Consider the following 212,475-nt stretch of genomic DNA (forward strand, 5'->3'; position numbering starts at 1 on the left):
CGCATCTGGTGTAAGGCTCTCGCAACAGGCTGAACCAAATAACATCCAGACCAGGAAAATGACCGTTCAGCACGATTTGCAAGATTCGGGAAATCATGCAAACTTTACTTTGCACAATGCTCGTGATGCAGCGAATAACCAAGACGATGAGCAGCATACTAAAAAAACGTTAATGTACAAGGCAGATCTCTATCAATTTATACGTACGCCCTTTGCACTTTCTCGTTTAAAAAGAATCACCTCCCTTTTGTCTGCAAATCCTGTGCGATAAAAAATCCAAAACACATCAGATTTAGAAAACTATAAGTATAAACTGCTTAATCTCTCTTTGGAAGACAAGTCCTTCATCCCTGGAATCAATCTATTGAATCTTCTTTGAACCACCTAGAGTGCATTTACATCCTCCTCAAGTAAGGGGACCAAAATTGTGCATGGTATACCAGATATGGTCTCAACAATGCCCTACAGTTGCAATAGCCCTACTTTTCTTCTCTCTTCCATTAGCAATGAATGCCAAATGCCACTTGGCTTCCTTATTACCCGGTGTACCTGCATACTAACTAACCTTCTGCGATTCATGCACAAGGACATCTGCAAAGCATTTTAAAGTTTCTTCCCATTTAGATACATTAAGGGCGGCACAGCAGCACAATGGTTAGCCCTGCTGCCTCAGTGCCAGGGACCCGGGTTCAAGTCCAGCCTTGGGACACTGTCTATGGACTTTGTACGTTCTCCCTGTGTATGCTTGGATTTCCTCCCACAATCCAAAGATGTGCAGGTTAGGTGGATAGGCCATGCTAAATTTCTCCGAGTGTCCAAAGGTTAGGTGGGGTTACTGGGTTATGGGGATACGGTGGGGGCTCATCTTTCAGAGTTGTGGTGCAGACCCAATTGGCCGAATGGCCTTCTGCATTGTACTGGTTTTATGATTCTATTCTATGAAGTTGCTTTTTTATTCCTCTGACCAAAATGGATAACCTCACATTTTTCCATGAAAAATTCCATCTGCCAAAAGGTCGATGAAAAGAAATTCCTGACATGCGTATGAGACAACGTTCGTGGTCAGTGTGTTTCCAGCCCAACAAGGAAGGAAGAAGAAGGAAGGAAGCAATGCTGGATCTAGTTCAGGGAAATGAAGTAGAGCATGGGAACAGTGATCAGAATATCACCAAGTTTAGAAGGTTATGGAAAAGGACAATGTACAATCAAGTGTAAAAATACTCAAATAAAAACAAAAAGCTGGATAATCTCAGCAAATCTGGCAACATATGTGGAGATCAAAAAATAGGTTTAAAAAAAAGTATTTTTATTCTTTTTCACATTTTCATCCAAATTTAAACCCACCAACAGTCAACAATAACATATACAATGTTAAACCCCTGGTGAACATCCCCTCCTCCCACCAACCCCCAACATTTTAAATACAAACATCAAAGAAAAGGAATCAGTAATCCCACCATCCACTCATACATAGTCATCAACAACATACACAGTCCAAACCCTTCCCCGTGCCAATGCTCCCCCCCCACTAATTTACTTAAGCAAAGAGTCAGGAGGGCTAAAAGGGGTCACAAAGTCATTGGCAAATAGGGTTATGGAAAATCCCACGGTGTTTTACACGTACATAAAAAGCAAGAGAGTAGCCAGGGAAAGGGTTGGTCCACTGAAGGACAGGGGAGGGAATCTATGTGTGGAGCCAGAGGAAATGGGCGAGGTACTAAAGGAATACTTTGCATCAGTATTCACCAAAGAGAAGGAATTGGTGGATGTTGAGTCTGGAGAAGGGTGTGTAAATAGCCTGGGTCACATTGAGATCCAAAAAGACGAGGTGTTGGGTGTCTTGAAAAATATTAAGGTCGATAAGTCCCCAGGGCCTGATGGGATCTACCCCAGAATACTGAAGGAGGCAACTGAGGAAATTGCTGAGGCCTTGACAGAAATCTTTGGATCCTCACTGTCTTCAGGCGATGTCCCGGAGGACTGGAGAATAGCCAATGTTGTTCCTTTGTTTAAGAAGGGTAGCAAGGAAGACTTCCGGGTGCGGCGATGACCAGCTAAGTCGCACGTTTCGGCAGCTCCCGGTGGAACGGACTTTTGGGCCCTTGATAGGAGCCCCAACGGCAATTTTAACGGCAACAAACACTGTGCAGTAATCCAGAAGGGAATCCCCCCTGGACACGGATGGAAAAAAGAGAGGGAAGTGGCCGGATTGCGGTGGATCCTCTAGAGCAGCGGCCAGGAAGGCAGGCACAAAGCAAGATGGCATCGGAAGGAGGCGGTTTAATATGGGGCCAGAACCAACAAGAGTTCCTGCGGCGTTGCGTGGAAGAACTCAAAAAGGAGATGAAGAAGGAGCTGTTGGCCCCGATATTACAAGCGATTGAGGGGCTAAAGGAGGAGCAAAAGACCCAGGAACAGGAGCTTCGGGTCGTGAAGGCAAAGGCTGCTGAGAATGAGGACGACATACAGGGCCTGGTGGTGAAAGCGGAGATGCACGAGGCACAACACAAAAGGTGTGTGGAAAGGCTGGAGGCGCTGGAGAATAATGCGAGGAGGAAGAATTTAAGGATTCTTGGTCTTCCCGAAGGTGTAGAAGGGGCGGACGTCGGGGCATATGTGAGCACGATGCTGCACTCGTTAATGGGATCGGAGGCCCCGACGGGTCCGCTGGAGGTGGAGGGAGCCTATCGAGTTATGGCGCGAAGACCGAGGGCTGGAGAAATTCCTCGAGCCATAGTGGTGAGATTTCTCCGATATAAGTGTTGATTCCCAAATTTCTTTCTCCGTCAGTCTGGCCTCAATAAAAGTCGAGATGGATTTGCAAGTAAAAAGAAGTTATTTTATTCAGCTTGCAAGCTACCTAGTCCACAGTGATACAGATAACATGTTGCTTTCTGCAGCCCCGGGAACTAAGTGAAGGTCCCAGACAAAGAGATCAGTACTCATACATTCAAATGGCATCAAGTTTCACATACTCGACACCCATAGGTCATCCTATGTCCTTCCTGACTTGTTTGATCTATTCTGATTGGCTCACTTCCAATCCCTTTCTCCGGCCCCTATCAATGCAGCATCACTCTCATAGACACACCTCTTCCTGCTTTTTCCATGCGGTCTAAAATCCTTTGTCTCTACTTGCCAGAATCAAAGTGGCTTATTTCTACATTACATTAACTAATATCTCTAAAGTAACTATTTTATATCACATTCGTCATTCCCTCCTTTTATCATTCCATGATAACCGAACTATCCAATCCATAGCTACGGTTCCTCATCTAAAAAGATCCGTCGCTGCATTTCCAATTCCTGTCTTAGCCCCCCTTCATCTGCTTCACCCTCATGGATTTTAACAGTTAAATTTTTTTTTTGGTTAAATTTTACCCATCACACATTTAAGGATGGCCAGGCCCACAAAGATGCAGCCGATAGCTACCACTAGATACATGGCCATATTTATCAACCAGTCCTTCCAACCTCCAAATCCCCAGTTACCCCAAGAGCCAGGATCCTGCATGCTGTCCAGTTGATCCCGTATGTGATCCATAAATTTAGTGATGTTATCCTGAACTCCCATGATACACTTGCCCTGCACTATGGCGCATACCCCACCCTCACGGGCCAGAAGATAGTCAAGAGCATACCGGTTCTGCATTGCAAACAACCGTAGCTGAGACAATTCCTTGGTTATTGCCCCGAGGGCTCCCAAGGTTTACTACCCGGGTTTTCCTCAGTTTGCCCTTTAACTAACTTAAGTGTATCTCCCGGTAACCTACGTTCTAGCTGTACTTCCCTTCTCATACGCCCCATTCTCTCTCTAGTCCCTTTCACTTCCTCATAGCCTCTTCCTACGCTCTTCTGACAGCCTGATATTACCTTTATTGCACCACTCTTAACACATCCAAAATCAAATTTACATGTATTCCAAAAACAAGGCAATGTCCATATAATGTTCCCTTCCCATCGCCGGGACCGGTGCAACTCCTTCATGACTCCTGCATTCTCCTTAACTTTGATGACCTTCCATGAGTCGATACCATGTCCTCGTATATGGGGGCAGCGAAAAACATCACCTTTGCAGAGGTGATGTAACCTTGTAGATTGGTTGGGGCTACACAGATACATAATACTCCCCTTTTCCATGTCCATCGCCAATAACACGCCAAGCGAAGTGAGGCCAAATATCATACAGACGATGCGTAGCCACTCCATCATGCTCCACACCTGTAAAATAGCACTGGAGAAGGGAGGCAGGTTAGTATCCGACCTTTTACAGTAGTGGAGATGGACTCAATTTACAGTGATGTAGGTGGACCCAAGCACTTCGCCCCTCCACTTTAACTGCTGTGGGGATGGTAAGGAGAACTTGGAAGGGCCTGTCCCATCGCGGCTCCGACCCCTTCCTAGTCCAAGTTTTGACCATGACATAACTACCGGGCTGGACTGAAAGTGAGCTAGGTACTGGGGGCAATGGCTGGTGAGCCGCGCGGACCTGGCCATGGAGTTCCTTGAGCACTTGCGTGAGGGCTAGAACATAGGTGGTCATCTCTTCAGTCATCTGATGAAACTGAACCAGTCTGGGAACCTGCAGGCTCCAGGGAGTTCTAAGAGGCCTGCCATAAAGAATCTCGGCGGGAGAGAGCCGGGCCGGTCCCGCAGGTGTAACCCGCAGCTGGAAGAGGGCAACGGGGAGCAACTTAAGCCATGTCAGTCCCGTGTCTGCTCTTAATTTAGCCAATTTAGTTTTGAGGGTCTGATTGTGTATCTCAACCAACCCGGCCGCCTGCGGTCTATAAGCACAGTGTAACTGCTGGCATATGCCCAACTGGGAGCAAAACTCCTTGTTAATTTGTCCAATAAAATGAGGCCCATTATCAGAACTTAACTGAGCTGGTATACCGTACCGGGGAATGATTTCCCTCAAGACTTTAACCACAGTAGCAGCTTTATTATCGATAGTCAGATACGCCTCAACCCATCTGCTGAACACATCCACAATGACCAAAACATATTTATAACATTGACACCTTTCCAACTCAATGTAATCCATTTGGAGCGTCTCAAAGGGACCACTGGGCAACGGGGTTTGCCCCATCCCACAAGGGATACCTTTTCCGGTGTTATATTGCTGACAAATCAAACACCGATTACTGATACTTTGGGCCAACCCCTGCATTTTAGGGTTCCACCAAGTGTCCAGCAACAAATCACTAGTCCCTCGAGCCCCACAATGAGTTGCAAAGTGTACACATTCAATGACCCATAAAGCCAGCACATCAGACATACAAGTCTGATGTGCAGGCGTGGTCCATAAAGAGGAAACAGAATCATATGTACAACCTAACCGTTTCCACATTTGTTTATCACTCTCAGGAGCGTCCTCCTGTAACCTTATGACGTCTTGGATGGTTGGCATTGACTTGTCAGAAGCAGACATATTTATAGTAGATCGTTTAGTCTGACTTAACATCTTAGGCACCATCACTTGCTGAATTTGCGCGGCTGTTCGCGCTGCACAATCTGCTCGTTCATTACCAACGTCAACTGGGGTTGTACCATTCATTTGGGCAGCGCATTTAATAACGGAAATCTGCGCGGGCATAAGGAGGGCCTGCAGTAGGTCATTAACTAAACCCCGGTGGGATATTTGACCACACATAATCATGTCAGGTTGTTCTGACGAAATGTCACTCAAATCGCCCCTTATTGTGGTAGTTTCCTGAATCAAGGCTAAACAGTCGTGGCCAGGTGCGTCTTCATGGACAGGGGGACCACTAAGAAAACAGGCTGGATTGATAGTGGTACAGTATTTAAATGTGAGACGTGGATTGTTCAAAAGGTATATCTCATACCTATTCTGACGAGCTGCGGTAAGATGCTGAGTCTGCAGTTGCCTCAGTAGTGCGATGACCGAGTGGGAGCTATACACCGTAATATCCTGTTGGAGGGTGAGAGCATGTAACGGCTATGCGATGGCATTGATTGAACGTAAATCCTGTACTAATTGGTACTGGTCTGGTTTGACTGGTTTAGACACAGCAAGTATGGGGGTGTTACATTCTGATTGGCAAGGGACCAAAATACCCTGTTTCAACAGCTCTTGAATTAATTTATCTATTGATGGAGCAGCTTGAGATTTCAGGGGGTATTTTCGAATGGAAGGTAGCTTTACATGATCCTTAATCATCACCTTAATAGGTGTAACCTTTGTCTTTCCCACTTGTGATGGGTATTCCGCCCAGACCTGTGGATTGACATATTCCAACACATCATGTCCCCTGTGATGCTGCAGTCGAGTGTTAATCGTTTCAGGGACCTCAAAATATTTTATGGTAGTGGCGTCCGGCATGACTTGAAGTGCGTAGTCTGTTGGATCCGAATGATCCACTGCCCTCCTGACCATTCGCCCCATATCCCTGGCATGGTACTGGTCATGGACCTGACGTGTAATATGAGGGCTTACCGAAGCTGACTGTGGCCATAAATGTGGTGATATTGTAACAAAATCGGCTGTACCTTCTTTTCCCGTGACTGTAACCTTGACTGGCCATTCGGTCTCAAGTAATGGCCGGTATTTGTCCTCCAACTCCCTATTTCGTCCAGTTCTGTCATAGGCCAGGGTAACGTGATGCAGTGACTGTTCAACGTCTAACGTCCACCACTGGGGGGTGATAGAAATATAGCACTGTTGTCTCATCCTCCATGATGTAACCGTTACCCCCTCATCTCCGCATTCTAGCTGTAGCTGGAAGATACACAGTAAATCTCGGGCCAACAAGTTACAGTCCAATCCAGTAGTCACTACAACCTGATGCTCTGCAGACTTATTCTCGTAAGTGACTGTCACAGGTTCAGAAATAGGGTACTCACACACCTGTCCTTGGAACCCTGACAATTGCTGCGTGTGGTCGGATAATGGTAATTTAAGTGCTGATTGCACAGAAGACATGGCCGCCCCGTCCACTTCTTCCAGTAGACCAATGGCCCCTCAGAGGGGGCTGCGGTTGTAGAGCTATTGATTCGTTCGGTGGGCCATAAAAAGGGGGTGAGGGTCCCTGTGGGTGGGTTTGGTATCCTCCTCTTCGCTGATCCACCCACCCAAAGTCACTATATTGGGGCTCCTGCTGGTAAACTACCATTTCTGCCGCTTGTTGGGGTCGCAGATCATCCTTTTTCATTACATACTCAGTCTTAACCTTTGTAACTGAGCCTCCTTCTTGGCATACACCCTCCTTCCAATAAAATCTGACTGCCCTTGCCACCTGGGAAGGGTCGTTCTCTGTCCAATTCATGTTATTACATTTCACAGCAGTAACCACAGAAGGTGGTAGGCAATGCATTAACATAGCACAATATTGAGGGGAATTCTGACCATTTTGATACAGCAAATCGCCTGACTGCCCCCGGTAGATTTCATTAAAACGCTCCAGAAATTCCTCTGGCTCTTCAGTCTTCTTAGGTTTTAGGTCTAAGATAACAGAAAGATTTATGGGCCTTTGAAATGTGCTATTCAACGCATTCAAGATCTGTGTCTTTCTATCGTCGTCTAACGCATAGGCCTGCTGAAGTGCGGCATGACTAGCATAATTCAGGTGGTTAAGATAATTGCGGTACTCTGCTGGGGTTAAAAGCTGCTGGACTAGGGCCCAGAGGTCCCTTAAATCAGCTTGATAAATTGAGATGGTAGTTCTCAAGGAATCCATGAAGGCAGCAGGAGATTTTTTCTATCTGGGATTGTAGACATAATAGCCATCATCTCACTGGGTGTCCATGGGAAGTAAACGTCTATCGTGGGGTTCGCTCCCACAGTCACTGCGTCGGGGTTTCGCATCTTCCTAATCGGTAACTGTCTCCGAATGTCACCAGGGGGCACTCTAGCTATTTCCCCTGGTTGTTCCAAGACTTCAACGTCTCTCCCTGTCACTAGGGGGAGTTCTTTCTCTTCAAAAGAAGTTGTTTCAGCTTCCTTTGTTCCCGAATCTTGTGGTTTCTGCTTAGTTTGGAGAGACTTAGGTGATATGCTTACTTTTCCAAATTATTGAATTTTTCTTTTTCTGTCAATTCAAGGCCAGCCTTTGAACTACATAGCTCACCTCTTGTTTGACCCGCCTCTTTCCTCTACTTGCGCTTTTTTTTTAAACTTAAAAATGTTTGAAAATTCAAATTGAATTACTGCAACTTGCAAGCTTAGCTCTGATCTCAACTCAGAACTAAATTTACAATTTGCTTAACACAAACTTGTACAACATTTACAACTTAATTATTTCTTTATCTTAACAATTTTTCTTTTGACAAGTTTTTTTTTCTTTTACATACACATAAGTATTAGCAAAATCAACTATCATCTCCAGATTTACACTTTTTAAAATGGTGTCCATGATCTTCTTTAAGTTTCTATTAATCGCCAGATAAAATGAGATAAACCTTATTTCAAGTAAGTAAAACTTAAGATTCTGGCAATTTCAATCAATTGCTTTCGAAAATAATAACTTTTATCAAAGAGGTGGAGAAACCCACTGGTTTCCTTTAATTAATTCAAAACGTAACTTTGCTGGTGTTCACTGACTCAAAGGAAAGGTATCCGATTACACTACAGACTGGTGCTGTTATCTCAAGGCCTGAGTGAGAAGCACTGTCTGTCTTTAACTTTGCCTGCTGCTGTTAACCCTTCGAGAGACTTCTGCTTCAACCAATATGCAGCATTCTCCACAATCTCAACTAGTCCTTGGAACTGCGTTTTTCGCCAATACAGTCCAAGGAGACAATTTTAGCTTAATCAACTATATATTTAAAACACTCACACATAGAGTTGAACCATCTTCAGATTTAAAAACAGTTATACTGGACTGAACCTTCAGTACTGAAGTCCCATCAGCCCCTGAACCCATATAATAGACTGAACCTTCATTACTGAAGTCCCATCAGCCCCTGAACCCATATAATAGACTGAACCTTCATTACTGAAGTCCCATCAGCCTCTGAACCCTTATACTTGGAATTGAATCATCATTTGAGATGTCACATCAACCCAAAACCCTAACCCAAGCCGAAACAACAATATGAAATCCCATCAATTAAATTGCTAATCCCCAGACTGACCTGTGATTTCGTCGAGGCGGTCTTTCTGTGCCAACCGCGAGCGACCAGACTAATCAGACGATAAGAAGAGGGGAACAATCAATGCGCGGTCATTTTCCAGTTCTACATTGAGGGCCCTCGTTCCCCATCCTCCTGTTCATAATCAGTCTAATTCTGATTTCGCAGTTGGACCAGGATCGCCCTGAGAAATCCCGGTTTTCGGCACCAAATGTTGATTCCCAAATTTTTTTCTCCGTCAGTCTGGCCTCAATAAAAGTCGAGATGGATTTGCAAGTAAAAAGAAGTTATTTTATTCAGCTTGCAAGCTACCTAGTCCACAGTGATACAGATAACATGTTGCTTTCTGCAGCCCCGGGAACTAAGTGAAGGTCCCAGACAAAGAGATCAGTACTCATACATTCAAATGGCATCAAGTTTCACATACTCGACACCCATAGGTCATCCTATGTCCCTCCTGACTTGTTTGATCTATTCTGATTGGCTCACTTCCAATCCCTTTCTCCGGCCCCTATCAATGCAGCATCACTCTCATAGACACACCTCTTCCTGCTTCTTCCATGCGGTCTAAAATCCTTTGTCTCTACTTGCCAGAATCAAAGTGGCTTATTTCTACATTACATTAACTAATATCTCTAAAGTAACTATTTTATATCACATTCGTCATAAGGACAGAGAGTTGGTCCTCAGATGGGCAAAGAAAACTCGGAGCAGTAGGTGGGAGAACGCGGTGATCCGCCTGTATCAAGATTGGAGTGCGGAGGTGGCGAGAAGGAGGGCAAGCTTTAATCGGGCCAAGGCGGTGTGCACAAACGGAAGATTAAATTTGGAATGCTGCAACCGGCAAGACTGTGGGTCACACATCAAGGGAAACACCACTACTTCGAAACGGCAGATGAGGCGTGGACATTTATTGTCGAGGAGAAACTGGAGTGAGCGGGCCAGAAAAAGAACGTTTGGGATAAAGTGGGGGGGGGGGGTGAATATGTGGGATGAAGGGGGGGAAAAGAGGGAAGAGATGACTTCCCAAGTTGTTAATCCTGCGACCCTGTAACTTTTCTCTCTTCCCCATGTCGTGGGGGAGGGGGGGGAGGGAGGATGAGGAGCTGAGGGCGCCGGCCATTGGGGGCGGGGCCAAAAGGGAAGCACGGGCTTTGTTCCCGTGCTATGGTAATCACGGCGGGAACAGGGAAGCAGGAAGGAGGGGGCCTCGCACAGTGTGAGCCGAGGGCACGGGGGGAAGCCGAGGTCGGCCAGAGTTTGCTGACTTCTGGGAGCAACATGGGGGGTGCAATTACGCTAGTTTGGGATCTAGCGGGGGGGGTTAACTGGGTTGCTGCTGGGGAGAAGGGGGAGCTGGTATGGGGGGGGGGGTGGTCGGGGCGGGGGGGCGCCGCTTGGGGGAGATACGGCTACGTGGGAACCGGGTGAGGAGCTGGATTGAAAAAGGAGATGGCTAGTCGGCAAGGGGGGGGGTAAAGAGCCCCCCAACCCGGTTGATCACGTGGAATGTGAGAGGGCTGAACGGGCCTATTAAGAGGGCACGGGTACTCGCACACCTAAAGAAACATTAAGGCAGATGTGGTTATGCTTCAGGAGACGCATCTGAAGCTGATAGACCAGGTCAGACTACGCAAAGGATGGGTGGGGCAGGTGTTTCATTCGGGGCTAGACGCAAAAAACAGGGGGGTGGCCATACTAGTGGGGAAGCGGGTAATGTTTGAGGCAAAGACTATAGTGGCGGATAGTGGGGGCAGATACGTGATGGTGAGTGGCAAATTGCAAGGGGAGGCGGTGGTATTAGTGAACGTGTATGCCCCGAACTGGGATGATGCCAACTTTATGAGGCGTATGTTAGGACGAATCCCGGACCTAGAAGTGGGGAAGTTGGTAATGGGTGGAGATTTTAATACGGTGCTGGACCCAGGGCTGGACAGGTCGAGGTCCAGGACCGGAAGAAGGCCGGCTGCAGCTAGGGTGCTTAAGGACTTTATGGAGCAGATGGGAGGAGTAGACCCCTGGAGATTTAGTAGACCTAGGAGTAAGGAGTTTTCGTTTTTCTCCTGTGTCCACAAAGTTTATTCACAAATAGATTTTTTTGTTTTGGGAAGGGCACTGATCCCAAAGGTGACGGGGACGGAGTACACGGCTATAGCCATTTCGGGTCATGCTCCACATTGGGTGGACCTGGAGATAGGGGAAGAAAAACAACAGCGTCCACCCTGGAGAATGGACTTGGGATTATTGGCAGATGAGGGGGGGTGTTTAAGGGTGAGGGGGTGCATTGAAAGGTACTTGGAACTCAATGATAATGGGGAGGTACAGGTGGGAGTGGTCTGGGAGGCGCTGAAGGCAGTGGTTAGAACAAAGAACAAAGAACAAAGAAATGTACAGCACAGGAACAGGCCCTTCGGCCCTCCAAGCCCGTGCTGACCATGCTGCCCGACTAAACTACAATCTTCTACACTTCCTGGGTCCGTATCCCTCTATTCCCATCCTATTCATGTATTTGTCAAGATGCCCCTTAAATGTCACTATCGTCCCTGCTTCCACCACCTCCTCCGGTAGCGAGTTCCAGGCACCCACTACCCTCTGCGTAAAAAACTTGCCTCGTACATCTACTCTAAACCTTGCCCCTCTCACCTTAAACCTATGCCCCCTAGTAATTGACCCCTCTACCCTGGGGAAAAGCCTCTGACTATCCACTCTGTCTATGCCCCTCATAATTTTGTATACCTCTATCAGGTCTCCCCTCAACCTCCTTCGTTCCAGTGAGAACAATCCGAGTTTATTCAACCGCTCCTCATAGCTAATGCCCTCCATACCAGGCAACATTCTGGTAAATCTCTTCTGCACCCTCTCTAAAGCCTCCACATCCTTCTGGTAGTGTGGCGACCAGAATTGAACACTATACTCCAAGTGTGGCCTAACTAAGGTTCTATACAGCTGCAACATGACTTGCCAATTCTTATACTCACTGCCCCGGCCAATGAAGGCAAGCATGCCGTATGCCTTCTTGACTACCTTCTTCACCTGTGTTGCCCCTTTCAATGACCTGTGGACCTGTACTCCTAGATCTCTTTGACTTTCAATACACTTGAGGGTTCTACCATTCACCGTATATTCCCTACCTGCATTAGACCTTCCAAAATGCATTACCTCACATTTGTCCGGATTAAACTCCATCTGCCATCTCTCCGCCCAAGTCTCCAAACAATCTAAATCCTGCTGTATCCTCCGACAGTCCTCATCGCTATCCGCAATTCCACCAACCTTTGTGTCATCTGCAAACTTACTAATCAGACCAGTTACATTTTCCTCCAAATTATTTATATATACTACAAAGAGAAAAGGTCTCAGCACTGATCCCTGTGGAACACCACTGGTCACAGCCCTCCAATGAGAAAAGCATCCTTCCATTGCTACTCTCTGCCTTCTATGGCCTAGCCAGTTCTGTATCCACCTTGCCAGCTCACCCCTGATCCCGTGTGACTTCACCTTTTGTACTAGTCTACCATGAGGGACCTTGTCAAAGGCCTTACTGAAGTCCATATAGACAACATCCACTGCCCTACCTGCATCAATCATCTTAGTGACCTCCTCGAAAAACTCTATCAAGTTAGTGAGACACGACCTCCCCTTCACAAAACCGTGCTGCCTCTCACTAATACGTCCATTTGCTTCCAAATTGGAGTAGATCCTGTCTCGAAGAATTCTCTCCAGTAATTTCCCTACAACTGAAGTAAGGCTCACCGGCCTGTAGTTCCCGGGATTATCCTTGCTACCCTTCTTAAACAGAGGAACAACATTGGCTATTCTCCAGTCCTCCGGGACATCCCCTGAAGACAGCGAGGATCCAAAGATTTCTGTCAAGGCCTCAGCAATTTCCTCTCCAGCCTCCTTCAGTATTCAGGGGTAGATCCCATCAGGCCCTGGGGACTTATCTACCTTAATATTTTTTAAGACACCCAACACCTCTTCTTGTTGGATCTCAATGTGACCCAGGCTATCTACACACCCTTCTCCAGACACAACATCTACCAATTTCTTCTCTTTGGTGAATACTGATGCAAAGTATTCATTTAGTACCTCGCCCATTTCCTCTGGCTCCACACATAGATTCCCTTGCCTATCCTTCAGTGGGCCAACCCTTTCCCTGGCTACCCTTTTGCTTTTTATGTACGTGTAAAAAGCCTTGGGATTTTCCTTAACCCTATTTGCCAATGACTTTTCGTGACCCCTTCTAGCCCTCCTGACTCCTTGCTTAAGTTCCTTCCTACTTTCCTTATATTCCACGCAGGCTTCGTCTGTTCCCAGCCTTTTAGCCCTGACAAATGCCTCCTTTTTCTTTTTGACGAGGCCTACAATATCTCTCGTCATCCAAGGTTCCCGAAAATTGCCGTATTTATCCTTCTTCCTCCCAGGAACATGCCGGTGCTGAATTCCTTTCAACTGCCACTTGAAAGCCTCCCACATGTCAGATGTTGATTTGCCCTCAAACATCCGCCCCCAATCTATGTTCTTCAGTTCCCGCCTAATATTGTTATAATTAGCTTTCCCCCAATTTAGCACATTCATCCTAGGACCACTCTTATCCTTGTCCACCAGTACTTTAAAACTTACTGAATTGTGGTCACTGTTACCGAAATGCTCCCCTACTGAAACATCTACCACCTGGCCGGGCTCATTCCCCAATACCAGGTCCAGTACCGCCCCCTTCCCTAGTTGGACTGTCTACATATTGTTTTAAGAAGCCCTCCTGGATGCTCCTTACAAACTCTGCCCCGTCTAACCCCCTGGCACTAAGTGAGTCCCAGTCAATATTGGGGAAGTTGAAGTCTCCCATCACCACAACCCTGTTGTTTTTACTCTTTTCCAAAATCTGTCTACCTATCTGCTCCTCTATCTCCCGCTGGCTGTTGGGAGGCCTGTAGTAAACCCCCAACATTGTGACTGCACCCTTCTTATTCCTGATCTCTACCCATATAGCCTCACTGCCCTCTGAGGTGTCCTCTCGCAGTACAGCTGTGATATTCTCCCGAACCAGTAGCGCAACTCCGCCTCCCCTTTTACATCCCCCTCTATCCCGCCTGAAACATCTAAATCCTGGAATGTTTAGCTGCCAATCCTGCCCTTCCCTCAACCAGGTCTCTGTAATGGCAACAACATCATAGTTCGAAGTACTAATCCAAGCTCTAAATTCATCTGCCTTACCCATAATACTTCTTGCATTAAAACATACGCACTTCAGGCCACCAGACCCGCTGTGTACAGCAACTTCTCCCTGTCTGCTCTGCCTCAGAGCCACACTGTCCCTATTCCCTAGTTCTCCCTCAATGCTCTCACCTTCTGACCTATTGCTCCCGTGCCCACCCCCCTGCCATACTAGTTTAAACCCTCCCGTGTGACACTAGCAAACTTTGCGGCCAGGATATTTATGCCTCTCCGGTTTAGATGCAACCCGTCCTTCTTATACAGGTCACACCTGCCCCGGAAGAGCTCCCAGTGGTTCAGATAATGGAAGCCCTCCCTCCTACACCAGCTGTTTAGCCACGTGTTTAGCTGCTCTATCTTCCTATTTCTAGCCTCACTGGCACGTGGCACAGGGAGTAATCCCGAGATTACAACCCTCGAGGTCCTGTCTTTTAACTTTCTGCCTAGCTCCCTGAACTCCTGCTGCAGGACCTCATGCCCCTTCTTGCCTATGTCGTTAGTACCAATATGTACAACGACCTCTGCCTGTTTGCCCTCCCCCTTCAGGAGGCCCTCTACCCGTTCGGAGACACCCTGGACCCTGGCACCAGGGAGGCAACATACCATCCTGGAGTCTCTTTCACGTCCACAGAAGCGCCTATCTGTGCCCCTGACTATAGAGTCCCCTATTACTATTACTCTTCTGCGCTTTGACCCTCCCTTCTGAACATCAGAGCCAGCCGTGGTGCCACTGCTCTGGCTGCTGCTGTTTTCCCCTGATAGGCTATCCCCCCCGACAGTATCCAAAGGGGTATATCTGTTCGAGAGGGGGACAACCACAGGGGATTCCTGCACTGACTGCCTGCCCTTTCTGGTGGTCACCCATTTCTCTGCCTGCACCTTGGGTGTGACCACATTTACATAACTGCGATCTATGACGCTTTCCGCCACCTGCATGCTCCTAAGTGCATCCAATTGCCGCTCCAACCGAACCATGCGGTCTGTGAGGAGCTCCAGTTGGGTGCACTTTCTGCAGATGAAGCCATCTGGGACGCTGGAAGCCTCCCGGACCTGCCACATCTCACAGTCAGAGCACAGCACCCCTCTAACTGACATTGCGTCAATTAATTAAAATTAAAATTAAACTTTTAAAATTTTTTTTTTGAATATTTTTTTTTTAAATTTCAAAGTTACTGTTAACTATCTGTTTCCTAGCACTAGATTTCTAATAGAAATGCGAAAGCTAAATATAGTACTCTCCGATCTCTGGCTTAGATATCCCTCTAAATTATAATTAAGTAATTATGTTTAATTAGTTACCAATGCTCAGTTTTTTTAATTTAGTGTAGAATCCCAACCAGCCACTCAGGCCACAGCTTTTCTGTGATGTCACTTCAGTTTCCCCCCCCGACACACACACAATTTGAAAAAGGTACAAAAGTAAAGATGCGTAAAAATCACTTACTTACCTTCTTAGTGTTAATAATAAAATATGGTACTTACCTCACACCAATGGGTTTTATTATTAGGTTAGAGGAGGAGGGTGGGTGGGAGACACTACACGTGTAGTGTCTCAGGTTTCCTCCCACCAGAATTTATTGGTGAGGGTCTTGCAGAAGTCCGTGGGTCGAACTTCCTGTTCCCGCCTTAAATACTAAAAAAAAATTTAAAAACAGAAAAGAGGGACCGAAAACGGGACCAGGTAAGTGTTTTTAAAGGACAGACTTACCTCCCAGCAATCACTTCCGCACTGCCCCCGCTGAAATTGACAAACCAGCTCCTCCTCTCCCGCCGAAATAGAGGGGAGCTGATATCTATTAGGGCACATAAAGGAAAGCAGGAGGGTAGGGAAAGGGAGCAGTTGTTGAAATAACTTCTGAGGGTGGACAGACAATATGCGGAGGCACCGGAGGAGGGACTGTACAGGGAAAGGCAAAGGCTACATGTAGAATTTGACTTGTTGACTACGGGTAATGCAGAGGCACAATGGAGGAAGTCACAGGGTGTACAGTACGAATACGGGGAGAAGGCGAGCAGGTTGCTGGCCCACCAACTGAGGAAAAGGGGAGCAGCGAGGGAGATAGGGGGGGTGAGAGATGAGGAGGGAGAGATGGAGCGGGGAGCGGAGAGAGTGAATGGAGTGTTCAAGGCATTTTACGAAAGATTATATGAAGCTCAGCCCCCGGATGGGAAGGAGAGAATGATGTGCTTTCTGGATCAGCTGGAATTTCCTAAGGTGGAGGAGCAGGAGAGGGTGGGACTGGGAGCACAGATTGAGACGGAGGAAGTAGTGAAAGGGATTGGGAGCATGCAGGCGGGGAAGGCCCCGGGACCAGACGGATTCCCAGTTGAATTCTATAGGAAATATATGGACTTGCTGGCCCCGCTACTGATGAGAACCTTTAATGAGGCTAGGGAAAGGGGGCAGCTGCCCCCGACTATGTCAGAGGCAACGATATCGCTCCTCCTAAAGAAGGAAAAAGACCCGCTGCAATGCAGGTCCTACAGGCCCATTTCCCTCCTGAATGTGGACGCTAAGATTCTGGCCAAGGTAATGGCAATGAGGATAGAGGATTGTGTCCCGGGGGTGGTTCATGAGGACCAAACTGGGTTTGTGAAGGGGAGACAGCTGAATACAAATATACGGAGGCTGCTAGGGGTAATGATGATGCCCCCACCAGAGGGGGAAGCGGAGATAGTGGTGGCGATGGATGCCGAGAAAGCATTTGATAGAGTGGAGTGGGATTATTTGTGGGAGTTGCTGAGGAGATTTGGTTTTGGGGATGGGTATATAAGGTGGGTACAGTTGCTGTATAGGGCCCCGATGGCGAGCGTGGTCACGAATGGACGGGGGTCTGACTATTTTCGGCTCCATAGAGGGACGAGGCAGGGATGTCCTCTGTCCCCGTTATTGTTTGCACTGGCGATTGAACCCCTGGCCATAGCATTGAGGGGTTCCAGGAAGTGGAGGGGAGTACTCAGGGGGGGAGAAGAACACCGGGTATCTCTGTATGCGGATGATTTGTTGCTATATGTGGCGGACCCGGCGGAGGGGATGCCAGAGATAATGCGGATACTTGGGGAGTTTGGGGATTTTTCAGGGTATAAACTGAACACGGGGAAAAGTGAGATGTTTGTGGTGCATCCAGGGGAGCAGAGCAGAGAGATAGAGGATTTACCGTTGAGGAAGGTAACAAAGGACTTCCGGGACTTGGGGATCCAGATAGCCAAGAATTGGGGTACATTACACAGGCTTAATTCAACGCGGTTGGTGGAACAGATGGAGGAGGACTTTAAGAGATGGGACATGGTGTCCGTGTCATTGGCAGGTAGGGTGCAGGCGGTTAAAATGGTGGTCCTCCCGAGATTCCTTTTTGTGTTTCAGTGCCTCCCGGTGGTGATCACGAAGGCTTTTTTCAAAAGAATCAAGAAGAGTATTATGGGTTTTGTGTGGGCTGGGAAGACCCCGAGAGTGAGGAGGGGATTCTTGCAGCGTAGTAGGGACAGGGGGGTGCTGGCACTACCGAGCCTAAGTGAGTACTACTGGGCCGCCAATGTTTCAATGGTGTGTAAGTGGATGGGAGAAGGGGAGGGAGCGGCGTGGAAGAGGTTGGAGAGGGCGTCCTGCAGGGGGACTAGCCTACAAGCAATGGTGACGGCACCGTTGCCGTTCTCACCAAAGAAATACACCACAAGCCCGGTGGTGGTGGCTACATTGAAAATTTGGGGGCAGTGGAGACGGCATAGGGGAAGGACGGGAGCTTCGGTGCGGTCCCCGATAAGAAACAATCATAGGTACGTTCCGGGGAGAATGGATGGGGGATTTGGAGCATGGCATAGAGCTGGGGTAGTACAACTGAGAGATCTGTTTGTAGATGGGACGTTTGCGAGTCTGGGAGCGCTGACGGAAAAATATGGGTTGCCCCAAGGGAATGCATTTCGGTACATGCAATTGAGGGCTTTTGCGAGGCAACAGGTGAGGGAATTCCCGCAGCTCCCGACGCAGGAGGTGCAGGATAGAGTGATCTCAGAGACATGGGTGGGGGAGGGTAAGGTGTCGGACATATACAGGGAAATGAGGGACGAGGGGGAGATCATGGTCGATGAGCTGAAAGGGAAATGGGAAGAACTGGGGGAGGAGATTGAGGAGGGGCTGTGGGCTGATGCCCTACGTAGGGTAAACTCATCGTCCTCGTGTGCCAGGCTAAGCCTGATACAATTTAAGGTGTTACACAGGGCGCATATGACTGGAGCACGGCTCAGTAAATTTTTGGGGGTAGAGGATAGGTGTGCGAGATGCTCGAGAGGCCCAGCGAATCACACCCACATGTTCTGGTCATGCCCGGCACTACAAAAGGTGCTTTCGAAGGTGGTGGGGGTCCGGGTCGAACCAAGCTGGGGGTTGGCTATATTTAGGGTTGCAGAAGAGCCGGGAGTGCAGGAGGCGAGAGAGGCTGACGTGTTGGCCTTTGCGTCCCTAGTAGCCCGGCGCAGGATATTGTTAATGTGGAAGGAAGCCAAACCCCCTGGTGTGGAGACCTGGATAAACGACATGGCAGGGTTTATAAAGTTAGAACGGATTAAGTTCGTGTTGAGGGGTTCGGCTCAGGGGTTCACCAGGCGGTGGCAACCGTTCATCAATTACCTCACAGAAAGATAGAGGGAATGGAAAAGAAGTAGACAACAGCAGCAACCCAGGGGGGAGGGGGGGGGGGGCGGGGAGAGGAATCAGACGGACTCTCAGAGATGTTATTGTATATGTATAATATGTATAGGTATTTGTTATAGGTAATTGTATATTGGATTGTTGGATTGTATTTTTGGAGACTATTTATTTTGGACAAGGCAGTTGCCATTCAGTTTTGTTTTTGTTTTTGTTTATATATTATTTATTTATTTGTTTAAAACTGGCCACTGTTATTTATATTGCTTTATTGTTGTGTAAAAGAAACACTACGTACTGTTATGTTTGGCCAAAAATCTTGAATAAAACATATTTTTTTAAAAAAAGAAGGGTAGCAAGGTTAATCCAGGGAACTACAGACTGGTGAGCCTTACATCAGTGGTAGGGAAATTACGAGAATTCTTTGAGACAGGATCTACTCCCATTTGGAAGCAAGTGGACGTATTAGCGAGAGGCAGCACGGTTTTATGAAGGGGAGGTCGTGTCTCACTAACTTGATAAGAGTTTTTCGAGGAGGTCACAAAGGTGATTGATGCAGGTAGGGCAGTGGATGTTGTCTATGTGGACTTCAGTAAGGCCTTTGACAAGGTCCCTCATGGCAGACTGGTACAAAAGGTGAAGTCACGTAGGATCAGAGGTGAGCTGGCAAGATGGATGCAGAACTGGCTAGATCATAGAAGGCAGAGAGTAGCAATGGAAGGGTGCTTTTCTGATTGAAGGGCTGTGACTAGCGGTGTTCCACAGGGATCAGTGCTGGGACCTTTGCTATTCGTAGTATATCTAAATGATTTGGAGGAAAATGAAACTGGTCTGATTAGTACATTTGCGGACGACACAAAGATTGGTGAATTGCGGATAGCAATGAGGACTGTCAGAGGATACAGCAGGATTTAGATCGTTTGGAGACTTGGCAGAGATGGCAGATGGAGTTTAATCCGTACAAATCCTGGGGCAGCACGGTAGCATTGTGGATAGCACAATTGCTTCACAGCTCCAGGATCCCAGGTTCGATTCCCGGCTTGGGTCACTGTCTGTGCGGAGTCTGCACATTCTCCCCGTGTGTGCGTGGGTTTCCTCCGGGTGCTCCAGTTTCCTCCCACAGTCCAAAGATGTGCGGGTTAGGTGGATTGGCCATGCTAAATTGCCCATAGTGTCCAAAATTATCCTTAGTGTTGGGAGGGGTTACTGGGTTATGGGGATAAGGTGGAGGTGTGGACCTTGGGTAGGGTGCTCTTTCAAAGAGCTGGTGCAGACGCGATGGGCCGAATGGCTTCCTTCTGCACTGTAAATTCTATGATTCTATGAAATGTCAGGTAATGCATTTTGGAAGGTCTAATGCAGGTAGGGAATATACAGTGAATGGTAGAACCCTCAAGAGTATTGACAGTCAGAGAAATCTAGGTGTACAGGTCCACAGATCACTGAAAGGGGCAACACAGGTGGAGAAGGTAGTCAAGAAGGCATTCGGCATGCTTGCCTTCATTGGCCGGGGCATTGAGTATAAAAATTGGCAAGTCATGTTGCAGCTGTATAGAACCTTAGTTACGCCACACTTGGAGTATCGTGGTGAATTCTGGTCGCCACACTACCAGAAGGATGTAGAGGGTGCTGAAGAGATTTACCAGGATGTTGCCTGGTATGGAGGACATTAGTTATGAGGAGAGGTTGAATCGACCCGGTTTCTTCTCACTGGAACGACGGAGGTTGAGGGGCTACCTGATAGAGGTCTACAAAATTATGAGGGGCACAGATAGGGTGGATAGTCAGAGGCTTTTTCCCAGGGTAGAGGGGTCAATTACTAGAGGGGCATAGGTTTAAGGGGCAAGGTTTAGATGAGATGGACGAGGCAAGTTTTTTTACACAGAGAGTAGTGGGTGCCTGGAACCCGCTGCTGGAGGAGATGGTGGAAGCAGGGACGATAGTGATGTTTAAGGGACATGTTGGCAAATACATGAATAGGATCCCGTAGAGCAAAGATTTACAGCCTGCGAATGGCACTTGCTTGCAGTTTTTTGGGCAATATAGTATTTTGCATACATCACAGGCCTTAACCCAGTGACGATTTTCACCGAGCACACCCCAACGCAGCTATTGGTAGATGGTAGGTTAAAGGACGGTTCAATCAGCCAGGTCAGAGCAGCTCGCTGGACACTGTTGTTACAAGGAAGGGACATTACAGTCAAACGTACAAAGACATTTCTAGCAGTTAACCTTCAGTATGCAGGGACCCCACATGAGTGCCAGATCATAGCAGCCCAACACCACACAGGACCCTTTATTCCGAAGTCACTGCACACACGAGCAGGCAGTAAAACGCAGAATCCACAAACCACAGGCAACGCCTTAAAGATTTATGTAGATGGTTCCTCCACCATTGAAAATTGAAAGAGAATAACTGGTTGTAGAATTTATGTGGAAGATACACAGGGACGCGCATTAGAAGAAATATCTTTAAAATTGCCCGGCCACCTAGGATCACAAGCAGCCGAACTAGCAGCCATAGCATATGTAGTGCAGCACCCCGATTCCTTTCCAATCCCCGCAGACATACATTCGGACAGTTTCTATGTGTGCAATAGCTTGACAGAACTCCTGCCCCTGTGGGAATATCGAGGATTCGTATCCGCTGATGGTAAAACCCTACCCTCAGCCCCATTGTTGAAACACATTCTTAGGACAGCTAAAGACCGCACGTACGGTATTATTAAAGTGAGAAGCCTTTATCGTTCCTCCCCACCCGGTAATATAAAGGCAGGCGCCTTAGCTAAGTCAGGACACTCCACGGTCACTTTTGGCGAACCCCCGAAAGTGAACCGATACACGCAGTCCAGGTTTCTCAGACCAATATCGAGGATCTATCCCAGGCCCAAAAGGCAGACGACACTCTCAAACAAGTTTCAGGCGGTAACGTCCCAGCCCCCTGCGACAAATGCAAGGACTCACTGAGGGTACAGGACGGTATAGTTTTGAAAAATTGAATTTTTGTGGTCCCCACCCAGGACAGAAACCAGATAATTGATGGACACGGACATCAGCAGATAGACAATACCATTGCCCATTTAAGGCCTTTGTGTTGGTGGGCCGATTTAAAAGCAGACATCACGCATTATGTTGAGAATTGTTTAATCTGTGCACAGAACAATCCTGAAAGGTACTCTAAGAAGGGATACTTGAAACACACCTGACCTGTTAATGGCCGTTGGACAAATTTGCAACTTGACTACATTGGCCCCCTCCCCCCTTGCGGAAATGGTTTCAAATACGTATTTGTGGTAATCAACACCTTTACAAAATGGATAGAAGCATTTCCCTCACGGACAAACACTGCAAAGGCCACAGCTAAGATTTTGACCCAACAGATATTTACACACTGGGGACTCTCCCACAGCATTGAGTCAGAACAAGGTTCCCATTTCACCGGCAGAGTCATGCAAAATGTCCTAACGATTTTCGGAATCAAACAAAAGTTCCACATAGCATATCACCCCCAATCCAGCGGCATTTTGAACGCATGAACCGCACTTTAAAAGCGACCATTAGAAAGATGGTGCAACAGAATAATACCACATGGGACACAGTTCTCCTAATGTTTATTCGGAACACCGTTTCCAGTTCCACAGGTTTTGCCCCCCACTCTCATGGCCGGACGGCCCATGAAAGGAATTGAATATTTATTAGGTCTCGATTTGGCAAGCCCCACAGTCACCGCCCTCACCCATGAAAAAGCGGTTCAACAAGTCGCAGACAATATTAAAGCAGCACAGCTCACTGCTGCTGTCCGACTAGGCGCTAGAAGGAAAAAGCAGAGTAAGGCCTGCTTTGATAAAACAGTCCACCCCGTAGAGTATACAGGCGGTCAGCAAGTAATGGTTTCCCTTTACAATCCCAGTTCTTTCCTCTTCCCCAAATTTGCAGGACCCTACCCTATATCGGACAAAGTCAGCCCCTCTGTGTACAAGATAACGTACCCCAATGGTAAAACTGGTTGGTTCCACATCAACCAGCTCAAAGTCAATGGAACCCAATGTAGGCACTCCCAGCACATCTCCCTAGCAACAGCAGACGATTCCGCCCCACCCATCGACAACCTAGTCCAACCCTCCCCCAGCCGTGACAGCACGTCCACGCCCACAGATCCGACCTTGTCTCCGCCCACAGGTATGACCTTCTACCTTGAGTTCGACTCCGACGACAGCGCCAGCCTCCCTGAATTGACCACGATCACTGACGACTGATGCAACCTCCCCGGCCCCAGTCACTCCAGCCCCCGGTACCACAACCAAGACATGTTTGGCCCCCCTTCCACAGCCAGAGCCACTGCCACTGCCCGACAACAGTAACTTGCCCTTCACTGCCACCGCCCCTACGCCTCATGACGAACGAACCCCTTTTTGGCACCGCGACAACTCTTGTAGACTGGTAAGACATGACGATTCAGATTCCACGACGGCCCACGCGCCACGGCACAAAAGCAGCAGACACGAGTCTGGCAACCAGGGTGATGATTCAGATTCTGACTCCCATTACGGTAATCCTTTTCCGACGCTCTTTGACACAGAACCCTGAGGTGTCCAGATGATGAGAAAAAGACGCCGCATAAGAATTACAGTGTCCTACTTCCTGATGGAGCCTGCCCGCCTTTTTATTTTCCTTCTTTCTTTCTTCTGATTACATGGTTTTAATTAATGTCGGCCTGACACCCAATTTCTTGATACAGTCATAGTTACTCTTCCGACGCCATTTACTGACCAATGGCCATTAAAGGAATAATTGTTGGATCTCACGTGTTACAAATTCTTTCCGCTTGTTACGGTCAACTAGGTAGAGAATAACGGCACTAATCCCCGCCCTGCCTGAGGACCGCAAATGCATCCGGTCAGTTGAGCTCGGGTAGTGGAGCAACGGCACTGATCACCGTCCAACCGGGGATTCCACCCATTCTTGCCCTGCCGTGGCCCACATGCACCTCATGCTCCCATCACTTTGAGTACTCTGGAATAGTTCCCTACTCTCTACGCTGTCCTTGACAGGTCTTTATTTCCCTTCTCTGCCCTTTCATTGTGGTTTAAAGAATGCCCTTTGCCACAGTCCGTACACTCATCCCTTTACCTTCCGCGACCCTCTGGCCGTTCCCCACCTGCTATTTACACGTTTGACACACTTGGTTGCCACATATGCTGCTACACGTGAACTACCTCTTGACCCTGGGACGACGAAACTCTATAAAACTGGCCGCCCTAAAATTCGGCTAGTTAAGATGAGCCTCAGCCATCACCGGTTGCAGTAAAGGAAAGACTGGACGGAGAAATTGTCCGCCCACTCCCCGCATCGACCACCAGGTGCGAGAATCTCTGCACTTACAAATAATTTTTTTTTGGCAATGTCTTGTCTCTCAAAATGTTACTTTTTTTAAAAATGAGGGAGTCACATATGGTGACGATTCTAATGGGTAATTGAAGTTAAGGAAAGACAAATAAATGAGATATTAACCGAAAATAATAACAGATATTATGCTTGCACCCCCAGGAATATACGGAAAATGGAAGACAGAAGACAAGATGAAGAGAGGACTGATGACCCACACTGTGATCATCGCTAGACGTCTGCAACTGTGCGCGCAATGGACTATTTCAATGTACAGCACACCAGGCCCGAACACTACCACACAACATGACACCCCTAGCCCGGACACCACGCCACACACAAAGACAGACACCGACACCCCCACTTGGTGCAAAAACAGTGCCAATTGGAACCCCCTTTCATACACAGTAGAGGTCCTTCTAGTAATTGCAATAATCTGCAGTGTTATTCAGACACTTCGTCTCCGTAAATGGCGAGCAAAAGCCTCCCGGTCCCCGATATATACAGTTCGAGCCCCCTTTTTCAGCATTCAACAAAACTGAATTACCGGCTGTAAGAATTATAACCATGTACCTCTGTAAACTAAGCTAGATTAAGTAGAAATGTAATACTGCTGTTTTAAAATTTTTGTGCTGTACATACATTCTTTTTGATATTTACCAGCAGCAAAAGAGTAGTTTAGATAGTGTTAGTGTTATCGGTCCGGGTTTACAGAACCCCAAAGTGTTTCATGGAGTTCAACCGACCTACAACTTTTAATAGATTGTGGTGAGGGAAGCACACGGCGTACTCTCCAGGTGTGATACGGCAGAAATGGACAAGTGGTTTTTAAATCAAAACAATGTTTATTCTATGAACTCAAGTTATCCTTTTAAAAACAAACATTGAATATCTTAACACCCATTAGAACATAGAACATAGAACATTACAGCGCAGTATAGGCCTTCGGCCCTCAATGTTGCGCCGACCTGTGAAACCACTCTAAAGCCCATCTATACTATTCCCTTATCGTCCATATGTCTATCCAATGACCATTTGAATGCCCTTCGTGTTGCAGGCAGGGCATTCCACGCCCTTACTATTCTCTGAGTAAAGAACCTACCTCTGACATCTGTCCAATATCTATCTCCCCTCAATTTAAAGCTACGTCCCCTCGTGCTAGACAGCACCATCCGAGGAAAAAGTCTCTCACTGTTCACCCTATCTAATTCACTGATCATCTTGTATGCCTCAATTAAGTCACCTCTTAACCTTCTCTCTAACGAAAACAGCCTTACGTCCCTCAGCCTTTCCTCATAAGATTGTCCCTCCATACCAGGCAACATTCTTGTAAATCTCCTCTGCACCCTTTCCAATGCTTCCACATCCTTCCTATAATGCGGCAACCAGAATTGCACGCAATAGTTCAAATGCGGCTGCACCAGAGTTTTATACAGCTGCAACATGACCTCATGGCTCCGAAACTCAATCCCTCTACCAATAAAAGCTAACACACCGTACGCCTTCTTAACAACCCTCTCAACCTGGGTGGCAACTTTCAGGAATCTATGTACATGGACAGCGAGATCTCTCTGCTCATCCACACTGCCAAGAATCTTACCATTAGCCCAGTACTCTGTCTTCCTGTTATTCCTTCCAAAATGAATCACCTCACACTTTTCTGCATTAAACTCCATTTGCCACCTCTCAGCCCAGCGCTGCAGCTTATCTATGTCCCTCTGTAACTTGTAACATCCTTCCGCACTGGCCACAACTCCACCGACTTTAGTGCCATCTGCAAATTTAGCCACCTAAAATGGCTGGTTCCCGATTAATTTGGCCAAAACCCGATATAAAATGGCTAACCGAAAAGGCTGATGGGAAAAGCAGCCAACAGGACACAAACGGACAGCTGCAGACAGAATAGCGTATTCGGCTCTGGGGAAGTCGGCCCAGACCGATACCTGCGACCATTAGCAGCACATCAACACAGACATCTGCAGTTTAATCGGCAATCCCCGGGAACAATTGCAACATATTAGCAATTGAATGCTGGGCCAGACCTCTCGGCGCCAGCAGTGGCCGAAACAAAGACAGGTGAACGACCACCCCCCGATCGAGGAATCGCCCCATTATTGGAGCATATTGAACCCAGTGATTGGGAACAAATCCAATCACTTGGGACTCAGGGTAAAGGGCCGCCCCGAGAGGCGGGAAGCCCCTGGGCCCTATAAATTGAGGGGCCAAGTTCAGATCGCTCTCTCTCTCCCTTCTTCTCCTGCTCGCAACCTTCGCAAGAACATCGACCAGAAACTGTACGTTTGACTCCAGCGATCGCTACCCGATAGAGACTCCTAGCCATCGACCCGTATCAGCCTTTTGAATCCCGCAGGCAAACCCAATTCGATAAACCATTTGTTTCCCTGACCTGGTGGGCCATCCCCAAAAGTTAAGTATTGGCCAGTAGTGGTAGGTAGTGATATAGAAAGTAGGATTATTGTGTAAGTATTTATTGCTGTACATAATAAATGACCGTTGATTTCAATCTTACTAAGCGGTGTGCTGTCGTATTAATCATAACTCGAGCTTGAACCACGTGGCGGTATCAGAAAGATACCTGGCGACTCGTGAGCAAAGGTGACACAATCAGAGCTAATAAAACTAAGGCTAATAAGAGCAACACCTGCACAAAACCATGTTGTCTATCTCTAATCAAATTATTCCTTTCCACATGATTATACATCTAATCTCATATAAACCTTTCCAAGATTTTGCCCACAACAGAAATAAGGCTCACATGGTCCATAGTTACCAGGCTTGTCTCTACTCCCCTTCTTGTACAAGGGGACAACATTTTCTATCCTCCAGTCTTCTGGCACTAATCCTGTAGACAAAGATGACTTAAAGATCAAAGCCAAAGGCTCAGCAATCTCCTCTCTAGCTTCCCAGAGAATCCTAGGATAAATCCCATCTGGCCCAGGGGACTTATCTATTTTCACACTTTCCAGAATTGCTAACACCTCCTCCTTATTAACCTCAAGCCCTTCTAGTCTAGTAGCCTGAATCTCAGTATTCTCCTCGACAACATTGTCTTTTTCCTGTGTGAATACTGACAAAAAATATTCATTTAGCACCTACCTCTCCTATCTCCTCGGACTCCAAACACAACTTCCCACTACTGTCCTTGACTGGCCCTACTCTTACCCGAGTCATTCTTTTATTCCTGACATATCTATAGAAAGCTTTACGGTTATCCTTGATCCTACGTGCCAAAGACTTCTCATGTCTCCTCCTGGCTCTTCTGAGCTCTCTCTTTAGGTCCTTCCTAGCTAACTTGTAACTCTCGAGTGCCCTAAGTGAACCTTCATGTCTCATCTTTACATAAGCCTCCTTCTTCCTCTTGACAAGTGTTTCGACTGCTTTAGTAAACCACGGTTCCCTTGCTCGACCACTTCCTTCCTGCCTGACAGGTACATACTTTTCAAGGACACGCAGTAGCTGTGCCTTGAAAAAGCTCCACATTTCAATTGTGCCCATCCCATGCAGTTTCCTCTCCACCCGATGCATCCTAAGTCTTGCCTCATCGCATCATAATTGCCTTTCCCCCAGATATGTATCTTGCCCTGCGGTATATACCTATCCCTTTCCATCACTAACGTAAACGTAATCGAATTGTGGTCACTATCACCAAAGTGCTCACCTGCCTCCAAATCTAACACCTGTCCTGGTTCATTACCCAGTACCAAATCCAATATGGCATTGCCTCTCGTTGGCCTATCTACATACTGTGTCAGGAAACCCTCCTGCACACATTGGACAAAAACGGACCCATCTAAAGTACTCAAACTATTGCGTTTCCAGTCAATATTTGGAAAGGTAAAGTTCCCCATAACAACTACCCTGTTGCTTTCACTCCTATCCATAATCATCTTTACAATCCTTTCCTCTACTTCTCTGGAACTTTTCGGAGGCCTATAGAAAATCCCTAACAGGGTGACCTCTCCTTTCCTGTTTCTAACCTCAGCCCATACTACCTCGGTAGACGAGTCCTCATCAAGCGTCCTTTCTGCCACCGTAATACTGCCCTTGACTAACAAAGCCACCCTTCCCCCTCTTTTACCACCTTCCCTGAGCTTACTGCAATATCTAAATCCCGGCACCTGCAACAACCATTCCTGTCCCTGCTCGATCCATGTCACCGAAATGACCACAACATCGAAGTCCCAGGTACCATGCCGTAAGTTCACCCACCTTATTCTGGATGCTCCTGGCATTGAAGAAGACACACTTTAAACCACCTTCCTGCCTGCCGGTACACTCCTGCAACTTTGAAACCTTACTCATGACCTCACTACTCTCAACCTCCTGTATACTGGAGCTACAATTCAGGTTCCCAATCCCCTGCTGAACTAGTTTAAACCCTCTCGAAGAGCATTAGCAAATTTGCCCCCCAGGATATTGGTACCCCTCTGGTCCAGGTGTAGACCATCCCGTTTATAGAGGTGCAACTGACCCCAGAATGAGCCCCAATTATCCAGAAATCTGAAACCCTCCCTCCTGCACCATCCCTGTAGCCACGTGTTCAACTCCTCTCTCTCCCTATTCCTCGTCTCGCTAGCACGTGGCACGGGTAACAACTCAGAGATAATAACTCTGTTTGTCCTAGATCTACGTTTCCACCCTAGCTCCCTGAATTCCTGCCTTACATCCCTATCTCTTTTCCTACCTATGTCGTTGGTACCTATGTGGACCACGACTTGGGGCTGCTCCCCCTCCCCCTTAAGGATCCCGAAAACACGATCGGAGACATCACGGACCCTGGCACCTGGGAGGCAACACACCAACCGCGAGTGTCTCTCGTTCCCACAGAATCTCCAATCTACCCCTAACTATGGAGTCTCCTATGACTAATGCTCCTCTCCCCCCTTCCCTTTTGAGCAACAGGGACAGACTCTGTGCCAGAGACCTGTACCCCATGGCTTACCCCTGGTAAGTCCCCCCCCCCGCCCCCCACAGTATCCAAAGCGGTATACATGTTACTAAGGGGAACGACCACAGGGGATCCCTGTACTGACTGCTTCCTCACAGCCCCTCTCACCGTCACCCATCTATCTTTATTCTTTGGAGTAACTACATCCCTGAAGCTTCTGTCTATAACCATCTCTGCCTCCCGAATGATTCGAAGTTCATCTAGCTCCAGTTCCCTAACGCGGTTTCTGAGGAGCTGGAGATGGGTGCACTTCCCACAGACGAAATCATCAGGGACACTGACGGCGTCCCTCACCTCAAGCATTCCTCAGGAGGAACATTGCACTACCTTCCCTGCCATCCCCTCTAGATAAAAAAAGAAAAAGAAAGAAAGAGCTTACCTGTTATCCACTCTACCCCTTAGGTTACAGGAGGTGGAAGGGTGGGGGACACTACAAGTGTAGTGTCTAGGGTTTATAAACTGCCCAACTTAAATACAGGTAAAAATAAAACACTTAAACAGCAATCAGCTGTTATGGGCCTGCGCAATTTAAATCTTTACTACTTACCCAGCAGTCACTCTGTGCTCACTCCGACTGGATTCAGCTGCAAACTGCCGACAGAAAGTTTTTTAAAAATTTACTCCCCTTCTTAGCAAGCACTTAGTCAGCAACCACTGCGCCCCGCACGATAACAACTCAGGGAAAAGAAAAACTACTTACCAGTCATCAGTCAATCACTTACCTGCAGGCTGTGATGTCATGGTTCAACTTCTTTCTACTTCTACCTGCCCTCGAGCCTTCCTCTCAGCTGGGATCACTTGACAACAGCTCCTCGACAAACCACCTTCAAGTTACGGTGACCACAATGCACCTATGCAAATTTCCCCCACAACAGCCAATCAGCAGTTCCGCTCTACTGCCCTCTGCTGGACTACTTCAAAGATAACCCCAAAAGACTACAACACTAAATAATCCTTCAAACTGTTCCTTTAAACATCCAAAAGACTTCAAACCTTCAAAAAATAGGAGCACATTAGGTTACATTCAAAATATTTATAGTCTTTGGATTGCAGAAATCAACAGACTAGCTCTGTGTTTCTTCATGTAGCTCACATCAAAACACCCAGACTCTCCTGCTGCATTCTGAAAACGGACACTCAAAAAGCAGAAGTGAGCTCAGCTCCCTCCACCCTCTGACATCACTTCAGTAATATGATCAGCTCCATTTCTTAAAGGTACATTGCTTAAACATCCATTTCTTAAAGGTACTCTCACATGACACCTCCCCCCACCCAAGAAAAAAAAAACCATCAACATCAAGATGGTTTCATTTTTCACCTTTGCACCATCAATTAAGAAATGCACACAGTAGAAACACTTTACCAGTTCAAATAAAACAACACACGCAAACAGGTACAATAATATAGTCCATTTTTCCCGCTCTTCTTCCTCCAACCGAAACCCTTCTCGATTGAGTCTCTTTGAACAAGAAAGTCTCTGCACGATCCATCCATTCCTCTACGCCTCGGCATTTCTCTTTAAAGTTAGATACTTCAGTTCAATCTGATCACAGAGTCCCTTGCAAATCTCCAATACAGGGGCATCGGTTACCACAGCTTTCAGGCAGTCAAATGCATGTTGAAACTCTGCTGTCCATTGAAATTTTTTAACGTTTCTTCAGCAAGTCCGTCAGTGGAGCAATCACGCTACAAAACTCTTGCACAAATGTTCGATCAAATCCACTCATACCAAGAAATCGCATTATTTCCCGTCGTGTTGAGGGTATCGGAAACTCCCCAATAACTTTCGTTTTCACATCCCGTGAGACCAATCGACCCTGTCCAACTGTATGGCCAAGGAAAATGACTTGGGCTTTTCCAAATTCACTTTTGGCTAGGATTATCACCAAACCCGCCTCCTGAAGTCGATCGAATAACTCCATCAGATGTTTTAAATGTTTCCATGTCTGGCTGAAAACTACCAGATCGTCGATATATACCGCACAATTGGGTAATCCTGAAACAACTTTAGTTAACCTTTGAAATGTGGCTGGGGCGTTTTTCATGCCAAATGGCATAACCTTTAATTGGTAGATACCATTTGGAGTCACAAAAGCTGAAATCTCCTTCATCCTTTCGGATAAAGGTACCTGCCAGTAACATAGAAAAATACAGCATAGAACAGGCCCTTCGGCCCACGATGTTGTGCCGAACCTTTGTCCTAGATTAATCATAGATTAATCGGCCCATTGAGTTTGCACCGGCTCTTGGAAAGAGCACCCCACCCAAGGTCAACACCTCCACCCAACACTAAGGGCAATTTTGGACACTAAGGGCAAATTATCATGGCCAATCCACCTAACCTGCCCATCTTTGGACTGTGGGAGGAAACCGGAGCACCCGGAGGAAACCCACGCACACACGGGGTTTAGGTCTGGGTGTTTTAACCTTTAAGTAAATCCAATTTGGAAATAAAAGCGGATTGTCCCACTTTCTCAATGCAATCCTCCAAACGTGGGATAGGATAAGAGTCCGTTCTTGTAACTGCATTTACCTTTCTATAGTCCACACACAATCGTTGGGTACCGTCTGGTTTAGGTACCATCACTATGGGTGAGCTCCATTGGCTGCAACCCACTTCAATTATGCCATTTTTAAGCAAACTCTCAATCTCTTTGTTAACCTGTGCCAATTTTAAAGGATTAAGTCTATAGGGATGTTGTTTGATAGGAACAGCATTTCCCACATCTACATCATGTATAGCCATTTTAGTACTTCCCAATTTATCTCTACAAACTTGCCCATGTGATATCAATAACACTTTCAGGTCAGTTTGTTTTTCCTCTGGAAGGTAACTTAACAATTCATCCCAATTTTTAAGAAATCCTCATTTTCCAATTTAATTTGAGGTATGTCAAATTCAATCATCTGGATTTGGTTCGTCACTTTGAGTTAGAATCATTAAAACCTCCTTTTTCTCTCCTTCCCTTTCAAAGTACCTTTTAAGCATATTCACATGACACACTCGGTGAGTCTTTCTTCTATCTGGTGTTTTTACCACATAATTCACCTCACTTAATTTCCTTTCAATCTGATACGGTCCACAAAACCTAGCTTTTAAAGGCTCCCCTACCACTGGTAACAACACGAAAACTTTATCTCCACTGGCAAAACTACGAACTTTGGATTTCTTGTCCGCTACCCGTTTCATCACATTTTGTGCAACTTTCAAATGTTGTCTAGCCAATTCATCTGCTCTATTTAATCGTTAGCTAAAATTTGACATGTAATTTCCAATTTCTCACCCACTAACTTTTCTTTAATCAATTTAAGTGGTCCTCTTACCTCATGACCAAAAATTAGTTCAAAAGGACTAAATTTGGTTGACTCATTAGGTGCATCCCTAATTGCAAACAGTACGAATGGAATCCCTTTATCCCAATCCTCTGGATAATTTTGACAATACGCCCTCAACATTGTCTTTAATGTCTGATGTCACCTTTCTAATGCTCCCTGCGATTCTGGATGGTACACAGTTGATTTAAATTGTTTTATTCCTAAGCTATCTATAACTTCTTTGAATAACTTTGAGGTAGAATTTGATCCTTGATCCGATTGAATTTCTGTGAGTGGTCCATATCTAGTAAAGAATTTAAGTAACTCCTCCACAATCTTTTTAGCTGTAATATTACGTACTGGAATGGCCTCTGGAAACCTAGTAGACACATCCATTCTAGTAAAAAGATATTGATTCCCACTTTTTGTTTCAGGAAGCGGTCCTACACAATCAATTAGGACCTTTGTAAAAGGTTCCTCAAATGCCGGAATGGGTATTAAGGGCGCTGGTTTTATCACTGCTTGAGGTTTCCCTATCACTTGACATGTGTGACATGATTGACAAAATTTAGCTTCATTTTTATGTAGTCCAGGCCAATAAAAATGTTTCTGGATTTTAGCTTGAGTTTTCCTTATCCCCAAATGATCTCTCACTGGTACCTCATGTGCCACTCGCAACAACTCCTTTCGATACCCTATCGGCAATATTACTTGATGAACTTCTGCCCACTTTTCATCCGCCTGCATATGTACAGGTCTCCATTTTCTCATCAACACATCACTTTTACGGTAATAACACTCTGGTATACTCTCAGATTCCTCTTCCGTATATGTTTTCTGATATATCCGTTTTATTTCTACATCTTTCTGTTGTAACGCCACCAATTTTCCTGAACTAAAAATATCCGCCTCATCCTCCACCTGTTCTTGTTCTTTTTCAACCATCTGATCAAAAATCGTTTCTGATAATTGCACTTCGACTTATCTTCACTCTTTGATTTCTCCTCTTGTCTTAACCTATGACTTTGCGACCTTGTTACTACACAATCCGGAAAAATCCCAGGATATTCGTCCTTCAACACTTCAGTTGTTTGTTTTTCCACTGGCTTATGAACCACAGTAGGCATCACTCCCACTTGCGATCCAGCTATATCATTACCCAAGATAAACTGTATTCCTGGACAAGATAGTTTCTCTATTACTCCTACTACCACTTCAGCACTCTTCACTGGACTTTCCAACCTTACCTTATATAATGGAACGCTACTCCTCTCACCCTGAATTCCACATATAACCACCATTTCTGGCAACATTCTTCCCAAACTACATAATTCCTCATCTCTTACCATTAAAGATTGACTAGCTCCCATATGTCTTAAAATTGTGACTTCTTTACCTGCTCCTCCTGATACACATGAGTAAACCTTACCCACACAAGTAAATTCTTGAACGAGATCTGGTACCTTCTTATCAATCACCTCTTGATCAGGTTGCGCAATCTTTTGCACCTCCTTCGCTTCCCTTGGGCTTTCCTTTACCATTCTTACAAATCCCACTGTGTCTTTTCCTGTTTTACCACATCAGCCTTCCCAGTGCTTTTCTTCAACCACCAACACTGTGACTTTACATGGCCTAGTTTATTACAGTGGAAACATTTGAAACTTTTCATTTCAATTCCACCCTCCTGGATTTCTTTTTTAATCTGAGGTACACTCTCTTTATTATCTCCCATCAGATCACCTTTACCTTTACCACTTGAGTATTTCTCATGTCCCCAGTTTCTATCCCTCACAGGCTGAACCTGATGTCAAAAACCAAACTTTGATTTATGAACTAATTCATAATCATTTGCCATTTCCGCTGCTCATCTCGCAGTTTTAATCCTCTGCTCTTCCACATGAGTTCTCACTACATCAGAAATTGAATTTTTAAACTCCTCCAAAAGTATAATTTCTCTGCGAGCTTCATACGTTTGGTCTATTTTCAAAGCCCTTATCCACCTATCAAAATTATTCTGTTTGAGTCTTTCAAACTCATGTATGTTTGACCAAATTCTTTCCTTAAATTTCTAAACCTGTAAGCTTCAGGCACTAGTTCATATGCACCGAAGATGGATTTTTTCACCTCTTCATACGTTTCAGATACCCCCTCCGGTAGTGATGCAAACACTTCACTAGCTCTACCTACCAGCTTTGTTTGAATCAGTAATACCCACATGTCCTGTGGCCATTTCATTTGTTTAGCTACCTTCTCAAATAAAATGAAAAAGGCTTCTACCTCCTCGTCAAACCTTGGCAATGCTTGGACATATTTACATAGATCCCCACCTTGTCTTTGACGATGACGCTCTGTCTCACTATCCTCATCAATCTCATCCAACTGTACGTTTCCCTTTACGTCTGCCAATTTTAACTGACTGTCATGTTTCATGGCCATTTTCTGAAGTTCAAACTCTCTCTCTTTATCTTTTTCCCTGATCTGTATCTCCCTTTCTATTTCTTTTTGTTCTGCTAGGGCTATTCTTTTTCTCTCATTGCATATTCAAGCTGCTTTAATTCTTTTTCATGTTCAAGCTGCTTTAATTCTTTTTCATGTTCAAGTTGCTTAATCTGCAACTGGAGCTTTGCAATTTCTAATGAGTCAGAATGTATCTCGGGCAAATGTAAATGCTCAGCTACCGCGGTAAATACCTCATCTTTTCGCATTTTGCCGCGCAATGTTTTTGCCAAATCTAACAGTCTGCTTTTAGTCTCTGTCCGTAAGGTACTGCGTGTTACCGTGTCCATCCCCAAAAACCTCTGAGCCTCTGAAAGAGCCATTGTCCACAACACACTCCCCACGTAAACCAAAATACCACACCTGAAAAGCAACCACACTATATGCTCACCCCTCACTGTCTTTAAGTTCACTAAGCCAATCCAATCGATAGGCTTTTACCCTGGACGAGCCCCCAATTGGTCTGGGTCAGTGTTTAGAGAATCCCAAAGTGTAGCATGGGGTTCAACTGACCCACAACTTTTAATAGATTGTGGTGTGGGGAGCACACGGCGCACTCTACAGGTGTGATACAGCATAAATGGGCAAGTGTTTTTTAAAACAAAAGAATGTTTATTCCATCAACTCAAGTTAACCTTTTAAAAACAAACATTGAATATCTTAACACCCATTACTTCAAAGATAACCCCAAAAGACTACAACACTAAATAATACTTCAAACTGTTCCTTTAAACATCCAAAAGACTTCACCGTCAAAAAATAGGAGCACATTAGGTTCCATTCAATATATTTATAGTCTTTGGATTGCAGAAATCAACAAACCAGCTCTGTGTTTCTTCATGCAGCTCACAGCAAAACACCCAGCTGCGTTCTCAAACTGAAACTATAAAAAAAAGCAGAAATGAGCTCAGCTCCCCCCACCCTCTGACATCACTTCAGTAATATGATCAGCTCCATTTCTTAAAGGTACATCGCTTAAATATCCATTTCTTAAAGGTACTATCACATGCCATTAGTTAGAGATTCAACTGTGCGGATAAGTTAAATGTTTAATAGTGAAATGTTTTGTAGTGACCCATTAGAAATTAGTAATTTGTGATGTGTTAACATTATGTGTATAATTAGGTAAATGCCCCAAAATATAGGACAGAGTAGTGTAGAACCTGTCCTTGACGAAGGGTGACAAGCACACCAAGGATGATAAGGGATCAACAGTGTGATCCACCACGCTTCGCGTTCAGGATCAAGAGGATGGAATGTAGCCATCTGAGATGGCCACCTGCAAAGAATGATAGGAATTATGGCCAGGTTTGGGACACAGACAAGTGCAGCTTGTATCTTTGCAAACGGCAGCCCAGAAGTATGCAGCAGTTCACACCTGCAAATGGGCCATTCAAGGCAATTAAAATAACAATGGGACCATCAGGTCCATCGCATCATCTTCCAGACTAGGTGGCACCGAGGTCCTGCTCGGAGCCCTCCCAGGATTGGCCACTAATGCCCACCCCAAAAGTGATGTGGCAGCCCCTGATTGGATGTGACCAATCAGAGGGTGGAGCCCTGAGGAATTGATTAACAGTGACCCAGAAACTGCCCACAAAAGGGGCGGGGAAAACGCAAGCCAGTTAAAAGACAATGCAGCCATCATTTCTGTCTCTCTTGGATCCGGCCTATGTCAACCCAAGTGCAGCATAACGACCAGACAGACAAGTCCAAGACCAACGATCGCTACCAGACGGTTGAGCCCAGCAGAAACAGAGCCACTTCTTCCACCCAGCCACGCAAGACCCAGACAAAGGCCTTGTCCATCTGCATAGAGCCGGCTGCCCTGAAGTTAAGTATAGGTTATTGTAGTTGTTAGGTGTAGTTTAACTTGTAATGTTTTGTGTTGCATGTCAAAGTAATCCTTGTGTGTAAATAAACCATCTTTGAACTTAAACTGACTAACTGGTTGTGTGGTCCTTTGATCGATATCCAAGCCTTGTGGTGGCATCACTTGATACCTGGCGACTCTAAAGAGCATCATTATTAATTGGCAACATTACTCCGGTGCCGATTGGCAACACATTCATTACTCTGCTCACTAATCTACATTGGCACCCTCCCAGTCCACCAGTACCTCAGATTTAAAAGTCTAATCCTGGTGGCCAAGTCCTCCCATGGCCTCACCTCACCTACCTCTTCCAATCCTCATCGCTATCCGCAATTCCACCAACCTTTGTGTCGTCTGCAAACTTACTAATCAGACCAGTTACATTTTCCTCCAAATCATTTATATATACTACAAAAAGACAGGCCAGTTGTTTGAGTCAATGATCTATCAATCGTTTAAAATGTTATTCTTTAGTTTGCTTCCACTCAAATACGTGGTCACTATGTGCCTGCACCAAGTTGCAACGTAAACACAAAAGCGCTCTACAAATACAGCTAATGTATCTTAGTAAACTGCAATGCTAGCAGACAGCATATAAAAACTAAGTAGTCCAAAAGCAAGATCAAGAAACTAGATAATGGAGAAGAAACAAGTAAAAGCATGGGATGGATACTACCTTATCAAGTTGATAACAAATTACCTCCAAATCTGAAGCAGTCCATTCAAGTGATCTAAGTTCCATTGCTGCCTGGAAGGAATTCAGCCGGAAGAAGTTTATTCATTTGTAAAAGTTGTCCTCAATCCCCTGCATTAAATTGTTCTGGGCAACAATCTCAGAGAACATATTGTGGTACTGGTGTTGCTCGGTTTAGCCTTAGTTTAATTGCTCTTGTTCTATCACCTTTGCTCTTGAGTCGCCAGGTATCTTTCTGATACCGCCACGTGGTTCAAGTCCGAGTAATGATCAATAATCCAACACACCGCTTAGTAAGATTTAAATCAACGCACATTTATTATATACAGTAATCAATACTTATACATTAATTCTACTTCTAAGCTACTTCCTACAACTAACAGGCCAATACTTAACTTTGGAAATGGCCAACCAGGACAGGGAAACGAATGGCCTTTCGTATGGGTTCTGAGCCTGCGGGATTCAAAGCTGGTACAGGTCGATAGTCAGGAGTGCCTACCTCGTAGCGAGCGTTGGAGTAAGACTTACTATTTCTCGCGGCTGTTGCAGAGGGTCAGCAGAAGGGTCTCGAAGGGTGCGGAGAGGAGAAGAAGGGAAGAAGGGTCGAATGGAACTTGGCCCCTGTTCTTATAGTCACCAGGGGCTTCCCGCCTCTCGGGGCGGACCTTGTACCTGGTTCCAAGTGATTGGACTTGGTCCCAATCACTTGGTTCGATATTCTCCAATGCTGGAGCGATTCCTTGATCGAGGGGTGGTCATTCACCTCTCTTTGTGTCAGCTCCTGCTGGTGCCGAAAAGTCTGGGTCGGCTTTGTGTTACTAATTTGTAGCATATTGTTCCCGGGATTGCTACTTACTATGCAGATGGCTGGTGTGTTGTTATGTTGATGGCTGCAGGTATCGATTCTGTCTGGCTTCCCCAGAGGCGAATACACTGTTTTACCTGCAGCTGTCTGTTTGAGTCCTGTTGGCTGATTTTCCCATCAGCCTCTTCCGTTCGCCATTTTAAATCGGGGTTTGGTCATTCTAATCAGGAGTTAGCCATTTTACATGGCTACACTGGAAACAGGCTGACGAGACACATCGGCCAGCAACAGAAACTGCCACATGAACAAAGAACAAAGAACAAAGAAATGTACAGCACAGGAACAGGCCCTTCGGCCCTCCAAGCCCGTTCCGACCATGCTGCCCGACTAAACTACAATCTTCTACACTTCCTGGGTCCGTATCCCTCTATTCCCATCCTATTCATGTATTTGTCAAGATGCCCCTTAAATGTCACTACCGTCCCTGCTTCCACCACCTCCTCCGGTAGCGAGTTCCAGGCACCCACTACCCTCTGCGTAAAAAACTTGCCTCGTACATCTACTCTAAACCTTGCCCCTCTCACCTTAAACCTATGCCCCCTAGTAATTGACCCCTCTACCCTGGGGAAAAGCCTCTGACTATCCACTCTGTCTATGCCCCTCATAATTTTGTATACCTCTATCAGGTCTCCCCTCAACCTCCTTCGTTCCAGTGAGGACAAACCGAGTTTATTCAACCGCTCCTCATAGCTAATGCCCTCCATACCAGGCAACATTCTGGTAAATCTCTTCTGCACCCTCTCTAAAGCCTCCACATCCTTCTGGTAGTGTGGCGACCAGAATTGAACACTATACTCCAAGTGTGGCCTAACTAAGGTTCTATACAGCTGCAACATGACTTGCCAATTCTTATACTCAATGCCCCCGCCAATGAAGGCAAGCATGCCATATGCCTTCTTGACTACCTTCTCCACATGTGTTGCCCCTTTCAATGACCTGTGGACCTGTACTCCTAGATCTCTCTGACTTTCAATACTCTTGAGGGTTCTACCATTCACTGTATATTCCCTACCTGCATTAGACCTTCCAAAATGCATTACCTCACATTTGTCCGGATTAAACTCCATCTGCCATCTCTCCGCCCAAGTCTCCAAACAATCTAAATCCTGCTGTATCCTCCGACAGTCCTCATCGCTATCCGCAATTCCACCAACCTTTGTGTCGTCTGCAAACTTACTAATCAGACCAGTTACATTTTCCTCCAAATCATTTATATATACTACAAAGAGCAAAGGTCCCAGCACTGATCCCTGTGGAACACCACTGGTCACAGCCCTCCAATGAGAAAAGCATCCTTCCATTGCTACTCTCTGCCTTCAATGGCCTAGCCAGTTCTGTATCCACCTTGCCAGCTCACCCCTGATCCCGTGTGACTTCACCTTTTGTACTAGTCTACCATGAGGGACCTTGTCAAAGGCCTTACTGAAGTCCATATAGACAACATCCACTGCCCTACCTGCATCAATCATCTTAGTGACCTCCTCGAAAAACTCTATCAAGTTAGTGAGACATGACCTCCCCTTCACAAAACCGTGCTGCCTCTCACTATTACGTCCATTTGCTTCCAAATGGGAGTAGATCCTGTCTCGAAGAATTCTCTCCAGTAATTTCCCTACCACTGAAGTAAGGCTCACCGGCCTGTAGTTCCCGGGATTATCCTTGCTACCCTTCTTAAACAGAGGAACAACATTGGCTATTCTCCAGTTCTCCGGGACATCCCCTGAAGACAGCGAGGATCCAAAGATTTCTGTCAAGGCCTCAGCAATTTCCTCTCCAGCCTCCTTCAGTATTCTGGGGTAGATCCCATCAGGCCCTGGGGACTTATCTACCTTAATATTTTTTAAGACACCCAACACCTCGTCCTTTTGGATCTCAATGTGACCCAGGCTATCTACACACCCTTCTCCAGACTCAACATCTACTAATTTCTTCTCTTTGGTGAATACTGATGCAAAGTATTCATTTAGTACCTCGTCCATTTCCTCTGGCTCCACACATAGATTCCCTTGCCTATCCTTCAGTGGGCCAACCCTTTCCCTGGCTACCCTCTTGCTTTTTATGTACGTGTAAAAAGCCTTGGGATTTTCCTTAACCCTATTTGCCAATGACTTTTCGTGACCCCTTCTAGCCCTCCTGACTCCTTGCTTAAGTTCCTTCCTACTTTCCTTATATTCCACGCAGGCTTTGTCTGTTCCCAGCCTTTTAGCCCTGACAAATGCCTCCTTTTTCTTTTTGACGAGGCTTACAATATCTCTCGTCATCCAAGGTTCCCGAAAATTGCCGTATTTATCCTTCTTCCTCACAGGAACATGCCGGTCCTGAATTCCTTTCAACTGCCACTTGAAAGCCTCCCACATGTCAGATGTTGATTTGCCCTCAAACATCCGCCCCCAATCTATGTTCTTCAGTTCCCGCCTAATATTGTTATAATTAGCTTTCCCCCAATTTAGCACATTCATCCTAGGACCACTCTTATCCTTGTCCACCAGTACTTTAAAACTTACTGAATTGTGGTCACTGTTACCGAAATGCTCCCCTACTGAAACATCTACCACCTGGCCGGGCTCATTCCCCAATACCAGGTCCAGTACCGCCCCCTTCCCTAGTTGGACTGTCTACATATTGTTTTAAGAAGCCCTCCTGGATGCTCCTTACAAACTCCGCCCCGTCTAAGCCCCTGGCACTAAGTGAGTCCCAGTCAATATTGGGGAAGTTGAAGTCTCCCATCACCACAACCCTGTTGTTTTTACTCTTTTCCAAAATCTGTCTACCTATCTGCTCCTCTATCTCCCGCTGGCTGTTGGGAGGCCTGTAGTAAACCCCCAACATTGTGACTGCACCCTTCTTATTCCTGATCTCTACCCATATAGCCTCACTGGCCTCTGAGGTGTCCTCTCGCAGTACAGCTGTGATATTCTCCCGAACCAGTAGCGCAACTCCGCCTCCCCTTTTACCTCCCCCTCTATCCCGCCTGAAACATCTAAATCCTGGAACGTTTAGCTGCCAATCCTGCCCTTCCCTCAACCAGGTCTCTGTAATGGCAACAACATCATAGTTCCAAGTACTAATCCAAGCTCTAAGTTCATCTGCCTTACCCGTAATACTTCCTGCATTAAAACATATGCACTTCAGGCCACCAGACCCGCTGTGTTCAGCAACATCTCCCTGTCTGCTCTGCCTCAGAGCCACACTGTCCCTATTCCCTAGTTCTCCCTCAATGCTCTCACCGGCTGACCTATTGCTCCCGTGCCCACCCCCCTGCCATACTAGTTTAAACCCTCCCGTGTGACACTAGCAAACCTCGCGGCCAGGATATTTATGCCTCTCCGGTTTAGATGCAACCCGTCCTTCTTATACAGGTCACACCTGCCCCGGAAGAGCTCCCAGTGGTCCAGATAATGGAAACCCTCCCTCCTACACCAGCTGTTTAGCCACGTGTTTAGCTGCTCTATCTTCCTATTTCTAGCCTCACTGGCACGTGGCACAGGGAGTAATCCCGAGATTACAACCCTCGAGGTCCTGTCTTTTAACTTTCTGCCTAGCTCCCTGAACTCCTGCTGCAGGACCTCATGCCCCTTCCTGCCTATGTCGTTAGTACCAATATGTACAACGACCTCTGCCTGTTTGCCCTCCCCCTTCAGGATGCCCTCTACCCGTTCGGAGACATCCTGGACCCTGGCACCAGGGAGGCAACATACCATCCTGGAGTCTCTTTCACGTCCACAGAAGCGCCTATCTGTGCCCCTGACTATAGAGTCCCCTATTACTATTACTCTTCTGCGCTTTGACCCTCCCTTCTGAACATCAGAGCCAGCCGTGGTGCCACTGCTCTGGCTGCTGCTGTTTTCCCCTGATAGGCTATCTCCCCCGACAGTATCCAAAGGGGTATATCTGTTCGAGAGGGGGACAACCACAGGGGATTCCTGCACTGACTGCCTGCCCTTTCTGGTGGTCACCCATTTCTCTGCCTGCACCTTGGGTGTGACCACATTTACATAACTGCAATCTATGACGCTTTCCGCCACCTGCGGAACTGGCTGAATTGCAACTGGCTGTCTGCAAGAGCACTCAAGTCAGTACATAAACTCATTATTGCTATTTTGACTTTGTAATTACCCACTCGTGTTAACACACAAAAAATACCATGCTATGAATATTTAACAAATTTACACACAGGTGATCAACTTTGCAGCAGGATGAAGGACAGACCAAAGAAACCATCAGACTCCATAGTGGGCAGCTGGTCAGACAAGGGTGTTTCAGAGGAGAATGAATCCTGACTGAATCACGCTGGATGAATCACCCTGGATGCTCCTGTTTATTCCCATTGATAAGTTGGGGTCTGGATGGGACAGTAGAACTCAGGCTAGTTGTGGGCATACACCTGTGACTCAATGTCACCAGTGATTAGCAGATTGGTATAAAGGATGGAACATCGGGGCAGATCTTCAGAGATAGCCTGGGAGCCCCAGGCACAACCATCGCAAGAGGAAGTGATGCTGGATTTCAAAGCTCAGAGAAGATATTCACATCAAGTGATCATAGCCTGGCCAGCCTTCTTCACTCAGTGCGGGTAATACTTATAGCTCAGCTGCGAGTCTGAGTCATAATTTGTGTGTGAGAGAATTGTGAATAAAATTGCATTAAACTGTTAACCTGTTTTGTCCTTTGTTTATTTTGCAAATAAAGGCACCTGGATAAATCGTTTGAATAATAACTGGTCAAAGTGTCTGAAATTTTACAGACACTACAATAAGTTTGGCTTCACTGGCCCCCAAATCTACCCCTATGCCTTTATACCAAGGCCCCTTCTTAAAAAGCACTCCAAGCAGCAAGTAAATACATCTACCATTGCAACACGTAGCCACCTACACTCAAAATATGCATCTATATCCCAATGAAGACAGTTGGTGTACAATTTGTTTCGAATTGAGACAATGCCATAAAAGCTGGATTCTCTTCTGGGAGACCAAGTGATTTCCATAAAGATCCAACATAATTAAACGTAATGAAATAGAGTAATACCTCGATTAAAAACCCAGGAAAGATGCTGAGCCAACAGACGTACACTTTCCTCACCCAACAGCTGACAATCTACCTCGGTCCCTTTTCTTCAACTTGAGCCTCTAGGCACTTGAAATGCTATTGCATACATGGCTACGGATCACGTGCCGGACAATGGGATTAGAATAGATCGGTGTTGGATGGCTGGCACAGACACGATGCATTGAAGAGCCTCTTTTTGTGCTGTAAAACTCTATGACTTCCTTCTCCAACTTCTGTGGCATTATTCTGTGGACTGTACTGATGAGTGCAAGATGAAGAGCTCCAACTGTGTGTCTCCTTTTTCATAAATACTCAAATTTACCAACCTGCTGGGTCAAGGACTGAACTGCTTTTCAAGCCATTGTTAATGCTGCATACTCCAGGAGGGAGTCAATTGTGCTCTAATTTTCCCAACAGTTGGATCAGATTGGTCCAAAACATTGCAGAAGGTGAGATGAGAGACTGCCCCTGACATTAAGGCAGAATTTAACAGAGTGTGGTATCAAGGAGCCCCATCTAAACTGAAGTCTATGAGAACGGGGGTAACGCACCGCTGGTTGACGCAGACCTAGCAAAAGCAAGATGATCGTGGTTGTTGAAGGTCAATCATTTCCTTCCAGGACATTGTTGCAGGGGTTTCTCAGGGTAGTGTCCTAGGCTCAATCATCTTCAGCTGCTTCATCAATGACCTTCCCTTCATCACAAGGTCAGAACTGAGGATGTTTGCTGATGATTGCAAAGTGTCCAGCACCATTTGTGACTACTCAAGTAGTCATGCAGTCCCTATACCTAAAGAGCTGGATAACATTCATGCTTCGTTGATAAGTGGCAAGTAGCATATGCACCACAATTGCCAGCCGATGGCCATCTCAAACAAGAGAGAATTTAACCATCTCCCCATGGCATTAACATCCTGGGAGTTATCATTGACCTGAAATGAACTGGACCAGTTAAATAAATACTGTGGCTACAAGAGCAAGTCAGAGGCTGGGAATTATTTTTTTTAAATATAAATTTAGCGTACCCAATTCATTTTTTCCAATTAAGGGGCAATTTAGCGTGGCCAATCACCTACCCTGCACGTCTTTGAGTTGTGGGGGCGAAACCCACGCAAACACGAGGAGAATGTGCAAACTCCATATGGACAGTGACCCAGAGCCGGGATCAAACCTGGAACCTCGGCGCCAAGAGGTGGCAGTGCCAACCACTGTGCCACCGGGCTGCTCAGAGGTTAGAATTCCGAAGTGAATAACTCACCTCCCAACTCCCCAAAGCTTGTCCACTATCCAAAAATGTTCGAGTCCTTCCTTTTGATTTCCCTTTGTACCCATTTTGTTTTATTTTATTATTTTTGATCTGTGGACCCATAATAGAAATGTGTCTTTCAGCAGAAGATTCAATCTGAAGCAGCCTGCTAGTCAGGACAGTGTGTTCCAGGTTTTGTATTTTGGAGAAGAGAAAACAGACTCATTGCCGCCAACTGAATCTTAAGAACCAGTTTTGGAGGAAATTGGTTTGATTGGCTGGCTGGCAACCTGTCAGTTGGCTAGGGATAGTGTTCTGTCTGACAACAGTCAGTGATTGGTTCCTGTTTGATGCTTTTTGAGAGCTGGAGCACAAGTGATTAGACTTGAAAGGAGAAGGAACAGTATCTCTCTCTCTGTTGAAGTAAAGCACTGCTTTATTGTTGTAAAGCCAGAGTGTGCCTGGCACATTTTTGCTATAAATTTGAAAAGATCTTGAATCCACAGTGAACGTAGACAACCTTGCCAGAGAAAATCATCTCAAGCCTAAAAGGAAGAGGAACCTAAACAAAAGCTGGAGTGCCAGAAAGGCATTAACTGGAAGCCATCCTTTTGCATCAAAAATCCTTTATACTTTTATTTTATTGATATTTTCTTTACCTTTCAACCACCCTTTTCCTCATATTGTTTGTGTGTCTGGAGAGAGTGCGGGGGGGGGGGGGGTAATTAGAAAAGGTGTGTGTTAGGAAAGGGGTATTAGGCAGTCAGTTACATTTTTTTCAGTTTAATTATATTGTTGCTAAATAATAAAAGGTTATTTGTGTTTAAATTTTACAAACATAGTGACTGCAGTTCATTGGGTTCAGCCAAAGTATTTTCAGATAACATAAAATTTCACTTGTATTGCGACTCCAGGTCAAGTGAGGTTCGAATTGACCGTGCACTAGCCCGGGCATCGTTGACACAAAGCACAAGTTAGGCGTGTCATGGAATATTCTCCACTTGCCTGGGTAAGTGCAGCTCCAACAACACTCAAGAAGCTCAATACCATCAAGGACAAGACAGCCCGCTTGATTGACACCCTGTCCACACATTCACTTCCTCCACCACTGAAGCACAGTGGCAGCGATGTGTACCATCTGCAAGGTGCACTGCAGCAATTGACCAAGGCTCCTTCGACATCACCTTCAAAACCCGTGACTTCCACCACGTAAAAGGAAAAAGGCAGCAGATTATTAGGAACACCACCACCGACAAGTATTTTTTTAACAAAAATATATTTTATTCATAAAATATCTGAAAGAGACATCGCAAAACATTTCAAAATGTCATAACAAGAAAGTGCAATGATCGTTACATTTTCTCCAGTGATCAAGATGAATTCTGAGGTAATTCAATTCAGTTAAGAGAACACGACAAACATTTTAATATTTTCGTTGTAGCACAATTCTGTTCAAAGTATATAGAACAAAGAAATGTACAGCACAGGAACAGGCCCTTCGGCCCTCCAAGCCCGTGCGGACAATGCTGCCCGACTAAACTACAATCTTCTACACTTGCTGGGTCCGTATTCCTCTATTCCCATCCTATTCATGTATTTGTCAAGATGCCCCTTAAATGTCACTATTGCCCCTGCTTCCACCACCTCCTCCAGCAGCGAGTTCCAGGCACCCACTACCCTCTGTGTAAAAAACTTGCCTCGTACATCTACTCTAAACCTTGCCCCTCTCACCTTAAATCTATGCCCCCTAGTAACTGACCCCTCTACCCTGGGGAAAAGCCTCTGACTATCCACTCTGTCTATGCCCCTCATAATTTTATAGACCTCTATCAGGTCGCCCCTCAACCTCCGTCGTTCCAGTGAGAACAAACCGAGTTTATTCAACCGCTCCTCATAGCTAATGCCCTCCATACCAGGCAACATTCTGGTAAATCTCTTCTGCACCCTCTCTAAAGCCTCCACATCCTTCTGGTAGTGTGGCGACCAGAATTGAACACTATACTCCAAGTGTGGCCTAAGGTTCTATACAGCTGCAACATGACTTGTCAATTCTTATACTCAATGCCCCGGCCAATGAAGGCAAGCATGCCGTATGCCTTCTTGACTACCTTCTCCACCTGTGTTGCCCCTTTCAGTGACCTGTGAACCTGTACTCCTAGATCTCTCTGACTTTCAATACTCTTGAGGGTTACACCATTCACTGTATATTCCCTACCTGCATTAGACCTTCCAAAATGCATTTGTCCGGATTAAACTCCATCTGCCATCTCACATTTGTCCGGATTAAACTCCATCTGCCATCTCTCCACCCAAGTCTCCAAACAATCTAGATCCTGCTGTATCCTCCGACAGTCCTCATCGCTATCCGCAATTCCACCAACCTTTGTGTTGTCTGCAAACTTACTAATCAGACCAGTTACATTTTCCTCCAAATCATTTATATATACTACAAACAGCAACGGTCCCAGCACTGACCCCTGCGGAACACCACTGGTCACAGCCCTCCAATTAGAAAAGTATCCTTCCATTGCTACTCTCTGCCTTCTATGATCTAGCCAGTTCTGTATCCACCTTGCCAGCTCACCCCTGATCCCGTGTGACTTCACCTTTTGTACTAGTCTACCATGAGGGACCTTGTCAAAGGCCTTACTGAAGTCCATATAGACAACATCCACTGCCCTACCTGCATCAATCATCTTTGTGACCTCCTCGAAAAACTCTATCAAGTTAGTGAGACACGACCTCCCCTTCACAAAACCATGCTGCCTCTCACTAATATGTCCATTTGCTTCCAAATGGGAGTAGATCCTGTCTCGAAGAATTCTCTCCAGTAATTTCCCTACCACTGAAGTAAGGCTCACCGGCCTGTAGTTCCCTGGATTATCCTTGCTACCCTTCTTAAACAGAGGAACAATATTGGCTATTCTCCAGTCCTCCGGGACATCACTTGAAGACAGTGAGGATCCAAAGATTTCTGTCAAGGCCTCAGCAATTTCCTCTCCAGCCTCCTTCAGTATTCTGGGGTAGATCCCATCAGGCCCTGGGGACTTATCTACCTTAATATTTTTTAAGACGCCCAACACCTCGTGTTTTTGGATCTCAATGTGACCCAGGCTATCTACACACCCTTCTCCAGACTCATTATCTACCAATTCCTTCTCTTTGGTGAATATTGGTATATATCGGTCATGTTGTACTCTGTGGTGTGTCATGACATTCTGGGCTAGTGTCCGGTCAATTCCAGCCCCACTTGATCCGGAGTTGCAACACAAGTGAAATTAAATGTTATTTTAAAAATACCCGAGGTCCTTGGCTGAGCCCAATAAACTGCAGTTACCAGGTTTGTAGCTTTACAATACGAGTAACCTTTTATTATGTACAGTATTCTAATCAAACTGATAGAAAATATAACTATCTACTACCCCATTCCCAAACCCCCCTTCCTAATTCTCCACACACATTCATAAACAATGCAGAGGGGAAAGGGAAAGAAAATAGCAATAAAACTACAAGGATAAGGATCTTTGATGCACTGGGGTGACTTCCAGTCAATGTTTTTCTGGAGTTCAGACTTTCGCTTTGGTAATTCTTCCTTCCAGACTCGAGTTAGTTTTCCCTGACAAGGTTGTCTACTTTCTCTGCAGATTTAGCATTATTTCAGGTTTACAGCAAAACATGTGCAAGGCTCTCATTGCTTTCAGAACAGAGCGGTTCTTTCATTTCAGGAAGCAAGAGAGAGAGCACAAATCATTTCATTTTCAAGGTCGAAACACTTCTGCTCCTTTCTCTCAGAAAGCATCACACAAAAATGAATCACTAACCACTGTCAGGCAGAACACTGTCCCTGGCCAACCCATCAAGTGTCAATTAACCAATTGTTATAACCTGCCTACTGACGATTGGCTGGGGACTAATGATTATCCCACAATCCTATGGGAGTATGAACTTCCCCAATGAGGGGGGCGGAGAAACTCCTACTATAAATAAGCTGGCCAGTCCAGGAACCAAGAGGAAGGAGAAGGTAGCAAGGGAAGTTACTGCTGCTACTACTATGTATATATTGTTATAGTAAATAAAATTTATTATTTTGTATCCTTAAAACTCGTGCTGGATTCTTTGGGGCCTTTACAAAACTGGTGACGAAGGTAAAAGTGAATAGCTGTCTACACTGCTGAAGCCACCTCCCTGGATTTTTGTTGGATACAGGTTGGAAGTTGTTCTCTATTATACCATGCCTCTGTACGGACGTTTGGATGTTTTTGATGCTGCGCTGGAACCAGTACACGCAACGGATGCGTTACTATTTCCGGGCAAACAATATCACTGAAAACGAGTGCCAGGTGGTCATATTGCTCACCGCCTGCGGGCTGCATACGTTTGGGGTGATTAGGAGCCTTACGTACCCAGCTGCTCCGGACACCAAAACGTTTGACGAACTTGTGAATATAGTGGGGCAACACTTTAACCCAACCCCGTCCACGATAGTCCAGTGTTACCGGTTTAATACCGCTGAGAGGACCCCTGGAGAATCCCTTGCCGATTTTTTTAATCCAGGCTACGCGGGATTGCGGAATACTGTGACTATGGTGAGACCTTGTCAGAAATGTTATGCGACCGTTTGGTTTGCGGTATTAACAATGCGGCCACCCAGAGAAAGTTGTTAGCGGAGCCAACATTGACTTTTCAACAGGCAATACAAATAGTCTTGTCCCGAGAGAGCGCAGAGCGAGGAGTACAGGAGCTACAGGGAATGGAAGTGCATGCCTTGGGGCGAAACCCTTTCCGCCCAAAAACGTCCCTCCGCACTCCTGCGGTACCTTGGGCGAGGCAACGACCAGACCGACGCCAGTGGCCATCGGACATTCCTCCCCGAAGGGAGCCTTCTCCAGAGCCAATGGATGAGGAGCCATGTCCGTGTCAGACTTGTAGGCGCCGACCCCGTCGCGGACGGCGGTCCTGGGGACGCCAGAGGCGCCGTCGTTCCGACCGTAACTGGGACCAGCCCAGGGGCCGTAACTGGGACCAGCCCAGAGGCCGTACCTTCCATGTGGATGAACCTGCGGCGACCACTCCTGAGGACGTGGAGACGGAGGACGACTGCCTGCAGCTGCATTGTGTGGCAGCTCCCCGTGTGGCCCCCATTAAGGTGACAGTACGGGTCAATGGCCACCCGCTGGAGATGGAGTTGGATACTGGCGCAGCGGTCTCCGTGATCGCCCAGAGGACATTCGACCGCATCAAGCAGGGTATACAGACCCTTACACTAACTGACTCACAGGCCAGGTTGGCCACCTACACGGGGGAACCACTGGACATTGCAGGAACTACAATGACCCCTGTTGTCTATGGACGCCAGGAGGGGCGTTTCCCACTTATCGTAGTGCGTGGCCATGGGCCCAGCCTGTTGGGTCGGGATTAGTTGCGCCATTTGCGGTTGCAATGGCAGCACATCCTCCAAACAGTTTCTGGAGGGTTGACTGAGGTGCTAGGACGATACCCAGAGGTATTCCAGCCTGGTCTGGGGAAAATAAAAGGGGCCGTAGCCCGTATCCAAGTTGAACCAGGAGCCACACCGCGCTATTTCCGGGCGCGCCCAGTGCCTTACGCTTTGCTCGAAGGTAGAAGGGGAGCTCACTCGTTTGGAGAGTTTGGGTATTATCAGGCCTGTCCGTTTTGCTGACTGGGCAGCACCAATTGTGCCAGTAATGAAGCCAGATGCCACAGTTCGCTTGTGTGGCGACTATAAACTTACAGTGAATACAGTTTCCCGACTCGACCGATACCCAATGCCTCGCATAGAGGATCTCTACGCGAAACTTGCAGGCGGACTCTCATTCACAAAATTAGATATGAGTCACGCCTACCTGCAGTTGGAGCTGGACCCTGCCTCCCGACCATATGTAAGAATTAACACACACCGGGGCCTGTATGAATATACACGGTTGCCCTTTGGAGTATCCTCTGCCTGTGCAATTTTTCAACGTGTTATGGAGGGCATTTTGAGAGGTTTACCACGTGTGGCTGTCTACCTAGATGACGTGTTGATTACAGGGACGTCGGAGCAAGAGCATTTGGAAAATCTGGAGGCTGTCCTTAAACGTCTTTCGGAGGCTGGAGTCCGTTTACGTCACACAAAGTGCGTATTTCAGGCAAAAGAAGTAGTCTACCTAGGTTATCGGGTGGACCGCGAGGGTCTGCACCCCGTCGCAGAGAAGGTGCGTGCAATTCAACATGCCCCCACCCCGACTGACACTTCGCATCTTTTCTCGGTCTCGTAAACTATTACGGGAAGTTCCTCCCCAATTCGGCAACTACGCTGGCCCCCTTACACCTGCTGCTAAAGAAAAATCACACCTGGGTTTGGGGTCAGCCGCAAGAAACCGCTTTCCGGCGGGTAAAGCAACAATTGTCGTCGTCTGGGTTACTAACCCACTATGATCCGGGAAAGCCTTTGCTCGTCACATGTGATGCATCCCCGTATGGTATTGGGGCTGTCCTGTCCCACAAGATGGAGAACGGGGCCGAGCGACCGATAGCTTTCGCCTCCCGCACATTGACTGCAGCGGAGAAGAAGTACGCGCAGATCGAGAAGGAGGGCCTGGCAGTGGTTTTCGCGGTGAAACGCTTCCACCAGTATGTGTACGGCCGCCATTTCACTATCGTGACTGATCATAAGCCCCTGCTGGGACTCTTCAGAGAGGATAAGCCGATACCGCCCATTGCTTCTGCACGGATCCAGCGCTGGGCTTTGTTGCTTGCTGCATATGAGTATTCCCTGGAGCACAAACCAGGTACGCAGATAGCAAATGCCGACGCACTGAGCCGATTGCCTTTATCGACCAGCCCCATGTCGACCCCCACGACCGGTGAGGTGGTCGCAACCCTAAATTTTATGGACACCTTGCCTGTCACGGCATCACAGATCCGTGAGTGGACCCAGACGGAGCCAGTCCTGTCAAAGGTTCGGCACATAGTCCTGTATGGTGGGCAGCATAGACAGCTCCCAGGCGAGTTACGGGCATTTTCCTCCAAGCTGTCAGAGTTCAGCGTGGAAGACGGCATCCTCTTGTGGGGGACGCGTGTGGTTGTCCCGGAAAAAGGCCAGGAGCTGATATTATCAGACTTGCACAATGGGCATCCGGGCGTGACCAAGATGAAAATGTTGGCCCGGAGTTATGTCTGGTGGCCAGGCCTCGACACCGACATTGAGAAGGTGGCCCAAAACTGCTCCATTTGCCAGGAGCAACAGAAGCTTCCGCCAGCCGCGCCCCTACATCACTGGGAATGGCCAGGGCGGCCTTGGGCACGCTTACATGCAGATTTCGCAGGCCCTTTTCAGGGATCCATGTTCCTCCTACTAATTGACGCCCAGTCCAAATGGCTGGAGGTGCATAAGATGCAGGGGACAACGTCCTGCGCAACAATTGAAAAGATGCATTTATCGTTTAGTACGCATGGCCTCCCCGAGGTGCTGGTCACGGATAATGGCACTCCATTCACGAGTGAGGAGTTTGCTAGGTTTACAAAGATGAACGGCATCCGCCATATCCGCACTGCCCCTTACCACCCGGCTTCAAATGGGTTGGCAGAGCGTGCAGTGCAAACATTCAAAAGAGGCCTAAAGAAGCAGTCTTCCGGATCAATGGACACGAGACTGGCTCGGTTTTTGTTTACGTACAGGACCACCCCCCATACAGTGACTGGGGTAGCTCCCGCAGAACTCCTAATGGGCCGGAGACTTCGCACCCGCCTTAGTATGGTCTTCCCGGACATTGGCGCAAAAGTACGCCGCACACAAGAACGGCAGGGACTGGGATTGTCTCAGCATCGTCCGATTCGGCAGTTTGCGCCCGGTGACCCAGTATTCGTGTGGAATTTTGCTGGTGCCCAATGGGTTCCTGGGGTAATCTTTCGCCAAACGGGCCCTATATCGTACCAAGTGCAAGCCCAGGGTCGTCTCCAGCGAAAACATGTAGACCACGTCCGGTCCAGAAGATCATCCCCGCAAAAGATTCCCCGCCCCCGGAGCTCAGTTCAACAGCGGCAAAGACCAGAAACAAGGGAAGGTAGTCCTCCAAATCTTCCACTGGTGCCTCACTCAAAGCCTGCGCAGGTCATGACGGGACCGAATGGGGACAGAGACGCTGACATGACGGAGGCAGCAGACTCTGACTCCGAGATGGAGACACAGGATGAATCAGAGGGGGAATCCTCGGGTCCACAGGCCGTGGATGTACAACCACGCCGTTCATCACGGAAGCGCCGGTCTCCGTCTTGTTATACGCCGCCTGATCCAGCGCCGCGTGCAAATGGCGTCCGGCCTGCGGCCAAACGAGTTCGACGCCTTCCTTCGCCAGGGCCTACGGTGGATTCCTTGGACTTTGGGGGGGAGGGATGTTATAACCTGCCTACTGACGATTGGCTGGGGACTAATGATTATCCCACAATCCTATGGGAGTATGAACTTCCCCAATGAGGGGGGCGGAGAAACTCCTACTATAAATAAGCTGGCCAGTCCAGGAACCAAGAGGAAGGAGAAGGTAGCAAGGGAAGTTACTGCTACTACTATGTATATATTGTTATAGTAAATAAACTTTATTATTTTGTATCCTTAAAACTCGTGCTGGATTCTTCGGGGCCTTTACAAAACCAATCAAACCGACTCCCTCCACAACCAGGTTCCTAAGATCCACTGAGTGCTCAGGAGTCTGGTTTCTCCTTTCCAAAATACAAAACCTGGGAACAGTGTCCTGGCAAGCATGCTGTTTCACTTTGAGTCTTCTGCTTAAAGGCACATCCCGATTATGTGTCCATCAAAATAATAAAGAGAAAAGAAAAGAAATGGGGCAGCATGGTGGCACGCACTGCTGCCGCACAGCTCCAGGGACCCGGGTTCAATTCCGGCCTGAGTGGAGTTTGCACTTTCCCGTGTCTGCATGGGTTTCCTCCGGGTGCTCCGGTTTCCTCCCACAGTCCAAAGATGTATGGGTTAGGTAGATTGGCCATGTTAAATTGCCCCTTAGTGTCAGAAATAAGGTTAGGTGGGGTTACTGGGTTAGGGTTATGGGTGTAAGTAAGTAGGGTGCTTTTCCAGGTGCCGGTGCAGAGTCGATGGGCCGAATGGCCTCCTTCTGCACTGTAAATTATATGATTCTATAACAAAGAAAATAAACAGAAAGGACTCTTACAATACAGTTACATACAGTTAGGATTAAGCACAGTCTGAGGGGCTTCACATAGTTATAATAATAATTTTTATTAGTGTCACAAAGTAGGCTTACATTAACACTGCAATGAAGTTACTGTGAAAATCCCCTAGTTATCAGCCCCTCAGTGTACAATGGGTGAAAGGCCTTAGACAGTGGCCTTTCCCCATTGTGCCTTGGTGGCGGATGCCCCAGGCTTGAGTGTGTCCCTCAGCATGTAATCCTGGACCTTGGAATATGCCAGTCGATGACAATTCTTTGCACTGGAAGATCAATATCCACAGCTGCTTCGAAGGGCAGCTTGCAGTAGCGTAGAGACTTTGTGCGTGCATGAAGGATCTGACGGGGAGTGCCCTTCTCACCACCAGCCAAGCTATGTCTTGGTGCTTGTTTGAAAGTTCTGGCGATGAGGTGTTCTTCCAAATTACTTTGACAATAATCATCTCCTTTTTCCTCAGGGCCTCGAGGACTTACTGGGTAAATTTATTTTATGTGGAGGGGGGAGTTAAATGTGTAGATGGGATTGAAATTCTAAGAACACAAGAATTTACCAGAATGTTGCCTGGTATGGAGGGCATTAGCTATGAGGAGCGATTGAATAAACTCGGTTTGTTCTCACTGGAATGAAGGAGGTTGAGGGGAGACCTGATAGAGGTATACAAAATTATGAGGGGCATAGACAGAGTGGATAGTCAGAGGCTTTTCCCCAGGGTAGAGGGGTCAATTACTAGGGGGCATAGGTTTAAGGTGAGAGGGGCAAGGTTTAGAGTAGATGTACGAGGCACGTTTTTTACGCAGAGGGTAGTGGGTGTCTGGAACTCGCTACCGGAGGAGGTAGTGGAAGCAGGGACGATAGGGACATTTAAGGGGCATCTTGACAAATATATGAATAGGATGGGAATAGAAGGATACGGACCCAGGAAGTGTAGAAGATTGTAGTTTAGTCGGGCAGCATGGTCGGCACGGGCTTGGAGGGCCGAAGGGCCTGTTCCTGTGCTGTACATTTCTTTGTTCTTTGTTCTAGGAGCAGGAGTAAAGTAGGCAATTCAGCCACCCTAGCCAGCTCCGTCATTCAGTGCGATCATGACTAATCTCATTTCGGCCTCAACTGCTTTCCTATCCATTCTCCACAACCCTTCAACCCATTACTAATGAAAAATCTATCTATCTCCTCCCTCGTGTCCCAGCTTCCATCGCATTCTGGGGTAGTGTATTTCACAGATACACGACCCTTTGAGAGAAGTAATTTCTCCTAATATCTGTTTTAAATATGCTCCCCCTTATCCTAATTCTATGACCTCTCATTCTAGATTGCCCAAGAAGCGGAAGCATCCTCTCTACGTCTACCTTGTCAATCCTCTTGATCATTTTATATACTTTATTAGATCACAGAATCCCTACAGTGTAGAAGGAGGCCATTCAGCCCATCGAGTCTGCACCGACTCTGCAAAAGAGCACCCTACCTAGGCCCACTTCCCGCACTGTCCCTGGAACCCCACCTAACCTTTGGACACTAAGGGGCAATTTAGCAAGGCCAATCCACCTAACCTGCACATCTTTGAACTGTGGGAGGAAACCGGAGCACCTGAAGGAAACCCACGCAGACACAGGGAAAACATACAAACACCACACAGTCACCCAAGGTCGGAATTGATGCCGGGTCTCTGGCGCTGTGAGGCAGTAGTGCTAATCACTGCGTCACCTTGCTGCCCAACAATCTCCTCTCATTCTTCTAAACTCTGGAGAGTATAGGCCCAAACTGCTCAATTTCTCTTCATAATACAAAACCCTCACCTCTGGAATCAATCTAGTGAACCTCCTCTGAACTACCTCCAATGCAACATCCCTCAAGGGGCCCAAAACTGTGCACAATACTTCAGGTGCAATCTCACTATTGCCTTGTACAGCTGCAGTAACACTTCCCTACTTTTATACTCTATTCCTTTCATAATAAATTCCAAAATTCCATTTGCCTTCCTGATCACCTGCGCATACTAGTTTTCTGCAATTCGTGCATGAGGAGATTTATCTGCACCGAGGCACTCAAAACTTGTCTCAATTTAGATAATAAGTTGCCTTTCTGTTTTTCCAACCAAAATGGATAACCTCGCACTTTTCCATGTTAAACTCCATCTGCCAAATTTTGGCCCACTCACCATCCACATCCATTTGTAGACTTATTTCTTCTTTTTTTTCTAAATGTTTTTATTGGGTTTTTGAACAAAGTATATTTACTGTTATGTACACAGCATAAGAAATATATATATATCTTTATGTGCATATATATATATATATATATATACATATGTACACACATATATATATATATATATATTATAGATAGATAGAAGAGAAGGGCACACCCAAACATACCAAAAAAAAAAGTAATAATAAAAAATAAAATAGAATAACTGGTAAGGTATTGTGTACCAACTCAACAGCAGCAACTCTGTACAACTGGCAAAATTATTTACAACACATAAGTAGGCAACTGTTTGTGGGGGGAGGGAGTGGGGGATGGAGGCTGGGGGGGGTAAATATACATTTGGGTGCCGGAGAAACAATTACAGTGGGCAATACTCGAATGGGTTTGGTGTTGGTGTTGTCACTTGCTTCTCCCGGACGGATCTCGCTGCCTTTGTCGTCTCGCGCTCACCTCTGCTTCAGCCATTCCTCCCGTCTTTCGCCTGTATTCTCCTTGTTCTCTGTTCCTGGAGATGCCAAGTTTGTTATCGTATCCCGTGCCCTCCTTCTGGCTGTCATTTCCCTGCCTCCCCCCCACCTCCCTGGTTCTCCTCTCTTGTTTCCTGTCCCTTCGCCTTCCCTCTCCCCCGCACCCTCCTGGGGCTCACCTTTCTTTCCTCTTAGGTTTAGCTGTCCCCCCCCACCTACTCCCCTCTCCTGGTCTATCTCTCCCTCTCATACTTTGGCTACTTTCCCCTGATTCTTGGCTACCTGGCTATTCTTCTGCTTGTTCATTGGCCACAAACAGGTCCCGGAACAATTGGGTGAATGGCTCCCACGTTCTGTGGAAGCCGTTGTCTGACCCTCAGATGGCGAATTAGATTTTCTCCATTTGGAGAGATTCCGAGAGGTCGGACAGCCAGTCTGCAGCTTTGGGTAGCGCTGCTGACCGCCAGCCGAACAGGATTTTCCGGCGGGTGATCAGGGAGGCAAAGGCAAGGGCGTCCGCCCTCCTCCCCAGGAGTAGATCTGGCTGGTCTGAAACCCCGAAAACCGCCACTTTCGGGCATGGCTCCACCCTCATCCCCACCACTTTGGGGCAAGACCAGAACATGTGGGCGTGGTTGGCCGGGCCTCCTTGGCACCGTTCACATCTATCCTCCACCTCCGGGAAGAACCTACTCATATGGGTTCTTGTTAAGTGGACTCTATGTACCAGTTTTAGCTGCGTCAGGCTGAGCCTTGCGCACGTGGAGGTGGTGTTGACCCTGTGCAGTGTTTCGTTCCAGAGTCCCCGCCCTATTTCAATCCCCAGGTCCTCCTCCCATTTCTTTCTTCTTGCGTCCAGTACGGTGTCGGCCCTCTACCAGTCAGTCATACATGTCGCTACAGTTTCCTTTATCTAGTATGCTTGCACCCAGTAACTCTTCCAGTAATGTCTGTCGTGGCAGTTGTGGGTACGTCCTTGTCTCATTTCGTAGGAAGTTTTTGAGTTGTAGATACCTTAGCTCGTTCCCCCTGGCTAGCTGGAATTTCTCTGTCGGTAGACTTATTTCTTTATTCCAACTTACTATCCCACCTATTTTCGTGTCATTTGGAAATTTGGCTTAGTATCTTCTTTCCCTGCATCCAAGTCATTAATATAGAATGTAAATGGTTGCAGCCCAAGGACTGAACCCTGTGGCAATCTACCAGTTAGGTTCAAGGTTGCATTAGCTGACCAGTCAGTTCATGATGGAGATAATGCAATTCAGCCTGTGCTCCTGGCGTAATGAGGGAAAATTATTTCTTCTGATCACTATTCTGTTATCCTTTCTCAATACATGACAAGAACAGGATAAAACTTGATTGTGATTGCTTCATTGGTGTAAATAGAACATTAAACACTCACTGTGTAGATTCATACATGAAGAATGGTCAGCGGAGTTAGGTATCTGAGCGTAGCTGCCATCCATAGAATCATGCATCCTGAACATGGAGGAAAGAGAACAAATTTCTGAAAATCATATTTTAACATTGCTATTAATACAATGGATTTTAGTTAGAAGTAGAAGAGGCAAGGGCAGCACGGTGGAGCAGTGGGTTAGCCCTGCTGCCTCACGGTGTCGAGGTCCCAGGTTCGATCCCAGCTCTGGGTCACTGTCCGTGTGGAGTTTGCACATTCTCCCTGTGTTTGCGTGGGTTTCGCCCCCACAACCCAAAAGATGTGCAGGGTAGGTGGATTGGCCACGCTAAATTACCCCTTAATTGGAAAACAAAATGAATTGGGTACTCTAAATTTATTTTTAAATATATATATACAAATATATACAAACAAGGACATGCATTTTGAAAAGTTGGTTCAGCAAAACAAATATATTCCTTCCATAGATCATCATGTAAAATTTACTTTAGCTCGAACTCTATATGCCATCAAATCTCTTTATTCAGACATTTCAGAATTTGACCTTGCAGCAGATCAAGACCTACGGAAACTATTAAGGGGCAACCTTCCCTTAAAATGTTTTTCACATTGACCAACGTCCCATCACCTTCCCTGGGGGGGTCTGGAGCATTGCTGAACATTTTACCCAGACCAAGAGGACCCGGAGTACTGCTACCAATCAGCAGCATTTGCGACAGCTGGCCACATGGACCATCATGGCCGACGGCCCTGTGAGGACTCACCTACCTGCCAGACGTGTGCTCCCCGGTGTCTGAGCTTACTACATGGATGAGGATGACAGCTCCTACCAACAGTTGTACTGCGTGGCTTCATTGCGGGTGGCCCTGATCCAAGTTTCTCCGCAGGTGAAGGGACACTCCATCTGAAAGGAACTTGACACTGGAGCAGCAGTGTCCGTGATCAGCCGCTGCACGTACAACAGGATTCGGTCAGGCCTCCAGATACTGACCCTTCGGGCCACCAATGCCTGGCTTGCCACATATGGAGGAATCACTGGTGATAGTGGGCACCTCAATGGTCCTCGTTCAATATGGGCAGCAGTCCGCGTATCTACGCCTGGTCGTGGTCCTTAGAGGCGGATCGAGTTTGCTGGGACGGGATTGGTTGTGCCACCTACAGCTAGATTGGCAGAGAGTGTGTAGTATGCACCCGCATAGCCTTGAAGGTGTTTTGTCGAAGTTTCCAACCGTCTTCCAGGGAGGCTTGGACACCATAAAGGGTCTGGTTGCCCGCATTAGCGTTGACCCCTTGGCTCAACCATGTTATTTCTGCGCTCGGCCAGTGCCATTCTCCTTGTAGCCCAAAGCAGATGCTGAGTTAGACCGACTGGCAAGTCTGAACATTATTCGCCCTCTCCAATTCTCCGACTGGGTATCGCCAATCATACCCGTGATGAAACTGGATTGCTCCGTACACCTATGTGGTGATTACAAGATGACGATGAACCGGGTCTCTGTAAGTTATAGCAACTCATCAGCTGAACAAAAAAACTGAACAAAACTGGACAAGAACTAGAAAGGATATATCCCATTTTAAAAGGACAAATGCTGTACAGAAAACAGAATCCATGTCTGCAGGCATATACATCCGTAAGACTCATATCAGATAGGAATAAAGTAGGCCAGAGTCATGACAGGACCAACGGAAAAATTATCCGGGAAGATCTAAACGGCCCGAATTCACTCCAAGATAAACAATGGGATGTAAATCAGTTGTGCCCTGGCCAGACAAAATCACACTATACCGATGGGAAAGTGATTAAAGTTGTTCCCAACATCCACTTGAGCCATTTGCAAGAGATCAGCGGTCTCCAGAGACATTATGGAACCTTTTGTGGAGAAACTGATCAAATCAATTTCATCCCGTCAGCAATTAGCAGCTTTGTCCTGGAACTCATCTGTGGGAGGGGCCAGGCAGCTCCATTCAGGCTTTTGCCCTTAAAAATACAGGACTCAAGAGGCTCTCGCTCTGTTGCTTCGCTCTCTCTTCACTTGCTACTGGGCGTCTACCAGACTATAAGACAGAAGGTCACGAACACCAGACTACACAGGATCAAAGCCCAGCAGCCAAAAGGACCAGTCAGTTTTGAGGAAGAGCCAGAGACATCCGTGCCGGTTTAACTATTCTTCCTGGGAATGGTGAGTATACTCCCTCAGCCCACAGAAACTCCCAATTAGGTTAGATTGTTGAGGTTGGGGTGGGTGAGTGGATATATATATATATGTTTGTGTTTACTTAAGTAAACCTGTGTAAAAGTAAGAATTTTTGATGTGTCGTTTACCTTGCTTCCCATAGTATTTTTATTACCGGTGTTTGTGTGGTATAGTCTGAATTATGGAGGGCGTAATTTTCTTGAATAAATTATTTGTTTGTAAATTTACCATTGTTGTGGTCTCACCTTTCTTTCACTGTCGCAATAATTGCCAGAACATAATTCCGTAGTCGAGGACCCAAAAGGAATCCGAGTGCATGGTAGTGTATTTGGACAAAGTCTTAATTACGGGCTCATCTGACCAAGAGCATTTACACAACCTGGCCGTTTAACTCTGGCACTCCAAGGAGCTCAGCGTTCACCTCTGACAGGAAAAGTGTGTATTCAACGTATCCAGTCACATTTCTGGGGTACCGCCATGTGTTGCATCCCGCAGAATAGAAAGTACAGGCGTTCCGACAGGCTCCCGTACCAGATGGGCAGAAGGAATTTTGCTCACTTTTAGGCCTTGTGGACAATTATGGCAAGTACATCCCTAGTTGGCCACGCTCTTAGGGCCTCTCCACCGTCTTTTGAAGAAAGGTCAACTGTGGGAATGGGCCCAAGCACAGAAAACATCTTTCATCACAGTGAAACAGCAGCTATCATCCTCAAAACGGCTGACCCATTTTGACCCTTCAAAACCGCACTTTTTTTAAAATTTAGAGCACCCAATTATTATTTTCCCAATTAAGAGGCAATCTAATTTAGCGTGGCCTGATAATCCTTTTGGGTTGTGGGAGTGAGACCCAAGAAGACATGGTGAGAGACCCATGCAGACATGGAAAGAATGTACAACTCTACACGGACAGTGATTGGATCCAGGTCCTCAACCCGTGAGGCAGCAGCGCTAACCACTGTGCTGCCTCTCAAAACCGCTCTTGATGATGTGCAATGCCTCTCCTTATGTGGTTGGAGCCATACTTGTCCACCAGATGGTCAACAGGTCAGAGCACCCCATCGCTTTCGCCTCAAAGGCGTTGGCCGATGCAGAAAGAGAAGGAAGGGTTGGCTGTTGTTTTTCTGGAAAAGTTTAATCTATGTGTCTACGGACATACATTCACTGTATTCACGAACCACACGCCCATGCTTGATTATTCAAGCAGGATCGGTTGATTTCCCCCCCCCCCCCCCCCATCCTCCATTCGCGTCAGCTCTGATCCAGCATTGGCAATGCTGTTAGCCGTGCTCGAGTATGTACTGGAGCACCGTCCCGGGGTCAAGCTTCCCCATGCAATTGTGTTGAGCCCCTCTCCCTCCCCACCAGGCCACCTACGCCTGCATCGGCAGACGAGATTATTGATGCCCTCCATTTTATGGACACCCTGCTGGTTATGGCGTCCCACATCCATGGTTGAACCCAGATGAACCCACAATTGTGTATAATCAGTCACATCATCCAGTATGGGGCCCAACACCGCGCCTTGCTGGGATATCTAAAGGCCTATACTTCTAAGATTCAGGAGCTGAGCATCGAGGATGGTGTTATCCTTTAGGGTGCTCGAGTGGTGGTTCCTGAACGCAGTCCACTCCTACAAGACCTCCAAAACAGACACCCAGGAGTGTCCAAGGTTAAGATGTTGGCCCACAGCTCCTTTTGGTGACCAGAATCGACGCTGGCATAGATAGATTGGCACAGCGCTGCATGCAATGCCAAGAGCATGAGAAGATGCCTCCGGCAGCACCACTCCACATGGGCGAATTGCCGAGTCGGCGGTGGACTCGCCTCCACATGGACTTTGTGGGACTTTTTCAGGGGGCAATGTTCCTCATCATCGTGGACGCCCATTCAAAATGGATGGAGGTCCACAGAATGCATGTAACTACGGCTCGAGCCACCATGGAGTGGCTTCGTCAAACTTTCAGTACGTGCAGTATACCCGAGGCGTTGGTGTCCGGCATCGGGATGGCATTCGCAAGTGCGGAATTTGGAGCATTCCCATCCATAAATGGAATGCACCATGTGCGTACCACCCCATACCACCCGGCTTCTAATAGGTTGACTGAACGGGCGGTACAAGCGTTTAGCTCGGGATAAACAGACATCTAGCTCTTGGGAGACCTATTTGGCTCAGTTCCTGTTTTGTTACCGCACGACTCAAAAATATCAAAATTCCTAGATTGGCAATTTTTGCATGTGTCCTGTTGTCAATACAGGCAGTTTGAAAGAATGTGCTGCTGAGATACGTGAACTAATTCACTGGTCATGGATGGTGCTTGGGCTTGAGATAGGGTTTCTTGAAGTAGGCTGATATATTACTTCCATTTTCTACGTGCTGATTGTAAGGCCAAAACTGTTGCATGCAAGGGAGTATTGAGTCCATGCCACAATCCATGACCAGTGAATTAGTTCACTTATCTCAGCAGCACATTTTCAAACTGCCTATAATGATAACAGGACACATGCAAAAATTCTTAACCTACAGCACAGTCATTGGCAAAGAGGAAATTGCAATTCATGTCCTCGGAGACCTTGGTGTTTGCCTTGAGTTATCTCAGACTGAGCAGCTTCTCATTGTGATATTTGATTTTGATGCCAGGATCACCATCATGGAAGGTATCAGAGCATGTTGGAGAAACAACATGCTGAAGAGGGTTGGTGCCAACACGCAGCCTGTTTAAACTCTATTAAATGACTTGGGAATGAGTCATAAGACTCCCCACTGTCCAGGACATGCGTAAGCATGTCATCATGGAACTATCAAAACTATTGTGATGAATTTCTTTGGGCAGCCATATTTCTTCATTACCTTCTAAAGGCACCTGAGGTGCAGGAGCTCTAAGAAAATATGTTGGCCATATAATTTCTAAATCTGCTGTTACATGGTTTTACTGACCTTTGGGGACTCAAATGATTAATACAAAAAGGAAATAAATGTTTTGTAAGTTAAAAAAATTGTCAGTAGGCAATTTATTTCCAACTATAAGGTATTTTGAATCAGTAGTTTTTAAGTGTAGCTAGAATTTCATTATACATCAATTTAATGAATTAATTCAAGCCTATTAAAAACATGAATTACTGAAAACTTTACATACTTCTGGTTGGGGTACGGTACATAGAGCGAACACTGCTTTTCCTGATTTATATTTATATAAATGGGTGTACAGAGCACAATTTCAGAATTTGAAGATGACGCAAGACATGGAAGTATTGTGAACTGTGAGGAGGGTAGTGATGGATTTCAGGAAGATATAGGCAGGCTGATGGATTGGGCAGACGCGTGACAGATGAGCTTTAACGTAGAAAAGTGTGAAGTGATACATTTTAGTCAGGAGAACAAGTAGGGCTGACATAAAATGAATTTTAAAAGAAACGCAGGAACAGGGGGACCTGGATGTAAGTTTTTGAAGGTGACAGGGCAGATTGAGAAAGCAGTTAATAAATTATACTGAATCCTGGGTTTTATAAATAGGGACACAACACGTTAGTTAATAACCTTCATAAAACACAGGTTCAGCCTTCACAGGAAGGATGTAAAGGTTTTTGCAAAGATTTATGAGAATGGGAAACTTCAATTAGTTGGACAGATTAGTGAAGTTGGGGCTATTCTCCTTGGAGAAGAGAAGGTTAAGAGGAGTTTGTTAGACATTTTGTAACCCCACAACCACCCGATCGTTCTGCCCATGGGGCTCGTAGAATACGAGCTCCCATGCCGAGGGGCAGAGGCTCATTAATTCCCAGAGATAAAAGCTGGCCCAGTAGGGAGCTGGCATCTTCAGATGGTTCAGGCTGGGACTAGGGAGTGCTCTTCACCACTGTGTGGACTTACTGTGAGGAAGAAATAAAACTTCTTGGACTTGATTATCATAGATGTGTTCAAAGTCTTGAAGGGACTGGAGAGAGTAAATGGGGAGAAACTGTTCCCATTCGGGGAAGGTAGAGAACCCGAAGGTGATTAACAAAAGAACCAGAGGTGACAGGAGAGCAAATATCTCTTTTATGCAATAAGTGTTTGGATCTGGAATACACTGCCGAGTCATATGGTGGAGACAGATTCAATTGTGGTTTTCAAAAGTGGACTGGATAATTATCTGAAGAGGAAACATTTTGGAGGGCTACAGGGAAAAAGGTGGGACTGTGCCGAATGGTCTTGTGTTCTGTAACCATTCTATGATTCTAGTCCAGTTATAAAAAACAGAACAAAGAAAATTACAACACAGGAACAGGCCCCCAGCCTGCACCGATCTAGATCCTTTATCTAAACCTGTCGCCTATTTTCCAAGGATCTACTTCCCTCTGTTCCCCGCCCGTTCATATATCTGTCTAGATGCATCTTAAATGATGCTATCGTGCCCGCCTCTACCACCTCCGCTGGCAAAGCGTTCCAGGCCCACCAACCTCTGCGTAAAAAAACTTTCCACGCACATCACCCTCTCACCTTGAAATCGTGACCTCTTGTAATTGACACACTCATTCTTGGAAAAAGCTTGTTGCTATCCACCCTGTCCATACCTCTCATAATTTTGTAGACCTCAATCAGGTCCCCCCTCAACCTCCGTCTTTGCAACGAAAACAATCCTATTCCACTCAACCTTTCTTCATAGCTAGCACCCTCCATACCAGGCAACATCCTGTGAACCTTCTCTGCACCCTCTCTAAAGCATCCACATCCTTCTGGTAATGTGGCGACCAGAACTGCACGCAGTATTCCAAATGAGTCCTAACCAAAGTCCTATACAACTGTAACATGACCTGCCGACTCTTGTCCTCAATACCCCGTCCGATTAATGCAAGCATGCTGTATGCCTTCTTGACCACTCTATCGACCGGCGTTGCCACCTTCAGGGGACAATGGACCGGAACTCCCAGATCTCTCTGTACATCAATTTTCCCCAGGACTCTTCCATTGACCGTGTAGTCCGCTCTTGAATTAGATCTTCCAAAATGCATCCCCTCGCATTTGCCTGGTTGAACTCCATCTGCCATTTCTCTGCCCATCTCTCCAATCTATCTATATTATGCTGTATTCTCTGACAGTCCTCCTCGCTATCTGCAACTCCACCAATCTTAGTATTGTTGCTAGCTTTTGGTTGGCTCTTAAATCGTAATTTGCTCTGTTTGTTTAATCTTTGCTCTAGAGTCACCAGGTATCTTTATAATACCGCCACGAGGTTCAAGTTCAAGTAATGATCAATAATTCAACACACCAATTAGTAAGATTCAAATCAAAACACATTTATTATACACAGTAAATCACTACTCATGCATAAACTCTACTTTCTAGGCTATTCCTATCACTAAAAGGTCTATACTTGTCTTCGGACTGGCCCACCAGGTCAGGGGAACAAATGGCCTTTTGCTCAGGTCCTGAGTCTGCAGGATTCAAAAGCTGGTATGGACTGGTAGCTAGGAGCGCCTATCTTGTAGCGAACGTTGACTTGAGACTTACTTGCTTGGCGGCAACAAGACAGGTCACTGTCAAGGGTTGGTTCAAGTTGCTGAGTGACCCTGCCAAAGAAGAACGATTTGAACTTGGGGGCTTTACTTTATAGTCCCCAGGGGCCTCCCGCCCTTCAGGACGGACCCTGTACCTGGTTCCAAGTGATTGGACTACTTTCTGATCACTTGGATCGATTTCTCCAATGCTGGAGCGGTTCCCTGATCGCTAGGCGGTCCCTAAATGTTTGTTGGCCTTCCTTTGTCTTGGCTCCTGCTGGCGCCGAGGCGTCTGGCTTGGCTTTATTTACATTAACTGTTGTCATTGTGCCTGGGAATCGCACATTACTATGTAGATGGCTGCTGCATTACTATGCAGATGGCTGCTGGTTTCAGTGCTGTCTGGTTGTTTTGCAGGTTCCAATATACATGATTTCTGTATTTGCTAGTCTTTGCCTGTGTTGGCGGAATTTCCCTTCAGCCTTTGCGGTTCTCCATTTTAAGTCGGGAAGTGGCCAACTCAGGTGGCTACACTCCCTCCTTGTGATCCTAACGTGAAGCGTGAAGGATCACATAACTGCGTTGTCTTCATTCCCTGACCCGGCGAGCACTCTTCTATGGCCTCTACACTGACCATAACTATGCAAGAATTTTTTTTAACTAACATTCTAACTGGCGCTATGTCAAAACAGGGACATGCATTACAAAATTTAAAAAATGGTACCTTTAACTATCCTCAATAAACTACACTCACTCAAACATTCAATCATACGAACTTCCTAAACAATACAAAATAATAGCAGCATTTACATTTTTCCTGGCTTGGCAGTCAAGCATAGGGTTGTACAATCTTTCCATTTCTTTATTTACAGAAGAACGCAAACGAATGTCCTTTATTATAGATCGAGGGGTTCGGGGTCCTGGGGATAACTGAAAATAGGGGATCTCATTCTGTATACCGGGGTGCGAGCGCGGTAGGCTCTCCTTCGCCATTTTCTCATGCCGATAGTCTGCACGATGCTGCAGAGTATCGCCAACACTAATAGGGATTAGACTACGTAGGAAATGGAGTACCACGTTATGAGCTTATCACACCATGATGGTGTACCGGAGACTATCTCGGGGTTGTGTGTGCTATGGGGAAGTGAATCACTGACGGCCGGGGGGGGGGTTGGGGCCAGGGGGTTCGCGTTCACGCGCAACCGGGTACAAATTGCAATAACGAAAAACACGTATGCCGTCTTCATTGTTGTCTTCTTCTTTCTCTTCTCTTCCTTTCCGTTTTGTCTCTTTTCCTGGAGCTTCTGGGGTTCTGTGGGATCAAGCATGGTGTCTGTTACTATATTGGTTTAATATCTCGTCTGTTAGTATGTCTGTCTTTTGTGCCAATTCTCCCTTTATAATTTGTCACCATGTGTGACTCCTTCATTTTTTTTTTTTTTTAAACCAAATATTCAGGACAAGACACACTTAAAAATACTGAAACAGTGTGAGCCGTCTCGCAAACTGCGATTTACCATCCAAATGTTTGAGGATGTAAATAGCATAGGGATGGCAACCTAAGGGTCGCCCGCAAACAAAACAAAACTTTTTGAACCAAGAGTGCCGAAATGAGGTGCGTATGGGCCGCGACGGGTAAGAATTGGATGGAATCCCCGGGTAGGACGGCGACCAATGCAGTGTGTGCTCTACCCGAGCGTAGCTAACCAGAGGGGGGGTCCTCAGGCAGGGCAGAGACCAATGCCGTTTCTTCACTGCCTGAGCAACCAACAAGAACGGGCAAAAATGTAGTCATCGTGGGGGGTTGCCGTATTGGTTCTACCTTCGAACCAGAAGAGCAGTTCTGAATGGGGGTCTGGCAAGCTCTCAGCGGTTTCTGCCGATGAGCGTGCGGGCAAGTTCTCATAGGTTTCGGCCGAAACATATGGCGTGGGGCCGTGGAATAAATGTCCGATCTTACGTACAACACATAATAACAGGAACAAACAACATTAAACAACCTGCTGCAAGTTCCATCAGAATACAGGACATCGTGAATCACATTTTGACTGGGGTGTAACTAGCATATGGAGGGAGTGCAGCGTGACCGAAGAGAGGAAGGAGGAGCGAAACAAAAATGAAGTGGCCTTGCTGAGGTAACGCTGCCATGAGAAGTGGTGGGTAAGCGCTCACAGTTTGCATGGGGCAGCTGGGACCTTGTAGCTGCTGTGGGTGGTCTTCTCTTTCATATCTGGGGGCTAGTCTAGCTGGTGGGGGTCTCCTGCAATCTCGGGCGAAGAGTCCTGACTGCCCACAGTTGTAACATTCCTGGGATTTAGGCTGCTGTGGGCTATTTCCCTCATTTACCCATGAGGGGTGCTGTGCTTCCTAACTGGATGCATGTCTGCCTGCTCTTCCTCGGGTTTCCTAACTGCGGGTTTGTTTTGTACATATTGCTCCCAGGCGCGGGACAATCTTTTTAAAACCCATTTCTCATTGTGGGCTTCCTCTGAGGGGTCATAATTCGTACAGGCCTTTTGTCCTGCCTCTGGGGCATGGGAGATAAGGGTGCGGGTCCATTTGGCCATACCGTCTTGGGACAAATGGGCGCGTTCTAAATTTCCAAAAACTGCTGTGAAATGAATCCACAGGCGTCCAGCAAACGCTGTGGGGTGTTCTGTCTTTTTCTGCCTGCACTTATTCAGGCCTTCTACAGGGTCACCTCTGTTGTAGCCGATCGCGTCTAGGATCGCTGCAGGCATTTCTGCAAGGGTGCCGCCTCCTACATTCTGTGGGTAGGGAAGGGCTGCTACGACCGAAGGGTCTAAGCTCAAATTTGTGAGCTTCACGTGCTCACCCTCGTCCAGGCCGTACATGGTCGTCTGCTACTTTACTCTGGCAAAGAAGTGGTGGGGGTCTGAGGTGGAGAGGAACGGTGTGATTTTCTCGCACTCGTCCCATAATTGGGTCACGGTTAAGGGGGTGGTATAAAGGAACTCTGTATCTCCGTCCAATGTGACTGTGCGGTGGGTGGTTACTGGATTCATTGGTGCCTGAACTATCTGCTCTGTGGGGGTTTGGGGCGCTTTTCTCTTCTGGGGCTTTCCTTGCGCACATGTTCCTGAACATATCAATGCGCGGTCTCATTTAATTCTTCCCAATCCGGGCCGTCTTCCTCACCTAATTTGGATCCAAAGGCGCTCTGGAACCCATTTTGAACTGAAAGTAAAGACTGCAGTTCTGCAATCTGCTTCCGGCACTTTGCGTGATCTAATGAGCCCTGTCTGTGCTCCGTGGTGGCAGTATGGAGTGCTCTTAATGCTGCTTTCAGGTCGCTACACTGCCTTTGTAATGCCTCTACCCGTTTCTCAGTTTCCTCTCTTACCAGGACTGCACGTTGCCTGTCCTGATAGGCTTTTTCGTACTGTGTCTGGAGGCTGCTTAGGTGTGCCAGACAAGACTGTTGTGCGCACTTGGCATCATCCACCTCTCCGTCCTTTGCTGCCAACGTCCTTCTTAATTCTAGGTTCATTCGATGTGTCTCCTCTATCTCTTTACGGAGCGTCCAAACGACGTCCTCTGTGCCTCACAATTGTGCCAAACAGGACACGATTGCCATCGGCTTGCGAGCTTTTCCCAAGCTTTTCTTATGAATCTCTGACAGGTTCCCCTACCAAGTATGTCCTATACTCCCAGGTCCTGTTTCCTCATTGTCACAGAATTCGCTCCAAAGGAGTCATCCCTTCCCTTTGAGGTACTTTCTGATTTCCTCTTCCCAAACGGGACACTGTCCTACTCTACTGCTGGTCGCTGCGACCACAAATTCTTCGGGGTTCATGAGGCATTGCATTGCCTTCATTGCCATCTTTCCTCTCTGAATACTCTTTTAAATTTGGAACGAGGAGTACTAAGGCGGTGCTGTAATTACGGGTACGGCTTTCGCTATTTTCCGGAATACAAACTCCCAATAGTTTTATCGCAACAAAAATCGATCAGTTTATCTTATAGCCCTGTTAGTTACGCATGCATTAACACACTTCCGAATTATGAGGATTGATCAGAATTGCTTGAACACTTGTGGTTTTTTCTGTTCCCGATTGGATTTCTAATTCAAATTTCTGGGTTCTCCCGGAGTGGTTAAGCCACTTCTAGATCTGGTCCCGTCAGGATGTCGCCAGTAATATGTTGCTAACTTTTGGTTGGCTCTTAAATCGTAATTTGCTCTGTTTTGCTCTAGAGTCGCCAGGTATCTTTATGATACCGCCACGAGGTTCAAGTTCAAGTAATGATCAATAATTCAACACACCAAATAGTAAGATTCAAATCAAAAAACATTTATTATACACAGTAAATCACTACTCATGCATAAACTCTACTTTCTAGGCTATTCCTATCACTAAAAGGCCTATACTTAGCTTCGGACTGGTCCAACAGGTCAAGGGAGCAAATGGCCTTTCGTTCAGGTCCTGAGTCTGCAGGATTCAAAAGCTGGTATGGACTGGTAGCTAGGAGCGCCTATCTTGTAGCGAGCGTTGACTTGAGACTTACTTGCTTGGCGGCAACCAGACAGGTCACTGTCAAGGGTTGGTTCAAGTTGCTGAGTGACCCTGCCAAAGAAGAACGATTTGAACTTGGGGGCTTTACTTTATAGCCCCCAGGGGCTTCCCGCCCTTTGGGGCGGACCCCGTACCTGGTTCCAAGTGATTGGACTACTTTCTGATCACTTGGATCGATTTCTCCAATGCTGGAGCAGTTCCCTGATCGCTAGGCGGTCCCTAAATGTTCGTTGGCCTTCCTTTGTCTTGGCTCCTGCTGGCGCCAAGGAGTCTGGCTTGACTTTATTTACCTTAACTGTTGCCATTGTGCCTGGGAATCGCACATTACTATGTAGATGGCTGCTGCATTACTATGCAGATGGCTGCTGGTTTCAGTGCTGTCTGGCTGTTTTGCAGGTTCCAATGTACAGGATTTCTGTATTTGCTAGTCTTTGCCTGTGTTGGCTGAATTTCCCTTCAGCCTTTGCGGTTCTCCATTTTAAGTCTGGAAGTGGCCAACTCAGGTGGCTACAGAATCATCTGCAAACTTGCTAATCAGACCACCTATACCTTCGTCCAGATCATTTATGTCTATCACAAACAACAGTGGTCCTAGCACGGATCCCTGTGGAACACCACTAGTCACCTTTCTCCATTTTGAGACACTCCCTTCCACCACTACGTTCTGTCTCCTGTTGCCCAGCCAGTTCTTTATCCATCTAGCTAGTACACCCTGAACCCAAATACGACTTCACTTTTTCCATCAACCTGCCATGGGAAACTTTATCAAACTGTTCAAAGAAGTTGATTAATGCATGAAGAATGAAACTGAAGGTTATCCTGATAGTGTGATCAAGAAGGGTGGTAGGAGGGCTGAGAAACAAACACCAAATTAGATGGGGAGGGCCAAATGCCTTTTTCTATGCTCCAAGTTCCATTTAAAGCTCTTGTGGGGAATACAAACACCATAACCACATTTTACATCCTCAGGCCGTCACAGCCAAAGAATTAATGTTCAGTTGGCAAACGCAGCAGAATGTTTGGGGATAGTGACACTGCTTTATATCCCCGGAACCTTGAGCTTCAAAGACCATGAAATGCCTGTTTATGATGTCACAACATTGGATATTAGCTCCGAGTTACAATGGAACATTCTGAACTTTTAAATAAGACGTGTTTTGTTTAAGAAAAGGACATAAGAGCAAAAGACTGGCCGAGGCTGCAAAGTAACCACTTGCTGGAATTCCTATGTGGATTATACTCAGTCCTGGAATGTTGTACCCTTTTTCAGATAAGAGACATTTCAAAGGAAGAGATGCAATGCAAAAACTGAACTGTAATCACTTGTGAGCTATATTCCAGACACATTTGTGGTTTTCCCCTTCCAGGAAACCAACTTCTGGTTTCTGTGTGCTAGTCGGGTGTTCTAGCTCTACTGTGCTGGTGTATGCAGAAGAACATTTGACTAGGTACCCCTGCATTGGCAAGTAAAGTCTCTCTCTCTGGTTTCTGGAAGCAAGTCAAGTCAGCAAAACCATAATCAAAAAGCAAGCAGGAGAAGTCCTTTCACTAATCTGCAGAACAAAGAATCTCCAAACCAACTGCTCAACTGCCAAAGTCAGTGCTACCAGAATCGTCCAACTTAACAGCCGCAATGTTTCATCATCTACCCCTCACGGCCAAGTGGGACATTTGCAAAGATGAAGATATGTATGTCCTGGGTCAAATTGTGCCCTGAATACAAATTCTTAATTGTGCAGAATCTTGGTTTATTTACAGCAATGACAGTTGCAATTGAGCCCAAGAGAATATCTAAAGTAAACTTGAACTTGTAACTGTGTCACTGTGTGAAGAGGGGGGAAAAAAAAGTCTAAAGTTCAAGCTTTTTGTCCATATCCAATAATTAATTTTGGAAGAGTGTACAAGGTTGGATAAGGAGAGATTTACACTTGGGTACGAACACAATTTCCACACACAAGCCTAGGTTTTCAAACCATCATTGGTAATCTAGTCATTTTATTGGGTAGTCAGCATTACAACTGGAATATCTGGGTCCCATTGTCTAACTTTCTACATGGGCAATGGTGACTTTGGTGCCGGTTTAAATCAGTTGGCTGGACAACTGGTTCGTGATGCAGATCAAGGCCAGCAAGCCTTGATTCCCATACCGGCTGAGGTATTGCCAACCTTGCCCGAGGTGTGGTGGTCCTCAGGTTAAATCACCACCAGTCAGCACTCCCCCTCAAAGTGGAAAGCAGCCTATTGTCATCTGGGACTATAGCGACTTTATCTTTATCGGAGTGCTGTTGCTTATGCAGAGTTGTATTCTATATGAAGAAGAGAGATCTATAGACTTTAAAAAAAATTTAATAAAGTGTCCCATATTTATATCTGTATAGAAAATACTGTTCAAAGTACTGATTCATTGAAAAATAACAAAGTTAATTATTCATATTTTCAAATATTGTATACAACCGAACAGTGAAAGAGCAAGTTTGCAGGCAAATACAGAAAGTTGCAAGAATTTCAGAGTCCTGTTAATAGGTGGAATTCAATTATCTTAATACAGACGGTGTTAGTAACAGTGTAAAGGACAAAGTCAGGGCAATAATTCCTTAAATGTGTACAACAGAACTGTCTTGATGAGCATGTTTCCAGTCTCAAGAAGAAAGCCAGGCTGATCTTAATTCTGGGGAATGAAGTAAAGACTGGAACATGTTTATGGGGGAGCAGTAAATCAGATCATGTTTAGAACAATTATGGAACTGCAAGCCAGAATCAAATTTAAAATACTTATCTGCAGGAGGGCTTATTTCAGTGACTTGAAAAAGGATCTGGAGTACGGAGAGCAGCAAATTGCCAAGTAGACCTGTAATTATCAAGGCTGGTGCTGGATGCCATGAGTTCAGTCTTTACAGAAGGGCAGTTGTTTTTAAATATTTAGGTATTAGATACTGTGTAGCAAACATCAGGCACACCCACCACACTGATGTCTGTGTGTAAATACTTATTTTCTTGAAAGGACCATTAAAGCATGTTTTTAATGCAGCACTTTGATATTGAGAGTAAATGTAATTTAGATGGGGGAGGGACAATAATTACTTTATTTTAAATGGTGTCTTTCAACCAACAATGTCTGTGAACCACTGTGCTAGACAACTGGAGAATTGCAAATGTTACACCGCTGGTCGAAAAAGGGGATAAGAATAAATCCCATCTACAAGCTAGTCAGCCTAATGTGGGAGGGAGGGAGACAATAATGCAGGACATTAAACATAGAAAATAGAAAGAGCTTAGGCCCCTCAATTCTGCTCCGCCGTTCAATATGATTATGACTTGTTGTGGAAAAGTACAAGGCTGGGCCTGTGAAGGAGGGGGGGGGGGGGGGGGGGTTCCTGAGATGAGACCCCTTAAAACGGGCAGCACGGTAGCATAGTAGATAGCACTATGGCTTCACAGCGCCAGCGTCCCAGGTTCCATTCCCGCTTGGGTCACCGTCTGTGCGGAGTCTGCATGCTCTCCCCATGTCTGTGTGGATTTCCTCTGGGTGCTCCGGTTTCCTCCCACAGTCCAAAGATGTGCAGGTTGTCATAGAACCTATAGTGCAGAAGGAGGCCATTCGGCCCATCGAGTCTGCACCGGCTCCCGGAAAGAGCACCCTACCCAAGGTCAACACCTCCACCCTATCCCCATAACCCAGTAACCCCACCCAACACAAAGGGCTATTTTGGACACTAAGGGCAATTTAGCATGGCCAATCCACCTAACCTGCACATCTTTGGACTGTGGGAGGAAACCGGAGCACCCGGAGGAAACCCACGCACACACGGGGAGGATGTGCAGACTCCGCACAGACAGTGACCCAAGCCAGAATCAAACCTGGGACCCTGGAGCTGTGAAGCAATTGTGCTATCCACAGTGCTACCGTGCTGTGGTGGATTAGGTGGATTGGCCATGATAAATTGCCCTTAGGTTAGATGGGGTTGCTGGATTACGGGGATAGGGTGGAGGTGTGGGCTTAAGTAAGGTGCTCTTTCCAAGAGCTGGTGCAGACTCGATGGTCCTAATGGCCTCCTTCTGCATTGTGAATTCTATGAAAACCGGATGGCCAGGATAACACTAGAATATCTCTATACAAGTTAGTTTATTGAGGATTGAAACTAATCAAAGAAAATATATCCAGTAATCATTATTAACCACGAAACATGTATTCTTAGAACATAGCAGTAACAGGCATTTAAACTCTTGATAATAGTAGTGGCTGCAACATATGATGGGATTTAAGCTAGCTAACTTGACCACATTCCTAAGACAGACAGAAATAATACGGTCAGCAATAACACAGCCAGCTGAATAAGCAGTTCTTATCAGCAGCTCCAGCATCCTGCGCTCAGACAGACAATGGTACGGGCAGGAACCACACTGAGAGAAGAGAAATGAGAGTAGGGGAGAGCAAGAGATAGCCGATGCGAAGGTCTTGAAAAACAGCAGATGGCCAGGGAACAGGATGGGGCTAAATCACGAGCTGATCTCGCAGTCATCATGCTGCCTAAAGTAAAATTCATTGGTCAAGTTAAAATTTACAGCTACAAGGATTGGATGGGTCCGACTGGGGTGGGTTACTAATTTTTGGAAATTGTATAAATGTTGAACCTGAAGCAATGTAAAGCAGAGTGGTTTTGGCGTTTATCCAAATCACTCCCTGGCATAGGTTGAACCAAGCTTGGAAAGTAGCGCCGTCAGAACCAGAGTTGTTGTTTCTGCGAGTCTTTGTTTTAGCTGAACTGCATTTAGATGGGGAAAAGTACAGGGCCAACATGTTCCAATCAAGAACAAAAGTGGGACTAACAATCCAGTGAACCCTGGCTATAGAGGGATATACAGCATTGGATAAAGAGAAAAATGGAGGCTTATGGCAGATATCAAGGCGTATAGAATGTAAATTAGTAAATGCAAAAAGTGGACATGAAAGGATATTGGCAGGTAAAATAAAGGAAAATCCTAAGTTGTTTTACAAGTACATTAAGGGTAAAAGGATAACTAGGGAAAGAATAGGGCCCATTAAGGACCACAGTGGTGATTTGTGTGTGGAGCCGGAGGACAAAGGTAGAGTTCTAAGTGAATACTTTGTGTCAGTGTTCGCTAGAAAGGGCCAATGTAGGTATAGAAGTCAGGAAGAAGGACTGCAATAAAATTAAAGAAATTAACATAGACAAAGAGGAGGTTGAGTAATCTGGCAGGCTTAAAAGTAGATAAACCTACAAGGCCAGGTGAAATGTAAAACAGCAGTGGCTCTGGCAATAATATTCAATTCGTCTCTGGCCACAGGAGAGGAAGAATCATAGAATCTTTACAGTTCAGAAGGATGCCATTCGACCCTGGACACTAAGAGGCAATTTAGTAAGGTCAATCCACTCAACCTGCATATCATTGGACTGTGGGAGGAAACTGGATCACCCGGAGGAAACCCGCACTGACAGAGATCCTCATGCCAAAGCACACAAGGCTATGGTCCAGTTGCTGAAAAATGTTTGAAACGGACCGAACGACCGGCGTAAATGCGATGAGCCGAAGGATCTTTTCTGTGCTGTAGACCTGACTGATTCATAGATTATCATAGAATTAGTGCAAAAGGAGGCCATTCGGCCCATCGAGTCTGCACCGGCTCTTGGAAAGAGCACCCTACCCAAGGTCAACACCTCCACCCTATCCCTAGAACCCAGTAACCCCACCCAACACTAATTGCAATTTTGGACACTAAGGGCAATTTATCATGGCCAATGCACCCAACCTGCACATCTTTGGGACTGTGGGAGGAAACCGGATCACCCGGAGGAAACCCACACATACAATGGGAGGATGTGCAGACTCCGCACAGACAGTGACCCAAGCCGGAATCGAACCTGGGACCCTGGAGCTGTTAAGCAATTGTGCTATCCACAATGCTGCCGTGCTGCCCTAATCCTCTATCTCAACACCATACTCCTGCTCTCGCCCCATATCCCTTGATGTCAATAGTGTCCAGAAATGTAACTATTTCCTTATTAAATATATTCAGTGACTTTGCCTCCACAACATTCTGTGCTAGAGAGTTCCACAGGTTCACCATCCTCTTACTGAAGTCGGTTCATCTGACCTCAAGCCTAAATGGTTGACTTTGTATCCTTAGACTATGACTCCTTGTTCTAGACCCTCCAGCCATGGGGAACATCATCGCAACATCCAGTCTGTCCAGTCCTGTCATAATTTTATACAGAATCACACAAGTGTTACGTTGAGCAAGCCATTCAGCCCATCGTGTCTGTACCGGCTCTCCAAATTAGCATTATAACAGCACCATTCCCCATACACTTGCGCATTGTTTCTATTCAAATAATCAATGCCTCGCTTGATGCCTCTTGAATGCCTCGATTAAACCTGCCTCCATCACACTTCCAGGTAGTGCATTCCAGGCCCCAATCATTCATTTGATGAGACTTTTGAACAGTAGAGCTCCTACACTGTACGTTTCAGGTTTTTTTGTTCTTGCAAATGGAATTGAAAATGATAAAAAGGTAGCAACATTCTTGAGTGTAATGAGACCTAAAATCTTTGATTTATTAAGAAACTTGATGCAGCCTGACAAAAGTGGGTCATTGTACAAAACCATTGTGAAAGTCCTGGAGATGCATTTTCCCCCTAAACCACTTGTCGTCGCAGAAGATTTAGGTTTCACAAAAGAAACCAAGAAAAGGGAGAAAGGGTTGCACAGTATGTTACACTACTTAAAAAGTTCACTGAACATTGTGAATTCAATAAAGTACTGAACAAGATCTTCTGTGACAGATTGGCCTGTGGCCTACATAGTGAAGCAATCCAGAAACAACCCCTGAGCAAGCCGAACCTCACTTTGCAGAAAGCCGTTGAGATTGCAGTCTCCACGGAGCTGGCTGTAAAAGAGGCACAGCAGCTGAGTGCATCAACTATCACAACTGAGCAAGCACATAAGATAGCAAGTAGCAGAGCATGCTACTGTTGTGAAAAGCCTGCTGATCATCCATCTGAATGTTCGTGCGGAGACCTTGAATGTGTCAGTGTGGCAAGTAGGGACACATTGAGCATGCCTGTAAAAACAAAAAGAAGCATTGAATCAGAAAAGCAAATCAGAAAAAAAGACATCTGCAGTCTGCCATAACAAGAAGAAGAGTCTGCATGTCATAGAACAGGAGTAAGGGGACCAGAGTGACAGCGAGTCCGAAGACGAGGTGCTCCACCACATCTTGTCCGTGGCAAGTAGTTCACAGTGCGACTGGGTAACACCACAGCTGGAGGGCTAACCAATATGTATGGAACTGGATACATGATCAGCTGTTTCTCTGGTCCCATGCTATGTATAAGGAAAAGCTTAAACATCTTCCCTTGACGCCTGCAGAAATCATTGTCACAACATATAATGGGGAATCTGTACCTATGATCGGCAGAATGGAAACTAAAGTGGAATAAAATTGTCAGACTGCTAGTTACCACTGTTTGTGTGAAAAGCAACTGCCTAGCTTTAGTTGGATGGTCATGGCTGGAGAAGATCTGGTTAAACTGGGCGGAGATACATAGCATTGCAAAAGAAGAAACTGATCTGTTTGCTGTTACACGGAGAGAACACACCCATCACTTCTGCCTAAATAAAGAAGGCCACTTGAATGGAGCCAACATTGTCCAAAGACATGGACCTCATGACGCATGACAACTATTCCTTGGGCGCTGAGAAAGGAATGGGTGAGGCAGGTGTTTCATTCTGGGCTGGATATGAAGACTGTGTTGATCAATAAGAGGGTTGCGTTGATCAATAAGAGGGTTGGGATGGGAGAGAGAGAGAGAGAGAGAGAGGGGAGGAGGATATATGTGATGGTTAGTGGGAAGTTGCTTTTTTTTCGCTTATTGTCACAAGTAGGCTTCAAATGAACTTACTATGAAAAGCCCCTGTGAAAAGTTGGAGGGGATGCTGGTGGTTTTGGTGAACGTTTATGTCCCAAATTGGGACAATGGATTTTATGAGGTGGGTGCTGAGGACGATTCCGGACTTGGACTCGCATCAGTTGATTATGGGGGGGGGGGGGGGGGGGGGGGGGGGGGCGGGAATTTTAATACGGTCATAGATCTGAGCTTGGACCTATCGAGTCGAGGGTGTTGGCAATCGCGAAAGAGCTGTAGCCATGTAAAATGGCTGCGTTCCGATTAATCTGGCCAAAACCCAGTTTAAAATGGCTAAACCGAAAGACTGCTGGGAAAAGCAGCCAAGAAGACACAAGCAGGCAGCTGCAGACAGGTTTGCAGCTTCAGCTCTGGGAACGTAGCCCAGATCGATACTCAGGGCTATCAACAGCCCATCAACCCAGGTATCCGCAGTTTCATTCAGGACTGTTTACACCTAATCTACTCAGACATCCACAGTTAAATCGGCTATCCCCGGGAACAATTGCAACATATTAGCAATTGAATACCTGTCGGCGCCTGCAGTGGCCGAAACAAAGACAGGTGAGCGACCACCCCCCCCGATCAAGGAATCACCTCACCATTGGACACATCGACCCCAGAGACTGGGGACAGAATCCAATCACTTGGGACTAAGGGTCAAGGGCCGCCCCAGGAGGCGGGAAGCCCCTGGGCCCTATAAAAGTAAAGGTCCAAGTTCAGATCTCTCTCTCTCTCTCTCTCCTCTTCGCCTGCTCGAGACCTTCGCAAGACCAGCCACCGTGTATCGTAAGTTTGAATCCAACGATCGCTATCCGGTAGAGACACCTAGCCACCGACCTGTAGCAGCCTTTTGAATCCCGCGGGCCAGATTTGATTGGACAAGCCATTAGTTTCCCTGACCTGGTGGGCTCTTCCCAAGTTGAGTATTGGCCAGTAGTGATAGGTTTTGTTACATAGAAAGTAGTATTAGGGTATTAATATTGCTTGTTGTATATAATAAATGATCGTTGTTTTAATCCTTACTAAGCGGTGTGCTGTGTTATTAATCATAACCTGAACTTGAACCACGTGGCAGTATCATAAAGATACCTGGCGACTCATGAGTAAAGGTGACCTAAACAGAGCAAATAGACTAAAGCTAGAAAGAGCAACAGAGCCAAGGGGTTCATGGAGCGCGTAGGGAAGGTGAACCCATGGAGGTTTGGGAGGCCAAGGATGAAGGATTTTTGATACTTCTCCCATGTGTACTCCTGGATTTACTTTTTCATGATGGACAAGGCACTGCTGGTGGGGGTGTCCGACTCAGAGCAGTCGCCGATTGTGGTTTGCGACCAAGTGACACATTGGGTAATTTGCGGGTGGCTCGGGTGGGGGGGGGGGGGGGGGGAACAATGGCCGCAGTGGACGTGAGGTTACTGGCAGATGAGGTAGTGTGTGAGCAGGTGAGGGCTGCTATTCGGGGCTCCATGGAGTTGAACGACACGGGGGAGGTCACAGCCGCCATGCTGTGGAAGGCACTGAAGGCTGTAGTCAGAGGCGAATTTATATTGATTCGGGTGCACAAGAAGGTGGAGCGGGAGAGGCCAAGGCTGGTCGGTTAGATTTTGAGGTTGTGTAGGAGATATTTGGAGGCAGGTTGTTGAAGAAGAGGCTAAGGCTCCAGATGGAGATTGGGCGAATTTCTACATGGAAGCCTGTGGGACAGTTGCAGGGGTCCAGAAGGACTGTGTACGAGTACGGGGAAAAGAAGAGTAGGATGATGGCCCATCAGTTGAGGAAGCAGGAGGAGAGGGTGATTGGTAGAGTTATTGATAAGGGTAAGATGGTGATAGACCTGGAGGGAGTGAATGGGGTATTTGAGGCTCTTTATAAGAAGCTCTACAACTGGCTGCATCACAGCCTGGTATAGCAACTGCATGGTCCAAGACTGCAAGAAACTTCAGAGAGTCGAGAACACAGCCTAGTCCACCACACAAACCTGCTTTCCATCCACTGACTCCATCTACACCTCCTGCTGCCTGGGGAAAGCGGGCAGCAAAATCAAAGACCGCTCCCACCCAGCTCACTCACTCTTCCAACTTCTCCCACGGGCAGGAGTTACAACAGTCGGAGAACACGCACGAACAGACTCAAAAACAGCGTCTTCCCCACTGTTACCAGACTCCTATATGGACTGACTTGATTAACACTACACCCGTGTGCTTCACCCGATGCCGGTATTTGTGTAGTTACATTGTGTACCTTGTGTTGCCCTAATATGTATTTTCTTTTCTTTTCATGTACTTAATGATCTGTTGAGCTGTTCACAGAAAAATACTTTTCACTGTACCTCGGTACACATGACAATAAACCAATCCAAACCAAGTCGGACCACCCAACCGGGGAGGAGGGGATGCAGAGGTTCCTGGATGGGTTGGAGTTTCCCCAAAGTGGAGGTGGGCTAGTTCAGGATCTAGGGGCCCCAACTGGGATGAGGGAGGTAATGGATGGTTTAGGGGTGAAGCAAGCGGGTAAGGCCTCGGGGCCTGATGGGTTCCCGGTAGTGTTTTGTAAAATTTTTGGGTCGGACCTGGGATCACTGCTGATGAGGACAGATAATTTATTTTTTTAAAAAAAAATTTTTTTTTTTTTTTTTTAAAGAGTACCCAATTCATTTTTTCCAATTAAGGGGCAATTTAGCGTGGCCAATCTACCTACCCTGCACATCTTTGGGTTGTGGGGGCGAAACCCACGCAAACACGGGGAGAATGTGCAAACTCCATACGGACAGGGCTAACCCACTGCGCCACCGTGCTGCCCGTGAGGACATATAATGAAGCGAGGGAGAAGGGGGAAGTCCCCCCAGGATTGTCGCAGGCTTCCATCTCCCTGATTTTAAAGAAGGATAAGGATCCGGAGAAGTGGGGTCATACGGCCCGATATCATTATTGATTATAGAAGCGAAGTTATTGGCAAAGGTGCTGGCATTGTGGATTGAGGGCTGTCTTCGGCAATTCGTGGGAAGTGCTGCCGCTGACAGGGCGTGTGCAGACAGTGAAAATGACGGCGCTGCCTAGGTTTCTGTTTCAGAACCTCCCGATATAAGTTGTTCTTCAGGAAGGTTGATGAACTGGCTGATCTCCGGGTTTGCATGGGCTTTTTTTAGAGGGTGGCTGGCGTTGCCGAATATGATAAATTATTACTGGGCAGCGAACATTGCAATGTTGAGGAAATGAGCCGTTTGGGGGGGGGGGGGGGGGGGGGCAGTGTGGTGGCGGGTGGAAGCGTCATGTAGGGGAATGGGTTTGAAGGCTTTGTTGTTGGCACCTTTATCATTCTCACCAGCCAGGTACTCCGCGAGCCCAGTGATGGTGTTGACCCCAAGGATGTGGGGGCAGCATTTGGGGATGGAGGATGCTTCGGTGCGGGCACCAATCTGCGATAACCATAGGTTTGCGTGGGGGTGCTGGTTGTGAGGTTTTGGGGGTGGCTGAGGGGGATGGAGCGCTTTGGGGACTTGTTTATAGGGGGCACGTTTGCAGGGCTGGAGGACATGAAGGAAGTGTGTGGGTTGCCCAGGGGGAATGGCTTTAGGTACCTGCAGGTTTGGGACATCATGAGGAAAGAGGTGGCGTCCTTCCCTGGGCTACCGCCCCTGGTGTTGCAGGACTAGGTGCTGTTGAAGGAGGAAAAGGTGTTGGATATCTATAAGGAATTGATCTATAGGGAGTGTGTGGGAGCCTGGTGAGGAAAATTTAGCGTAAATGGAAGGAGGAGGTGGGGGCCGAGGGCAGCACGGTAGCACAAGTGGATAGCACTGTGGCTTCACAGCGCCAGGGTCCCAGGTTCGATTCCCCGCTGGGTCACTGTCTGTGCGGAGTCTGCATGTTCTCCCCATGTCTGCGTGGGTTTCCTCCGGGTGCTCCGGTTTCCTCCCACAGTCCAAAGACGTGCAGGTTAGGTGGATTGGCCATGATAAATTGCCCTTTGTGACCAAAGGGGTTGGGGAGGTTATTGGGTTGTGGGGATGGGGTGGAATGAGGGCTTAAGTGGGTCGGTGCAGACTTGATGGGCCGAATGGCCTCCTTCTGCACTGTATGTTCTATGAAATACATGGGAGGAGGCCTTGCGGAGGGTGAACGCGTCCTTATCATGAGTGACGTTAAGTTTCATCCAGTTTAAGGCGGTGCATCGGGTTCATATGACGGTGGAGTTGGTTGTTTGTGGGGGTAGAAGATAGGTGTGGGCGGTACTCCCACGAATCATGATATGTTCTGGGCTGCGGGCGGATTCAAGATGGAGGGGGTTCTCGGACATGATGTCTGAGGTGTTGGGTGTGGTTCCAAGTCCAGAGATGGCGATATTTGGGGTGTTGGAAGATCCGGGAGTACAGGGCGCGAGAGAGGCCAAACAACGCGAGAGGAGAGAGAGCCGGGACAGCGAAAACAGCGCGAGATGAGAGAGAGCCGGGACAGCGAAAACAGCGTGGGAGGAGAGAGCCGGGAGATTTAAAAAGCGCGGGAGGAGAGAGCCGGGAGATTTAAAAAGCGCGGGAGGAGAGACCGGGACAGTGAAAACAGCGCGAGAGCAGAGAGAGCCGGGACAGCGAAAACAGCACGGGAGGAGAGCCGGGAGACTTAAAAAGCGCGGGATGAGAGAGCCGGGACAGCGAAAACAGCGCGAGAGGAGAGAGAGCCGTGACAGCGAAAACAGCGCGAGAGGAGAGAGAGCCGGGACAGCGAAAGCAGCGCGGGAGAGAGCCGGGAGATTTAAAAAGCGCGGGAGGAGAGAGCCGGGACAGCGAAAACAGCGCGAGGGGAGAGAGAGCCTGGACAGCGAAAACAGCGCGAGAGGAGAGAGAGCCGGGACAGCGAAAACAGCGCGAGGGGAGAGAGAGCCGGGACAGCGAAAACAGCGCGAGAGGAGAGAGAGCCGGGACAGCGAAAACAGCGCGAGAGGAGAGCCAGGACAGCGAAAACAGCGCGAGAGGAGAGAGAGCCGGGACAGCGAAAACTGCGCGAGAGGAGAGAGCCGGGAGATTTAAAAAGCGCGGGAGGAGAGAGCCGGGACAGCGAAAACAGCGCGAGAGGAGAGAGAGAGCCGGGACAGCGAAAACAGCGCGAGAGGAGAGAGAGAGCCGGGACAGCGAAAACAGCGCGAGAGGAGAGAGAGAGCCGGGACAGCGAAAACAGCGCGGGAGGAGAGAGCCGGGAGATTTAAAAAGCGCGGGAGGAGAGAGCCAGGACAGTGCTGGGAGAGATGAGTGCACAAACGGTGTGGCAGGAGTGCCTTTAGACACGGAGTGCTGATTGGAACAGAGTGCATCTGAGTTTAGGTGAGTGACTGAGTTCGGGTGAGTGGCGAGAGAGGGCTGTGTTTCTGTTGGTGTTCGGGTTTATCCTTGAGGTTCTATAAAAAAAATTTTTTAAATTATTTAAATTAATTAACTAGTTGAATATGGCTGGACAGGTGATGTGCTGTTGCTGTATGATGATGGAACTGGTGGATCCCATTGAGACCGTCAGTGACCACATCTGCAGCAAGTGTTGGCTGCTCGAGGAATTTTGGCTCAGAATTGATGAGCTGGAGACCGAGCTGCACACACTGCGGCACATCAGGGAGGGGGAACATTACCTGGACGCTTTGTTTCAGGAGGCAGTCACGCCCGGTAGAATAAGTACTGTTAATTCGGACAGTGGTCAGGGACAGAGTGGTGTGACTGCAAGGGAGGCAGGTAGGGGGATCCTGAGTTTAAGAGTTGAGGAGCCTCAGCCCTTGACCTTGTCCAACAGGTATGAGGTACTTGCTCCCTGTGTGGATGAGGAAGAGGGCTGTAGGGAGGATGCGTTGACTGACCACTGCACCGTGGTACAGGAAGCCATTCAAGAGGGGGGAGCACAAAGACAAGTGGTAGTTGTAGGGGATTCTATAATTAGGGGGATTGATGGCATCCTTTGTAAGCCAGATCGAGAGTCCCGCATGGTATGTTGCCTGCCCGGTGCCAGGGTGAGGGACATCTCTGATCGGCTTGAAAGGATTTTGGAGAGGGAGGGGGAGGATCCAGTTGTTGTGGTCTACGTTGTGACTAACAACATAGGTAAGACTAGGAAAGAGGACCTGTTTGGGGATTATCAAACACTAGGGACTAAATTAAAGAACAGGTCCTCCAGGGTTATAATCTCTGGATTACTACCCGAGCCACGTGCCAATTGGCATAGAGTTGAGAAAATTAGGGAAGTTAACATGTGGCTAAAGGAGTGGTGCGGGAAAGAGAGATTCCATTTCATGGGGCATTGGCATCAGTACTGGGGCAGGAGGGACCTGTACCGTTGGGACGGTCTTCACCTGAACCATTCTGGGACCAGTGTTCTAGCGAATAGGATAAATAGGTTGGTCACAAGGACTTTAAACTAGCAAGTTGGGGGGAAGGGAAGGGTAAAGCTATGGACAGTATAATGGTTAATGGAGATCAAGGCAGCAGGTTACGTGACAGGTTATTATATAGAGATATGGGTTTAGAGATATGGGTTCAAAGACCAGGAAAATTAGGAGAAATGGTAAGAGGAAAAATAAATTGCGAAAAGTTACTGATCAAGGTGTTAGGATTCATAACAAAGACATAAAAAACAGCATAAGTGTACTTTACCTGAATGCTCGTAGTATACGAAATAAGGTAAATGAGTTGATGGCGCAAATCATCGTGAATGACTATGATTTAGTGGCCATTACTGAAACATGGTTAAAAGATGGTCACGACTGGGAGTTAAATATCCAAGGGTATCAGACTATACGAAAGGATAGAATGGACGGTAGTGTAGCTTTGTTGTTTAAGGATGGCATCCGGGCAATAGTAAGGGATGATATTGGTGCTATGGAGGACAAGGTTGAATCAATTTGGGCGGAAATCAGGAATAGTAAGGCGAAAAGGTCACTGATAGTAGTTTATAGGCCACCAAATAGTAACAGGATGGTAGGGCAGGCAATAAGCAAAGAAATAACGGATGCATGTAGAAATGGTACAGCGGTTATCATGGGAGATTTTAATCTGCATATCGATTGGTTTAACCAGGTTGGTAAAAGCAGCCTTGAGGAGGAGTTTATAGAATGTGCCCGGGATAATTTCCTGGAACAGTATGTAATGGAACCTACAAGGGAACAAGCGGTCCTAGATCTGGTCCTGTGTAATGAGGCAGGATTGATTAATGATCTCATAGTTCGGGATCCTCTTGGAAGGAGCGACCACAATATGGTGGAATTTAAAATACAGTTGGAGGATGACAAGGTAAAATCAAACACTAGTGTTTTGTGCTTAAACAAAGGCTCAAACTCATTTTTGTGCTTAAACTCATGGGCAGCACGGTAGCATTGTGGATAGCACAATTGCTTCACAGCTCCAGGGTCCCAGGTTCGATTCCGGCTTGGGCCACTGTCTGTGCGGAGTCTGCACATCCTCCCCGTGTGTGCGTGGGTTTCCTCCGGGTGCTCCGGTTTCCTCCCACAGTCCAAAGATGTGCAGGTTAGGTGGATTGGCCATGATAAATTGCCCTTAGTGTCCAAAATTGCCCTTAGTGTTGGGTGGGGTTACTGGGTTATGGGGATAGGGTGTAGGTGTTGACCTTGGGTAGGGTGCTCTTTCCAAAGAGCTGGTGCAGACTCGATGGGCCGAATGGCCTCCTTCTGCACTGTAAATTCTATGATAATCTATGAACTAGCTAAGGTAGACTGGGAGCAAAGACTTCATGGTGAAGCAGTTGAGGAACAGTGGAGAACCTTCCGAGCGATCTTTCACAGTGTTCAGAAAAGGTTCATACCGACAAAAAAGACGGTAGAAAGGGGAAAAATCGACCGTGGATATCTAAGGAGGTGAGGGAGAGTATCAAATTGAAGGGAAAAACATACAAAGTGGCAAAAATTAGCGGGAGACTAGAGGACTGGGAATTCTTTAGGGGACAACAGAAAGCTACTAAAAAAGCCATAAAGAAGAGTACGGTAGACTATGAAAGTAAACTGGCTCAGAATAAAAAGCAGATAGTAAAAGCTTCTACAAATATATAAGACAAAAAAGAGTGGCTAAGGTAAATATTGGTCCTTTGGAAGATGAGAAGGGAGATTTAATAATAGGAGACGGGGAAATGGCTGAGGAGCTGAACAGGTTTTTTAGGTCAGTCTTCACAGTGGAGGACACAAATAACATGACAGTGACTGATGGAAATAAAGATATGATAGGTGAGGACCTTGAGATGATTGTAATCACTAAGGAGGTAGTATTGGGCAAGCTAATGGGGCTAAAGGTAGACAAGTCTCCTGGCCCTGATGGGATGCATCCCAGAGTGTTAAAAGCGATGGCTAGGGAAATTGTAAACGCACTAGTGATAATTTATCAAAATTCACTAGACTCTGGGGTGATCCCAGAGAACAAAGAACAAAGAACAAAGAAATGTACAGCACAGGAACAGGCCCTTCGGCCCTCCAAGCCCGTGCCGACCATACTGCCCGACTAAACTACAATCTTCTACACTTCCTGGGTCCGTATCCTTCTATTCCCATCCTATTCATATATTTGTCAAGATGCCCCTTAAATGTCCCTATCGTCCCTGCCTCCACTACCTCCTCCGGTAGAGAGTTCCAGGCACCCACTACCTTCTGCGTAAAAAACTTGCCTCGTACATCTACTCTAAACTTTGCCCCTCTCACCTTAAACCTATGCCCCCTAGTAATTGACCCCTCTACCCTGGGGAAAAGCCTCTGACTATCCACTCTGTCTATGCCCCTCATAATTTTGTATACCTCTATCAGGTCGCCCCTCAACCTCCTTCGTTCCAGTGAGAACAAACCGAGTTTATTCAATCGCTCCTCATAGCTTATGCCCTTTGGATTGGATTGGAAAGTAGCAAACGTGACACCTCTGTTTAAAAAAGGAGGTCGGCAGAAAGTGGGTAATTATAGGCCGGTAAGCTTAACTTCGGTTGTAGGGAAAGTGCTGGAATCTATCATTAAGGAGGAAATAGCGGGGCACCTGGAGGGAAATTGCCCCATTGGGCAGACGCAGCATGGGTTCACAAAGGGTAGGTCATGTCTGACTAATTTGGTAGAATTTTTTGAGGACGTTACCAGTGCAGTAGATAACGGGGAGCCAATGGATGTGGTATATCTGGATTTCCAGAAAGCTTTTGACAAGGTGCCACACAAAAGGTTGCTGCATAAACTAAAGATGCATGGCATTGAGGGTAAAGTGGTAGCATGGGTAGAGGATTGGTTAACTAACAGAAAGCAGAGAGTGGGGATAAATGGGTGTTTCTCTGGTTGGCAACCTGTAACTAGTGGGGTCCCTCAAGGATCAGTGTTGGGCCCGCAGTTGTTCACAATTTACATAGACGATTTGGAGTTGGGGACCAAGTGCAATGTGTCAAAATTTGCAGACGACACTAAGATGAGTGGTAAAGCAAAAAGTGCAGAGGATACCGGAAGTCTGCAGAAGGATTTGGATAGGTTAGGTGAATGGGCTAGGGTCTGGCAGACGGAATTCGATGTTGCCAAGTGTGAGGCTATGCATTTTGGGAGGAATAACAGCAGAATGGATTATTATTTAAACGGTAAGATGTTAAAACATGCTGCTGTGCAGAGGGACCTGGGTGTGCTGGTGCACGAGTCACAAAACGTTGGTGTGCAGGTGCAACAGGTGATTAAGAAGGCTAATCGAGTTTTGTCTTTCATTGCTCGAGGGATGGAGTTCAAGACTAGGGAGGTTATGCTGCAATTGTGTAGGGTGTTGGTGAGGCCGCATCTGGAGTATTGTGTTCAGTTTTGGTCTCCTTACCTGAGTAAGGACATATTGGCACTGGAGGGAGTGCAGAGGAGATTCACTAGGTTGATCCCAGAGTTGAGGGGATTAGATTATGACGAGAGGTTGAGAAGACTGGGACTGTACTCATTGGAGTTTAGAAGGATGCGGGGGGCGGGGGGGGGGAATCTTCTTGAAACATATAAAATTATGAAGGGAATAGATAGGATAGATGCGGGCAGGTTGTTTCCACTGGTCGGGGAAAGCAGAACTAGGGGACATAGCCTCAAAATAAGGGGAGGTAGATTTAGGACGGGGTGTAGGAGGAAGTTCTTCACCCAAAGGGTCGTGAATCTCTGGAATTCCTTGCCCAGTGAAGCAGTTGAGGCTCCTTCTTTAAACGTTTTTCAGAAAAAGATAGATGCCTTTCTAAAGAATAAAGGGATTCGGGGATATGGTGTACGGGCCGGAGAGTGGAGCTGAGTCCACAAAGATCAGCCATGATCTCATTAAATGGCGGAGCAGGCTCGAGGGGCCAGATGGCCGACTCCTGCTCCTAGTTCTTCTGTTCTGATGTTTTGGCCTTTGTCTGCCTGATAGCCCGGAGAAGGATTTTGTTAGGGTGGCAAGATTCGGGAGCCGCTGAAAGCGGGTGTGTGGGTGAGCAACCGGGCAGAATCACGGAGGCTGGAGGTCAAGTTTGGTCTGCAAGGGTCAGCAGAGGGGTTCACCCAGAGATGGAAGTCATTTACACAATTTCTTCAAGGAGGATTGAGGGGTCGGGAGGTGGGGGGGGGGGGGGGGGGGGGCTACAATGCAAACTTTCCTCCAGCCTGGAAAAAATCTATTGACTCCCTGCTTCCTATTATTCAACCGTTTCTGTATCCATGTTACTACTATTCCATTTATTCCCTGAGCTATAACCTTTCCCACAAGTCTGTTGTGTGCACTGTATTGAATGCGTTTTTAAAAAAAATATGTTTATTCAAGTTTTTCAATAAATTTTTACAAAACATTCCAAAAAGGAAAGAAAATATACATAAGACAAGTAAAAAGGGAGACCTTACGCCATTCCCTCCAACAACTTAACCCACTAAACGTTAAACTATCTAACAAACTGAGATTTAAAATGGGGCAAACGCCCCTTACAATAATAAAAACAAGCCAAACCCCCTCCCCCCCCCCCCCCCCCCCCCCGGGGTCGCTGCTGCTCTTGACCTCCACCTAACGTTCCGCGAGAAAGTCTAGGAACGGTTGCCACTGCCTGGAGAACCTCTGCACAGACCTCCTATCCACCCTTAATATCTCCCCCATCCTCTCCAACTTGATGAACCCTGCCATGTCATTAATCCAAGCCTCCACGCTTGGGGGTTTCGCATCCCTCCACATTAGTAGAATCCTCCTCCGGGCTACCAAGGACGCAAAGGCCAGAACTCCGGTCTCTTTCGGCTCCTGTACTCCCAACTCATCTGATACCCCGAATATTGCTATCCTCCAGCTCGGTTTTACCAGAGTGTCCAAGACTTTGTACATAGCCTTTGCGAAACCCTTCCAGAACCCCTCTAGTGCTGGGCACGCCCAGAGCATATGGGCGTGGTTCGCTGGGGTCCCCAAGCACCTCACGCATCTGTCCTCCACCCCAAAAAACTTGCACATCCTCGCCCCCGTCATACGTGCCCTGTGAACCACTTTGAACTGGATCAGGCTAAGTCTGGCGCAAGACAAGGAGGAGTTAACCTTACCCAGGGCCTCCGCCTACAAGCCCTCATCCAGTTCCTCACCTACCTCCTCCTCCCACTTGCCCTTCAGCTCCTCCACCGAGGCTTCCTCCGCCTCCTGCAACTCCTGATAGATCGCCGAGACCTTGCCCTCTCCCACCCATACACCGAGGTCACCCTGTCCTGAATCCTCCGTGCGGGAAGCAGCCGAAATTCCCTTACCTGCCTTCTCACAAACGCCCTCACCTGCATGTACCTAAAAGCATTTCCGGGGGGTAACCCAAATTTCTCCTCCAGCGCCCCCAGGCTAGCAAAACCCCGTCGATAAATAGGTCCCCCATCCTTTTAATTCCCGCCCGATGCCAGCTTAGGAATCTGCCACCTATCCTGCCCGGTGCAAACCTATGATTATTCCGTATTGGGGACCGAATTGAGGCCCCCAACTCACCCCTGTGCCGTCTCTACTGCCCCCAGATCCTCAGAGTCGCCGCCACCACCGGGCTCGTGGTGTACTGTGTCAGCGGTAGCGGCAAAGGTGCCGTCACCAATGCTCCGAAGATCGTGCACACGCATGACGCTGCCTCTAATCTTTTCCACGCCACCCCCCCTCCCTCCATTACCCATTTCCGAATCATTGCCACATTGGCTGCCCAGGAATAACTACACAGGTTCGGTAGCGCCAGCCCACCCCCGTCCCGACTACGCTCCAGAAACAGCCTCTTGACCCTCGGGGTCTTACTTGCCCATACAAACCCCATAATGCTCCTGCTTACTCACTTAAAAAATGCCTTGGGGATGAGGATAGACAGGCACTGGAACAGGAACCCAGGGAGGACTGTCATCTTATCGGACTGCACCCTGCCTGCTAGGGAGAGTGGCAACACATCCCATCGCCTAAAGTCTTCCTCCATCTGGTCTACCAACCACGCCAAATTAAGCTTATGCAGGGCCCCCCAACTCCTGGCCACCTTGATACCCAAATACCGGAAACTCCTCTCCGTCCTCTTAAGCGGCAGCTCCTCCAGCCCCCTTTTCTGGCCCCTCGCATGCACCACAAAGAGCTCACTCTTCCCCACATTAAGCTTGTAGCCTGAGAAGTCCCCAAACTCCCCAAGGATCCGCATGACCTCTACCATCCCCTCCACTGGATCTGCAATGTACAAAAGCAGGTCATCAGCATGCAACGAGACCCGATGTTCCTCCCCTCCCTGGAGCAACCCTCTGCAGTTTCTCGATTCCCTCAACGCCATGGCCAGCGGCTCAATTGCAAAAAGCAAACAACAGAGGGGACAGGGGGCACCCCTGTCTCGTCCCACGGTACAACCTAAAATATTCTGATCTCTGCCGGTTCATAGATAAGCTCGCCACCGGGACCTGGTATAACAATTTGACCCACCCTATGAACCCCTTCCCGAACCCAAACCTGCCAAGCACTTCCCATAGTTACTCCCACTCCACCAGATCAAAGGCCTTCTCCGCATCCATTGCCACCACCTCTTCTGCCTCCCCACCCTCCGAGGGCATCATAATCACATTCAGGAGCCTCCGCACATTTGCACTTAGCTGCCTGCCCTTCACGAACCCCATCTGGTCCTCGTGTATCACTCCAGGGACACAATCCTCAATCCTTGTGGCTAGGACTTTTGCTAGCCGCTTGGCATCTACATTAAGGAGCGAGATCAGCCTATACGAGCCACACTGCAGCGGGTCCTTGTCCCGCTTGAGGATCAGCGAGATCAGCGCCCGAGACATTGTCGGGGGGAAAATCCCTACCTCCCTCGCCTCGTTGAAGGTTCTCATCAGCAGCGGACCCAGCAGATCCACAATTCGACCTGGAACCTATCAGGGCCCGGGACCCTACCCGCCTGCATACTCCCCAACCCCGTAACCAGCTCCCCTATCCCAATCGGGGCCCCCAGGCCTTCCACTTGTCCCTCCTCCACTCTCGGGAACCTCAACTGGTCCAGGAACCGCCGCATCCCCTTCCCCCCCCCTCCGGGGGATCGGACTTATACAGGTTCCCATAAAAATCCCTGAATACCTCGTTTATTTTAGCCGAACTCCGCACCGTGTTCCCCCCTTCGTCCCCGATTCCTCCAATTTCCCTCGCCGCCTCCCTCTTGCGTAGCTGATGCGCCAGCATCCGGCTCGCCTTCTCCCCATATTCGTACACAGCCCCCTGCACCTTCCTCCACTGGGTCTCAGCTTTCCCCGTGGTCAACAAGTCAAATTCCGTTTGGAAGCTCCGTCGCTCCTTCAGCAGCCCCTCTTCAGGGGAATCCGTATACCTCCTATCCACCCTTAATATCGCCCCCACCCTCTCCCTCCTCTCCCCGTGAGCCCTAATTGAGATTAACTCTCCCCTAACCACCATTTTCAGAGCCTCCCAAACCACACCAACCGGTACTTCCCCATAATCATTGGCCTCTATATATCTCTGAATGCACCCCCGGACCCACCCACAAACCTCCTCATCTGCCAACAGTCCCGCATACAAGCGCCATAACGGGCACTGGTCCCTTTCCTCCCCCAGCTCCACCCAGTGCGGGGCGTGGTCCAAAATCGCTATGGCCGAATGTTCCGTTCCCTCCACTCTTGGAATCAGTGCCCTGCTCACCACAAAGAAGTCTATCAGTGAATAGGCCTTATGCACGTGGGAGAAAAAAAAACCTCTCTGGCCACCGGCCGAGCAAACCTCCACGAATCCACTCCCCCCATCTGATCCATAAACCCCCTGAGAACCTTGGCCGCAGCTGGCCTCTTGCCCGACCTCGACCTGGATCTGTCCAGCACCGGGTCCAGATCCCCCCCCCCCCAATACTATCAGGCAACCCGCTTCCAGATCCGGGATCCGACTCAGCATGCGCTTCATGAACCCTGCATCGTCCCAATACACATTCACCAGCACCACCCGGGTCCCCTGCAGCCTACCACTCACCATCACATATCGACCCCCATTATCAGCCACAATGTTCAGCGCCTCGAACGACACCCGCTTACTCACCAGGACTGCAACCCCTCTATTCTTCGCATCCAGCCCCGAATGAAAGACCCGCCCCACCCATCCCTTTCTCAGCCTGATCTGATCCACCACCTTCAAGTGCGTCTCCTGCAACATAGCAAAGTCTGCCCTCAGTCCCCTGCCCTCAGTCCCTTTAAGTGCGGGACCTCTTGACTGGCCCGTTCAGGCCACTCATGTTCCATGTGATCATCCGGATCGGGCAACTGCCCGCCCCCGGCCGACTAGCCATCTCCTTTCTTAGGCCAGCCACGTGCCCCCGCCTCCCGCACTCTCCAGTCCCCCAGGCGGAGGACCCCCGCCCCAACTCTCCCTCTTATCTCCAGCTCCCCTTTGATCAATGCAGCAGCAACCCAGTCCCCCCCCCCCCCGGCTAGAAAACTGCCTAGCCCCCTTGCTCCCCCCATTGCACTCCCGTAAGTCAGCTGACTCCAGCCGCTCCCTCCTCTGCCAACGATCCCCCGTCAAAGTCCCCCCCTCCCCCTTCAAATCGATACGGACACCCCTCAGGCACTGCCCCTCCCATTGGACCACACCCCCTCTTCTTTAGCGCAGGAAAAAAGCCCACGATTTTCTACCTGGGCCGCCCCGTGGCGCAGCTCCTTCCTCCTGCAGCCTCTCCCCAATTCCCGACGACCCAGGGCCTCCTGCCACTCCCCCCTTCGAACGCTTGGAGCGGCCGCTCCAAAACAGTACCCATGCCCATTAAAACACACATATCACACCCAATCACCGCTTCCCACTCCCCAGCTTTCCCAAAACCTACAGCAAACCATTTGTTCGAGTCCAATTTTTCGTTCTGAATAAAAGGTCCACGCCTCCTCTGGCGTATCGAAATAATGGTGACGTCCTGAAAAGTGACCCACAATCGCGCTGGCTGCAACAGCCCGAACTTCACCCCCTTTCTGTGGAGAACCGCCTTGGCCCGGTTGAATCCTGCCCTCTTCTTAGCCAGCCCAGCACTCCAGTCTTGGTAGATGCAGATCTCCGTATTCTCCCACCTGCTACTCCGTTCCTTCTTTGCCCATCTCAGGACTCACTCTCTGTCCGTAAAGCTGTGAAACCTCACCACTACGGCCCTTGGCGGCTCATTTGCCTTAAGCCTCCTTGCCAGGACTCTGTGAGCCCCATCCAGCTCCAGGGGGCTCGGGAAGGCTCCTGCGCCCATTAGCGTATTCAGCATCGTGGCTACATATGCCCCGATGCCGGACCCCTCCACACCTTCAGGTAGACCCAGAATCCGGAGATTCTTCCTCCTCAACCTGTTCTCCAGGTCCTCAAACTTTTCCTGCCACTTTTTATGCAGCGCATCGTGCGCCTCCACTTTCACCGCCAGGCCCAGGATCTTGTCCTCGTTTTCAGAGGCTTTCTGCTGCACCTCACTAATCGCCGCCCCTCGAGCCTTCTGGGTCTCCACCAGCCTCTCAATCGACGCTTTCATTGGGGCCAGCATCTCTGCTTTCAGCTCCGCAAAGCAGCTTTTCAGGAACTCCTGCTGCTCCCGCGACCATTGCGCCCGCGCTGCCTGGTCTCCGCCCGCCGCCATCTTACTTTTTCGCACCCGTTCTTCTCTCTTCTCCAAGATCCTTTTTCTGACCGCTCCACTCCTGGTCCACTCCATGCAATGCTGGGGGAACCTTACTGCTGCCTTCCCACACCAGGAATCGTCATCCAAGTGCCGCTGGGGCTCCTCAAAAGGGCCCAAAAGTCCGTTCACGGCAGGAGCTGCCGAACGTGCGACCTACCCAGGCATAGCCGCAACCGGAAGTCTATTGAATGCGTTTTGAAAGTCCATGTACACCTAATCAGCAGTATTACCCTCACTGACACTTTCTGTTACCTCTTCAAAAAGACTCTAAATCCTGCCAGCCCGTGAGTCAGTCTGGTGAACCTTCGCTGCACTCTCTCTACGGCAAGTATATATTTTCCTCAGTAAAGAGACCAAAATTGCACACAATACTCCAAGTGCTGCCTCACCAAAGCCCTGAACAATTGTAGTACGACATCCTTGTTCCTTTACTCAAATCCTTGTCACTGAAAGTAAGCATGGAGGTGCAGCAAGAGTTAGGAAGGCAAATATGTTGGTTAGACTTCGATGCAAGCGGATTTGAGTAGAGGACAAAATGAATTAGCACTTGGAAAAATATGGATTAATAAATGAACATCAGCATGGGTTTGTTAAAGGTAAATTCTCTTTGACTAACCTGATTTGTGTTTATTGATGAAATAATGAAGAGGTTTAATGAGGGCAATGGAATTAATGTGTATATGAATTTGCAAAAGACATTTAATAAAATGCAATGTAATATGCCTGCAAGGAAAATCCATGATATGAAATTGGCCAAGAGCAGGAGTGAACAGTTCGTTTTCGGGCGGCCGATTAGCGTAGAGCGTGTTCCCTCCGTGTTAAGTTTTAGGACCATTGCTCTTTTTGTTTAATTTTAATTGTCTGAACTTGGATATGTGGGCAATTCATTCTTTTCAAACGTACTAAACAACGAGGACAGTTACAGGAAGACGCAGACTGAACTGGTGGTGGGAAGTCAAATTAATGTTTTGGGTTAGAAGGGCTGTGGGGAAAGAATAAGGGACCAGGTGTAATCGGGTAGCTCTTTCACAGAGTCGGCACAGCACGAAGGGCCCTCTTTCTGGGCAGAAATAGTGTTTTAGCTGACAAGGGAAACATGAGACATCAAACCCACGAATATTTTTGCACCGAAATTTGGAAACGATGAAGAGGTGCTACTGTGATAGAAACTTCATGACAAAGAAAAACTTTCAAAGAGAGCCATCATCACTCACTTGTTCAATACAATAGAGCTAAAGCCTCCTAGAAAGCGCCTTCTCCCGGCTCGGCTGTGTTTACACGGCCCCCGGTCCGGCTCGGCTGTGTTTACACGGTCCCCGGTCCGGCTCGGCTGTGTTTACACGGCCCCCGGTCCGGCTCGGCTGTGTTTACACGGCCCCCGGTCCGGCTCGGCTGTGTTTACACGGCCCCCGGTCCGGCTCGGCTGTGTTTACACGGCCCCCGGTCCGGCCCGGCTGTGTTTACACGGGGGCTGGTCCGGCTCGGCTGTGTTTACACGGTCCCCGGTCCGGCTCGGCTGTGTTTACACGGGGGCTGGTCCGGCTCGGCTGTGTTTACACGGTCCCCGGTCCGGCTCGGCCTCCCTCTATCGGTTGGACGGTAAACATCCGGTTCATTTGAACAGTTTTGGGCGGGAAGCGGCAGCGGCCGCCGCCATCTTGTTTACCGCTTCGCTCTCCCGGGTAGTGTTTGTGTGTGGAGCCGGAGGGAAACACCGGCAACAGGACGGAAGCAGAGCTGCAGCCGACTGTAAGTCCAAGGCGCAAACGCTCGACCGAATATGTTAACGGCGGTTAGCTGGCTCTTGGTGCCTGGTGCACGGCACAAGCTTTATTTATAGGTGGATGCGCACGTCAGCACTGGGGGAAGGAGCAAGGCCTCCTGACCCCGTTGTGGTCTTGCCTCTCTACTGGGTGCACTGTTTCAAGAGAGCGGGGGGGATCACCACCCCGACCTGGGCACGGGATGGGTGAGAAAAGTCTTTGCCGAGTTCGGCGAGGAAACTAGGGTAAAATGACGACAGGAGAAGGAGTACAGGAGAAGCGGCCCATCCCCGATCTCGGGTGACGAACTGAGCCGCGGTTGCCTGCCAGAGAAGCGGGTGGGACACGGAGGAAATTGCGGAGAGTCTGGGCCCTCGGCTGACTAATTTCCTTTCGGTTCCTCGATCGAGTGAAGAATCGTCCCGGGCCCCAGATATCACGGTCCCCAGATATCACGGTCCCCCGCTGCCCTCGCCTTTTCTGTGCGGACTTTAGCTGCATAACAGCTGTTTCCAGATCGTTTTGGGCCTATGTCCTGGTGTTATCGTGGTTGGAGCCTTGTAACTCCCAAGTGTTTTAATCCAGTGCCCGATGCACCGTCTCTCTCCTCCTCTTTCCAAATTTAACCTGAAATCTTTTATTTATTTACCCAGTTATTGCGGTTTACACACCTCAGCCGCCGCCTGACAGAATTCCTGCTAGGTACCAACGCTTAATCGCGCGCTTTAATCGATTTGTTTCTGTGCCCTGACAACACGAGCTCCAATCAATTACTATATATAGTCTTTTGTCCATTTTCTGCACTGAAAATCTCGCCTATTGTATTATCCTATTCGTAACATTGTGTTGAATTTGTAAACTTTCTGGTTGGCGATCTGTCTAAATCAACGGCAGGTATGATTCCCATTCTCCTTATAAATTGATTTTTGCTGCCCTCCAGCATGAGAAACGTTTATTTTTCATGTCTCAGCCCTGATCTCTTGAGTTCACTGGTCTGCCCTGACTGAATTTCTCCAACCCTTTTATGTGAGTGTAATGTTAACAAACTAACAAGTACTTTTATTATTAAATTTAGTTTTTGTGTGCTGAGAGAAGGTGGGAAAAGTTTGTTGGAAAAGGAGATTGAATCTGTACTGTCTAAATAAACACATTTTAAAGTAGTTTGAATACAAATTTCACCATTTAAGTTGGAAAGATGAATTTGGTGAGACCTGACCAGGTTTGATACGGAAAGAGAAGAGGACAGACACATTTGTGGAATTTTAAATCAATATTAATATTTTCTTAACTGGTCAGAATTTTCATGTGAGCCGCTGAATTTACTGTACAAAAGGAAATGCAGAAAAGAGAACATTTCAGTTGTGCAATATTAGTTTCTCAAATAAATTCAAGAGAAATTATCTTGATTATCTGGTAACTTATTTGTGTGGAGTGGGAATCGAATCTTTGCATGATAGTAACAAGGAGAAATAATTTATACCACTCTTTTCAGTCAAAGTTGTCTTGAAATGTGCAGCGGTTTACAACTTAGAAAATCTATACAAATTAGGATAGGGTAAGTGAGAGTTCTTGAATTTGAACACTTTTTTCTGTGCCAATAAAAACGCACAATATTTGGTGAAATCCACCACCTGTTAAACATATTTAGCATTATTTATATGGCACAACGCTGCAAGGCTGTAATTCAATCTGTTACACTGATATGCTTAAACTCTTGAATTACTGCATTGTTGACAAATGACTGTTGTGCAATGTTTTATTCTTAATGATGACTGCAGTTCTTCTGGAGAGATGACTTAATGTGTTCACAAGTCCTGCAATCACCTCCCAACCATATTACTAATTTCTGTTTCTAGTGTTCATCTCTTATGTATCTTACTGTGTGAACTAGAAATACGAGACTTTAAATACAATTTAGACATTTGAAATATGGATGGAATAATGCAATGTAGCCAACATGATATTCTGACTGATTTATAAAATCTATTTCTTAGTGTTCCACAATAGTTCATCCAACTTTTAAATGTGTTCAGAGGGATTGTATTAACAATACAAACCCAAAGATTAAGCATTCTGTGGAAAACTGGGCTTCTTTGATTTTGCGTATCAGCTGATTATGTTGTATGAATGGGGATAGAAACATTAATGACAAATGAAGGGGGCACTCAGAGCACATATCTCTGCCAAGCTGTGTTAACTCAATGTTATCACAGTTACACTGTTCTTCTTTGAGATTTTTCCATGTTTGGTTGATGTTTTGTAGCTACGATGCTGAAAACAATCTTTCTATTAAGAGCTCCCATCTCACTGAAGAGGGTTAATACCAATCCACAACCTGCTCTGAAAATTCTCTTCACATTTTTGACAGCTGTGACAAATTTGATCACAACAGCTGATACAATCCAGAGCATTCTAAATAAAACCCACAACATTATGAAAACATTAATTAACAAATCTTGTTTTTTAAAAAAAACCAGGATCTGGAACTGCATCTTTGCCAAAAACTAATCAGTTCTTCCTTGGGCCGCCATACCCTGTTTTGTACCAAATATTATTGAAATCCATCCATTAGAGTTTGAAATATGTCATTTAGAAACAGATGAACAAATGGGACGAAAAACATTAGCTCTGCTCACCTTCAGTGGCAAAGGTAAAAATATAAATCGTACATGGTGATTATATTAATAAAAATGGATATTGTATATGGTTATTACATTGAGATTTGAACGTTAACTTGTAATTTGAAAGGAGTTGGGTTAATGTAGCATCTGATTTTATTCTCGTACTTCATGCTACCATATCTAGAGTTTTGTGCATTTTATGAAATGTCCAGACACCACTTTGTAGTTTCCAGATTGACTGGAACAAAAAGATTCAGGCTGCCAGTGCATTTTTCCATAAAAATTACTTGGATTTCTTTGAGGTTTTTTTGGTTCCAAAACCATGAATTAATTTTGAAATTAAAAAATCCCATCGTTTAATTTTGCAATTCTCCGTCTTTAAGTGCAATTGTTTCATGTCAAGAGTTTTGTTTAAAAACAACTTCTAACAATTCTAAAAATGTTGTCTTTATATACATTATTCGGCAGTGTGTGACTATTTTGTAATTTGGTGTACCCGTATAACTGATTGCCGCAGTGTAATTTTATGACTACCCACTCTGTAGCATTTTACATATTTAAAACAATGGCTGTCTTTTTGGCGACGAACTTGAATAAATGTCTGCTAATTTCGTTGGAAGGACTACAGGACTACGCGTCATATTAATTTTACATAAAATTATTTTGAGAGATCTTTAATGTTTATGGACTCCATTTTGACTGGATATAACACCTCAGAACACCTCCATAAGCACAAAAATATGTTAAGTTATTCTGTTTGTCCCCTGTCAACACAAGATGGTGGCAAAGACGACCACCAATACCTGTCTGCGTATACGCACTTGACTGAATGTGTGCAGAATACCACTGATGGATTTTGTCCTTCCATTTGGGGTTGGTTCAGGGTTTATTTTTAAATTATAAAATACCATTGTAAATTAATGGGGCATGGTCAACGAAATGAGTGGAGAACTGCAGTCACATAGAGAAGAAATCAGAATGTAAATGGGTCCATGGTGACTAGCTTACAGAAAGAATAAGCTCTAAACAAAAAATGCTGAACAGAATAAGCAGTATTTATGTTGATTAAAGCTCAGGTTAACAAGTCGGAGGACTATGCCTTGTCGAGAACTAAAAGGTAAATAATAATCTTTATTCTCACAAGTAGGCTTACATTAACACTGCAGCACGTTGGTGCAGTGGTTAGCACTACTGTCTCACGGCACCGAGGTCCCAGGTTCGATCCTGGCTCGGGGTCACTGTCCATGTGGAGTTTGCACATTCTCCCTGTGTTTGCGTGGGTTTCTCCCCCACAACCCAAGGATGTGCAGGCTTGGTGGATTGGCCACGCTAAATTGCACCATAATTGGAAAAAATGAATTGGGTACTCGAAATTTATTTTTAAAAACACTGCAATGAAGTTACTGTGAAAAGCCCCTTGTCATCAGATTCCGGTGCCTGTTCAGGTACACCGAGGGAGAATTCAGAATGTCCAAACTACCTAATAGCACATCTTTCAGGACTTGTGGGAGGAAACCGGAGCACCCGAACAAAACCCACGCAGACACGGGGAGAACGTGCAGACTCCGCACAGACAGTGACCCAAGCTGGGAACCGAACCTGGGACCCTGGCGCTGTGAAGCAACAGTGCTAACCACTGTGCCACCCAGATATCATCCCAGATCCTCGCTAAAGATTATTGTAATTTATTTTCCTTCAATTTTGTGCTGCCTATTCCTTTGCTACCAGTGATGTCCACAGCTATTTTATTGGCACTACCATGAAAATTTTAAGTGAGCTGTTTTGATCAATTGCTATAGGTAAGCATTTGGATTTGAACTAATACAAATTGATGCCAAATTGTGTTATTTCAATTAAGTTTGCAATGATGCTATATATCAATCAGTTTAAGACCTGCGAGTAGTTTATTACTGTCTCCTCAATACCATTTTGCACATTTGTAAGTCCTACGTCATTTGTAGCTAAATTGATTTGTCAACTTTGGAAATTTTTTGCGTCAATTCCATCTGTACTGTTGAAATGAAATGAAATGAAATGAAAATCGCTTATTGTCGCAAGTAGGCTTCAAATGAAGTTACTGTGAAAAGCCCCTAGTCACCACATTCCGGCGCCTGTTCGGGGAGGCTGGTACGGGAACAGGTGCCGGAAATACCATGTTAATTTTCCAGTGCTAGAAACCAATTAGGTTAAAATTGAGAGTTTTTTGTTTATGTATCTCCATTCTAATTTTAAAAAAATCTCCAATAGTAATTAAAGGAATTAGTCATCACAGTTGTAAAGTTGATTTGAGTGTCAGAGAAGTTGTTTAACAGTAATTAAAATGTACCGTACTGTTAAAACCCCACGTTAACTGAAATAGACAAGCCCTGAATTTTTCTGGTGAGTTTACTTCATACCTAAGATAAACTTAGCAACAAATGGCAGGTCTTTGGTACTATGCAGTTTTTGGAGGTGCAGTACATCTTGGACAGCAATCTGCTCACTTCCTTCTTTATATGCATTTGTGTGAGACCGCTGAAAATAGCGGTCTGATTTCTATGTACGTAATTGCGAGGCGTGGCGCAGTGGTCAGCGCTGCTGCCTCACAGTGCTAAGGAGTCGGGTTTGATCCTGGCCTTGGGTCACTGTCCATGTGGAGTTTGCACATTCTCCCCGTGTTTGTTTGGGTCTCGCCCTCACAGCCCAAAGATGTACAGGATCGGTGGATTGGCCACACTAAATTGCCCCTTAATTGTGAAAAAAAAATAATTGTGCACTTTTATTTTTAAACGTAATGGTTAGTGCTGTTAACCTCACCATTGTACAGTATACAGCTCAAAAGGGGCCCATTATATTTAGTATAGAACATAGAACGATACAGCGTGGTACAGGCCCTTCGGCCCACGATGTTGCACCGAAACAAAAGCCATCTAACCTACACTATGCCATTATCATCCATATGTTTATCCAATAAACTTTTAAATGCCCTCAATGTTGGCGAGTTCACTACTGTTGCAGGTAGGGCATTCCATGGCCTCACGACTCTTTGCGTAAAGAACCTACCTCTGACCTCTGTCCCATATCTATTACCCCTCAGTTTAAAGCTATGTCCCCTCGTGCCAGCCATTTCCATCCGCGGGAGAAGGCTCTCACTGTCCACCCTATCTAACCCCTTGATCATTTTGTATGCCTCTATTAAGTCTCCTCTTAACCTTCTTCTCTCCAACGAAAACAACCTCAAGTCCATCGGCCTTTCCTCATAAGATTTTCCCTCCATACCAGGCAACATCCTGGTAAATCTCCTCTGCACCCGCTCCAAAGCCTCCACGTCCTTCCTATAATGCGGTGACCAGAACTGTACGCAATACTCCAAATGCGGCCGTACCAGAGTTTTGTACAGCTGCAACATGACCTCCTGACTCCGGAACTCAATCCCTCTACCAATAAAGGCCAACACTCCATAGGCCTTCTTCACAACCCTATCAACCTGGGTGGCAACTTTCAGGGATCTATGTACATGGACACCTAGATCCCTCTGCTCATCCACACTTCCAAGAACTTTACCATTAGCCAAATATTCCGCATTCCTGTTATTCCTTCCAAAGTGAATCACCTCACACTTCTCTACATTAAACTCCATTTGCCACCTCTCAGCCCAGCACTGCAGCTTATCTATATCCCTCTGTAACCTGCTACATCCTTCCACACTGTCGACAACACCACCGACTTTAGTGCCGTCTGCAAATTTACTCACCCACCCTTCTGCGCATTGATAAAAATGACAAACAGCAACGGCCCCAGAACAGATCCTTGTGGTACGCCACTTGTAACTGAACTCCATTCTGAACATTTCCCATCAACCACCACCCTCTGTCTTCTTTCAGCTAGCCAATTCCTGATCCACACCTCTAAATCACCCTCAGTCACCAGCCTCCGTATTTTCTGCAATAGCCTACCGTGGGGAACCTTGGTATGTGGTGATACAATGGATTTGAGTATCCTTTATTATGCAAAGTAGTGATAAACGAGTGACAAAATCCATCGCAGGTGTTACATCTATAAATGTTAATAAATGGAAATGAGATGTGTTTTTTTTTAATGCTTTCATGGGATGTGAGGTTGCTGGCAATGTTGCTGCTTTTAATTGTCACGGAGAAGCTGGTGGAGGAGCTGCCTTTTGTAAACCACTGAAGTCTGTGATGTAGGTGCACCCACAGTGCTATAAGCTTGGGAGTTGCAGGATCTTGACCTGGCGATCAAAAAGGAACAGCAATATAATTCCAAGTTCGATGATATGTGACTTGGAAGTGGGCTTGCAGGTGGTGGGTGGTAGTTTCATGTGGCTACTTCCCTTGTTTTTCTGGCTGGTAGTGCCTGGGTTTGGGCAATGCTGATGATGGTGCCTTTGCAAATTGCTACAGTGCATCTCATAGATGGTACACAGAATGATTACAGCATAGAAGGAAGCCTATTATGTCTGTGCTGGCTCTCTGCTAGAGTAATTCACATAGTGCTACTGTCCTGACTTTTCCCTATAGCACTGTAAATGTTTCCTTTTCAGTAAATGATCCAACTCTCTCTTTAATGCCTCCACCATACACTCGGGTAGTACATTCAGATCCCAACCATGAGCAGTTTTTAAAAAAATCCTTGCGTTGCCACAGATTTGATTTGTTGTCACATGTACCGAAGTACAATGAAAAGTATTTTTCCGCGGCCGAGGGAGAGTACACAGTATGTACATAGTAGACAAAAAGAATAATCAACAGAGAACATTGACAAATGGTACATCGACAAACAGTGATTGGTTACAGTGCGGAACAAGGGGCCAAACAGCAAATACATGAGCAACAGCAGCATAGGGTGTCGTGAATAGTGTTCCTACAGGGAACAGATCAGTCCAAAGGGGAGTCGTTGAGGAGTCTTGTAGCTGTGGGAAAGAAGCTGTTCCTATGTCTGGATGTGCGGGTCTTCAGACTTCTGTACCTTCTGTCTGATGGAAGGGTCTGGAAGAAGGCAGTGGCTGGGTGAGGGGGGGTCTCTGATAATGCAGTCTGCCTTCCTGAGGCAACGGGAGGTGTATACAGAATCAATGTGGGGATGGCAAGCTTGTGTGATGCATTGGGCTGAGTTCACCACACTGCAGTTTCTTATGATCTTGGACCGAGCAGTTGCCATATCGAATGCAGCCGGATAGGATGCTCTCTGTCGCACATCTGTAGGAGTTTGTGAGAGTCGATGCAGACATGCCATATTTCTTTAGCTTCCATTAGAAGTAGAGACGTTGTTGGACATTCTTGACTGTTGCATCAATGTGAGTGGGACAGGCTTTTGGTGATAGTGACCCCCAGGAGCCATTTCCACTTCGGAGCCGTTGATGCGGCCGGGAGTGTGCCATGCTACGCTTCCTGAAGTCGATGATCAGTTCCCTGGTCTTACCGACATTTAGAGATAGGTTGTTTTCGGTACACCATGCAACTAGGTGATTTATCTCTCTCCTGTAATCTGATTCGTCGTTGTTTGAGATACGGCCCACAGATTTTGTTTGATAATGTACCGTGTCAAATTTTCTGTGTTTAAAAGTGTTACCTAAGTGTGAGTTTTTGTTAGGAAATGCACTGCTATGAAATGAAATGAAAAATGAAATGAAATGAAAATCTCTTATTGTCACAAGTAGGCTTCAAATGAAGTTACTGTGAAAAGCCCCTAGTCGCCACATTCCGGCGCCTGTTCGGGGAGGCTGGTACGGGAATTGAACCGTGCTGCTGGCCTGCCTTGGTCTGCTTTAAAAGCCAGCGATTTAGCCCTGTGTGCTAAACCAGCCACCAGCTATGCGTATTGAGATTACTCAACTGGTAAAACCAGTGGTAAATTGGTCGCCTCTCCTTTATGGAGTACTTGGCATTAAAACCTTCAACCATTTAAAACTACTCAGACAATCTTCCTTAGTTTATTCAATGAGTGTTAGGTTGTCGAGGCATTTGGAACAAGTTCAAGGAATATATGATTTTTCATAGAAATAACTGTTAATTTTCTACATTCGTTGTTGTAGATGACCTTTTTTGATTTGAATACTAAACTTGTTAACAATGAAAAAAAAATATTGGGGGCCTTTAACAGAGTTTTTGTCAGAGGTCGGATTTGTCCAACCATTCCTCACAGGATAAACCCCTTCACCCCAGGATTCATCGAGTGAGTGTTCTCTGAACTGCTTCTAATGCAGTAATGTCTTCTCTTAAATAAAGAGTCCAAAACTACATCATAGTCTAGATGTGGCCTCACCAATGTCCTGTACAACATTAGCAAAACATTCTCACTCTATATATTGCATTTGCCTTCCTAATTACTCTGCATACTAACCGATTGTGATTCATTTACCAGGGCACTCCAATCTTTCTGTCTGCAGTTCCCCCCCCCCCCATTTAAATAACATGCTGCTTTTTAATTTTTTATATTCTTCTTGCCAAAATGGACAAGTTCATATATTCTCAAATCATATTCCATCTTTCATATTGCTGCCCAGTCATTTAACCTATCTATATCCCTTTGCAAACTCCTTGTGTTCTCTTCCCAACTTGCTGTTCTACCTATCTTTGTGTCATCAGCAAATTTAGTAACCATACATTTGGTTCCATCATCCAAGTCATTTATATAAATTGTAAATAGTTGAGGCCTCAGCACTGATTCCTGTAGCACTCCACTTTCAACCAGAACAAATTATGCCTACTCTATTTCCTGTTTGCTAACCAAATCTCTATCCATGCTGATATGTTAACCTACAGTGTGAGCTTTTATTTTGTGTGCTGACTTTTGATGTGGCACCTTGTCAAATGTCTTCTGGAAATCAAAGTATAGCACACCCGCAGGATCCCCTTTATCTAAGTTACTTACTCAAAGAGCTCCAATAAATTAGCCAAGGTTCCCTTTCACAAAACTATATTGACCCTGCCTGATTGCGTTGACATTTTCTAAGTGCCGTTGCTTTACCTTCCTTAATAGATTCCAACATTTTCTGTATGAATGATGAACCCCTTCACCCCAGGATTACAGGTTAACCGGCCTGTGTTTTCCTGTTTTCCGTCTCCCACTCATCTTGGAGGAGTTACATTGGCTATTTTTCAATCTGATGGAACCTTTCCAGAATTTAGGGAATTTTGGAAAATTAAAACCAAGACACTACTATCTTAGCGGTTACTTATTTTAAGACTCGAGGATGGAGTCCATTAGATCCTGGGGACTTGTCAGCTTTTAATTCAAATGATTTTCTCATTCCTCTTTCCCTGGTGATTATAATTGTTTATGTTCCTTCCTCCCTTTCACTGCCTTGATGAATACTTATTTCTGAGATGTTATTTGTATCCTCTACAGTGAAGACAGAAGCAAATTATCTGTTCAATTCACCTGCCGTTTCCTTATTTTCCATTATTGATTCCCCAGACACTCTGTAGAGCATCATTGTTCACTTTTATTTTTTCCTTTGTAACTACCTGTCGAAACTCTGATTATCCATTATTATATTTCAAACCATCTTTTTCTTGTACACTTAATTGCGCCCACATTTTTTTTTAGCCATTCTTCACTGGTTTTTATATTATGTCCAGTCTTTTAACCACCACTAATCCTGACAGATCTATATGCTTTACTATATTTTAATCTTTAGGTCCTTCCCCCTAGACTCTTCTTTCTCACAGGCATGTATCTTCCCTGAGTATTATCAATATTTCTTTCTAAATGTCTACTACTGCATCTCTACTGTCCTTCCCTTTAACCTAATTTGTCAGCTCACTTTAGCCAGCTTTGTCTTCATGCCCATTAAATTTTCTTTATTTAGGTTTAAAGCACTAGTTTTAGATCCATACTCCTTGCCCATAAACTGAATGCAAAATTCGGTAATGTTATGAACGCCCAAGTTTCCTTTATTATAAGGCCATTAATTAATCGGTCTCATTGCACATTATCAAGTCTAGCATAGCCTGCTCTCTTGTTGGCCTTAGAAGGTGTGCTGCTCTTTGAAGATGGCCTGAAAACATTGCATGAATTCATCTTTGTATTTTTTGGAGACCCTGCTAAACTGCACTTGTGCATGGCCGCAAAGCAGCCTAAAATGCATCCTGCAGATTCAATTCTGGGTTAAATACAATGGCCATGACTGCAAAATAAATTTCAAATGCCATACACAAGAATAACTAACTTTACACAATAACATTTTGCAGGGGTCTTTGGTGGAGATTACCTGCATTTATTTGTCTTGCCACTTTGTGACAAGCCTGAAGATTTAATTTAAAAAATGTTGGTCACAACGGAGTTCAGGAAGTACTCTGCAGCTCTGGGCTGAGAATATTCATGAACATCCAAAGCTAGAGCTCATACCGATTTGATGGATACCACCATTTCTTACACCGTTGTCAAGTTTTACTGCAGCCATAATTGGGTTTCCCCAGTATCAGATGTGCCCCAGCTCCGTTTGATCCAATTATACTGATATTCTTTGCTGCATATGGTACCACTAAATGCTTAAATCTTTGATTTTGGCTTGTCCTTCACAGTAAGATACCTAGATAGCAATATGCAAGTACCATACGTATATATCCATTGTGAGACTTATAAAAAGTTTTGCCAAGGGAGGACAGGAAGAGATTAACTGTAATTAATTTACAAAGTTGGATAATTGGGGTGATCATTTTGGTAGAATCAGCTGTTTTTCTTTCCTGCCTATGTAATGGTGTCCAGGATAGGCCACAGCAATGTTTGTTACTGTCCCAAGAAAGAGTGCATAATCCACTTCAGTTTAGAGTATAGGATTCCTTTTTCTTTCAGAATACTTGTTGCTTTATTTGATTTCTTCACACAAACTCACCAATACTTTGGCTTTCTAATTTTCTAGACAGCACGATGGCACAATGTTGAGCACTGCTGTGTCACAGCACCAGGGACCCAAGTTCAATTCCGACCTTGGGTGACTGTGGAGTTCGCACTTTATCCCCGTGCCCGCGTGGGTTTCCTCTTGATGCTCCGATTTCCTCCCACAGTCCAAGGATGTGCAGATTAGGTGGATGCTAAATTGCCCATTTGGTGTCCAAAAGGTTAGGTGGGGTTACGGGGATAGGCGTGGGCTTAAGAAGGGTGCTCTTTCCAAGGGCCGCAAACACAATGGGTTGAATGGCCTCCTTCTGCACTGTAAATTCTATGAATAACACACACAGAATTGGTAAATATTATTTGAAGACCCATACTAATACAGGTGAGCTCAACAAATGCGTCTAATCTTGAAATTGAACACAGACTGCCAGGCTGTCAAAAGCATGTTTTACATCACTGCTTCAGCGATTGACATGTTTACACTAGCATATTCTCTCAAAGCAATATCACAGCATCCTTAAAACATCACTTGAAAGGAATGTTATGTCGATCATTTGTTAGCTCAGTACTGCAACTTTATATTCAATTTATTCACTAAATCTGTGTCGGAACTATTTTTTAAACATTATTTTGATTCATTGCTTCATGAGACAAGGTGAAAACCATACAATTATTTTTAAGAAATTTGGAACGTAGGTTAAAATATCAGACAAACTTCAAGCTTTGAATACAACAGATTTACAGTTAACAGAACTTTACTGAACTAATCCTGCTCGATCAAATATGGCAATGGTTATTAAACATTAGGTCGATAAAATGTTATGCATTAGCCATCACTTTTCTATGTTCTATCCCTTTAACCACACTGCTTTGAGTGATATTTACCCACTGAAAAATTCTCTGTTTCAAACATTTCCCCGCCATTCTTTGGCCTTGGGAAGATCTTAATTTTTGTAATCTGCATACCCAGACTTGAATTTTTAAAAACTTAGGCAATATTCCTAGCTATGGATTATTTTAGATCTGAGAGCACGTATGATTGTGGAGCAGTGACTAGAGTCAGTTTTGCAATGGTGATTTGCTGACCAATTAAACCACTGGTGCATTCGCTGTCAGGCCTACAGATGAAAAATAGCTGTTCAGGATGTTGGTATCCATGGAATGGTAGGTCACTAAATTTCCACCTTCTAACAATAAGGGGGAAAAGGAAAATACCTGGAGAAAAGCACACCCCAAGGGATTAGATGCAGAGCATAAAGTTGTGGGAGCAGACCAAATCAAAGAAGTGATGTCAAACTGACATCACTAATCAATTCTTAGAGAGGGGCTGCAGAATCCAAGGCATGTAAAGCAAGTTTGCGTGACAAATATCTGCATAACACGTTTTGCCTGTTTAGTTTTTAAATATAATTCAAGAATTTGGAGAATGAGAGTGAGGGAAAAGAGATCATTGCATAAAAAATGAAGGAGCTGATTGGTGAGGTTTTAGGGTTTTTGTAAATCATTGACGAACCGTAAATCTATTTTTGGTAAATTTAAGTAGTCTTAATCATAGAATCATTCCAGTGCAGAAAGAGGCCATTCAGCCCATCGTGTTTGCACCAACTCTCTGAAAGAGTACCCTACCTTGGCCCACTCCCCACCCTATCTCCATTACCCCACCTAACCTGTACATCCCATGACACTTAAGGGGCAATTTTATGATGGCCAATCCACCTAACTTGCACATCTTTGGACGGTCAGAGAAAACCCACGCACTCACTGGGAGAAAGTGAAACCTCCACTCAGACAATTGCCCAAGGCTGGAATTGAACCTGAGTTCATGGCGCTATGAGGCAGCAGTGCTAACACACAACTGACTAAAAGCTACTTCTAGAAAGCTCAGATGGTCGAACAGATTGCCTATCTGGAATGCAGTGCACAGGAGTTTGTGGATAAGGAGACTGTCTTGAGTGAACCACTCTGCCGTAAAAGTCTCTCTCAAATCTCTCTGGTTCAGGGTAATTTGAATTAGAGTGGGGAACTAGGTACGGTAAAGTTGCCATAATCACAAATGACCATAAGCTACTTTCCCCTTTAAGGGGGAGAGCACGTGCCATAATCCCAGATCACCATAGGCTACTTTCCCCTTTAAGGGGGACAGCTGACTGGTGGTGATTTAACCTGAGGATCACCACACTTCAGATGAGGGACAAGTTTGAGAAGGCAGGCCTTCATGAATAACTTCAGCTAGTACAGAAATTGAACCCGTGCTACTAGACTCGCTCTGCATCACAAAGCAGCTGTCTAGCCAACTGAGTGTGAAACTATATCCAATGCGACCCTATTTTAAACTTGAAAATTAATACAATTCAAGATGCCAACAAAACAAAAGAGCAATAAAGCGCAGTAACATTCAGTACATATTTATTACAGATTGCAGTTTCTACATCAATACAACATATATAAATATGGAAATCCTGGGTCCTTGATGATTGGGCTGCCTCTGGTTGCTGAATCCATATTCGTTTCCATTTCCACCGGTCTGAGAAGCTGCTCCAGAAACCTCACTAATGTGTTTATGCAGCCACTTGGTTGCATACAGCACCCCTGATCAGAGTTGTCATAGGCAATCAATGTGTCCAACACAGAGGGTTTGTCTTGTGATTATCTCTGCAATGAGACGGAACAAGGTAATGGGGCGGGTGATGAATGTGATTGTATTGTTTTCGCCTCAATTAGGGTTGCGGCCCACAGTTTAGGAGCTGCTGTGTAAGGGTATGTGGCCCAAATTAACATTCTTTATGCAACCACAAGGATTACAAATACAAATCGAACTTGGATACTGTATAACATGGTAGCCAATATGGAGACATGGCTGAAAGTCAGGATTGGAAACTAATGGTCTACAGGAAAGATAGGGAAAATGATGGGGAAAGTAACCTTGAAAGGAATAATCAGATCATTATTGTGAAGATAGAGGATATAATGAGTGATGAGCAGGCAGTGCAGGCTTTAAATTTAAGATTGAATTATGAAATAGAAACTGTACCTGAAGTTGTGTAAAGGCCTCCTGGCTTTGAAGTGATACCTGAGATTAGGCAAGCATATGGAACAATAATAGTTTTCGTAGAGAATATAGATTGGGAGAAGCTAACTAGCTCATGTCAAAATGGTAATGACTTTTGTGTGTGTGTCCAGGATAGTTTTTTTTTGTCTGAATGGGCTGAAATTTCATCCCAGATTCCCAACCCTGCGCTGAGCTGGGTCAGGAGCTTTGGAATGCCAGCAGTGGTCCAAGGAAGAGATTTTCGAAGAAGTAGCCAATTTGGTGGTTGCCTCTGAAAACCCTATACAACTAAGAGCAGTGGACTCAAAAGTCTGGAGAGCCAATAAGAAAACCTCTAGTAATAAAAGAACTGTAGCCCTACTGTCAGAGATGGGTTCTGCTGAAGTAATTGGGGGGGGCGGGGGGTTCTGTTCTCAATTGCTGACAACAAATGTGGGAAATAAAGGCCATAAGGGTTCGGGCTTTTGACCAGGAGGGAGATAGAAGCTCCCCCCATACCCCTGCCTTCCCCATTGTGACATGTCAATAAGACATGAGGAGCTCATAAAGTCCTTGAAACTTTATTCTTTTGGCTTATTTAAAAATGAATTTTGGTGAACCAAATGACGACTGCTACAAGTCACATGACTCAAAATTGGCCACGGTTTCTGGAGATTTCCAACGGCAGTTACGAGAACAGAAGTTCCAGCCTCACCCTTGTGGAATCTCAAGCCTAATTTTTAACACATTATAATCTACAAAACCAGAGGACCAACAGACAATATGGCTCTCCTAGTCTGGACTACAACAAATGGAGAGAAATACCTGCAGAGGTACGAACAGCCACCATCCCATTTTTGAGGGGAGCATGGATTTTGGCCAACTATTTTAATAACAGCTTGTTGAGCTGCAATTAACTCCAGTGGGTGTCATCACATGATCCAAGCATCTAGCCTTGGTGCAGGTATTCAATATTACATCTCTAGCCTCATTACGCAGTCTGCTGACTTATCACCAACCTGCAAACCTCTGACAGTAGGACTCCAGACTGAGCAACCAACCTGCAGCAAGCCCTACTTGAAACCTGTTTATCTGGAAACCACAGGCCGTTGTCTGCCAGGCAGACCAAGTCTCTGAATGTCAAATGAATCTCACTATGGCACAACCATAAAGGAATTCTGCACTTCTGTGAGGAACCCCCTCACTGGATTTTCACAATGAAGGTACCATGTCTGGATTCAAACTTCCTGGACTCTGGAAATCCTAGACAAGCTCTTTGAAGTTGTTTATAGGGTGGCACAGTGGTTAGCACTGCTGCCTCACAACTACAGGGTCCCAGGTTGAATTCCAGCCCCGGGTGACTGTGGAGTTTGCACTTTCTTCCTGTGTCTGCGTGGGTTTCCTCTGGGTGTTCAGGTTTCCCCTCAGAGTCCAAAGATGTGCAGGTTAGGTGGATTGGCCTTGCTAAATTGCCCCTTAGTGCGCAAAAGGTTAGGTGGGGTTACTGGGTTACAGGGATAGGGTGGAGGCGTGGGTTGAAGTAGGGTGCTCTTTCAAGGGCCAGTGCACACTTGACGGGCCGAATGGCCTACATCTGCACTTTGAATTCTATGAATGATGTGAACTGATTCCTATTTCAGTGTTTCTTTTGGCTGTTAAATTATTTATAGTTGTAAAAGTCCTCTCCCGCGTGTCCGGTGTGTGAAGTTGTGTGAATGAACTAAACCTCTGATTTAATCATGTGAGCATGCTGTTGCTCACTTAATTGATGACACAAAGCAAGGGTTTTTGGAATAAGCTCAACAGCCTATTTTAAAACAACAAATGTCTCTGCTTACAGACAGATGGTGAGAGAATGAAGATAGTTTAATTTTACCTCTCCTAGTTGAATGGAGCCGTTGGTTCTGACAGATATCAAGCTTGCCAATGGGAGGCTGCCACTGCTTCACAGGCAACCTCCTGGCTTGAAGGGTGCTCTCGTGTCTGGAAAACTCAGGCAGGTCAGGAATATGTACTTCTGGTGACATCATGAGAACATAGAACATGACAGCGCAGTACAGGCCTTTTGGCCCTCGATGTTGCGCCGACCTGTGAAACCTCCTTATGAACCTCAATCCCGTCTCGTCTAGTAGCCTGTATCTCGGTATTCTCCTCGACAACATTGTCTTTTTCCTGTGTGAATACTGACACAAAATATTCATTTTGTGCCTCTCCTATCTCCTCTGACTCCACGCACAACTTACCACTACTGTCCTTGACTGGCCCTTCTCTTACCCTAGTCATTCTTTTATTCCTGACATACCTATAGAAAGCTTTAGGGTTATCCTTGATCCTACCTGCCAAAGACTTCTCATGCCCCTCCTGGCTCTTCTTAGCTCTCTCTTTAGGTCCTTCCTAGCTAACTTGTAACTCTCGAGCGCCCCAACTGAACCTTCACGTCTCATCTTTACATAAGCAAGTCGCAGGAAAGTTGTCTCCCACCGTGGTCCTTTTTTCAAAGAGGGAATCTGAGGGAGACATGATGGTGGAGGCGGCTGCGGCCATCATGGTACACATGCTGACTGTGTAATGGCGCAGGAGCTAGAGAAGCACAAGGACGGAGTCTGCACATTCTCCCCGTGTTTGCATGGATTTCCTCCGGGTGCTCCGGTTTCCTCCCATAGTCCAAAGATGTGCTGGTTAGAATAGAATAGAATAGAACATTACAGCGCAGTACAGGCCCTTCAGCCCTCGATGTTGTGCCGACCTGTGAAACCAATCTAAAGCCCAGCTACACTATTTTATTATCATCCATATGTTTATCCAATGACCATTTAAATGCCCTTAATGTTGGCTAGCCCACTACTGATGCAGGCAGGGCAGTCCACGCCCCTACTACTCTCTGAGTTAAGAACCTATCTCTGACATCTGTCTTATCTATCTCCCCTCAATTTAAAGCTATGTCCCCTCGTGCTAGCCATCACCATCCGAGGAAAAAGGCTCTCACTGTCCACCCTATCTAATCCTCTGATCATCTTGTATGCCTCTATTAAGTCACCGCTTAACCTTCTCTCTAACGAAAACAGCCTCAAGTCCCTCAGCCTTTTGTTGCTCGTTTTAGCCTTAGTTTAATTGCTCTAATTCTGTCACCTTTGCTCTTGAATCGCCAGGTATCTTTCTGATACCGCCACGTGGTTCAAGTCCGAGTAATGATTAATAATCCAACACACCGCTTAGTAAGAGTTAAATAAGCGCTCGTTTATTATATACAGCAATCAATACTTATACATTAATTCTACTTCTAAGCTACTTCCTACAACTAACAGGCCAATACTTAACTTTGGAAATGGCCCACCAGGTCAGGGAAACGAATGGCCTTTCGAATGGGTTCTGAGCCTGCGGGATTCAAAAGCTGGTACAAGTCGATAGTCAGGAGTGCCTATCTGGTAGCGATCGTTGGAGTAAAACTTACGTTCTCTTGCAGAAGGGTCTCGAAGGGTGCGGAGCGGAGAAGAAGGGTCGATTTGAACTTGGCCCCTATTATAGTCCCCAGGGACTTCCCGCCTCTCGGGGCGGACCTTGTACCTGGTTCCAAGTGATTGGACTTGGTCCCAATCACTTGGTTCGATATTCTCCAATACTGGAGCGATTTCTTGATCGAGGGGTGGTCGTTTACCTCTCTTTGTGTCAGCTCCTGCTGGAGCCGAAAGGTCTGGGTCAGCTTTGTGTGTCTATTTTGTATCAATTGTTCCCGGGGATTGCTGATTAATATGCAGATGGCTGGGATGTTGTCATGTTGATGGCTGCAGGTATCGGTTTGGTCTGGCTTCTCCAGAGGCGAATACACTGTTTTACCTGCAGCTGTCTGTTTGAGTCCTGTTGGCTGATTTTCCCATCAGCCTCTTCCGTTCGCCATTTTAAATCGGGGTTTGGCCATTCTAATCGGGAGTCAGCCATTTTACATGGCTACATTCCCTCCTTGTGATCCTAACGCGAAGCGTGAAGGATCACATCATTATTGTTACTTTCCATTCCATGACCGGGGGGGACACCTCCTACATGGCCTCTGCACTGACCATAGTATGCACAAACATTTTAACTAACAATTCTAAGGGCGCTATGTCAGACAGGGACATGCATTCCAATATAACAAACTTGGAACCTCTAATTTATCCTTAATATACTACCCTCGCTAAACATTCCATTATCCGACCTTCCTCAATCATACAACAAAAATCACAGTATATCATACAATCTTTCCTGGCTTGGCAGTCAAGCTCAGGGTCATACAAATTTTTTTTTGTTCATGAAAAGGTTTTGTGCATCTCTTTATTTACAACAATAAACGCAAGTGAATGCACTTTATTATTTTATTATAGATGTCGGGGGTCTGGTCGGGGCTCTCCTCCATTTACGTAGGCGCATAGTCTGCACTACACAGCAGAGTATCGCCAACGTTAACAGTGTTTCGATCACGTAGGACAGGGAGTACCAGGTTATGAACCTGGCACACCAGGAAGATGCAGGGTTGCTGGTGACTGGGCTCTGGGTACTGCGGGGCAGTGAAACATTAACGGCTGGGAGGTTTGAAGTCATGGGGTTCGCGTTCACGCGCAACCAAATGTCCAAAAGCAGAATGTTGATCACGATGAAGGAAGACCTCATGGCTGTCCTCTTTCCTTCTCTTTCTTCTCTTTTTATTTTCTCCGGTCCTGGAGTTCTGTAGAAACAAGCATAATGTCTGTAACTAGCTTTGTTTAATATCTGGTATGCTAGTATGTCTGTCCTTTGGTGCCAATTATTCCCTTATAATTGGTCACTATGTGTGACTCCCTCATTTTTTTCCCCCCAAAACCAAATTTTAGGACACGACACACTTCCCAATGACGAGCCAGTGCTGATTTACCATCCAAATGTTCCAGGATGTAAATAGCAGATGGCAGGCAACCTAAAGGTTCCCTAAAGAAACAAAACTTTTTGAAATGAAAAATGCCAAATGAGGTGCGTATGGGCCGCGACGGGTAAGAGGTGGATGGAGTCCCCGGGTAGGACGGCTACCAATGCCGTATCTCCCCTACCCAAGTGTGATTGACCAGCGGGGGGGGGGGGGGTCTCACGCCGTTTCTCCACTGCCTGAGCAACCGACAAGAACGGGCAAAAATGTAGTCATCGTGGTGGGGCTGCCGTAGTGGTTCTATCCCTCGAACCAGAAGAGCAGTTACGATCGGGCGTCTGATACCCGAACAAGTATCAGCTGAAAAGCTAGTTCCACTGAACAAGCGTGTGGTCTGTTGACCAGTATCTGCAGATAAGCTAGTTCCGCTGAACAAGCGTGTGGAAAAATTCTCCTGTCGGACAAACAACATTAAACAAACTTACTAACAACATAAATCATTCTGCAGGTTCCATTAGGAAGGACAACACTTTTCCCAAGCGGTTCCTTTAAAACATCATCTGGACACCTCAGTTCTCTGTTGCGAACAGGGTCGCAAAGGGGTTGGCGGCTTGGGAGTCAGACCCGAGGTCGACACCTTCTCCAGGGTGCCAAACTCTGGAGTGGATTAGGGCTGAAAGGGCTGCTTGGTGTGAGTTGGGGTTGCTCTCGGCGTTGCGGACGAGTCTGTAGGAGTTGTCGCGGTGCCAATAATTGGTGGCTAGTTGGGTGGGAACTAAATCGGAGTCGTCAGTGTGGTTCGGTGGTCGGTGGTGGGGTTTATTCAGAAAAGTGATCAAGAGGGGATCACTTGGATCGAAGTTGAAGTCGCTGGGTGTGGGTCCGGTTGCATGGGGATAGTAGGGAGGTGTGCTGTGGCTATCGTCCGAGTCACAGTCGCTGTCTCTGCTGCTGCAGTCTGTGGGCGTTCCGGGGCGGAGTGTATATTTCGGGGATGGAGTCGAGGTCGAGTCCGTGGCTGGGCTGGACGTGGTGGGGGTTGGTAGGGTTACGTTGGCTGTGGGCGTGGTGTGGTGTGCTGCGTCAAGCATGACGTGGTGTGCGTGGTTCGACTGTGTTCCATAAGCCTTTAACTGGTTTATATGAAACCAACGCAGTCTTACCATTGGGGTACGTTATTTTGTAAACGGATGGGCTTACTTTGTCCGCAATGGAATACGGACCCGAGTATTTAGGTGACAGGAATGTGCTAGGGTTATATACAGACAGCATCACTTGCTGGCCGATATCGTACTCCGTTGCATGCACTGTCTTGTCAAAACAAGCCTTGCTCTGTTTCTTTTTGGTGCCCAATTTTACTGCGGCTGCTAACTGAGCCGTTTTTACATTTGCAACTAATTGCTCCATGGTTTTCTCGTGTGTGAGGGCCGTTACTTCGGGGCTGGTCAGGTCTAAACCTAACAAGTATTCTGTCCCTTTCATGGGGCGTCCGGTCATGAGAGTGTGTGGGGTGTAACCTGTGGATGTAGAAATAGTGTTACGCAAAAACATCAGCGCATAAGGGAGGACTGAGTCCCAAGTAGTGTTGTTTTGCTGGACCATTTTTCTGAGGGTGGTTTTTAGGGTCCAATTCATGCGCTCCACGATACCACTCGACTGTGGGTGGTATGCAATGTGGAATTTTTGGGTGATGCCAAATATCGTGAGGACGTTCTGCATGACGCGTCCCGTAAAATGAGAACCTTGGTCCCGTTCAATGCTGCGGGGGTGTCCCCATCTTGTAAAGATGTGGTGGGTTAGAATCTTGGCTGTGGTTTTTGCAGTGTTTGTGCGGGCTGGAAATGCTTCCACCCATTTTGTGAATGTGTCTATGACCACAAGTACATATTTATAGCCATTCCTGCAAGGGGGCAATGGACCTATAAAATCAATCTGGAGGTTAGTCCAGGGGCCATTAACGGGTCGGGTGTGGCTGAGTTGGGCCTTTTTGGCATATCTGTTGGGGTTATTCTGCGCACAGATAAGACAATTTTCTATGTAATGGCTTACATCTTCCTTTAGATTTGGCCACCAACAAAGCTGTTTGAGATGGGCTGCAGCGGGATCGATTCCCTGATGTCCATGACCATCATGGAACAAACAGATCATTGGTTCCTGTCCTGTTCAGGAACTACATTAAGGGTGTCCTTTAATACCACACCGTCATGTGTGGTCAGTGTATTTCTGAACCTCTCGTAGGAGGCGGGATACTTTCCTTTCACAATCTCCGCGAGATTGCTGTCCTGCTTCTGGGCCTCTACTGGATCCTCGATTCTAGTCTGTGTGACCTGAACTGCACTCACTGGCGTGCTTTCGGGGGGTTTCCAAAAATACCCATGTCTGGAACCTGCCTTAGCCAGTGCGTCGGCTTTTACATTTCCGGGGGGGAGGAACAATGGTGGCTGCGGACTTTTATGATCCCAAAAGTCCTGTTTTGGGCTTTTTCCAAAATATGGCGGAATAATGGGGCTGAGGGGGGAGGGGTTTCCCATCTGCGGAAACAAATCCTCTTGCTTCCCACAGGGGCAGAAATTCCGTGAGGCTGTTACAGACATATAGGCTGTCCGAGTATATGTCTGCTGGGCTGGGGAAAGAATCTGGGTGCTCCACTATGTATGCAATGGCCGCAAGCTCTGCTGCCTGCGCGCCTAAGTGTCCGGGTAGTTTTAATGCTCTTTCCTCGAGGGCGCGTCCCTGCGCGCCCTCGACATAAATCCAGCAACCTGTTATGCGCTTCCCATCTAAGACTGTGGAAGATCCATCCACATAAATCTTAATGGGCTCACACGTGTCCGTGTGCGGGGGGCTCTGAGATGAATTTCCTATCTTTCTGGGGGGTGTTTTGGCGATAAAGGGGCCTGTATTGTGGTGTGGAGAGATAATCTCACATTCATGGGGTGTTCTGGGGTACTGTAAATTGTCGGCTAAGTAGGTGTGTGTCTTTGTCCTTTTTACTGTGATGTCCCGTCCCTGCAGAGAAGGGTCCATCTGGCTGCGCTTATTTGGCTTACTCTACCGTCCTTGAGTCGTCCGTCCAGTAAAAGTTGGGTGGGGGTGTGTTCAGTCAGAATTGTGATGGGGTTCAGTCCGGTAATGTATGAAAAGTACTGGACTCCCCAGAAAGCTGCGAGCAGGTGCCTCTCACAGGCTGAAAATCCCTGCTCCACAGCATCTAAAAGTCGGGAGGCGTAAGCTACGGGCCTTAACTGGTCGTCCGTTCCTGGAGGAGCACGGCTGAAAGGGTGCGGTCTGTGGTTGCTACCTCTGGCGTCAGGGGAAAGCGGGTCTGGAACTTGGTAGTGCGGGGGCTGCTATGAGTGCCTGTTTTAAAGAGTCCACAGCATCCGTATGCTGCGGAAGCCATTTCCAGGGGGCTCCTTTCTTCAGGAGGTCTGAGAGGGGCGCTGCCTTGCTGGCGACACCGTCAATGTGGTTTCGGCAGTAGCCAACCAGTCCTAAAAACGACCGGAGGGCTGAAACGTTCTGGGGAAGGGGCAATTTAGCGATCGAGTCAATCCTTTTATGCTCGATCTCGCGTTTACCGTGCGTGATAATTGTTCCCAAATATACCACTTTTTCTTCCAAAATCTGGGCCTTTTTGGGGTTGACTTTACAACCAATTGAATGTAACAATTCCAGGAGTTCGGACAGAAGCTCAATGTGCTCTTCCTTAGTGTCTGTCTGCAGTAGTAGATCGTCTACATACTGTACCAGACATTCGGGGCGAGAAAATGTCGCTAATCCATTTGCCAGCTGTCGGTGGAAAATGGAGGGGGAGTTGTGGAATCCTTGTGGCAGGCATGACCACGTGTACTGTTGTGCTTTAAATGTGAAGGCAAATTTGTACTGGCACGCCTTTGCCAATGGAATGGACCAGAATCCATTACTGATGTCCAAAACCGTGAAGTAGCGGGAATTGAGTCCCTGCTTGAGCATGGTCTCGGGACTTGTTGATACGGTGGGGGCTGCTGCGGGGGTGACTTTGTTGAGCTCCCGATAATCAATGGTCAGTCGCCATGATCCATTGGGCTTTCTCACTGGCCAAATCGGGGCATTATTAGTGGAGGCTACTGATCTAAGTACGCCCTGCTCTAATAAGCTCTCTATAGGATTTCTCCCTCTGCCTCTAGGGGAAATCCGTACTGTTTCTGGGGTCTAGGGTCAGGTCCTGTTACTTGTACGGAGCCAGTCATCCGTCCACAGTCGTGATTGTGGGTCGCGAATGCTGCCCTGTTTTGCAGGACTGCCCTAACCTGCTTGTCCGTGCTAAGCGTGGTCGGGTTGAACCAAAATTCGCCTACGGTGCTAATTTTGTTCATATATTCCCCTATGTTGAGCGTTGCGGGGGCTCTAGCGGATTTCGCCATCTTCCAGACACACTGGTTGACTGGATCGAATAAAAGGTGGTGGGAATTCATGAAGTCAATTCCCAGAATGTGTTCTGCTGTGTGGGGCAGGTCTACTAAAACCACAGGGTGTTTGGTGGTGATGGTTCCGATTTGAATGGGTACAGGGGCTGTGATGTGTCCCTGCTGTGAGTGGCCTGTAAAGTCGCTGAGGGTGATAGTGGCTGTAGTGGGCCATGTGTCCTTTTGAAATAAGGTGGAGGAATTTATGGTGGTGCGGGACCCTCCTGTGTCCCAAAGAAATTCGATAGACTGTCCCCGAATTTTCGCTGCGACAATGGGTCGTCCTGACCTATCCCAAAGGGTGTCGCAGACCCAACTGGGGGAGCCCGTACACCGTCAGTCCGTTCCGGTCAAGTCCGTCTGATCCGAAAGGGCGCTAACGCTATGGATGGGCTCTGTCTTTTTCTTAATCAGAGTGCCTGTCTGTTGGGCTCTCTGTGGCTTTTTAGTGGCATTGCACTCTTTTGCGAAATGTCCCAACTGTCCGCAGTTGTAACATTCTTGTGACTTGGGTGGGGGGCTGTTATTTCCCTCATTTACCCAGGCGGGGTTGTGATGTGTTGCTTTTACTGCCTGCATGTCTGCGGCGGCTTGCTTTTCTTCGGTGTTTTTAGCTGTGGGTTTACTCTGAACAGATTGCTTCCAAACGCGGGACAATCTTTTAACTACCCACTTCTTGTTATGGGCCTCTTCTGAGGGATAATAACTAGTACAGGCATTCTGTCCTGCGTCTGTGGCATGGGAGATAAGGGTGCGGGTCCATTTGGCCATGTTGTCTGGGGACAAATGGGCACGGTCTACGTCTCCAAAAACGGCTGCGAAGTGAATCCACAGGCGTCCAGCGAACGCTGTGGGGTGCTCAGATCTCTTCTGCCTACATTTATTTAGGCCATCTACGGGGTCACCCCGGTTATACCCGATCGCATCCAGGATCGCGGTATGCATTTCTGCAAGGGTGCCTCCTCCTACGTTCTGTGGGTCGGGAAGGGCTGCTGCTACCGATGGATCTAAACTTAGAACCATGAGCTTTACATGCTCTCTCATCCAGGCCGTACATGTTCGCCTGATGTCTAACTGTGGCAAAGAAATGGGGGTCTGCGGCGTGGAGGAACGGTGTGATCTTTGCACACGGATCCCGTAATTGGGTCAAACAAAGAACAAAGAAATGTACAGCACAGGAACAGGCCCTTCGGCCCTCCAAGCCCGTGCCGACCATGCTGCCCGACTAAACTACAATCTTCTACACTTCCTGGGTCCGTATCCCTCTATTCCCATCCTATTCATGTATTTGTCAAGATGCCCCTTAAATGTCACTATCGTCCCTGCTTCCACCACCTCCTCCGGTAGCGAGTTCCAGGCACCCACTATCCTCTGCGTAAAAAAACTTGCCTCGTACATCTACTCTAAACCTTGCCCCTCTCACCTTAAACCTATGCCCCTTAGTAATTGACCCCTCTACCCTGGGGAAAAGCCTCTGACTATCCACTCTGTCTATGCCCCTCATAAATTTGTATACCTCTATCAGGTCTCCCCTCAACCTCCTTCGTTCCAGTGAGAACAAACCGAGTTTATTCAACCGCTCCTCATAGCTAATGCCCTCCATACCAGGCAACATTCTGGTAAATCTCTTCTGCACCCTCTCTAAAGCCTCCACATCCTTCTGGTAGTGTGGCAACCAGAATTGAACACTATACTCCAAGTGTGGCCGAACTAAGGTTCTATACAGCTGCAACATGACTTGCCAATTCTTATACTCAATGCCCCGACCAATGAAGGCAAGCATGCCGTATGCCTTCTTGACTACCTTCTCCACCTGTGTTGCCCCTTTCAATGACCTGTGGACCTGTACTCCTAGATCTCTTTGACTTTCAATACTCTTGAGGGTTCTACCATTCACTGTATATTCCCTACCTGCATTAGACCTTCCAAAATGCATTACCTCACATTTGTCCGGATTAAACTCCATCTGCCATCTCTCCGCCCAAGTCTCCAAACAATCTAAATCCTGCTGTATCCTCCGACAGTCCTCATCGCTATCCGCAATTCCACCAACCTTTGTGTCATCTGCAAACTTACTAATCAGACCAGTTACATTTCCCTCCAAATCATTTATATATACTACAAAGAGCAAAGGTCCCAGCACTGATCCCTGTGGAACGCCACTGGTCACAGCCCTCCAATTAGAAAAGCATCCTTCCATTGCTACTCTCTGCCTTCTATGGCCTAGCCAGTTCTGTATCCACCTTGCCAGCTCACCCCTGATTCCGTGTGACTTCACCTTTTGTACCAGTCTACCATGAGGGACCTTGTCAAAGGCCTTACTGAAGTCCATATAGACAACATCCACTGCCCTACCTGCATCAATCATCTTAGTGACCTCCTCGAAAAACTCTATCAAGTTAGTGAGACACGACCTTCCCTTCACAAAACCGTGCTGCCTCTCACTAATATGTCCATTTGCTTCCAAATGGGAGTAGATCCTGTCTCGAAGAATTCTCTCCAGTAATTTCCCTACCACTGAAGTAAGGCTCACCGGCCTGTAGTTCCCGGGATTATCCTTGCTACCCTTCTTAAACAGAGGAACAACATTGGCTATTCTCCAGTCCTCCGGGACATCCCCTGAAGACAGCGAGGATCCAAAGATTTCTGTCAAGGCCTCAGCAATTTCCTCTCCAGCCTCCTTCAGTATTCTGGGGTAGATCCCATCAGACCCTGGGGACTTATCTACCTTAATATTTTTTAAGACACCCAACACCTCGTCTTTTTGGATCTCAATGTGACCGAGGCTATCTACATACCCTTCTCCAGACTCAACATCCACCAATTCCTTCTCTTTGGTGAATACTGATGCAAAGTATTCATTTAGTACCTCGCCCATTTCCTCTGGCTCCACACATAGATTCCCTTGCCTCTCCTTCAGTGGGCCAACCCTTTCCCTGGCTACCCTCTTGCTTTTTATGTACGTGTAAAAAACCTTGTGATTTTCCTTAACCCTATTTGCCAATGACTTTTCGTGACCCCTTCTTGCCCTCCTGACTCCTTGCTTAAGTTCTTTCCTACTTTCCTTATATTCCACGCAGGCTTCGTCTGTTCCCAGCCTTTTAGCCCTGACAAATGCCTCCTTTTTCTTTTTGACGAGGCCTACAATATCTCTCGTCATCCAAGGTTCCCGAAAATTGCCGTATTTATCCTTCTTCCTCCCAGGAACATGCCGGTCCTGAATTCCTTTCAACTGCCACTTGAAAGCCTCCCATATGTCAGATGTTGATTTGCCCTCAAACATCCGCCCCCAATCTATGTTCTTCAGTTCCCGCCTAATATTGTTATAATTAGCCTTCCCCCAATTTCGCACATTCATCCTAGGACCACTCTTATCTTGTCCACCAGTACTTTAAAACTTACTGAATTGTGGTCACTGTTACCGAAATGCTCCCCTACTGAAACATCTACCACCTGGCCGGGCTCATTCCCCAATACCAGGTCCAGTACCGCCCCTTCCCTAGTTGGACTGTCTACATATTGTTTTAAGAAGCCCTCCTGGATGCTCCTTACAAACTCCGCCCCGTCTAAGCCCCTGGCACTAAGTGAGTCCCAGTCAATATTGGGGAAGTTGAAGTCTCCCATCACCACAACCCTGTTGTTTTTACTCTCTTCCAAAATCTGTCTACCTATCTCCCGCTGGCTGTTGGGAGGCCTGAAGTAAACCCCCAACATTGTGACTGCACCCTTCTTATTCCTGATCTCTACCCATATAGCCTCACTGCCCTCTGAGGTGTCCTCCCGCAGTACAGCTGTGATATTCTCCCGAACCAGTAGCGCAACTCCGCCTCCCCTTTTACATCCCCCTCTATCCCGCCTGAAACATCTAAATCCTGGAACGTTTAGCTGCCAATCCTGCCCTTCCCTCAACCAGGTCTCTGTAATGGCAACAACATCATAGTTCCAAGTACTAATCCAAGCTCTAAGTTCATCTGCCTTACCCGTAATAATACTTGCATTAAAACATATGCACTTCAGGCCACCAGACCCGCTGTGTTCAGCAACATCTCCCTGTCTGCTCTGCCTCAGAGCCACACTGTCCCTATTCCCTAGTTCTCCCTCAATGCTCTCACCTTCTGACCTATTGCTCCCATGCCCACCCCCCTGCCACACTAGTTTAAACCCTCCCGTGTGACACTAGCAAACCTCGCGGCCAGGATATTTATGCCTCACCGGTTTAGATGCAACCCGTCCTTCTTATACAGGTCACACCTGCCCCGGAAGAGCTCCCAGTGGTCCAGATAACGGAAACACTCCCTCCTACACCAGCTGTTTAGCCACGTGTTTAGCTGCTCTATCTTCCTATTTCTAGCCTCACTGGCACGTGGCACAGGGAGTAATCCCGAGATTACAACCCTTGAGGTCCTGTCTTTTAACTTTCTGCCTAGCTCCCTGAACTCCTGCTGCAGGACCTCATGCCCCTTCCTGCCTATGTCGTTAGTACCAATATGTACAACGATCTCTGCCTGTTTGCCCTCCCCCTTCAGGATGCCCTCTACCCGTTCGGAGACATCCTGGACCCTGGCACCAGGGAGGCAACATACCATCCTGGAGTCTCTTTCACGTCCACAGAAGCGCCTATCTGTGCCCCTGACTATAGAGTCCCCTATTACTATTACTCTTCAGCGCTTTGACCCTCCCTTCTGAACATGAGAGCCAGCCGTGGTGCCACTGCTCTGGCTGCTGCTGTTTTCCCCTGATAGGCTATCCCCCCCGACAGTATCCAAAGGGGTATACCTGTTCGAGAGGGGGACAACCACAGGGGATTCCTGCACTGACTGCCTGCCCTTTCTGGTGGTCACCCATTTCTCTGCCTGCACCTTGGGTGTGACCACATTTACATAACTGCGATCTATGACGCTTTCCGCCACCTGCATGCTCCTAAGTGCATCCAATTGCTGCTCCAACCGAACCATGCGGTCTGTGAGGAGCTCCAGTTGGGTGCACTTTCTGCAGCTGAAGCCATCCGGGACGCTGGAAGCCTCCCGGACCTGCCACATCTCACATCAGAGCACTGCACCCCTCTAACTGACATTGCGTCAATTAATTAAAATTAAAATTTAATTTAAAAAATATATATATTTTTAAAAAAATTTCAAAGTTACTGTTAACTATCTGTTTCCTAGCACTAGATTTCTAAAAGAAATGCGAAAGCTAAATATAGTACTCTCCGATCTCTGGCTTAGATATCCCTCTAAATTATAATTAAGTCATTATGTTTAATTAGTTACCAATGCTTAATTTTTAAATTTAGTGTAGAATCCCAACCAGCCACTCAGGCCACAGCCTTTCTGTGATGTCACTTCAGTTTCCACCCGACACACACAATTTGAAAAAGGTATAATAGTAAAAATGAGTAAAAATCACTTACTTACCTTTTTACCCTCTGAGTGTCTTAGATGTTCTCAGGTTCTCTCCCTGACAGAGACTGCTCCTCCTCCTCCGAACGGTTCCCGAAACTAGGCCGTGATCTTTTAAAATCTCCGCTCCGACTCTAAGCTTGCGCGCTTTTTAAATCTCCCGCGCTGTTTTCACTGTCCCGGCTCACTCAGCTCCCGCGCTGTTTTCACTGTCCCGGCTCACTCAGCTCTCGCTCTGTTTTCACTGTCCCGGCTCACTCACCTCCCGCGCTGTTTTCACTGTTAAGGGTGTGGAATATAGATATTCCGCATCGTCCAATATGGCTGTCCGATGGGTGGTTACAGGGTTCATTGGAGCCTGAACTACCTGCTGTGTGGGGGGTTGGGGTGCTTTTCTCCTTTGGGGCTTTCCCTGCGCACATGTTCCCTGAACATATCTCTGCGCTGTTTCTTGTAACTCTTCCCAATCAGGGCCGTCTTCCTGGTCTAACTTTTCCCCAAAGGTTTCCTGAAATCCTTTTCGATTCTTTGCAGCAGCCTGGCCTCCCAGTGCGCTGAGTGATCTAAGTCACCGGTGTATAGTTGGTGATGGTCTTCCATCAGCAATATTTATTCAGTACTCACAGACAGTAGTATCTCTTCTGGAGAGAAACATTACATAGAACATACAGTGCAGAAGGAGGCCATTCAGCTCATCAAGTCTGCACCCACCTACTTAAGCCCCCACTTCCACCCTATCCCTCTAACCCAATAACCCCTCTTAACCTTTTTGGGCACCAAGGGCAATTTATCTTGGCCAATCCAAACCTGGGACGCTGGCGCTGTGAAGCCCAAGTGCTATCCCACTCGTGCTACCGTGCTGCCCTTTAACCTTTATTGAACTTGGTTTTCAACTCAAAGGATCACCTTCAGGCCTGTTTGGCCTTGGGACTCTTTATCTCACCTCCAAACCCAGCTCTCAACCCGAGTTTGTAACCTCACTCCTTTTGCACTTTCATCAAAATGGCCTCCAGCCTTACTTGGGAAAGAAAAGCGGCCTTGCACTGTATTTCAGAGATCTCATCATATCAGAGAGAGAAAATTAGAGAATTTTCTTCCAGCTTCTGCACTAAAAGCGAAACTGAAATACTGAAATCGGCCAACCTTACTGGAGAGACATTCCAGAGAAATTGGAACCAATGACCGTGGGCTATCGACAAAACCCAGCATCTCGAGCCAGTTCATTGGCCGTCAGCCAAGTCCCATCAATCTGAGTCATCACTGATGTCAATTAAAATGTTCTGGAATCGGCTTGTTTAAATTAAAGGCAGCACAGACCACTAGAATCAGCTTGTTTGAATTAAAAACTGCTTCATGCAGATTATTTTGCCTTAAGGCCACAGGTCAATCCTCAGTTTAAGCCAGCCCAAGCTTCTGCTCGAATTAAAGGCACAATTCCATCAATCCTCCATGGATCAAAATGTTCATTGCAGAAATAAAAATAAAAGGAGGAAGAAAACGGGGAAAAAAACAGGAGGATCTTTACACCAGGCCAGGTACTGTCTTTGTCCAATCCATTGGCCATCAGCTATCAAATCAAACCGAATCCCTGCAATCTCTCGGGTGCCATAAAATCTGGGTTCTGCTGTTCAAAATCTAAAACTTCATCGCATAGAGTACTATTTTGCAACTTCTGATTTCCACTCTTCCTCTGCTCGACTTAAGGATATGTCTCCATTTAAGATCCATGGACCAAAATGATGACGGCAATATAAAATAAATAGGAAATAAGGGAATCAACAGGCAGGGCCTTTACTCTTCCAAAATTCTTCCTTTTCTGGACCATGCTGTTGGACCTTAAAATGATATAGTATGGCAATTTCTAAATGGTGGAAGGCTGGAAACAGTCGTGGTCCAAAGGGACTTGGCGTTCAGGTACACTGATCAACATGTGCAAAATAATCAAAGACAAAATGAATGAAAACTTCTAAATCTAGAGGAATTGAATACATGGCAGGCAAAGTAATGTTTCAGCAATACAAAGCGCTGATTAGATCACACCTGTAAGAAGTTCTGAGCACCACACCTTGGGAGGGATGCACTATTCAGAGGGTGGGCAACATAGATTGACTGGAACAACAACTAGACTCAGGAGAGGTTACGCAAAATAAAGTTGCAATCTCTGGAATTTAGGCCAATATGGAATGATTTGATTGAAGTTTAAGATATTAAGGGGAACAGATTTAGAAGTTGGGAGAAACTATTGCAACTAGTTAGTTGGGGAAAACAGGACAAGGGGGACGGGGTATCGGCTTAAATAATAAAGCTAGACCTCTGGGAGATTAAATTTAATACCAATTCTTCACATAAAGGATGGTAGATTTTTGGAATGCTCTTCCTCAAATATCAGTTGGTGCTAGATCGATTGCTAATTAACAAACCCCATCTTCTCACAGCGCAAACCACCCATTGTGTTATGCACCACAACATTAAATGTGGGTAGCACTGTTGCTTCACAGTTCCAGGGTTCCAGGTTCAATTCCCGGCTTGGGTCACTGTCTGTGTGGAGTCTGCACATTCTCTGTTTTACCTCCGGGTGTTCCAGTTTCCTCCCACAATTCCCGGAAGACGTGCTTGTTAGGTAATTTGGACATTCTGAATTCTCCCTCCATGAACCTGAACGATCGTCGGAATGTGGCGACTAGGGGCTTTTCACAATAACTTCATTGCATTGTTAATGCAAGCCTACTTGTGACAATAAAGATTATTATTATTAAACTGGGATAGGTTCAGAATAGATTCAGCACTCGAGCATCCATGAGACCCTGTGGGCCATTAATAGCAGAAGAATTTTGTATTTTAACCACAATCTGTAAACTCCGGGCCCAGCATATTCGCCACAACGTTCACCCCCTTCTCCTTTTTCTTTTATAAATTTAGAGTACCCAATTATGTTTTTTCCAATTTAGGGGTCAATTCCACCCGCAAATCTTTGGGTTGTGGGGGTGAAACCTACGCTAACATGGGGAGAATGTGCTAACTCCACACAGACTGTGACCCAGGGCCGGGATTCGAACCTGGCTTCTCAGCGCCACACTACTGCTAACCACTGCGCCACATGCCGCCCTTCACTCCCTTTTCCAATGCACAGAGACAGCATTGTGTACTGTTTACAAGACACACTGCAGCAACTCAACAAGGCTCCTTCAACAGCAACTTCCAAACGTGTGATCTCTACCACCTAGAAGAACAAGGGGAGCGGATGCATGGTAATACCACCACCTGCAAGTTCCCTTTTAAACTACTCATTCTGATTTGAAATATATCATCGTTCCTTCCCTGCACTGGGTTTAAAAAAAAAAAACTTCTGACAACACTTGATAGATCTACACCATATGGGCTGCAGCAGTTCACCATCACCTTCTCTAGGGCAGTTAGGGATCAGCAACAAACGGTAGCTTAGCCAACGACACCCACATCCCGTGAAAGGCGGAAAAAAACTCCAGCCACTCTGCTTGCAAATGCTTCGAATGCAAATCATGGATGCAGTGGTCATTTCTAGTGTGTAATAACCAGTTATTTTATATATGAATGTGTATTTCCAGTTTTTTTTGTTTTCCTTTTAAGTTATTTCTATTTGTCTCTCTGCAGCTGGTCAAACAAATGAGTTCCCCACTTGCAGAAATTTAGGAACCTCGGAGAGATTTTTTTCAATCAGTATGTCTGCCCTGTTTTAGTTTAGATCACCTGAAAAATATTTACCTTAACTGGCAACAAAGCAGGCTGCATGTATTCACAACACATAACCTGGCCTTTTAGAAATTTGATGGAAACATAACAGTTTTCAACAACTAATTACATTTTCAAGTAAATCATTCTGAGAACCCCAGTTCTATTTTAACATGCTGCTTGTACATTAATGTATAGTTTGTTGTACTGCTGCTCATACTGAAACTGCATTTAATCAGCCTGTTGAATCCCATTCAAACATCATTTTACAGATCCCCTCTCCAAGTGGAAGTGTGAATTTGTGTATAAACAGTAGCTTCACTTTCCGTTCATGTATTTTCAATGTAGTATAGTACAAAACACTTGAAGCAGTAATGCCAATTACTATAACTTTATTCACTCAGCTGTACTTCTTTAGTTTCACCAAATTGATGCCATTAAGCTGATGGCATAAATAATGCTGAATTCCTCCAGTATATCCGTCTAATGTACCGTGGCCATGTCTCTACTATAAATGTTGCGGACGGTGGTACGTATGGAAACACAAAGTATTGTTGCAACGTGCGTGTGGGTGTTGCGAAGGTCGCAGGGCAATCCTGTGATGGTCCTGATCGCGGGTGAAACGCCCAATGGTTGCTACCAGCATACATATTGAGAATGGCAGCCGCTGCCACCTTTTTAAATGAGAAGGAAATGTGGCTGTATGCAGTCTTCCGGCCATGAGCGGCAGTGGTGATCAGGTCACACACCTTGCATGTAGTCTTGACTTCAAGCGCCCTGTATGTAAGTGCTTTCGGTGCCAAAGCATGGAGAGCTTCCTCCATTTTCTAGCTGCTGGCAAGCAAGACAAAAAGGACTGTGAAGTTGAATTGTTTGCTTACAAGTAAGAGAAGGACACAAATAGGCAGAGTATTGTCTGCCTAGGATCTCACGACTGAATCTGCTGGAGAGAGCTGCGCAGGAGAGTCCAGAGCAGGAGCAGGACAGCAGTTTTATGTGTAGTCAAAATGTTGACAGATCAAGTGTAACGTGGAAAAGGTGCGGTTATTCATCGGCTGGAAGAAAAAAAAAATATATTTTTGAAAATGCCGTGAAACTTGTAAATGCTGATGTTAAAATAAACGTGTGTGTACTTGTGCAAAAGATAACATGCAGGTACAGCAAGACATTAAGAAGGCCAGTATTTTTAAAATTCATGTGATGCTGGATTTATTGTTTAAGCCAGCATTTATTGGCCATTCCTAATTGCCTTTGAGAAGATGATGGTGAGCTGCTTTCTTGAACTGTTGCAATCCATATGGTGTGGCAGCACCCAGGGTGCTTTTAGGGAGGGAGTTCAAGGATTTTGACCCAGTAACAGTGAAGGAGTAGCAATATCTTTCCAAGTCAGGCTGATGAGTGGCTTAGGGACATGGAATTCAGCTCTTCGAGTGAGCACTCCACCTAAGCCCAGTCCTGCCATATCCCCGCAACCCCACCTAACCTGCACATCTTTGTATACAATTTAGCAGGGCCAATCCGCCTAATCTGCACATATTTCGACTGGGAGGAAACCGGAGCATCCGGAGGAAACCCACGCAGACACAGGCAGAGGGTGCAAACTCCACACAGTCACTCAAAGCCAGAATTGAATCTGGGCCTCTGGTGCTGTGAGGCAGCAGTGCTAACCACTCTGCCACTGTGCTTGCAGTCGAATTTACATGGGAATTACAGGGGTGTTCCCATGTGTCTGCTGCCCTTGTCCTTCATCTGGATCATAGTACACGTGGGTTTGTAAGTTGCTGTCTCGGGTGCCTTTCTGAGTTCTGACAGGAAATCCTGTGGTAGATACTGGTGGAGGGAGTGAATATTTGTGGATGGGGTGCCAATCAAGCAGGCTGTTTTGTCCTGGATAGTGTCAAACTTGAGTTTTGTTGGAGCTGCTGTCATCCAGGCAAGTGGAGAGTATTCCATCAGACTCCTGAAGGGGGTGATCCGGCTTTGGGAAGTCAGGAGGTGAGATACTCTCTTCACGATTCCTAGCCTCTGATCTGCTCTTGTAGCCACGGTATATTTGTGGCTAGTTCAGTTTTGGTCAATGGTAACACCTAGGATGTTGATAATGGGGGATTTAGCAATAGTACTGCCCTTAATATCAAGGGCAATGGTTAGATTCCCCGTTGTTGAAGATGGTCATTGCTTGGCACTAATATTACTTGTCATTTGTCAACCCAAGCCTGGATATTGTCTGGGTCATGCTGCATTTGGACATTGATTGCTTCAGTATTTGAGGAGTCGCGAATGGTGCTGAACATTGTGCAGTCATCTGTGAATATCTCCACTTCAGACCTTATGATGGAAGGAATATCATTGATTGAGCAGCTGAAGATGGTTGGGCCTAGGACACTAACCTGACTAACCCTTACCGTGATGACTTGGAACTGAGGTGATTGACATCCATAACCATCTTCCTTTGTGTTAGGTATGACTCCAACCAGTGGAAGGTTTTCCCCTGATTCCCATTGTCTCCAGTTTTGTTAGGGCTTCTTGTGCCAGATGCTACATTGATGTCAACGGCAGTCCCTCCTCGCCTCTAGAGTTTGTCCATGTTTGAATCAAGACTGTAATGAGGTCCGGAGCTGTGTTGCCCTGGCGGAATGTCAGTGAGCAAGTGCCATTTGATAGCACTGTTGGTGACCCCTTCCATCACTGTACTGATGGAGAGTAGACTGAAGGGGTGGTAATTGGCTAGGGTTGGATTTTATGTAGAGGACGTACCTTAGCAATTTTCCATGTTACTGGGTAGATGCCAGTGTTGTAGCTGTACTGGAACAGCTAGGCAAGGGACATAGCAATTTCTGAAGCATAAGTCTTTAGTACTATTGCTAGAATGTTGTTGGAGCCCAGAGCCTTTGCAGAATCGGTCTTTAACCGTTCCTTCATATCACATTGAGTAAATCGAATTGGCTGAAGGCTGGCATTAGTAATGCTGGGGACATTCGGAGGAGGCCATGATTGATGTTCTTTGCTCCAAGGGAATTGTTGGGAGTTCAACAGTAATGAAATCTTGTTACAGTTGTACTGTCCAGGCCTTTGGTGAGATGGTACCTGGAATAATACTATGCAGTTTTGGTTTCTAGGAAAGGAAGAATAATACTTGCATTCATTGGAGACAGTATACTAAAAGTTGACTAGATTGGTCCCTGGGATGAGAGGGTTGTCCTATGACAAGAATTGACTAAATTGGGCCTATATTCTCCAAAGTTTAGAAGAATAAGGTGTGATCACATTGAAACGTGCATGATTTTGAAGAGGCTTGATGGGGTAGACAGATTGTTTCTCTGGCTGAGGAATCTAAAACAGCCTAATAACAAGTAGCTGGTCTTTTAGGATAGAGATGGGGAATTTCTTTTTCACTCAAAGGATTGACAGCCTTTGGAATTCTTTGCCAAGGGTTTTAGATGCCCTATTGTTGAATATTTTAAAGCTGGACTGGACAGATTTTTGGTGTCTTTGTGAATTAAGGGGTATGGGGGCAGGCAGGAAAGTGGAGTTGAAGTCCAAGATCAGCTGTGATCATATTCATTGGGGAACTGGCTTGACAGTTCTATGGTCTATTGCTGTGGTCATGGGCCCCAGTAATGCCTGTCTTTTTGTGGATTATGTAAAACACTAATTGTTTCAGCCATGCTCCCACAATTCTTTTTCTGTTACATCAGTGATTGTTTCGATTCCACTTCATGCTCTTGTTTGGGCCTGGAAAAATGTTTCAATTTTGCTTCCAATTTTCACCGCTCTCACCTTCACAGGATCCATCTCGGACACTCTTCCCTTTCATTTCCGGTGATAGACCGAACCACCAATATTCGCTACAAACCCATCGACTCCCACGGCTACCTCGACTACAGCTCCTGTAAGGCCTCCATCCCATTCTCCCAGTTTTTCCACCACCGTCGCATCTGTTCTAGAACATAGAACATTACAGCGCAGTACAGGCCCTTCGGCCCTCGATGTTGCACCGATCTGTGAAACCAATCTAAAGCCCATCTACACTATTCCTTTATCATCCATATGTTTATCCACTGACCATTTAAATGCCCTTAATGTTGGCGAGTCCACTACTGTTGCAGGCTGGGCATTCCACGCCCTTACTACTCTCTGAGTAAAGAAGCTACCTCTGACATCTGTCCTATATCTATCACCCCTCAATTTAAAGCTATCATCATCCGAGGAAAAAGGCTCTCACTGTCCACCCTATTTAATCCTCTGATCATCTTGTATGCCTCAATTAAGTCACCTCTTAACCTTCTCTCTAACGAAAACAGCCTTAAGTCCCTCAGCCTTTCCTCATAAGATCTTCCCTCCCTTACCAGGCAACATCCTGGTAAATCTCTGCACCCTTTCCAATGCTTCCACATCCTTCCTATAATACAGCGACCAGAACTGCACGCAATACTCCAAATGGGGCCGCACCAGAGTTTTGTACAGCTGCAACATGACCTCATGGCTCCGAAACTCAATCCCTCTACCAATAAAAGCTAACACACCATATGCCTTCTCAACAACCCTATCAACCTGGGTGGCAACTTTCAGGGATCTATGTACGTGGACACCGAGATCTCTCTGCTCATCCACACTACCGAGAGTCTTACCATTCGCCCAGTACTCTGTATTCCTGTTACTCCTTCCAAAATGAATCACCTCACACTTTTCTGCATTAAACTCCATTTGCCACCTCTCAGCCCAGTTCTGCAGCTTATCTATGTCCCTCTGTAACCTGCAACATCCTTCCGCACTGTCCACAACACCACCGACTTTAGTGTCATCTGCAAATTTACTCACCCATCCTTCTACGCCCTCCTCCAGGTCATTTATAAAAATGACAAACAACAGTGGCCCCAAAACTGATCCTTGTGGTACACCACTAGTAACTGAACTCCAGGCTGAACATTTCCTATCAACCACCACCCTCTGTCTTCTTCCAGCTAGCCAATTTCTGATCCAAACTGCTAAATCACCCTGAATCCCATGCCTCCATATTTTCTGCAGTCGCCTACCATGGAGAACCTTATCAAAAGCTTTACTGAAATCCATATACACCACATCAACTGCTTTACCCTCGTCCACCTGTTTGGTCACCTTCTCAAAGAACTCAATAAGGTTTGTGAGGCACGACCTACCCTTCACAAAACCGTTTTGACTATCCCTAATCAAATTATTCCTTTCCAGATGATTATACATCCTATCCTTATAAACCATTCCAAGACTTTGCCCACAACAAAAGTAAGGCTCTCTGGTCTGCAGTTACCAGGGTTGTCTCTACTCCCCTTCTTGAACAAGGGGACAACATTTGCTATCCTCCAGTCTTCTGGCACTATTCCTGTAGACAATGACGACCTAAAGAACAAAGCCAAAGGCTCAGCAATCTCCTCCCTAGCTTCCCAGAGAATCCTCGGATAAATCCCATCCGGCCCAGGGGACGTATCTATTTTCACACGTTCCAGAATTGCTAACACCTCCTCCTTATGAACCTCAATCCCATCTAGTCTAGTAGCCTGAATCTCCGTATTCTCCTCGACAACATTGTCTTTTTCCTGTGTGAATACTGACGGAAAATGTTCATTTAGCACCTCTCCTATCTCCTCTGACTCCACGCACAACTTCCCACTACTGTCCTTGACTGGCCCTACCCTTCCCCTAGTCATTCTTTTATTCCTGACATACCTATAGAAAGCTTTAGGGTTATCCTTGATCCTACCTGCCAAAGACTTCTCATGCCCCTCCTGGCTCTTCTTAGCTCTCTCTTTAGGTCCTTCCTAGCTAACTTGTAACTCTCGTGCGCCCTAACTGAACCTTCACGTCTCATCTTTACATAAGCCTCCTTCTTCCTCTTGACAAGTGATTCAACTACTTTAGTAAACCACGGTTCCCTCGCTCAACCACTTCCTCCCTGCCTGACAGGTACATACTTATCAAGGACACTCAGTAGCTGTTCCTTGAACAAGCACCACATTTCAAATGTGCCCATCCCCTGCAGTTTCCTTCCCCATCCTATGCATCCTAAGTCTTGCCTCATCGCATCATAATTGCTAATGAGAATAGGGGCAGCACGGTAGCATTGTGGATAGCACAATTGCTTCACGGCTCCAGGGTCCCAGGTTTGATTCCGGTTTGGGTCACTGTCTGTGCGGAGTCTGCACATCCTCCCCGTGTGTGCGTGGGTTTCCTCCGGGTGCTCCGGTTTCCTCCCAAAGATGTGCAGGTTAGGTGGATTGGCCATGATAAATTTCCCTTAGTGTCCAAAATTGCCCTTAGTGTTGGGTGGGGTTACTGGGTTATGGGGATAGGGTGGAGGTGTTGACCTTGGGTAGGGTGCTCTTTCCAAGAACCGGTGCAGACTCGATGGGCCGAATGGCCTCCCTATGCACTGTAAATTCTATGAATTGCCTTTCCGCCAGCTATAACTCTTGCCCTGTGGTATATACCTATCCCTTTCCATCGCTAAAGTAAACGTAACCGAATTGTGGTCACTATCACCAAAGTGCTCATCTACCTCCAAATCTAATACCTGTCCTCGTTCATTACCCAGTACCAAATCCAATGTTGCCTCGCCTCTTGTTGGCCTATCTACATACTGTGTCAGGAAACCCTCCTGCACACACTGGACAAAAACGGACCCATCTAAAGTACTCAAAACTACAGTGTTTCCAGTCAATATTTGGAAAGTTAAAGTCCCCCATAACAACTACCCTGTTTCTTTCGCTCTGATCCAGAATCATCTTTGCAATCCTTTCCTCTACATCTCTGGAACTTTTCGGAGGCCTATAGAAAACCCCGAACGGGGTGACCTCTCCTTTCCTGTTTCTAACCTCAGCCCATACTACCTCAGTAGACGAGTCCTCATCAAACTACCCATTTTATTCAAATTTTCCAACACAATTTTTAACAAACCCCCCCCCCCGTAACAAAAAGAAAGAAACCCAAACACAACAGTCAAAAATTATACAAAACTTATCCATTGGGTTTCCCCATATACATTAAACCTCCATATGACATTCAAAGGTACCCATATGGAAGCCCCCCCGCCACCCACCCGAATTTCCCCCCCCCCCACCCTTGGGTTGCTGCTGCTGCTGACCTCCTCCTAACGCTCCGCGAGATAGTCTAGGAATGGTTGCCACCGCCTGAAGAACCCCTGCACAGACCCTCGTAAGGCAAACATTATCCTCTCCAGCTTAATGAACCCTGCCATGTCATTGATCCAGGCTTCCACACTGGGGGGCTTCGCGTCCTTCCATAATAGCAAGATCCTCCGCCGGTCTACCAGGGACGCAGAGGCCACGATACCGGCCTCTTTCACCTCCTGCACTCCCGGCTCGTTCGTTACCCCAAATAGTGCCAATCCCCAACTCGGCTTGACCTGGACTTTCACCACCTTTGACATAGTCCTCGCGAAACCCCTCCAAAACCCATCCAGTGCTGGGCACGACCAGAACATGTGGATGTGATTTGCCGGGCTTCCCGAGCACCTCCCACATCTGTCCTCCACCCCAAAGAACCTACTCAACCTCGCCCCTGTCATATGCGCGCTGTGAGTAACCTTGAATTGTATTAGGCTGAGCCTGGCGCAAGAGGAGGAGGAATTAACCCGACTCCAGGCATCAGCCCTCAGACTCTCATCTATCTCCTCCCGAAGCTCCTCCTCCCACTTGCCCTTTAACTCCTACCGAGGCCTCCTCCCCTTTCAGCTCCTGGTAGATCGCCAAAACCCTGCCTTCTCCAACCCATACACCCTAAATCACCCTGTCCTGAGTCCCCTGTGCCGGGAGCAGCGGGAATTCCCTCACCTGCCGCCTCACAAACGCCCTCACTTGCATATACCTGAAAGCATTTCCCGGGGGTAACCCGAACTTCTCCTCCAGCTCCCCTAGGCTCGCAAATGTCCCATCTATAAACAGGTCCCCCATTCTTCTAATCCCTGCCCGATGCCAGCTCCGAAACCCCCCATCCATCCTTCCCGGGACGAACCGATGGTTCTCCCGAATCGGGGACCAAACCAAGGCTCCCACCTCGCCCCTGTGTCGTCTCCACTGCCCCCAGATCTTCAACGTCGCTGCCACCACTGGACTCGTGGTGTACCTTGTCGGCGAGAGCGGCAGCGGTGCCGTCGCCAGCACCCTCAGGCTCGTGCCCACACAGGACGCCATCTCCAACCTCTTCCACGCCACCCCCTCTCCCTCCATTACCCACTTACGGATCATCGTCCCATTGGCAGCCCAATAATAGTCGCACAAATTCGGCAGAGCCAGCCCTCCCCTGTCCCTACTACGCGCCAGAAACACCCTCTTTACCCTCGGGGTCTTATTTGCCCACACAAAACCCATGATGCTCCTACCTACCCGTTTGAAAAAGGCCTTGGGAATCATAATGGGAAGGCACTGGAACACAAAGAGAAACCTCGGGAGGACTAGCATTTTAACCGACTGCACCCTGCCCGCTAGCGAGAGTGGCAGCACATCCCATCTTTTGAAATCCTCCTCCATCTGCTCCACCAACCGCGTCAAATTGAGTTTGTGCAGGGCCCCCCAACTCCCAACCACCTGGATCCCTAAGTACCGAAAGCTCCTTTCCGCCCTCTTCAACGGCAGGTCGTCTATCCCCTTTCCCTGGTCCCCTGGATGCACCACAAAGAGCTCACTTTTCCCTACATTGAGCTCATACCCCGAGAAGTCCCCAAACTCCCTTAGGATCCACATGACCTCCACCATCCCCTCCACTGGATCTGCCACATACAGCAACAGGTCGTCTGCATACAGCGACACCCGATGTTCCTCTCCCCCTCAGACCAGTCCCCTCCTTTTCGCGGACTCCCTTAGTGCCATGACCAGAGGCTCAATTGCCAATGGAAACAACAAGGGGGACGGGGCACCCCGCCTCGTCCCTCGGTACAGCCGAAAGTACTCCGACGTCCGCCGATTCGTAGCCACACTCTCCACCGGGGCTCTATACAGCAACCTGACCCAGCTGATGAACCCCTCCCCGTACCCAAACCTCCGCAGCACTTCCCAAAGATACTCCCACTCCACCCGGTCGAAGGCCTTCTCCGCGTCCGTAGGCCCTTTACGAATCCCGTCTGGCCCTCATGGATCACCCCCGGGACACAGTCCTCAATTCTCGTAGCCAGTACTTTTGCCAGCAACTTAGCATCCATATTGAGGAGTGAGATCGGTCGATACGACCCACATTGCAGTGGGTCCTTGTCCCGCTTCAGGATCAGAGAGATCAGCGCCCCGGACATTGTCGGGGGCAATGTCCCGTCCCCCCCCCTCCCTTGCCTTGTTGAAAGTCCTCACTAGCAACGGGACTAGCAGGTCCACGTATTTCCTGTAAAACGCGACCGGGAACCCATCTGGCCCCGGGGCCTTCCCCGCCTGCATGCTCCCCAATCCTTGAACCAGCTCCTCCAGCCCAATTGGCGCCCCTATACCAGCCACCTCCTCCTCTTCCACCCTCGGGAACCTCAGCTGATCCAAAAATCGTCGCATCCCCTCTTCTCCCGCTGGGGGCTCAGATCTGTACAGATCCCCATTGAAGTCCCTAAATACCTCGTTTATTCTCACCGCACTCCGCACCGTATTCCCCCTGCTATCCTTAACTCCACCTATCTCCCTCGCTGCCTCCCTCTTACGAAGCTGGTGTGCCAGCATCCGACTCGCCTTCTCCCCATACTCATACGTCGCCCCCTGCGCTTTCCTCCACTGTGCCTCTGCTTTCCCTGTGGTCAACAGGTCAAACTCCGTCTGGAGGCTTCGCCGCTCCCTAAGTAGTCCCTCCTCGGGGGCCTCTGCATATCTCCTGTCCACCCTTAAGATCTCCCCCACCAACCTCTCCCTCTCCCTGCCCTCTCTCTTCTCCCTGTGGGCCCTGATGGAGATTAACTCTCCCCGGACCACTGCCTTCAGCGCCTCCCAGACTACCCCCACCTGCACCTCCCCGTTGTCATTGGCCTCCAAATATCTTTCAATGCACCCCTGCACCCGCCCGCACACCACCTCATCCGCCAATAATCCCACATCAAGTCGCCACAGCGGGCGCTGGTCCCTCTCCTCTCCTAACTCCAGCTCCACCCAGTATGGGACGTGGTCTGAGATGGCTGTGGCCGAATACTCCGTTCCCTCCACTTTCAGGATTAGCGCCCTACTTAAAATTTAAAAATCTATCCGGGAGTAGGCTCTTTGGACGTGGGAAAAGAAGGAAAATTCTCTGGCCAGGGGCCTGACAAATCTCCATGGATCCACTCCCCCCATCTGGTCCATAAACCCCCTAAGCACCTTGGCCGCAGCCGGCCTCTTACCCGTCCTGGACCTCCAGCACCGTGTTGAAATCCCCAGCCCCCCCCCCCCAAATTATCAAGCTTCCTACCTCCAGGTCCGGAATCCGACCCAGCCCGGAATCCGACCCAGCATGCATTTCATAAATGTGCTCCTCTCCATCATCCCAGTTCGGGGCATATACGTTTACCAGTGCCACCCGCACCCCCTGCAACCTACCGCTCACCATCACATATCGACCTCCATTATCCACTACAATATTCATTGCCTCAAACGACACCCGCTTCCCCACCAGTATTGCAACCCCTCTGTTCTTCGCATCCAGCCCTGAATGGAATACCTGTCCTACCCATCCCTTTCTCAGCCTAACCTGATCTGCCACCTTCAAATGTGTCTCCTGGAGCATAACCACGTCTGCCTTCAGTCCCTTTAAGTGTGCGAACACCCGGGCCCTCTTGACCGACCCGTTCAGGCCCCTCGCATTCCAAGTTATCAGCCGGATTGGGGGGGCTGCTCCCCCCCCCCCCCCCCCCCCCCCCCCCCCCGCCGACTAGCCATCTCCTTTTCTAGGCCAGCCATGTGCCCGCGCCTCCCGCACCCTCCAGTCCCCCAGACGGCGGACCCACGCCCCGACCACCTCTCCTACTTCCAGCTCCCCTTTGGCCAATGCAGCAGCAACCCTCCCCACCCCCCCGCTAGATCCACATCTAGCCCTTTTGCTCCCCCCATAACACTCCCGTAAGTCAGCTGACTCCTGCTGACCCCCGGCCTCTCCCACCATTCCATCGACCCCCCCCCCCCCCCCCCCCCCAGTGTGGGAATCCCCCCCTCCCCCTCCCTGGCAGTCAGTGTGTGCTCCTCTCCAGCACCCCCCCCCGTCCTTCCCTAGCACGGGAAAAAGCCCGCACTTTCCTGAGCCAGCCCCGCCCCCTCTGGCGCAGCTCCTTTTGCGGCCTTACCCCAATTCCCCAACCCCGGGCCTCCACTCCCCCTTCTCCTTCGTGGGAGTCTGCCCCTCCAACACCGATGCCCACACTCTCCCACAGTCTCCCCATCAAATCCCTTCACCCATCCCCATCCAGCACCCAAACCGAAGGAACATTCCCTAAACGTAATAAACACCATATACACAGTAAACATCGCGCCCCCCGCCCCCCCCAACAAACCCTCAATTTGAGTCCAACTTTTCAGTCCGTATAAAGCTCCATGCCTCATCAGGCGTATCGAAATAGTGGTGCCGATCTTGGAACGTGACCCACAAATGCGCTGGCCGCAGCATACCGAACTTCACCCCCTTTCGATGGAGCACCGCCTTAGCCCGATTGAAACTAGCTCTCTTCTTAGCCACCTCTGCACTCCAGTCCTGGTAGATTCGGATCTCCGTGTTCTCCCACCTGCTGCTCCGCTCTTTCTTGGCCCATCTCAGGACACACTCTCTGTCCATAAAACGGTGAAACCTCACCACTACAGCCCTTGGCGGCTTGTTGCCCTTGGGACTCCTTGCTAGGACTCGGTGAGCCCCATCTAGCTCCAGAGGCCTCGGGAAGGCTCCCGCGCCCATTAGCGAATTGAGCATCGTGCTCACATATGCCCCAGCATCGGACCCCTCCACTCCTTCGGGGAGACCCAGAATACGAAGATTCTTCCTCCTCGACCTATTCTCCAGGTCCTCAAATCTTTCCGTCCACCTCTTGTGCAGCGCCTCGTGCGCCTCCACCTTCACCGCCAGGCCCAAGATCTCGTCCTCGTTCTCCGAGGCTTTTTGCCACACTTCCCGGATCGCTGCCCCTTGGGCCTTCTGGGTCTCCACTAGCTTCTCAATCGCCGCCATGATTGGCGCCAGCATTTCGGTTTTCCGCTCCTCAAAGCAGTGTTTAAGAAACCCCTGCTGCTACTGCGCCCATGCTGCTTGGTCTCCACCCGCCGCCACCTTGTTTTTTCTCCCTCTCACTTTTCCCTCCTCCAAGATCACTTTTTTCACCGCTCCACTCCTGGTCCAATCCATATAATGTCGGGGGGACCTTGTTGTCACCTTCCCACACTGGAAGCCGTCGAACAATTGCCGTTGGTGCCCCTCGAGAGAGCCCAAAAGTCCGTTCCCGGCGGCAGCTGCCGAACGTGCGACCTACCTAGGCATAGCCGCAACTGGAAGTCCCTGCCACTGTAATGCTTGACGAACAATGCCACCCCTCCCCCTCTTTTACCACCTTCCCTGAGCTTACTGAAATATCTAAACCCCGGAACCTGCAACAACCATTCCTGTCCCTGTTCTATCCATGTCTCTGAAATGGCCACAACATCGAAGTCCCAGGTACCAACCCATGCTGCAAGTTCATCCACCTTATTCCGGATGCTCCTGGCGTTGAAGTAGACACACTTTAAACCACCTTCCTGCCTGCCGGTACACTCTTGCAACCTTGAAACCTTACTCATGACCTCACTACTCACAAGCTCCTGTGCACTGGAGCTACAATTCAGGTTCCCAACCCTCTGCTGAATTAGTTTAAACCCTCCCGAAGAGCATTAGCAAATTTCACCCCCAGGATATTGGTACCCCTCTGGTCCAGGTGTAGACCATCCCGTTTGTAGAGGTTCCACCTACCCCAGAATGAGCCCCAATTATCCAGATATCTGAAACCCTCCCTCCTGCACCATCTCTGTAGCCACGTGTTCAACTCCTCTCTCTCCCTATTCCTCTTCTCGCTAGCACGTGGCACGGGTAACAACTCCAAGATAATAACTGTTTGTTCTAGCTTTCAGATTCCACCCTAGCTCCCTGAATTCCTGCCTTACATCCCTATCCCTTTTCCTACCTATGTCGTTGGTGCCTATGTGGACCACGACTTGGGGCTGCTCCCCCTTAAGGATCCCGAAAACGCGATCCGAGACATGATGGACCCTGGCACCTGGGAGGCAACACACCAACCGCGAGTCTCTCTCGTTCCCACAGAATCTCCGATCTGTCCCCCTCACTCTCCAATGACTAATGCTCTACTCCTCTCCCCCCTTCCCTTCTGAGCAACAGGGACAGACTCTGTGCCAGAGACCTGTACCCCATGGTTTTACCCCTGGTAAGTCTCTCCCCAGTATCTAAAGCGGTATACTTGTTATTAAGGGGAACGACCACAGGGGATCCCTATACTGACTGCTTCCTCCCAGCCCCTCTCACCGTCACCCATCTATCTTCATTCTTCGGACTAACTATATCCCTGAAGCTTCTACCTATGACCACCTTTGCCTCCCGAATGATCCGAAGTTCATCCAACTCCAGCTCCAGTTCCCTAACGTGGTTTCTGAGGAGCTGGAGATGGGTGCACTTCCCACAGGTGAAATCAGCAGGGACACTGACGGCGTCCCTCACCTCAAACATTCTGCAGGAGGAACATTGGCCTGCCTCCCCTGCCATCCCCCCAAGATAACTTGCGGATAAAACAAGAAAAAGAAAGGAAGAGCTTACCTGATACTCACTCAACCCCTTAGGTTAGAGGAGGTTGAAGGGTGGGGGGGCACTACAAGTGTAGTGTCTTGGGTTTAGCAACCACCCAACTTATATACAGGTACTACACACCTTCCCAGAAATCCTCACGGCCGACTTCTGGTTTCCTGCTGCTCTGAAACAAAAACAACTCCGAAAAAAAGTTAGTTAAAAACAAAAATTCAGCTTACCTCCGCTCTCCTTATCAAAAAATCACTCCCCTCTCTGCCTGCTCCGCTGTTATGATGCCACCTTCGAAAATGGTGCTTCTGACATGTCTGCTTTTTCCTTAACCGAGTCTCTCCTCCCCCCCAACCCCCCCACCTGTGGTTGATGAGGCACTCAACTGGGTTTGACCCATTTCGCACACCTCTGCCCTCTCCCTTCCCCTCCCTCCCATAACTATGCTATGATCCCTCTTATCCTCACTTTCCACCCCACCAGTCTTTGCATTCAAAGGACCATTCCCTGCTATAGCTGCCAACTCCAGCGGGTTGCTAAGGGACCACTCCCTCAATGATACCCTGGTCCACTCCTCCAGCATGCCAATCTCACCACCCCTTCCCATAGCACGTTCCCTTGCAATCATAGATGATGCAACACTTGCCCCTTTAACACCTCCCTCCTCACCATTCAAGGCCCCAAATACTCCTTTCAGGTTAAGCAGCATTTCACTTGCACTTCCTTCAATTTGGTCTATTGTATTCACTGCTCCCAATGCAGGAAAGACCGCTTTGAGGAATGCCTTCGGTTAGTCCACAAGCATGACCCCAGCCTTCCACGGCAGCACAGCAGCATAGTGGTTAGCACTGTGGCTTCACAGCGCCAGGGTCCCAGGTTCGATTCCCTGCTGGGCCACTGTCTATGCGGAGTCTGCACGTTCTCCCCGTGTCTGCGTGGGTTTCCTCCGGGTGCTCCAGTTTCCTCCCACAGTCCAAAGACGTGCAGGTTAGGTGGATTGGCCATGCTAAATTGCCCTTAGTCCCAAAAAGATTAGATGGGGTTAGGGGGATAGGGTGGAAGCAAGGGCTTAAGTGGGTCGGTGCAGACTCGATGGGCCGAATGGCCTCCTTCACTGTATGATCAGCCATGATCGTGATGAATGGCGGAGCGGGCTCAAAGGGCCAAAAGGCCTCCTCCTGCTCCTATCTTCTATGTATCTATGGTAAAGGTTCTACGTTCAGCAGTTGCTTTCATGCCCACATGTTTGGCCTTGGCTTACTGCAGTGCTCCAGTGAAACCAGTTGCAAGTTGAAGGAGCAGCATCTCATCTTCTGGTTGGTCAAGTTGCAGCCCAAGGGACTCAACGTTTGGTTTGACGGCTTTAGATTGTGACTGTTATCTTCCATCTTAAACGCCCTTTTTAAAAATGTCCCGTAGATGTATTGCCTCAATGCACAAACACCCCTTTCCCACACCAGGCCATCTGTCTTTTGTTCTTAAAGTTGCTACATTTTATTGCAATCTTTCACAGCTGTTAACTCTGCTTTCTCTCCTTACAGTTGCTGCCAGATCTGCAGTTTTTTTCAGCATCCTCTGTTCTTATTTGAGTATATTGTGTATGTTATGTAAAATGGATCTTTCTTGTTTATTGGCTATTTTCTTTTTCCTAGGTTTATGATCTTGGGCTAAAAGATAACCACAGAAGATGTTTTACGCTCACTTTGTGTTGAGCAAACGTGGGCCGCTAGCCAAAATTTGGCTTGCGGCCCATTGGGACAAGAAGCTCACCAAAGCCCATGTGTTTGAATGTAATCTGGAGAGCAGCGTGGAAAGCATAATTTCTCCAAAGGTAAATTTTCTAATTAGACCCCTTTATTTGGGTCAAATATTTGTAAACAAAATGAGTTCTACAAACAATTTAACTCAAGTGTGTGTATTTCCTCATGTTGCCCTTGCATACTGTTTGGGGAATTTTCTCTGCTTCACAGGCAGTTTCTCGGTATCGAGGATGATTTGCTTCCACGCTAAATTAATTCTCAGATGACTGAGGAGTACAATGCATGACCTACAATCACTGTCACAGGTGGGGCAGACAGTGGTTGGAGGAGCGGATGTGTGGGGTGCCCGGGTTGCAACATTCCTTTTGCTCTCGATGCTTGGCTTCATCTCAGTGATGAAACTCCAGGTGTTCAGCTCCTTCTCGGATTATTTTTCTCCACTCAGGACTGACTTGGGCCAGGGATTACCAGATGTTGGTGGGGGTATTGCACTTTTCCAAGGAGGCTTTGAGGGTGTCCTTGAAGCATTTCCTCTGCTCTCCAGGGGCGTGCTTGTCATATGTAGAGCACTTATTTCCGGACTCTTTATGAGGAATGTGGGCGATGTGGTCTGCCAAACTGTGTTGATCGAGCATGGTCAATGCTGGGGATGTTGGCCTGAGTGAGAACACTGACGTTGGTGTGCCTATCCTGCCAATAATGGGCATGCAGGATCTTAGAGTCAACACTGGTTGTACTTCTCCAGGGTTTTGAGGTGCCTGCTGGACATAGTCCACATCTCTGAGCCATATAGGAGGGCGGGTAACACAACAGCTCTGTAGATCATGTGCCTGGTGCCAGGCCTGCGTCCTGGTTTTCAAACACTCTTCCTCAGGTGATCCAAGGATGTGCTAGTACACTGAAGGCTGTGCTGAACCTTCTGCCCTTGTTGACCGTACGCTATTGGTATTGAAAGTGGTTCATGCTGTTCAAGGTTTCATTGTAGATTTGGATAACCGAGAGGCAGTGCTTTGTGGCGGGGGCAGGTTCGTAGAGGACCTTGGTCTTTTGGATTTTAGTGTAAGGCCCAATGCTTTCATATGCACAAGTGAAGGTGTTGACAATGGCTTGGAACTCTATCTCCGAGTGTGCGCAGACGCAACCATCATCTGCATGCTATGGTTCACTTACAGAGGGTGGCACGACCTTGGATCTGGCCTGTTTGTAGCCGAGATTGAACAGATTCCTGTTCTGTCGTTTGTTTCACTTTAGTGGGGAGCTCACTGAGGGCGAGATGGAGCATTGCAGCAAGTAAGATCGAGAAGAGCGTCAGTGCAATATCGCAGACTAGCTTGACCCCAGTTCAAACATTAATTATGTCTGTGGTGGATCCATTGGTCAGGACCAAAACTTGCATGTCTTGTGGAACAGGTGCAGAATGGTACAAATTTTTGAAGACAGCCGAAACAGAAGGATGCTCCATAATCCCTCACGTTTGATAGATCTTTGTGAGGTCACAGAAGGCCATGCCCAAGGGTTGATGCTGTTCCCCAAATTTCTCTTTAAGTTGACGCATGGTGGAAATCATGTCCATTGTGCCCTTTAGTGGGCGGAATCTGCATTTTATCTCTTGGAGGAGCTCTTCAGCCACAGCGAGAAAATGATTAAGGAGGACTCTTGCGATACACTTCCCAATGGCTGAGTGCAGGGAAATTCCTCTGTAGCTGTTTTTCTCTTTATCCTTATTCACCCTTTTCTTGCTTTTTTTGCTCCTTCTATCATTAGAACATACAGTGCAGAAGGAGGCAATTCGGCCCATCGAGTCTGCACCGACCCACTTAAGCCCTCACTTCCACCCTATCCCAGTAACCCAATAACCCCTCCTAACCTTTTTGGTCACTAACGGCAATTTATCATAGCCAATCCACCTAACCTGCACGTCTTTGGAATGGGGGAGGAAACCGGAGCACCCAGAGGAAACCCACGCAGACACGCGGAGAGCGTGCAGACTCCGCACAGACAGTGACCCAGCAGGGAATCAAACCTGGGAGTCTGGTCTGTGAAGCCACAGTGCTAACCACTGTGCTACCGTGCTGCCCACTAAACATCCTTTGCTTTATCTTTATCCTTTTTTGGATGGTATGGAACGGTGCAGCAGGGCAAAAAGCTACTAATGGTTGCTGGCCACACTTAAGAAGACTGCTTGATAGACGATTTGGAAAATAATGTCATTGTTAGTTTATAATTACTATCTTTTCCAGGTCAAGATGGCTTTGCGAACCTCTGGCCACCTTTTGCTGGGTGTGGTAAGGATTTATCACAGAAAAGCCAAATACCTCTTGGCAGACTGTAATGAAGCCTTCATAAAGATTAAAATGGCTTTCCGTCCAGGTAGGATATCGGTATTTTGCTTTGTATACTATTTGCGTTTTGAATATTTTTTAAAATTGGAGGAGGAAAGTTCTGGTAGAAATATTTTAGTAAACGTTAGAAGGGTATTGAACGTTGTTATGGCACCGGCAGAGGGGAAGGAAACAGAGGTGGGTGTGGCATTGGATGCTGAGAAGGCATTTGACCAGGTAGAATGGGGGTACTTGATGGCAGTTCTGGAGCAGTTTGGGATTGGACCAAGATTTGTAAACTGGGTAAAGCTACTATATAAGGAGCCGAGGGCAAGTGTCCGCACAAACAACATCAGCTCAAGATACTTTTCTCTCCACCATGGGACTAGGCAGGGATGTCGTATGTCCCCCCTGCTGTTTGCACTCGCGATTGAGCCATTGGCCATTGCATTAAGAAGTTCGGGGGTATGGAAAGGAATAATGCGGGGGGGATAGAACATAGCGTGTCCTTATATGCCGATGACTTGCTGTTATACGTGTCGGAACCAAGTGTGTCGATAGGGGGAATATTGGAGTGTTTGGGTCTTTCGAGTGTTTGGGTCTTTCTCGGGGTACAATCTAAATCTAGACAAGAGTGAGTATTTTGTGGTGTCTCGGCCGGGGGTGGGGGCAGGGGTGCAGTGGCTGCCATTCCGTAGGGCAGGGACTCACTTTAGATACCTGGGGGTGCAGGTTGCCCGGGAGTTGTTACGTTTTGGGTTAAGAGACATTGCAATTAGTTGTCTCATTTGTGTAAAGAATCCATTAATTGACACTGATATGTAAAGGGGCTTCAGGTGGCCTCTGGCAGGTGATGTATAGTGAGAGTTTTGTGCAAAGGCTGTTGGAAGGAAATAAATGTGTGTTTGTGAAAAAGGAACAGAATTTTAGACTCTTCATATCATAGCAACTAAAACGTCTAACAGGAGTGAGGGGGGCTCCGCACGTGCAACATTTCTAGTTTGGTGGGGAGAGTGAAAGCTGATCTGGCAAGGTGGGATGGTCTCCCTCTGTCACTGGCGGGTCGAGTACAGGCGGTTAAAATGAACGTGTTGCCACGATTTCTATTTATTTTTCAATGCTTGCTGATTTTCCTGCCAAAGGCTTTTTTCAGAGAGATTGAGTGAAGGATTAGTTTGTTCATATAGGGAGGGAAGGTGGATAGCGTTAGAAAGGTGATGCTACAGAGGGGAAGGCAGGAAGGGGGTTTGGGTCTTCCGAACCTGATGTATTACTATGATTTAGTGGCCATTACTGAAACATGGTTAAAGGATGGTCACGACTGGGAGTTAATTATCCGAGGGTATCAAACTATTCGGAAGGACAGAGTGGATAGTAAGGGAGGTGGTGTAGCTCTGTTATTTAAGGATGACATCCGGGCAATAGTAAGGGATGACATCGATGCTATGGAGGATGTGGTTGAATCCATTTGGGTGGAAATCCGGAATAGTAAAGCAAAAAGTCACTGATCGGAGTAGTCTCTCGGCTGCCAAATAGTAACATTATGGTGGGGCAGGCAATAAACAAAGAAATAACTGATGCATGTAGAAATGGTACAGCAGTTATCATGGAGGATTTAAATCTACATGTCGATTGGTTTAGCCAGGTCGGTCAAGGCAGCCTTGAGGCGGAGTTTATGGAATGTACCCTCGATAGTTTCCTAGAACAGTATGTAATGGAACCTACGAGGGAACAAGCGGTCCTAGATCTGGTCCTGTGTAATGACAGGATTGATTAATGATCTCATAGTTAGGGATCCTCTCGGAAGGAGCGATCACAATGTGGTGGAATTTAAAATACAGATGGAGGGTGAGAAGGTAAAATCAAACACTCGTGTTTTGTGCTTAAACAAAGGAGATTACAATGGGATGAGAGAAGAACTAGCTAAGGTAGACTGGGAGCAAGGACTTTATGGTGAAACAGTTGAGGAACAGTGGAGTTTTTTCACAGTGCTCGGCAAATATTTATACCAACAAAAAGGAAGGAAGGTAGAAAGAGGGAAAATCGACCTTGGATATCTAAGGAAATAAGGGAGAGTATCAAATTGAAGGAAAAAGCATACAAAGTGGCAAAAATTAGTGGGAGACTAGAGGACTGGGAAATCTTTAGGGGGCAACAGAAAGCTACTAAAAAAGCTATAAAGAAGAGTAAGATAGATTATGAGAGTAAACTTGCTCAGAATATAAAAACAGATGGTAAAAGTTTCTACAAATATATAAAACAAAAAAGAGTGGCTAAGGTAAATATTGGTCCTTTCGAGGGTGAGAAGGGTGTTTCTCTGGTTGACACTCAGTAGCTAGTGGTGTCCCTCAGGGATCAGTGTTGGGCCCACAATTGTTCACAATTTATATAGATGATTTGGAGTTGGGGACCAAGGGCAATGTGTCCAAGTTTGCAGACGACACTTAAGATGAGTGGTAAAGCAAAAAGTGCAGAGGATACTGGAAGTCTGCAGAGGGATTTGGATAGGTTAAGTGAATGGGCTAGGGTCTGGCAGATGGAATACAATGTTGACAAATGTGAGGTTATCCATTTTGGTAGGAATAACAGCAAAAGGGATTATTATTTAAATGATAAAATATTAAAACATGCTGCTGTGCAGAGAGACTTGGGTGTGCTAGTGCATGAGTCGCAAAAAGTTGGTTTGCAGGTGCAACAGGTGATTAAGACGGCAAATGGAATTTTGTCATTCATTGCTAGAGGGATGGAATTTAAGACTAGGGAGGTTATGCTGCAATTGTATAAGGTGTTCGTGAGGCCACACCTGGAGTATTGTGTTCAGTTTGGGCCTCCTTACCTGAGAAAGGACGTACTGGCACTGGAGGGTGTGCAGAGGAGATTCACAAGGTTAATCCCAGAGCTGAAGGGGTTGGATTACGAGGAGAGGTTGAGTAGACTGGGACTGTACTCGTTGGAATTTAGAAGGATGAGGGGGGATCTTATAGAAACATATAAGATTATGAAGGGAATAGATAGGATAGATGCGGGCAGGTTGTTTCCACTGGTGGGTGAAAGCCGAACTAGGGGGCATAGCCTCAAAATAAGGGGGAGTAGATTTCGGACTGAGTTTAGGAGGAACTTCTTCACCCAAAGGGTTGTGAATCTATGGAATTCCTTGCCCAGTGAAGCAGTTGAGGCTCCTTCATTAAATGTTTTTAAGATAAAGATAGATAGTTTCTTGAAGAATAGAGGGATTAAGGGTGATGGTGTTCGGGCCGGAGAGTGGAGCTGAGTCCACAAAGATCAGCCATGATCTCATTGAATGGCGGAGCAGGCTCGAGGGGCCAGATGGCCTACTCCTGCTCCTAGTTCTTATGTCCTTATGTACTACTGGGCGGCGAATGTGGAGAAGGTGCGGAGCTGGGTCAGAGCGGTGATTCCCAGTGGGTCAGAATGGAGGAGAGTTTGTGCAGGGGGTCGGGATTGAAAGCACTAGCAACAGCGCCGCTCCCGATAGCCCCGGGGAAATACTCGGGGAGTCCGGTAATAATAGCTTCATTGAGAATTTGGAGGCAGTTTCGCCAACACTTCGGGTTGGGGGCAGGGTCACGGGAAATGCTGATTCGGGGGAACCACAGATTTGAGCCAGGGAGGTGGGATGGATATTTTCGGAAATGGGAGGAGAAGGGGATTAAGACACTAAAAGATTTGTTTCTTCGGGGTCGGTTTGCAGTATTGAAGGAGCTGGAAGCGAAGTATGGGCTGGAGCAGGGGGAAATGTTTAGATACTTGCAGGTTCGAGATTTTGCCTGAAAGAAGATACAGAGATTCCCGGTGGAGCCGGCCTCCACATTGCTGGAGGAGGTGCTGACGACAGGGGGACTGGAGAAGGAGTAGTGTCAGCGGTTTACGGAGCTATTTTGGAAGAGGAGAAGGCACGACTGGAAGGGATCAAAGCAAAGTGGGAGGAAGAGTTGGGAGAGGATCTGGAGGAGGGGTTCTGGTGTGAGGTGCTCTGGAGAGTTAATGCCTCAACCTCATGCGTGAGGTTGGGGCTGATACAGCTGAAGGTAGTATACAGAGCACACCTCATGAGGGCGAGGATGAGCCGATTCTTTGAAGGAGTAGAAGATGTGTGTGAACTTTCATATGTTTTGGTCCTGTCCAAAGCTGGAGGATTACTGGAAGGAGGTTTTTAGGGTAATTTCTAAAGTGGTGCACATGAAACTGGACCCGGGCATCCAATAGGCCATATTCGGGGTGTCGGACCAACCAGTGTTGGACACGGTTGCGGAGGCAGATGTTGTAGCCTTTGCCTCGTTGCTTGCCCGAAGGCGGATCCTGATAGGTTGGAGAGCAATCTCTATGCCCTGGCCTGGTGGGGGGACCTGTTGGAATTCTTGACTCTTGAGAAGGTTAAGTTTGAACTGAAGGGAAGGATGGAGGGGTTCTACAATTCATGGGCATTATTCATTATGCACTTTCAAGAACTGGATAACATTGAACATTAGTTGGGGCGTGTGGATGGGAGGATTGGGGGGAGGGGAGCTGTGTGTTACTGGCGACTCTGGGTGATCCCAAATTCCTTTTTGTCATTTGTTTGTGTAAACATGCGGGCTAATGTTTGGGGTTTGGTGGGAGGGTGGGATCGTTGTTATTGATATAGGGATTGATATATTTGTTACTGATTATTGTTTATTGTTGGTGGGTGTAAATTTAGGAGAAAATGTGAAAAAGGAGGAGAATAAAAATATTGATTTATATAAAAAAAGAAATAAATATTTTGGTATGTGTTTTCTTTCTGCTCTGTAATGGAACCTCAGGAATGCTTCGAAAATTGGTCAGTGTTCCCGTTAACCTACGTAGGCATTGATGTATATACCGGCAGAAATTAGTTTTTAGTGCAGATGACAACCCGTTCCAAAATTGAAACGGGATAAAGAACAAATCAGTAGAAATGTAACACTGATTGAGTTGTCTGGACTTCTAAGACTCCAAGCTATAATTTTGCCTCTCCTGCTGCAGTTTGTTGGCATGGAATCATTTGTATTATTGTTTACTGGTCTCAACAGCTAGCTGCTATAAGTTTTTCCATTATTTGCAGTGCATGAGTGTAAATGCACAAGCGTAGCAAATTAGGATGGTGAGCTGCAGGCACAAATCCACATGGGAATAACTATGTTGTGATAATGAGGACCTAGCCTAGGGCAGGACTGGGTAGTAAATATTTCTGGATACGAGGCCTTCAGAAAAGATGAGAAAGAAAGAAGTGTCAGTATTAAGGAGACTATATTACAATGCTGGAGAGGAAGTTGTCTTGGAGGTTCTTGAGCAGAATCCATTAGGTTTGACTTAAATGATTAAAATGTCATTACATTACTAGGTGTGTTCAGGTGAATTGTTTTGTTGATTTTGATATATACAAGTCAAGGAAAGTGATATTGTGGATTCTGGTTCTGAGGAATGAGATGAGTCAGGACTCAATTCGGAAACTCTGGTGATATTATACGGCTTAGACTAGCCATGGAAGAGGTCATTGAGCAAATTAGAGTAAAAACACCTAATTGTGTTCAGTGGTTAAGAACAGAACTGAACTGAGTAAATTGGAATCGGGGATTGGTAGGCAAAAGGGTAGGGTAGCACAGTGGTTAGCATTGTTGCTTCACAGCGCCAGGATCCCAGGTTCGATTCCCGGCGTGGCTCACTGTCTGTGCGGAGTCTGCATGTTCTCTCCTGTGTCTGCGTGGGTTACCTCCGGGCGCTCCTCTTTCCACCCACAAGTCCCGCAAGATGTGCTGTTAGGTAATTTGGACATTTTGAATTCTTCCTCTGTGTACACGAGCAGGCACGGAATGTGGCGACTAGGGGATTTTCAAAGTAACATCACTGCAGTGTTAATGTAAGCCTACTTGTGACAATAATGATTATTATTATTGGGAAAATGGACTCCCTAAGAGGGGATTGTTCAGGTGCAGGCAAGGTATATTCCTATGAAGGAGAAGGGATGCACAATAAAGGCCAGAGCTCCCTGGATGGCAAAAGAGATAGCAAGTAAAACAAAACTGGAAACGGGGACATCTGATTTGTCAGATTGATAATACAAGTGAGAAACTGACTGAATTTAGAAAATTCATGGGAAAAAGGAAATAAAAGGCAAAGTGAGAGTATGAGAAGAGACCGGTGGCTCGGATATAGGGACGCCAAAAGTCTTGTCCCGGTATACAAGCTGTTAAAGGTAGTAAGAAAGTGAAAACCCGAATTTAAAAGGAGGAAGTTGACATACCAGATGGGCTAAAAATTGATAGTGAGGAGATATCAGAGGACTGGTTGTAATTTGATATGTCACCAGGACTGTATATGGGGGTATCTCAGGAAGCTGAGGAAAATAAAAGTGCAAATTGCAGAGCCATTGGCCGTGATCTTCAAATCCTCCTTGGAAATGAGGGTGGTGCCAGACAACTGGAGAATTGTAAACATTGTACCCTTTATTTAAAACAAGGATATAAGGATAAATCCAACAACTGCAAGCTTTGTCAGCTTTAAACTAGGCGGTGGGAAAACTTAGAGATAATCCACAACAATTTTTTAATTTAAATTTCCAATTAAAGGGCAATTTTTAGCGTGGCCAATCCACCTACCCTGCACATCTTTGTGTTGTGGGTGTGAGACCCATGCAGTCACGGGGAGAATGGGCAAACTCCGCAGACACTGGGAGAATGGGAAAACTCCACACGAACAGTGACCTGGGGCCGCGAGACAGCAGTGCAAACCACTGCACCACCATGTCGCCCTAGCCACGACAAAATTAAGTCACTTGAACATGTGTGGGTTAATTTGTTAAAGACATCCTGTATGATTATTGAGTGAGTCTTGATGAAGATAATGCAGCTAATGTGGTGTATATGGACTCCCAAAAGGTGTTTGATAAAGTGGCATGTAATAGGCTTGCCAGCAAGGTTGTGGCCCATGGAGTAAAATGGGCAGTGACAGCTTGGATGTGAAGTTGGCTGAGTGACAGGAAAGTGGTGGTGAGTGTTTGGTTGTTTTTCTGACGAAAGAGTGGGTAGCCTTTCTTGATACATTTGGTGTTCTGGGTATAATTTTAAAATTTGCAGATGACATGAAACTTGTACTTAGACAATCTTGTGGAAGGGATGGACACATGAAATTTAATGCAGGGAAGTGTCATGTGAGTGTCCCTTTTAAGAAAGTGTTAGCCTCTTATCATGTGACACATTGTAGCACATTGGATTGTGGCTATCAGGTGAGAGGGTTTTTTTTTTGGTTTCAGTTTGACTGCTTTGGACTGCGGAAGGAGAAAGAAGTGTTTTCTCTGTTTTCATTTTAAAAGCTGTTCCAGTAAAAAGCACATTGGTTGTGGCTAACTGCCTTGATAACTTTAAAGATATATTTGCTTTCTGGAAGGAGTTTGAATCTGCTGTTTCAAACTGGATCAGAATATCAGGAAATGGACCAGTCCCAATCAAGTGAGAATACAGTGTGCTGGGCCCCGCCCTTGAAAAGGGGTTTGGTTTAATTGGATTTTGTTATTGAACTGGAATAGCTAAGGGGGCTGTTTAGCACAGGGCTAAATCGCTGGCTTTGAAAGCAGACCAGGCCAGCAGCACGGTTCAATTCCCGTACCAGCCTCCCCGAACAGGCGCCGGAATGTGGCGACTAGGGGCTTTTCACAGTAACTTCATTTGAAGCCTACTTGTGACAATAAGCGATTTTCATTTCATTAAGTATTATATACATAGATTACTGTAGCTGTGTGGGGTCTCTATGTTTGTAATTGATAAAAATATATATATGTTAACTACATTCTTAGAATAACCTTGTTTTGATTAACGTGTCTCGGAAGTCTGACGAATCACACCTGTTTTGTGCTCATCCTAGCCAAATTCAACATAAAGGTTGTAGGTCAGGTGAACTTCATAATTCACTTTGGAGTTTCTAAGCTCTGGCCAATAACAGAAGTGCGAAGTGATATCTTTTGGTGTTAAGGTAACTTGAAAAATTGATTAAAAAGACATAATGGGCTTTATAAAGAGGCACCGAATACAAAAGCAAGGAAATCATGAAAAACTTTTTTTTAAATTCCATTTTGACCTCAAGTGATGTATTCTGTTTGATTATAGCCACTGCACTTTAGGAAGGACGTGAAGACTTTGGGGAGAGTGCAGAAAAGATTAATGAGACTGTTTCCAGGGATTGTAATTGCCTGAATAGATTGATTGGAAAGGTTGGGTTTATTCTTATAGAAGGTTCAGAGATTTGTTGGAGCTGATCAAAATCATGAAGGGTCTGTACTAAGAAACTTCGCGAAGGGTCAAGAACCAGATGACACAGATTTAAAGTGAATGGCTACAGGTGACAGGAAATATTTCTGAACTGAATGAGTGGTTAGGATCTGGAATGCAGTACTTGTGTGGTGGAGGAGTAGATTCACTAATGCCCTTCAAAAGGGGATTGGATAAGCATCAGAAGGGGACGAATCTGCTGGGCCGTGGGGAAAAGGGTTGAGTAGTGGGACGAGTTATAGTTCAGAGAAACGACAGGCTCAATGGGCAGAACGGCCTATTTTGTGCTGGAACCTATCGATAATTCTTTCTACGATTCTATAATGAACTCTTAACTCTGATAGCACAATATTAATTTTCCTACCATCTGCCACATTAGTTCATCATCCAGATTTTTCTGAAAGTTGAGAGATTTGAGAATGTACTTCTCTGTTATGGGTAAAGAGGTGGGGTGATGGAGGATACATAGCAATTCTTTAGGTCCAAAATCATATTGCATGTTTGATCATTATGCAAAACTTAGCATATTTTTACACTTGAGGGTTCCAAATCAGGTCTGTCTTCACCAAGAACAGTAGCAAGTCTGGTGATTGGCAGTGCCTTAGAAAATAGCAACGGGCAACCAAAAGGTTGATAAAAATAATAACAACAATAATAACCTTTTATTTAGTATGGAGTTACTGTGAAAAGCCCCTAGTCGCCACATTCCGGCTCCAGGGTAAGCTGGTACGGGAATTGAACCCGCGCTGCTGGCCTAGTTCTGCATCACAAACCAGCTGACTAGCCCACTGAGCTAAACCAGGAAAACAAAAGAATGAGAATAAACTAGTCAGTCGTAATATAAAAACAGATTGTAAGCTTTTATAAGTATGTAAAAAAGGACAGGTGTAGCAAAAGTTAACATTGATCCATTAGAATCAGGCAGGAGAAAATTATCACTAGTAATGAGGAAATTGCAGTTATTGAACTATATTTTGTTGGCCTTGATAGTGGAAAACACAAATTTAATTTCAAAAATAGATTATGGGGGCATAGATTATTGCTGCCCCACGGCGCCGAGGTCCCAGGTTCGATCCCGGCTCTGGGTCACTGTCTGTGTGGAGTTTGCACGTTCTCCCTGTGATTATGTGGGTTTCGCCCCCACAACCCAAAGATGTGCAGGCAAGGTGGATTGGCCATGCTAAATTGCCCCTTAATTCGAAAAAATGAATTGGGTATTCTAAATTTATTCAAAAAAAGATTGTAAACGAGGGGCTAAAAAGAGTGGGGAAATTTATATCAACAGAGTAAAAGTATTGGGAGAAATTTGAGTGAGTAAAATAAGACAAATCCCTGGGGCTTGATGGCCAACATCCTAGTGTTATAAAGGAGATAGCTGCAGAGATGGTGGAAGTCCCAACAATGATTTTTCAGAATTCATTGGATTCTGGAAGGGTCCTATCTGATTGGAAGTTTGCAAATCTTACTCTGCTTCTCAAGAAAGGAGGGGGTGAGAAAACGCAAATACAACACAAACTAATATCAGTTGTTGGGAAAATGTTGGAATCTATTATTAAGGAAGTGCTAAAAATATACTTAGAAAAGCATAGTATGATTAGAACAAGTCAACATGATGTTACAAAGGGAAATTCTGTTTTAACAAATTTATTAAAGCTTTTTGAAGATGTAATTAATAAGGTAGATAAAGGGGAACCTGGGATGGATGTAGTATACCTGGATTTCCAAAAGGCTTTCGATAAGGTGCCGCACAAAAGGTTAACAGGCAAGATAAGTGCACATGGAGATGAAGGAAATATATTAGCATTGATTAAAAAGATTAGTTAACAGGTAGGAAGCAGAAAGGTGGTCATAACTGGGACGTTTTCAAGTTGACAGGTAGTAAATAACAGATTACCACAAGGGTCAGTGCTGGGAACGCAGCTATTTACATTGTGTAATGTATCTAAGTTTGCTGATGCAAAGCTAGGTGGAAAGGAAAGCTGTGGGGAACGCACAAGAGGCTGTGAAGAGATATCAACAGGTTAAGTGAGTTGCCAGCATATGGCAGATATGCTGTTAGGTGATTTGGACATGCTGAGTTCTCCCTCAGTGTACCCGAACGGGTGCCGTAGTGTGGTGACTAGGGGCTTTTCACAATAACGTCATTGCAATGTTAATGTAAGCCTACTTGGGACACTATTAAAGATTATTATAATGTAGGGAGGTGTAAATTATTCACTAAGGTCAAAAGATTAGAAGCACAAAATTTTTTAAAAACTTGATAAACTTGTAAGTGTTGATGTTCAAAGAGACTTTGGTGTGCTGGTACAAGCAACACAAGAAGTTAACATTCAGGTACAGCAAGCAATTAGGAAGTCAAAGGGCATGTTGGCCTTTATTTCAAGAGGTTTGCTGTACAGGAATAAAGTCATGTTCGAGTTATACAGGGCTTTGGTGAGACTACTTCTGGAACACTATGCGGTTTTGGTCTCCTTTGAAAATACTTTTTGCCTTTGAGGTAGTACAGCAAAGGTTCACTAAATGGTCCCTGGGATGAGGCAGTTGACCTATGATGAGTGATTGAGCAAATTGGGTCCATTTTCTCTGTAGTTCAGCAGAATATGAGACGTTCTCATTGAAAGATACAAGATTCCGAAGGAGCTTGCTATGGTATATGCTGAGAGATTGTTTCTGGTTGGGGACTCTAAAACGCTGAGGCACAGGATAAGGCACTGATCACTTAGGACTGAGGTAATGGGAAATTACTTCATTCATTTCACTCAAAGGGTTGCAGATGAATTCACCACCTTATACGCCTGTGGATGCTCAATCATTGAATACATCTAAGGCTGGGATAGATAAATGTTTGTTGTCTTGGAGAATTGAGGGATTTGGGGAACTGGCAGGGAAGTGAATTTGAAGCCCAAGATCAGACATGATTGCGTTGAATGCTGGCGCTGGTTCGAAGAGCCATTTAGTTTAACTCCTCCTATTTTTTGTATTCTTGTGTTTATAATATTTTCCAAATTATACATGATGTAACTTCAGAATTGCAACATTTCCTTTATCCTTTTCTCCCCTTCAAACGGCAAGCAAAACTAATATCAACTTTCTGATTTAAATTTGTAAAGTCTAAAATTAGATTAAATGTATTAGTTTGTTTCGCGCTGAAGTCCAAGAGGCACACTTGTACTAACTTAAGAATAAATTAAAAGCATGGAATCACAAGAACAATACCTTATAAATGCTGTGGGTGAGAGTAATCACAGAAGTGTAAATTCCTGACCAATTTCAAATTTGAATAACATTATGCTTGTTCAAGATGAGTACTGTGAATTCATCTTGCTGTGCGATTTTAAAGATCTAGATGGGCAGTATCCTAGCATAATTGCACCAAGTAATATGTTCAACCATTGGGACATGAGTGGAACTCCGATCTCGTGCACTAACCAGGAACTAGTAATTCATTGCCCATGTGACACTGTAGCATCCCTATCCAAATTTGAGTGTTCTGATTTCTGGCTGAGTAAGTGGTTACCAGGATATTAGCTATAGTGTTTAGCACTGTTGCTTCACAACGTCAGGGTCCCAGGTTCGATTCCTGCTTGGGTCACTGTCTGTGTCCGGAGTCTGCACGTTCTCCGTGTGTCTGCGTAGGTTTCCTCCCACAAATCCCGAAAGACGTGCTTGTTAGGTGAATTGGACATTCTGAATTCTCCCTCTGTGTACCAGAACATGCGCCGGACGACTAGGGGATTTTAACAGTAACTTATTGCACCGTTAATGTAAGCCTACTTGTGACGATAATAATGATTACTCATATTCTTATTATTAAATTGACATCTCCATTATAGGTGTTGTGGATCTTCCAGAGGAGAACCGAGAAGCTGCATACAATGCTATCACTTTGCCAGAGGAATTTCATGATTTTGACCAGCCGTTACCTGACTTAGAGTAAGTGTTTTTAATTCATGTTTGAGGAAGTGAGTATTCTTGCACCACAAAATAATTTCAGAATTAAAATGAAAGAGTGCATAATTCAAAATGGTAACGTATGAATATATACAGAGATAGTTCTGGGTATTGAGTAATACATAGATACAAAGAAGATAAGAGCAGGAGGAGGCCTTTTGGCCCTTCGAGCCTGCTCCGGCATTCATCACGATCATGGCTGATCATCCAACTCAATAGCCTAATCCTGCTTTCTCCCCATAGACTTTGATCCCATTCTCCCCAAGTGTCTCTTGAATATATTCAAATCTCTTGTGTACAATCGAACAACACTAACGAGAAATAACACACATCTACCCTGATTTATTTTAATCAGGGGAGTGTGTATGTGCGTATGTGAACATTACTCGCAGAACCATACTGTTGCACTTGTCACTAGTATGGGGTGGTGGTGGTAGGGTAGGGAAGGGAAGATGCGTTGGAGGGATCCCAATAGTTGCCAAACATGATCTATCTGAAACTTTTTTGGGTGAAGTGAATATGTTAAAATTAACCAGGCTATTCACAGAAGCAACATTGAATTAGAACAAACGGTTCCTTTTCACTTGGAGTTCAGAAAAAAACATGGACAGGTAAATCCTATTTTTTAAGTAGTACCATTTTACTGGAATTGCCAGTTTTGCACAATTAAAGTGATTGAGTTGTAAACTGACAGTTGGCAGTGGCTTCTCTCCGCAATCGCTTGAACACACACTTTACTGCTCAATAAGTTGTGGAGCAAACAATGAGCGGACTTTTAAGGAGTACCTTGGTGTTTAACAGGAGGGAATCCCTGGAAGAGATTTTCTCCAAGTATGGGCAGATCAAATTGCATAAAAGAATCGTTAACTGAACAACACTTCTTCAGCTTCATGTTATTATGACAAATAACGCAAGTACCGCTCGCCTTTGCACCTCTTACATTTTTATTAACTAAATTCAAATATCAATATGAAAATAGACAAATGTAGAAAACTCTAAATTGGAGTATCTAATTAGAAAAATCACAATTTTATTATTGTGTATTTTTTAAAAGTATGTAGCATCTTTGGCATAATATCAAAACAAATTGTTACTTGAATATCATCAAGATAGAGTAATGATCAGCTGCAGCAGAAGTAAACGGCTGAAATCTGAAATATTTAGCACAGACCTCATCCGAGCACTTTTTGTAAGCCTCACTGCTACATGGCATGTGATATGAACTTTGCCAGTGTTTGATATTTCTATTTTTAGCATTCCAGAGAAAATGTATCTGAATGATACTTTCATGTAGCAGCAGTGAATTTCCTGAACAATTCGTCTATAAACCACTTTTTGACGTTCTGTTGGGATTAACCTTGCTTTACTGCTTACTATTCAGGGGATAGCTGAAAAACCTGAATCAATTGAGTCTTCACCATTTGGCACTAATGGGGGGGTGTTAACCATGTGTGATGGTTATCCACAATTCTTGATTTGTCGACAATTATAATGCATGTGTTTTGACTGATCTTTTTGACATGGGATTTTGAAAGTTCTACAGTTGAGTATTTTCTAGCTCTCGTCTAATCAATTTAATTTGCATAATTTAAAATCTTTGTTTAACCAAATCAATAATGATCTATTTTCTAGTGATATTGATGTGGCTCAACAGTTTACTTTGAACCAGAGTAGAGTGGAAGAAATCACTATGAGAGAGGAAGTGGGCAACATAACTTTACTTCAGGATAATGACTTTGGTGAGAATTGAGATTTTTCTCCTGAACACAGACACAAATCATCTGAATTGTTTTATCTCATTTTGATTTCTCCAGTGATTTATTAGTTTAGTCCTTCACATTACTTCTATTAGTAGTAGAGGTTAGTGACATTATAACTGCTTGCAGAAAATTGCTTTGTGTGCTATTTCAGCTGTTAATATTTAATATCCAATATATTTTACCTGCTTCATTACTTTGCCACAAGTAAGAATTTTAATCTTTAAGTCATGAGAACTAACACCAAGCAATTTTGCCCCAAGGATTTAAAAATTTCAATCCGGGCGCCGCGTGAGTCATGCCCCGACGCCCGCACGCGATTCTCCCCCCAAACCGGCGCGGCGCGAATCACGGCTGGCCGCTGGGGGAATCGCCGCTTGCCATTGGTAATGGGCGAGCGGCGATTCTCCGGCCCGGATGGGCCGAGCGGCCTGCCCAACACGACAGGTTCCTGCCGGCGCCATCCACATCTGGTTGCTGCCGGCGAAAACAGCGCGGGAGCGAGGGGGGTTCTTGCACGGGGGGGGCTCAAAAAGGGTCTGGCCCACGATCAAGGACCTCCTTTCCTCCGCTGCCCTGCAAGATCCATCGGACATCTTCTTGCGGGGAGGACGGCAACCGCGCATGCACGGGTGATGTCATTTACGCGGCGGCGGTCGCGTCATTCATGCGGCATCGCTTTTACGTGGCGTAAATGGCGCGGCGCCGTTCCTAGCCCCCCCAGGGGCGGGAGAATAGGGGGCTGGGAACGGCCTCCGACGCCGGAGTGAAACACTCCGGTTTTCACTCCGGCGTCGGTACTTAGTCTGCCGATGGGAGAATTGCGCCCAAGGAGTTGGTGCAGCATTTGTCTCTTTCAGGGGATTTCTGAAGTCACAGCATAAACATATATAACAGACTTAATGGACCAGCTAGTCTTTATCCTGTCCTGTGTATGTTTGTGACTCATATTTTCATTCCCTAATGGCAACAGTGCTAAGGATGTGTATTTGTGTTATTCAAATGATAGACTGGGAAGGGTGGAAATTTTGGCTCTGATTTTAACACCCATTGTCCAGCAAGAATAATGTGAGAGGGTTCAAATTTATAAATTCTATTTGTGGCTCCAACTCTTCTTGTTTCCAGACCTAGTATTTGGGGGAATTATGCCAGCAACAATGCTTCTACTAAAGGAAGACCAGCTCTACTGGATTTTCAAATCTCACAGTTCTTTGATCAGCATTGCAACTTGTGTTAACCTGAAATCAGAATGCTCTGCACTTTGTGTCATTTAACTTCAGAACCATGATAGGAGGCTACAATTGGCTCATTGATGCCAAAACAAATATTTTTTTTAAATGTTCTGTCAGAACTTCTTGTTGATAAGGAGCAGAAATGTTCCATAAAGGGCTAACAAGGAATCCATGGGCAACTGCAACCCTGGCCTTATTACCAGTCATGTTGAAACCTTTCTCTCACTAGTGCCAGGAATTATTCCCATAGGAATAGGTTAGAGGTAGCTTCCTGGCACTAAATTCCCAGGCCGTACCTCTGATAGTGAATCTAGTTGAATGTCAGTCAAGACTTCAAGAACTCCATGAAATGGGAACCTGCCATGAGGAGCATCAGGGCTTCTGAACTCATGCACATTCTGGCAAATCGTATCATTAGGGCTTTAAACTAAAAGGGGTGGGGTGGAGTAGGATTCAGGTGAAGGGAGATTAAAAAATTTAAAGACAAAAGTATTTGGGTAAAGAGCAGCAGGATGGGACAGTCAGGAAGCAGAGTTTAACAATAATATTGCATGATTAAATAAGGTTCAAGGGCAGCACGGTGGCACAGTGGTTAGCCGAGGTCCCAGTATCAATCCCAACTCTGGGTCACAGTCCTTGTGGAGTTTACACATTCTCCCTGTGTTTGTGTGGGTTTCGCCCCCACAACACACAGATGTGCAAGGTAGGTGGATTGAACACGCTAAATTGCCCCTTAATTGGAAAAAATGAATTCTAGATTTTTTTTTAGAAATGATTAAATAAGGTCCAAGCAACGAATACCAGTAAAAAAAAATGTTCCAAATCTGAATGGGTGAAGCATTGGCAAGGAGATAAATGGCCTGTGAGACAAATAAGAGATAACTCGTTTAGACTTAATCACCAATGCACATGGTACAAGGTAACCAAAGCTGGGAAATAAATATTCCAGAGTGTACAACATTTCAGAAAGATAGGCAGATGGAAAAGGAGGAGGAGGAGTAGTAGCCATGATAGTGAAGGAAGACCGAAGGACCGTAATGAGTAAGGGTCTTGGCTCAGAAGATTAGGAAATAAAGTTCCTACATACAATCCCTACAGTGCAGAAGGAGGCCATTCGGCTTATCGAGTCTGCACCAACCCTCCGAAAGAGCACCCACCTAGGTCCACTCCCCTGCCCTATTGCTGTAACCCCATCTAACTTGCATATCTCTGGACACTAAGGGCAATTTAGCATAACCAATCCACCTAACCTGCACATCTTTGGATTGTGGGACAAAACCAGAGCGCCCAGAGGAAAGCCACGCAGACACGAGGGGAATGTGGAAACGCCACAGACAGTCGCCCAAGGCCGGAATTGGACCTGGGTCCCTGACGCTGTGAGGCAGCAGTGCTAACCAGATAGAATCAATAAAGATGGAAATAAGAAATAACAAGGATCAGAAAACACTGGGGGAAGTAGCTTATACACTCCCTAACAGTGCATGTACCATTACAGAGTATTAAGCAAGAAATAACTGGAGTTTGTACTAAAGACAAATTAATAATTGTGGCTCTTTAATCTCCAAATAAACTGGACAAGTTAATTGGAAACGGTAAGCCTGGAAAATGAGTTTGTAGAAAACTCATCAAGAAAGATTCACCACTGACTTACTAGTGAAGGCAAGGGTAGTATTAGACTAAAAGAGACTTTTAATGTTCCTTGCAACAGTGGTAAATCTGAGGATTGAGAATATTTTAGAAACCAGCAAAGGGTCATCAAAATGTTTATTTTAAAGAAAAGGGGAAAAATAGAATAAACTAACCAAAAATATGAAAACATTCATTAAAGTACGTTAAAAAGGAGAAATTATCACGGGAAATGAGGAAATGACAGAGATGTTCACATTAGAAGACACAAATTACAGACCAGAAATAGAGGGTAGCTGAAGAACTAATAAGATGTGGAGATGCCGGCGTTGGACTGGGGTGAGCACACCTGAGGAAGGAGCAGTCCTCTGAAAGCTAGTGATTCGAAACAAACCTGTTGGACTTGAACATGGTGTTGTAAGACTTCTTACTGAACTAATAAGAGTGAAGGAACGTTTCTTTTTCTGCTGACATTAATTGTTAGTAGAAACTTAAAAGAGTCTAAAATCTGAAAATCCCTGCGATCTGACGGCCTACAGGCTGCAGATACAGTGGGTGTACTAGATGTGATTTCTTAAAATTTCCTGGATTCCAGAACTGTCCCAGCATTATTGTAAGCTATCAGATGTAACACCTCTATTCCAGAAAGGAGGGAGAGAGAATACTGGGAACTGTGGGCCAGTTAGCCAGACATCGGTCATCAGGAAAATGGCAGTCATTATTAAGGAACTCCCAACACTGCACTTGGAAATTTATACTATGCTCAAGCAGAGTCAACATGGTTTTACGCACAAGAAATCATGTTTGACAAATTTATTAAAGTTTCTTGAGAATGTAACTAGATAACAAAATTGTAGCAAGAGTAGAACATTCGGCCCCTCTAACCATTCAATAAAATCATGGCTGAGGTGATTGTAGATTTGACTCCACTTTGCTGCCTTCCTCCTTTGACTCCCTTGTAGATCAAAGATCTGGCTAACTCAGCTTTGAATAAAATCAATGACCCAACCTCAACTGCTCTTGGGGGCAGAGAATGCCAAAGATTAACAATCCTCGAGAGAAGAAATTCTTGCTTTACACCATCTTAAATATTTATTTTGAAACTTTTGTCCCTTAGTGCTGTATGGCACCACCATTGTGCTAAATGGGGCAGACTTTGAACAGATTTAGCAACTCAAGACTAGACATCCATGAGGTGCTGTGAGCCACCAGCAGCAGCCGAATTGTATGCCTACAATCTGTAACCTCATGGGCTGCATATACCCTATTCTACCATTACCACCAAGCCAGGGGATCAACCCTGGTTGAATGAAGAGTGCAGGACGGCATGCCAGGAGCAACACCAAGCATATCTAAAAATGGGGTGTCAACCAGGTGCAACTAAAACACAGGACTAGTTGCATGCCAAACTGCGTAAGCAGCAAGTAACAGATGCAGCCAAGCAATTCCACAACCAATGCATCAGATCTAAGCTCTGCAGTCCTGCCACATCCAGCCATCAATGGTGGTAGACAATTAAACAACTCACTGGAGGAGGAGAAGACTCCACAAATATCCCCATCCTGAATGATGGAGGAGCCCAGCACATCAATGCAAAAGATGAGGCTTAAGCATTCACAACACATTTTAGCCAGAAGTGCCAAGTGGATGATCCACTTGCAACCATGTCTCTGATGCTCTGTGTGAGTGCAGCATGGTAGCACAGTGGTTAGCATTGTAGCTTCACAGCGTCAGGGTCCCAGGTTTGATTCCCATCATGGGTCACTGGAGTCTGCATGTTCTCCGTGTCTGCGTGGGCTTCCTCCAGGTGCTCCGGTTTCCTCCCACAAGTCCCGAAAGATGTGCTGTTAGGTAATTTAGACATTCTTAATTCTTCCTCTGTGTACCCAAAGAGGGGCCGGAATGTGGTGACTAGGGGCTTTTCACAGTAACTTCATTGCCTAATGTAAGCCTACTTGTGACAAAGATTATTATTATTATTTTCTTTTTAGCTTAAATCAGTGAGTTGTCATTTTATTTTCCCCTGACTAAAATGTAAATAATGAAGGTGTCTGGCAATGATCCAGTTGCAGCGAGCTAAGAAAAAGTATAATTCTGTTCAGAATAAACAGCCATTGATTACCGTGGTTTCAGAAATGTTTTCTTTTGACACAAAGTGGTTGCTAATTAATACTCGTAATGAAGATTTTGATCATTGTTAAAAAAACATAATCTGTGTATGCGAATTTTCGCTCTTTAAATCATTCCAGGAACATTATTGGTCATAGCAACATTCAATATTTTTTCTTTTAGGTTGCTAAAAAGCATGGCCTCTATACTCGTTAACAACGTTGCTATCATGGTTTGATTTTGCAATTGTACATCATAATAAATGCCAATATTGACTATCCTATCAAATGAATAATGGTTGATGCATGCACAAGTGCATGTAAATATCTGGAGTTACATGTGGCACAGTGTGAATTTTAAATTGTTGATTATTTGGTCCCGTATTAGACCATTTAAAATTAAACATGGGACTCTCAATGTCTGTTTTAGCTTTAGGACCTTTTCATTGGCAGTTGAGATAATGATTTTCTAATTTGCCTGGCAACTGCAAGCTATTAATTTATGGATTATGTGGAATTTTCACCCTGTGTAAAGGTGATTTTGGTGTTGATGATCGTGAGATTATGCGTGAAGGCAGCACATTTGAAGAAGACATCATGGGAAGCACCAGTGACTCTAATCTGTTATTGGAGCCAGTGCAAAACACCACAGCTCAGCTGGCTGAGAAAAGTAATCATCTGGTATATGATGACCCCCTCAAAAATGATGGATTTGGTGATGGAATTGATGGTGGAATTCTTGGTATGTCTCTACTCCCTCGCTTATTGCAGGATTTAGATGAGTACATTTAGAAGTTATGTACGTTCCTGTTGGGCAAATTAATCAAATGAGGAGTGTTGCCCAGAACATCTTGGTTTTAAATTTAGTTTGAGTGGCTCTTGTATAGTCTTAATTTCACTTGCAATTCATTTGCTCCCACTTGTATGTAATTAGACTACATTAGATCCTCTGAATAACTGTAGCTGTCATGTGCCTAAGTCCAGGAAAGCCACCCTGCTTTTGCTCAAAGCATAACACCAGTGTATTGTTTAATGTTTTTGTTTTTTAAAAATATATTTTATTCAACTTTTTCGGCCATACAAAACCGTACAAAGGTTTTTCCCCTTTTTACAACAGCAAAACAATATAAATAACCGTGACCGTATTTTAACAAATAAATAAATAATATATAAACTAAATGGCAACTGCCATAACAAAAATAATAGCTCTCCCAAATAATAAAATCAGCAATTCAGTATACAGAACCAAGTACCAATATCTTTACAAAAACACCCCTGAGGACCCACCCTCCCCCCTGGGTTGCTGCTGTTACCGTCCCATTTCCTTTATCGTTCTGCGAGGTAGTTAATGAACGGTTGCCACCGCCTGGTGAACCCCTGAGCCGAACCCCTTAGTGCAAACTTTATCCGTTCCAGTTTTATAAACCCTGCCATGTCGTTTATCCAGGTCTCCACGCCCGGAGGCTTGGCTTCCTTCCACATAAACAGTATCCTTCGCCGGGCTACTAGGGACGCAAAGGCCAAAACATCAGCCTCTCTCGCCTCCTGCACTCCCGGCTCTTCTGCAACCCCAAATATAGCCAGCCCCCAGCCTGGCTCGACCCGGACCCCCACCACCTTCGAAAGCACCTTTGCCACCCCCACCCAGAACCCCTGCAGTGCCGGGCATGACCAAAACATGTGGGTGTGGTTTGCTGGGCTTCTCGAGCATCTCCCACACCTATCCTCTACCCCGAAAAATTTACTGAGCCTTGCTCCGGTCATATGTGCCCTGTGCAAAACCTTAAATTGTATCGGGGTAAGCCTGGCGCACGAGGACAAAGAGTTTACCCTCATTGTTTAATGTTTTAACCTGTCATGTATAATTTTGTGTTTTTCGTATATTGATTTCACAGAATCATACAGCACAGATAATGGCCATTTGTCCCCTGGGCCAGATCTTTGGAAATATCCAATTAAAACTGCTCAACTGAAAACTATTATTTTTATATATCTGACTCCCTTTTGAAATCTACCATTGACCCTGTTTCTATCATCCTTTCAGATTGCAAGAACTCATAACATTGTTCTCTTGTTATCTTTGGTTCTTTTGCCAATCATCTTAAATCTATGCGCTTTTGTTCCAGACCCTCCTGCAAGTCAAATTTGTTTCCCCTTATTTACTTAAACCTCTTCATAATTTTGGATATCTCCATTTAATCAGCCCTTTAGCATTTCTGTTCTAGAAAGAACAATCTCCGATTCTGTGAACGTTCTACACGATCCAAGTCTCTCACTTCTTTTACTATTTAAGTAAATTTTGTCTGCTCAACCTTGGCATCCTTCCTAAAGTGCTGTGCCCCTAATTGGGGAGCCCATGAGTAACTTATAAAGCTTTACTATAACTTGCTTACTTTTGAGCCCTGCCTCTGTTTATAAATCACGTATTCTTTTGTTAAAAATATATTTTATTGAAATTTTTCAAATAAATGTTTCCGTTTTTACAACTCAACAAGGGATTATACATTAACTGGTAAATAACATTATTTAAATAATATAGTGAACTTCCAACAAAAACTAAAAAAAAAAAGAAAAACAAATAGCAAAAACACAGAATAGTGCTTCCCCCCCCTCCCCACTGGGTTGCTGCTGCTGTCATTTCTATCTTTTCATTATCGTTCCGCGAGATAGTCAAGGAACGGTTGCCACCGCCTGGAGAACCCCTGAGCCGATCCTCAACGCAAATTTTATTCGTTCCAATCTTATTAACCCTGCCATGTCATTTATCCAGGCCTCCACGCCCGGGGGCTTCGCTTCCTTCCACATGAGTGGAGAATCCTACGCCGGGCTACTAGGGACGCAAAGGCCAAAATATCGGCCTCTTTCGCCTCCTGCACTCCCGGTTCTTCTGCAACCCCAAATATAGCTAACCCCGAGCCTGGCTTGACCCGGACCTTCACCACCTTTGAAATTACCCTTGCCACACACCCCCAGAACTCATGCAGTGCCGGACACGACCAGAACATGTGTGTGTGGTTCGCCGAGCTTCCTGACCTCCCACACCTGTCCTCGACCCCGAAAAACCTGCTCAGTCTTGCTCCCGTCTAATGTGCTCTATGTGGAACCTTAAATTGAATCAGGCTAAGCCTGGCACACGAGGACGAGGAATTTACCCTACTTAGGGCATCCGCCCATAGCCCCTCCTCAATCTCTTCCCCCAGCTCGTCTTCGCATTTTCCCTTCAGCTCCTCTATCATCGCCTCCCCCTCGTCCCTCATCTCCCGGTATATTTCGGACACTTTGCCCTCTCCAACCCATGCCCCCGAAATCACTCTATCTTGGATCCCCTGCGTCGGGAGCTGCGGAAATTCCCTCACCTGTTGCCTCGTAAATGCCCTCACTTGCATGTATCGGAAGGCGTTCCCTGGGGGCAACTTATATTTTTCTTCAAGCGCTCCCAGACTTGCAAACGTCCCGTCTATAGACAGGTCTCTCAGCTTCCTAATTCCTGCTCGCTGCCAGCACTGGAACCCCCCATCCATCCTCCCTGGGACAAACCTATGGTTATTCCTTATCGGGGACCACACCGAGGCACCCGTCACTCCCCTGTGTCGCCTCCACTGCCCCCAGATCCTCAAGGTTGCCACCACCACTAGGTTTGTGGTGTACCTTTTCGGGGAGAACGGCAGCGGCGCTGTCACCAGCGCTTTTAGGCTCGTTCCCTTACAGGACGCCATCTCCAGCTTCTTCCACGCTGCTCCCTCTTCCTCCCTCATCCACTTACAGACCATCGACACATTGGCGGCCCAATAGTAGTCGCTCAAACTCGGCAGCGCCAGTCCCCCTCTGTCCCTACTGCGCTGCAGGAACCCCCTCTTTACTCTCGGGGTCTTTCCTGCCCACACAAAGCTCGTAATGCTCCTATCTTTTTTTTTCAAAGGCCTTTGTGATCAGAATGGGGAGGCACTGAAACACGAAAAGAAACCTCGGGAGGACCACCATTTTAACCGCCTGCACTCTGCCCGCCAGCGACAGCGGCACCATATCCCACCTCTTAAAGTCCTCCTCCATCTGCTCCACCAGTCGCGTCAGGTTAAGTCTATGCAGGGCTCCCTAGTTCCTGGCCACCTGGATCCCCAGGTATCGGAAGTTCCTTACCACTCTCCTCAGCGACAGAGCATCTATCCCCCTACCCTGTTCCCCGGGGTGCATTACAAAAAGCTCGCTCTTCCCCATATTTAGTTTGTATCCCGAGAACTCTCCAAACTCCCTAAGTATCTGCATTACCTCTGGCATCCCCTCTACCGAGTCCGCAACGTATAGCAGTAGATCATCTGCGTAGAGCGACACTCGGTGTTCCTCTCCCCCTCTAAGCACCCCCCTCCACTTCTTAGAATCCCTCAGCGCTATGGCCAGTGGTTCAATTGCCAACGCGAACAGTAGCGGGGACAGGGGACACCCTTGTCTTGTACCCCTATGTGGCCGAAAATACCCCGATCTTTGCCGGTTTGTGACTACACCCCATATAAGAGTCTGACCCATCTAATAAACCCCTCACCGAACCCAAACCTCTTCAGCACCTCCCACAGATAGTCCCACTCCACCCTATCGAATGCCTTCTCTGCATCCATCGCCACCACTATCTCTGCCTCCCCCTCCGGTGGGGGCGTCATCATCACCCCCAGCAACCTTCGTACATTAACATTCAGTTGTCTCCCCTTTATAAACCCTATCTGATCGTCATGCACCACCCCTGGGACACAATCCTCTATCCTTGTCGCCATCACTTTGGCCAGCAGTTTGGCATCTACATTTAGGAGTGAGATAGGCCTGTATGACCCGCATTGCTGCGGGTCTTTATCTCGTTTCAGGATTAGCGATATCGTCGCCTCCGACATTGTCGGGGGTAGCATCCCTCTTTCCTTAGCCTCATTAAAAGTTCTCGCCAAAAGCGGGGCCAACAGATCCATATACTTCCTGTAGAATTCCACCGGAAACCAGTCTGATCCCGGGGCCTTCCCTGCCTGCACGTTCCCCAGTCCTTTAATCACCTCATCCACCTCGATTGCCGCCCCCAAACCTGCCACCTCCTGTCCCTTCACCTTCGGGAACCTTAGCTGGTCCAGGAAGTGTAGCATTCCTTCTTTTCCCCCCGGGGGTTGGGACTTATATAGCTTCTCATAAAAGGTTTTGAACACCTCGTTCACTTTCCCTGCTCTCTGCTCCATATTTCCCGTTTCGTGCCTAACTCCCCCGATCACTCTCGCCGCCATCCTCTTCCGAAGTTGGTGGGCTAACTGCCGGCTCGCCTTTTCCCCATACTCATGTTGCATCCCCTGTGCCTTCCTCCACTGTGCCTCTGCCTTTCCCGTAGTCAGCAGGTCAAACTCCGTCTGTAGTCTTCGTCTTTCTCTGTATAGCCCTTCGTCTGGGGCCTCCGCATATTTTTTATCCGCCCTCAAAATTTCCCCCACTAATCTCTCTCTTGTTTCCCCTTGTGGGCTCTGATGGAGATCAGCTCTCCTCTAACCACCGCCTTCAGCGCTTCCCATACTACCCCCACCTGAACCTCCCCATCGTCGTTGACCTCCAGGTATTGCTCAATACATCCCCTCACCCTTCCGCAGACCCCCTCGCCCGCCAGTAGTCCCATATCTAGTCGCCAGAGTGGGCGCTGCTCCCTTTCCTCTCCTAGTACCAGATCCACCCAATGCGGGACGTGGTCTGAAACGGCTATGGCCGAGTACTCCGTTCCTGCTACTTTTGGGATCAGTGCCCTTCCCAAAACGAAAAAGTCATTCCGGAAGTATACCTTCTGGACGTGGGAGAAGAAAGAGAACTCTTTAGCCATCGGCCTGGCGAATCTCCACGGATCCACTCCCCCCCCCACCCCGCCCCCCCCCCCCCCCCCATTTGTTCCATAAATCCCTTGAGCACCTTGGCCGCTGACGGCCTTCTCCCGGTCCTGGATCTGGACCGGTCTAGCCCTGGATCCAGCACTGTTAAAATCCCCCCCCCCCATTATCAAATTTCCCACCTCCAGGTCCAGGATACGTCCCAGTATTCGCTTCATGAATCCCGCGTCATCCCAATTCGGGGCATATACATTCACCAGCACAACCGCCTCGCCCTGCAGTCTGCCACTCGCCATCACATATCTGCCCCCACTGTCCACCACTATATTCTTAGCCTCGAATGATACACGTTTCCCCACCAATATTGCCACCCCTCTGTTTTTCGCGTCCAACCCTGAGTGGAATACCTGACCCACCCATCCTTTTCTTAGTCTAACCTGATCCGCCATCTTCAGGTGCGTCTCCTGGAGCATGACTACGTCCGCCTTCAGTCTCTTTAAGTGCGCAAACAACCGTGCCCTCTTAATCGGCCCATTTAAGCCTCTCACATTCCACGTGATCAGCTGGATTGGGGGGCCATTCACCCCCCCCCCCCTCGTCGACTAGCCATCCCCTTTTTTAGGCCATCTCCTCATCCAGGTCCCACGCACCCGTCTGTCCCCCAGGCAGCGCCTTCCCGCCCCGACCACCTCATCTCTTACCAGCTCCCCCTTGCACTCAGCAGCAGCAACCCAGTTAATCCCCCCCCCCCCCCCCAGATCCCCCTCTAGCTTGATTACTCCCCCCATATTGCTTCCGGAAGTCAGCTAACTCTGGCTGACCTCGGCTTCCCCCGTTCACTCTTTGACCTCCCTGCGTGTGGGGCTCCCTTCCTTCCTGTGCCCGTTTTCCCGCTATAATTTCCATAGCGCGGGAAAATGCCCGCGCTTTCCTCTCGGTCCCGGCCCCTATGGCGCAGTTCCCTCATTCCCCTTCCCTGTCCCTTTTCCCACCGGCGCCCACATTTCTTCGTGTCCCCCCCATCGGGGGGAGAAAAATTCCCCGTCCAACATTGCTGTACAATAGCCCTCCCCACTTTACGTTTCTGTACCACCACCTCGCTGCTTCTCTCCAAACATCAAACTCTCAAATCTAGTCCAGTTTCTCTTCTTGGATGAATGTCCATTCCTCCTCCACCGTCTCGAAGTAGTGGTGCTTGCCCTGATGCGTGACCCACAGTCGCGCCGGCTGCAGCATCCCAAATTTTATTTTCTTCCTATGGTGCACCGCCTTGGCCCGGTTAAAGCTCGCCCTCCTTCTCGCCACCTCCGCACTCCAGTCCTGATACACACGTATCACCGCATTCTCCCATTTGCTACTCCGTGCCGCCTTGGCCCAGCTCAGGACCATCTCTCGATCCCTGTAGCGATGGAACTTCACCACTATTGCTCTTGGTGTTTCACCTGCCTTTGGTCTTCTCACGAGGACCCGGTACGCTCCCTCCACTTCCAAGGGGCCTGTTGGGGCCTCAGCTCCCATTAGTGTGTGGAGCATCGTGCTCACATAAGCCCCAACATCAGCTCCCTCTGCTCCTTCGGGGAGACCTAGAATCCGTAGGTTTTTCCTCCTCGAGCTGTTCTCCAGGGCTTCCAGCCTTTCTATGCACCTCTTGTGTAGTGCCTCGTGTGTCTCAGTTTTTACCACCAGGCCCTCATCTTCATTCTCTGCTGCCTTTGCCTCTTTGCCTTCACTCCACGGAGCTCCATCGCCTGGACCTTTTGTGTTTCCTTCAGTCCCTCGATTGCCAGTAGCATCGGTGCCAGCACCTCTTTCTTGAGCTCCTCCACACATCGTCGGAGAAACTCCTGCTGGTCCGGGCCCCATACCATTTGGGCTCCATCCGCCGCCATCTTGTTTCTCCCTTCTCCTCTGCCGCTGCTTTAAAGGATCCTTCGCAATCTGGCCACTACCGCCGCTCCTTTCCATACACACCCGGGGGGGACTCCTTCCTTCGTCACCCCACACTGGGTTAGGTCGAAAAACAATTCCGTTGGGGCTCCCGATAAGAGCCCAAAAGTCCGTTGGAACGGGAGGTGCCGAAACGTGCGGCTTAGCAGTGCATCACCGCAACCGGAAGTGTATTCTTTTTTTTTTAATGAACATTTTATTGAGGGTTTTTTTGGCATTGTAACAGCGGCAATATAAACAATGTACATGAAAATATAAACATAGTGCAAATACCACCTCCCTCCCCAACAGGTCCCACCATTAATTAACCCCCTAATCTACGCTAATCTAAACCCCCCCCCTCCCACCCCCCTCTGCTGACGATTAATTCTCCGCGAAGAAGTCGATGAATGGTTGCCACCTCCGGGCGAACCCTAACGGTGACCCTCTCAAGGCGAACTTGTTTTTCTCCAAACAGTGAAAGCTAGCCATGTCCGATAACCAGGTCTCCGACTTCGGGGGTTTTGAGTCCCTCCATGCTAGTGTTATGGGTCAGAGTTTAGAGAACCCCAAAGTGTAGCATGGAGTTCAACTGACCCACAACTTTTAATAGATTGTGGTGTGGGGAGTGCATGGCGCACTCTACAGGTGTGATGCAGCATAAATGGACAAGTGCTTTTTAAAACAAAAGAATGTTTATTCCATCAACTCAAGCTAACCTTTTAAAACAACCATTGAATATCTTAACACCCATTAATTCAAAGATAACCCCCAAAGACTAAGTAATCGTTTCAGCTGTCCTTTTAACATCCACAAGACTTAACCAACCTTCAAATAGGAGCACATTAGGTTACATTCAATATATATAGTGAGAAAGGGTTCAACCGTGCTGCTGCTTTTGGTTACTACAGCTACAGCCCCTTTGTTTTCTTCATGCAGCTCACTGGAAACACACAGACACACACAAGCTGCTCTCTCAAACTGAAACTCAAAAAGCAGAAGTGAGCTCAGGTCCCCCTACCCTCTGACATCACTTCAGTAATATGATCAGCTCCATTTCTTAACGGTACATTGCTTAAACATCCATTTCTTAAAGCTACTCTCGCATGACACCTTCCCCCCCCCCCCCCCAACAAAAAAAACCCATCAACTTCAAGACGGTTTCATTTTTCACCTTTGCACCATCAATTATGAAATGCACACAGTAAAAATACTTTTATCGGTTCAAAAAAACAATACACACAAACAGGTATAATAATATAGTCCATTTCTTCCTCCTCCAACCGAAATCCTTCTCGATTGACAACCTCTTTGAACAAGAAAGTCTCTGCACGATCCATCCATTTCTCAACGCCTCGGCATTTCTCTTTAAATTTAGATACTTCAGTTCAATCTGATCACAGAGTCCCTTGCAATTCTCCAATACCGGAGCATCCGTTACCACAGCTTTCAGGCAGTCAAATGCCTGTTGAAAGTCCGCAGTCCATTGAAATTTTTGACGTTTTATCAGTAAGTCCATCAGTGGAGCAACCACGCTACAAATCTTTTGCACAAAGGTTCGATCAAATCCACTCATGCCAAGAAATCACATTATTTCCCTTCGTCTTGAGGGTATCGGAAACTCCGCAAGGAAAGTGATTTGGGCTTTCCAAATTCACTTCTGCCTAGGTTCTTCACCATACCCGCCACCTGAAGTCGATCGAATAACTCCATCAGATGTTGTAAATGTTTTTTCCATGTCTGGCTGAAAATTACCAGGTCGTCGATGTATACCGCACAATTGGGTAATCCGGAAACGACTATTAGTTACCCGTTGAAATGTGGTTGGGGCGTTTTTCATGCCAAATGGCATAACTTTGAATTGGTATATACCATCTGGAGTCACAAAAGCTGAAATCTCCCTCGCCCTTTTGGATAAAGGTACCTGCCAGTAACCTTTAAGTAAATCCAGTTTGGAAATAAAAGCTGATTGTCCCACTTTCTCAATGCAATCCTCCAAACGTGGGATAGGATAAGAGCCCATTCTAGTAACTGCATTCACCTTTCTATAGTACACACACAACCGTTGGGTACAGTCTGGTTTAGGTACCATCACTATGGGTGAGCTCCATTGGCTGCAACCCACTTCAATTATGCCATTTTTAAGCATACTCTCAATCTCTTTGGTTACCTGTGCCAACTTTAAAGGATTAAGTCTATATGGATGTTGTTTGATAGGAACAGCATTTCCCACACTACATCATGTATAGCCATTTTAGTACTTCCCAATTTATCTCTACAAACTTGCCCATGTGATATCAATAACTCTTTCAGGCCAGTTCGTTTTTCCTCTGGAAGGTAACTTAACAATTCATCCCAATTTTTAAGAGCATCCTCATTTTCCAATTTAATTTGAGGTATGACAAATTCACAGTCATCTGGATTTGGTTCGTCACTTTGAGTTAGAATCATTAAAACCTCCTTTTTCTCTCCTTCCCTTTCAAAGTACCTTTTAAGCATATTCAGATGACACACTCGGTGAGTCTTCCTTCTATCTGGTGTTTTTAACCACAATTCACCTCACTTAATTTCCTTTCAATCTGATAAGGGCCACAAAACCTAGCTTTTAAAGGCTCACCAACCACCGGTAACAACACTAAAACTTTATCTCCACTGGCAAAACTACGAACTTTGGATTTCTTGTCCGCTATCCGTTTCATCACATTTTGTGCAACTTTTAGATGTTGTCTAGCCAATTCACCTACTCTATTTAATCGTTCCCTAAAATTTGACACGTAATCCAATAATGTAATTTCCGATTTGTCACCCACCAATTTTTCCTTAATCAATTTAAGTGGACCTCTTACCTAATGACCAAACATTAGTTCAAAAGGACTATATTTGGTTGACTCATTAGGTGCATCCCTAATTGCAAACAGTACGAATGGAATTCCTCTATCCCAATCCTCTGGATAATCTTGACAATAAGCCCTTAACATTGTCTTTAATGTATGATGCCACCTTTCTAACGCTCCCTGCGATTCTGGGTGGTACGCAGTTGATTTAAATTGTTTTATTCCTAAGCTATCCATAACTTCTTTGAATAACCTTGATCAAACCTTACAATCAGATCAAGGATCAAATTTTATGTCTGTGGGTAGTCCATATCTAGTAAAGAATTTAAGTAACTCCTCCACAATCTTTTGTAATATTATGTACTGGAATGGCCTCTGGAAACCTAGTAGACACATCCATTATAGTCAAAAGATATTGATTCCCACTTTTTGTTTTAGGAAGCGGTCCTACGCAATCAATTAGGACCCTTGTAAAAGGTTCCTCAAATGCTGGAATGGGTATTAAGGGCGCTGGTTTTATCACTGCTTGAGTTTTCCCTATCACTTGACATGTGTGACATGATTGACAAAATTTAACTTCATCTTTATGTAGTCCAGACCAATAAAAATGTTTCTGGATTTTCGCTTGAGTTTTCCTTATCCCCAAATGACCTCTCACTGGTACCTCATGTGCAACTCTCAACACCTCTTTTCTATACCCTACCGGCAATACTACTTGATGAACCTCTGCCCACTTTTCATCCGCCTGCATATGTACAGGTCTCCATTTTCTCATCAAGACATCACTTTTACAGTAATAACACTCTGGTATACACTCAGATTCCTCTTCCGTATATGCTTTCTGATACATTCGTTTTATTTCTACATCTTTCTGTTGTAACTCCACCAATTTTCCTGAACTAAAAATATCCGCCTCATCCTCCACCTGTTCTTGTTCTTTTTCAACCATCTGATCAAAAATCGTTTCTGATAATTGCACTTCGACTTATCTTCACTCTTTGATTTCTCCTCTTGTCTTAACCTGTGACTTTGCGACCTTGTTACTACACAATCCGGAAAAATCCCAGGATATTCGTCCTTCAACACTTCAGTTGTTTGTTTTTCCACTGGCTTATGAACCACAGTAGGCATCACTCCCACTTGCGATCCAGCTATATCATTACCCAAGATAAACTGTATTCCTGGACAAGATAGTTTCTCTATTACTCCTACTACCACTTCAGCACTCTTCACTGGACTTTCCAACCTTACCTTATATAATGGAACGCTACTCCTCTCACCCTGAATTCCACATATAACCACCATTTCTGGCAACATTCTTCCCAAACTACATAATTCCTCATCTCTTACCATTAAAGATTGACTAGCTCCTGTATCTCTTAAAATTGTGACTTCTTTACCTGCTCCTCCTGATACACATGAGTAAACCTTACCCACACAAGTAAATTCTTGAAAGAGATCTGGTACCTTCTTATCAATCACCTCTTGATCAGGTTGCGCAATCTTTTGCACCTCCTTCGCTTCCCTTGGGCTTTCCTTTACCATTCTTACAAACCCCACTGTGTCTTTTCCTGTTTTACCACATCAGCCTTCCCAGTGCTTTTCTTCAACCACCAACACTGTGACTTTACATGGCCTAGTTTATTACAGTGAAAACATTTGAAACTTTTCATTTCAATTCCACCCTCCTGGATTTCTTTTTTAATCTGAGGTACACTCTCTTTATTATCTCCCATCAGATCACCTTTACCTTTACCACTTGAGTATTTCTCATGTCCCCAGTTTCTATCCCTCACAGGCTGAACCTGATGTCAAAAACCAAACTTTGATTTATGAACTAATTCATAACCATTTGCCATTTCCGCTGCTCATCTCACAGTTTTAACCCTCTGCTCTTCCACATGAGTTCTCACTACATCAGAAATTGAATTTTTAAACTCCTCCAAAAGTATAATTTCTCTGCGAGCTTCATACGTTTGGTCTATTTTCAAAGCCCTTATCCACCTATCAAAATTATTCTGTTTGAGTCTTTCAAACTCATGTATGTTTGACCAAATTCTTTCCTTAAATTTCTAAACCTGTAAGCTTCAGGCACTAGTTCATATGCACCGAAGATGGATTTTTTCACCTCTTCATACGTTTCAGATACCCACTCCGGTAGTGATGCAAACACTTCACTAGCTCTACCTACCAGCTTTGTTTGAATCAGTAATACCCACATGTCCTGTGGCCATTTCATTTGTTTAGCTACCTTCTCAAATAAAATGAAAAAGGCTTCTACCTCCTCGTCAAACCTTGGCAATGCTTGGACATATTTACATAGATCCCCACCTTGTCTTCGACGATGACGCTCTGTCTCACTATCCTCATCAATCTCATCCAACTGTACGTTTCCCTTTACGTCTGCCAATTTTAACTGACTGTCATGTTTCATGGCCATTTTCTGAAGTTCAAACTCTCTCTCTTTATCTTTTTCCCTGATCTGTATCTCCCTTTCTATTTCTTTTTGTTCTGCTAGGGCTATTCTTTTTCTCTCATTGCATATTCAAGCTGCTTTAATTCTTTTTCATGTTCAAGCTGCTTTAATTCTTTTTCATGTTCAAGTTGCTTAATCTGCAACTGGAGCTTTGCAATTTCTAATGAGTCAGAATGTATCTCGGGCAAATGTAAATGCTCAGCTACCGCGGTAAATACCTCATCTTTTCGCATTTTGCCGCGCAATGTTTTTGCCAAATCTAACAGTCTGCTTTTAGTCTCTGTCCGTAAGGTACTGCGTGTTACCGTGTCCATCCCCCAAAACCTCTGAGCCTCTGAAAGAGCCATTGTCCACAACACACTCCCCACGTAAACCAAAATACCACACCTGAAAAGCAACCACACTATATGCTCACCCCTCACTGTCTTTAAGTTCACTAAGCCAATCCAATCGATAGGCTTTTACCCTGGACGAGCCCCCAATTGGTCTGGGTCAGTGTTTAGAGAATCCCAAAGTGTAGCATGGGGTTCAACTGACCCACAACTTTTAATAGATTGTGGTGTGGGGAGCACACGGCGCACTCTACAGGTGTGATACAGCATAAATGGACAAGTGTTTTTTAAAACAAAACAATGTTTATTCCATCAACTCGAAGTTAACCTTTTTAAAACAGCCATTGAATATCTTAACACCCATTAATTCAAAGATAACCCCCAAAGACTAAGTAATCGTTTCAGCTGTCCTTTTAACATCCACAAGACTTAACCAACCTTCAAATAGGAGCACATTAGGTTACATTCAATATATATAGTGAGAAAGGGTTCAACCGTGCTGCTGCATTTGGTTACTACAGCTACAGCCCCTTTGTTTTCTTCATGCAGCTCACTGGAAACACACAGACACACACAAGCTGCTCTCTCAAACTGAAACTCAAAAAGCAGAAGTGAGCTCAGCTCCCCCCACCCTCTGACATCACTCCAGTAATATGATCAGCTCCATTTCTTAAAGGTACATTGCTTAAACATCCTTTTCTTAAAGCTACTCTCACATGACACTATTAATATCCGCCTCCGGGCTACCAGGGAAGCAAAGGCCAGAACATCTGCCTCTTTCTCCTCCTGGATTCCTGGATCCTGCGACACCCTGAAAATCGCACCCTTGTTTTTAATACCTTGGACATGACATCAGCAATACCCTGCCAAAATCCCCTCAGCTTTGGACATGCCCAGAACATGTGGACATGGCTCGCTGGTCCTCCCGCACATTTTGCGCACCTGTCTTCCACCCCAAAGAATCTGCTCATCCGGGCCACTGTCATGTGGGCCCGGTGAACGAGCTTGAATTGAATCCGGCTGAGTCTGGCACAAGTTGCGGTTGCGTTGACTCTACTGAACGCGTCCGCCCAAAGGCCCTCCTCTATCTATCCCCCCAGCTCCTCCTCCCACTTTCGCTTTAGCTCCTCGGTCTGCATCTCCTCTGATCCCATAAGTTCCTTGTAAATGTCAGAAACGCTCCCCTCACCTATCCATCCTCTGGAAACTACCCTGTCCTGAATCCCCCTTTGTGGCAGGAGTGGGAAGGTTGATACCTGTCTACGCAGAAAGTCACACACCTGCAGTTATCGAAATTCGTTCCCCCTCCACCAATGCATCTTCTCCTCCAGCGCCCTCATACTCCGAGAGCTCCCTTCTATAAACAAGTCCCCCATCCTCTCAATCCCCACTCTCCGCCATATTCGGAACCCCCCCCGTCCATCCTCCCCGGGGCAAACCGGTGATTATCGCAGAGTGGGGACCAGACCGATGCTCCCATATATCTCCTCCATTGCCCCCAGACACTCAAGGCCGTCACCACCATGGGGCTGGTGGAGTACCGCGCCGGCGGGAACGGCAGAGGCGCAGTTACCAGTGCCGCCAGACTTGTTCCCTTGCAAGAAGCTGCCTCCATACGCACCATGCCGACCCACCCCCCCACACACACCAGCCACTTCCTGATCATGACTATGTCAGCCGCCCAGTAATAATTGCTAAAGCTCGGCAGCGCCAATCTTCCCCCTCCCCGACTCCACTCGAGCATTACCCTCCTTACTCGCGGGGACTTGTCCCCCCATACACGAAGCCCGCAATAACTTTATTGACCTGCTTAAAAAAGGACCGCGGAATGAAGATGGGGAGACATTGAAATACAAACAGGGATCTCGGGAGGACTGTCATTTTCACGTATTTTTTTTTTTAAGCCAACTTATCAATTTGTCCTCCCACCTTCAAAGATATGTGCATGCAAACACCTTCCTGCACCCCCTTCAAAGTTGGATCATTTAGTTTTGTTTGGCAAAATCCCATTTTTTAAATATAGACCTATTTTTCTTTCATTCCCAAATTGACTGAAAAACATTTTTCTTGCCAGATGATAAACTTTTAAGTCATGATGATGGTGGTATATTTGATGATCCACCGGTATTACCAGATGGAGGAGTTTTGATGCCAGAAGAACCGATTCATCATGATGATGAAGATGATGTTATGTCTAGTGAGTATTTCAAATTTTTCTTTCATCGTTTAATCTTTACCAAGTGCATAAACTGATCCTGAAGTTTCTACAGTTCAGTTAACGTTGCATTATTTTTAAACAGTGGGTGGCCCTGGCAGTCCAGACTCTGATGATCCAGTTGAACCTCTGCCAACAATGACCGATCAGACAACTTTAGTACCAAATGAAGAGGAAGCATTTGCTTTGGAACCAATTGATATAACTGGTAAGTTCTTTCATTAGGGGGTGTGATCAGATCAAGTGGGTAAAATATCAAAGCGAAAGGAGCGAATTCCAAAATGTCTGTTTCCAACTATAAATTGTAGTATATAATATGATTGTGGTATAAGTTTTAATAACTACTTCTTCAGTGATGTAGAATATGAAACACAAAATGATATGCTGGCTCAACATCAACACCATTCTTTACTCAGCAATGTTTGGTGTATGCATGCGATATGTCTCCACGTCTAAATTTTAACTACATTTTAACTCCACACGGGCGGCACGGTAGCACAGTGGTTAGCACTGTTACTTCGCAGCTCTAGGGTCCCAGGTTCGATTGCCGGCTTGGGTCACTGTCTGTGCGGAGTCTGCATGTTCTCCCTGTGTCTGCGTGGGTTTCCTCCGGGTGTTCTGGTTTCCTCCCGCAATCCAAAGATGTGCAGGTTAGGTGGATTGGCCACGGTAAATTGCCCTTAGTACCCAAAAAGATTAGCTGGGGTAACGGGGATAGGGTGGAGGTGTGGGCTTAAGCAGACTCGATGGGCCAAATGGTCTCCTGCACTGTACATTCTATGATATAACCACATGTACAGTTCAAGGAAGTGTCTAATATAAATTCAAGTCAGGAAACTATCATAGCTTTTCGTCTCGTGTTTATATATGTGGGGTGGAGAGAGTGGTGGAGCCTGCTTTAGATTTAAAAACAAACACATTCTAGAGAAACGGTGTTTTGTTGACTTAATGTTTTAGGGTTTTATTTTACAGAAACATACATTGTTAAATTGGGGATGATTTCTTGCAGTTAAAGAAACAAAAGCAAAAAGAAAGAGGAAACTGATTGTGGATAGTGTAAAAGAACTGGACAGTAAAACAATTCGGGCACAGTTAAGCGACTACTCTGACATTGTAACCACGTTGGATCTTGCACCACCCACCAAGAAACTTATGATGTGGAAAGAGACGGGTGGTGTGGAGAAACTGTTTTCACTTCCAGCTCAGCCTCTCTGGAATAGCAGGTTGTTGAAGGTAACTGAACTGTTCAAATGTCTATGTTATGCTCATGGAAGAGGTTGTATATAACATGCAGTGATTACTGAGTCTGTAGAATAAACAGTACATTTTCACTGGTTTATGAAATGAAACAAGTTTGTCATGGTAAACAAAAATGTAAATTTAAATTGAATAGTTTATTTAGTCACATTTCACATGAGCTTTTATAAAAATACCGTACCTACTTTTTGTGTTTTGTACAGCCTATTAAATAGTGATTTTTAGTGTTTGTCTGCTGTATTTAACAATAGAAGCTGTTGTAGCTATAAGATTTATGTAACTATTTATTAGACCCTAGTTACAGATATGTAATGTAAATCGTAAGCTTGTCTTTTATTTCTGTCTAGCTTTTTACACGCTGCCTCACACCAATTGTCCCAGATGAGCTCAGGAAAAAGAGAAAGGGAGGTGAAGCAGACAATTTGGAACAATTCCTAAAAGAAATTGAAAATCCAGAAGTACCAAGGGGGGAGGAGCAGCAACCACAACAGCAGCAGCGTGATGTAATTGGTAGGAATTCTCTGATGCTTATTTCTCCTCTCATTACGGTTTCCACTTTAATTCTTTCTTTTTCTTTTTCTCTCATTTAGCAGTTTGATATGCGATGATTGCCGTTGCCCATGAAAATCTGATTTCACTTCATATAACATCCCCAAATCAGCAGTCTCCCTCTTTGAATTATCTTCAACATGGCAGTGTCTTTCTGAAGGCAATCTGCCCAGAATTGTGCACAGTATTAAAATTTAGCTTTGTATTCAGAATTTATTTTCAGTCGCAACCAAATATCTTTTGAAGTGCTTTGAAATACTTGAGTGACTCGTTGATACCATACTCCCATTAGCTGGAAAAGATCGGTGAAGACGCCAAATTTTATTCTTCCACCTTTTTATAGATTCTTCATCCTATAAACCTGATTAATGATTCATTACATGCAATTAATTTCACTGGTTCAGATTTCTTTGAAGAAAAAAAAAGAGTTTATAATGCCTTCACACCCTCAGCACATATAAAAGCATTACATATTCAATGAATTAAATTTGAAAGTTTGTTAATGTGCACATAGAAAGAACCCATAAACAGCGGTAATGTTTCTGACCATTCTTTTTGGTAGTTGTAGTTGAGGCCAGGACAACTCACTGCATCACAGTGCTCAAGCTTTTGCAGCTATCTTCAGCCAGAAGTGCTGAGTCAATGATCCGTGTCAGCCTCCTCTTTAGGTCCACACCACCACAAATGCCAGTCAGTTAACTCCACACGATATCAAGAAATGGCTGTGCGCAGTGGTTACAACAAAGTCTAGTGGCCCTGACAAGATTTTGACAGTAGTGCTGAAGGGTTGTGCTCCAGAACTAGCCATGTCTCTAGCCAAACTGTTCCAATACAGTTACAACTTGATCATCTCCAATAAAAAAGTGTCTATTCACTTCCCTTGACAATCATCAACCGGTAACAATGCAGCAGCTTCAAGAGCAGATTAGAGCCTGGATATTCTGCAGTAAGTAATTCACCTCTCTACTTTCCCAAGCCTTTCTGCCATTCGAAAGGAGTGTAATGGAATACTTTCTAGTTGCTTGGATGAATGCTGCTCAAATACCACAAGAAACGCAGCATCATGCAGAACAAAAGCAGCTAGTATTTATGGCACCCAATCCACCACCTGAAACATTCGCTCCCTCCTCCACAGCCATCGGTTGGCAACAGTCTGTACCATGTACAAGAAGCACCTTTCAAATGTGTGATCTCTGCTACCTTGGAGAACAAGGGCAGTAGGCTCCTGGGAACAAGTTCCCCTCCAAGTCAAAAAAAAGTGCCGTGGGATCTTCACATTTGAGCGAACGAGAGACCCCACAGCGAGGGCAAGATCCAGATCGCGAGATCCAAGGAGATCATGCAAAACGTTCTGAGCTTCGCAAATCGCGCGAGAGACCTCTTGTGAGGTCACTAAGTTGGGAGCGATGAGGTCGTTCGATTGCGCCCTCAATTGAAACATACAATATCCTGGGGGGGGGGGGGGTGCTTGACAGGGTGGTTGTGGAGAGGATGTCTCTTAAGGGAGAATCTAGAACCAAGGGTCACTGCTTAAAAATAAGAGGTTGCCCATTTATGATGGAGGTGAAGCAAAAATATTCACTCAGGGTTGTGTGCCTTTGGAACTCCCAGAAAATGTTGTAGAAGCAGAGCCTTTGAGTATTTCTAAGGCAGAAGTGGATGGATTTTGGGTAAGCAAGGGGGTGATAGATGAGCGGGAGTCAGCAGAGCACAGGTTTGAGGTTACTATTCGATTAGCTATGATCTTATTGAATGGCAGAGCAAGATCAAAGAGCTGAATAACCTGCTGCTCGTTCATACAGCTGCTTGGCTGAGTTTGCATCAGATGGTGAAGGAACCAACAAGAGGGAAAAACATATTTGGCATCATCCTCGCCAATCTACCTGTTGCAGATGCCTGTCCATGACAGTATTGGGAGCAATGACCACCGCAGTCCTTGTGGAGACGAAGCCCGTCTTCACATTGAGGATTGGATTGGTTTATTGTCACGTGTACCAAGGTACAGTGAAAAATATTCTTCTGCGTGCAGCTCAAACAGATCATTCCGTACATGAAAAGAAAATATATTAGGGGAAACATAAAATACACAATGTAAATACATAGACACAGGCATCGGGTGAAGCATACAGGAGTATAGTACTACTCAGTACAGAAAATGTGTGAAGAGATCAGATCAGTCCATAAGAGGGTCGTTTAGGAGTCTGGATGTCGCGTATTGTGTAACACTGCTGCCGTGCTAAATGGGATAGATTTCAAACATGCAACAACTCGAGACTAGGCATCCATGAGGTGCTGTGGGCCTGAGGCAGCAGCAGAATTCTATTCAACCACAATTTGTAACACATGGCATGGCATACCCCCTACTCTGAAGAGTCCAGGAGGGCATGCCAGAAGCAGCACCAGGCATAGCTAAAAATGAGATGTCGACCCAGTGAAGCTGCAACACCTGTAATTTGCATGATGAATAACGGAGGTAATGTGCAATGGCAGAGCTAAGTGACCCCTCAAGCAACAGATCAGACCTAAATTCTACAGTCCAATCATATCCAGTCATGAATGGTGTTGGATAATTAACCTACTGGATAAGAAGACTCCGCAAATATCCCCACCTTCAACGAAGGGGAGGCCACCACATCAGTGCAAGAGACAAAGCTTGAAGGATTTGCAATCGTCTTCAGCCAGAAATACCAAGTGAATAAACCATCTCTGCCTCCTCCGGAGGTGTCCAGCATCGCAGATGTCTAGTCTTCAACCATGGAAGGTGTTCCACAGACTACATGACCTTCCCTGTAAATATACTACCACTGATGTCCACATGGTCCTTTGTCTCGAGAATATTATAATTCATTTTGTCTACGGGTTGTTGGTTTTTTTTCCACATTTGTTTTTGCTATGAAACCCACATGTAAAAATATGATTTTGAAACTAACCATTCAGGATCCTATGTACTTCAATCAAGTCACGCATCACTCTTCTAAACTCAAATGGAAACACGCGCAGTCTGTCTAACCTTTCCTCATCAGACAACCCACTCATTTCAGGTATCAATCTAGTAAACCGCCTCTGAACCATCTTCAATGCATTTACACCCTGAAATAAGGAGACCACAATTGCACACACTATTCAAAATGTGGCCCCAACAATGCCTTGTATAACTCAAGCATAACATCACACTTTTATGTTCAGTTCCTCATAATAAAGGTTAGCATTCCAGTAGCCTTCTCAATTACTTGCTGTACCTGCTTGCTAACTTCTTGTGATTCTCACATAAGAACACCCAGATCCTTCTGCACCCGAGAATTCTGACGCTGTTTTCTCTGTTTAAGTAGTATTCTACTTTTTATCCTTGCCAAAGTGAGCAACGTCACATATTCCCACATTATACTCCATGTGCCAGAATTTTTCCCACTCAGTCAACCTATCAATAACTATCTGCAAATTATGTCCTCTTCACAACATACTTCCCTACCTATCTTTGTGTCATCTGCAAATTTAGCTTTCATGCCTTTGCTCCCTTCATCTAAGTAATTGATCTAAATTCTAAAAAGATTGAGGCCCCAGCACAGACCGATGTGGGACTCTGCTTGTCACATCCTGCCAATCTGAAAAAAACCGATTTATGCATGCTCTCTGTTTACTGCCAGTCAGTCTTCTGTCCAAGCTAATACATTACCACCTACACCATGAGCTTTTATCTTCCACTATAACCTTTGATATGGCACCTTATTAAATTCCTCTGGAAATCCAAGTACAGCACGTTTACAGGCTCCCCTTTCTCCATAACACATGTTACTCCTTCAAAGAACTCCCAATGATTTCCCTTTTACAAAACCAAGCTGACTCTTCCTGATCACCTTGAGGTTTTCTAAGTGCCCAGCTATGACCACCTCAATGATTGATTCTAACAACTTCCCCATGGCATGTCAAGCTAACTGACCTATGGTTTTCTGCCTGCCTCCATTGAATAGATGTGTATTATTTTCAACTTTCCATTCTGACTAAACCGTTCCAGAATCTAGTGTGTTTTGGAAAATTAATACTAATGCATCTTTTAAGACCTGAGGGTGAAGATCATCATGGCCCAGAGAATTGTCAGCCTTCAGCTCCATCTGTTTTCTCAGTACAACCTTCCTAGTGATTGTAATTTCTCCCAAGTTCCCCTCCCCACCTCTTGATTTACAGCTATTATTGAAATGTTTCTATCCTCTATAGTGAAGACAAAATCTAAATATTTGTTCATTTCATCCACCATTTCCTTATTTTTTACTATAAACTCACCATTGTCACTCTCTAAAGGACCAACACTCACTTTACTTATTTTCCTTTTTCAATACCTGTAGAAACTCTTGCTATCTGTTTTTCCATTTCTAGCTAGCTTCCTCTCCTATTCTAATTTCTTTCTCCTGATTAACCTTTTGGTCATTATCTGTATTCTTTATATTCTGACCTATCACCTGACCTGCCACTCATCTTTGCACAACTTACTCAATTTATTTTAATTAACGAGGGTCCTCCCCTCGTTTTTTTTTATAGGAAGAATGTATTTATTCTGAAATATCTGCTTTAATGTTAGTCTCTGCTTCTCTATTGATCCAACCCCTAGCCTAGTGACCCAGTTCACTGCAGCTAGCTTAGTGTTCATGCCCACATAGTTGCCCTAATTTAAGTTTGAAATACTAGTCTTCAAGCCACTCTTATCTCTTTCAAGCTGGATGTAAACTCATTATTTTTAAATAAATTTAGGGGATATGACAGAGACACAGGGAGAATGTACAAACTCCACTTGAACAGTGACCCAGGGCCAGGATCGAACTCGGATCCTCAGTGCCATAGGCAACAGTGCTAACCACTGTGCCGCCCGATGTAAAATTCAAGCATATTATTGTTGCTAATAGTAAATCATGTTGTTAATTATTCCTGAGGTCATTAATTAATTCTGTCACATTACACAATACTAAGTTGAATATCACCTGCTCTCTGATCAGTTCCAGAAATTGCTGCTGTCAGAAACTGTCTCAAAAGCTTTCTCTGACTTCCTCGTTCAGGCTACTACTGCAAACCTGATTTTTATTTTTGTGACGATTAAAATTGCAGATAATTATTGCTGTCCCTATATCAAAACCACCCTTTCTTTCTTGTATACTTTGTCCTACATTGTGGTTACTTTTGGGGACCTGAACCTGGGGGCGGGGAGGGGAAACAGTGGTTAGCACTGTTGCTTCACAGCGCCAGGGACCCGGGTTCAATTCCGGCCTTGGGCCACTGTGAGAGGAGTTTGTACGTTCTCCCTGTGTCTGCGTGGTTTTCCTCCGGGTGTTCCAGTTTCCTCCCACAGTCCAAAGACGTGCGGGTTAGGTGGATTAGCCATGCTAAATTGCCCCTCAGTGTCCAGGGATGTGCAGATTAGGTTGGATTACGGGGATAGCGTGAGGTGGAAAGGGTAGTGGACATGGGTGGAGTGTTCTTTCAAAAGGTCGGTGCAGACTCGATGGGCTGATTGGACTCCTGCACTGTAGGGATTCTATGATAGTTACTACTTCTACTATTCCGCATCTCCACCCAAACCGATTCTACATCGTGATTTTCTGAACCAAAGTCATCTCTAACTATTGCACCATTGCCATCATTGATCAACAGTGCTACTCCTCCACTTTTACCTAGCTTCCTATTCTTTGCTGAATGTCCAAGACCCAATCCTTGTCGCCCTGCCGACATCTCTGTAATGGCCATCAGATCATATTTATTTAATTCTATGTGCACTATCAATTCATTTACTTTGTCATGAATGCTATGCGCATTGAGATACGGAGCTTTTAGTTTTGTCTTTTAGTTGTTTTGTAACATCTCGTCTTGACTATTGGTTTACTCTTAGATTTTCTGTCTGTTCCTTCCTGCTATTTCCATATTATTATGGTCTCCTGCTCAGAATCTTTTTTTTAAATATTTTTATTGGCATTTTCCAACTTTAGCAGTATAACAGTTTAACTCAAGTGCGTCTGACATTTCTAAGCAAGTTTGTGTCTTATGTACAACGGCTTTTACAAGCTGCCCTTCCCCCATTGGAGGCACGTTCCACTTTGTTCCTTTTTCCCCCTGGGGGTTTTATTTTTTCTTGTTTGGTTTTGGGAGAGGGCAGAGGCCTGTGCCCCCCCCCCCCTCCCCGTGCTTCGTTTTGTGCCTTCATAGGGATGCTCCCCCTGCCCCTGTTTCTTGTGTGCGTCCTCCCTTGTTCCTAGTCGCTCTTTTCCTCGAACAGATCTTGGAACAGGCTGATGAATGGCCCTCACGCTTTGTGGAAGCCCTCATCTGATCCTCTGATGGTGTACTTGATCTTCTCCAGGTGGTGAAATTCCGCCAGGTCTGCCAGCCAGCCTGCAGCTGTGGGTGGTGCTGCTGATCGCCAGCCGAGCAGGATTCTCCGGCGTGCGATTAGGGATGCAAAAGCCAGGGCGTCGGCCCTCTTCCCCATATGAAATCTGGCTGGCCCGACACCTCGAAGACTGCTGCTCTTGGGCACGGCTCCACCCTCACCCCACAACCTTGGATATCGCCTCGAAGAATGTTGTCAAGAATCTGAGAAGCCTGGGGCAGGCCCTGAACATGGGGGTGTGGTTGGCAGGGCCTCCCTGGCACTGTTCACATTTGTCCTCCACCTCCGGGAAGAACCTGTTCATTTGGGTTCTAGTCAGGTGGGCTCTGTGCACCACTTTAAACTGCATGAGGCTAAGCCTAGCACAGGAGGAGGTGGAGTTGGCCCTGCTTAGTGCTTCGCTCCAGAGTCCCCAACCCACTTCGTCCTCCTGTTTCAATCTAGTTTCGTCCAGTGATAGTCTTGCCCTGTCTAGCAACCATCAGTATATGTTCCCACGGTGTCCCCCCCCCCCCCCCCCCCCCCCCCCGCCCCCATCTCCTTATTGTCCGTGTTGATCAGCTCCTCTAGGAGAGTGTCTCTCCGGGCCCTGGGGTACTTTGCCATCTCCTTATGGAGAAAGGGTTTAATTTGGAGCCTGAGCCCCTGTCTCGCCGGTAGACCCAGGTCCCCCATCAGTTTGTCCAAGGTCACTGGTCTTCCTGCCTTGAATCTACCCTCTGATTTGCCACTACTACTCGAACTTGATCCCTCACACATCCCCACCCCAGGTTAATGTAAGCCCCTCTGTACTTGCCGAGTTATGCGATTCGTAATAACCCTCATTCCAGCATGGTTCAGGTGTAGACTATCCCAGTGTTACAACCCCCACTTCCTCCAGTACTGGTGCCAGTGCCCCACAAACGGGTAACCTTCTCCAGTCCAGTCTTTTGAGCCACACAGTCACCTCTCTAATCTTACTTTCCCTTTGCCAATTTTCACATGGTTCAGGTAATAACCCACAGATTATCACCTTTTGGTACCTAGTCTTTCATATTGATTATACAGGACCTCTTTCCTTATTCTTCCTATGTCATTAGTACTTACGTGGACCACAGCAACTGGATCCTCCCACTGCAGGTTCCTCTCCAGCCCTGAGCAGATATCCTGAAGCCTGGCACTGGGCAAACAATGCAGGCTTCTGGACTGTCGCTCTTTGCTGCTGAGAACAGTGTCTATCCCCCCTGTTCCCTGCGATCATTATATAGATGTTTGCGCCCCCTTTGAACAGCTTCCTGTACCATGGTTCCATGGCCAGCCTGCTCATCCACCTTGCAGGCCTCACTTTCATCCACATAGGTTGTGAGCACCTCAAACCTGTTTGACAATTGCAAATTCTGAGGTTCCTCTGTTCCTGTCTGCTGGGTCCCTTTATCTGCCTCACTCATGGTCACATCCTCCTGTCCCTTCGGTCTGATCAAAATAGACAGCCGTATTCTAAATGGCGTGACCATCTTGTGCAACAAAGTGTCCAGGTATTTCTCCCCCTCTCTTATGTTGAGCTTATGTCTGCAGTTCAGCTTCAGCTTGCATAAAGTAAGTATACAAATGGGTAAATTAAAATTTTCAATGTTTTTGAAATTTAGATGAACCCATCTTAGAAGAGCCTAGTCGCCTACAGGAATCTATGTTGGAGAGCAGCAGAACCGCACTGGATGAGTCAATTATGCCCCCACCATCGAGACTGGTGAAGCGTAAATCAAAGGAAATGGAATCAGAACCTACAGTACCTGTGAGGATAATGAATGTTTTCATTCTCTTTAAAACTCATTTTGTATATCATTGGTACTTTATTACAAAGTTTTAAATAAAATCATGAAGTAACGAATTAAGTTAGAAAATATTGATTGGCATAAAGCCATACACTGCTACTATTTATGCCAGCTAGATAATGAATTTTGTTGTATTTTATATTGATAGCCACTTGTATCCTAATTCAAAAACTGCAGGCAAGGGGCAGCACGGTGGCACAGTGGGTTAGCACTGCGGCCTCACGGCGCCGACGTCCCAGGTTCGATCCCGGCTCTGGGTCACTGTCCGTGTGGAGTTTGCACATTCTCCCCGTGTTTGCATGGGTTTCGCCCCCACAATCCAAAGATGTGCAGGCTAGGTGGATTGGCCACGCTAAATTGCTCCTTAATTGGAAAAAATGAATTGGGTACGCTAAATTTATTTCAAAAAAACTGCAGGCATTCAATAGGTCGAGAAATGTTTCCCTTTTTTCTCCCCTCATGAAGCAGTAATGACAGACGACAGAAATATCTTTATTCTGCAAAAAAATCAGATGGCCTATTTGGTTCTGCTATTGGGAAGCTGCATCTTTTCCTGTTTTTAAACCTGATCCTGGTGCTTCAATTCAGCAAAAGTCAGCTATTTCTGCTCAATATTGTGACTTAGTTTGGTCTGTGCTTGATAGAGACCTTCATTCCTTTTCCTGGAGCCTCATTTTTGATTGTTTCTATCCCTTCTGTAGCAAGACGAGCAACAGCAGCCACAGCAGCAAGAACAGGAACTGCAGATTCCGCCAGTAGAGCTTCCTCCAGAGGAGCAACTGCACATTACTGACCTTGTCCCAGAACTTGCTATTCTGCCAGAGAAAAAGGATAAAGATGAAGAGGAGGAAGAAGAGGTGGGGGCTCAGCCACTTCTTAAAATGCGTTTTTTGGTAGTTTATCTGAATAAAATGGCTTCAAATATATTGGGACTTCTGCAAAAAGCATTATTCAGAGTTTGTATGATGCTTTATCCTTTCATTTGTTTTCCCTTATTCTTCCTGAGGTAGGGCAGCATTGTGGTGCAGTGGTTACCACTCCTACCTCACTGCACCGAGGACCCGGGTTCGATCCCGGCCCCAGGTTACTGTTCGTGTAGAGTTTGCACATTCTCCCCATGTCTGCGTTGTTCTCACCCCCACAACCCACAAAGATGTGCAGGGGAGGTGAATTGGCCAGGCTAAATTGCCCCTACATTGGGAAAAAAAGAATTGGGTACTCTAAGTTTGTTTTAAAAAATTTCCTGAGGTCATTGATTCGCATTGGATTACTAATCAATGAGTGGCCCAGGCTTCTGATGCTTTTCAGAATTGGCTGTTCATGTGTGAGCCATGATAGCGAGAATCTGCGAACTATTCAAAAAGTGGTTCGCACTGCTACCTCACAGCGCCAGGGACCTGGGTTCAATTCCGGCTTTGGGTAACTGTTTGTGTGGAGTTTCCTCCAACAGTTCAAAGATATGCAGGTTAAGTGGATTGGCCATGTCATATTTGCCCCTTAGTGTCCAGGGATGTGCAGTTTGGGTGGGGTTGTGGGGATGGGGTGAGGGAGTATGCCTAGGTAGGGTGCTTTTTCCGAGAGCCGGTGCAGACTTGATGGGCTAAATGGCCTCTTTCTGCACAGTAGGGATCCTATGGATTCTAAGTCATTCGAGATGATGCCTGTCCTTTCTGCACAAGCTATATCCACTTGCTTCATATGGAAGTCAAGTACCAATCAGGTACTTCGTCTTGATGGCTTAACCAGTTTAAGGTAAATGGATAAACCTTACAGATTAGAAAAATCCCAGGTTTGACTGCCATTCTTTTGAGCTTGTTGACCTTGAAATTAGAAATAAGGCCATTATAAATAATCCTGGTATTCTGTATCAGCGATGGGACGTTTGTCCGGGGTTTGTATTACTTGTCTTTTATCCAGCACACAGCCATCAAATGCCAAAGGATTCAATTCAACTGTAGAGCCCTGTTTGTCAAATTATTAATGGCTGCTTAGGTAAGACATTGGAGGGTGCCCAAGAACTGTGCTCCAGTAAGGATTGTATAGGTCAGTACTACATCACATTATTACTCAGGAAGTCACTGGATTTCAGCAAGAGTTTTGTTTGAAAGACTTTTGTTCTGAAATATTAAAATTTCTAGTTAAGCTATCAAAATAGTTTAATTTCACAAACGTTTTTGTGCACGAAGATCACATTTCTCATTGTATAGTGGAAAGTAAAAACCGTATTTGATCGACAAAGTAAGATTCATTATTTGAATCAACATTACTTAACCATGAAAAATGGGTTCTGGAATGCTTCCCACTGGTTGTCCAGTCAGGAGCACCAGAGCTGATTTGTAGATTTACCTGGTGCCGAATGGGAAAAGCAGCTGTGAGGGACAAGGAACAGGAGCAGTAATGAAGAATCAACGATGTAAATTTGAATGGTGTTTGCTCGATTGTCTTTATCTTCAAAATATATCCGTCCAATATCTTTTCATAATGGATTTTTATGAATAATTGAGACAACTGATAGAAGTCCCCAGGTTTTCATTACACTATTCTAAAAGGCATTAAGGTGGACAAGTCCCCAGGTCCGGCTGGGATCTATCCCAGGTAACTGAGGGAAGGGGGGGCAGCACGGTAGCATTGTGGATAGCACAATTGCTTCACAGCTCCAGGGTCCCAGGTTCGATTCCGGCTTGGATCACTGTCTGTGCGGAGTCTGCACATCCTCCCCGTGTGTGCGTGGGTTTCCTCTGGGTGCTCCGGTTTCCTCCCACAGTCCAAAGATGTGCAGGTTAGGTGGATTGGCCATGATAAATTGCCCTTAGTGTCCAAAATTTCCCTTAGTGTTGGGTGGGGTTACTGGGTTATGGGGATAGGGTAGAGGTGTTGACCTTGGGTAGGGTGCTCTTTCCAAGAGCCGGTGCAGACTCGATGGGCCAAATGGCCTCCTTCTGCACTGTAAATTCTATGATTCTATGAAATAGCTGGGGCCTTAACAGATATCTTTGCAGCACGGGTGAGGTCCCGGAGGACTGGAGAATTGCTAATGTTGTCCCTTTGTTTAGAAGGGTAGCAAGGATAATCCAGGGAATTATAGACCTGTGAGCTTGAGGTCAGTGGTAGGCAAAGCATTGGAGAAGATACTGAGGGATAGGATCTATTCACATTTGGAAGAAAATAGACTTAACAGTGATAGGCAGCATGGTTTTGTGCAGGGAAGATCATGTCTTACAAAACTAATAGAATTCATTGAGGAAGTAACAACGTTAATTGATGAGGGAAGGGCTGTAGATGTCATATACATGGACTTCAGTGAGGCGTTTGATAAAGTTTCCCATGGCAGGTTGATGGAAAAAGTGAAGTTGTATGGGGTTCAGGGTGTACCAGCTAGATGGATAAAGAACTGGCTGGGCAACAGGAGACAGAGAGTAGTGGTGGAACGGAGTGTCTCAAAATGGAGACGGGTGATGAGTGGTGTTCCACAGGGATCCGTGCTCGGACCACTGTTGTTTGTGATATACATAAATGATGTGGACGAAGATACAGGTGGTCTGATTAGTAAGTTTGCAGATGATACTAAGATTGGTGGAGTTGCAGATAGCGAGGAGGACTGTCAGAGAATACAGCAAAATATAGATAGATTGGAGAGTTGGGCAGAGAAATGGCAGATGGAGTTCAATCCGGGCAAATGCGTGGTGATGCATTTTGGAAGATCTAATTCAAGAGCGGACTATATGGTCAATGGAAGAGTCCTGGGGAAAATTGATGTACAGAGAGATCTGGGAGTTCAGGTCCATTGTACCCTGAAGGTGGCAACGCAGGTCGATAGAGTGGTCAAGAAGGCATACAGCATGCTTGCCTTCATCGGACGGAGTATTGAGTACAAGAGTCGGCAGGTCATGTTACAGTTGTGTAGGACTTTGGTTAGGCCACATTTGGAATACTGCATGCAGTTCTGGTCGCCACATTACCAGAAGGATGTGGATGCTTTAGAGATGGTGCAGAGGAGGTTCACCAGGATGTTGCCTGGTATGGAGGGTGCTAGCTATGAAGAAAGGTTGAGTCGATTAGGATTGTTTTCGTTGGAAAGACGGAGGTTGAGGGGGGACCTGATTGCGGTCTACAAAATTGAGAGGTATGGACAGGGTGGATAGCAACATGCTTTTTCCAAGAGTGGGGGTGTCAATTACAAGGGGTCACGATTTCAAGATGAGAGGGGGGACATTTAAGGGAGATGTGCGTGGAAAGGTTTTTACGCAGAGGGTGGTGGGTGCCTGGAACGCTTTGCCAGCGGAGGTGGTAGAGGCGGGCACGATAGCATCATTCAAGATGCATCTAGACAGATATATGAACGGGCGGGGACCAGAGGGAAGTTGATCCTTGGAAAATAGGTGACAGGTTTAGATAAAGGATCTGGATCGACGCAGGCTGGGAGGGCCGAATGGCCTGTTCCTGTGCTGTAATTTTCTTTGTTCTTTTGTTCTTTGTAACTAATGTTTCCTTTTCCATGCTTAGTATGATTTTAACTATATTTGCATTTTTTTGAGGAGGAGGAAACGGTAGGAGGTGACCAGGATCAGGAGGAGAGGCGGTGGAACAAGAGAACGCAGCAGATGCTTCATGGTCTACAGGTAAGAGAATTTAAATAATGTACATATCTGAAAATTTGTGCAGCTGGAGTACATCACATTTTGCAGAATATCTTGCTGTGATTTGAAGGGTCTTTAATTGGATTCTGAGTGAGCCTAGAATTAATATTTGTAGGTGATAGTTGCAACATTTTCCTCTGAGATGTGTACATATTAATTAATGTTGTTCTAATTCTGGCCATGGATTGGAGTTTTGCTCTTAATCTTTAGGTTATCAGAAAAACTAAAGAATACTGGTTATATAAAGACAATTACACATATCAACCCAATTTAACAATACTTCAGGTCACCTGGAGTAACATTGCAGTTAGCTGCATTTTTATTATTGAATAACATCAAGTGAAATTAATTTAACCCTTTTTGTTATATCTCTAAAACACTACTTACCATGTTGTCAGTTCAGTTAGTCGTGCAGGTACATCAATTGTTTGAGGTTCAGAGTCATTTTAAGCACTGGAAGTGCACAGTTACAAACTTGTGAGGAAATTTGAAAGTTAGATGTTTTGGAAGCAAATTAGACACAATGGGATGTGGATTTCACACATGTAGCTTTAGCAGAAGAACGAAGAACAGGGACGGGATTCTCTGACCCCCCGCCGGGTTGGAGAATCGCCGGGGGCTGGCGTGAATCCCGCCCCCGCCGGTTGTCGAATTCTCCGGCACTGGATATTCGGCGGGGGCAGGAATCGCGCTGCGCCGGTTGGCGGCCCCCTCTCTCCGCCCCCCCCCACCCCCCCGCGATTCTCCGGCCCGCGATGGGCCGAAGTCCCGCCGCTGTCAACCCATGCCAGCCAGCGTGGATTGAACCACCTTTGGGACGGCGGGACACGGCGGCGCGGGCGGGCTCCGGGGTCCTGGGGGGGGCGCGGGGCGATCTGGCCCCGGGGGGTGCCCCCACGGTGGCCTGGCCCACGATCGGGGCACACCGATCCGCGGGCGGGCCTGTGCCGTGGGCGCACTCTTTTCCTTCCGCCTTCGCCATGGTCTCCACTATGGCGGAGACGGAAGAGACCCCCTCCACTGCGCATGCGCGGGGATGCCGTGAGCGGCCGCTGACGCTCCCGAGCATGCGCCGCACGGCAAAGTCAGTTTCGCGCCAGCTGGAGGGGCACCAAAGGCCTTTCCCACCAGCTGGCGGGGCGGAAATCAGTCCGGCGCGGGCCTAGCCCCTCAAGGTTAGGGCTCGGCCCCTCAAGATGCAGAGGAATCCGCACCTTTGGGGCGGCGCGATGCCGGACTGATTCGTGCCGTTTTTGGCACCGGTCGGCGGACATCGCGCCGATTACGGAGAATCCCGCCCCAGAACAGGAACAGGCCCTTTGTCCCTTCAAGCCTGTGACAATCATGGTGCCTGCCTAAACTAAAACCTTCTGCACTTCAGGGTCTGTTTACCTCTATTCCCATGGTATTCATGTATTTGTCAAGATACCTCTTAAACGTCGTTTTCGTATCTGTTTTCACCATATTCCCGGCAGCGCATTCCAGGCACTCCCCACCCTTGACTTTTCCACCTTGGAAAAAAAGCGTATGACTGTCCACTCTGTCCATGCCACTCATAATTTTGTAAACCTCGATCAGCTCGCCCCTCAACCTCTGTCGTTCCAATGAAAACAATCCGAGTTTATCCAACCTCATAGCTAATACCCTCCAGACTAGGCAACATCCTGGTAAACCTCTTCTGTACCCTCCCCAAAGCATCTGCATCCTTCTGGTTGTGTGACAACCAGAATTGTACGCAATATTCCAATTGTGGCCAACTAAGGTTCTATACAGCTGCAGCATGACTTGCCAATTTTTATACTCAATGCCCCCCAACCAATACTCAGTGCCATAAAACACCACCCCAGTTCACAGCCGCCACCCCTCAGAAAAATGTGCATTGATGCTGTTTTGACATACTGCCAAGACTTCTGTGATCTACAGTTCTTCTGGTGGATACCAGATGATTGGGATGTCCCTGTGGAAACCTATCCCAGTATTCCTGGTAATCATGATGGGCTATATATAAGTAAAGAGGAGAATGATCCCTTTCTATTCCTTGCTGCCCCTCCCTCGCTGCGAAGGGCCCTGCTCTCTCTCTCTCTCTCTCTCTCTCTCTCGCTCTCTCTCACTCTCTTTCCTACCCCCCCCCCCCCCCCCCCCCCCTCATCCTCCTCCTCTAGGTGGTGGTTATTCTCTGTGGGTCCTCTTTACGGTCGCTTTAGACCAGCCATATAAATACTTAAGCTACAAGAGCTGGGAATTCTTCGACAGGTAACTCACCACTTGACTCCCCAAAATCTGTCCATCAACTACAAAGCACAAGTCAGGAGCATGATGGAATACTCTGCATGTGGTTGAACGAGTGCAGCTCCATAACACTTAGGCTTGACCCTGACTAGGTCAACCTAGCCTGCTTGATTGGTACCCCAGTAAACATTCACTTCCACTGCCAGTGCACAGTGGCGGCAGTGTGTACCATCTGCAAGATGCACTGCAGTAACTCGCAAACTCTTTCGACAGCACTGTATCCTACCACCTGGAAGGGAAAAGGCAGCATCTGCACTTTCCCCTCCAAGCCACTTTGAGCTATATCCTTCACTGTAACTAGGTCAGAATTCTGGAACTCTCTTCATAACAGCACTGTCGATATACCTACCTCCGATTGACTATAGCATTTCAAGGCAGCAGTTCAGTACCACCTTTTCGAGGGTAATTAAGGATGAGCAACAAAAGCTGGCCTATTCAGCGACATCCACGGTCCCATGAAACTATTTTAAAAGACTTGTTCAGAATCTCTGCCATTTCCTTATTTCCCTTTATTCCCCAGTCCCATTTTCTGAAGAACCAATATTCACTCAATCTGCTCTCATCCTTTTTATATATTTGTAGAAGATCTGTCTGCATGTTTCTTACTAGCTTACTGTCATTCTAATTTCTCCATTATCTTTTGGTTTTGAAGGTTTTCCCAGTTTTCTGGCATAGCAATCTTCACAGCATTGTACATCTTTTTTTCCTATTCTTAACTTCCTTAGTTAGCCATGGATGGTTCATCCTTACCATTTTTTTCTTTCTCATCTTTGTTCTCCTTAAATTGTCGTCCTCAAATTTTATGCCACAGCCACAGCTTATCTACCACCTTGCCTTTTAACCCCTTGTTTACTACAGCTAGCTCAATTCATGCATTTATTTAAGTTTTAAGACAGTATGTCAGAACCAGGTTTTGTGCCCTCTTATCATCTTATCACTCTTCCATAGATAATCCTTTAATATTTTTTTGAAAAATATTTTATTGAGGCATTTATATATTCATACAACAAACATAATCACAAATCAAAACAAGACAAACTCAACAAAATACCTAACACCCCGCCTCCCACTTCCCAACTCCCCTGCCTCCCCTCACTGCTGCATCTTAACTTTTCTCGAAGATGTCGATAAACGGCTGCCACCTCTGGGCAAGCCGCTCCACAGACCCCGTCATGGCAAACTTTATTTTTTTTTGAGCCTGAGAAACTCTGCCAGGTCACTCACCTACATCCCCGGTTTTTGGGCCCCCCCCCCCCCCCGAGTCCCTCCATTCTAATAATATCCGTGTCCGGGTTACCAGGGAGGCAAAGGCCAAGACATCGGCCTCCCTCATCCCCTTGGTTCTTCGGACACTCCAAAGATTGCTACCTCTGGACTCGGGACCACCTTCAGGACCTCCGACATAATGTTGACAAACCCCAGCCAGAATCTCCCAAGCTTTAGGCATGCCCAAAACATATGGACGTGAATCACAGGCCCACCCACACCTGTCCTCCACCCCTCAAAAGAACTGCTCATCCTGGCCAGTCATACATGCCCTGTGGACCACTTTCATAGAACTTGCAGTGGAGAAGGAGGCCATTCGGCCCTTGGAAAGTGCACCCTACCCAATCCCAGTAACCCCACTTAACCTTTTTTTTGGACACTTAAGGGGCAATTTAGCATTGTCAATTCACCTTTGGACCGTGGGAGGAAACCGGAGCACCAGGAGGAAACCCACGCAGACACTGGGAGAACGTGCAGACTCCACACAGACAGTGATCCAAGCCAGGAATCGAGCCTGGGACCCTGGAGCTGTGAAGCAACTTCCAGTTAAACTGGATTTGCCTAGCGCATGACTAGGATGCATTCACCCTCCTCGGGGCTTGCTCCCACAGCCCAGCCTCCAACTCCCTACCCAACTCTTCCTCCCACTTGCGCTTCACTGCCTCTCAACCTTGTCGTTCAGCTCTAAATATCCCCAAATGGCAGCCTTCACCCGCTCACAAAACTCCTCATCTGCCAACAGCCCCACAACCAATCTCCACTGCGGGGCTGCTCCCCCCCCACCCCACACACGATTTACCTGAAAGTCCACCTAATGCGGCGCATGGTCCGATACCACAATTGCTGAACACTCCGAACCGACCACCCCCGCCAGCAATGTCCTATCTAACACAAAATACTCGATTCAGGAGTACACCTGTGCACGTGGGAAAAAAATAACAATTCCTTTGCCCTTGGCCTGTTGAACCTCCATGGATCCACCCCCATGTACTCCATAAACCCCCTCAGTTCCTTTGCCACCGCCGATACTCTCCCCGACCTCGGACTCAACCGATCCAACTTTCCAAAACCATGTTAAAATCTCCCCCCACCCCAAAGTATCAACCGGTGCGAGTCCAGGACCAAGATCTTCCCCAATACGGCTTCAGACTCTACATCGTCCCAGTTGGGGCCATAAACATTCACCAATACCACCGGCATCCCTTCCAATTTCCCACTCACCGTAACAAACCTCCCTCCAGAGTCTACTTACTCACCCTTCCCCAAGCCTAGCTTGATCCCCAATCTTTAGATGCGTTCCTTGCAGAAATGCCGCGTCCGTCTTTAGACGCCTCAAATGCGCGAACAAGCGAGTCCTCTTGACCGGCCCATTTAACCCTCTTGCGTTCCATGTGGTCGGGGGCACCCCTCTCACTCCCACCGCCGATCAGCGTCCTAGGCCAGCCTCCAGCTTGCGTCCCTCAGGCCTGCCCTCGGGAGTCCACCGTCATCGACTCTCCCCATACTACATTTCAAAAGCCCCTCCCCTATCAGCTGCCCTCCCTACCCCCACAAAATAACAATCTCAACCCGCATAAACACTCTGACCACCTGCCCCCCCCCACTGCGCTTCTGTGAACTAGCCTGCCCACCTAGCCTGGCAATCCCCACCATGGCGCCCCCTGCTCAAACACTGTCCCGGTGCAAACAACAACACCAACATTTAAAACTGAAAAACAAAAATCCCCCCCCCCCTTCCCTGCAAAGGGAACAAAAAAGAGTATCGTCCACCTTCTCCTGCAGCCGCCTCTGAGTATCATGTATCACCCCCACCTTGGCCGCCATCGAGGTGAGCTGCTTCTCGTGCTCTCCCACCGTCTCCTCCACCTTCTGGATCGCCTGGCTCTGAGGTTCTAGCCTCCCTTCCAGACGGCCGATCCCTGTCTGAATTGGGTCTAACGTCCTTGCCAGGACCTCCAAAGTTTCCTTCTCTGCTGGGTGAACTTCTCGTACAAGAAGTCCACCAGCTGTTCCATTGACTACTGAGAAGTTAGGGCTGGGCCCTTACCCTCCGCCATCTTCCTCTGTGTCGCAGGTACAACATCTCACAACTGCTCCTTCCTTTTAAAACCACTCCTGGTCCATAAATCCATCCACCGGTGGGACACCCTCTCCTTCCACCAGTCCTGCACCTTTTTTCCCCAACAAATCCACCCGTTAGCCGGGGAAAGGGTCCAAAAACACTGCCATGAGCAGGAGCCACCAAATGTGCGACCACTCACACCATGGCCTCCACTGGAAGTCTATAATCCTTTAATATGAGGTCATTAATTAATCTCGTTTCGTTATGCATTACCAGGCCTAAAATAGCCTGTTTCCTGGTTAATTCCAAATAATAGTTCCAAATTGTTCAAATATATGTCCTGAAGACATATCCGACCTTTGTGTCAGTTTGATTTGTCCAATCAAAATGATTAAAATCTCCCATGATTATTGTAATACCTTACAAGCACTCATCATTTCTTTATACTCAGTCCTGTGGTGTAGCTACTGCTGGAGGGCTCATAAACGACTTCCTTGCTATTTCTGATCTCCAAGCAAAACGATTCTACATCTTGATCTTCCAAACGAAGCTAATTTCACACTACTGGACTGAGCTCGTCCTTTATCAACAGAACTACCCCACATCTTTTTCCTTTATTCTTACTTTTTCAAAATGTTAAAATACCATTGAATATCCAGTTCCAAGTCTTGATTACTTTGCCATCGCATCTGATGGCTCCCATGTAATACCTATTTATTTATATTTGTGCTATCAGTTCATCCATTTGTTATGAATACTGCAAACATTCAGATAAAGAGTGTTAAATTCCATCTTTTTATTGTTTTTTGCCTATCCTGACTTTATTTGCTGTGACTCGTGTTTACTTGCCCTGTGTTTTCTAGTCACATTCTGGTTATCATTGCCTACATTGCTACTCTTCACACTATTGCCTTATCCTTTCATGTTAACTTTCAACGTCTCACTTCCCCTCCACAGCATCACCTCCCCCAACTATTTAGTCCTCTCTGCAGCCCTCATTATTCAATTTACCAGGGTGAGTCAAGTGAAATCTGTTCCAGTGCAGCAGCTATCTCTTTACCAGTACTGCTCCCAGAGCCCCATATATTGAAACACATTTCCCCCACAGCAGTGTTTGAGCCACACATTCAAGACTGATCTTATGCTCATTTTCTCATGGCTCAGGTAATAATCCAGAGATTATCTTTGTTTTTCATTGTTCATGTCTTGACAATTTATACTGCCCAGTTTAAAGAAAGAAAAATGTAAACTCACCAACCCTATCACCTGCCTGCTCACCTAATTATTTTCCTAAGCCCTCAGATCTCAGTGTGTCTCAGCCCTCTCTCAGACCACTTTTTGTTTTGTGAAAGACCAGAACAGCACCTCTTAACTCACTGCATAGAATTCCCATACTCAACTAAATTCCCAAGTTAATTATCCTGCCATAGGTGCACCTCACCGACCTGTCAATCATGCATTTGCAAAAGCCTGCTGCTTTTGGTAACTAGTTTTAACTGGTCACTTAATTAACTAACTATGCAGCTTCCACTAGTAGGCAGTTTCTTTGCCACTATCTAACTAAAAGAAACTACACTTACAGTTAAATGCTAACTGCTAAATTTTTCTTAAAATAAATTTAAGAGTGCCCAGTTTTTTTTTTTTCAATTAAGAGGCAATTTAGCATGGCCAATTGACCTACCCTGCGCATCTTTTTGAGTTGTGGGGTGTGACCCACGGGGAGAATGTGCAAACTCCACACGGACAGTGACCTGGGGCTGGGAGCGAACCCGGGTCCTAGGTTTGCCACCGCGCTGCCTGCGAACTGCTAAATTTGACTGGGTTTTAGAAAGCAGCCAAATCTCAAATTCCCTCTCACCAGATTCCTGAGTTAAATACACTCTGAGCTGTACTCCATCGTATTTACCTCCCTGTTATTACTGAAATAAGGTATGGTGTAGTCCCAGGTGACCATAGGCTGCTTTCCCCTTTAAGAGGGGAGAGCTGACTGGTAGTGATTTAACCTGAGGATCACCACACCTCAGGTGAGGGGCAAGCTTGAGAAGGTGGGGCCTTCATGAATACAGGCAGTACGGGAATTGAACCTATGCTGACCTATATCTGCTGACCTTGCTCTGCATCACAAACCAGCTGTCTAGCCAAGTGAGCTAAACCAGGCCCCAGTTATTCAAATATAGGAAGAGGGCAGTGAGTAAGGGGGGGGTTTGCAGGGAAATTTTCCCAATAGGAAGAATGCAATCTGCAGATACTCTTGGGAGGGGAGTTTGTCCTGGACTCATGAGTTGGGGAGTTGGCAAATGTTTGGCAAACTAATTGTGGTTATGGTATCAGAGGCCATGTAGGAAACTTGAGGGCTGGTTACATCCTTTTAGTTTTGGGGGGGTCTGGTTTGCAGATCAAATGTTTACAAATATTTAGGCTTATGACTGGACTTCAACGTGCATGACATTTAGAAATCTGTTTTTAGCAGCTGCTGCAATCGTCTGATGTTCTTGGTGTGGAACAGCATGAACACTAAAACAAATAACTTGGCAAACTACCCACCCAATCTCCACGATCACCTGATTTGAAAAAATATTTGTAATTATCCACTGAAAGGCTAACACCAGCCACCTGAATCTTTTGTACAAGCAGTTGCAGTGATGTCACAGAGAACATTTCAGATCACTTTCATACATAGTAACAGGGCCACGATTTTAGATTAGCATTTAAACTGACCGAAAAAAGCACAACCCTATTGACCAGCGTTCTGCCTCTTCATCTGAACAGATTGGTATTATTAAATCCTGAGTTTATGGGGCAGCTGACTGGTTAGCCTGAAACTGCAGCTCCCATTATAGAACATAGAACGATACAGCGCAGTACAGGCCCTTCGGCCCACGATGTTGCACCGAAACAAAAGCCATCTAACCTACACTATGCCATTATCATCCATATGCTTATCCAATAAACTTTTAAATGCCCTCAATGTTGGCGAGTTCACTACTGTTGCAGGTAGGGCATTCCACGGCCTCACCACTCTTTGCGTAAAGAACCTACCTCTGACCTCTGTCCTATATCTATTACCCCTCAGTTTAAAGTTATGTCCCCTCGTGCCAGCCATTTCCATCCGCGGGAGAAGGCTCTCACTGTCCACCCTATCTAACCCCCTGATCATTTTGTATGCCTCTATTAAGTCTCCTCTTAACCTTCTTCTCTCCAACGAAAACAACCTCAAGTCCATCGGCCTTTCCTCATAAGATTTTCCCTCCATACCAGGCAACATCCTGGTAAATCTCCTCTGCCCCCTCTCCAAAGCCTCCACATCCTTCTGATAATGCGGTGACCAGAACTGTACGCAATACTCCAAATGAGGCCGTACCAGAGTTTTGTACAGCTGCAACATGACCTCATGACTCCGGAACTCAATCCCTCTACCAATAAAGGCCAACACTCCATAGGCCTTCTTCACAACCCTATCACCTGGGTGGCAACTTTCAGGGATCTAGGTACATGGACACCTAGATCCCTCTGCTCATCCACACTTCCAAGAACTTTACCATTAGCCAAATATTCCGCATTCCTGTTATTCCTTCCAAAGTGAATCACCTCACACTTCTCTACATTAAACTCCATTTGCCACCTCTCAGCCCAGCTCTGCACCTTATCTATGTCCCTCTGTAACCTGCTACTTCCTTCCACACTGTCGACAACACCACCAACTTTAGTGTCGTCTGCAAATTTACTCACCCACCCTTCTGCGCCCTCCTCTAGGTCATTGATAAAAATGACAAACAGCAACGGCCCCAGAACAGATCCTTGTGGTACGCCACTTGTAACTGAACTCCATTCTGAACATTTCCCATCAACCACCACCCTCTGTCTTCTTTCAGCTATTGTTTTTTGTGAATTCACTAAAGGTTGCTTACAATTGGTAACAACTCTTGGAGTTGCCTAGCAGGACAGAACGCAGATTCCCTGATCTCCGTGTGGATAATAGGTGTAACATGATTCTTATGCTTTTTTTCTCTCTGAAACAAAGTATTTTGAACACAAATGGAATTCCTTCATAACCCTAACACATCCCTCTCCTTTTAAAATCATCTCAAAACAATAGTTATTTGACCAAGTTTTTTATGTGCTTGTGTTGAAAATGCCTGGATTTACATGTATTACAAATGGTCCTTTATGCAGTTTTCCGTTTTGTTTTTAGACCATGACTTTATCGCTTTAAAACATTTTTTTTCAGAGAGCTTTGGCTAAAACGGGAGCTGAATCTATTAGCCTGGCAGATTTATGTCGAAAAAACAACCGGAAACAAGCAGCTGCAAAGTTCTACAGTTTCTTGGTACTTAAAAAGCAACAGGCAATTGAGCTTGCGCAGACTGAGCCTTACAGTGATATTATTGCAACCCCAGGACCAAGGTTCAACATTGTCTGACCTAGTTGATCTTGAATAGCTAGTGTGTATACACTAGATATGTATTGCCCCATATGGGGAATTGAGACCATTACAATACTTTAATAAATTGGTTTTAATGTATATTGAGTTAAAAGATTATTTTGGACAGAGAAACTTTTCAATTTTTTCGGGATTAGGTGTGTTATTCCAGTGTTTATGGTGAATACAAGTAACTCACACTCCTTGACAGATTTCATACTGAATCATGATTGGAGAAATGCATAATGTTTCAGATATATTATGAATACATTTCTGTGCAGACATAATTATGGCTTTGTTGATTGCATTATTCAGAAATGTCACTTGTGTAACACCACTGCTGCTGATAGACTGTCTCAATAAAATGTTGATTGGTGAAATTCATATGTCTGCAGCATAGTAGTAGAGAAGTTGATATTCAACACTTGCACTTAATTTAACTTTTAGATTGTGTGCTGGTTCCTCTACATTGACATATTTTTGGAACAATCTAGCAGCACCCTGTCACTGGAATTACAAACTATTGAAATACAACCAAGGATATATGAAATATTAATTTTGAAAACATACTCATAATTTTAGGATGCTTTATCAGTCTGGAGTGTTACAATGCTGTTCTATTTTAAACATAATGTGCCTGTAAGCATATATTCCCCTTTTTGTATAAAATGTGTAGATAATTTTTAATGAATGTTTAATTATGGAAAAGCTGAAAGCTTTCATTTTAAGCAGCATTTTGCTTATGCTACTGAGTCTCTAGTTTGTTGCTTAATTAGGTCATCATTAAATGTTGAACAGTGATGTTCATGCTGTTATACATAACTTTTCTAATAAAATACTTGTTACTGTATTGATTTTTTTTGTATCTTGAAATAATTTCGAGCCCATATCCTGACTTGTTTTCATATCATGGTTTCTTGGCTCATTATTCCCTTTTAAACAATTTCACCTTGAAAATACTGCACATGACCCATTTTTGGTAGAATCACTTTTGGCCAAACCTATTGGGCAAGTGGAGTTTTCCATTAATGATTTGAGAAAAGTCCTAAAGTTGTCCAAACTTGGAAGCTTAAAAAGGGATGCGGAATTTATTTCAAGTACGTGTTGCTGAAATTAACATGACAGCTGGCTGTAAACGAGGTATCTAAGATTCCTGCCAACCTTTCCAGTAATTTTGTACAGGTTGCAATATTCACTTGAAAACAACACACAAATTTTGCCTTGTATGGAATTTTATTTATTTTGATCCTAATATCTATTTAAGTACAGTGGCCCAGATTTTCCAGTTGCATTGCCAATGCCAATGAAGAGTTTACTGACCCAATGCTGCTGCCCATTTCTTCCAGTCCCAGCTAACATCATCCAGTTCCATCCAAGTTCAGATTGTAGTTGGGGGGGTTATCGGAGAAGAGGAACCTTTATACAGCACTAGCCACTGTCTTCAGGTAAATTTTTTAATTTAGAGTGCCCAATTTTTTTTTCCAAATTAAGGGGCAATTTAGTGTGGCCAATCTACCTACCCTGCACATCTTTGGATTGTGGGGGAGAGATCCACACAAACATGGGGAGAATATGCAAACCATACGGACAGTGACCCGGGGGCCGAGATCGAACCTGGGTCCTCGGGTGTCGTGAGGCAGCAGTGCTAACAACTGCAGCACCATGCCGCCCTTCAGGTAAGTTTTAAAAGGTCCAGCCTTTGAATAGTTGAGTGAGTGCTGAGGTGGATGATCAGGTCGTGGTTGGGGGTAGTTGGATGGTCAGGGCTGGGTGATTGGGGGGTGGGTGCCAAGGTTGTGGAGTTACCCAGCTATTAGACCAGGTACTAAACTATAACATTTACAGAGTAAGTACATGGGTATTTCCTGTGTATCCAGGCAAATCTCCGTCCTGAGCAGTGGGTTGGAGACATTCACGGAGGGTTCCAGGGAGCAAGGAATCAGTAGTTTAAACTTCCCAAGCAATTCGCACATGTAATTGAGCTAATAAGAGATCCTTTCAAACTCAGAAGTCCATGAAATTCAAATAGGATAAACCAGTGATTAATAAAGAAATGTATTTCAGTGCTGCTGATCACTTGTCCCAGGTAACATGGTTCAAGTGATTCAAATTTTATCAATTGAGACAAATAGGTAGGCAGTGATGTCATGGTATTGTCTCTGGTAATGCTCTGGAGATCTGGGTTTGAATCCCACCATGGTAAATGGTGGAATTTGAATTCAATAAAATTCTGGAAGTAAAAGTCTAAGATGACCATGAAATCATTATTTTGGGCGGCACAGTGTTTAGCACTGCTGCTTCACAGCTCCAGAGAACGAGTTCAATTCCAGCCTCAGGTGACTGCAGAGTTGGCACTTTCTCCCTGTCTCTGCGTGGAGTTCCTCCGGGTGTTCTGGTTTCCTCCCACAGTCCAAAGATGTGCACATTAGGTGGATAGGTCATGCTAAATTGCCCCTTGGTGTCCAAAAGATTAGGTGGGGTTACTGGGTTATGGGGATAGTGTGGAGGCCTGGGATTAAGTAGGGTGCTCTTTCCAAGGGCTGGTGCAGACTCGGGCCAAATAGCCTCCTTCAGCACTGCAAAGTCTGATAACTGATTGATGTAAAAACCCATCTAGTTCACTAATGTCCTTTAGGGAAGGAAATCTGAAATCCTTACCTAGTCTGGCCTACATGTGACTCCAGATCTATAGCAATGTGGTTGACTCCTAAATGCCCTTCGGGATGGGCAATAAATGCTGTCCCATCCAGCAATGCCCTCATCCCATGAACGAATAAAAAAAAAAGTAAAATTTTTGATAGTTCAATGACATATAGACATAGCCCTTTTGTATTGTTTTGAATGTGCTTTAATGTTGGATGCGTAATATTTAATTTTCTGTTGTGTATAATTTTATTTGCACTACATTATTTTGTTAGCTGATTTGCTTTTATCCCCAAGATTGAAAAATAAGTTGTCCCAAATAGGTTCATTATATCCCTTCAGGCCTTTTGTGAGCGCAGCTTATCCATGAGACCCACCTGCTGCTGCCTCAACCTTATTTGCACCAAACTGTTCACTACCCAACTTTCCTTTCTGGTTCCAATGCTAGCTGACATTGTTACTGGTTATCTCATCAGGAGCTGTCAATCCTTCAAAACTGACCATTGCTCTTCTCCACATTGATATTGACCTCTATGCCCATGCAAATTTCCACATCATCTCCAAGGTCTTTGAACGTGTTGTCACCTCACATCTGTGACAATCTTTCTTCCAACTCAATGTTTTAACCACTATATTAAGGTTTCTACCCCTGCCACTACCAAAACGACCCTAATCGGTCAATTCTGAAGTTCTTTGATTGTGACCTTGGTAGTGTGTCTCATCTTTCTGAAGCTGTCTGCATATATTGACCAACGAAGGTAGGCTTGTGACAGACCGTAATGGAGAAAACATTCATGAATTTTTTTTAACCAGCATGTCAAGGAAAGGAGTGCATTAATTTAGGATTTCCTCACACACCTTAATGTGCTTCAACCTGCGTTTAAATTCATTTTTGAGATGGAGCACTTTAATGAACTCCCTTTCCTAAACATGCTCCATTACAGCAAGCCAACCTTAACCATCAATATACATATCGGGATTTGTACATTTCCATGCATAATATCTTTACAGAAATCTGGCCCTACCACTTGCAAGCTCAGCAGAGAAATAGAGCGCATCAAAGCTATTCTACAGGACAATGGCTTCTGGTCAGATCATTGTTTGCTGTGTATCGCGCAAACTCACAAATCAGCCAAAGACCTCCACTTTTGGACCCGAGTGTCCGGTTTAAGTTAAATTACCCTGGAAAGGCAAAATATCCCCAAAATTTTAACATATTATGTTTTATGCTGCTACTATTGTTATGGGCCAGGGTTTAGAGATCGCCAAAGTATATCATGGAGTTTACCTGACCTACAACTTTTAATAGATTTTGGTTATGAGGAGCACAAGGGCCTACTTTCCAGGTGTTATGCAACAGAGACCGTAACTATTTTTAAACAAATGAATGTTTTTTCTATCACGTTTTCGCATCCTGCCACATGTATTTTTTTTAATGGAATGGCTGTCACAATAAACTCCATCGAAACAGTCTTGCATTGTTATTCCGGAATCACTCCAAAAAAGTAAATGGATTATGATCAGTATATATAATTGTTTCAGACGGATTGCTGGTAATATAAATTTGAAAATGTTGCAAAGACAACACCAAGCTCAAAGTCTCCTCAATCGTTGAATACGTCTTCAGGTGCTTATTTAATTTCTTTGAAAAATAACCAATAGGCCGCTCTAGTCCATAAGACCATAAGACATAGGAGTGGAAGTAAGGCCATTCGGCCCATCGAGTCCACTCCACCATTCAATCATGGCTGATTTCAACTCCATTTACCCACTCTCTCTCCATAGCCCTTAATTCCTCGAGAAATCAAGAATTTATCAACTTCTGTCTGAAAGACACTCAACGTCCCGGCCTCCACCGCCCTCTGTGGCAATGAATTCCACATACCCACCACTCTCTGGCTGAAGAAATTTCTCCTCATCTCTGTTCTAAAGTGACTCCCTTTTATTCTAAGGCTGTACCCCCGGATCCTAGTCTCCCCTGCTAATGGAAACAACTTCCCTACATCCACCCTATCTAAGCCAATCATTATCTTGTAAGTTTCTATTAGATCTCCCCTCAACCTCCTAAACTCCAATGAATATAATCCCAGGATCCTCAGACGTTCATCGGATGTTAGGCCTACCATTCCTGGGATCATCCGTGTGAATCTCCGCTGGGCCCAAAATTGCTCACAGTATTCTAAATGGGGCCTAACTAATGCTTTATAAAGCTTCAGAAGTACATCCCTGCTTTTATATTCCAAGCCTCTTGAGATGAATGACAACATTGCATTTGCTTTCTTAATTACGGACTCAACCTGCAAGTTTACCTTTAGAGAATCCTGGACTAGGACTCCCAAGTCCCTTTGCACTTCAGCATTATGAATTTTGTCACCGTTTAGAAAATAGTCCATGCCTCTATTCTTTTTTCCAAAGTGCAAGACCTCGCACTTGCCCACGTTGAATTTCATCAGCCATTTCTTGGACCACTCTCCTAAACTGTCTAAATCTATCTGAAGCCTCCCCATCTCCTCCATACTACCTGCCCCTCCACCTATCTTCGTATCATCGGCAAACTTAGCCAGAATGCCCTCAGTCCCGTTATCTAGATCGTTAATATATAAAGAGAACAGCTGTGGTCCCAACACTGAACCCTGCAGGACACCACTCGTCACCGGTTGCCATTCCGAAAAAGAACCTTTTATCCCAACTCTCTGCCTTCTGCCTGACAGCCAATCATCAATCCATGTTAGCACCTTGCCTCGAATACCATGGGCCCTTACTTTACTCAGCAGTCTCCCGTGAGGCACCTTATCAAAGGCCTTTTGGAAGTCAAGATAGATAACATCCATTGGCTCTCCTTGGTCTAACCTATTTGTTATCTCTTCAAAGAACTCTAACAGGTTTGTCAGGCACAACCTCCCCTTACTAAATCCATGCTGACTTGTCCTAATCCGACCCTGCACTTCCAAGAATTTAGCAATCTCATCCTTAACAATGGATTCTAGAATCTTGCCAACAACCGAGGTCAGGCTAATTGGCCTATAATTTTCCATCTTTTTCCTTGTTCCCTTCTTGAACAGTGGGGTTACAACAGCGATTTTCCAATCCTCTGGTACTTTCCCTGACTCCAGTGACTGTTGAAACATCATCACCAACGCCTCCACTATTTCTTCAGCTATCTCCTTTAGAACTCTAGGATGTAGCCCATCTGGGCCCGGAGATTTGTCAATTTTTAGACCTCTTAGTTTCTCTAGCACTTTCTCCTTTGTGATGGCTACCATATTCAACTCTGTCCCCTGACTCTCCGGAATTGTTGGGATATTACTCGTGTCTTCTACTGTGAAGACTGACGCAAAGTACTTATTCAGTTCCTCGGCTATTTCCATGTCTCCCATCACAAAATTACCAGCGTCATTTTGGAGCAGCCCAATGTCAACTTTTGCCTCCCGTTTTTAATGTATTTAAAGAAACTTTTACTATCATTCCTAATGTTACTGGCTAGCCTACCTTCATATTTGATCCTCTCTTTCCTTATCTCTCTCTTTGTTATCCTCTGTTTGTTTTTGTAGCCTTCCCAATCTTCTGACTTCCCACTACTCTTTGCCACATTATAGGCTTTCTCTTTTGCTTTGATGCATTCCCTAACTTCCCTTGTCAGCCATGGCTGCCTAATCCCCCCTCTGATAACCTTTCTTTTCTTTGGGATGAACCTCTGTACTGTGTCCTCAATTACACCCAGAAACTCCTGCCATTGCTGTTCTA

At 46.1% G+C, this 212,475-nt stretch overlaps 1 protein-coding gene and 1 long non-coding RNA gene across 4 annotated transcripts; one reads left to right on the plus strand and one right to left on the minus strand.

The window, feature by feature from the left end:
- Positions 1-60,236: 60,236 nt before the first annotated feature.
- rad21b (RAD21 cohesin complex component b) lies at positions 60,237-206,938 on the plus strand. 3 transcript variants are annotated; one of them, XM_072467417.1, is made up of 14 exons: positions 60,237-60,310; positions 144,426-144,604; positions 146,774-146,903; positions 158,970-159,069; positions 160,720-160,826; positions 166,346-166,552; positions 181,287-181,409; positions 181,513-181,635; positions 182,437-182,660; positions 183,032-183,194; positions 191,229-191,374; positions 192,116-192,271; positions 195,950-196,033; positions 205,897-206,938. In XM_072467417.1, exons 2-14 carry the CDS (start codon positions 144,461-144,463, stop codon positions 206,086-206,088), a joined length of 1,899 nt encoding a protein of 632 aa, XP_072323518.1. In that variant the 5' UTR covers positions 60,237-60,310; positions 144,426-144,460; the 3' UTR covers positions 206,089-206,938. The 3 variants fall into 3 exon arrangements, with proteins under 3 accessions (XP_072323518.1, XP_072323517.1, XP_072323519.1); XM_072467416.1 differs by lacking the exon at positions 60,237-60,310 and adding an exon at positions 95,949-96,098; XM_072467418.1 differs by lacking the exon at positions 60,237-60,310 and adding an exon at positions 95,949-96,098 and having other exon boundaries at positions 195,953-196,033.
- On the minus strand, positions 65,579-95,715 carry LOC140385351 (uncharacterized). The gene is made up of 2 exons (XR_011933339.1): positions 95,564-95,715; positions 65,579-77,417 (listed from the first exon to the last, which is right to left on the minus strand). It is a non-coding gene; the product is annotated as an uncharacterized lncRNA (long non-coding RNA).
- Positions 206,939-212,475: the final 5,537 nt, after the last annotated feature.

This window comes from Scyliorhinus torazame, chromosome 11 (genome assembly GCF_047496885.1).
Source record: "Scyliorhinus torazame isolate Kashiwa2021f chromosome 11, sScyTor2.1, whole genome shotgun sequence".
NCBI classification, from domain to species: Eukaryota; Metazoa; Chordata; class Chondrichthyes; order Carcharhiniformes; family Scyliorhinidae; genus Scyliorhinus; species Scyliorhinus torazame.

Excerpts from the sequence above, each read along its gene's own strand:
- rad21b (XM_072467417.1), top strand. The coding sequence starts at position 144,461 with ATGTTTTACGCTCACTTTGTGTTGAGCAAACGTGGGCCGCTAGCCAAA. Across the intron at positions 160,827-166,345 it reads ACTTCAGGATAATGACTTTG|GTGATTTTGGTGTTGATGAT; the intron begins GTGAGAATTGAG and ends CCCTGTGTAAAG. Across the intron at positions 191,375-192,115 it reads AATCAGAACCTACAGTACCT|CAAGACGAGCAACAGCAGCC; the intron begins GTGAGGATAATG and ends TCCCTTCTGTAG.